Raw genomic sequence first — 286,513 nt, 5'->3', positions numbered from 1 at the left:
ACTTGTCTCTCTACAGTTGATAGAAAAAATCAGTGGAAAACCAGCAAGGATAAACAAGAACTCAACAGCGCCATCAGGTACTTCCCAGGTGGTCCAGTGGTTAAGAATCCACCTTCTAATGCAAGGGACATGGGTTTGATCCCTGGCTGGGGAACTGAAACCCCACGTCCTATGGAGCAACTAAGCCTGTGCATGGCAACTACTGAGCCCATGTGCAACTAAGATTTGACATGGGCAAATAAATATTTTTAAAAATCCTACCATCATCCAACAGGATCTAACTGGTATTGATAAAATACCCCCAAAACAATAGAATAAACATTTTTTTCTCATGTGCTCTCAGGTCATATACCAAGAAACATCATAGCCATAAGACAAACCTCAGCAAAGGTAAAATAATTGAAATCATGCAGTGTGTTCTCTGACTACAATGAACTCACACTAGAAATCAATAACAGAAATACAGCAGAAAACTCTGAAATATTTAGAAACTAAACAAGTACTTCCAAATAATCCATGGGTCAAAGAGGAAGTTTCAAGGGATAGATACTGAACTGAATGAAAATGAAAATATGTTGCATCAACATTTGTGGAACTTTTAAAGCAATACTGAGAAGAAATTTTATATTGCTAATCCTTTCATTAGAAAAGAGGAACATTTTCTTAATTTTTATTTTTTGCCGAGTTTCCCAACCAGGGATTGAACCCTTATCCCCCATATTGGAAGCACAGAGTCTTAACCACTGATCAGTCCCAAGAAGAACATTTTCAAATCAATAATCTAGTCTATCACCTCAGGAAACTAGAAAAAGAAGAGCAATAATAATCCCAAAGCAAGCAAAAAGAAGAAAATAAAAATATGTGAACAGAAAACAATGAAAATGAAAGCAAGCAAAAAACAAAGAGAGAAAATTCATGAAACAAGATAAAATTCATGAAACAGGCCTCCAGCAAGACTGAACAAAATAGAGAAAGAAGACACAAATTCCTCATATCAGGAATGAAGCAGGAAAAGTCACTACATGTCCTGTAGACATTAAAAGGTTAGTAAGAAAATAGTATAAATAACTGCATATATACATATTTGTCAACTTACATGAAGTGTAAGCTTAAAAAGCACAAACTACAATAACTCAACAACATGAAGTAGATAATATAAACAGCTTTATAACTGTTAAGGAAATTCAATTCATTATTTAGAAACTCCATAGGAGGAAATTTTCAAGCTCAAAGGGTTTCACTGGACAATTCTGTCAAACAATTAAAGAGGAAGTGACACTGATTTTACTGTGTTATCCTAATTAATTTCATGAGATCACTAGTATCCTGATACTAAAACCAGACAAAGACAGTACAAATTAATATAGACAGAAAAGTTCTTAAGGAAATAACTAGCAAGTGGAATTCAGCAGCATGAAAAAAGAGTAATACTCCATGACCAAGTGAATTTTATCCCAAAGATAAGAGACTGGTTCAGATTTCTAGATGTAATCCACTTCATTATGTGGTTAAAGAAGAAATATTACATGATCATTTCAACTGATGCAAGTAAGACACACAACATTCAATAACTATTCATAATAAAAACTCTCAAAAATAGAAATAAAGAGAAATTTCCTCGATAAAAACATCTGTGAAAGAGTTACAGCTAACATCATATTTAACCATGAAAAACTAAATGCTTTCCCCACCAGGACCGTAAACAAGGCAGGTAATTAACATAGCACTAGAAGTTCTAGCCAGTGTAACAAAGCAAGACAAGGAAATAAAAGGCACGCAGATCAGAAGAGAAGAAATAAAACTGTCTGTGCAGATTTCTCAAAGGTATGTGTAGGAAATACTAAGGAATTTACCAAAAAACTCTTAGAACTAATAAATGATTTCAGCAAGGGCACAGGATTAGCATAACGAAAATCAATTGTTTGTGTATATCCTAGCAATGAACAATTTTTACGTCTATATTTATGAGGGATATTGGTGGTCCAGTGGTTAAGACTGCTCTGCATTTCCACTGCAGGGGGCATGGGTTCCATCCCTGGTCAGGGAACTGAGATTCCTCATGCTGCATGAGTTGCAAATAAATAAATAAATATAGCATTAAAAAACAGTAATGTTTAAAAAATAAAATACATTATATTACAACTTATAATCACACACACACACACAAGAAAAAAGAAATAGGTGCAAATTTAGAAAAATATGTACAGGATTTGTATGCTGGAAGCTATACAATGTTGATCCAAGAACTCAAAGATGATCTAAATAAATGGAGAGACATATCACATTTATGGATTAGAACATTCAACATAGTAGATATCAATTCTTCCTAAATTGATATATATTACAGTTTTAACAAAATTCCTATAAAATTACCAGAAACATTTTCTGTAGCTACAGATATAATTATTCTCAAATTTATATGGAAAGTCAAAGGAACTAAAATAACAAAGGCAATTCTGAAAAAGAATAAAGCAAGAAGAAAACTACTTAAAGGTTCAGTCCAGTTTCACTCAGTCATGTCTGACTCTTTGCGACCCCATGAATCGCAGCACGCCAGGCCTCCCTGTCCATCACCAACTCCCGGAGTTCACCCAGACTCATATCCATCGAGTCAGTGATGCCATCCAGCCATCTCATCCTCTGCCGTCCCCTTCTCCTCCTGCCCCCAATCCCTCCCAGCATCAGAGTCTTTTCCAATGAGTCAACTCTTCTCATGAGGTGGCCAAAGTATTGGAGTTTCAGCTTCAGCATCATTCCTTCCAAAGAAATCCCAGGGCTGATCTCCTTCAGAATGGACTGGTTGGATCTCCTTGCAGTCCAAGGGACTCTCAAGAGTCTTCTGAACACCACAGTTCAAAAGCATCAATTCTTCGGCGCTCAGCCTTCTTCACAGTCCAAATCTCACATCCATACGTGACCACAGGAAAAACCATAGCCTTGACTAGACAGACCTTTGTTGGCAAAGTAATGTCTCTGCTTTTCAATATGCTATCTAGGTTGGTCATAACTTTCCTTCCAAGGAGCAAGCGTCGTTTAATTTCCTGGCTGCAGTCACCATCTGCAGTGATTTTGGAGCCCCAAAAAAGAAAGTCTGACACTGTTTCCACTGTTTCCCCATCTATTTCCCATGAAGTGTTGGGACCGGATGCCATGATCTTCGTTTTCTGAATGTTGAGCTTTAAGCCAAGTTTTTCACTCTCCACTTTCACTTTCATCAAGAGGCTTTTGAGTTCCTCTTCACTTTCTGCCATAAGGGTGGTGTCATCTGCATATCTGAGGTTATTGATATTTCTCCCAGCAATCTTGATTCCAGCTTGTGGTTCTTCCAGCCCAGCGTTTCTCATGATGTACTCTGCATAGAAGTTAAATAAGCAGGGTGACCATATACAGCCTTGACGTACTCCTTTCCAGATTTGGAACCAGTCTGTTGTTCCATGTCCAGTTCTAACTGTTGCTTCCTGACCTGCATATAGGTTTCTCAAGAGGCAGGTCAGGTGGTCTGGTATTCCCATCTCTTTCAGAATTTTCCACAGTTTATTGTGATCCACCCAGTCAAAGGCTTTGGCATAGTCAATAAAGCAGAAATAGATGTTTTTCTGGAACTCTCTTGCTTTTTCCATGATCCAGCGGATGTTGGCAATGTGATCTCTGGTTCCTCTGCCTTTTCTAAAACCAGCTTGAACATCAGGAAGTTCATGGTTCACATATTGCTGAAGCCTGGCTTGGAGAATTTTGAGCATTACTTTACTAGCGTGTGAGATGAGTGCAATTGTGCGGTAGTTTGAGCATTCTTTGGCATTGCCTTAAAGGTACTGTATAGTAATGATGACTGAGTCAGGGTGGTATTGGCAGAAGATCAATGTTAGAAAATCCAAACAGAGGCCTACAGAACTATGGCTGACTGGTTTGTAAAAAAATACTTGTTTCTGGCTGCTCTGGGTCTTCACTGCTGCACACGGGCTTCCTCTAGTAGCGCAGGTTTCTCGCTGCAGTGACATCTCTTGTTACAGAGCACGGGCCCTAGCGTGCACGGGCTTCAGCAGTTGCTGCCGTGGGCTCAGTAGTTTGCGGCTTGTGAGCACAGGCTCAGTAGTTGGGGGGCACAGGCCTAGTTGCTCTCCAGCATGTAGGATCTTCCTGGACCAGGGATCAAACAAGTGTGCCCTGCATTGCAAAGTGAATTTTTAACCACTGGACCACCCGGGAAGCCCTGGCTGACTGATTTTTTGTCAAAAGGTGCAAAGGGAATTCAATGGATCAAAAGGAACCATTTCAAAAAACAGTGCTGGAGTAACTGGAGATACAGAGGTAGAAGAACTAAACCTAAATCTATACCATTATTAAAAGATGCCTGCTCCTGGGAAGGAAAACTATGAAACATAGTGTATTAAAAAGCAGAGACATCACTTTGCCAACAAAGGTCCATCTAGTCAAAGCTGGATGTGACAGTTGGACCATAAAGAAGGCTGAAGAACTGATGCTTTCAAACTGTGATGTTGGAGAAGACTCTTGAGAGTCCCTAGGACTACAAGGATATCAAGTCAGTCAATCCTAAAGGAAATCAAGCCTGAATATTCATTGGAAGGACTGATGCTGAAGTTGAAGCTCCAGTACTTTGGCCACCTGATGCAAAGAGCCGGCTCACTGGAAAAGACCCTGATGCTAGGAAAGATTGAACACAGGAGGTGAAGGGGACGACAGAGGATAAAATGGTTGGATGACATCACTGACTCAATGGACATGAGTTTCAGCCAACTGTGCGAGATGGTGGAAGACGGGAGCCTGGTGTGCTACAGTCCATGGGGTCGCAAAGAGTCAGACATGACTTAGCAACTGAAAAACAAGTATTTCACTGTGGGACTATGCCATGATTTGTTGATCCATTCCACTCCTTGTGAGTATTTGGACTTTTTCTCTCTTCAGTTCAGTTCAGTGGCTCAGCACACCAGGCCTCCCTGTCCATCACCAACTCCTGGAGTTTACCCAAATTCAGCAGCCTTCAGTATCTTGTCTTCAAGACACCTCACTTCTCTTCCAGGTGATTCAGAATAATAGGCGTTCGGCCTTCTATGGGACCTGCTGTTTGCTGGGACTAGAGCCGCACCTGAATCACTAACATCCAGTTACATGAAGTCAGCTCATCAGTGAAAACACACAGGGGAGGAGGAAGTCAGGACGAAGCAGCGTGGGGTTAAGCGATTGCAGGCTTTGGGAGGCACTGGCGAGTTTCAAGGCCTGTCTCGGGGCCTGCCCTAAGTTTCTGCGGCCGAGTCCTGGGCCAGGCAGGGGGAGGGCTGCAGCGGTGCCGGTGCTCCTGGAGTTCAGCAAGCTCCACGCTGGGGCTGGGCGCCCTGGCCTGCTGCCCGGTGCCTCGAGGCCACCAAAATGAGAGGCTGGGAGAGCCAGGAGCCACAAGGTTGTTTTTGTAAGACTTAACGGGATTATGTCATCCATCTAGACCTCAGGTCCCCTCCCTCAGGATCCTCACAGAGATCTTCCCAGGAGAGGAGTGGGGGAGAGAGGAGAAGGAGGAGCCGCCGGACATGCTGGGGGCGGCTGGGGATGGACCTTGGACGACAGCTGACAGGCAGCTGCAGAGGGAACCCCACCAGGCATTCCAGATGGGCAACCTGAGTGATGCTGGAGAGTGCATAAGGGCTACAGAGCTGAATGTTTATGTGAGTATAATCAAAGGAAAGGGGAAAGATTTGGGAGAGAGGCACCCGAGAAAACCCCAAGAAAGCCACAAGACCTAGAGGAGAGTTGACCATCTGATAATGACTGGGTGTACTGTGGGGCTAGTGTTTATTCCAGACAAAGTCAGTGCTTTCCTGAGATCTGGTGACAATTTGGGGCACATATATTTAGGGGGAAGGGCAAGCCCTGGAAAGAGGCTTTGAGTCAAGAGAGCTGCATTGGGCCTCAGCCTAGTGGTCTCTGCTCTGTAACCTTGGACAGCCTGCTGTCCCCTGGGCCTGCAGAGTCTCAGCCCACCTCTGTTGGCCCTTCCAGGCTCAAGAGGTCCAGCCCTCAGGTCCAGACTTGCTAAGGCACTGGTCAGCTTCACAGTGAGCTTGTCAACACCCTGAGCCACGCCCCAGTTGCTTTTGAGATATATTCAAAGCTATGACCAGGTTTGCTTGGGTTTCTGAACTCACTGCAGAAGAGGAAGTCACTTTAGAGTGAAATTCTCATAAAGCTTTTCACATTAGAGGACACCAATTTGCTTAATAATTTTGAACAGTTTAGTTTGAAGCACAGAGTTGTGTCTGGGAAAGAACCATTGGCTCCAACATCCTCAGAGAAGGTTAGTTTTGGATGCTGACAGGGTCACTAAGGGGCTTCCCTGGTGGCTCAGACGGTCAAGAATCAGTGCTGTAAAGAATGGGAAGGTGGAAAAAACATTTCCAAACCCATGTCTCATTTTAAATATGAACTTGTCACTCTCTCACCAGTTAAATAGATACTTGTAACTATTCTCTTGGTATTCTTAAAAATTGATCAAAGCACTGCTTACAAAACTCCTGATTGAGAAAGTTATCTACACAGTTAATCTTAAAATCATCATAGGCTTCTCTGGTGGCTCAGTGGCAAAGAATCTGCCTGCCAATGCAGGAGACACGGGTTCAATCCCTGGGTCGGGCAGATCCCCTGGAGAAGGAAATGGCTACCCACTCTGGTATTCTTGCCTAGGAAATCTCATGGACAGAGGAGCCTGGTGGGCTACAGTCCATGGGGTTGCAAAAGAGTCAGGAGCCACTCAGCTGCTAAACAACAACAAAACCATCATATGCTATCCCTCCAATCTAGAACATGAACAAGAGACCTAATTAGACCTAACCTGTAAATCCCTTGAATGAGCTGCTGTCCGGGAAGGAGAGTACCACACACAAGGACTGCAGCCCAGTCCAGCCCTTGCCTGAGCCTCACTGCCCCAGACTTCAGAGTGGATCCCCATCCTGTCGTCACCTGCCTTGAGGTGGTATCATCATGTCCCTAGATTTCCTGTGCCCCTTGCTGTGTTATATATTCAGATGACTTGGTGACCACTTCAGCACCACCTGATGCAGGTGGGCTTTCAGATTCCAAACGGACCACAGGGCCAGGGTGCAGAGTGAGTGAGTGTGTGTGTGTGTGTGTGTGGTTGGAGGTGGTAGAAGGCAGGCAGACGGGTTCTCTCCACAGTTCGACAATAGGGAATGGCAAGTCCACGTTGTGCTTCTTTCCTTTCCTCTTCTCACTCCTTCCTCACTGGCTTCATCCATCCATCGGGAGCTTTGAGCTCCCGTGCACGGAGGGTGTTCAACGGCTGAAGGCAGGGCTTGGTCTCTGCCCTGCGGAATAGCTGCCTCCACCATTGAGACACTCATAGTGCATAGACGAGAGTCTGTTCTCCAGCTGGTTTTCATCATCACCCAGATGTCCCTCAGATTTCACTAACGCTGAATTTTGGCAAAGAGGGGCCGATACTCTGGTTGGAAGGGAGGAAGAGGGGTGTGAGGAAGATTGTTTTCAAAATAAAGAATTTTAGCCACTTCAGTCCACAAATGAGACTGTCCCTGGAGGCACATTTTCTGGTTCAGTGGCTGCCCACGAAGCACAGGCAGGGTCTTCTCTGATCACACCTCTCTCTGCTCTGAGATCTGGCTTCGCAGACAGTAGGAATGGCCACCTGGGAAGGAGCCCGTGGGAGAGGTGAAGTTTGACTATGACACATTCACAGGAACTTACTGGTTCTTTGCTCTTCTGACTTTGGCTCCCATTAGCAATTAGTGGAAATAAGCAGGTTGTCAATGGGGCATGGCCCAGAATATGGCGTGTAGTGGATGGTAGCCTGGCATAGACATTGATGAAGTGCAGAAATTAACCTGGGTGTCCAACAAGGCAGCAGGATCTGAGAGGATCTGAGGGTTTCACCTCCAAGTGCCCCCGGCCACGTTGGCGCTCCCTCTCACTTTGGGTGTTAACGTGCTCAGAGTTGAGAGAGTTCATCTCAAGACTTAGATTCCTGGTTCATCAAACATGCATGGCAATCCCAGCTGGAAGGCAGTGGGGAGAAACCTGCATTACAAGTCATGACTGGTAACATAGAAACATCTCCCAGATGCTTGCTTCTAAACAGAAATGCTCTTCACTCAACCCAGGGCTCCGTTAAGGGCACCCCAAGACTGGCCGGGATGGGCCCTTTGTATCTTTCTATGTCTGCCCACTGCCATGAGACACACCCCTTCTCACTGTCGGGAGACTGTTGACAGCTGTCCAGCACATCTTTTCTGAGGTCAATGAAGCAACAACAGCAACAGTATAAAACCCCCTTTCTGAACCACAACTCTGGCTTGGAGTGTAATTTTTGAGAACATACTTCTCTATTCCTTGAATGGTTACCTTTGTCTGTGTGGGCCTGCTATTTATGTGCTCTGAGAACTCTCTGGAAGTCCCTTTTCCAAGAAATGAGCAAGCTCTTCAGGGACATGTTTACCAAAGCTCCGGTCTCAGTCATATCTGAGGGGACTGCAGCTCAGATGTTTCCAGCACAATCAGGGTTTCTGACCAGCCTCTAGGACCCTGAAGGCGTTACTCCAGCCATATAAACTAACTACCTCTCACATCTAAACCTCAAAGCTTAGCCCGACTTGTTGTTGTTCAGTCACTAAGTTGTGTTCAACTCTGTGACCCCATGGACCCCATGCCAGGCTCTTCTGACCTTCACTCTCTCCTGAATTTGCTCAGATTCACATCCATTGAGTTGGTGATGCCATCCAATTATCTCATCCTCTGCCAACTCCCTTCTCCTTTTTCCTTCAATCTTGCCCTCTATCAGGGTCTTTTTCAATTAATTGGCTCTTCGCATCAGGTGGCCAAAGTATTGGAGCTTTAGCTTCAGCAACAGTCCTTCCAGTGAATATTCAGGGTTGATTTCTTTTAGGACTGACTGGTTTGATCTTGCTGTCCAAGGGACTTTCAAGTGTCTTCTCCAGCACCACAGTTCAAAAGCATCAATTCTTTGGTGCTCAGTCTTCTTTACGGTCCAACTCTCTCACATCTGTACATGACTACTGGAAAACCATAGCTTTGACTAGATGGACCTTTGTGGGCAAGGTGATGTCTTTGCTTTTTAATACACTGTCTCGGTTTGTCATAGCTTTCCTTCCAAGGAACAAGCATCTTTTGATTTCATGGCTGCAGTCACTATCCACAGTGATTTTGGAGCCCAAGAAAATAAAATCTGTCACTGCTTCCACTTTTTCCCCCTTCTATTTGCCATGAAGTGATGGGACCAGATGCCATGATCTTAGTTTTTTGAATGTTGAGTTTTAAGTCAGCTACAGGGGCTTTTCAGCTGGCACTAGTGATAAAGAACCCACCTGCCAATGCAGAAGACGTACGAGACATGGGCTCAGTCCCTGGGTCAGGAAGATTCCTTGGAGGAGGGCATAGCAACCCACTTCAGTATTCTTGCCTGGAGAGTTCCATGGACAGAGGAGCCTGGTGGACTACAGTCCATGGGATCACAAAGAGTCAGACACGACTGAGTGACTTAGCAAGCATGCAAGCCAGCTATTTCACTTTCCAACTTACTCCCTGCCGTTTTCTCCCCTTCCCCCCAGAACTATAGCTGGGCTCTCAGAGTGGAGTTTTCACCCAGCAGCTGAGATCTGGGCTTTAGAGAGAAAGGAGCTGGATCAAGTCCTTTGCCCAGGACACCTCCAAGTGGTAATCCACTCTCGGAGCTACAACACAAGACCTCTGAGTCATGAGACAGGTCCCTTGTGAGTTGGAGAAATAAAGAAAAAAAACAATATCCTCAGGCCCATCGGAGGAAATGGCTGTCATCGTGCGGTTGTGGTCTGAGGTAACATCCCAGCCCAGGGGGCCAGTACTGTGGTACAGTGGAAAAAAGGTGGGGAGGGGGGGCTTTAGGGCCACACTGACTGAATCCTGCCTCCATTAGTCATGAGCAGAGATCATATGCTCACTGAGTCTGCTTCTTCTTCTTCTTTCTGTAATTCGAGGATTTGGGGGCTTCCCTGGTGGCTCAGCGGTAAAGGTTCTGCCTGAAATGCAGGAGACACAGGTGCAGTCCCTGGGCCAGGAAGATCCCCTGGAGAAGGAAATGGCAACCCGCCCCAGTGTTCTTGCCTGGAAAACGCCATGGACAGAGGAGCCTGGTGGGCTACAGTCCATGGGGTTGCAAAAGAGTCAGACACGACTTAGCAACTAACAACAAAAGTAGTTGCTTTACAATGTTGTGTTAGTTTCTTGCTGTTTAGCAAAGTGAATCCGTCACATGTACACATATGTCCCCTCTTGTTTGGATTTCCTTCCCATTTAGGTCACCATGAAGCACTGAGTATCGTTCCCTTGTGCTATAAGGCGGGTTTTCATTAGTTATCCATCTTACACACGGTGAGAGGGAAGTGAAAGTGTCATTGCTCAGTCGTGTTCTACTCTTGCAACCCCATGAATTATACCCTCCCGGGCTCCTCTGTCCATGGAATTCTCCAGGCAAGAATACTGGAGTGGGTAGTTATTCCCTTCTCCAGGGAATCTTCCTGACCCAGGGATCGAACCTGAGTCTCCTGAATTGCATGCAGATTCTGTACCATCTGAGCCACCCGGGAAGCACAGACAGTAGTGTATATATGCCAATATCACTCTCTCAACTGATTCCACCCCACTTCCCGCGTTGGTATCCATGTTTGTTCTCTGTCTCCATTTCTGCTTCGCAAATAAGTTCATCTATACCATTCTTCTAGATTCCACATGTATGCATTAATTTACGATATTTGTTTTTCTCTTTGGGACTTACTTCACTGATAAGTCTGTTTCTTCATCTGCAGAATGGGTTGTTGAGATGATGAAGAGAACCTGTGATCACATACTATGGGATCGTAGGTTGGAGCAGCTATTGGTGATGATGCTATTATCAGGCTCACCATTATTGTTATCATTGTCATTGTTGATAAGCCTTAAAGATCTTTGGAAAATAGCTCCTAGGCTAAAACTTTAATTTCCAACTAAAATCTTTACTGAGCCAGAGTTAAGTTAGGTCTAAATTTTTATAGAGTTTTAAATGCTGCACATCATTGTCAGCAAAGATAACAGATTCTTTCTGGTGTGTGAACTCATATATGTATGTAGACACGACCTCCTGTGGGCAACAGAACCAACCTTCTCTTGCAGTTCCTACTAACTTCTTATCAGAAACACCAGAGTCCAGTGGCTCAGACTCCGTGCTCCCATTGCAGGGGGCCAGGTTCAATCCCTGGTTGGGGAACTGGATCCCATGTTATGCAACTAAGAGTTTGCATGCTGCGACTAAAGATCCCAAGCGCAGCAACTAAGACCCAGGGCAGTCAAATAAATTTTTTTTTTTTTTAAAGAAACCACAGAGACCAGGAGACAGTGAAACAACATCCTTAAATTGCTGTGAGAAGTGAATTGTCAACCCAGGATTTCATACACGGTGAAAATATCCTTCAAGAATAAAGACAAATTAAAAACAATTCAGATAACTAAGAAAATGCATCATCAGGAGAACTGCACAGTAAGAAAAGACCAAAGAAAGTTCTTCTGGCTGAAAAGAAATGATACTGTTGGAAATGGTGAATTTCAGGATAAGTAAGAAAGACTTTTTTTTTCTCTTTATTTAAAGCACATATGATTATTTAAATAAAAATTTATAATGCTGTCTTGTGAGATTTATAATTATGTAAATATAGTACATATGAAATTTATAGTGTAAAGAATGATTGAGTGTAAAGGCTCTATATGATTGTCAGGTTCTACAGTTTATGTAAAGTGGTACAACCTTAACTCTCACAGACTGCAAAAGGAAAGGAAATACATTGTAATCTATAGGCAAATGGTTAAAAAATGCAAAAAAGTAAAGCTAAAAAGTCAATAGGTAACATTAAGAAGTAATTTTAAAATCTATTAAATAATTTTAAAAGAAAATAGAAGTGGAAATTAAAGGCTGCAAACAGAAAATAAATAGTAAAATGGAAGACCTGTCTCCAAAAATATCAATAATTACATTGAATGCTGATGCACTAAAAAGTCCAATGAGAAGCAGAGATTGTCAGAATGGATAGAAACATTTGCTATAAGAGGCACACTTTAAATAGAAAAAAACAAGTTCATTGAGAGAATTAATGGAAAAAGAAATACCATGAGAATAGTAAGCATAAGAATGCTGGAGTGGCGATATCAGTATCAGATGAAGTTAACTTCAAGGTCAAGATTTGACTCGTTGGAAAAGACTCTGATGCTGGGAGGGATTAGGGGCAGGAGGAGAAGGGGACGACAGAGGATGAGCTGGCTGGATGGCATCACTGACTCGATGGACGTGAGTCTGAGTGAACTCTGGGAGTTGGTGATGGACAGGGAGGCCTGGCGTGCTGCGATTCATGGGGTCGCAAAGAGTCAGACACGACTGAGCGACTGAACTGATCTGAAAGAGTGCTAGCATACATGGAGAGAGACATGTCCTCAAGACAGGCATCGATCCTACAGGAAGATGCTACGATGCTAACGATATATGGGTCTAACAGCAGAGCTTCAAAATACCAGGGCAAAAATGGCAGAGTTAAAAAGAGAAGTAGAAAATACCACCAATGTAGTTGGAAATGTTAACCTCCCCTCGGGCAGTGATAGAAAAACTAGGCCTAAAATCAATGAAGACACAGACGATCTGTTCAAAAGTATCACCACCCTGACCCATTAACAATTACAGAACTCTACACCCAGCATCTGAAGAACGCACGTTCTTTTCAGATACGTGTAGAACTTTTGTAAGAGAAACCATATGTTAGGCCACAAAATACGTCTTGATAAACAGAATAAGACTGAAATCCTACAGAGCATTTTCTCTGCCCACAATAGGATCAAATTAGAAATCAGTAAAAAGAAATCTAGGATGGCCCTAGATATTTGGAAATCAGATGACATACTTCTAAATAACCCCAAAGAAAAATTAGGAAAACTTTTGAACAAAATAATAGTAAAAATACAACATAGTAATATTCATGAACTGTAGTTAAAGCAAAATTTAGAGGGAAATTTATAGTCTTACGTGTGTGTGTGTGTGTGTGTGTGTGTGCGCTCAGTGGCTTAGTTGTATCCAACTCTTTGTGGCCCTGTGGATTGTAACCCTCCAGGCTCTTCTGCTCATGGGATTTTCCAGGCAAGACTACTGGAGTGGGGTGCCATTTCCTACTCCAGGGGATCTTCCCAACCCAGAGATTAAGCACAAGTCTCTTGCGTCTCCTGCATTGGCAGGCGGACACCTGGGAAGCCCGTAGATTTACATATGTACATTAGAAAAGAACAAAGGTCAAAAACAGTGACTTCATGTTCTAATTTGAGAGTCTAAAAAATAAGTAAAGAAAGAAGAAAATGTAAACCTAAAGTAAGTAGAAGTAAAGAGATAATAAGAACAGAAATAGATGACATAAAAATAAAGAATAAAGAAAATTAATATCAACTCTAGTTAGATCAACCAAAAAAGGAGAGAGAATGAAAATTATCAAAATTAGAATAAAAGAGGGTCAACACTGAAAATGCTATGGATATTTAAAGAACGGCAAGAAAATATTATTTAAAAACCTTTATGCCAACCAACAAATTTGACAACTTAGATGAAATGGACAATTCTTTGAAAAATGCAACTTACCGTAACTTAGATATGATAAAATAGAAATCTAAATAACCCTGTATTTAGGGAAAAGAATTTATTTTAAAAATGTTCCACAAAGAAAACTTTGCTTAAGATAGTTTCATTAGTTCTAACATTTAAGAGAGAAATACTGCAAACCTTTCACAAACTTTCAGAGAACAAAGGAGGCAAAACTTATTTTGTGAGGTCAGCATAATTCTAATATAAAACTTGACAAAGGCATTAGAAAAAAAAGTAAAAGAGACACAGCTACAAAAAATTTAATGAGATAGTAGCAACTTGAACTAGTCATGTGTTAAAAGTATGATACTTAGGAAATCTTCATACCAGAAATGGAAAGTTGAGTTAATATTAGAAAAATTGATCAGTGTAATTAGCCAGTTAACAGAATGATGGAGAAAATTATATAATTATTTCAATGGGTACAAAAAAAGCATTCAGCACTCATTCATAATAAAAACTCTTAGAAAATAAGAAATAGAAGAGAACTTCTGCAATCTGATAAAAAGGCATTTATGACCCAGGGATCAAACCCGAGTCTCTTACATCTCCTGCATTGGCAGGCAGGTTCTTTAACACTATTGCTTAAAATTCCATCCATGGGTCCAGTAAGAATTTGAGGTTTTTTACAAAGAGCACAATTGGCCCTTTCCAAATGAAAAGACAAGTCTAGGGTCAGAAATTTGACAGCCTCCTTGATAAAACAAATTAAAGATAATGGAATTTAAAATCATCTTACCAACGTTATTGGATATAGTTCAGATTGTGGTCAGGGTACTGCTGAGAAAAAACAGCTCCCAACCAGATTCTCTTCTTCATGGGTCAGTGGGGCTGGGATGGGGAAGTATAATAAATCATAATAAAAGGTCACATTTGACTTTCCAGTCTCAGACTGACGAGAGTATATGCAGTTTTGTGTTGTTTTTGGCTAAACCAAGTGCCTCTTTGGTAAAATTAATCTTGTGTGCATGCTTAGTCACTTGTCCTGTCCAACTCTTTGTGACCCTATGGACCGTAACCAAAAAGGCTCCTCTGTCCATGAAATTTCCCAGGCAAGAGTCCTGGAGTGGGTTGCCACGTCCTTCTCCAGTGGATCTTCCCCACTCAGGGATCGAACCTGTGTCTCCTGCATTGGCAGGCAGATTCTTTACCCATGAGCCACTTGGGAAGCCTGTATATTAAGGCTGAGGGAATTATAAATAAACTTTAATACAAGCAGGTAAAAGGAAGGAGAAAGGTCCTATCCTAGGCATCGTAGACCATTTTCTGTATGTGGGACCTACAACTATATGGTGGTGGTGTAGTCACTCAGTCATGTCTGACTCTTTGCGACCCATGAACTGTAGCCCACCAGGCTCCTCTGTTCATGGGATTCTCCAGGCAAGAATACTGGAGTGGGTTGCCGTTGCCTTCTCCAGGGGATCTTCCCGACCCAGGAATCAAACTCGGGTCTCCTGCATTGCAGGCAGATTCTTTACCAACTGAGCTATGAGGGAAGCCCTAGTCAGCACTTATAAATATTTGTTAATTGGGTTGAAGGAATTCTGCATTTCCAACATGGAAACAAGTGGATGATGCTCAGCACACAGTAGGCCTCAATTATGCTTCTCATCTGGGACTGTAAACCTGACAATCAGACCCCACCAGCACTTCTTATCCCTGGAACCTCTTCCCTAAACTGTTTATGTTCTAGTTGATTCTTCAGGCATCAGAGTCAGCTTACCTTACATCCTTAATGCACAAGGACCAGTTTAGCCACTAGGGCTTAAGGAATGTGGCCCCTTTCCAAGACCACCACAAGAAAAAGAAGTGTAATCTGAATGCATGTGGCGCCTCCTGACGCAAGTCCAAGGTCGTCCACTCCTCACCCTGTTACTGAACCAAACTTGGGTCTGCTCGCCCACGCTCAGTAAAAGCAGTTTACTGACACCAGGTTGCAGTGAAGGGAAATGCAGTATTTGTTGCTGGGTACGAACCGCAACCAGTGCTCAACAAGCCCAAACTCCCTGATGGATTTCAGCAAAGCGATTTTTTAGTCTTTATTTTTAAAATAAAAAAAATTTTAAAGTCTTTATTGAATTTGTTACAATTTTGCTTCTGTTTTATGTTTTGGCTTTGGTTTTTTGGCTGAGAGGCATGTGGTTTCTTAGCTCCCCCACCAGGGATCAAACCCGCATACCCACATTTCCTGTGTTTGAAGGTGAAGTCTTAACCACTGGACCGCCAAGGAAGTCCCCTCAGCAAAGCAAGCTTAAAGGCCAGGTGAGGGAGGGGCATCCCAGGGTGTGTGATGGCTCTGATTGGTTGATGGCGAGATAATAGGGCCAGGTCACGGGAGTGAGCGTTATCAATCCTTAGGTGCCAGTAGGTCTGGAGGCTAGTGCTCACGATTATCAAGTAGTTAATTTCTTCCCTTGGGTGATGGTGTTAGCATCGTAAAACAACTCAGGAAATGTGCATCAGGTAGTTTCTAGGTCCTTCAGAGAGGAGCTAAAGTAGAAGATATGGAGGAAGTGGCTGCTCTAGAAGGCCTCATAGGATCCTGCTCAGTTACAGCCCAAGACCAAGATTCTCAGACACAGTCACCTCCATGACAGGGGGAAGGGCTGTTTGTTTGCTGTTTGGCTCATGAACTCCATCCTGGCATATCTTGGACCCCCATGTTCCTCTTGCTTCCTCTGAGGTTTAAACCATCTTTCTACTTCCTGGATTCCTTTCGGGGATTTGTTCAAAGAATGTACAGTTACTGGGTTTCTTCCCTTCCCCCACCTTCCCAGCCATGCTCTTAGCCCACATCTGCATCTCCTGGCCCCAACCATTGATCTAGACTCGCCATGATCATAGCTATAACAATATACCCCAGATGTCAGCAGTTCCCTAGCTTCTGGATCTTGCATCTGTAGGTCAGTCTGGTTCATCACCTGCTTAACTGAACTCAGAACTCAACCTCTCTTCGAGATAACCAGAGAGTCCACTTCTTCAAAACTTTTAGTGATGCATAGACTTGACAGATGATGTTGAGGAACTAACTCGAGGAAGAGGTTAACCTCACAGACTTCAAAGCCCCCCAAATTCCCTGATGAATAAATTTCTTTCCCAAAGTTCTTTCTCTTTTGAGACTTCATCCTTGATGCTCCTCTTCCTGGAATTCCCATCCTCAGCCCAGGAAAACTGAGTCCCTCCTCTCTTAATTACAGCAGCTTCTCTGCTCCTCTAAAGCCTACGTGCCAGCCCTTGCTTTTTACCCACAGGAGCTCAAAACACCTGCCCAACAGATTGAGTCTGCCCCACAAGGAGTCTCATAAAATCTTTCAAGAAACATCACCTCCATCCCTGCCACCATTTACCACATGCTCATTTTGTCATAAAGAAGCAAATGGCAACCCACTCCAATATTCTTGACTGGGAGCTCCCATGGACAAAGGAGCCTGGTGGGTTACAACTCTCAAAAGAGTCAGACACAACTTAACACCTAAACAACAAACAACATTTTGTATCAGGCAAAGGATTCAGCCTTTACAAATATTATTGCAGTGGTCTTATGAGTTAGGTAATATAATTATGCCCACTTAATGGGTAAGAACTCTAGAGTTCTGAAAGTTAGTTAGTTGCTCAGTGGTGTCCAACTCTTTGCAACCCCACAGACTGTAGCCCACCAGGCTCCTCTGTCCATGGAGTTCTCCAAGCAAGAATACTGGAGTGGGTAGCCATTTCCTTCTTCAAGAGTTCTGAGAATCACTCGCCAATAAGCCATGTTCACACCACCATGATTCTCTATCCTCAAGTGGGCATTTCTCACAGCTGCTGAGCTGCTGGTTTCTTCCCTGTGGATTCCTTGTCTCAGCCCAACAGTAATTGCCCTGGGTCCTCATCAAACCTTTAATCCAAGGCCAGATGGCCTCTGTGGTTTCTGCAAAATAGTTTCTTCAATGGACATCCTTTTTTGCAAATAGCTGTTTGACTCTACTCTTCACCTACTAAGGCCAACATTTCTTGAGCAGCAACTGTTCTAAGCATGTAGGGTGCCTCATTGCAATGGATCCTCTCCACAAAGCTGGGGAGTGGGTTCTCTTAGTATTTGGTGCTTTCTTGATGGATTCAGCCTCTCCAGCTTTACAACCCCACAGCATCTTTGACCTGTCCCCTTCCATGTTTCTTGCCCAGGCCTGGAAGGAACTCCTGCATTCCTCACCCGTGGGGCTTCATCAGCTCTAACAAGAGTGACGTGCACTCATGCTTTCTACCAACACAGGTGGCATCAGGGCACGGAGAGATCATCCCTGGGAAGTGGCTGGGAACCGTGATGAGAGAACCACTCAGGGTATGTGTCTTCCTAACTTCATAAAGAATGGGACATCTGGGGACTCTGTGCAGAAGCACTTTCAGGACCATCAGCAGCAAAACTGCAGAGGGGACAGCTAATCCCACTCAAGCTCACTGGTTTTTGTTTTTTTTAAGAGAGAAATTTCTACTTTACTAATGAACAAATGGACAAAACAGGCCATAAGACCTCAATTTTTTTTTTTTTAATGTGGACCATTTTTTTTTAAAGTCTTTATTGAATTATTGAATTTGTTACAACATTTTGGGTATTTTTGGCCCCAAGGCCCCTGATTAGGGAGTGAACCTATACCCCCTGCATTAGAAGGCGAAGCCTTAACCACTGGACCACCAGGGAAGTCCCCTCAATTCCCTTTTAAAAACTGACCTATTTATTTATTTTTGGTTGTGCTAGGTCTTCATCGCTGCTCACAGACCTTCTCTGGGTGTGCAGCGAGCAGGGCTGTTCTCCAGTTGTGGCGCAGGGGCTTCTCATTGCTGTGGCTTCTCTTGCTGTGGAGCATGGACTCCAGGGTGAAGGAGTTTCAGTCACTGTAATGCTTGAGCTCAGTAGTTGCGGCGAATTTAGTTGCCCCACAGCAGCCAGGAATCGAACCTGTGTCCTCTGTGTTAGCAGGCGAGCTCTTTACCACTGGGCCACTAGGGAAGTCCAAGGCCTCAATTCTTAAAGCTGTTAAGGGATCCAGCAAAATATTAGCAATCTGATCCCTGGGAGAGTGAGTGGGGAACTTTGTGATGGTACCTGCTGTTCAACTCTCCTAGCCTAAGAGGTCTGTGGGCATTTAGGCCAGGTAACTGTAAGTGGCCAGCGGAAGGTGGCTCTCAATTGCGTGTTTGGTCCTTGCTTACTATGGCCCAAGGCGGGTTGGTCTCTTGATTCATTTAACTCAGTTTGGCAGTTCCCTCGTAAGCCTTCAGGAACAAAAATGTTCTGAAGAGTAAAGACTCATTTGATTGTGCACATTGTCACCAAAAATCACATAACCTCAAACTCTGCTGAAAACAAAATCCCAGGCAAGCCCTGGGGTGTCCTGGCCGAGACCCAAATTCAATCAGCCCAATGAGACCAAATTTAATTCAAGCTCCTTAATCTGGTCTGGGCTCGATAAAGACATTTACTGATGCTCGTGGTACGATATAATCATCACCATTATTATAGATGGCTATCTCATGTTAATCTGCAGGCCATAGTCACCTGCAGCGGATTGTCCCAGTACCTCTAATAATAAGGGAAGGAGAGAGCAGAGCAAATGGGGAGAGTTGGCATTGACACATATACACCGTGTGCTGTGCTGGTTTGCGAACCCAGGTCTCTGGCATCGCAGGCGGATTCTTTACCATCTGAGCCACCAGGGAAGCCCCATATATACACTACGGTGTATTAAATGGGCTTACCAGGTGGCACTAGTGGTAAAGAACCCGCCTGCCAATGCAGGAGACATAAGAGATGCAGGTTCGATCCCTGGGTCAGGAATGTCCCCTGAAGGATGGTATGGAAACCCTATTCCAGTATTCTCATCTGGAGAATTCCATGGACAGAGGACCCTAACAGGCTACAGTCCACAGGGTCTCACAGAGTCGGACACGGCTGAAGTGACTTAGCACACACATGTATTAAGTAGCTAGCCAGTGGGAAGCTGTTGTACAGCACAAGGAGTTCAGCTAGGTGCTCTTTGATGGCCTAGAGGGGTAGGACTGGGGAGTAGGAGGGAGGCTCAGAAAGAGGGGATAGATGTATCTATACAGCTGATTCGATGGACGTGAGTGTGAGTGAACTCCGGGAGTTGGTGATGGACAGGGAGGCCTGGCGTGCTGTGATTCATGGGGTCGCAAAGAGTCGGACACGACGGAGTGACTGAACTGAACTGAACAGCTGATTCATGTTGTTGCACAGCAGAAACTAACACAGCATTGTAAAGCAATTATACTGCAATGAAAAATTAAAAGAAAAAATAAGGGACTAGTAGATTGTAACCAAGGAAAATGCAAACTGGAAAGCAGTGAGTATAATATAAAAAAGTTGTGCGTAAGACAACATTACAAACAGTAGAAAACTGATTCCTTAATCAACATGGATCCTAAGGGTTGCAGGGGCAATAGGTAGCTGCTCCCAGAGGAAGAAGAGAGACTAGTCATTGTTGACTCTTCTGTGTCTTGAAATTTGAATCATTAGATCGCATTCCCTTTTTTAGAAAATTGAGATATAGTTTACATATCATGGGCTTCCCTGATAGCTCAGTTGGTAAAGAATTCACCTGCAATGCAGGAGATGCCGATTTGATTCCTGGGTTGGGAAGATCTCCTGGAGAAGGGATAGGCTACCCACTCCAGTATTCTTGGGCTTCCCTTGTGGCTCATCTGGTAAAGTATCCATCTGCAAAGCTTGAGACCTGGGTTTTATCCCTGGGTTGGGAAGACCCCCTGGAGAAGGGAAAGGCTACCCACTCCAGTATTCTGGCCTGGAGAATTCCATGGACTGTATAGTCCATGAGGTTGCAAAGAGTTGGACACTACTGAGCAACTTTCACTTTCACTTTCTGTATCATAAAATTAACCCCATTAACATGTGCGGTTCAGTGACTTTTAGTATATTCACAAGGCTATGCAACCAGGGCTTCTCTGTGGCTCAGACGGTAAAGAATTTGCCCACCATGCGGGAGACCTGGGTTTGATACCTGGGTTGGGAAGATCCCCTGGAGGAAGGTATGGTTGCCCACGCTAGTATTCTTGCCTGGAGAATCCCATGGGCAGAAGAACCTGACAAGCTACAGTCCTTGGGGTCGCAAAGAGTCAGGCATAACTGAGCAACTAACATACACACATATGCAACCATCACCACTATCTCAATCTGGAACATTTGCATAACTCCCCAAAGAAACCCAGTCCCACTAGCAGTTACTCTGCATCTCTGTCTCCTTCAACTCCTGGCAACCATTTATCTACTTTCTGTCTCTGGGGATTTGCCTATCTAGGCATATCATATAAATGGAACCATAAATTATATGGACTTTTGAAACCAGTTTCTTTCACTCAGCAATGTGCTTTCAAAATTCATCCATACTTCAGCATGCATTAATACTTCATTCCTTTCTATAGTTGAATGTTGAATCTCATTATTGTGTTTATTCGTGTACCAGTTGATGGACATTATCATAAAGAATATGCTATGAATATCCATGCACCAGAGTTTGTGTGGATAAGTTTTTAGTTCTCTTATATATGCAAGAGTGGAACTGCTAAAATCCAGGGGCTTCTCCAGTGGTTCAGTGGTAAAGAATTTGCCTGCAATGTAAGAGAACTGCAGGAGACGCCGTTTCGATCCTTGGGTTGGGAAAATCCCCTGGAGTAGGAAATGGCAACCCACTCCAGTATTCTCGCCTGGGAAATCTCATGGACAAAGAAGCCTTGCAGGCTACAGTCCATGGGGTTGCAACGAGTCGGACATGACTCAGCGACTAAACAGCATAAATAAAATTAAAAACTTAAATTATATCAACACATGTCAGATAACCTTAACAATATGCCTGGTCCATATAAGCAAACTTCTATGGGTTTCAGTTGAGTCAAGAGACCAGTATACCTTTTCTGACGCGCTTTCTTCAGCTGCTCTCACAGACTCAGGCAGTAGTGTGCCTGAGTCTCCACTCCCCACCCTGGATACCCACCAAGCAGCCCAAAGCCCTTCTGGATGCCTCTACTTAGTTACAAGTTCTCAAACCCTCACAGATAGTAAAAGCCTCTGAGAAATTAATGTGGGAGCTCACCAGGCGGTCCAGAAGATTTCATGGACAGGCCCTTTTATTAGAGGGGGACGGTCCTAATTGTTAGCAGGCTTGGAATTTTCCCTCCACTCTGGGCCGCAAGGCTGATCCTGCAGGAGTGTGGGGTTGGGATATTGATGCCTCTCCCAGGGAGCTAGGTACCGAGGAAGCCTTCGCGGTTCTCACTTCTAACGCCCTGTCCATGTTTCTCCATTATTTCACACTGCCATGCAACTGGACTCTATCAATCTATGCTGCTGCTGCTGCTGCTGCTAAGTCGCTTCAGTCGTGTCCGACTCTGTGCGACCCCATGGACTGCAGCCTACCAGGCTTCTCTGTCCATGGGATTCTCCAGGCAAGAACACTGGAGTGGGTTGCCATTTCCTTTTCCAGTGCATGAAAGTGGAAAGTGAAAGTGAAGTCGCTCAGTCATGTCTGACTCTTAGCGACCCCATGGACTGCAGCCTACCAGGCTCCTCCATCCATGGGATTTTCCGGGCAACAGTACTGGAGTGGGGTGCCATTGCCTTCTCCTCTATCAATCTATAAACTGCTATAAAAGGGTGGCCTCTCAGCAGTCTCGTCCCCTCTCATTGAAGATCCTCTCCCCACGTGTCTTCTTTGACAAAATCCAGCCTGCCTAAAGACCTGCCTTGATTAATTATTAATTGTTTCACATCAATTTTAACCAATTCATTTGGACCATGTCACCCCTACACACTTTTGTTAAACTAAATAAAAGCTAATGAGGTTTCTGACTAAAGAAAGAAAGAAAGCCAAAGAAAGCTGTGCCGCATTCTTAGGGTAGAAGTCACATTTTCTAGTCAGCATTTGTTTGAATGTAGTGTTTCAAACACACATGCAAACGAGCCCATCCTCAGCCTTCGGCATTTGGTGGTCCATCTTCTTGCCGCCCTCTATCTACCACCTACTTCACACCCCTTCCTATATTATCTTGAAACAAATTTCAGTACTTAGATAACTTTGTTTGCAAGCATTCAATGTCTATCTCTGGAAGATAAGGGCTCTTTTTTTTCTTTTTATTGGTGACAACTTTATCAAAGTGTAATTGCCACTTAATAAACCTTATATAATTGAAGTGTACACTTGAATGGTTTGGACATACTTATACATCTCTGAAACTGTCATCACAATTAAGATAATGAACATATATACATCCCCCTCAAACATTTCCTTCTGTGCCTCTGTAGTTCTTCCAGCTTTCTAACTCCCTCCGCCCAAAAGGCAACCGCCGATCTGCTTTCTCTTGCTGTAGATTAGCTGCACTTTCTATAATTTTATACAACTAGAATCATAGTATCTACTTTTTATTGCCTTTTTTCTTACTTAGCATAATTATTTTGGGATTCAATCATGCTTTTGTGTACATCAGTTGTTCCTTTTCTTTATTGGTGAGTATCATTCTATCGTATGGATATGTCAAAAGTTGTTAATCTGTTCATTCTCTGGGATTCTCCTGGACTGCTTTCCATTTTTGATAATTTCAAGTAAAGCAATTATGAACACTGGGGTACAAATCTTTGTGTGAACATAGGTTCTTTTTTTTTTTTGTGGAGTGTAAATAAACAGAGGTGGAATGGCTGAGTCATATGGTAGATATATTTTTAACTTAAAAAAACAACAACTGACAAAATGCTCTTCAAAGTGGTCATACTATTTTCCATTCCCACCAGCAGTGAATGACTGTTCCAATTGCTTCACACTCTTGCACACATTTGGTATGGTCAGTCTTTTTCACTTTATCCACTCAAGTGGGTTAGTGGTATCTCATTGTGGCTGCGATTTGCATTTCCCTAGTGACTAATGATGTTGAGCCTCTTTTAATGTGTTTATTTTCCAGCTCTATACATTCTTTGGTGAAGTTTTTTTTTTTTTTTCAGATCTTTTGACCATTCAAAAAAATTACGTTGTCTTCTTATAAATAACTTATTTATAAATTTTAGTACAAGTCCTTTGTCGTGTGTATGTTTTGCAAATATCTTCAGTCTGTGGCTTTCCTTTTCATTTTCTTAAGTGTCTTATGAAGGGCAAAAGTTTATTTTTTTAATTTTGATAAAATCCAGTCAATAGGTTATTCCTTTTATGATTTATACTTTATATGTTGAATTTAACAAATTGGTGCCCAAACCAAGGTAACTAAGATATATCATATGTTTTCTTCTAGGAGTTCTGTAGTCTTAGCGCTTACATTTACGTCTATCTATAATCTGTTTTGAGTTGATTCTTTATATAATGTCCAGTAATGATTAAGCTTTTTTTTTTGCTTATGGCTACCCATTTTTTCTAGCACCACTTGTTGAAGATCATACTTTCTACACTGAATTTCCTTGGTGCCTTTGCCAGAAAAAAATCAGTCATGTAAGTGTTGATCTACTTCTGTATTCCTAACTCTGTCCCATTGGTCTATATGCCTGTCTTGACACCAACCCCACTAGAGCAATAACCAACAGCAATCATAAAGTAAATGAAGAAGTTTTATAATTTGCTTTATGAAAGAATGCAGGGCTTGCGAGGTTTCTGGGCTATGCCTGTCCCCATATCCTGGAGGGCCGTGTGTCCCTTCAGGCAGTGAGGCTGGAGGGAGTGGAAGCTTTGAGGGCCGCTCCTGCCCAGGCACAGATAAGAAAGAGACAGGGGGACCCTGACTCAGGAGTCCAAGAGTGTGGCCTGGACAACCCAGAGTGACCAATTATGCTAATTTTTCAGAGGGAGAGGATAGACGTGAGGAAAAGTGACTCAAGAAAATCACCACAGAAGTAGGTGTCATTGCCTCCAAGAGGAAGATGAGGAAGACAGTTTTACAGCAGCTTATGGAAAAATCAGTCACCTGCAGGTTCTGCCAAGGCTGTGCCTATAAAATTTAAGAACTCAAATGTCCCCCTTTTCATCCCTATCTCTTTACTAAAAAAAAAAAAAAAATCCCCTATCATGGTTTTGGATGTTCAAAGAAGGGACACATTTGAATTATATTGAGGACAAAACTTCCGCTTCTCATGGGGCTCAGATGAGAGGCCATGCCTGGCTTGTGAGGCAGGTCAACAGTGGGGAAAGATGGGTACTGTGTCTGGAGACCACACTGGGCTTCAGGAAGGCTCCAGCAGAGAATCAAAGCCCATCATCACAGGATCAGCAGAGACACCCCGGGAAATCAGGGGCATGGACCCTTACAGGGCCAGCTGAGGTCATGGTTCACAAAGGGAAGATGCTCCTGAGAAGACACCAGAGCAATGGACAGACCAGCAGATGGCCACTGCTTCTCCAGCACTTGGGACATTCTGGCCTATGGCCTGCTTGGCTTATAAAGCCCAGGACACCCAGAATCTCGTCACTACCCGTGTTGGGACAGAGCTGGGACTGGTGTGCCTCCATGTCTCCGTGCAGGGACCTCTGGGAACCTGGAGTCCCAGTCAAGCTGAGACAACTCTGCACCACCAAGATGCCCCTTGCCATGTCTCCAGCTGTGCCCAAACCATTTCGGAAGCAAAAGCATGAGGACAGTCTTGCAGAGTTGAACACTGGTGGCCCCGAGAAGGGACACAGGGGGTCCAACTTCCTCAACCCTCTCCATCAAACAGCAGAAATTGTACAATTTTTCAAGGAGATAGATTTTAGCCTCCTTTTCCCTTAAAAAAAAGTATTTATTTATTTTTGGCTGTGCGGGGTCTTTGTTGCTGCTCGGGCTTTCTCCAGTCGCAGCTGGCAGGGGCTACTCTCTAACTCAGGCGTGAGGACCTCTCCTTGCGGGGCCTCCTCTTCCTGTGGAGCAGTCTCTGGCTGTGTGGGCTTCAGTAGCTGTGTGGCCTAGGCTCCAGATCAAGGTTCAGTGGTTATGGTGCAGCGGCTTTGTGGCTCTGCAGCATGATCTTCCTAGACCAGGGATTGATCCCATGTCTCCTGCATTGGCAGGTGGATTCTTTACCACTCAGCAACCAGGGGAGCCCTTCCCTTTTTTTAAGATTTTTTGTTTTTGGGTGGGGACCATTTTTAAAGTCTTTATTGAATTTGTTACAATATTGCTTGTGTTTTATATGGGTTGTTTTTTTTTTTTTTTGGGCCATGACGAGGCATGTGGGATCTTTGTTCCTCAACCAGGGATCGAACTCACACTTCCTGCAGTAGAAGACGAAGTCTTAATCACTGGACTGCCAGGGAAGTCCCTTCTTTTCCCTTTTTGTTTTAGCCAAAATTACCCTTGACAAAGTTCCATGCAAAAGGGCAAAGAGTTAAGGAGTTTCTACTTTGAGAAAAGCTTGTAAAAACAATACCCTAAAGATGTTCCCCAAGCTCACATTGCTGCACACAGACAGCTTTGGAGCAGTGCATTCTAGCTCTGCACTGGAAGCTCACATTCCAGGAGCTGCCCTGTGCAAGGATGAACCGTGGTCCCGTGCCTTAGGAACGACTGCCTACTGTGTCCTCTTTGCAAGACTCAAATGCAATCTATACATCAAAGATTCAAACCAGGAAAAGATGCTCCACATCATTGGCTCCTTGTTGTTGTTCAGTCGCTCATTCGTGTCCTACTCTTTGCGAGCCCATGGACTGCAGCACGCTAGGCTTCCCTGTGCATTACTAGCTCCTGGAGCTTGCTCAAACTCATGTCCATTGAGCTGGTGATGGCATCCAACCATCTCATCCTCTGTCACCCGCTTCTCCTCCGGCCTTCAATCTTTCCCAGCAGCAGAGTCTTTTGCAAGGAGTTGGCTCTTCACATCAGATTGCCAAAGTATTGGAGCTTCAGCTTCAGAATCAGTCCTTCCAGTGAATATTCAGGATTGATTTCCTTTAGGATTGACTGGTTTAATCTCCTTGCAGTCCAAGGGACTCTCTCAAGAGTCTTCTCCAGCACCACAGTTCAAAATATCAATTCTTCGGCACTCAACCTTCTTAGTGGTCCAACTCTCACACCCATACGTGACTACTGGAAAAACCATAGCTTTGACAATACGGACCTTTGTCAGAAAAATTATGTCTCTGCTTTTTAATACGCTGTTTGTCATTAGTTCTTAGGGAAATGCAAACCAAAACCCACTTCACACCTGCTGCTGCTGCTGCTAAGTCTCTTCAGTCGTGTCCGACTCTGTGCGACCCCACAGATAGCAGCCCACCAGGCTCCCCCGTCCCTGGGATTCTCCAGGCAAGAACACTGGAGTGGGTTGCCATTTCCTTCTCCAATGCATGAAAGTGAAAAGTGAAAGTGAAGTTGCTCAGTCGTGTCTGACTTTTATCGACCCCATGGACTGCAGCCCACCAGGCTCCCCCATCCATGGGATTTTCCAGGCAAGACTACTGGAGTGGGGTGCCATTGCTTTCTCTGTCATACCTGCTAGGACTGCTAGAATAAAAAAGATGGACAATAAAGGGTATTGGTAAATATGTGGGGGAGATTGGAGCTCTCATGCATTGCTGGTGGGGATGTAGAATGCTGTAGATGCTTTGGAAAACAGTGGGTGCGTCCTTGAAACAGAGTTACCAAATGACCCAGTAATTCCACTGTAAGGTATATATCCAAGAGGCTTGAACACCTTTTCACACAAAATGTGTCCATGAGATGTCTACCAATTGATGAAGGGATAAACAGAATGCAGTATCTCCAGACAATGGAATATCATTAACTTGCATGAACTTTGAAGACATTATGTCATGGAAGCCAGTCACAAAAGGCCACATATTGTATGATTCCATCTATATGAAATGACAAGAGTAGGCAAATCTGTAGAGACAGAAAGTAGATTCGTGGTTGCCTAGGTGGGGAGTCATTGCAAATGGTCACAACGTTTCACTTTGAGGTGATGAAAATGTTCTACAGTTACCATGGTGATGAGTGCACAACTGTGAAAATACTCAAAGTTCTACCAGATACAAAGTATTATATACAGGATGGATAAATAGCGAGGTCCTACTGAACAGGACAGGGAATTACATTCAATACCCTGTGATAAACCATTTTGGAAAAGTGTGAAAAAATACATATATATAAAATAATCACTTTGCTGTAAGCAGAAATTAACACATTGTACATTTAACATTGTAAATCAACTACACTTCAATAAAATAATTTTTAAAAAACCTACTGAATGCTTAAAATGGGTAAATTTTGTTACTGCGAAACCAGGGGCCCACAGCCTGAGCAGCTGGCAGAAAGAACAGCACAGACAGACAGACAGACAGAGGGTTGCCCTCATGGACCCTCCCCTCCACAGCCACTTCCAGGTGTCATGAGAAGGACACACAGCATCGGCACTGTCCAAATAACTTTTTATTTATTTAGAAAAATGTGTTGAATTTATTAGGTGATGGTATGAGCCTGCAGTATGACTCTTGTGTCCTGGAAGCTGGGCCTGATCTACAAACACTGGGCTTTGAAGGAAAAAAGAGGCCCCAGAGACCAAAAGGACAATTGGTCCGCAGCCAGCAAAACCTAAGGTCAGGAGACAACAACCTGGGGTCTCCCAAGACACCTAGTGAATTCCTGGGAAAGGGGCCCCCAGAAAACCACCAAGGGAAGGAATCTGAATGTGATCCGAGGACCCACAGGCAGCCTCTCCCATTTAGAAGCAGCAGGAAGTCTGGGGAGAGCTGACAAGTTAAGGTTACCAGTTCCACTTAGAGTTCCCGGGAAACCGGCCTTCTTCTGTGGGGTCAGAGGGCAGCCTTCCTAGCAGGCTGCCTGACTCTCCAGGAAATCCTAGGGACTTGAGGCAGGAAGTTTCAGCAGTCTGTGTTCCTGGCTCACTCCCTGGGTGATGTACCTTTTCATCCTCCCAATGCATCTGAACACAGAAGAAATGCCAGCCTCAGCCAGGCGCTGACAGCCTGGCAGCCAAACACACGAGGGGGCTTGATGAGCACCTGGTCTTGCTAGAAGCTACTGAATTTACATGTAATTAAAGACCGAGTTTCCAAACGCAGTCTGGCTTGGAGATAGGAGGCCTCCCCCATCAGATGGTTTTGTTTTGCTTTCTCTCTGCATATGGGCCTTCAGATTTGCCAAGAAAGGTTACAGGGGCCAGGATTGTTTAGTTTGGAGATGAGAAAGCTCAAGAATGACTTAACTACTGTCTTCAAACACACAGAAGCATTTATTACAAGGAGGGACCAGCTGGCTCTTTCCTTCTGAAACTGAAGAACAGAAAGCAGCTGGAATTGTAAAGGAAGGCATGCACACTGGGCCCTCCCTGAGGGCGCCTCCTCCATGGCGCATGGTAGAGGGTTGACATCAACGGAGACATCCAGGTGGCAGCTGGGTACCCACTAGGAAAGCCCAGACATCTAAGCCCAGGTCTCTAACAGCCAAATAAAGTGCAATGATTCTGTTGGTTCCAACTAGAGTTGAGAGCTGCTCTGCAACCAGCAGAGTACCTGGCATGCAGTTAAGTAACAGATCTATGAGGATTAAAAGTGAGAACCAGACCCCTCTGATGGGGGAGGGTTGGATGGGAGAAAGATGGATGAAGGAGCAGGTGGGCTGTTTGGGAGGCCAAGGTGAGAGGCTGACAGGGCACAACCCCAGCTGAACACCAGAAGGAGAGTTCTAGATGGAAGTGAGCCTTCTATATTCCCTATCTGCTCTGGGACAAGGGCTGAGTCCTCTGGCACTGTGACACTGTGATATGACAAGAAATAGATATTTGATTTTCATCCCCTGTTCCAGGCACAAGATCTCCAAAAACCCATGGAATTTCCTAAATGGTAGGGATGAGAAGAGCATCTTAGTGATTCACGTGGCTAAGTCGCTTCATATCCAACTCTTTGCGACACGATGGACTACGGCCCACCAGGCTCCTCTGTCCCTGGAACTCTCCAGGCAAGAATACTGGAGTGGGCTGCCATGCCCTCCTCCAGGGGATCTTCCCAACCCAGGGATCAGACCTACATCTCCTGCGGCTCCTGCATTGGCAGTGGGTTCTTTACCACCAGCACCATGTGGGAAGCCCAGAGTCTGACCAAGGTCACAGTTAGTAAGTGGTGGGGCTGAGATTCCAACTCTGGCTGTCTGGCTCCAAGACCATGGTTTTAACCACTATACTAACTGAGAGTTGTTCATAATAAGCCCTTTCACAAGATCTGAATTTATGCTAATGAGATGACTTCTTGACAACGCTATCTCAGGACTGGTGCTGGTTGCCAGAGAAACTTACCATGTGACTAGAGGGTTGGAACTTTCCATCCACTCCCAGCCTCCATGAGGGGAGGCATACTGGGGGCTGAATTAATCACCAGGGGCCAAGGATTTCATCAAATCTGCCTACATAGTGGAACCTCCATGAAAACCCTAAACAAACAGGTTTGGAGAGCTTCTGGGTTAGGGAATGCCTACATATGCTGGGAAGGCAGTGCCCCCCAAAGTTCATGGGAGGGACAGGGACATTTAGGATCGTCTGCCTAGGTACCTCTTTATCCAGGTGTTCATTTGTATCCTTTGCAATATCTTTTACAATAAACCAGAAATAGTAAGTAAAATTATTTCCCTGGGTTCTATGTACTGTTAAAGCAAATTGTTAAGCCTGAGGAGGAGGTCAGGGGAACCTCTAATTGGTAGCCAAACCAGACAGAAATGTGGGTAACCTGGGGGCCCAGTACTTGTGACTGGTGTCTAATACCCAGAGAGCTTTATGGAACTGAGCCCTTAACCAGTGGGGTCTGTGTTAACTCTGGGTAGTTACAATCTAACTGAAGTATAGGACATCAGTTGATATCTGCAGAGAATTAAAGAATATCTTGCTGTGGAAAACCCACATGTCTTCAATGAGAAGTATTGTGAGTAGATAAAGAGTTTCCCTGTCACCATCCTTCTTATTTGTGGTTCAGTGCTTGGATGAACCATATCTCCAACTCATCTGCTCCTAAATTCCATCCACACTGAGACCCAGTACTCCACCCTCACAACTTCCACCCATTTCTCTCTGTTCCTTAGGGCTCAATTAGGTCTTTGGGGCCCTTCCCCAACTTATTTCACATCTCCTGCTTCTAAGCAGGTTCTGTTCCTCCCTCAGATCCAACTCAAGTGCCTCCTTGCCTCCTTTCCCTACCCCTACCCAAGCTAACTTTCTGCAGCCATGCACCTCCATTCAGCTCCTCTGCAGGTGGAATTACACTTTGGGGGCTGACGGCTCTACTCATTGGTCTTGTCTTCCCAAGTGGAGGTCCCTTAAGAGAGGAGTCCCCAACCTCCGGGCTACACAACGGTACCTCCTGTCAGATCAGCAGTGACGTTAGATTAGAAAATGAAGTGCCCATCAAACGTAGTGCACTTGAACCATCCCGAAACTGCCCCCCTGCTTCCTGGTCCATGGAAAAGTTGTCTTCTCCCAAACCGGTCCCTGGTGTCAAAAAGGCTGGGGACCGCTGCCTTAAGAGAAGTCTCCCTGGGACTCCTACGTGGCTGGGCTCCCAATCTATCATTGCATCCCTGACTGTTCTCAGATTCTCAACCCACATTTAAACTGCCCGTGGAGGATCTCATAGAAACTGTCTTCTCTCTCAATTTTCTTCTCCTCCCCAAGTTTTCTGCTTGGAAAACTCTCATGCCCTCAGTCAAATCTTCAGCTCCCTCTTCCCTTGCTGCTTCATGGCACATTCTCAGCCTCTTCCTCAGCATCGCCCCCACTCCCCACCGCCCACCCATCCCTACTGGCCCACACTCAGCACCTCAGAGAGGCTTTCCTTCCTCCCCAACACTCGGGGGACTCAAGAGTTCTCTTGTCAAAAACTCAAGTCCTACAGTGCTCTCCCACAGCCTCCCTGAGTATGGCAGTATGGCTGAAGGTCTGGGCACACTTGCTCCTGGCCAGTGAACATAGCCCGGTCCTGCTCCAGCTCCCCAGTTTTTCTTCTGGTTGCTGGACACAAGGCAGACTGACAAAGACTCTGTGCTTGATTCAGCTTCCTTGGGAAAGAATGCTGTGATTGATTAGTGATGTCTGCCCTGGAAATCACAGTGTGAATCTGTTGTGCATCCATCCTAGCTGCGTGACCGACCCCCCTTTCACTACCGTGGTTAAAGCTGGCGTTGTGCTCACCAGGCACAGAGTGGGAGCTCCGTCCTATGTATCACGGCTGACACCAGAGTCTGGCTCACATGGGCGTTCAGGGATGAGAGTGAGCTGTGGATGGAGAGCTCCAAAAGCCGGAGAAGGCACAGGCACCCCGCTCCAGTGCTCTCGCCTGGAAAATCCCAGGGACAGAGGAGCCTGGTGGGCTGCAGTCCACACACAACTTAGGGGAAACAACACCCATGACTTAACACATGATATTTGTTTCAGGTTGTACTTGCTATATCTGTGTCATACTCTTGGTTTGGACTCAGTGTTTGAATTCAGGCTGGATTACTTGGGGCAAATCATTTTAACATCACTTTACCATCCCCAGGCCTCAACTTCCTCATTCACGACAGGTGCCTTCTGGCTCCGAAAGCTCCATGACCCTGTGTTGGTTCTCAGTCTCCATGGAGACATCTTCCCTCCCGAGACCTCCCCGACCACCCATTCCCCAGAAAGACAAGTTGGCGGCAGCTTCTCTCTTGCGGCTGTTTGTTTAACTTTTAATTGGAGGTTAATTGCTTTACAATGTAGTGTTGGTATCTGCCATATAACAGCGTGAATCAGCTATAAGTATACACATGTCCCCTCCCATTTGAACCTCCCTCCTGCCCCTCTTGTGGCTGTTTTAATGAGAGATCATTTGCACCTGAAAATTTCAGCAAAACCTCAGACATCTCACTTCCTTCCCTTCCTCCAGGATCTGCACACTCTTTTTTCAAACAGACTTTGCCAACTTGGACCTGGAGCCGTTGTCCAGTCCACCTTCTCTCTCTCACTCTCCTCCCCCATATCTGTCCTGTTCTTTTACCTTTTTTCCAGCTGCGTGCTCGCTTCCTTTCTTCAGCTCCCAGGGAAGGGAACACCACTGCCTTTCTATTCCTTACAGCTGAGCCTTCCAGAGCCCCTCCCATCCCTGTCCAGGTCCCCAGTCTCACCCCCCTCCCCTCCCCCCACTCCAGTGCTCTGACCTGGTTCCTCATCCTGGCATTTCCCCCTCTGCTGGGGGGATGGGCACCTGGACACTGTCTGCTTAGGGAAAAACAGCCCTGGCCGACAGCTCCAACTACTGTAATTGCTTTCAAGTGTTTGAATGCATGATGGATGGGAGCTGGGCCTTGGGCAGGGGCCAGGGAGCCTCACATATTCACAGGATGTACTTGGACAAACAATCTAAGACTGCAAAGGCCTCTGGCTGCGGCGGCTCCGCCCTCACCCAGCTCATCTGACCTGATGCTACTCAGAGCTGCTTGAGCACGCCAGAGTGGAGGTTTTTTTTTTTTTTTTCCTCTCTCTCTTTTTCAAAACTTTTTATGGGAGTATTCCTGAATATTCATTGGAAAGACTGATGGTGAAGTTGAAGGTCCAATCCTTTGGCCACCTGATGCAAAGAGCCGACTCATTAGAAAAGACCCTGATGCTGGGAAAGGCTGAGGGCAGGGGGGAAGGGGACAAGAGAGAATGAGATGGTTGGATGGCATCACCGACTCAATGTGCGTGAGTTTGAGCAATCTCCAAGAGATAGGGAAGGCCAGAGAAGCCTGGTGTGCTGCAGTCCATCAGGTCACAAAGAATCAGACGTGACTGAGTGACTGAACAGTAGTTGATTTACAGTATTGGGTTAGTTTCAGGTGTACAGCAAAGTGAGTCATTTTATACATATACATGTATCCACTCTTTTTCAGATTCTTTTCCCACATAGGTCATTACAGAATATTCAATAGAGCTCCTCTTTCTTCTCTTTTAAGCAGATTTTTAATATATTCAAGGATGCTGGAGCATGATTCAGCAGCTGGGGAACCAATAGTCCTCTCCACAGGGGGTTCCCACTGGGGGAGAGCTAAGCCTCCACACCTGCAGGGCCTTGCCAGTAAAAGGCAGCTGGGAGGTGGGCATGTGGCTCCTATTCTCCCCAAGTCCTGAGCAGGAGGATTTTGTCATAAGCCCAGCAGCAACCCTGGGCTTCCCTGGTGGCTCAGATGGTAAAGCATCTGCTTGCAGTGTAGGAGACCCAGGTTCGATCCCTGGGATGCGAAGATCCCCTGGAGGAGGGCGTGGCAACATACTCCAATATTGTTGCCTGGAGAATCTAATGGACAGAGGAGCTGGCGGGCTGCAGTTGCAAAGAGTCAGACATGACTGAGCAACTAACACTAACACACAGCAGCAACTCCAGGGACAGAGCAAAACTAGCTGACTGGTCTGGGACATAGAAGCTTCTGGAAGAGCATAATGGCTTATGCCTGCCACTGTTAGGAGGCTGGTCACGTGCTACCTGCTGCCTGGGACCATCCTGGGACATGGGCCAGGTGTCTAAGGTGGGGAGGGATGGGAAGGTGTAGGTCCCGGGGCAGATTTTTTTTCAGGTGGCTGGACCCCTTTCTCAAGGGCGGTGCGCCTCTGAAGGAAGTGGTCGGGACCCCCCCCCCCCCAACTCTGCAGGGGGTGTAGCTGCGTGTGACAAGATGAAGAGGCTGCCCCTCCACCCTGTCCCTGGAGCTGGCTTACGCTCCCGGGTCCACTGCTGGCCTTGCTCTGAAATGGCTCAAAACTCACCGACCTCACTGGTGGACAATGCTCGACCCTCTGCCTGTGATGAGAAACACACTCCTTCACATCCGCATCCTCAGTGGAACAGCCGTGAGCCAGAGCTGAGCCCCACCCACATGGGACCTCTCCGGACCTCACGGCCCAGGGCTCAGGAGCTGCAGTGTTCATATCCCAGGAGAGGCAGGGGAGACCTTAGGAGGTAAGGGACTGGCCACTGTCATACAGCCAGAGTTGCAAAGTATGGCTAGAACTCAGGTTTCACTGACTCAGGCCCGAGCTTAACCCCTACGCTGACCAGCATTGCACATAGGTGGTCTGTCTCATAGGAAAGGCACAGATGCCCAGTTATTAGAAACATCCTGGTTAATGCTCAGCTCTTAGAGTTTGCTGACCATGTAATGTGTAACCTGCATGAACAGTCTCAGCTCAGGATATCAGGAGGATATGGCTAACTCACCTCACTGAACAACAGAAACTAAACACAACATTGTAAAGCACAGAAAGAGATTCTCTCAGTCGCATCCGACTCTTTGTGACCCTACAGACTGTAGCCCGCCAGGCTCCTCTGTCCATGGGATTCTCCAGGCAAGAACACTGGAGTGGGTTGCCATTCCCTCTCCCAGGGAATCTTACCAACCCAGGGATGGAACCTGGGTCTCCTGCATTGCAGGCAGATTCGTTACCAATCTGAGCCATCAAGGAAGCCCATTGTAAAGCAATTATGTTCCAATTTTTAAAATATGAAGCAGGAGAAATAATAACAGTGTAGTATAGATTCTGCACTGAAGGCCTAGTTTTGTGTTTTTTTTTTTAATTGAACTATAGTTGATTTCCAAAGAGTTGCTTCCTGCTGTATGACAAAGTTGTTCAGTATATATATACATTTTTCTTTTATATTCTTTTCCATTGTGGTTTATCGCAGGATATTGAATAGAGTTCCCTGTGCTATACAGTAGGGCCTTGTTGTTTATCCATCCTATATATAATAGTTTGCATCTGCTAATCCCAAACTCCCAATCCATTCCTCCTGCTGCTGTTTAATTGCTAAGTCGTGTCCGACTCTTTGCAACCCCATGGACTGTAACCAGCCAGGCTCCTCTGTCCATGGGATTTCCCAGGCAAGAATACTGGAGTGGGTAGCCATCCCCTTTTCCAAGGGATCTTCCCTACCCAGGGATCAAACCCAGGTCTCCTGCTTTGCAGGCATATTCTTTACCCTCTGAGCCAGCAGGGAAGTCTTGATTGAAGATTTAGGTTTTAATCCCATGTTTGTGCTTCATAATTAGCTCTTAGGCATGGGCTTGTTAGTGGAGGTAGCTTAGAACTCACACAGACCCTTCCAGGCCTCAGTCTTCCTGTTGAGATGGGAGGAGTAGCATCAGCTATATCATGGGGAGGGTGAAGTGCTCAGCTCAGCCCTCATGGGCATTGACTGTTGACACTAAGTATTAGCCTGATGGGCAGTGGCCTGGGGCCAATGACTCAACCTCTGTGAGCTTCCGTTCCTCATCAACAAAACAGAGAAATAAAAATAACCATGACATATGAAGCCGGAAGTCAGAATCAAAATCCTGGTAGGCAGTCAATGATCACTAATTATTGCAGCAGCAACAGTGCGAACGTCCTCCGAGCTTTAAATGGCTCTGTTAGATGCTTCCAGACTGTTTCTCAAAGCCGAGTGTTACTGGGCATCGGTATCCTGATCTCTGCGCATTTTTAAAGGTGTCGACTAAAAGGATACACAATGTGAGAGTTGTAAGTTAAGATTTATCTGGGGCAAAACGAGGACTGCAGCCTGGGATAGAGCACCTCAGAGAGCTCTGAGAGACTGCTCTAAAGAGGCAGTGGGGGAAGGTCAGGATATAAGACTTTGCTGAAGGGGAGCTCAATGCAATCAAGCATTTTTTACCAAAGGTTTTCTGCTAGTCACAAGGAGCTGATGCCGCCATGAATGAAGGGGTGCAATGCTTTTCTAGATATGAAGAGGTGCAAGGACTGGGGTCATGAGATCAGTTCCTGAAAATATCTAACTATCTAAAGACCTGTCCCACCAGATGCCCTGGAGCACAGAGTGCCTCACTCTCCACCCTGAATCCCCTCAGGAATGTTGAAGGCCAGCAGCTGCCGCAGCACAGAGTTCAATCTCCGCAGAGGCAGGTGGCAAACGCCTTTGTTATTCAGTTGCTGGCAAACACTCTTGGCAAGTGCCAATTTGTAGTTGACAAAGATTTCTGAAAACGCGTCCCTCCTGAGTCCCAGTGCCTCGCCCCGCCCACCCCACCCCTCCTTATCCTCCTTATCACGGCCATCTGACCTGCTGTGTCCAATGGGAACTCAGGATTGGGTGGGAGAATTTTGGGTCAGGGCCAGGTCTAATCTCTATGTCTTTGTGTGACTAGGCACCTCTTCTCTGGGGGTGAGGGGTGGACTTGCTAGGGATGGGAGACCTGGGTGGCAGCTGGATTTCACCCCCAGCTCCATGCTGTGAACAGCAGCCTCCTGTGCCCTGACCTGCAACCAGGTTGTGAATCCATGTGTTGGGGACCCAGTAGGGCCAAGAAGGGACAGGAGAGAAGCTGGCCGAGTGAGAGATGGTAGCAGAGGAGGGATGTGGAAGCTGGAGGGCCAAGTCCCAGGTGCTGTGTGACCAGCTCTGGCCAGCACTCTAGGAATGAAGCCATGAAATCCAGGGCTTTCTAGTGAAGCCAGAAATCTAGATACTTACATGAGGTTTTCCTAGCTCTTTAATAACCACTATGCAGCTCAGAAGAACACATCTGCAGTGGAATCCTGGGTGGGGGCCATAACAACCCCCTCACCCTCTCCCACCCCACCATCCTTCTCTCCTTGGCCTCAGTCATAACCATAACCTTGGCACCAGGGGATGGGGATATATCTCCACCCCCTCTCCTCTGTTTCTCCTGGGGCTTCTGGCCCAAGCCCCAGGCCTGACACTGAACTATTTCCCACTTCAACTCTCTTGGTTTAGGGGCTCCCGCTTCTATGAACATGCCTGTCCACTAAAAAGTGGCTACTGCACAAAACCCCTTGGCTTGCATCTCTCCTCGCCCCAAAAGTCCTCCACTCCAACCCAGCACTCAATGGCTCCCTCCTGACTGCCATCTTCAGGAAGCCAAGAGACCCTGCCCCTGGTGGCATCTGATACTCAAAAGATTTCTTTATGAACAAATCCAAACTCCTGCCTGGTGTCTGCACCCTCCCACCTGGTGTCCCGGGGTGCCATGTACCTGCTCACCACTGGAAGAGCAAATTCTGATTGTTCTGCCTCGCTGTCTTTGCTTCGGCTGTGTTTGCTGCCTGTGACTCCCAACTCCCCAGGATCCACCCCTCAAAACTTCGCATAAGTAATGGTTTTTCCAGCAGCCACATATGGATGTAAGAGTTAGACCATAAAAATGGCTGAGCATCAAACAATTCATTTTTTCCAACCGTGGTGCTGGAGAAGACTCTTGAGAGTCCCTTGGACAGTGAGAAGATCAAACTAGTCAGTCCTAAAGGAAATCAACCCTGAATATTCATTGGAAGGACTGATGGTGAAGCTGAAGCACCAATACTTTGGCCACCTGATGCAAAGCGCCGACTCACTGGAAAAGACCCTGATTCTGGGAATGATTGAGGACAGGAGGAGAAGGGGGCAACAGAGGATTAGATGATTGGATGGCATCACCGAGTCAATGGACAGGAGTTTGAACAGACTCTGGGAGATAGTGGAGGACAGGGAAGCCTGGCATGGTGCAGTCCAAAGGGTTGCAAAGAGTCACAGAGTCAGATGTGACTTAGTGAGTGAACAGCAGAGCTTCCAGTGAATCTTCTGCAAAAACCTAGCTGCCCTTCCCTGATCACAGCTGTCTTCAGGAGGTTTAACATCAGCCATTTCCTACCCTTGCTGGCGTGACCTCTCCAGGGCTGCAGCCTCTTCCTGGGCACCAGGGACCCATTTGCAGCCTAAACTATCAATACACTGGAGTTCTGTTTATCCTGCACCCAGGAGGTAGTCACCAAGGACTTACAGAAAAACTAGGAAGCTCAGGCCTTGCTTATCAACATGTGGGACTCCACGGACTATAGCCTGCCAGACTCCTCTGTCCATGGGATTCTCCAGGCAAGAACACTGGAGTGGGTTGCCATTTCCTCCTCCAGGGCATCTTCCCAACCCAAGGACTGAACTCTCATCTCCTGTTTCTCTTGCACTGCAAGCAGATTCATCACCACTGAGCCACTGGGGGAAGCCCGTCAACCAGTGTTACCTACCGTCAATCCTTTCAAATCTCCAGAGACCCGCAGGCAGCATCTGGCATGGTGTGTGCGTGCTCAGTCTCGTCTGATTCTTTGTGACCCCATGGACTATAACCTGCCAGGCTTCTCTGTCCATGGGATTTTCCAGGCAAGAAATACAGGAATGCGTTGCCATTCTCTTCTCCAGGGCATCTTCCCCGCCCAGGGATGGAGCTCACATCTCTTGTGTCTCCTGCATTGACAGGTGGATTCTTTACTCCTTGCGCCACCTGGGAAGCCCCCAGCAATAGGCGTGTTTCCTAATTTAGAGAGCGACAGGCCTCTCTGTTGGGCTCTGAATCCCCTGCCCGCAGCGCTCTCATTCTACAGGGTCTGTCCTGGGTTTGCACAAGGAACCAGAGAACTAACTTCGAGGTGAGCGTGGCCTTATGTTTTGCTGCTGTTTCTGTGTGTGCCAGTTCCTGTTCCAGCAAAGATCCTTCCAAAGGTGACTCAGCCCATGTGCCAAGACCATATTTAGCCCTCCCCGCTGGCTCTCATACCTGTCAGACCAGTGCTGGCAGCGTACTGCCCTGGGGACACCTGTGACAGCCAAAGCCTCCTGGAGGAGACCAGCGGGCAAGTGGGGTCACGCACCAGGATCCCAGAAAGGGTCTCTTCTGTGGGCTCGCCCATCACTTCTCTACTCCGCTTTCTCCTTCCCAGGATCAGCTGGAGAGTGATCCAAGTATTCTCAGTCCTCAATGGCTCGGCTAAGATAGAACTGTTGCCCAGCAGCTGTTCTGAAGAAAATTTGTATCTTCAGATTTTATAAGATGAGACTTGAATAAAAGTGTTCTGTGATCAAAGACATTGGGAGAACATTCAACAGAGGTTCATCATTGTTTTTTTCTTTTTAAATGCATCCGTTCTTTAAAAATAATCTTATTGATTGATTTCTTCATTGCTGCGCTCGGGGTTTCTCTAGTCGCAATGAGCGGGGGCTACTCTGCGTTGCAGTGCGCGAGCTTCTCACTGTGGTGGCTTCTCTTGTTGCAGAGCACGGCCTTCGGGAGCTGTGCCTCCTGGACTCTGGAGCACAGGCTCAGTAGTTGTGGTGCATGGGCTTAATTGCTTTGAGGTATGTGGGATCTTCCCAGACCCGGGATGGAAGCTGCACTGGAAGGCAGATTCTTTACCACTGAGCCTCCAGGGAAGCCCCCTTTCTCGTGTTTCTCTATTGCAGGGCTTCTCAGGACCCTTAACGTGTGTGGTTCTCCAAGAGGGTGATGGTTCCCACAGCATTTCTAAAGCTTTTAGAGATCGTAGGTGTCTTTGCTCAAGAAGACTGCTGAGGGGGTGCACAGTGAGAAATGTAGTCCAGGAGCTGTGGTTGCGTGAACCAGCGCCAGACCTGGACCTGCTCACCACGCGGGTCCCTCGCACCCGGGCCCTCTTCCCCGCTCCAGCCAGGCTGACTTCGCTGTAATTGTATTCCCATACGTGTTCTGTCTGGCTCCATAGACTCTAGCCACCCACTTCCGGAATTCCAAGGCCCAAGAAAAGCCGGTGTGTCCCGATATTACCTCTCGGCCCTGGCAGCCATCTCCAGGAATTCCGGAATGAAAAGTACAAAACCCAGTGGCCAGGCTGGCACGGCTGACCACACGTGGGCAGGATCCAGGCTACACTCTTCTTCATCTGCCTCGTGATCCTGGCATGGCCAGGGGACCTGGGGCTCTAGGAATCTGGTCGCCCTGCATTCACACCAGGAAACATTTACAACAGAACAAAATAGTTTTCACAATGGCTCCTAGAAGTCTCACACGGGTGGAACTTCAGCTGCCGCCCCATGATTTCCACTCCTATTTTCTTTGATTCTAAGATGCCATCAATTGTAAGACATGGCATTGTTTTGGGAACAGCTTTTTTTTTTTTTGTCTGTGGGAGGAATTTCAAAAAGAAAAAGAAACACCCCGTGCAATGTACCAACTAATTGTAAGACATATCCTGAATCCAGAATAATTAAAATGTGAACAACTGTGTGCCTTGGAATTAAGGAAATAGACTCTTTCTGTGGGTCAGAGTTCGCTTCCTTTTCCATCACTGCTGAGGAAGCTGAGACGCTGGCTCCAAGGGAGAGAGCAGAAGGCTGAGTGCTGGGCAGGTGTCTGACCTCAGTAAAGGATCGCTGACCCTCCATATGCTGCCACGCTCTGTGCTCAGTGAGATGAGGGTGGGCAAAGCCTGCCCTGTCTATACTGTCCAGCAGACCACCACTGGATCCTGTCCAGAGGCGACACGTCCCCTACAGCTTCCAGGAGGAGAAGCAGTGGTGTGTAACTCCTGGAGACATAGCAAGACAGTAGAAGAATGTGTGAAGCCAGTTCCAGACTGTGCAATGGAGATCACCCTTTTGTTCTGCAATGATGGGAAAATCACTAATAATAAAGATAAAATTAAAACAAATTTACCAGGAGGATTTTGGAGTAACTCTGAGCTGACAATGGTCCTCCAGTGGGTCCACATCACAGGCAGACACACCTCTGCTCCATCTCTAGTGAGATCACTTCTCACAAACACTCTCTCATATTCCTGATGAGGGGCAGGTTCTCGGGTACTTCCCAGCGGCCCTGGGCAGTAAGGATCACAATGGAGGGACGTCCAAGGGCAGGAGCAGGCCTGGGTGGAGTGACCAGTTGCCTAGGTAAATGCCAGAGGGTGAGAGTCTTCACAGAGGTGGTGATGTTTGAAGTGATTCTTTAAAAATAGGCACGGTGCAGGGCTGGGGGTTGTAACCACAACAACCGAGGCTGGAGGCAAGCTGGGGACCAGTGAGAAGTCTGCTGCTTAGACCAGCGGGCTGGAAGGATGTGTGGTGGGAGATGCAGGGGGTCGGAGCTGGGCTGGTCTGTGGAGGGAGTTTGGACTTGGAATTTGTCCCGTTGATACGCATCGCCTTCTTGCTGACTGATCTCTATATCTTTTGCTTAGTCGATCAGTTGTGTCCAACTCTTTGCAACCCCATGGACTGTAGCCCACCAGGCTCTTCTGTCCATGGGGATTCTCCAGGCAAGAATACTGGAGTAGGTTGCCATGCCCACCTCCAGGGGATTTTCCCAACCCAGGGATAGAACCCAGGTCTCCTGCGTTGCAGGTCGATTCTTTACCATCTGAGCCATTAGAGAAGCCTTTTCTATATCTTATTTTCAACAAATCAGCTGAAGACAACCTGGTGGTTCAGACGGTAGAGTCTGCCTGCAACGCGGGAGACTTTCCCAGGGACTTCAGTCCCTGGGTCAGGAGGATCTCCTGGAGAAGGGCCTGGCAAACCATTCCAGTATTCTTGCCTGGGAAATCCCAAGAATGAAGGATCCTGGTGGGCTCCAGTTGTCCATGGAGTCACAGAGTCAGACATGACTGAGTGACTAACACTTTCCTTCTTTCAGCCACACTGTGTGGGACCTTAGCTCCCCAACCAGGGATGAAACCTGTGTTCCCAGCATTGGAAGTCTTAACCACTGGGCCAGCAGGGAAACCCCAGCTGAAGATGCCTTGAATGCTGCCATGGCTGCTGCGAGCGTCTGTGCTGCCCCCAGATACTTTGTTGTTCCATGGATCACTGACCTGGAGGCAGATTTCCAAGTGGACCAGCACACACACTTTCCTTCTGGGGCACCTGGCTGTTCCTACTTCTGGAATGTTCTTCTCACAGGCAGGGACATGGCTCAGCACTCAGCTCATTCAGGTCCAAGCTTCCTTCCTGAATCTCTTACCCCTCCTTTTCCCTCCAGCTCGCATGGTCATTTTGCAGGGCACTCTGCGTGTGCGTGTTTGTTTTGTATCTGTGTCTCTTCTAGACTATGAGCTCTGTCTTGGCTTCATGCTCAGAACACAGCCTGACACTTAGCAGATGCTCCGTGTTTATTGTTGTTGAATTAGGTTGTTTTCAGAGTTCCTCTGTGTTTATTATTTTGTCAGATTCTTAATACTTTTTCTGCTTTATAAATGGGGAAAACATCTAAAAGAAGCTAAAGGAAGTATCCAAGATAGTGTGGGGGCTGGGAAGGGGGCGGGGCACAGAGCCCCTTGCTCTCCCCTTACAACGACGTTGACCTTCAGAATGACACACTCTTGACGCCCACTCTGCCCTGGCCTGGGAGCCCCGTATTCTTGGAACTTAATGGTCTCCTTCTCTAGACAGGAGAGCTGAAGGCTCCTCTGATGGGCCTTAGGTTGACACCCACTGTGGGATTCCAGCCCTGGGTGAACAAGACCTGAATGTGAAGTCTGTGGCGCAGGATGTGGGCATGGGGATAGAGCACGGACAGCCAAAGAGACTTCCCGTGGGAGAGGCTAACTCCAGACCCACCTACAATTCATAACTTCTTAAAGGTCTCTCCAGCCAGGAGCAAGGGTCCAGGTGACTCATCCATGGGCAGGGTTATAGGAAGCAAGTCAAGCATAAGGAAAGGACGAGGACTGAAAACCCCCTTCTCCAGCTGGGCTGCTCCCCCTTCCTAGATCTTGGGAGAACTGGCCAAGAGAGCCCCCAGGCCCTGGACCCCGCCTACCCTGGCCCATCTGCCACCTGTACCTGAGCAGGGACCAGGACCGTCAGGTCCTGAAGCGACTCCTCTGAGAGCCTCCCATGGTGTGGGGATATGGATTTGCTCAAACCCCCACTGAGACCCCCTGAATGCAGTCTCAGGCTGGCCAGGATGAGAAGTGGTTCTGCAGGGTGATCTCTACCACTGTGTCAGGGGTACCCCGTCTCCCAGAGACCTAGGTGGAGCACCCTGACTCCAGTGTGCCTCAGGCATTACAGATACAATCTCTCAGTTAAGATGATTTGGAAATTGAGGCTCCTGAAGGTCGAATATTAGTTGCTTCTGACTCTTTGTGAGCCCATATACTGTAGCCTGCCAGGCTCCTCTGTCCCTGGAGTCCTCCAGGCAAGAATACTGGAGTGAGTAGCCATTCCCTTCTCCAGGGGATCTTCCTGATCCAGGGATCAAACCCAGGTCTCCTGCAGTGTAAGCAGATTCTTTACCATCTGAGCCACCGGGGAAGCCCAAATGACTGGAGAGTCAGAGTAGCTCCACTGAAATCCTTCATCCTGTAATAGCACACGGGCGGTGGCATTCTGACCAGGTGACTCTCTGCTCCTCTCTCACGCAACGCACTGCTTCCTCTGTGGAGCCTGACACTCTAGCCCCAGACTAGTGCGGAGCCTGGTATCCAGTGGGCACTCAAACTGCTTTTCATGGAAGCTCTTTCATTGTCCGTGTTTAAGCACATGGATTCAGACAGAGGCCCGTGGAAGAGAGTGTTCCCTCTGCCCCACAACAGCGCTGTAGACAGCCCCAGTGGTAGGAGGGACTGAAAGTTTCTTGAAAGTAATCCCTTTCTTTGTGATCATTTGAAAACCACACAGCGAAATGGGAGTGGGCTTTTAAACCATGAAAGTAGACACCGGGCCCAGACCTGGATTCAGAGGGAAGCAGAGATGTACAATAGCGGGCCTTTCTCTTTCTTCTCCTTTTGTTTTCAGAGAAACAATTAGGGGTCCTGTGGTTGGCAAGCTCCAAGATGGCCCCAATGATCCAACCTTCCGTGTATCTACGCCTTTGAGTGTGGGGTGGACTAAATGACTTGCTTCTAATTCTAATGAGTAGAAGAGATCAGATCAGATCAGATCAGTCGCGAGAGGGCACAAGTGATTTTATCTCTTTCTGTTAATATTTATTTATGTATTAGGCGCGGCAGGTAGGATCCTCGATCTTCATTGCAGTGCGCAGGATCTTTAGTTGTGGCTTGCAAACTCTTAGTTGCGGCATGTGGGGTCTAGTTCCCTGACCAGGGATCAATCCTGGGCCCCCTGCCTTGGGAGCTTGGAGTCTTAGCCACTGGACCACCAGGAAGGTGCCATTACGCCACTTCTGATATCGGGCTATGAAAATACTGTGGTTTTCATCTTTGGCGCTCTCTCACCCTCTCTGGGGTCACACAGCCTAGGGTTCGCCAGCCACAATGTCATGAGGCTGCCTGCGGAGACGCCCAGGTGGTGAGGGTTGGAGGCCCAGCAACAACCACGGAAGTGAGATTGCAAACACTCCCACACCTGCTTTTTATGGAATGCTTCCTTGGACCAGGCGGTGGCCTGGAGCTCCACCGCCCTTGTGTGCCTGGAAGGCTCCATTCTCCTTTATTACGAGCCAGCTTCTTTCTTTCCAGACTCAAAGCAGTTTATTGAGATCATCAGCTGCTGCTGCTGCTGCTGCTAAGTCACTTCAGTCGTGTCCGACTCTGTGCGACCCCATAGATGGCAGCCCACCAGGCTCCCCCGTCCCTGGGATTCCCCAGGCAAGAACACTGGAGTGGGTTGCCATTTCCTTCTCCAATGCATGAAAGTGAAAAGTGAAAGTGAAGTCGCTCAGTTGTGCCCAACTCTGTGCGACCCCATGGACTGCAGCCCACCAGGCTCCTCCACCCATGGGATTTTCCAGGCAAGAGTACTGGAGTGGGGTGCCATTGCCTTCTCCAGCTTTATGCTCCAAATATTCCTGGGATTTCTGCTGAGTCATGACTCTGGGTTCCTTTGCTGGAGCAAAGCCCCAGAGCTGGTCCTGAGAGTGGCAGGGGCAGAATGAAGAACCTTGTGGTTCAGACCCTGGCTGGGCTGGCCCTCTGGGGTTTATTTCATGTCCACCTTTTAATCAGGCTTCCCCAGTGGCTCAGAGGTAAAGCATCCTCTGGCAGCACAGGAGACGCAAGAGACACTAGTTTGATCTCTGGGTCTGAGAGATCCCCTGGAGGAGGAAATGGCAACCTACTCCAGTGTTCTTGCTGGGAAAATCCCATGGACGGAGGAGCCTGGTGGCTACAGTCCATAGGGTCAAAAAGAGTCGGACACAACTGAGCGACTAAACACACACACACACACACACACACACACACACACACACAACTCTCATACACACACACGTGCCTTTTAATCAATATCAACAAGGCCATGATGACAGACGACAGGGGCCAAGAGACTGGGCTTCACTGAAGGTGCCTGTTCCCTCTATGGTCCATCCTTTCCTCCTTCCCAGGTCTGACCTGAATGTGGCTCCATCTTTATCCAGGAGACCTGCTGCTCACAAAACAGATATAATTCACTGCATTTGTGTGTCTTACAAGGAAAAATATTAACAAGTGGCCAATTGAGTTAGATGTTTTTCTAGCCCATCCTAGCCCTGATGGAGAAACAGCTGGCTCTGGCTGGCTTCATATCACCACAGAGAGAAAACAACATCCTTAAAGAAAATGCCTCTGATTATTCTAAAAGGTCTCCTCCTCTACATGCAGAGGGTGGGGAGGAACGTAGCACTGAGTTTGTTCCAATCTGCGTGAAACCCTCTGGGGTGCCATCTGCCAGAACCCCTGGGTCCTAAGAATAGTCCCTGGGACCTGTAACCCCAGTGGAAAATCTCAGTCTTATTTCCTGCTGCCCCCAGGGTCCTTTTCTCATTTCTCAGCCCCGTTTAAGAAACAGGTTGAAAACCTGAGGGTTTTCAGTGCTGAGGTCATAAGGGTCAACCCACATGAGTGAGTCAATTCTTTTCCTGTCAATAGGTCTCTTGGAGGGGAACTTAACCCTCTGGAAGGGACATGGGCCAGGCCCCTCTCTGGAGAAAAGCACCACCAAGCTGTATAGTCATTAATTTCCACAGCCCCCAAGGCCTTGTGCATGGCCCCCTGCACTGGCCCTGTAGAGCTGAACAGACCTCTCCTTTGCCCTCTTATCTATGTGGGGTCACATAGATATGGTATTTTGTCTCTATCAAAATGGAGTAAACAAAATATTGACTAAAAGAAAGCCCTGGATTCACCTGTCTGATTCACGCATGATTTTCCCAATGGTCTTGAGATCCAGAACCCAAGGTTCTCATTTATGGACTGTGAAGGGTCTTGAATGCTAAGTTCTGGTGTCCCTATAGTAGGAACTTTAGACAGAGACACAAACATGTCTTTGATTTTATTTATTTAGTTTAATTTTTGGCCGTGCTGGGTCTTTGTCGCTGTGTGTGGGCTTCCTCTAGTTGCACTATGAGGGCTTCTCATTGCAGTTGTTTCTCTTGTTGCGGAGCGCAGGCTCTAGGTGCCTGGGCTTCAGTAGTTGCATCATGCAGGCCTCAGCAGTTCTGGTGTGAGGGCCCAGTCACTCTGCAGCATGTGGAATCTGCCCGGACCAGGGAGCGAACACATGGCCCCTGCATCGGCAGGCAGATTCCCGTCCCCTATTCCACCAGGGAAATCCCAAACATGTCTTTTAGAAAAACAACTCTGGCTTCCTTTTGTCTGAGGCCTGATGTGGGCTGAAAAATTAAGTATCTGGCAAAGGTGAGGTCATGGGGAGGCCTTCCGAGGTGTTGCTGTGCTCACAGAGGGATTCAACACAGGCCCGAATGAGGCAGGACTCAAGAATCGCTAGATGGTTCTATCAAAGCTTCCTGGTTAAACAAGAAGAGAGGACAGGAGAAAGTGGCCTGTCTGCTTTGGGGAAGCTGAGTTTGAAATCAGGTCAGGAAAGCTGGGTACACTGGAATAACAAATGGCTTAGATGGTAAAGCATCTGCCTGCAATTCAGGAGACGTGGGTTCGATCCCTAGATGGGGAAGATCCCCTGGAGAAGGGAATGGCTACCCACTTGAGTCTTCTTGCTTGGAGAATTCCATGGACAGAGGAGCCTGGAATAACAAAGGCCAGGACTTGGAGGACTCCTGTCCCCATCTCCCCCATCATCCCCAGCCTCCCTCACCCCAGGCTTTCCCCAGGGGTACCCCATCAGCCTTCTCAAGGCTGCCTCTGTTTAGAGCTGCCCTCCAGGGTCTGAGCTGAGTAGGAAACAGCCCGCTCCAGGCAGCCAGTTTTATTTCTTGTTAGCAGTCTGAAAAGGAGGCTATTATTTCACAGCAGAGATAAAAGTTAATCACAGATTAGAATTGCCCTGAAAATATCGATGACATCATTCACCTGAGTCCTGGCCCCAGGGGGAAGTATTCACTTCTGCTGAGTGGCCAGACCAGTTCGGCCAGTTCTCCGCTCTTCAGAACGCTCTTCACCCTTAAACAAAAGGCTGGATTCCTGAATAGAGGGCATTCATAGGCAGTCAGGAGTCACTCTGTAGACCTACTGAGTGCCCTGCTGCCTAGACTTTGGATTGGAGAAGGTCTGTTTACTCTCTGCCCGGCCTTTTCACCGTCCCCCTCCCGCCTCTCTCATTACAACTTTATCTGGAGGCACCATCACCCTGGGGAGACTCCCAAACAGAACACCAGGCACAGAGGAGCAGAGACTGGAGTTACAAAATAAAAGTTCCTGTCCCAAGGCAGGGTGATTTCTCAATTCTGAACCTCGGGTGTGAGATGAGGGGACTTTATCCCTTTGGGCCTCCTGAGAATAGGATAAAATTCAAGCTGTGTATATATGTCAATGAAATTCTGCCCCCACCCCCCACCCCGTGACCACAAGTCCATTCTCTGCTCCTTCCCCTCTACTCCTGCCCCAGCAAATAGGCTCATCAGTACCATTTTTCTATATTCCATATACATGCATTCCTCTAAATATGGTTTTCCTCTTTCTGACTTCGCTCTCTGTGACAGGCTCTAGGTTCATCCACATCATTTCAGCCAGCGGGAAGCTGCTGTGCAGCACAGGGAGCTCAGCTGGGTGCTCTGTGATGACCTGGGGGGGTAGGGAGGCTCAAGAGAGAGGGGATCTATGTATACGTACAGCTGATTCATGATGTTGTACGCAGAAACTAACGCAACATTGTAAAGCAATTATACTGCAATTAAAAAATAAAAACATCAAGCTGTGTTTGAAATAAAATGTTGTTATTATTGTTCATTCTGAAGTGTTCAGCCAATCTGTAGTGCCTCCTCGGCAGCCAACCACAGAGGGGAAGGCAGGATACTCTCATGATCCTGGATCCCCCAGCCTGCTAGGCTCTGGCACCATGAACCGTGACCTCTTGAGCTAGAAGATTCTGATCATATGTGAAAGTCCTGAGTTCAGTTGGCTACAATGCACAGGGTGGAGACATTCCCCAATCCCACTCCAGCTTTGGTTGAGACAGGACTAGATGGCTGGGTGGCAGGCTGGGCTCCCCTGAGCACTGGTGGGGCTGAGAAACCAGGTTCTCACAGAGAGGCCAGAGTGTAATCAAGCCCAGGGGAATGGAGGGGGCACAGACGCTTCAAGGCTTCCCAGGCGGCTCAGTGGTAAAGAATCCACCTGCCAATGCAGGAGACAGAAGATGTGGGTTGGATTCCTAGCTTGGGAAGATCCACTGGGGGAGGAAATGGCACCCCACTCCAGTATTCTTGCCTGGAGAATCCCGTGGACAGAGGAGCCTGGAGGGCTACAGTCCATAGGGTCGCAAAGAGTCGGACATGCCTTAGTGACCAAACAACATCTGTAATGGAACATTAATGGTAGAATGGTGATCAGAGGGTCTTAAATTTGGAGTCCATCCTTCTCAGCACCCTGGAACAGCCAAGACCCCTGCGGGCTGCCAGGCACAGAGCTGAGAGGGGCTGGGCCTCCCTCTTAAGAGTCCTGTTTGGGTCCAGCTCTGGTCTTTGCTGCTCTTTAGTTGCCAAGGAGCTCATACTTTAGAGATTAAGTGCTCCCTACATGTTGGCAAACTAATACTTCTCATGGCTTGGGTTTCATCTTCAGATGATTTTCTTCTTTATTTTCTTTATAAAATTCATATAAGAATAAGCCCTCCCTGGAAGTATTAAAAATTTGCACTGTCGAGATAAAACAAAGGTCTCTCTGGACCCTCCCATCTTATGAACTGGCTGCTCATCTTTTTATCTATTTTTCCATTGGGTTGTTGGTCTTGGTCTTTTTTCCTACAGATTGATAGTAGTTTTTAACAAAGTCTGGATAATAATCCAGCTTTTATGTGTATGTGTATCCATTTCTGCATATACATAAATATATCTGTATATGTATACACACATACGCCTAAATACATGTACACACACATATTATGGGCTTCCCTGGTGGCTCAGTGGTAAAGAATCTGCCTGTAGTACAGGAGACGCAGGAGATGTATATTTGATTTCTGAGTTGGAAAGATCTGGAGGAGGCAATGGCAACCCATTCCAGTATTCTTGCCTGGAGAATCCCGTAGACAGAGGAACCCGGCAGGCTACAGTCTCAGAGGTATCAAAGAGTCAGACATGACTGAAGCAACTGAACTCACATGCACACATATCTATATATATATATATATTACAAAATACCTCCTCCAACTTTGTTGTTTGTCTTTATCTCAGCTTCTAGTGATTCCTGATTCTGAATCAGAAGTTCCACATTTTGATAAAGGCTGACATCACTCTTTCTGTTTGCCTTTGTGATTTGTGTTTGCTTGAGGCCGTGCCCACTCCAACTCCAAGGTCATAACCATGTTGTCCTATCTTTTCTCCTTCTACTTTGGTCTTTCTTCAGTGGATAGCCAGTTCACCCAGCATGTCTCCCAGCGATGAGAAAAGCCCTCTTGGCCCCAGATCCCACATGTCTCTCTTCAGGGTTGTTTTTGCTATGGGGAGTCAGGAGCTTCTTCCCAAATTCCTGGAAGAGTGTACTCTTTGCTGCTTGCTTTGGGGCCTGCCCTTCCCTGCCAAGGTAGAGAGTGGAGAGCAACCTGAATCATTTCAGAGGTTGACCTTTGAACCAAGTTTTACTTTATCTCCAGTCACTATTTGCTAATTCATTTGAGAGTTTTTGCCAAAGATTAACATCTGAAGTACCCCTTTCTGGTTTACACAGTCTGCTCCTTGGAAAACGAGGAGGGCATTTGCCCACTCTGTTTATCCAGCATTTCTGAGAGTGACTGTTTTCCACATGAGTTTTCATTTCCCCAAGGGAAATATCCACCAGCAGAAAAAGTGACAACTCTTCTTGCAGTGGAGACAGGCCACAGAAAACAAACTCAGCCTCAACAGTGACTTGAAAACATGGTCCCAAGACTCAGTTCACAAGCCATGTTATTTCTCCTCTTGTAAGTTTCATATATGTGGGACTCACAGTTAATTTGGAAGGGAACACGGATCCTGCTTCCCAGGTGGCACTAGTGGTAAAGAATCCACCTACTGGACACGGGGGTGGGGTGGGGGGTGGGCGGAGGGAGGGAAGGAGGAGGTGGGGGAGATGTATGGAGAGAGTAACATGGAAACTTACAATTCCATATGTAAAATAGATAACCAAATGGGCATTTGCTGTATGACTCAGGGAAGTCAAACAGTGGCTCTGTAACAACCTAGAGGAGTGGGGTGGGGAGGCAGATGGGAGGAAAGTTCAAGAGGGAGGGGACATATGTATACCTATGGCTGATTCTTCTTGATTTTGACAGAAAGCAACAAAAGTCTGTAAAGCAATTATCTTTCAATTTAAAAACTAAATTAATTAAAAAAAAAAAAACTGCTACCAGTGTAGGAGCACAGGAGGTGTGAAGCAAACAGCAACCAACTCCAGTACTCTTGCCTGGAGAATCCCATGGACAGAGGAGCCTGGCAGACTACAGTCCATGATGTCGCAGTCGGACACAACTGAGCATCTGAGCATTCCCAGCATGGATCCTGCGTCCAACTCTCCTGGTTGGGGGTGAAACCAAGCAGGACTCTCTGTGGCTCCTAGGTATGAATGCTTTCTGTGTCCCCCATTTCTTGTTTGTGGGGAATAGACTCCAGCCTCCAAGAGCTTCCCTGAGTTCCAAAGGGCAGGTTCAAACAGTTGCTTGTCAGAGAGGGTAGGGAAAGCAAAGATAAGGGAGGAGCTGCCAATAAACAATAGCACAGTCTTGGTGCAGGATCCTGGCTCGGCCTCAAGGAATACACATAATAATGTCTTTGGTTCCTGTAGTTAAAGCTATGGTTTTCCAGTAGTCATGTACGTATGTGAGAGTTGGACCATAAAGAAGGCTGAGTGCCAAAGAATTGATGCTTTCCAACTGTGGCGCTGGAGAAGACTCTTGAGAGTCCCTTGGACAGCAAGGAGATTAAACCAGTCAATCCTAAAGAAAATCAACCCTGAATATTCTTCGGAAGGACTGATGCTGAAGCTGAATCTCCAATTTGGCCACCTGAGGCAAAGAGCCCACTCATTGGAAAAAAACCTGATGCTGGGAAAGACTGAAGGGAGGAGGAGAAGGGGACAACAGAGGGCAAGATGGATAGTGAAGGACAAGGGAAGCCTGGCTTACTGCAGTCCCTGGGGTCACAAAGAGTCAGACATGACTGAGTGACTGAACAACAACAACAGAACTAAAAACCCCAAGAAATGCAAGTTGTTAACTACTCGATGAAGCATTCTTCATTCCTGGAGAACCAGAGGTCAGGAGACCTCCTGAGGCCAGACTAAAGGAATGCAGGGCCTGCACACACCCTGCTCCTTATCAGCACCCTACCCTTGAACCATTGCAATTAAACTCACCAAATCCCAGCCGGGGTTGGGACAAACAGTTTCTCAGGACTTTGCCTGGCAAAGCAATAAAGCTTTTCTGTGTGTGTATGCTAAGTCACTTCAGTGGTATCTGACACTTTGTGACGCTATGGACTGTGGCCCTCCAGGTTCCTCTGACCATGGGATTCTGCAGGCAGGAATACTGGAGCAGGTTGTCATGCCTTCTCCAGGGGGATCTTCCCGACACAGGCATCGAACCTGAGTCTCTTATGCCTCTGGCATTGGGAGGCAGGTTCTTTACCACTAGTGCCACCTGGGCAGCCTACTGCCCCTGAAGTCGCCAAGATTCAGTCTGGCACCGGTACACTGAGGCTGAGTTTCCGGCATCAGGGGTACTTGCGCTGTGCTCGGATAGGCCAGTGGCGCATCTTTCTCCCAATCTTGATCATTTTTATGACTAACTTTCCTTCTCCTCCTGGTTTTACCACAAAAAGCAAAGAGCCCCAAGTGCTTCAGAAAAATACACAAAATGGAAAATCCACTCACTGATCATGATGAGTTAATTATAGGTCTGCAATGTGAAGTGGAAATGTTAAGATGTGACACAGATCTTGATATGGAAGTGGAAGAAACACTGCCTCCTCCTTAGGGTTCATGTCTCCCTTGAATGTGAAGACCAGCCCCCTCTGAAATGACGTGCCATTGCATCTTTTGTGTGTGTGTGCGCTAAGTTGCTTCAGTTATGTCCAACTCTTTGTAACCTTATGGACTGTAGCCCAGCAAGCTCTTCTGTCCCTGGGATTCTCCAATCAAGAATACTGGAGTGGGTAGCCATTCCCTTCTCCAGGGGATCTTCCCAACCCAGGGATCAAATCCAGGTCTCCTGCACTGCAGGCAGATTCTTTACCATCTGAGCCAATTCTCCTCATGTAAAACTCCAGGAGCAGGTCTCCTGTTCCCCTAAGGAGTCATGTGGTGAAATGAACAACGGTAGGTGGGATCAGAGGCCAGAGATGAGAACCCCCGGCTCTGCCTCTCATTCTTGGGGCCCCTTGAGCGAACCCCATTCCTCTCTGGACTGCAGTTTTCCAGTCTGCATAGTGGAGAGGACTCCATCTAGAAAAGCACTGCCAACCAAAACAGAGGTAGCTGTCGGTGCGCTTCATGTTTGGCACCTCAGGGCCTTTGTTCTCTGGTACACACAGACTCACATCTGGCTCCCTCATGACCTTCTGGTCTCGAGGAGCTTCCCCATATACAGTAATACTAACCACACCTCCCAAGTTTTGCCTTTTTTAAAGTTTCTTTTTCGGGGGTGGGGGGCAGGGGGTGTGGACCATTTTTAAATTGAATACACCTGAATTTTAAAATGAGTGAATTTCTAAATCATTGAATTTGTTGCACTATTGCTTGTGGTTTAGATATGCTCTGGTTTCCAGCCAAGGAGTACGCGGGGTCTTAGCTCCCCAACCAGGACTTGAGCCGTCACCCCCTGCCCTGAAAGGCCAAGTCTTAACCACCAGACCACCAGAGAAGCCCCAAATTTTGCTTTTTAAAAAACGCAAGTCTAGGGATTTAAAATCGTAAAACTTTTACAAATTGGATGAAGGTGGTTAAAAGGTATGAACTTCCAGTTCTAAGAAAAACAATCCGAGGGATGTCAGGTACAATATAATGAACACTGCTGTTTGCTATATAAGAACAACTTATATTTATATATAAGTTGTAAAGAGGGTAAATCCTAGGTTCTTCTCATAAGAAAAAATTTTTTTCTTTTAGTTTGTAGTATGAGATGTTGGATGTTCACTAGAGTTATGATGGTCATCATTTCACGAAGTACATAAGTTAAATCATGATGCTGGGACTTCCACGGTGGTACAGTGGATAAGAATCCACCTGTCAACTGAGGCATCAGGGGTTCAATCCCTGGTCCAAGAAGATCCCGCATGCCGTGGAGCAATTAAGCCCGCGTGCCACAACTACTCCGCCCGAGTGCCGCAACTACTAACCCCGGGCACCTGGAGCCCGTGCTCTGCGGTGAGAGACGCCGCCGCGGTGAGACGCGCACGCACTGCAGCAAAGGGTGGCCTCCCCGCCGCAGCTGGAGAAAGCCTGAGCAGCGACACGATCCAGCACAGCCCCAACTCACACACAGAAATAAAAGAAGTTTACGGAAGTCACGATACTGGACACCATTGATACACACAGTGCTGGGTGTCGGTTATACCTCAAAACTGGCAGAAAAAAAGGGGCGGGGGAGAAGTTTGATACGTTTCATGAGATTAAACCCGACTTTCGGATAGAATTGTCTGTCAAGGTTTCCAGTTTTCTAAAACGGTGTGTGGGGAAAGTGGTACCTCGCACGTGGGCCCAGAGGGTCCACAGGCAGGGCTGAGGGAGGAGCAGAGAGGCGCCAGCTGTGTTCACTGCCCGACACCCGCCTCACACAGGGAAGGCCTGCCTGTGAGCCGCGCTGCCTGCGCTCTGGGTGCTCTATCTAGGGCAGGTCTCGTCACCTCAGGAAACCTAACCTGGTGTGCAGTCTAGCAAGACTGTCAGAACTGCCAGAGCTGAGCCTGCCTTTTTTTTGTGGGGTTGTGGTGAGCAGAACTGCTGATTGTGTGGAGCCTTGGTTTTTCCTTTATATTTTAAATTTTTATACAGTTTTATTGACTATGCCAAAGCCTTTGACTGTGTGGATCATAAGAAACTGTGGAAAATTCTTCAAGAGATGGGAATACCAGACTACCTGACCTGCCTCTTGAGAAACCTATATGCAGGTCAGGAAGCAACAGTTAGAACTGGACATGGAACAACAGACTGGTTCCAAATAGGAAAAGGAGTACATCAAGGCTGTATATGGTCACCCTGCTTATTTAACTTATATGCAGAGTACATCATGAGAAACGCTGGGCTGGAAGAAGCACAAGCTGGATCAACATTGCCGGGAGAAATATCAATAACCTCAGATATGCAGATGACACCACCCTTATGGCAGAAAGTGAAGAGGAACTCAAAAGCCTCTTGATGAAAGTGAAAGTGGAGAGTGAAAATGTTGGCTTAAAGATCAACATTCATGAAACGAAGATCATGGCATCCGGTCCCATCCCTTCATGGGAAATAGATGCGGAAACAGTGGAAACAGTGTCAGACTTTATTTTGGGGGGCTCTAAAATCACTGCAGATGGTGATTGCAGCCATGAAATTAAAAGACGCCTACTCCTTGGAAGGAAAGTTATGACCAACCTAGATAGCATATTGAAAAGCAGAGACATTACTTTGCCAACAAAGGTCCGTCTAGTCAAGGCTATGGTTTTTCCTGTGGTCATGTATGGATGTGAGAGTTGGACTGTGAAGAAGGCTGAGCGCCGAAGAATTGATGCTTTTGAACTGCGGTGTTGGAGAAGACTCTTGAGAGTCCCTTGGACTGCAAGGAGATCCACCCAGTCCATTCTGAAGGAGATCAGCCCTGGGGTTTCTTTGAAAGGAATGATGCTAAATCTGAAACTCCAGTACTTTGGCCACCTCATGTGAAGAGTTGACTCCTTGGAAAAGACTCTGATGCTGGGAGGGATTGGGGGCAGAAGGAGAAGGGGATGACAGAGGATGAGATGGCTGGATGGCATCATGGACTCGATGGACGTGAGCTTGAGTGAACTCCGGGAGTTGGTGATGGACAGGGAGGCCTGTCGTGCTGCGATTCATGAGGTCGCAAAGAGTCGGACACGACTGCCTGACTGAACTGAACTGAACTGAAAGGTTACTCTCCATTTACTGTTGTTAAAAATTGTGTCTGTGGTCCCCGTGTTGAGCAATGCGTCCTCAGCCTGTCTCACACCCAGGAGTCTGCGCCTCCCTTTCCCCGCTTCTCTCTTGCCCCTCCTCCTCCCCCTCCCCTTCTCTTCTCTGGTAACCACTAGTTTATTCTCCGTATCCGTGAATCTGCTTCTTTTTTGTTACAGTCACTAGTTTGTTGTACTTTTAGATTCCACATATAAGCGATGTCATACAGTATTTGTCTTTCTCTGACTTTTTTTCACTTAGCATAATGCTCTCCTAGTCTATAGCCTTATTTTAAAGGTATTTCTGAGGTGATTTGGAAAACCAGTTCAGGAAACTGGAAACAAGTAACTCCTAGAACCCTGTGTGACTGCTGGGTTCACGTACAGCTTCTAGAGCCAAGAGGGACAGCAGATACAGAGGAGCTGATGAGAGGAGAGTCTTGAGCTGCAGAGACAGGAGAGCCTCTACAGAGAGCAGGGTTGGGGGAGTGTAGAAGTGGGGAAGGGCTCTGCACCCCGCTGTCTGGAGGAGGCTTCTGGAACCCCGAGGCTGTTGCAGTTTCTCTTGCTGAGCCGGTGTTAACAGTGGTTTTTCGTCCTGACAGAGGCCCCCACCAGCTCTCCTCTCCCCTGACCCAGCCCAGCTCTTCCCCGACCTCAGTGCCTCAGTAGTGACTTCCTTCATCTTCCACCCCAACTTCCTCTCGCTCAGTCTCCCCTCTGGCATTTCCATTTCCCCTGTTCCATGCAACGCATCCTTTTCCTCCCTCCTCCACCCCTACCTAACCTAAGCAACGCCTCCCGAATGTGGGGTCAATCCACAATGGCAGCTACAGAGGACCTGGGCCCCGGTGGAGAATTCCGCTCCATTCGGCCAGGCCAGGAGGTTCACGTCCCTCAGTTCCCCCACGTGCAAGGGTTAATCATGCCCCCTCTCAGGCAATGTTGATCACTAGGAAAGAAGAAACAAACTCACAGACTTAAAGAATGAACTTATGAACCAGAGGGGAAGGCTGGGGTGCGTTTAGGACTGACATGTACACACTGCTATATTTAAGAAAGAAGACAGGTTTGAAATAACCCCTACAGCGCTCTCCAGATGAATCTATGGGATCGTGAATAAAATGTTAAAATAACCCTTTCCCCCTTGCCCTGTCACTGTCTGTAACGGCACATTTTAAGTCGAGGTGTTTCCAGGAGGCCAAGTTCCAGGGAAGTCAAGCATCAAGGGATGGCTTAAAATGCTTAAATAATGCATGTTATCCTTCTAGCACTTTTTGTGACTACATATTTCTGTCTTTAGAAACAGTGCCCAAGGACCAGAGGTTAAGTGTTTTCTTTGGGACCCAGGTCCAATTGAGAGAGTGTCACAATGAATGAAGTAAGTCACACAGAGAAGGAAAAATATCACGACATCCCTTATATGTGGGATCTGAAAAAACATGAGACAAATGAACTTACAAAACAGAAAGAGACACACAGTCTTAGAGAGTGATCTTATGGTTGCCAGAGTAGGGGAGGATGGGGATAAGGTATAGCTAGTTTGGGATGGACATGTGCGTGCTGCTGTATTTGGAACGGATCACCAACAAGGACCACTGTGCAGCACAGGGAGCTCTGCTCAGTGTCATGGGGCAGCCTGGGTGGGAGGGGAGAATGGACGCCTGTGTATGCGTGGCTGAGCTGCTCTGCTGTGCGCCTGAACCCATCACAGCATTGTGAATTGTCTCTGTTCTTTAGCCACTAAGTCGTGTCTGGCTCTTCTGTGACCCCATGGACTGTAGCCCGTCAGGCTTCTCTGTCCATGGGATTTTCCAGGTAAGAATACTGGAATGGGTTGCCATTTCCTCCTCCAGGGCATGTTCCTGACCCAAGTATCAAATCCGCATCTCCTGTATTGCAGGCAGATTCTTTACCGCTAAGCCTATATACTCCAGTATAAAATACAAAGCTTGAAAAAAAAAATAAAATGACTAATTCAACAGAAAAAAAAGAAAGAGGCTGGTCAATGATGCACTTCTAGCCTAGCTGATGTTGAGTATTATGCAAACAAGCCCTACCCAGCGTGGCCCCCACAAGCCCTGCCCACTGATCCTGAGTCCTTCACAAGGGCATTCGACGCTGTCAGATTCTATTTGTATTTTGAATCCTTTTCATTCTTTGCCCTGTTTGCCTCTTGCTGCCAGCTGGCAGTTTTTGCCTCTCCCCCAGCCTCTACCCTCTGCCTTGGTGGCTAAGTCCGGGATCCTTAGCTCTGAGCACAGATTGGTGGAGAGAAAGGCCCTGGTTGTGTCTGTATAAAACGCCTGCCATGTTGTGGCTGGCTGTATCCTCCAGATTTAGTTTAGAATAGTCATTTTCGATTTCCTTCAGGAACTGTGCTGCCAGCATGACCAGTTTAGTGGAAGGGTCCAATAAAGCAAGCAATATGATATAATAATAATCATATTATAGTATATGGAGAAGGAAGTGGCAACCCACTCCAGTGTTCCTGCCTGGAGAATCCCAGGGACAGAGGAGCCTGGTGGGCTGCTGTCTGTGGGGTCGCACAGAGTCGGACACGACTGAAGCGACTTGGCAGCAGCAGCAGCAGCAGCATAATCATATTATAATAGGAGGCAACGCAGTTGCCAGTGGCTCAAAGCTTGCTCTGCATGGTTTGCATCTCAGCTTTGCTATTGTGAGCTCTGTGTGGCTTTTCCCATTTTAAATGACTTTATATGAGGAAGAGGGGGCAGAGTGGGGGATGGAACAGAGCCATGTGTCTTAGCTGAGTGCTGTCCAGCCCTCACATCAGGGCCTGACACAGATTAGGGCATCCGTGATGACCCCAGCTTCTATCGGGGGAAGTGTGAAGTGGGGTGATGCCCCCTGAGAAGAAGGGGGCTGGGGAGGCACGGTGCCTTTGTCCTACCACTTATGCAGCCCTAAGTGGGGCTGTTTTGGAGGTGATGCAGTGTTTGAGGGAGTTTCATAACATTCAGGCCACTCTGAGCTAAGAATAATCCTTATCTGTAAAACGGAAATCATAATAGTAGCTATCTGATAGGTTATTGCAGAGATTAAATGAAGCAAAGCCCAGAAAGTGCTGCGAAGAGGGTATGGGACAGGATGAGGGCTCAGCATCACCACAGGGGCTCTTTGCCATCAGGGAGAGTAGTTCCAAAATTATTTTCTCATTCCTTCTTTTAAGATTAATTCATTAATGTATTTATTTTTGGTTGTGCAAGGCCTTGGTCACTGCACACGGACTTTCTCTCGTTGAGGCGAGCGGGGGCTGCCCTGTAGTTGCGACACTCCGACTTCTCATTGCAGCGGCTTCTTTTGTTGCAGAGCTTGGGCTCTGCGTGTGGGCTTCAGTAGTTGTGGTATACAGGCTTCGTTGTCCCATGGTACGTGAAATATTCCCAGACCAGGGATTGAACCTGTGTCCCCTCCATTGGCAGGTGGATTCTTAACCACTAGACACCAGGGAAGTCCCTCATTTCTTTTTCATCAAAGGATGTCCAGATCACCAGCAGGCACAGTGCCTTGGGATTAAGGTCTCTGGGCTGTGTGTTTGCAGCACAGTCTTCTCAGCTGCCTCTTCCTGGTCTTCTTTAGAGAGGCGTCGGGATGAGGCTGAAAGATGGGTATCAGAGAGGCCTTTCATATCCATGGACACTCATCAGTCTTGGGGCAGTGGGGAGACAGCACTTTTTGCTCCCTGCTGGGGAGCAGACCAAGGTTATATTTTCCCAGAGTTCACAGTCAATACCCCCCAGGAACCTATACACCATCCTCCAAAGAGGCCTTTACACCACGGCCCAAAGAGGTAAATTCTCATCAGACCTTGGGAGAAATATTTAGTACCATTCCCTGTATATTAACAGTCTCAAGTCAACATGAGTATTACCTTTAATTTATGGGGGAACCTGGTGGCTTAGATGATAAAGAATCTGCCTACCATGCAGGAGACCTGGGTTCAGTCCCTGGGTTGGGAAGGTCCTCTGGCAAATGGAATGGCTACCCACTCAAGTATTCTTGCCTGGAGAATTCCATGGACAGAGAAGCCTGTTAGGCTATAGTCCATGGGGTCGCAAAGAGTCAGACACAACTGGCTGATTAACACTTTTACTTTTTTCACTGAGTTGAATAGTCTCTGCCTCCTCCACTGGACAGGGCCCTGTTGATGGGGTTGGCATTAAGCTAGCACACTGAATATGCCCACATGCCAGTCCCACTGAAACCCCAAGAGAAGCCTTGACTGGGTATGAAGACCTTGGTCTTACACACTGAAGCTCAGGAGGCATCTGTTGCTAGGTTCTTTTTTGTTTTGACATGAGTCCTTATTACTTTGATCTTAGGCCTAAAATTTGAGGAGGGAAGCAGATCTCTGTCTCTCAGGGAAAACCTGTTGAGAAGTTCTCCTTGGAAGTGAACAGTCAGGAAGATCCCCTGGAGAAGGACATGGTAGCCCACTCCAGTATTCTTGCCTGGAGAGTCCCATGGACAGAGGATGCCAGGCTACAGTCCCTAGGATCACAAAGTGTCAGACATACTGAAGCGACTTAGCACACACACACGGGTACTCCACTGTGCATCTGCACCACATCTCCTTTATCCATTCCTCCGCTGATGGACATTTAGGTTGCTTTCACGTCTTGGCTACTGTAAATAGTGCTGCAGTGAACATTGAGCTGCATGTTCTTTTCAAATTATATATCGTTTTTTTCCAGATATATGCCCAGGAGTGGGTTTGGACTGCTGTACTCTCATTGTATCTTCACAGAGTAAAAGAGGGGGAGAGAACCTCTGGCATTGTCTCTCTTATAAGGGCACTAATCCTGTTGATGAGAGTTCTGACATCAAGACCAAATTGCTTCTAAGGCGCCCCATCTTCTTATATCATCACACTGGGAGTTAGCGTTTCAACATGAATTTGGCCAGAGGGATGGGGGGATGGGGGGATGTGTCTCTCTCTCTCACACACACACACACACACACACACACACACACCTAGTTCACAAACAGGGAAAATCGGTAGGCCAAATGGGGATTGTGGTGGAGAAGAAAATAGGATCCTTGGAGGTGCCAAGCATCCTTGGACAGAGCAATAACTGAACATTGCCAGATCATCCCATTTTCTAAAAGAAGTTGGAAAACACAGCTTCTTTTCATGTGCAACGCAAGCTCCTGATCTTTAAATCTTGACAAGTAATCTAAAAGCTTAAAACACACACGGGCCAAGCAAAATATATCTCCAGACTGAACATGTCCCCCAGGCCTCCAGTCTGTGACCTCTGGAAAGGTCGAGAATCATTTTGCTGCTTGAAGGCATGTTACTGGGGACAGAAACTCCTTGTCTAAACAAGGAGTACTTCTGGAAACACTGTCACCCGCCTGAGAGGTGGGCCCAGTTGGCTGCTGTCTGCACCATGGCAGCTCAGAACCCCCCAACTGTTGCCAGGGATGTGACAGTCCAGAAGCAGGGACGGAGTTCTTGTCTTTGGGCTTTGTCTCCTGGTTAAAAATAGAGGAGCCTTCTCAATAACTCCTCCCTTGGTGAAAGGCAGTAAGTCTGAAGATAAGGCACTGAAGCTGGAGCCATGGTGGTTTGTGGTAAGCCGGTTCCCTGGGGTGGGACAGAGTGGGGAGGAAAGACAAAGGGTGGGTGTGTGCTCGGGTGTGTCCAGCTCTGCCACCACATGGACTGTGGTTCACCAGGCTCCTCTGTCCATGGGATTTTCTAGCAAGAATACTGGAGTGGATAGCCATTTCCACCTCCAGGGGATCTTTCAGACTCAGAAATTGAACTCACGTCTGCTGCGCCTCTTGCATTGACAGTAAGGTTCTTTACCACTGGGAGCCCCCAAAGAGAGAGGTAGGTATGTCTGGAGGCTATCTTGATCTATTTCATGGTTTCTATTCTGGTCCCAGGTGGGACCCAAAGTTGGCCTCTAACATAGATCCTCAATCCCCAACAATGCCTGAGAAAGGTCACTGACCATGAGGCGGCCTTCAAGACCTGTGCCAAGTGGTTGCTGTATACTTTCTCGAACTCAGTTCTCTCAGAAGCACCCTGAATTTCCACCTCCCACTGTTTGCAAAAAGATGACTTTCCTTCTGCCACCCTTGACCTGTTCAGCTTCTTAAGAGTTTCAAGCTGTTTCTAGAAGAAGACAGTCTTGCATATTCTCTGAGACTGAACATATATATGGATAATGGCCAGACCATAGGTAAGGTAGAACTCGGACCCACCATCTGCAGCAACCAGCCCAGGAAGTCAAACCATAGCCATTGGCCCCAGATGTCAGGGCTTGATAATAACGGACAGTTTCCCTGACTGTTGTCCCCGCTTCCGACTTAGGATCTTTAAGAGAAAGCCCTAATCTATCCCATAAGGATGACTCTCCTACAGTTAGTTGCCACCTCCAGCTTCCCCCAAAAACAGCCTCCAAGAAGGGCACACACGGGACCCTCCCTCTTTTCCTCCATGAAGCTCCTTCCCAGCCCTGCCTGCCTCAGTGATGCCAAACACAAGTGATGGTGTCTGACCCACTTGCTAGGACGAGCTCCCTTTAAACAGCTTTTGGGACTTCCCAGGCGGTGCCGTGGTAAAGAATCCCCCTGCCAATGCAGGAGACACGTGTTCAATCCCTGAGTCGGGAAGATCCCCTGGAGGAGGAAATGGTAACCTACTCCAGTATTCCTGCCTGGAAAATCCCATGGACAGAGGAGCCTGGTGGGCTACAGCCTATGGGGTCACAAAGAGTCAGGTATGACTGAGTGGCTGAGCACGCAACCATGCAAACAGCCTTGGCCTGTTCTCATTTAGGAGATTTTCATTCATTTCCAGGGCTCAGGCACCCTCACACACAGTTTCATTTCCAGCTGGGGTTGCCCCCCTGCCCCCAGGCTCACAGTGACCGCAGAACCCACTCAGAGGAGGCAGTTTGGACAATTGATGGACCAGTCTGTCCCAGATGAATGATAAAGGGGCCCAAGAGATGTTTGAAATCATTGTGTTGTGACCAGAAACTTTATTAACCTGGAGACAATGGGGCAATTGTCCCAGGGCAGACAGAGCGAAATGCTGGAGTCTGGGACAAGCAAAGCTGCCTGAGTGGCCTGGGCACAGACTCCCGCGTGCCAAGGCTGGCAATGGAAGGGGCAGCCATTGACCGTGAACAGGCTGGGCCACCAGCTGTCCGGTCACCTCCTCACTGGAACAAGCCACAGAGGTTCTGAGCAGCCAAAAGGCATCTCACTCCTTGAGCCTATGAAAATTAACTTCTTTCCACTTTCATCAAGTCACCAGACCGACATTAAAGAGATACCTCTTGGGAAGGAGACAGCATTTTCTTACATGAGAACAAAATGTCATCACAGACAGAGAGCTTTCAATACATCATACCTGTATTTTTCAGAGAGAAGAAGTGGGAAATTAAAGAAGTAGGAATTTATCATCTTAAATCAAAAGAGCTATTGGGATCCTTCAGAGGTATATTCCTGACTCTCTCTCTCACAGTTTCTGACATTTTAAAAGCCTCAGGAGAATTAAAGAGTTTTCCTCTGGACAGTGTGCCACAAAGAACTGCACTTAGAGTGCTGCTTGGTATTTGGGAGATGATCAGGACAAAGGATGAGGAGGTACCAGGTTGCAGCTCTGCCCCCCTCAACCCCACCCACCCCGATCTAGGCACATGAATGGGAAGAGAAGATGCTAGCATATCTTCGTTCTTCTTTAAGAACATCTGCCGATGATTTAAACTGAGGTCTCTATTCCATGCTTTTAATCAGGCTGACTTCATGGAATCTGCCAGCAGGGCTGTCTCCATGCTGCTGTGTTGTCACGTGACACAGCAGTTACCATGGAGATTATCAGCTGTGAGTGGGCTGTCCATAAGCTGAACCTGCATCTGACAAGTCAAATTTGTCAGTTTGGGGAAAGAGTTATGAGGGTTCCTTTTTGTTTTTTTTTTCTTTCTTCTTGAAGACATTTCCTTGGCTCCTGCCCCTTGCTCCCCCCTCCCCCTTTCCAACCGGGAAAGACTTTTCCACACTGTGGTCTTGAGTTGGAGAAAGGTCATTTTATTTTCTCTGTAGAGTCTGCAAGAAAGCTCGGGAACTTGTACCGGTGGCCCCCCAGGATGATTTAGGGGTAAAGTCAAATGATCCTGTGATTCACCTACAGACTGTGCGTGTGTGCTTGCTGTGTCTCTTGAGTCGTGTCTGACTCTTTGCGGCCCCATGGGCTGTAGCCCACCAGGCTCCTCTGTCCATGGCGTTTCCCAGGCAAGCACACTGCAGTGGGTTGCCATTTCCTACTCCAGGAGATCTTCCCAACCCAGGGACTGACCCCACATCTCTTATGTCTCCCACATTGGCAGGTGATTCTTTACCACTAGGCCACCTGGGAAGCCCCCACCTACAGACCACAGGGCACCCACCATGGGCTTCTTCTCTTGTATGATGGCAATGGTCAGCTGGGTTTTCTCTCCAATGAGTGTATTTCATTTCCTCCATTGCCATGACCTGCCCCCGGCACACTAATGATCACGTGTGTGCACATGTGTACATGCCTGGGCGCACGTCTATTTGTCCTGCTGCGCTCTGTCCCTCCCTCGGCAGGTAATGACTTCTATGGACTGGCTTTATCAGATTAAAAGTGAAACAGCCATTGAATAAAAGGAACCCTGCCAACCTGACAGACTGCGGGAGGCAGGGATGGAAGCAGGCCAAGAAGGGCGGGACAGGCTCTGTGTCTGCCCTGCTGAAGAGCATCACACAGCTGTAGGGACATAGGTGGGAAGGAGGCTCCTGGCCCCAAACACCTTGGTTTTACCTTGCCTTCCCTTTGGCTCATCTCCTAAGATTACAGGAGCCCTTAGCCAGTCTCTCATCCATCACGCCTGTGACCTCACTGCACCAGCTTCAGGGGCCTCGCATGGCAGCTAGTGGGCCCTCTGGACAGCCGCTCTGGAGCCTGCAGCAGGCAGGGGTGACTAGTGGCCGCCCCAAGCTGGGGGCTCAGGAAGCAACCACTTACAACGAGTGCCATACTAGGCCTGGCCAGTGGGTGAGCGGATCTAACACTGCAGTTCTTCCTGTGGCTACAGGGTCCACCTCACACGGAGGCATGTGTGTGGCCGGAGGGCAAGAGGCCTGATGCCACGAAGTCCAACTGGACAGCGCCCCATGACTGTGCTCTCCCTCAAGTCCTCCCTGGAAGTGACCCACATGGGCACTCCACTGCTCGAAGGTGGCCCTGGGTCACACCTCTTGGCATCTGAGGGGAACAGGAGGGCATGATGGCAGAGGTCTGAGTTTTCAAAAGTAAGGCCAACGCTGTGTATCAACCAGGTCCTGTTGATGGTGAGTGTGAGCGACTACGTGTGTATGTGTGTGCACTTGAGTGAACGCGTCTGTGTGTGCCTATGCATATGTGTATGTGTCTGAGTGTTTGTATGTGTAGATATGTTTATGTGTGAACTGTGTGTCTGTGTGTACATGTATACACATGAGTGAGTGTGAGTTTCTGTATATGTGTGTGTGTGAATTTGCATGTCTGTTTATGTGCCTCTGTGTGTGAAAGTGTGAAAGTCAATCTGTGCATGTATGTGTGCAGTTGTGTCTATGTGTACATGTGTGAACATGTATGTGAATGAGTGTGTCTCTGTATGGCTCAGATGGTAAAGAATCCACCTGCAATGCAGGAGACCTGGATTCGATCCCTGGGTTGATAGGGAAGATCCCCTGGAGGAGGGCATGGCAACCCACTCCAGTATCTTGCCTGGAAAATCCCATGGACAGAGGAGCCTGGTGGGCTGCAGTCCATGGGGTCACAAAGAGTCGGACACAAGTGAGTGACAGTTTCACTTTCACTGTATGTGTGTGAATTTGCATGCCTGTGTGTGTATCTGCATGTGAACATGTGTGAATGTCTATGTGAATGGGTGTGTCTGTGCACATGTCTGTGTGAACACGGGTGTGAGTGTGTTTCTGTGTATGGATGGATTTGTCTGTGTGTGTGTGAATGAGTGTGACACATACATCTGTGTTGGTACACACGTTTGTGTGTGGCAGTGCTGGGAGGTGGGCGGTACTGGGCCCCTCTCTTGGAGTCAGTTCTGGAAACCTCAGGCTGCTGTTGGCTGGGGCATCCACACCCCTAGCCAGAGCCCAGCTTGCTTCTCTGCTGACATCACAGAAGGCCGGGCTGCTCTGGATTCTGGGGGGCTGTTGAGTTGGTTGGACAACGACCATGTTTCAGACCTGAAATTCGGTCTAGCGGTTGAGCATACATCACAAGTATAGCCTGATGTAGCTTCTTTCCTGAGAGAGCTGTGCACTTACATGGCCCCCCAGTCTGTGCAGAATCCCACCATAGATGCCTCATCTCCTCATCTCCCAAGCATTCTGCCAGGATTTGCATGATTAGTCCATCCTTTATATATATATCAGTTTAGTTCAGTCGCTCAGTCGTGTCCAGCTGTTTGCAACCCCATGGACTGCAGCACGCCAGGCTTCCCTGTCCATCACCAACTCCTGGAGCTTACCCAATCTCATGTGCATTGAGTCGGTGATGCCATCCAACCGTCTCATCCTCTGTCATCCCCTTCTCCTCCTGCCCTCAATCTTTCCCAGCATCAGGGTCTTTCCAGTGAGTCAGTTCTTGGAGTTTATATAACTCTGTTATATAAAGAATATATATTCTTATTGGAGTGTAATTGATTTACAATGTTGGGTTAGTTTCAGGTGTACAGCAAAAGAAATCAGTTATACATATGCATATATCCACTCTTTTTTGGAATCTTTTCCAACAGAGTTTTGAGTCAAGTTCCCTGTGCTATATAGTAGGTCCTTATTAGTTATCTATTTTATTCATAGCAGTGTGTGTGTCAATCCCAATCTCCCAGTATCTACCCCATGACCCCTGCTAACCATAAGATTATTTTCTATATCTGTGACTCTATGTTTTTAAAATGAGTTAATTTGTACCATACTTTTTAGAGTCCACGTATAAGAGACGTCATATGATATTTGTCTTTCTGTGTGTGACTTACTTCACAGAGTATGACAATCTCCAGGTTTATCCATGTTGCTGCAAATGGCATTGTTTTCATTCTTTTTTATGGCCGCATAATATTCCATTGTGTGTACATGTACCACGTCATCTTGATTCGCTACTCTGTTAATGGACATTGAGGTTGCTTCCATGTCCTGCCTATTGTAAATAGCAGACCAGCCCTTTCTTTAGATCTGGAAGTGAGGACCCAGAAGCATGAAGCAAAGTTTCCCACGATGCGCAGCTCCATTGTGATCTGAGCTAGGCTTGGAGCAAACAGGGCCTTTGCTCACCCCATACTTACCCGCGCCAGTCTGCACACACCCAATGGGTACGTGATGCTTCCAGAAAGGTGTCCAGCATCGGGGCAGGGGTCGTTCATCCTCTGTAAGCTGGGAGCATTAAGCGCCGTCTGCCTCCTCATGGCAGTGAAGCACAGCCAGCCCCCCACATGGCTGAGCAGGTTAGGGTCTTCAGGCCCCTCTCTCTCTGCGAGTGGGGCCTGGAGCTGGGCAGAGCAGAGAAGGGCCCCTCCCAGACCCATCTTCATGCCCATCTCCTGCTTCTCAGCCATGTAGCCAGGAGAGGAAGCTTCAAGGTCAAGGGCTTTGCTGGATATAAGCTAGTGAGGGCCTGGGTACCAGAGAAGAAAAGGCAGATACTTCGCTCCTCCTGTATCTTGCTATGTGTTGAAGGGAGCAAAGAAAAACATCTCCTGCAAATGGGACTCTTAGAAGGTCCCATTAGAAAAGAAGGTTTCTGTAAAGGCCCTAGGAAACCCCCTAAATGGTTACAACATCGTGTCCAGGGAGAGAGGCAGGCGGCACCCAGAACGGTGCCCTGTGCCAGCTGCTCCTGCAGCAGCGGCGAGCCACGAGCACGAGGGCCTGGCTCCTGGCCATGTTTTATTTTCCTGAGCGCTCCCAGGTGCACGTTTCTAGAAGTCCGAGCTCCAGTGCTGCCGGCGGACGGAGACGCGGGCCAGGAGCCAGAACCAGAAAATAAATACACGGAGCCAGAAACCTCATGTTCCGATGCCGCTGAAAGGTAACACACGGGCCCTGCAGCGGGTTCTCCAGACACCAGCCAGGAGCCTCTCCCCACTCCCGCCCCAGAGGCCCCGCTACAGGCTGCCCGCAGCTCACAGAGATGCTGCGCTGGCGCTGGCGGTGCTCGGCATGGGGGCTGCTGCAGGCGAGCCAGTCTGCCGCTTCAGGGAGACTGTGCCCACACCCAGCCAGGCCCTGCTCCCCATTTCCTCTTCACTCCAGGGCCTGCGGGAAGATGAATTGTCTCAAAGGACCTGGGGACTGTTGGCGGTGTCTCCCCACCACTGCCTTGCCCAGGCTACCCACAGATCCACTTTCTCCAAAGGTTTAGCTGGTTTTTGATTTATGTGAGGGCCCCATCCCTGGTGGCTCAGACAGTAAAGAATCCGGCAGAGCAGGAGACCCGGGTTGGATCTCTGGGTCAGGAAGAGCCCCCGGAGAACAAAGTGGCTACCCACTCTAGTATTCTTGCCTGGAGAATCCCATGGACAGAAGAGCCTGGTGGGCTGCCATCCATAGGGTCACAAAGAGTCAGACACGACTGAGGGACTAACACTTTCATCTCTGGGGAGGCACCTTGAAGCCTCACACCCATGGTCTGTCCTCCCAGAGCACTTGGCACACAGATGCCCATGGCCTGGCGCCTCTGGGTACCTGGAGCATCTCCCTCTCTGCCCTGGCTCAGCTCTAAGCCAGACATGGTTTGCTCCATGCTTCCCATTAGGTGAGAGGGACCAAGTCCCATACATGGCCCAATGTGGGCAGTCTCTTTGCCTCTCTGTTTGCAGGGGGTGCCATGGCAATGTCCCAAGATAGAGACCATCAACGCACTCTTCTCAGCCCATGACAAAGGAGGTCTGGGCGAGGTGATAGCAACAGCCCCCGGCCAGTCTGGGCTAGATTCCCAGCTCCTAACCCTCCACGTGATCCTGGGCAGCTCAACTCACTGGGCCAGCTTCCTCATCTGTAAAATAGGATGAAAACGAGGCCCACCTCACAGAGTTGACCTAAGGATTAAATGAGGTTTTATGTGTATACACAGATGTATCTATATACATACTCATGTGTATATATGAAATTATATATACAAATATAAATGAATTATATAAGAGTGTATATATATATAATTGTATATATATTTATACACATATGATATTTCAGATATAAATATCTATGACATTATAAATACATATACTATTTAAAGTACTTAGAATAGAGACTTCCCTGGTGATCCAGGGGTTAAGAATCTGACTTGCAATGGGGGGATCACAGGTTTGATCCCTGGTCAGGGAAGGAAATGGCAACCCACTCCAGAGTTCTTGCCTGGAGAATCCCAGGGATGGGGGAGCCTCCTGGGCTGCCGTCTATGGGGTCACACAGAGTCAGACATGACTGAAGCGACTTAGCAGCAGGGAACTAAGATCTGACATGGTATGGAGCAAGCAAGCCCACACCATAGCTAGAGTCCACACAACACAAGGGGAGACTCCATGTGCTGCAACTGAGGCCCGAAGCAGCCACAGAAATAAATAAATGAAGACAAAAATTGTTTAAGTACTTAGAACAATGCCTGGCGCGTAGTGAAGGCTCCATAAATATTGTTTTTCTTTTTGTTCTTCCTCTTGTTCTCATTGCCGTTGTGATAAGCATAGCTTTGAGATCAGGCAGCCTGGGTTTCAATCTCCATCTAGCCCTTTAATAGCCTTTGAGCAGAGGTGAACTTCCTCAACCTATCCAAGCCTTACTAAATGTCCGCAGATTGAGGTTCATTACAAATCATAGGTCTGGGAGTGCCCTCGTGGTCCAGTGGTTAGGACTTTGCCTTCCAACGCAGGGGGTGCCAGTTCAATCCCTGATCGGGGAGATAACATCCCACAGGCTTTGTGGCCAAAAAATCAAAACATAAAAAACAGAAACAACATTGTAACAAATTCAATAAAGACTTTTAAAAAATGGTTTACTATTAAAATAAATAGTAGGCCTTCAACTGTACACTTAAAACTGGTTAAAATAGTAAATTTTATGTTATGTAGATTTTACCACAATAAGAAAAAATCCACCATAAATGAATATCAGGTATTTGTTACACAAGTATCAGGAATCCATCAAATGCAGCCCGTATTTTAATGAGAATGTTATCTGAAGGAGTGATCCTCAAGCCGTGTGGCTGGGGCATGGTGATTACATTTGGAAGAGACCTTGAAAGTGGGGCCATGCTGGGCCTGGGGACCTGGGAGGTATCCAGACTAGATGACAGTGAGGCCAGGCCTGCTTGCGGCCCCGGGATAGAGTCTATGTGGCTGCACCAGGGACATGCTGGTGACCCCGGGGACAAGGCACTCGGGCCTCTCGACAAGCCCGTCCTTGCAGACAGAGTCTGGAGGAGGATCTTTCCTGTGGTTGTCTAGGCAAGAGGCCTGTGTGTGTTAGTCGCTCAGTCGTGTATGACTCTTTGCGACCCCATGGACCCTGCCAGGGGTCCTCTGTCCATAGGATTCTCCGGGCAAGAATACTGGAGTGTGTTGCCATTTCCTCTTTCAGGGGATTTTCCTGACCCAGGGATAGAACCTGGGTCTCCTGCACTGCAGGTGGATTTTTTACCACTGAGCCACCAGGAAAGTCCAAGAATCCTGGAGTGGGTAACCTATCCTTTCTCCAGGGGATCTTCCTGACCTAGGGGATTTTCCTGACCCAGGAATTGAACTGGGGTCTCCTGCACTGCAGGTGTTTCTTTACCATCTGAGTCACCAGGAAAGCAAGAGGCCTCCTTGCCTTCTTTCCAGACTTTTCCAGAGAGCATGCTGCAGTACAATCTCATAGCACAACAGGTATCTCTGCCCTGCTCAGCCCCAGAGTGACCCAGCTTGCCTTAATTCCAAAGCTCCAACAGTGAAAGCATGGTCACAGCATGATGGCTCCAGGTGTGAACCGTGACCCCGGAGTTAGGGACTAAGGAGAGCGAGCGATCATCACCAGGTGCTCACAAGCCGGCCTCTGGTTGCCTAGGCAACCTGGAAGGGCCTCTGCCTTCCCTCCAGGACAAGCCTGCTGCTTCCCATGATGCAGACAGTTCTGGCGAGGAAGGATGGAAGCGGTGTGGACCATAGGAGGGGGCCCTTCAGGAGGCCTCACAAGAGGGCTCCCAGCAGAGCCTGTGGAGGTCCCCTCATTTGCTGAGCATCCAATGTGCCAGGCAGCATGCCAGGGTGCCCTTTGAGTTAGAAGGGTTCCCTTTTCTCCTCACCCTCTCTAGCCTTTGTTGTCTATAGACTTTTTGATGATGGCCATTCTGACTGGCATGAGGGGGTACCTCACTGTAGTCTTCATTTGCATCTCTCTAATAATTAGCAGTATTGAGCATCCTTTCGTGTGCGTGTCAGCCATCTGTATGTCTCTTTGGAGAAATGTCTATTTAGGTCTTCTGCCCATTTTTTGATTGAATGGTTTTTTTTGTTTTGGTATTGAGCAGTACAAGCTGTTAGTGTATTTCGGATATATATGATCTTCAAAATAAAATCACGCATACACCACCTGCCACTTTAGGAAGTCCTTATCTGCCCAGGTGGTGCCAGTGGTAAAGAACCCACCTGCCAATGCAGATTAGACATGAGACATGCAGGTTTGTTCCCAGAGTCGAGAAGATCCTCTGGAGGAGGGCACAGCAACCCACCCCAGTATTCTTGCCTGGAGAACCCCACAGACAGAGGAGCTTGGTATGTGACAGTCCATTGGGTCACAAAGAGTCAGACACAACTGAAGCGACTTAGCATGCACGCATCTTAAGTAATCATATCTGCAAAGACCCTATTACTAAATATGTTAGGTCGCATTCTGCGGTTCTGGGTGGACGTGGATTTAGGGGGACACTGTTCACCCCCACATGGACAGTGTGAGCACGTGCATGAACATGTGACTCACAGCCATGCTGGGAGGTGAGGGGGGCATGAGAGGTGCCTGTTACTGACAGGCAGCTCCGTGAGGGTACCCAGGAGAGGATATACAGGACACAGAGTGTCTCTGGTCCCCTCACTGCTAGGTTCTTCTGGAATTTTTCACCTGCATCAAGAGAGGAGATCAGAGATCACCAAAAGGTCCTCAGGCTTCAGAGTCCTATGTCTATGCAGCCCTGGTGTCCAAGGACATGCAGGACCATCAGAACAGAGACGGGAAGGCGTGACCCAGTGCAGCCGGGATCCACGCCACAGCTGATGTCACCAAGTTATTCACGGAGGAGGACACACACTGATGGAGAAAGAGGAAGCAGCACAAGGGAAGGGGCCAGAGGGGACGCGTGCCAGGCCCGGGGACTCACTGGGGCCAGGGCACGGCCCACTGTCACTGCCCGTGGAGCAGCAGGCAGGGCAAGAGGCGACGTCCTCTTGTGGCTCTGAACAACGATTTCTGGAAGTAAAGGAGTGCTCCGGGGTAGTGCAAGGCAAGCGCTGGCCCTCCGGGGCACGCCATGGCTGACAGCGGCTGCCTGGGGTTCGGCTGGAGTCATTCCTCTGCAAGTCAGTCTTAGGTGAAAGAGAATCACAGCCCTAGAGAGGCCCCTTGGGTTTCTACCAGTCTTGAAATCATTTGAAAATAGCAGCAGTGAGTCCCGATGCTAGGCTTGGAGGATGGCTGCCCTGCTGTCACACAGTCGGGTTGGGCAGCTCCTCCTGACCCTGCACTACGTGCCTGGGGGACAGGGGACACCTCGAAGCTTTAACTTAAAGCGAGGGCAGAGGGCATGGCCTTCCTGCCTACCCTGGGGTGCAGGCCCTTTCTGTCACCACAGGTCAGGGGACTTGGGGTCCTCTGGCCCTGTGTGTTGACAGCCACCTCAGACCCCATTAACTGAAAAGCCACACTTGAGCATTGTTCAGCCATGGACTTAACCTTGCCATACAAAGGCTTCAGGACTGCCCCAGAGCCGAACCACTGACCTTGAGGAGCACAGAGGTTGGATACGCGCACACATAAGGTTACATGGATACCCAGGCAACATGCTCTTGGAGCACAGAGGAGCACTCTGGCGTGAAATGGCCACATAGGCCTCTTTGGGTGTTGGCTCAGCCCAGATGTTGTCTGGTCGGAGAACTGCCTCCCCATCACAGAGGTGGGTCTTAAGCAGCACATGCTCCATGGGCTCTTTCTTTTGTCTGGTTCTCCAGAAAAACAGAATCCGTGGGACACGCACACAGAGTGGTTTATTATAAGGACTCAGCTCACGTGACTACAGAAGTTGACAAGTTCCAATAACTGCGTTCAGTAAATTAGAGACAAAGGGGCTGCAAATGTACTCCTGGTCCAAGTGCCAAAACCTAAGAACCAGAGCTTCAGCGGTGTGAGCTCCACTGTGAAAGCCAGCATGGGCAAGACCCAGGAAGAGCTGTGCTTCATCTTGAGTCTAAGGCAGGAAAAGATCAAAGTCCCAGCTCAGAGGCAGCAGAGCAGGAGGAGTGTCCTCCGTGTGAGAGGGTCAGACCTTCAGCTGATGAGACGAGGCCCAGCTACTCTAGGAAGAGCAATCTGCTTTACTCAGTCTGTTAATCTTAAACACTGAACTCATGCAGAGAAGCCCTCTCAGAAACACCTGACTTAGAACACTGTTTGATCAAACACCTGGGCACTCCATGGCCCAGTCCACTGTCAATCAAATTCCCTCTCCAAGTGAATTTCCCGCTAAGAGCGGGGAGACCACCTGGTCTCTGCCTGGGCAAGATCTGGGTCCCAGTGGATTGGAGATTTGCTTTCCAGATACCCTCCCACTCTCCTTCCCATCCCTTGAGTCCCTCAAGACACCGTCCTTCTCAGCCCCTGTACTATGATCATGGGCACACCTTTTCCCTTAAATGAGCTTGGAGTGCGTTTCTTTACTTGCACTACCCCCACAGCCCCTGTGAACACTGGCTTCTTCCCATCAGGCCCTTCCTCCACCATGGGGTCTTCATGGACCTTCCCCCACCCCGAGCTGTTACCATTGGGCTGGGTCACCCCCAGCAAACTGGCCTGCCACAGAGTCTTCCACCTTCCATTTTGTGGCAACAATCAGGGTGAAAACTGGAAACTGGGTTTTTACTTGTGTATATGTTTGTTTTTTTATCATCAGACACTTGCTTCCAGAGACACAGTTCCACTGAGGCGATCACTAACCTGCACAGAAATGGTTCCTCTCAGAGTCCCTTTCAGGGCAAGTTGAAGGATTTTAACGATTATACTTACAAGTCCTGCAAACTGGAGCTTCCAGAAATGCCAGTAAAGTCCGATATCTGGTTTTCATAACAGTTCTAGTTACAGATGCTTCTCCTCCGTTCTTGGCTTGGTACGTGCAGTATGGTTAAAGCTGAAACGTCAAAGAGGAATGATTAAAAGCCAGGAGGTGGGCATTAAGAAACCTGCCTCGTTGTGCTTTCTTTTATTTGTGGAGGAGAAAAAGGCAGAGAGACGGGATGGCAGCTGACCCTGTGTGAACGTGACCACATCTTTGTAGGGTTATTGGAAATCTGTGGATTGGTTTTAGCTTCACACTGGCTGGAACATCACTGTGGTTTCAGGCTGAAGAGAGGAGGAACGAGTTCTCACAACTGTGCGTTAGGAAGAAGCCTCGGAGATGTGCTGACCTAACGTCTTACCTGTCAAGTGGGGACAGGGGATCCTGAGATGTTAAGTGCCACACAGCCAAGCAGTGGGAAGCTGGCTTTCACAGTCAGACCCAAATTCCAGATGGACTAAAACTGAATGTAGAAATGAAACTTTCCAACCATGCTGCTAAGTTGCTTCAGTCGTGTCCGACTCTGTGCGACCCCATAGACAGCAGCCCACCAGGTTTCCCCATCCCTGGGGTTCTCCAGGCAAGAACACTGGAGTGGGTTGCCATTTCCTTCTCCAAAGCATGAAAGTGAAAAGTGAAAGTGAAGTCGCTCAGTCATGCCTGACTCTGTGCGACCCCATGGACTGCAGCCTACCAGGCTCCTTTGTCCATGGGATTTTCCAGGCAAGAGTACTGGAGCGGGGTGCCATTGCCTTCTCCTACGAACAAAGCTAGTGGAGGTCTATTTCTGCCTCCACAGAATTTAGGTTCAGGCTCAGTGGCTCCTGGGTCTCAACTGCTGTGGTTTCAGACCTCAATCAAGGCTCTTTGCATGAGGCCAGGGTGCTGGGTAAAGTGCTTGCCTGGGCTCAGGCTTCTGAGGACGGGGTAGTCCCCTGACTGAGGCCACGAAGTGAGAGAACAGAATGGGTTCTGGGCCTGGGACTATCTAGTTCCTGGGATCATCAGAGACACTGGCCAATCCTGGATGTCCTGGTAGCTTCATGTTCCTTCGGCTTCCCAGGTGGCACAGTGGTAAAGAATGCGGGAGACGTGGGTTCGATCCCTGGATTGGAAAGATCCCCTGCAGGAGGAAATGGCAACTTCCTCTAGTATTCTTGCCTGGAAAAATCCCATGGACAGAGGAGCCTGGGGGGCAACTGTCCATGGGGCCGAAAGGAGTCGGATACGACTGAGCACACACGCGTGCACAGTTTCCTTTACACGGGTGAGTGCCTCCTGGAGCGTAAGGGAAAGACAGATAGAGGGAAGCAGGAGGAAGCTGACTCAGCCTGAGGACCAGTGAGGTGCTGGGCTGGTGGGTGACCTCGATGATCTCGTGTAAGCCCTGTCAACCTTGTGAAGTGGAGATTGTTACCCCCACACCATGCTTGATGAAATGAAGGCTCAGTCAGGCTACTCAACTTGCATAAGAGCACACAGGCATTGGCAGGGGTAGGGTGTACACACAGGCTCATCGAAGGCATCCACACCAGGCTGTATCCCATGGATGGGAGAGCGAGTCCAAGCCCTTGGCCCCTGCCCTTGCTAGCTGAGCTGGGATCCTCATTAAGGATCTGCAGACACACAGGACAGCTATTCCAGTTAGAAGGTCCTGATAACTTGAAATGTTAACTTTTTAATGTGGTCTCAATTAGATCACAATTTTCTATGGACCACTTTCTCATATCTGCATTACTTTTATCACTTGTCAACATGTCACCATTTATTTGGAAACGTGGAACAGAAACTAGAGAGAACATAGTTCACTTAATAAACTCTTACTGAATGCTAAAGTAAAAAAAAAAAAATGTTTGCCAAACTAAGCATTGGCTGCAACCAACTAATATTCAAATGCCTCCCCCCCCCACTCATCCACAAGTTAGCTTTGGTTCAATACATCTACCTTGTAGACACTTCAAAGGCAAAGTGTATGTCTGGTCAGTGGGATCAATGACCCAGCTTCAGGGTCCAAAAGGCCATGAAGGGCTCTTGAGGCCAGCCCAGTGATCAACTGTGTAAACATGGAGGTGGTAGTTTAAATATTCATTCACCCAGACTTTCCTCGGCGTTGATCATTTTGCAGAAAGACTCCACAACTGTCAAGGGATGTTCACCAAGTTCACAGTCAGGGCAAAGGTGAGGCCATGGGAGCCCTGAGCAGGGAGCAGGGTAGAGTAGGTAATCTAGGGATGGCACATCGAATGGAGGTGGAGGGATGACCTGGAAGGTCAAGAGCAAGAGAGCAAAGGTGTCGCTCAGTCCTGGAAGAGACGCCCAGGGAGAGCGGAGGAAGAATCAGGTGTGCCACCCACTAGGGGCAGAGCTGAGGGGCCAGCTCAGGCTGCCTGACTCCCAACCTCGGGCACTTTCTGGGTGGTCACTTGGCCCCATGCACGTTCTAGAAAGTCACCATGCCTTCCTAAACAGCCTCACCAGATTGGGCAGAAACTTGGGATGAAGGGAGATTCCAAGTTTGGAAGCAGAGTTCTCTGCAATACATTCTTGTTTATAGTTTCCAAATCAAGACCCTGATGCTGGGAAAGGTTGAAGGCAAAAGGAGAAGGGGGCAGCAGAGGATGAGATGGTTGGATGGCATCACCGACTCAGTGGACCTGAGTTTGAGCAAATTCTGGGAGAAAGTGAAGAACAGGGGAGCCTGGCGTGCCACAGTCCATGGGGTTGCAAATAGTCAGACGTGACTTAGTGACTGAACAGCAGCAGCAGTATTGTGCTCCACAACTGGGAAAGGGAGAAGACGGTGGGGTGTCCAGAAAGTTGCGTGTGCCCGAGGCCAGGACCTGATGTGGCTTGGGTCAGTGTGGGGGCAGGGACAGTGGCAGCAGAGGCCCAGGGGTGCCCCTCAGACCCGCAGGCCTGCCGGCCTTGGAGAGACGGCGAGGAGGTAGTCACGGCAGGAGCGCTCCCTATAAATGGCTTTCATTGTGAAATACATCGTGCAGATACGCTATAAAATGTATGATGTGTTAAAAAATGGATCTGAGCAGTTTAAAGAATCATCGTATTAATTAAATGAACACTTGAGGATCCATACCCAAGGTTGAAAAAAAAAAAAAGCATTTTCACCCCGATGTTCATTGCACCACTATTTACAACAGTCGAAATACAAAAGCAATCTAAATGTCCATCAACGGACTAATGGTTAAAGAGGTGGTACACATATACAATGGGATATTACTCAGCCATAAAAAGAATGGCATAATGCCATTTGCAGCAACATGGATGGAACACAGATTATCACACTCAGAGAAGTAAGTCGGAAGGAGAAAGATAAAACCACGTTATATCACTTACATGTGGAATCTAAAAAATGATACAAATGCATTTATTTACCAAACAGACTCGCAGACTTAGAAAACAAACTCTTGGTTACCAAAGGGGAAAGGTGGAGAGGGATAAATTGGGAATTTGGGATTAACAGACACACATTACTATTTATGGGGCTTCCCGGGTGGTGTTAGTGGTAAAGAACCTGCCTGCCAATGCGGGAGATGTGAGAGAGGAGGTTTCCGATCCCTGGATCAGGGAGATCCCTGGAGGAGGGCATGACAACATACTCCAGTATTCCTGCCTGGAGAATCCCATGGACAGAGGCACCCGGTGGCTCCAAGGGGCCCAGAATGAGGGCCCTGCTCTCATCGGGACGGCTTGTTTCGGGAAACTGAAGCAGGGCACGAAGAGGCAACGGAGAAAACCCCTCAGCAAGGGCAGAAAATGAAACCACCCGGTTCCCCCCAGGATCGTAACAAATAAAAGCCCCAACTGAAGGCACCCAGACAATAAACGCCACATGCCAAGTGAAACGTCTGCTTTTTCTGAGTCCAAACAGTGTCACAGTAAGGTGACTAATTCTTGTGTCTCCCTAAAAAACTACAGAATCTACCAAACAGCCATGACAATTCATTTCCAGATGAATGAATGTCACTTGGCTGCCTGGTAAAATTTGAAGAAGCTGGAAACAAGTGTATGAGTTCGGGATCATCCTGTGAAAATGGATAGGGGCAACTGACGAGAGGGGAGAGGCCCCTGTGCGCAAGAAGGGGTCTCAGAGAAGGTGTAGCTTCTTGCAGGGACCCACACGCCACCCCCAGGACTTGGGGAGCCCGCTCAGAGATAGCATCAGATCGTTAATTATATTAATAACTCCATCACTTGGTGAAATTATGTAGGTAATCAGCAAAAAAAAAAAAAAAAAAAAATTACAGCCCTAATTTCTTCTTCAAAGTCTGATTTTGGACCCTGGACTCAAAAAAAAAATGGAGGTACTTGTGACAGTTGGAGTTTAGCCACTGAGGGAGTTAACATGTCCTGGGGTTGAGGGGGGTGGTAAAAGAAACAGATAAGAAAAAACTGCACTAGAAAATGAAATTGGATTTTTAAAAAAATCAATGAAGTAACCAGGCTATTAAAATGGAAAATAAGTCTGATGTCATTCTGCAAAATAAAAGGCTTGAGTCACCTGCAGAGCCACTTAATTAAGCACAGGAAGTAAAGAGAGAACTTGAGTGATTTTCCCCATGAATGTCAGCATTTCAAAATGAGCGAGGCTTAGGCAGAGAGTGTTCCTTCTAATCAGAGAGCTAAATCAGTTCTTTTGCCCTCAGGACATCTTGATACATTTGAAGCTGATGAAGAGCAAAAGGAAGGTATTAAGTATGAGCCAAGTTCGAGAGGGTAGCACTGACATATATACACCATCATCTGTGAAATAGATAACTAGGGGGAAGCTGCTAGCACAGGAGCTCAGCTTGGTGCTGTGTGATGACACAGAGGGGTGGGATGCGAGGTGAGGGGGAAGGGAGGCTCAAAAAGGAGGGGAGAGATGTATATGTACAGCTGATTCAAAATCAAAGTCAAATCCCTTATGAGTATACAGTGGAGGTGACGAATAGATACAGTGGAGGTGACAAATAGACAGAGTGCCTGAAGAACTATAGACGGAGGTTTGCATCATTGTACAGGAGTCAGTGATCAAAACCATCCCAAAGAAAAGAAAAGCAAGAAGGCAAAGTGGTTGTCTGAGGAGGCCTTACAAATCGCTGAACAAAGAAGTGAAAAGCAAGAGAGAAACGGAAAGATATATCCAACTGAATGCAGAGCTTCAGAGAGTAGCAAGGAGAAATAAAAAGGCCTTCTTAAATGAACAATGCAAAGAAATTGAGGAAAATAATGAAATAGGAAAGACTAGAGATCTCTTCAAGAATATTGGTGCTATCAAGGAAATATTTCACGCAAGGAATTTAACAATAAAGGACATAAAGAGCAGGGACCTAATAGAAGTAGAAGAGATTAAGAAGAGGTGGCAAGAATACACAGAACTACACTAAAAAGGTCTTAATTACTTGGATAACCACGATGGTGTGGTCACTCACCTAGAGCTGGACATCCTGGAGTGTGAAGTCAAGTGGGCCTTAGGAAGTATCACTATGAACAAAGTTAGTGGAGGTGATGGCATTCCAGTTGAGCTATTTCACATCTTAAAAGATGAGGCTGTTAAAGTGCTGCATTCAGTATGCCAGCAAATTTGGACAACTCAGCAGTGGCCACAGGACTGGAAAAGGTCAGTTTTCATTCCAATCCCAAAGAAGGGCAATGCCAAAGAATGTTCAAACTACTGTGCAGTAATTAGGCACATCTCACACACTAGCAAGATTATGCTCAAAATTCTCCAAGCCAGACTTCAATAGTACGTGAACCATGAACTCCCAGATGTTCAAGCTGGATTTAGAAAAGGCAGAGGAACCAGAGATCAAATTGCCAGCATACTCTGGATCATGGAGAAAGTGAGGGAATTCCAGAAAAACATCTACTTCTGCTTCACTGACTGTACTAAAGCCTTTAACTGTGTGGATCCCAACAAACTGGAAAATTCTTAAAGAGATAGAAATACCAGACCACCTTACCTGTCTCCTGAGAAACCTGTATGCAGGTCAGAAAGCAACAGTTAGAACTGGACATGAACAGAGGACTGGTTCAAAACTGGGAAAGGAGTATGACAAAGCTGTATATTGCCATCCTGGTTATTTAACTTATATGCAGAGTACTTTATGCACAATGCCAGGCTGGATGACTCACAAGCTGGAATCAAGACTGCTGGAAGAAATATCAACAACCTTGGATAAACAGATGATACCACTCTAATGGTAGAAAGCAAAGAGGAGCTAAAGAGCCTCTTGATAAGAGTGAAAGAGGAGAGTGAGAAAGTCAGCTTAAAACTCAGCATTCAAAAAACTAAGGTCATGACTTCTGGCCCCATGACTTCATGGCAAAGAAAAGCAGGAAAAATGGAAACAGTGACAGATTTTATTTTCTTGAGCTCCAAAATCACTGCGGACAGTGACTGCAGCCATGAGATTAAAACACACTTGCTCCTTGGAAGGAAAGCTATGACAAACCTCGACAGGGTATTCAAAAGCAGAGACATCAGTTTGCCAACAAATGGTTTTTCCAATAGTCATGTATAGATGTGAGAGTTGGACCATAAAGAAGGCTGAGTGTTGAAAAATTGATTATTTTTAATTGTGGTGCTAGAGAAGACTCTTGAGAGTCCCTTGGACAGAAAGGAGATCAAACCAGTCAATCCTAAATGAAATCAACCCTGAATATTCATTGAAAGGACTGATGCTAAAGTTCCAATATTTTGGCCACCTGAGCCAACTTGTTGGAAAAGATCCTGATGCTGGGAAAGGTTGAAGCAAAAGGAGAAGCAGGTGGCAGAGATGATTGGATGGCATCACCGACTCAATGAACATAAATTTGAGCAAAGTCCAGGAAATAATGGAGAACAGAGGAGCCTGGCATGCTGCAGTCCTTGGGGTCACAAAAAGTCATACATGACTTAGCAACTGAACAATAAGATAGCTGACTCACCTTGTTGCACAACATTAACTAACAGAACGTTGTAAAGCGATTACCCTCCAATAAAAAATTTAAGTAAATAAATATGTAAGAATGATGTGAAAGGCACCCAAGCAGGGAGAAAAGTAAGCTTTCTGCCTGAGGTCCTCGAGACTGTGAGATGAAGCCCACGGAGCAGGCACAGGGACACTCTGGGACAGAGAGGCCCTCTGGGTAGGGGTGGGGGAGGCTTCACTCACATTTATGAGGGCAGAGGAAGATACCTGAAGGTCTTTCCAGGGTCCTTGGGACTGTAGGTTTTCACTTCTGCCTATAGCAGCTGAGAAGGACAGCAACCAGGTTTGGGGTTTAATAGGAGTGAGGTGGGACCCACAGGAACTCTGAAGACACCTTCCGGGGGCCCTCTGAACCTGTGTGGGCGGGGTCTGGCGCCTCCCCTGCTTCCGCCCAGCTGCTGTCAGTCCCTGCTGGGGGGCGGCTCTGGGGGCACCCCCAGAGGGCAGTGGCGTTGGAATGATCGCCCAGCCCATCCCAGGGCAGCTCACAGCGTTCACGGGGGCATTGATTCTGGGTCCTCTGGGCCCCGCGTGGCAGAACTCCTAGGGTCCTCGGGTCATGAACTATTGGGCTGGCTGAAAAGTTCATTTGGGGTTTTCCATACCATCTTATGGAAAAACTCTGATGAACTCTGTGGTCAACTCAATACAATAGACTCGGCCAGAACCAGGATCTGTCTCTGAGACCTGGTACGCACTGCATTACTGGCCCCCAACACACACACACACACACACACACTGTCCCTACATCCCTATGCATCCCTGTTCATATTCTACTTGCCTTTCTGTCTGACCAAGAGGGACTGGGATTTGAACCCTGTCTCTGATGCTGTCTGGCCAAGTGCTCTGCCCTGGGAAAGCAGGGTGCCTTGCCCACTTTCTCATCTGCCCATCAGGGACTGTCTGAGAGTTGGCACGTTTCCTCTGGTAACAGGCCTGGCACAGGCCTCCTGATCGCCCACCTGGCCCGACCGCTCTCTGGGATTCCTCCCCCTGTAACTGATCAGCCCCTGCTGCTGCAGCCCTACTGTGGGTGAACAAGCTCTCACACCCCACCTGCCACCCATGGGTGTGGAGTGCCCCTCTCTGCCAACTGGGCCCTGACTTTTCTCTTGGCTTCCTGCCCCGCCTCTGACCTGGCAGCTGCACAGAAGTGCAGATTGCCGCAACCAGGAACAAGTAACACTTGTCACTCTCTCCAATTAAGTCATTTCTATGTCCCAGGGGTCAGTTGCCTCCAGAAAAGGGGGTGATATCACCAGACTGCCACAGTCTCTGCCCTGGGGAAGCACCACCCCACCACTGACATGCCAGGAGCTGTCTCCTGGGCCTTGGCCTTGGCGGAGAGGACTTGGGGCTCCTGCTACCAAGACTTGAAGAATAAAGCAGCCAGGGCATCATCTTTTGTGGGAAAGCAGAGGGAGCATCTGCCAAAGTCAGAAACCCACGAATTTTCCATCAGGTACCAGCCCCTGCAGATGCACAAATACACCCTGAGACTCCGAGAGAGGAAATATTTATAAAGCCTCATATGGGTCCTGACCCTTGATTCTCAGTCCAGTGGGAACTGAATGTTTTTCCAGGAGGGCGATGATTTACTGTATGTATTGGCTTTCTGAGGGCTTTCCTGGTGGCTCAGATGGTGAAGAATCCTCCTGCAAAGCAGGAGACCCAAGTTCGATCCCTGGGTCAGGAAGATCCCCTTGAGAAGGGAATGGCAACCCACTCCTCTATTCTTGCCTGGGAAATCCCACGGACAGAGGAGCCTGGCAGGCTACAGTCCACGGCGTTGCAAAGAGTTGGACAGGACCGAGTGACTGACACTTTCACATTTCAATGGGTTTCTGGCTGTCCCAGTCCAGGCCTGCTTCTGGTTGGCCCCCAGCCTCCTTTTTGGGGGCAGTTCCTCCTCCATCATGTTTGGGGCAGGTGGAGAATATTGTAGGTGTCACCATCCACCACGGAAGTCGGGGAAGCCGAACCTTTCTCTCTCTGCCCTTGGGCACTCACAGAGGGGTGTGTGACCCAATCAGGTCCTCACCCGGAGTGTGACATCGGTATCAGTGATGCAGGGACCAACCGGGAGAGGGTCCAGCTGGGACTTGGGACAGACAGCCTCTTCTATGAGGAAAGGGCAGTGCTTGTTGCTTTCCCAGCCCTCTGGAGCAGCCTGGGTTTGTAAAATTACACCTAAAACCAGGTTTTCAAGCATGCATGCTCAGTCCCTAAGTCGCATCTGATTCTTTGCAACTCCATGGACTTAGCCTGCCAGGCTCCTCTGTCCATGGAATTTTCCAGGCAAGAATGCTGGACTGGGTTGCCATTTCCTCCTCCAGGGAATCTTCCTGATCCAGGTACGGAACCTGCGTCTTCTGTGTCTCCTGCCTTGGCAGGCGGGGGTTCCTTACCACTGAGCCACCTGGGAAACCCCACTAATAGACAGTCGTCATTGCTAATATCTGTAATTGATAACTCTATCTTTGGGGAGAGTCTGCATATGTGTGGGTGTGTGTTTCTTTCTTTCCAGCAAATTAATAAAATGTCACTCCCTTTGTTGCTGTTATTCCCCTAAAGGAGTGAAGATTTCATGCCAGGAGGACCTTCCCTAGCTGCGAAACATCTAATACTTCAAAACATGCCACTGGCCAGCAGCTCTGAACCTTCCAGAAATGCACAAAGCCGTTTCATGCTGCCCGAGGGATGCCAGCAATCACTTTATCTGTGGACCTCCCAGAACAGGTCCCTGCAGAAGTGAAAGCTCACCCTCAAGCTAGTCCTGTGGATCCCAGGGGTGCCTTCGCAGCTGAGACAGAGCCTATCACTGGTGAGGAATGAAGCTCTGGGGCAAAGGCCACTGCCAAGGCCAGTGGTTCGTCCCTCCATGCTCTTGATGACCTATGATGTGACATATATTTCTCTAAACATGTCTTTTTTGAAAAGTGTATGCCTCGTGGCATTAAGGACATTCACAGTGTTATGCAATCATCACCGTATCTATTTGCAAAAATTTTTCATCAACTCAAACACAAACTCTGTGCATTTAACCCATAAGCCCTCAGTCCCTCTTCTCCCAGATCCTGTTAATCACCATTCTATTTTCTCTATGAATTGTCCTGTTCTTGGTGCCTCTTGTAAGTGGAATCATGCACTATTTGTCCTTTTGAGTCTGACTCACTTTAATTAGCACAGTGGTTTTAAGGTTCATTCATGTTGCAGTATGGATCAGCCCTTCATTCTTTTTTAAGACTGAATAATAGTCCACAGTAAGTATACACCATATATAACTTATCTAGTTATTTGTTGATGGACATTGGATTGTTTCCCCATTGCTTTGGGTAGTGTTGACATCTCAACCATATTAAGCCCCTCCATTCATGAATGCAGGGTGCCTTTCCATTTATTTAGGTCTTCTTTAACTTCTTGTAGCAATTGCTCAATCTTTCTTGAGCCTGTTTATGTCTATAACTTACGTAATCTCTCAGGATAATGACAGCCAAGTTTCCCTCCCCACTGCACAAGTTAATGTTAAAGCCAATAGAAGATGCTGTTTGTATCCATTTTTTACAGACCACCTTAATTTCAGTATTTTCCATTACGGTAAGCAAATCCCAGTATGCATTATTGTTAGCTTTCATCATTTCCTTGGTATTACATATATGCCCTTTCAGTCGTCATCTTCATAGATGAATAATTCTCAGTGTTTTTGGTGTCTCCTCATACCAAGTCTCGGAGAAGGCGATGGCACCCCACTCCAGTACTCTTGCCTGGAAAATCCCATGGGGTCGCGAAGAGTCGGACCCAACTGAGTGACTTCACTTTCACTTTTCACTTTCATGCGTTGGAAGAGGAAATGGCAACCCACTCCAGTGTTCTTGCCTGGAGAATCCCAGGGACGGGAGCCTGGTGGGCTGCCGTCTATGGGGTCGCACAGAGTCGGACACGACTTTAGCGAGTTAGCAGCAGCAGCAGCAGCATGCCAAGTCTTATCCACTGCCATTCTCCTAATTTGGATACATTTCTGACCCAATAAACAAACTTAAATCCAGCCAAGTTGTGTTCTGCTCAGCCTCCAAATGTTTAATGTACTAAAGAAGAAAACCATAATCCCTCATTCCCTGAACCTCATTCAAAAACAGAATGGATGAAAAAATGAAATGTTGACCGTATATCTAGGTGCCATGGCAAGAGATACTAGAAACCCATAGCGTTTACCCCTGGAGGGTCACGGGGTGAAGAGCCACAGAATGAGTGTGGAAACCTGAGGAAGGGGAGAGGATTTCCAGCTGGGAATTCAGGGGAGATCCCACGGAGGAGCAAACATCCCAACTGGGGCATCTGGGAGGGGATGCTTAGACTCAGAATTGATTGAACTGAAGCAATTTAGCAGCAGCAGCAGCAGCAGAAAACAGAGCTAAATTCTCATGAATGGGCTGCAGGAGAAGTATGAGATTTCTGAAAAGGAAAGCTAAAATTTAGATGTATTTGGATATATGCATTTTATCGGAGGAAAAATATCCAAGGCTTTCAGTAGGTTCTCAAAAACATATGTCAGGCTCAAGAAAGATCCTTTGTGATGAGGGCTCATTTCATACTTGCTACTAGAAAGCTCAGTATGCATGTGGGAAGTTATGCATACAGCATGTGTGCGTGTGTGTGTGTGTGTGTGCGTGTGTGTGTGTGTGTGTGTGTGTGCACTCTCGCACTAAGTCACTTCAGCTGTGTCCAACTCTTTATGACCCTGTGGACTGTAGCCCGCCAGGCTCCTCTTTCCATAGGATTCTCCAGCTAAGAAAACCGAAGTGGATAGCCCTTCCCTCCTCCAGGGGATACTCTCGAACCAGAGATCAAACCCACATCTCTTATTAAGTCTCCTGAATTGGCAGGTGGGTTCCACTTGGGAAGCCCTGTATATATGGATCAGAGGTTAATGCATCCAGGGGTACCTAACCTAGATTCAGGGTGCCTTCAATGTCCTAAAATTGTGTCTTTGGTTTATGCTTTTTTTTTTTTTTAAGCTTTTAAAAAAAGACTTTATTGAATTTGTTGCAGCATTGCTTCTGTTGTATGCTTTGGTTTTTTGGCAAGTGGGATCTTAGATCCCCAATCAGGGATCGAACTCGAACTGCCCACATTAGAAGAAGTCATAACCACTGGAGCTCCAGGGAAGTCGCTTTGTTTCATGTTTTTATTTGTGTGCATTGTTAGGAAATGATCAGAAGTCATGACCCTAAGAATTCAACACCGGGGCTCTTAGAAAGAAGGTTCTCCCAGCAAGAAGACATGAGAGATGTGACTACAGAATGAAAGGCAGAGATGGGATAAAAGGGAGGGCCTGCGCAGGACCAGGAGCAGGAGACTGTAGGTATCAGAGACTCACGCTGAGGCCCTGGCCTGTGGAAGGACAAGGTGGAGAAACCCAGAATCTGAAAGGAGGACAGAAGAAAAAGAATTCAAATCGGGGAGCTTTGAATTCAACTTTGAAAGCTCAGGGCAAAAGCTACCTACTGATGGGCCTGGGCTGAAGCCCAGCCTGGGTGACGATCCTTAGCCCCAGAGCCTCTTTCAGGGTCTCCTGATAGCCCAGCCTCTCCCCTCCTGGGCTCCCCCTGTCCATCCCCACCCCAGAGCAGCTTTGGGCCCAGAGAGGCCGGATGGGTCTGACACATAACAGATGCTCTGAGTGGCTGGACCTGGCTCCCTAGCTAGGACCAAGGACCCTCTGATCCTCAGAAGGTGACCCTCCAGAGGACTGGCTGTCCATCACATGGACTATTGCCCTGTTGCCCTCCTCTGTGTGCGTATTCGAGCGCTAAGCTGTGCCAAATGTCCTCCCCTAACTTTACCATGATGACAAAATCGACAGACCTCTCTGGAGCTGGGATCACCCTTGACCTTCCGAACACCAGAGCTCAAACTCTCACGTCTCTCAGCTCTGAGTTGCAATGGGCCTGAGAGGGTGGGGCCCTACTCCCTGACCCTGTGAGCCATTTCCAAAAGCAAGTGACGGGACTGTCTGTAGAGCAGGGTCATAGGGTCAGGGTCATTGTGCCCCTGAAAGGGGGCACAAAACACTCAGTTGGTTTCCTGCCTGAGACTTCCCTTTTTTGCAGTCACAAGGGGCCCTGTGAATGCGAGAGGAGGAACTGCAGGGGTGGGAGCCGACCCAAGCCCATGGAGGGCAGAAGAGCCCCCAGACGGCGCCTGGGCCCAGCCCAGGGCTCAAGGGCACACAGCCTTGACCTCTGCATGCCCAAAGAAACAGCTGTTCCCGTTTTGAACTGCTTGGTTGAAGAACATGACAATTCACTCCTGATCAGCAGCATGTCCCACAAATCATAAAACAAATTTGCCATTGTATTTTTCTCGGGGACCAGCCACTCCCTTTTGTTTTTCTTCTTGATCCTCCATGGAGGCCTCTGTAGGTTGCTGACTCACCCTGCAGGTGACATGGCCCCCACCCCACGTGCACGATCTCCTCAACCGTTTGCGGCCTGTGTTTCCCCCGTGAGTCAGGGAGACTTGCGACATTCCTGAGCAGATGTGACTGAGGTGACGCAGTGATCACAGGGCGGCTGCCAAGGGCGACTCCCAACTCTTCAGAGAGGAGAATTCATACTCAAGTTTATTTCGAACCAGCTGAGTCACGGCTGCTTCAAGGACACGGTTCAGTTGTTGACACCAATGGCAAACCTCGAAGCTGAGGCTGTCTGTCTGGGAAAAATCTGGAAGTTTCTAGAAAATGTGATTTCTAGTAGAAATTGATTTTTTTTTTTTGGGGGGGGTGAAAATTTGTGATTTTCTGTAAGAATTTCAAAATGTTTAATGCAGAAAAAATTATTTTTCACTCATGGTAAAGTAACAAATGGTGGTTCATATATTTAAACATTTGAAGTGTGTGTGTGCTCAGCTGCTGAGCTGTGTCTGACTCTTTATGATCCCATGTACTGTAGTCTGCCAGGCTCCTCTGTCCATGAGATTTTTCCAGGCAAGAATCCTGGAGTGGGTTTACATTTTCTCCTCCAGGGATCTTCCTGAGCCCGGGATCAAACCCACATCCCTGTGCTACCTGCACGGGCAGGTGGGATCTTTACCACTAAATCTACTTCCAAAGTACAGTTTGCTCTAAATTTGGTAGGAAGGGAGAAATGGATACAAGAGAACAGGGAATATGCAGGGTGAGAGATTTCACAGCTCACACAAAATGTGATTAAGGTATTTTTCTGTGCAGTTTGGTAGATGGGTTGTTTAGTTTGGGAATAGACCCTCTTCCTGAAATCTCAAAGGAGTTAAACTGAGCATCTCTTGAGACACTTTTCTGTTTCCTGAAGCATCTCTGCTTTTTCTAGGGTGGAGAGGGCTGACAGTACTCTCAGCCATGCTGAGTCCTCTGGAGCCCTGGGTGGCTAGATTACGCTGTCAGGGGGATGTGAAGGATCTGTGGGGGCAGCTGGAGTGTATTTCTTTAGCTCTCTGCCCTGTTGCAGGGGGCTCCAGAGGTGTGAACTGGGGTGGATACTGGGCCTACTTCATTCAGTCTGTGCAAGCCAAATCCCTGCACACCCCTCCAATGTCCAGGCAGGGTAAGACAAAGACCCCAGAGCCAGCTCCTCTTGGGGGCACCCTGGGGGAGCCTGAGCCGCACCAGTGGGTGGAGAAGCCAGGAGGCAGAGAAGCAGGCAGACCCTTTCTCTCTGCCCACAGCCCTGCCAGCCAGGCAGGAGCCTCAGGCGGGACCTCAGCCACGGCTGCTCCTCTCCGACTCTGCAGACTGGATATTCTCACTCCTCTGTCTCCCAGGCACTTATTAACCCTTTTGTTGGCAGATATTTCTCTCCCCTCCTTTCCCCAAACTGGTGTGACTTTCATCACCTGTGTGTGTGTCGTGACGTTTAGGGGATGAGGGGAACCTGAGCAGGAATCACCCATGGGTGGACATCTGCAGGAAACCCTGCCCAGATCCCTTTATGCACAATAATTCCCCTGAAGGCCCTGACCGCCCCTCCCTCGGCCAACAGGAACCCTCCCTAGAAGCCCACTCCCAAGGCCCGCCACGGGGACAGCTTCTCACACCCCCACTCTCCCATGGCGCTGAGCTTTTATTCCCCAAGGCCCCTGGGCCGTCACTGAAAGCCAGACAGCTGGAGCGGCGAGACCTCTCATCACAGCCTCCTGCCCTGACCCGCATCTCTGCTCTGCGCTGCGTTCTCCCAGCTTCCTGTTTCTGCCTGCCTCTCCTGCTCCCTTCCCTGCCCTTTCCCTTCCAACTCTCCTCCAAGCGTCACTTGCTCAGCCTTGACCCGCCCTAGGACCCTGAGCCTGAAGAGTCCAGGGAGCTTACACCTCATAGGCTCCGCAGGCTTCTTTCTTTCTCCCAGACGCCCAGAGCTGCTTTCCTGGCTTTGGGGAATTATTGACCACTTACCTGAGCGGTGTGGTTCACCTGCTCCAGCCAGCCCAGGCCAGGGAGCGAGGTCCTGCCTTCCTGGCTCCATCTTTACGTTATCCCTGAGAAGAGGCACAGACTCTCTCCCCGAGCATTGATATCACAGAGGCCCTGGGACTTGGTCCTGTCCTGTGTTCTCCGCCTTTAGTCCCTGGGGCCGTCAGGCCAGCCCCTTCCCTCATCCCAAGGGAACATCCTCTGAGCACCCCCCGCACCTCTGTCCCTGGAGCCCGCTGGGCCGTCACGGTGGCCTGTCCTGGCCCACCTCTCTCGTAGGCAACTGGAATTTCCACAGCCTCTCAGACTAGGTGGGCTCCTTAACAACACAAGGATGTTCCCCTGGGGTGTTCTATAACATAAATTCTTCCAAGAATTTGTTGCCAGGGAGAAAAAAAGAGTTCCCCAAAGAACTGGTGTGTTTTCTTTTACTAGACAATGAGGGCTGCAGACCATTCTGTTTGCCTTTTGCTTTCCCCTTTCCTTACCAGGAAGCTCAGAGCTGCACCCGAGCTGATTCCTGACACAGTCGTCGCCCCTTGGCAGTTTCCTTCCTGCTGCTGCTTCTGAGTCTATTCTTGGGCCTGTGTCCCGTGTGCTTACTGGGAGTCAAAGGGAAGCCGGGGACTGCGGGAAGGTTGTGCAGGCTGCCCTCGTGATCTTGACACCTGTCCTGCCCTTGCCCCTGACTGGTCCTGGAGGCTTTCCAGGCATTCACAGCCACTGCCGAGTTCCCTCTTCCTATAGGACTTGGGGTCCTACATCCCCAGACTCTGGCCTTGGGGTCACAGTGCCATCCAGAACCACCCTTGGCCCTCCATGCCCACAGAATGGGAACTTGTCAAAGAAAGAGAAGGCATGGGACTTCCCTGGGGGTCTAATGGCTAAGATGGGGTGCTCCCAGTGTCGCAGGCCCGGGTTTCCATCCCTGGCCAGGGAACTAGATCCCACAGACCACAACTAAGGATCCAGCTTCTTGCATTCCACAATAAAGACCTGCCACAGCCGAATAAACTCTTTAAAGAAAGAAAGAGAAAACACGGCGATGATGATGCTCCAAAGCCTGCAGAGACTTCTAGCCAGAGGACCGAGCTTCTCTCCGTCTTCTCAGTCAGCTCCCACTTTGCCCCCCACCACCCCTATCTGGGGCAACGCTAGGGATAAGGTGGGAAAGAGGGAATTTTGGTGTCATAGGTGGAGGGAGAGGATCCTGGCAGGAAAGAGATTGGTGACTGTCTGATCAACACCAGTGAGCACAGCCGCCCCTGGGAGCATCTCGCAATCCATCCTTGGGAAAGTTTGCATCCCAGTGGGTCCAAGTGGGGTTTGCAGTGAATGCTGACAGATTCCCCTCCTTAGACCCCAGAAGCAATGGTTTGCAGGTATTTCTGCAACTCCCTCCTGTCTTCCCAGACCTCTAAAGAGAAGAATAAACAGGACAGAAACTTGCAGTCAGCAGGGAGAGATGTCTTTGGACAGGAAGAGGTGGGAGGATGGCAGTTGGGAAGCAGGGGATGGCGGAGGAGCCTCAGTCTTTCCCTGAGCCCCACGGCAAACCAAGGGTTCTTTTTCCCTTGGGGAGGAAGGCTGCTTTCGTGTCAACTATGATTATTTTCTTCAGCAGGACTTCACGCAGTTACACAGTGGAAGCTTCACCCCGAATGAAAACTGGTGTCTGGACATGAAAACCACCCTTTGTTGTTGATGCTCAGTTGTACAATTGTGTCTGACTCTTTGCAACCCCATGGACTACCGCACACCAGGATTCCCTGTCTTTCATTATCTCCCAGAGTTTGACAAACTCCTGTATATTGAGTCGAAGATACCATCCAGCCATCTCATGCCATCACCCTCTTCTCCTTTTGCCTTCAATCTTTCCCAGCATTAGGGTCTTTTCTAATGAGTCAGTTCTTCCCACGAGGTGGCCAAAGTATCAGAGCTTCAGCTTCAGCATCAGTCCTTCCAATGAATATTCAGAGTTGATGTCCTTCAGGATTTACTGGTTTGATCTTCTTTCTGGCCAAGTGACTCTCAAGAGTCTTCTCCAGCACCACAATTCGAAAGCATCAATTCTTCAGCGCTCAGCCTTCTTTAGGGTCTAACTCTTACATCCATACATGACTACTGGAAAAATCATAGCTTTGACTAGATGGACTTTTGTTGACAAAGTGATGCCTCTGCTTTTTAATATGATGTCCAGATTTGTCATAGCTTTTCTTCTAAGGAGCAAGTATCTTTTCATTTCATGGCTGCAGGTACTATCTGCAGTGATCTTGGAGCCCAACAAAATAAAATCTATCACTGTTTCCATTGTTTACACATCTATTTGTCATGAACTGATGGGACCGGATGCCATGATCTTAGTTTTTTTTTTTTTTTTTTTTTTTAGCAAACTACCCTATTTTGGCTTATTCATCTGCATACCCCAAGAAAAACAGAGATGTAAACATCATTTTAAAGTAGGTGGAAGTATAGCATTGGAGCAGCTACCTGAACCAAAAGAGGGCTTCACATAAAGTGAAAAGTTTACATCCTGAGCCTGTGGCCTCCAGCTGCTCCATCAAATCTGAGATGAACAGACATCTGTGAGGTTTCCTGACATCACAATGTCTCACTGGCTGGTTGGGTAAGAGGGTGAGTTGAGTAAAGAGGCGTCTTTTAATTCCAGACTTGGCTTCAAACCCCCTCATGGGATTAAAGCTGCCACTGTCTACAGCCCTGAATCTCGAGCACAGCATCTGCCCATCGGCCTGCTCTCAGCTACACAGGAGAACGGGCCCAGCGTCTGGCCACCAAGTGGACCAGGATCTGACACAGCCTGATAAATAAACACAGAGCATGAGGCTCATGCGCACACGTTTGCTGAGCATGGGGTCTCTCCGCCAGGAGGTGACAGTGCATCCTCAACCTCCCCAGCTCCCCCACCCCCAGCAGTGGCTAGAAATACTGGGAAGCTGCAAAAGGCAAGCAAGCAGGAGGGCCCTGTGTGCCATCGCCCCACCCAAGAGACAGCTCCAGGCCCTGGGATGGGTTGAGAACTGATTCACACTCTGCCTTTGCTTCTCTGTCTTTCCAGGGACAGTTCAGTTCAGTCACTCAGTTGAGTTCAACTCTACCCCCCCATGGATTGCAGCACACTAGGCTTCCCTGCTCATCACCAACTCCCGGAGCTTGCTCAAACTCATGTCCATTGAGTCGGTGATGCCATCCAACCATCTCATCCTCTGTTGCCCCTTCTCCTCCTGCCCTGCCACCGTTATGGCTTTGACCCCTGCCCTGAATTCCTTTCAGATCTTGCAGAGGCCAGGCTCTGGCCCTTGCTTAAGCTGGGACTCATTTCCTCCCTCCCGGCCTGGGAATTAGTCAGGGGTCTCCAAAGACACAGAACCATTAAGACATACAGAGATATATACAACAGGAGATTTATTGCAGGGATTGGCTCATGTAGTTACAGAGGTTGAAATGAACTGTTGTCCACCAGCTGAAGGACCACGCAAGGCATGATGTGATTCACCCGAGTCCAGAGGCCTGAGAATTGAGGGGATGGATGGACTAAGTCCTGATCTGAGCTTGAAAGGCCCAGAACCAGGAGTGATGTCCGAGGGCAGGAGAAGGCAGATGTCTCAGCTCAAGCAGAGAGAAAGTGAACCCACCCTTCCTCTGCTCTTTTGTTCCATTTGGGTGCCCTGGGGTTGGGGGTGATGCTCACCCATGCTGGGGAGGACCTCTGCTTCTCTCAGTCTACTGATGGAAATGCTGGTCTTTTAAAAAAAACCCTGACAGACACCCCCAAACATGTTTCCCCTGCTATCTGGGCATCCATTGGTGGCTTAGTCAATAAGTTGTGTCCAACTCTTACAACCCCATGGACTGTAGCCCGCCAGGCTCCTCTGTCCATGAGATTTTCCAGGCAAGAATACTGGATTGGGTTGCCATTTTCTTCAGAGATATTCCAGAACCAGAGATCGAACCTAAGTCTCCTGCATTGGAAGGCAGTCTCCTGCATTGTAGGTGTATTTTTTACTGACTGAGCCACCAGGAAGGCCTCTCTGTGTATCTGTTACCCCAATTAAACTGATACAACAATGTAACACTGCAGCCTGTCTCCTCCTTCCTTCCTCCCATCCCAGCCTGCGGGGCTTCTCTTGTACCCGCAAGGTTAGGTTAGGAGCCCCCTGGGCTCCCACGGCTCCTGTCCTCTCCCACCTCCATTACTGCCATAGGGTTCTCCTCTTGTGGGTCTTCCCTGGGGAGGTCCAAGTCAGTCTGAGTTACTAATTCATCCTTGGTGCCCCCTACAGGGCTGGAAATAGCAGACTCTCAAAAGTAAAGCATGAGGGTTTCCCTGATGGCTCAGTGGTAAAGAATCCGCCTGCAATGCAGGAGACACGGGTTCGATCCCTGATCCAGGAAGATCCCACTTACCATGGTGCATCTGAGCCCGTGTGCCACAACTACCAAACTGGAGCTCTCGAGCCTGGGAGCTGCGACTACGGAAGCCCAAGTGTGCCCTAGAGCTCATGCTCCGCGACACGTGAAGCCACCGAAACGAGAAGCCCACTCATTGCAACTAGAGAGCAGCCCATGCTCACTGCAACTAGGAAAGCCCGCACAGCAAGGAAGACCCAGCACAGTCAAAAATAAATAAGCAAAGGGTGAAAAGCCCTCCATTTACTGAATACGGACCTCCGGCTAGACGGAGTCAGTCGTTCACTTGGAGTAGCTGGCAGGCAGAGTCTAGCGCCCCCGGCAGGGTGGGTCCTCCACGCCTGGAGATTTTGACACTTGGGATAGAGGGGGGTCTGTTTCCATGGAGCAGCTTGGATTTTAGGAAAACTAGAAACAGTTCTCTGGTACTCTTGCCTGGAAAATCCCATGGACGGAGAAGCCTGGTAGGCTGCAGTCCATGGGGTCGCTAAGAGTCCGACACGACTGAGCGACGTCACTTTCACTTTTCACTTTCATGCATTGGAGAAGGAAATGGCAACCCACTCCAGTGTTCTTGCCTGGAGAATCCCAGGGACGGGGGAGCCTGGTGGGCTGCCGTCTCTGGGGTCACATAGAGTCGGACACAACTGAAGCGACTTAGCAGCAGCAGCAGCAGCAGAAACAGGGGGACAGGATGTGATGGGCTCACTCATTTTCCAGGTTGGAGTTGCCTAGGCAACCAGATGGATATTCTGCCACCTACACAAAGGCATCCTGACTCTGCAGTCTCTATAGGCCTCTAGGACTTGCCCCCGCCCCCCACGCTGTTCCCCAGCACCCAGCACAGCGCCAGACCCAGGCAAGCTGCTCAACCACGATTGGCTGAATAATTCACAGAAGAAAAGAATGTGGGCTTATGGACAAAGAAATTTTTTTCTTGGAAAACTGATAGTGTAGCCCCAGCTGTGTATCTGAAGGCCTTTCTGTTTAAACTGGGTGAAAAAAAAACCTCTTCTTAAATATATTTAAAGATAATTGCCTACTTCCATTGTTTACTCTCCCACCTGAGCACATGGAAACACTGACCAGGATCCTCACTTAAATGCCCATCAGGATGAGAAGGGGCCACCTACCACTGGTGAGAATGAGCCATGTCCAGGGTAGCAATAAAAGTAGAATTCAGCAACATGGAAACAAGAAAGCAGATTGCAGAATTCCTCCATTTATATTAATGTGTAAAACCTAGTAAACAACGGGGGTATTTTGGGGGGGTCCAACTGCATGCTCTTTAAAAAGATCTGGAGCCAATATAATAAAATATTATCATCTACCATATGCTAAATGTTGTCACTGTTCAAATACTGCTTGATTCCACTTACACAAGGTATCTAGAATAGTTAAATTCATAGAGTTATAAAGTACATTGGTAGATGCCAGGGGCTGGAGGTGGAGGGGTGGGAGGAGGAATGGGGACTTCATGTTTACTAGGGACAGAATTTCAGCTTAGGAAGGTGAACATTTCAAGAGATGGATGTAAGAGGTACACAACAGTGTGAATGCTCTTCATTCCACTGAACTGTACAGTGAAATGTGGTAAAATTGCTTTTACATTATGTTTTATATTATGTGACTTTTACCACGATAAAAAAAATGTTTAAATGTTGTCTCTATTAAATCATTATTAAGTGATTTTATATTACTCTCTGAAGTTTTTCCTTTGTATGTTTGAAAGTTCCATAATTTCTGGAAGGACCCCTTTTCTCCATTTATCGGAAATAATTTAAGAACCAAGTGGTTACTTCACTTAGCTTTTGCTATGGAAGCAAGCAGAGTTATTTAGTTATTTTATTTAGATAGTGCAGAAATCATCTTTGGGAATAAGGACTTTTTTCTTTGAATTAAATTCTCCCGGTTTTCTGATTCCCCAAATCACCCACCCCGTAACCAGTCAGGCTGCCCCCTAACCAAACCAAGTCCTAATTGAACACGACCAGTCTCCCCTGCTATGAACACCCACCTCTCCCTCCTCCTTCTTCCCCTGCCCCACCTCCTACTCAGCCTTCCTCAGACATATGCGGTCCACCAAGGCCATCTCTACATCAGCAAACAATCTTTCACTTAGTGATACTAATCGAGATATCTAGGCATTTGAAGCAATGGTTTTTCAAATTTCAAGATGTATCAGAATAACCTCAGTTCAGTTCAGTTCAGTCAGTAAGTCATGTCCGACTCTTTGAGACCCCATGGACTGTAGCACACCAGGTTTCCCTGTCCTTCACCAATTCCCAGAGCTTGCTCAAACTCATGTCATTGAGTTGCTCATGCCATCCAACCATCTCATCCTCTGTCTTCTCCTTCTCCTCCTGCCTTCAATCTTTCCCAGCATCAGGGTCTTTTCAAATGAGTCAGTTCCTCGAATCAGGTGGCCAAAGTATTGGAGTTTCAGCTTCAGCATCAGTCCTTCCAATGAATACTCAGGACTGATTTCCTTTAGGATGCACTGGTTGGATCTCCTTGCAGTCCAAGGGACTCTCAAGAGTCTTCTCCAACACCACATTTCAAAAGCCTCAATTCTTCAGCACTCAGCTTTCTTTATGGTCCAACTCCCACATGACTACTGGAAAAACCACAGCTTTGACTATGAAGCAAAATGATATCTCTGCTTTTAAATATGCTGTCTAGGTTTGTCAAAGCTTTTCTTCCAAGGAGCAAGTGTCTTTTAATTTCTTGGCTGCAGTCGCCATCTGCAGTGATTTTTGGAGCCCAAGAAAATAAAGGCTGTCACTGTTTCCATTGTTTCCCCATCTATTTGCCATAAAGTGATGGGACCAGATGCCATGACCTTTGTTTTTTGAATGTTGAGTATTAAGCCAGCTTTTTTACTGTCCTCTTTCACTTTCATCAAGAGGCTCTTTAGTTCCTCTTTGCTTTCTGCCTTAAGGGTGGTGTTATCTGCATATCTGAGGTGATTGATATTTCTCTGGGAAATCTTGACTCCAGCTTGTGCTTTATCCAGCCTGGGATTTCACATGATGTACTCTGCATATATATCACGTGAAGAGATACCCCATGTCCAACGTAAGAGAAACCCCAGTAAGATGGTAGGCGCTGAGAGGGCATCAGCGAGCAGACAGACTGAAACCACAATCACAGAAAACTAATCTAATCTAATCTAGATCTAAACCAATCTAATCACATGGATCACAGTCTTGTCTAACTCAATGAAACTAAGTAAGTCATGCCATGTAGGGTCACCCAAGACAGACGGGTCATGGTGGAGAGTTCTGACAGAATGTGGTCCACTGGAGAAGGGAATGGCAAACCACTTCAGTATTCTTGCCTTGAGAACCCCATGAACAGTATGAAAAGGCAAAATGATAGGATACTGAAAGATGAACTCCCCAGGTCGGTAGGTGCCCAATATGCTACTGGAGATCAATGGAAAAATAACTCCAGAAAGAATGAAAAGATGGAGCCAAAGCAAAAACAACACCCAGTTGCAGATGTGACTGGTGATGGAAGCAAGGTCCGATGCTGTAAAGAGCAATATTGCACAGGAACCTGGAATGTTAGGTCCATGAATCAAGGCAAATTGGAAGTGGTCAAACAGGAGACGGCAAGAGTAAACATCGACATTTTAGGAATCAGCAAACTAAAATGGACCGGAATGGGTGAATTTAACTCAGATGACCATTATATCTACTACTGTGGGCAGGAATCCCTTAGAAGAAATGGAGTAGCCATCATAGTCAACAAAAGAGTCTGATGCAGTACTTGGATGCATCTCAAAAACGACAAAATGATCTTTGTTCGTTTCCAAGGCAAACCATTCAATATCACGGTAATCCAAGTCTATGCCCCTACCAGTAATGCTGAAGAAGCTCAAGTTGAACGGTTCTATGAAGACCTACAAGACCTTTCAGAACTAACACCCAAAAAAGATGTCCTTTTCATCAATGCAAAAGTAGGAAGTCAAGAAACACCTGGAGTGACAGGCAAATTTGGCCTTGGAGTACAGAATAAAGCAGGGCAAAGGCTAATAGAGTTTTGCCAAGAGAACGCACTGGTCATAGCAAACACCCTCTTCCAACAACACAAGACTCTATACATGGACGTCACCAGATGGTCAACACCGAAATCAGATTGATTATATTCTTTACAGCTAAAGATAGAGAAGCTCTATACAGTCAGCAAAAACAGGACCAGGAGCTGACTGTGGCTCAGATCATGAACTCCTTATTGCCAAATTCAGACTGAAATTGAAGAAAGTGGGGAAAACCACTAGACCATTCAGGTATGACCTAAATCAAATCCCTTATGATTATACAGTGGAAGTGAGAAATAGATTTAAGGGACTAGATTTGAAAGACAGAGTGCCTGATGAACTATGGATGGAGGTTCGTGACATTGTACAGGAGACAGGGATCAAGACCATCCCCATGGAAAAGAAATGCAAAACAGCAAAATGGCTGTCTAGGGAGGCCTTACAAATAGCTGTGAAAAGAAGAGAAGCGAAAAGCAAAGGAGAAAAGGAAAGATATACCCATTTGAATGCAGAGTTCCAAAGAATAGCAAGGAAAAATAAGAAAGCCTTCCTCAGTGATCAGTGCAAAGAAATAGAGGAAAACAATAGAATGGGAAAGACTAGAGATACCAAGGGAACATCTCATGCAAAGATGGGCTCAATAAAGGACAGAAATTGTATGGACTTAACAGAAGCAGAAGATATTAAGAAGGGGTGGCAAGAATACACAGAAGATCTATACAAAAAAGATCTTCATGACCCAGATAAGCACAGGTTTGACCACTCACCTAGAGCCAGACATCCTGGAATGTGAACTCAAGTGGGCCTTAGGAAGCATCACTACAAACAAAGCAAGTAGAGGTGATGGAATTCCAGTTGAGCTATTTCAAATCCTAAAAGATGATGCTGTGAAAGTGCTGCACTCAATATGCCAGCAAATTTGGAAAACTCAGCAGTGGCCACAGGACTGGAAAAGGTCAGTTTTCATTCCAATCCCAAAGAAAGGCAATGCCAAAGAATGCTCAAACTACCGCACAATTGCACTCATCTCACACACTAGTAAAGTCATGCTCAAAATTCTCCAAGCCAGACTTCAATAGTACATGAACCATGAATTTCCAGATGTTCAAGCTGGTTTTAGAAAAGGCAGAGGAACCAGAGATCAAATTGCCAACGTCCGCTGGATTATCGAAAAAGCAAAAGAGTTTCAGAAAAACATCCATTTCTGCTTTATTGACTATGCCAAAGCCTTTGCTTGTGTGGGTCACCACAAACTGTGGAAAATTCTGAAAGGGATGGGAATGCCAGACCTCTTGACCTGCCTCTTGAGAAACCTATATGCAGGTCAGGAAGCAACAGTTAGAACTGGCTATGGAACAACAGACTGATTCCAAATAGGGAAAGGAGTACGTCAAGGCTGTATATTGTCACCCTGCTTATTTAACTTCTATGCAGAGTACATAAGCCCAGAAGTGCTGGGCTGGAGGAAGCACAAGCTGGAATCAAGATTGCCAGGAGAAATATCAGTTACCTCAGATATGCAGATAACACCACCCTTATGGTAGATGAAGATGAACTAAAAAGCCTCTTGATGAAAGTGAAAGAGGACAGGGAAAAAGCTGGCTTAAAGCTCAACATTCAAAAAACAAAGGTCATGGCATCTGGTCCCATCACTTTATGGCAAATAGATGGGGAAATAGTGGAAACAGTGACAGACTTTATTTTTGGGGGCTCCAAAATCAGTGCAGATGGTGACTGCAGCCATGAAATTAAAAGACGCTTCCTCCTTGGAAGAAAAGTTATGACCAACCTAGATAGCATATTCAAAAGCAGAGACATTACTTTGCCAACAAAGGTCCGTCTAGTCAAAGCTATGGTTTTTCTAGTGGTCATGTATGGATGTGAGAGTTGGACTATAAAAGGGGCTGAATGCTGAAGAACTGTTGCTTTTGAACTGTAGTGTTGGAGAAGACTCTTGAGAGTCTCTTGGAATGCAAGGAGATCCAACCAGTCCATCCTAAAGGAAATCAGTCCTGACTATTCATTGGAAGGACAGATGCTGAAGCTGAAACTCCAATACTTTGGCCACCTGATTCGAAGAACTGACTCATGTGAAAACAGCCTGATGCTGGGAAAGGTTGAAGGCGGGAGGAGAAGGGGACAACAGAGGATGAGATGGTTGGATGGCACCACCGACTCGATGGACATGGGTTTAAGTAAGCTCCAGGAGTTGGTGATGGACAGGGAGGCCTGGTGTGCTGCAGTCCATGGGGTCGCAAAGAGTCGGATATGACTGAGCGACTGAACTGCAATGAGTCTGGACCAAGCCAAGACAGAAAGAACGCTCAAAATTAAGTAAAGATTAGAGTGTGAAGCCTGAAGAGAAGGACGGGAAAGGAGATGAAAAGGCCAAAGAAATGATAAGAAAAGGAAGGAGAAAACAACAAGGCTGGAGAGAGCATCGGGAAAGAGAAGAAATGTGATGTACTGGAAAAGTGGTGTTTTCCATTCTCACCGACAGTGACCTTGGAGCTGGCGTATGCCCTATTTCTCGGCCAGCAGAGAAAGGGCAGGGTGCCATTTCTCAGTCCTGTGTGGAAATAGTTACATCTAACAACAACAAGAGATTGTCAGCATCAGAGGAAGGATCCTTTATGACAGGCAGGGATTCCTCCTTTTCAAAATTCTTAAGAACTGTTGTCGCTGTCTTTGGGGAAGACTTCCAGAGTCCTGAGGACCCGGCCACACTGCCCTGGAGGCCCACAGATTCCGAGTCATCCCCATAGCAATCTGGACACCTGTCCTGCAGGAGCCTATGTCTACACACCCACGGAAGCAGGCAGAGAAAGTGAGTTGAAATGTTCCTGAGGTGGTGGTGGTGCTTCAGTTGCTCAGTCGTGTCCGACTCTTGTGACCCCATGGACTGTAGCCCACCAGGCTTCTCTGTCCATGGGATTTCCCAGGCAAGAACACTAGAGTGGGTATTCTTGGGTATGAGCCATTTCCTTCTCCAGGGGATCTTCCTGACCCTCGGATGGAACCTAGGTCTCCTGAATTGGCAGGTGGATTCTTTACCGCTGAGCCACCAGAGAAGCCCTCCACTCTCAGGGACATGGGGCTTAAACACATCCATCCCTGAGTCTGGAAAAGAATCCCCAGCAAGCAGGACAAGGTGGGCACAGAGGAAGTGGGAGGGGGGCGCTTGGGCCTCTACTGAGGTCAGTGAGGGGAGAGGAGGGAGGAGCCATCCATTCCAGAATTCCTCTCCCTCCCCAGCACATAGGAGCCCCTGGTCCTGCTCCACCAGATTCTCAGGGGCACCTGGCTCACCCTCGTATTCGTGGATGTGGGACCCTCGAAGCCGGAGGGCAGACTCTACTGTGCCATTTAACATAAGGGATTTGAGCATCCGTGGATTCTTATATCCATGGGGGCAGGCATGGTCCTGAAAACAACCCCCCAAGGATACTGAAGGACGACTGTGATTGGTCTGGAGAGGAGTCTGATTGACAGTAATGTCCCCAGGTGACCCTTTTAAAAGGCAGACCAATGTCTTGTGGTTCTAGAATCAAGTCCAGCCCATCATCCTCCTCCTGCAGGAGAGGTTGGGTCTCAGAGAGGCTAAGTGACTTATATAACCAGTTAGGAGCAGAAGGGTGAGAACTCCTTTGTCCTGATGACTGTCTGCGAGTCAGGAGAAAATAAATCTTCAACATGCTAGAGGTTAGAGCTAGTTGGCCACTCTCCCTCGAGTCAGAGTCCATGGGGAGGATTGACTCCAACAGTCACCTAGGTAGGAAACCTCAGGGCTAGAGAGGAAATCTCAGAGAAACCCACTCCAGTATTCTTGCCTGGAAAATCCCATGGACAGAGGAGCCTGGACAGCACATGGGTTCCAAAGAGTCGGATATGACCGAACAACTTTCACTTTCAGAGAGAACAGAATCCAGCTGCCCTGTGTGCTTTTCCCTGTGGGGCCATGTCCACACACTGCTGAAAGGAGCCGGAAATGTTTCTCTTCTGCCAGGTAGACTTCTAGGGATCCTGATGCATTCTGGCCCTTGAGTCCTCTGCTGCTGCTGCTGCTGCTGCATCGCTTCAGTCGTGTCGGACTCTGTGTGACCCCATAGACGGCAGCCCACCAGGCTCCCCCGTCTCTGGGATTCTCCAGGCAAGAACACTGGAGTGGGGTGTCACTGCCTTCTCCAGTGCATGAAAATGAAAAGTGAAAGTGAAGTCGCTCAGTTGTGTCTGACTCTTCATGACCCCATGGACTGCAGCCTACCTACCAGGCTCCTCCGCCCATGGGCTTTTCCAGGCAAGAGTACTGGAGTAGGGTGCCATTGCCTTCTCCATGAGTCCTCTGCAAGGAGGCACAACTGTGTTTGGCTTTGCCTGGGACACAGGATTCCTTCCTTCTTTATCTTTTTTTTTTTGTTTTTGGCTGCACCATGCAGCTTGTGGGATCTTACTTCCTTGACTGGGGATTGAACCCACACCCTCGGCAGTGAAAGCGCAGAGTCCTAACCACTGGACCGTCAGGGAATTCCCACCTCATTGTATTTTCACTCCTCGGAGGGAGCATGTCACTTTAGATGGTGGCACAGCAAGTCTTACCACCCAAGCAAGACTAGGAAGTAAATCAGGAACAGAAAAATAGTTCAGGGCAACTATGGTTTACCAGGTGCCCTTCCTGTCAGGCACTGTGCCTTTAGCCGAGGACCCAGGACAGCTTGTGAAAACCCTCTGGCAGGCAGCTTACTGGACAGATGTGGCCATGAGCTGCTGGGGAGGGACCATTCCAAGGTAGGGAGATGGGAGCTAGAAAGCCAGGCCTTATTTGCATTTGATTTGCTGAGCACACCAAACCAGAGCTGGGCCAAAGCATGCTGGGAAACTCCCAAGATGCCAGAGAATACAACAGATTTTCCAAGAGTGGGAGGCACCATTGCCCCCATTTTGCAGGCCCTGGTGGCTCAGACTGTAAAGAACTTGCCTGCAGTGCGAGAGACCCAGGTTCAATCCCTGGGTCAGAAAGATCCCCTGGAGAAGGGAATGACTACCCACTCCAATATCCTTGCCTGGAGAATCCCATGGACAGAGGAGCCTGGTGGGCTACAGTCCATGGGGTTGTAAGAGTCAGACATGACTTAGCGACTGCATCCAGCACAGCTAAAACTGGGCAGCACAGAAAATCGGCTGGTCTCTATAAATTGCTTTGTCATGGTTCTTTCCTTTCAGATAGGAGGCATCCCTAAAGTTTTCTCCCCTACTTTCTTTAAAACCTACGGCATCAAGGCGAACTTGTCTTCTCCTCTGCCAGTGAGGGTTCTGCTTTTAAAAGAAAATCAAATATTAAGCCAAAGAAGTAGCTCTCTAACAGTGGACATTGCAACCATCAGCTGACAGTTCCCAGGAGGGAATTATTTTCCCCGGGGGAAAGATGTCCCCAACTTTTTGAGCACCTTAGGCTGCCCCTGGTCACTCCACAGAGAGACTCCCCACTGGCCCCCTGTCCACCCCCAGCTGCCAGCATCCTCCAGGCTGGGTGCTGATTAGAAATATCCATTAGAGCTGACCAGTCGAGGAGGTGACCTCGGTTTTTCCTTTGGCGCCATTGCCAGCCCCGGCCAGTGATCCACTCATCAGACTCTTCCCTTTTCAACTCTGGAGCCACATCACATGGTCACTGGATACCTAGGTAGTCCTACTGAGAGGCCAGGGTTCCACTAAGGCCAGGTGGTACAGTGGTTAGCTTGGGCAACAGACAGGCTCTATCTTCACGTGTGTGTGTGTGTGTGTGTGTGTGTGTGTGTGTGTGTTCAGTCCTGTCCGACTCTTTGTGACCCCACGGACTGCAGCCTGGCAGGCTCCTGTGTCCATGGGGCTTCCCAGGCAAGAGGACTAGAGTGGGCTGCCCTTTCCTTCTCCAGGGGATCTTCCCAACCAGGGACCTCCCGCACTGGCAGGCAGATTCTTCACCACTGTGCCACCTGGGAAGCAAGTACCAGGCGCTGTGTCTGCCTCTTCGTCCCCCTTATCAGTTAAAAGAAGGTACCCTTGCCTTCGCTGGTGGCCGTCTACCCTCATTTTAGCATCATTCGTGCTGTTCTAAGTGCTTCACATGCTATTCATCACTCCCAGCATCCCAACAAAGTGGATTCCACCACCATCCCTACCTCACAGGTAGGAGACGGGGGCCCGGAGGACAGGAGGTGGGGTGGGGTTCCAACCCACAGGCGCACCTGCAGCAGCCAAGACCCTCACTCCTCACACAGCCCCCTGCAAGGCAGCTTGGGAGTGCGTGTTTCTTGCCTGTTTGTCCACATGTCTGCCTCTCTCCTCCAGCCCATCTCAGCTGAGGCTGCCTGAGCCCATTTGCTCCTAGTAAGAGGCACAGCCAGCTCCCTGGTTCCTCCTAGGGAGGCTTCTGGAACCTGACTTGGATGGTAGGAAGAAAACAAATCAAGGAGAGGAGGTGACAGCTACTTCTGGAACAACAAGAGCTGCTCTGTCCTGGGATCCCTGATCAGGTGTCCCCAAAGACCTGTCTTCTTACTGCTCCACTTTCCCTCCTGGGTCCTTCTCTGCAAGCCAGGAGGCAATGCTGGGGGTTCTCCAAGGCCCGCTTGCTTTACTGTAACTTCAGCAACCTACTGGGAAGGGATGATGATGGGCCACACAAAGATTGCTTGTAAAAAAGGTCCAGCTGGTTATACCAACACCTGTCACCCTGTGGGTTGATAAGAGCATGGGATTAATTGGAAGGCCCTAAGATCTCATGATGAAATAAAGCAGCCCTTTTGTGTAGGGCCCATTCCTTCAGCAGATGTAGCTTCCAAATTAGAGCCCCTCTTCTCATTAAAAAAAAAAAGCCTGGGACTTCCCTGGTGGTCCAGTGGTTAAGAATCCACTGGCCAATGTGAGGGACACAGGTTTGATCCTTGGTCTGAGGAGATTCCGCATGCTGCAAGTAACCCCATACACCACAGCTACTGAGCTCATGCTCGGGAGCCCGCTCACTAGAGAAAGCCCGTGCACAGCAATGAAGAGCCAGTGTTCGCCAACAAAGAGCGCAGCCAAAAAAAAAAAAAAATGCCTGGCTGATTTTCACCAAGTATCTCAGGAAAGACACCTTAGTATCCTGAGTATCTCAGCAAAAGCTCTCTAAAGGTTTCCAGAGAGAGGAAATCCCAAAAAATTATATCCGCAATTCTACAAGCCAGGGAGCACCAGCATGGAATGAAAAAGACGGGTCACCAGGGAGCTGTGCAGTGACAAAGAGGGCTGACCGTGGCCCGGCCTCCCTTGTCACTGGTCATGGTGTCTGGTGAGCAGGGGGATGGACCAGCACAGAGATGAGAGGGCTGGGGTTGGGGGTAACCGACTTCCACGGACTCGGTGAGGCAGATGGGCTGAGAGGGGAACAGGCTACTTTGCTGAAAGGAAGGCTGGCTTGTCCGTGGATGGGAGGTATTAGGACACTTGGTGTAGACCGTCTGCAAGTAAGTCACTTGTGAACCTGCTCGCATGTATGCTAAGTCGCTTCAGCTGTGTCCAGTTCTTTTCGACCCTGTGGACTGTCATCCACCAGGCTCCTCTGTCCTTGGGATTCTCCAGGCAAGGATACTGGAGTGGGATCCCATCCCCTCTTCCAGGGGATCTTCCCAATGTAAGGGAACCCGAGTCCCTTACATCTCCAGCACTGGCAAGCGAGTTCTTCAGCGCTAGCACCACCTGGGAAGCCCGTGAACCCACTTACTTTACCATTAATTGGTTTGCTTCTTGGTTCAGAGTGGGAGACCAGCATCTTGGTTTCTCGTGTTTTTGAACAGCAAAAAAAAAAAACCAAAAACTCTTTTCAAGGCAATGAAGATGTTGTAGCTGTTTTCAACTTGGCAAACCGAAGTACATTCTTTTAAGTAAACTGTTTTTCGAAGTGAAACATACATAGAGAAAAGTGGATGAATGATAAGCATAAGAACTAGACAAATGTTCAGTGTCCAAACCTATGAAGTCACTGCCCAGATCTAGAAACAGGACATTTGCTGCACCTCCAAAGTACCCCACCTTTTGCTTCCTTCCTGTCACACCCTCCAGATAACTACCATCTAGACACCAGTCCTCATTGACTAACTCTGTCTTTCTTGAACCGGAATATGTCGAATCACTCGTGGTGCCCTCTTGTTGGTCTTCTTTCACCGAGCATGATTTCAACTCTGTTATTGTGTGTTTGCATTCAATCATTCCATTTCATCGCCAAGGACACCGCAATATAATTATCCATTCCACTGTTGCTGGACATTTGGGGTGTTTTCAGTCTTTTGTTATAGTAACTGGACGGTTATGAGCAGTTTTGTATACGTCTTGAGTGCACACGAGTGTGTGCTTCAGTTGGGTGTATACAGACGGGTAGAATTGCTGAGCCATAGGATATACAGTGCTTAGCACTCAGTGCTGTCAAACCATTTTCCGAAGTGATGGTAAATGCCAGTGTATACCCCCACTAGCCAGTGGATGCCAGGTGTCCTCTCTAGCACTTTGTATCATTTAGTTTGTTTATTCTCAGGCACTTTGGTGGATATGTAGACGTGTATCCTTGGGATTTCACGTTGCACTCTGCTGCTTATATTTCTTGGCAAACTGTGTAACTTCTTTGGTGACGTGCCTGTCCAAATCTTTGACTCATTTGGATGTATGGAAATTTTTAATTATTCTGGATACAAGCCTCTTCTCAGTTTTCGGATTTGCAAATATCTTCTCCCACTGCGGCCTGCCTTTTCATTCTTAATGGTGGCTTGACTTTTTTCCAAAGTTTATCATTATCCCAAGGTGGGAGAAGAGGAGAGAGGAACGATTTTATGCTATTCTATCTGGAACAGAAGTCCTTTCAATAACTTCTGAATGAAAGAATTCATTGAACGAATCACTGATGAGTCCATCTTCAATACAATTCATTGACCTAAATATAGCCAGACTATAAAAAGGAAACAAATCCCAGACTCTTAGAATTGTTAGGATCTTAGGCTCTAGCCCACCCTCCTGCGCAAAGGAGACTTTTCCAGAGAGCACCCCCCACATCTAGGGACCTCACCATATCATGGGATGGTGGGATTTATTCAGCTAGTAGCTTCTTTGTTTCGCTCTGGGCAAAGATATTCAAGAAAAACTTCATGTACCCATTGCATAGAGCTAAGGAGAAAGAAGCAAACTAGCCTGTTTTAACCTGTTTTAATTTCTGTACCTAGTATATTTCAGGACAGTGCATGAACGACCTGTAAAGGTGAATGTGGATTACGGATGAAAAGGGCACATGTGGAGAAGGAGAAAGAAAAGCAAGTTAACTTTTAAATGTACATTTCCACCCCTTCTCAACTCAAAAACAAAGGCAGAAACCTGCTGTCCAAAGCAGGAAATATCAGGAAATACCAGCTGAGAAACTGCCCACTGGGCACCCGTGAGCCCCAGCTGGCCCTCTGACCCCACTCCTATTTTAAGTCCATGACGTACAATCAAGCTTTCCTTTTCTGCACCTGGAAGGATGACTTCAGCCCCAACTGAGCACCTATTAGAAGTCAGGGAGTTATTTTTAAACCTGGGCACGGCGTCGGCCTCCATCTAATCACCGGGTCCTTCAAGGAAGTGGAGGTGTTACTCTCTGAGTAACATCCTACGCTTCAGTGGCCTAGAGAGAACCTTAGTTCTCAGACAGGTGGTTAGTTTGGAGCCCCTTGCCCCTGCCAAGGGGGACTCTTGGCCCTGCCACGGCCTGTCACACACTGCACCTGAGGCCCCTTTACTGGATTAAACTAGCCTTGCTAGCGGAAGTGAGCCCCCACGCCACGCTGTTCTTTCCCTCACTGGCTTACTTTCTCTGTGGAGCATGAGCACAGCCAGGTCCTGGGGTGGTTGCTGCTATTGTTCAGTCAGTAAGCCGTGTCTGACTCTAGTGTAGCCCCATGGACTGTAGCCCACAAGGCTCAGTCCCTTCGATTTCCTAGGTAGGAATACTGGAGTAGGTTTCCATTTCCTTCTCCAGGGGATCTTCCCAACCCAGGGACTGAACTGCGTCTTCCGTGTTGGCTGGCAGATTCTTTACCGCCGAGGTGGTACCGAATCTAGGGTGAGGGGTCCAAGTCTGGATTCTGTTGCTTACAAGCTGTGTCTTTGAGCAGATTACTTCTCGGGGACCTTAGTTTCCCAATCTACATAAATGAGACTAATGACTCATGGTTATAAGGATTAAGTAAAAAATTGTAAGTGAAAAGCAATCCATGGCGCTGGTGCTAGAGAGTATTCAACAAATTCTATCTGCCATTATTAATATTATTATAAAGTGCTCAAAGGACTTTAAAAATGTGTTGTTTCATCTGGTTTTAACAAGAATCTTATGAGAAAGGGGTTATCCTCCCCACGTTATAAATAAAAGCACTGAGGCTCAGAATGGTTGAGTGAGCTGATAGGTCACAGGACCGCTGAACAAGAGAATGAGGTTTCTTGCTCCAGTGACAGTCCTGGGGGCAGCACAGCAGATAATATAGGATCACACACAACAGCAGCAATAGCGGCGGTGCCTGCAGCAGGCACACCCCTCGGTCTCGTGTACTCTGCTCTCACTTAATACTCAAAGTGACAGGCCCCGTGTCTATCATAACCTCCACTTCAGATGAGGGGACCAAAGTCCAGGGAGGTCAGGGGAAGTGCCCGGAGGTGCACAGCTGGGAATGGTGGTGTTGGGGTCCACCTGGTCTGCCACGCCCAAGCTGTGCTCTCAGGCCCTGTGCCAGCCTGCTGCAGCAGCCCCCTCAGAACAAGTGGGGACACTGTCCTGGCCAACGCAGCCAGTGAAAGCAAGACAGCTTATCTCTATATGTGGGAAATCACGTTGCCTGTAACAAAAGATGGTTTTATTTCCTCTCTTCCAATTTGTATGACTTTTTTTTCTTTTTCCTGCCTCATCGCAGTAGCTAGAACCTCCAACACTGTGTTGAATAAGAATGGTGACAGCAAACATCCTTGCTTTATTTCAGGAATTAGAGCGAACGCACTCAGTCTTTCCCTACTAAATACAAAGTTTGATATAGGGTGCATGAGGTTGAAGAAGTTCCTCTCTATTCCTAGTGTACTGAGAGGATTTCTTTTTGTCATTAATGGGTATTTAACTTTGTCAAATGATTTCTCTGAATCAATGAATATGATCATATGCTTTTTCTTCTTTGATCTATTTATATAGAGGACTATATTGATTGATTCTCAAATATTGACTCTGTCTTGCATACCTGTCATTAACGCTTCTTGGTCATGGGGCCTTATTCTTTTATAAATTGCTGTATTTGGATAGTTAAATTTGGTTGATAATTTTTGCATCTAAGTGCTTGAGAAATATTGGTCTTTAGCTTTTTTTTTTTTTTTTTTAAATGGCCTCTGCTGGTTTTGACGTCAGAAATGATAATCATATTTTTAAAAATCTATTTTCTGGAAGAGATTGTGTACAAATGTCATTAATTGTTCTTTTTAAAAAACATTTTTTTTATTTACCTGGCTGTTCTGGGTCTTAGCTGTGGCAAGTGGGGTCTTTAGTCGTGGCATATGGGACCTAGTTCCCTGACCAGAGGTCGAACCCAGGACACCCCGCATTGGGACCATCAGTGAAGTTCTAGTTGTTCTTTAAATGTTTGGTAAAATTTTCCAGGGAAAATATCTGAGACTGAAGATTATTTGGGGGTATTATTTTAACTACAACTCAATGTCTTTAACAGTTATAGGACTGAATAGATTATCTATTTGATCTTGGCTGAGTTTTGCTAGTTTGTGGTTTTTGAGGAAGTGGCCCATTTCTTTTAAAATGTTGAATCTATAAGCATAAAGTTGTTTGTAGTACTTTCCTATTATCTTTTTAAAGGTTCCAGAATTTGTTGTAGTATCTCATTTCATTCCTGATACTGGTTATTTGTGTCTTCTTCCGTTTTTATTTTTGCCTATCTTCCTAGAGGTTGTTAACTTTATTGATTTTTTTTTCCTGAAGACTATTTTTTTACTCCAGTTATTTTTTTCTATTATTTTCCAGCTTTCTTGCTCCTTATTCCCTTCCTTTTGTTTGCTTTGAGTTTTGTTTTGTTCCTTTTTGATTTTCCAAAGCAGGAACTTAGTTACTTGAGATAACTCTTTTCCAATGTAAGCGTTTAGTGCAATAAATTTCCCTCCCAGCTTTGCTTTAGCTGCAGCTCACAATATATTTATTTTCACTTTCTTTAGTTCTATGTATTGTTAAAATTTCCTTTGACATCACCTGTTTGACCCATGACTTATTTAGAAGTTTATTACTGAGTTTTCAGAGGTCTGGAGATTTTCTTGGTTTTGACTTCTAGTTTAATTTTATTATGGCCAGGCTCCATATGATTTCAGTTCTTTCAAATTTGTTAAAGTTTGGATATGGTCTATCTTGGCAAATGTTCCACGGGCCCTTTAAAAGAATGTATATTCTGCTGTTGCAGTACAGAGCATTCTATAAATGTCAATTAGATCCTTTCAGCTGATGGTATTGTTGAGTCCTATATTTTTTCTTTTCTATATTTTTGCTGATTTTCTCTTTAGTAATTCTAGATGTCCAGAGTGGGACATGAATGGAAATTTAAGCTCCCAGCCACAACAGCGGCTTTATGTTTTTCTTTGCAGTTGTCCTACTTCTTGCTTCACATATTGTGAAATATGTTGTTCGGTTCACAGGATGGCTATGTCTTCTCTCTGGATTGTGCTGTGCTTAGTCGCTCAGTCGTGTCCAACTCTTGGCTACTCCATGGACTATGTAGCCTGCCAGGCTCCTCTGTCCATGGGGATTCTCCAGGCAAGAATACTGGAGTGGGTTGCCATGCCCTCCCCCATGGGATCCTCCCAACCCAGGGATTGAACCCAGGTCTCCCGCATTGCAGGCAGATTCTTTACCATCTGAGCGACCAGGGAAGCCCAAGAGTACTGGAGTGGGAAGCCTATCTCTTCTCCAGGGGATCTTCCCAACCCAGGAATCGAACTGGGGTGTCCTGCATAGCAGGCAGATTCTTTACCAGCTGAACTACCAGGGAAACCCTGGAATAACCCTACATGTCATCATATAATTTCCCTCTTTGCCCATGGTAAATTTCTTTGCTCTAAAGTCTACTTTGATATTAACATAGCCGCTTCCTTTTGATTAATGCTTGCATGGTTTGCTTTCCTTTGCTTTCAGTCTACCTATGTCATTGAATTTCAGGTAAGTTTCTTGTAAATAACACACAGTCAGGTTATGTTTTTTAAATCCACTGTGCCAATCTCTACCTTTAATGGTATACTTATACCATTTACATTTAAGGTAACTACTGACCTTAAATGGGGCTTCCTTGGGGCTTTCCAGGTGGTACTAGTGGTAAAGAATCCACCTGCCAATGCAGGAGACATGAGAAATAGGTTTGATCCCTGGGTTGGGAAGATCCCCTGGAGGAGGGCATGGCAACCCACTCCAGTATTCTTGCCTGGAGAATCCCATGGACAGAAGAGCCTGGTGGGCTAGTCCATGGGGTCGCAAAGAGTTGGACACAACTTACCACACTCACAAACGCTGGCCTATGAGGACCAAGTCTGATATTTTATTTGTTTTCTGTTTGTTCTTTCTATTCATCAGTCTTCTTTATTTTAATTGACTTTCTCTGGGTGACCTGAACAATTTTAAGAGTTTCTTTTTGATATAACTGTATTTGCAGTGTATCCCTTCATATTGTTTTCTTAGTTATTATTTTGTTTGGAGACTATGCTGCTGGGAAACCTTTGGGAATGAGGAAGAAGCTGGTGGGTCTGGGTTTCCGTATGCCACTGCACAGAGGCCAAGGAGACTGAGGGCTTCACTGCAGCTGCAGCTGTGGGTGGCTCTAACCACCTGATGGTATCTCAGTTTGAACCAGGAGCCTGGAGTGTCCAGGGCTTTGCTGCAGCCAGTTGATTGGACTGTCTGCAAGAACCCTGGGTTGTAAAGAGGAGGCTGGAACTTCTTATTGGTCTCTGTTGTGTTTTCCTTTTCCTGGACTTTGGCCAGAGATAGCAGGATACTCTTGGGGTTTTTCATTTGTTTGTTTTGTCTGAGCCTGTTGGTGATCCCACATGGCGTGCCTCTTTGGTGCTCTGTTCAGGGTATATGGAAGATAAAAAAGCTCAGGGAACTCAAAAAGTTGTTTTCTCAATTCTTAAGGATTCCTGCCAGTTTACCTTCTACATTTCCAACTTTCAGAATCCTTTTATCATTGCCTATTAAGTAGCTTCCTGGGTAGTTCAAACTGTAAAGGATCTGTCCACAATGCAGGAGACCTGGATTCAGTCCTTGGGTTCGGAAGATCCCCTGGAGAAGGAAATGGCAACCCACTACAGTACTCTTGCCTGGAGAATCCCATGGATACAGGAGCCTGATGGGCTGTAGTCCATGGGGTTGCAGACTTAGAGATGACTGAGCAACTAACACACACACACATTGAATAGCTTCCAGGGTTTTTAGTTGTACTTAGAGAAACAGAGGAGGGAAAGTGAATCGACACCATCTCATTCCAGAACCAGATGCCAAGACAGCCTATTTTTTAAATGTTTCAGACATTATTTTCTTTCCCAGTTTATTTTCCAGAAAAAAAAAAAAAAATACTATCAATGGTGCTTCCTATGACCACAACGCCACCCTCTGCTTTCTTGGAAGAGATCAATTGCATTATTCAAGGTTTCTCTGAGAACCTGCTTTGTATTTAACCCCCCAGGATATTGAATTGCTTTTGAAAACCCAAACAGGTTATCACTTCTTTCCTGGATCAAAAGTTGGTTCGTAATGTAAATACTTGTCTGTAACACAGAAAATGGCTTTTCTTTGAGCTCTTCCCATTCCTCATCCAGTGTCTTGAAGTGTCAGGGGAAGCACACTGACTGGAACCGCCCACCCTGGCCAGGCACCATAGTAACCATTTGCCTGAGTTGTTTTAGGACAGGAGGTCCTGGTAAGGGACACGGAACTAATAAGCCACCACCAACCAACCGGAAGAGTTCAGGAAAGGTCAAAAGGGGACACCACATGTCAGACCACCTCCCAGAATCCTTCTCTCTGGCACCCATCTTGGCTGAACAAGGCATGCACCACCAGGAAGGACTCTGAATCAGATGACTGGCTAAAGACAACCCGGAAACTAATCCCATCACCGTAAGACTGCAAGCCACGTGGCAGAGCTATTCTCCTGAAGAGCTATTCTCCTATTCTCTTAGCCTACTGCTCTCCACCCGGGTGCCCTTTCCCAATAAAATCTCTTGCTTTGTCAGCACATGTGTCTCCTCTGACAATTCATTTCCGAGTGTTAGGCAAGAGCCCAGTTTCAGGCCCTGGAAGGGGTCCCCCTTCTTGCAACAGAAGGAAGCGTTTTTTTTTTTCCCCCTTGGGAGCCGAAGGTTAGGAATACATTTATCTAGAGACAGATTACCATGGAACTACTGGAGTTTTCTTAATTACAAATGCTTAGCTGCACGAGGAAAGACCTTGCATCTGTGTTTTGCTTGTTTCTCATCTTGGGCCTTTGCCCGACGATATTGGATGGGCTTTTGGCCCAGTGACCTGCAGGAAAGTGCACTATTAAAGCTTGGAGTTAATGTTTGGATTTTACCACAAAGACACAGTAGCCAGTACACTGTGAGCTGATCAAGCCTTTCCCCTTCTCCAAAAATAAAATTACTGTTTTCTGTACCTTTTCCCTCACCATAGAGATAATCTCATTTCTCTTAAGTAACCAGAGAGCATGGGGGCAAGAATCCGATCTATTGACTATCTTATGTCTTGAAGACACAATTTAGGAAACAGTACACCAGATTTAGCATGATTTATATCACTCTTTTTTTGGTGCCATATATTATCTCTTCCCAAGATTTTGAAAACAACTATAAAATGAATGCATACAATATTAAAATATGTAGCAAAACCTGTGAGTTTACATGACTTCAGGCTTACATCAGTACAGTGATTCATAAATAATGTGGTAAATAAAAGAAGCTCTAAAAATGGCATATGATTTATCCTTAAGTTGAAATTGAATGTTCACGGGTGAAGTAACACATTTTCAAGTGCATTTTATACTTCTTCTTTTCTGAATTACTCTTAATGCCACTATCTTTAGAAATATTCAAAATATGTACCATTTTCTGGCACTACATGAAGTTTAGTGCTTGAATGCAGGGTTAAAAAGCAGCTAGTAAATTAACATCCTCTTTATTGCTATGGGCACTATCCGCTCCAAATTTTCAAAAGAGTCAGCAAAATCAGGTAAACACAACTAACCAGCATATTGAAACTGCTTTTACAACTTTCTTGAAATTATTTTAAAAATCTGTGTTGAAGCACATTTAATTTCTTTTCATTTGTAAAAGTGACACCATTTGAGCGATTTTAATTTACAACCTGAAGGGAGATTCCAGTCATCCATAACCTCAGCTGAAAATCCGAGTACAAAACTTTACACAAAACCTGTTTCCCACAGACATGTATGAAATGAGTATTTCATGGCCATCTCTTCAAATATTATTTGCCCTCTACACTGATAAGGCAAAAAAAAAGAGGAAAGTAAAATAAAAATATAGGGGAAAAAATGACAGTTCTTGCCTATCTTCAACAAATCTAATGCTAAAGAATAAAATCATAATAAACAAATCGGCTCACAGAGAAAACAGCTTTTCCTCTGATTCCTTTTGAAGTGCGTCTCCTTTTATTTTTTATTTTTGGAAACCTGCAAATGAGAGCTTCCTTGGAAATGGAGGAATTCTGTAGAGTTTCCAGACTCCGAAGATACACAAAGCAGTCGGTTTCCCTCCCCTCCCCACCCCCACCCTGTAAATAGCCTCAGGCCACGTCTGGGCCTCCCTCCGCTCAGGGTGTCTACCAGGGGGCTGGGGGCTGGGAAGGCCAGGGAGGCCAGGGTGGGGCTCTGGGGGAGGGGAGAGGAAGGAGGAGTGGGAGAGCGGCAGGAGGGGGAGGGGAGGTGGACTCCAACCGCAGCCGGCTTGAAGATTCGCGTGCGTCCGGCGCAGACAAAATGTGCACCGTGGAACACGAGAGAGAACCGCTTGAAAAAAGAAAGAAAAGTACTGCTTCATCAACTGAAAAATAGTCCTGTTCTTTCCTGGTTTGATGTCAACTCAAAGGACTGACTTGGAATTGCCCGCAGCAATATTGGGCCCCTGCCCACACAGCAGACAGACAGTTTTCCTGGCCAGCAACAGGCTTTTAATAAAACAGGATGCTGTCCCATTACTAAGGCCGCTGACGACGGTCCTGAGAATGGGCCCCAGTCCAGAACTGCCTCCCCCCCAGAGCATCAGTCTTGTGATCCTTATCGCTGGGGGCTGCTGGCCCAGGAGGAAGGCCAGTGTCCCAGGGGCTTGCTGAACTAGTGTTTGCAGGCGGCCACTCCAGATGCTGGAGCTGAGTGCTTCTGCAGGGTCTTCACCATCCTTGAGCGCGCCCCCTCCTGCTAATTCTAGGAGTGCATTTTGCCTGTTAGGACATTTAAACAGAATGGTGGCGGTGGTTCAGTCGCTGTATCCTGCCAGGCTCCTCTGTCCATGGGATTCTCGAGGCAAGAATACTGGAGGAGGTTGCCATTGCCTTCTCCAGGGGCTCTTCCCCACCCAGGAATTGAATCCAGGTCTCTTAAACAGAATGGGTGCTAGTAAATAAGGTACTAGGAATTCCCTGGTGGTCCAGTGGTTAAGACTCCGCACTTCCAATGCAGGGGGTGGTTTCATCCCTGGTCTTCAGGCAGGAGGCAGATGGGCACCCCCCAGGGTAAAGCAATTGGAGATTGATTCTCTCTTGACCGAAACTCCAAGGTGAGAACAGCTGGACAATTAAGGGAGGACACTGAACCCTGCCCAGGCCACATATTTCTCGTTTGGAAGTCAGGAGACCTCCCGACCACACATGCATAGAAAAGGCTCCTTGGAGGTCAAAGGGAAGTCATGTCAAGGGATACTCTACACATACGCCTCTTCCATAAGACCCATTTTGGCTAAGAGATGTGTACACAGACATGGAGAGATTCTGAGATATACCAAATATGGAGTGTGAACCAGGCAAATTAGAATGACTGGCCAAAGGAAACCCAGAAGAAATGCCCCATAAAAGCAATTCAACCTGCCACGAGGGTGCAACTTAGCAACGCAGGGACTGTCCCTGAGTCTGCCCGTGTGTCTATCCACACCTACTGCACTCTTTTTCCTCTTAATAAACATTTTACTTGCTTCACTACTTTCCATCTTTGTGGAAATTCTTTTCTGCAAAACCGAAGAACCAAGGTACTTGTCCCTGACCACTGGTCCAGTGGCTAGTATCTGGTGCTTTCCCTGCTGAAACCCAGGCCAATCTCTGGCTGGGAACCCAAGCCCTGCTCCAAGACGTTGCTGGCCAAGGCCACGTGAGATCTGTCTGGGAACTGAGATCGCATATGCCTTGTAGTTCAGCCAAAAGAAAAAAAGAATTTAAATGTAAAATTAAGGAGCTGGTGTTCACAGGAAGGCTGAAGACCTTCTGTCTCCCCTTTTCCATAGCAAGCTCCCATGAGTCATGCCAGGTCTAAATTTGGACCAAATTTCATGTCTCAAGTGTGATGAGCTTTAAGCATTTGGGCCAGGGTCTCCTGGATGTTTGTTTTCTGCCCACTTGAAGTGAACTCGAGTATGTTTCATTTGGGACAGCAGTTTCTGAAGTTTTCCAGTTGTGGTTTGATAAAAGGTCCCCTCTTAATGGGTGAGCTCTCAGGCCCGGCACCCCCTAGACTGCCTGAGGGCATCAGAATTCTGATTGTGAAAGTCTTCTATGAATATTGCTCCACAGGCACCCACAAGACCCTGCTGGAATGTACAGAAGTGGCTGAGCATAGAATCCACAGCATATAAACCAGCAAGCCGACTTTGACAACGTCATAGGAGACTGAACTCCAACCAGAAGAGAAATCATTGTCATTGATAGGAAAGCTCTGACAACCTAAACTCTATCTTCAAATCTGCCCTGGCTTCCTATAATGTCCTGGCTTTAGATAACTTAGTATGTTATGTGTGTGACTCAGTTTCCTCGTTTGTAAAACACAGAGCAGGTACCTGGAAGAGACAGAATCATCAGATCATCAGATTATAGGCTGGTACTTTCCCTTACCACACCCAGACAGGCATCATCAATCTCTCACAGCACCTTTCAGAGTCCAGATGTAAAACCCAGTCAGGCACAACCAATCCATTGAAGATGGCACTTGACTAAAGACTGTGATGGTTTCTAAGTTTTCTTTCAAGTGGGATGGTCTGGGAGCCCATGAGTCTAAATCCAATCGATTTCTATTTACTTTGAAGTTCTGGGGAGGAAATTGAAGGAATTGGTGTTACAGGTGGTGTTTTCATTCCTTCTTTCACTGGAAGTTCGTGACTTTGGCAGTGAAAGGAGGAGAGAGGAAGTATATGCAAGGAACATCTGGGCATGTAGATGGTGTCAGAATGGAGAATTGTGTCTCCTGGACTGCAGCCCAGATCCACCCCAGAACAGCGGGGTCCTGGCAGCAAGCAAGATGTATGAACCAAATCCGAGAAGAACACGCTGCAGGAGACTTGCCAGTGTGACCAGAAAGAGTTTGAACAGAAACTTTGGAGGGAGACATTTTGAAAAAGCCCCGATAAATTGACAAAACCAGAAAAGATGAAGCATGGCCCTAGAATATCAGCTAGGGTCCTTGAAAGCAAATGAAACTGCTCTTGCTGAATCAAGCGAAAAAGGGAAAATGTTATTAGAAGCTACAGAGATGCTCACAGTGGCAACAGGAAAGCTGGATTCTGAGCTCAGAGCCTGTGCAGCCCAGGACAGAAACATTCCCACTGCTGGTGTCTCCATGGGGAATGAATGGGTTGTTGTTGCTCACTCCGAGGCTGCTGAACTCAGCTGGGCTTAGGGCTGCTCCAGGGCAGAGGAGGGGGCCCTGCAGACAAACGGTGACCACCTTTCTACTCCGCTGCAAGGGACTGCACCTGGACTCCCTGGTCCACTGACATGGCACACGGGTCAAGGTCAGGTCACAAAGGGTCAAGGGGTTGCACAAAGGAAGGGATTCCAGGCTATTAAAAAACAATGTCCATATAGTCAAGACTGTGGTCTTTCCAGTAATCGAGTCCGGATGTGAGAGCTGGACCATAAAGAAGGATAAACACTGAAGAATTCATGCTTACGAACTGTGGTGCTAGGGAAGACTCCTGAGAGTCCCTTGGACTGCAAGGAGATCAAACCAGTCAATCCTAAAGGAAATCAACCCTGAATACTCATTGGAAGGACTGATTCTCAAGCTGAAGCTCCAATACTTTGGCCACCTGATTCACAGAGTTGACTTACTGGAAAAGACTTGGGTGCTGGAAAAGACTGAGGGCAAGAGGAGAAAGGGGTGGCAGAGAATGAGATGGTTAGTTGGCATCACTGATTCAATGGACATGAGCTTGGGCAAACTCCAGGAGATGGTGAGGGACAGGGAAGCCTGGTATGCTGCAGTCCATGGGGTCATGAATAGTCAGACACGACTTGGCGACTGAACAACACCAGCAACAAAACAAAACTGATGCCTGGCATCATAGGTGACAGATGGACAGCCCAAGAGTGCACCGCAAAAAAGCAAACAAATATAATACTGGGTCCAGCAAGCCCACTGGGCAGAGCTGAGGGTGACTCGAAGGTCAGATACCAGGTGTGCAAAAGCCATCTGGAAGGCACGGATGGGGTTAAAGGACAAAGAATAAGTCAATTAATTACCAGCCATCAGGAACAAGCAGAGGGGAGGACAGGAAGGAGTCTAGCAGGTGTCAGAGACGAACGTCAAGGCCAAGGATGGGGTGAAGGAGGGAGTAAAAAGTGAGACCTGTACTCAGGGCTCAGGGTCATCTTTCTCCACTCTGATGGGGTCTGTCTCGCTGGAAAAGAGCTGCATTTGCAGAGTGGAGGAGGTGCCTTCCCCGGAGTGTCCATGAAATCACTCACATTCAGGGAGTCTCCTGAACTCTGCTTTCTGGGAAGTACAGCTCCCAAATTCAGAGCCTAGCTCCCCCTTTTCTGGGCATGGTGCCAGTTCCTAGGGGAAGGAGCCAAGCTCTACTGTCTGATGTTACATGGCTCTGCTGGGTTGGGGGCCAGGGTCTCACAGGGTAAGGGGAGCAGACAGGAGGTGACTGTGCCACTATCTCACTCCCAAAGGAGGCAGCAGCAGAGAAAGATGGAGAGATCTGAGTGCTGGGGACACGGACAGGTTCTGATCCAGCTGTGCCTGAAAATGGCTGACCTTCAGACTTGGCTTGAGGGAAAATTCCCTGAGCCAGTAGACTGTCTTTTTGGGTTTCTATCACTTGTAACCGCAAAGGATTTCAAGGCTTCCTTGGTGGCTCAGGGGTAAAGAATGCTCCTGCCAAGCAGGAGACGTGGGTTCAATCCCTGGGCTGGGAAAGTCCCCTGGAGAAGGGAATGGCAGCCCACTCCAGAATCCTTGCCTGGGAAATCCCATGAACTGAAGAGCCTGGCGGGCTACAGTCCATGGGGTCACAAAGAAACCAGCATGACTTAGTGACTAAACGGCAACTCGTGCCGGCCACCCCCAGTGCCCCGACCTGGGAGGCACAGGACCTGCATCCCCAGCTTGGCTCCACGTCACACACTCATGTGACTTGGGTCCAGTCACTCCCCCACTCTGAGCCCCGGTTTCCTCGTCTACGGACACGGCTTTCAAAGCCTTGAACAAAGATGTCACAGGCACCAGTGTCAAATATGTGGGCAACCAGAAGCTGAGAAAGACAATATATATCATAAATAACCAAATCACCAACGACGCAAACTCATTTCAGCTGGATGGAGTAAGAGGCCAACTAACAAGACGAGTAAAAATCGAGTCAGAATATTTGTCAGTAAAAACACTGAGTATTAAAAATGCAACACAGAACATGCAGGGGAGGGCCTGGTTATTTCCTCAGCTCTCTGTGTGACAATATCTAAGGAATAACCCCAAAGTCCAACATGTGAAAGAGCTAAGGAACAGAAGTGACCTGGGATGTTGTGCACAGCTCTGAAGAATATACTGACCTGGATACATTAATGGAAATTATGTTACAAGATAAGAAATCAAAGATCATATACTATCTACTGGATGGATATAGTTATGGAGAAGTGTTACATGCCAATTTATAGCAATTGGTGGAAATGCTTCTTTAAAAGTTGTACCCTCACCCTCTTAGAAGAAAAGAAAGTCTGGCAGCCTGTGTTGCTGTGAAGTTAACGTCAGTGAGTCCTGGATAGGAGTGCTAAAAGCCAATATAGCTTTAGATGTATCCATGGAAGTATAATGTCTCTATAATGTGCTGCCCTCAGGGACCGGTGCAGGTACCCAGGTGTGGCAATCTGCTAAGAGCTCATCTTTTAGGTAACAGGCATGATGGAACAGGTCATAGGCGTGGTTATCCCGCACAAACCTTGACTCACATACTTCTGGACTCACCTTGTGAGAAGACAATTAACAATACCTTCCAGACAGATGGAGACCTGAAATGGGAAGTGAACTGTCTGTACCACTAAGAAAATAGGAATAAATATTTATCTGCATTTGGGAGGTGTGAAAACACCCTAAAGATGAAATTCCTCAGTATGATCATAAGGCAAATATCGGTAGACATAAAAATTTTAAAACTTCAGGGTCTTAAATCACATAATAAAATTAAAAGACAAGAAAATAACTGGGAACATATGTATCAGATAGTGGGTAATTGTGCGTATGTGTATATGGACATGCATGCTTGTGCGAGTGCTCAGCTGCCAAGCGTTGTCCAGCTCTGTGTGTCTCCATGGACTATAGCCCACCAGGCTCCTCTGTCTGTGGGGTTTCCCAGGCAAGAACACTGGAGTGGGTTGCCATTTCCTTCTCCAGGGATCAAATCCATGTCTCCTGCATCTCTTGCGTTGGCAGGCGTATCCTTTACCACGGAGCCACCTGAGAAGCCCATGTGTGTGCAAAGGATAAGACTAACAGAAAAACAGACCAAAAAATACAAGCAAAGAGTTTAAAGGAAACTAAATGCCAATGATCTATGAGAATTCAAAAGACGCTCAGACTTGCCAACAACCAAATAAATGCAAATAAAAACAGTAAGGTAACATTTCTCTTTCAAGATGGCAAAAATAAAAGCCACTTTTCTGGTGGCTCAGTGGTGAAGAGTCCCTATGCAGTGCAGGGAACTCGGATTTGATCCCTGGGTAGGGATGATCTCCTGGTGGAGGAAAGGGCAACTCACTCCAGTTCTTGCTTGGGAAATCAATGGACAGAGGAGCCCGGAGGATTACTGTCCATGGGGTCAGAAGAGTGGTAAACGACTTAGCAACTAAATCAGGACCATCATATACAAAGATCCAGTGACAAAGCAACAGTATCGGCAGGGGTGCTAATTAGATTGTCCCTTCACCACTCCATGTCCAGTTCTAACTGTTGCTTCCTGACCTGCATACAAATTTCTCAAGAGGCAGGTCAGGTGGTCTGGTATTCCCATCTCTTTCAGAATTTTCCAGTTTATTGTGATCCACACAGTCAAAGCTTTGGCATAGTCAATAAAGCAGAAATGGATGTTTTTCTGGAACTCTCTTGCTTTTTCCATGATTCAGCAGATGTTGGCAATTTGATCTCTGGTTCCTCTGCCTTTTCTAAAACCAGCTTGAACATCTGGAAATTCACGGTTCACGCGTCACTGAAGCCTGGCTTGGAGAATTTTGAGCATTACTTTACTAGCGTGTGAGATGAGTGCAATTGTGTGGTAGTTTGAGCATTCTTTGGCATTGCCTTTCTTTGGGATTGGAATGAAAACAGACCTTTTCCAGTCCTGTGGCCACTGCTGAGTTTTCCAAATTTGCTGGCATATTGAGTGCAATACTTTCACAGCATCATCTTTCAGGATTTGAAATAGTTCAACTGGAATTCCATCACCTCCACTAGCTTTGTTCATAGTGATGCTTTCTAAGGCCCACTTGAGTTCACATTCCAGGATGTCTGGCTCTAGGTGAGTGATCACACCATCAGGATTATCTGGGTTGTGAAGATCTTTTCTGTACAGTTCTTCTGTGTATTCTTGCCACCTCTTCTTAATATCTTCTGTTTCTGTTAGGTCCATACCATTTCTGTCCTTTATTGAGCCCATCTTTGCATGAAATGTTCCATTGGTATCTCTAATTTTCTTGAAGAGATCTCTAGTCTTTCCCATTCTGTCATTTTCCTCTATTTCTTTGCATTGATTGCTGAGGAAGGCTTTCTTATCTCTTCTTGCTATTCTTTGCAACTCTGCATTCAAATGCTTATATCTTTCCTTTTCTCCTTTGCTTTTCGCTTCTCTTCTTTTCATAGCTATTTGTAAGGCCTCCCCAGACAGCCATTTTGCTTTTTTGCATTTCTTTTCCATGGAACAACAGACTGGTTCCAAATAGAAAAGGAGTACATCAAGGCTGTATATTGTCACCCTGCTTATTTAACTTCTATGCAGAGGACATCATGAGAAACACTGGGCTGGAAGAAGCACAAGCTGGAATCAAGACTGCCAGGAGAAATATCAATAACCTCAGATATGCAGATGACACCACCCTTATGGCAGAAAGTGAAGAGGAACTCAAAAGCCTCTTGATGAAAGTGAAAGTGGAGAGTGAAAAAGTTGGCTTAAAGCTCAACATTCAGAACATGAAGATCATGGCATCTGGTCCCATCATTTCATGGCAAATAGATGGGGAAACAGTGGAAACAGTGTCAGACTCTATTTTTGCGGGCTCCAAAATCACTGCAGATGGTGACTGCAGCCATGAAATTAAAAGACGCTTACTCCTTGGAAGGAAAGTTATGACCAACCTAGACAGCATATTCAAAAGCAGAGACATTACTTTGCCAACAAAGGTCCATCTAGTCAAGGCTATGGTTTTTCCTGTGGTCATGTATGGATGTGAGAGTTGGACCGTGAAGAAAGCTGAGCGCCGAAGAATTGATGCTTTTGAACTGTGGTGTTGGAGAAGACTCTTGAGAGTCCCTTGGACTGCAAGGAGATCCAACCAGTCCATTCTGAAGGAGATCAGCTCTGGGATTTCTTTGGAAGGAATGATGCTAAAGCTGAAAGTCCAGTACTTTGACCACCTCATGTGAAGAGTTGACTCCTTGGAAAAGACTCTGATGCTGGGAGGGATTGGGGGCAGGAGGAGAAGGGGACGACAGAGGATGAGATGGCTGGATGGCAACACTGACTCGATGGACGTGAGTCTGAGTGAACTCCGGGAGTTGGTGATGGACAGGGAGGCCTGGCGTGCTGTGATTCATGGGGTTGTAAAGAGTCGGACACGACTGAGCGACTGAACTGAACTGAACTCAGCACTCACTGGCTGAGTGTCTTTGAGTAGTTTACTTAGCCTTCCAAGCTATAAACTGAAATAATCATAATTCTTGTCTGACAGGGTTGTCAAGAGGATTGACTGAGATTACTCTCACCCAGAGGTGAGACTTCAAGGAATTTTTTTCTAATTGGCGGCAAGCCAGCAGGGTATGGCTAAATAAATCATGATACATTTGTAAGGTGAGCTATTGCACAGACATTAAGCATATTATACAAGACTATTTCCTAATGAAAACTGCTGGAGATATTATGATCCCAGTATTGTAAAGTAAAATACATATATACTTTTTATATACAGAAAAAACTAGTTAATGTTTTGTTTCTTCTTTCATGTAGTCATCTCTAGGTAATGAGTTTTATAGGTGACTTTTTTTAAAGTAAAGACAAAAGCTATAGGGACAAAGATGGTATTGAAACCAAACGAAGTTAAAATGAAACAAAATGTCGTATAATGTGTCCTGACAATGTCAACTGGTGAGCATAGATTGCTGGAAACCTTGAATGACATGAAACAGCTGGAGACGATGTGCAGTCTGCAAGACAGAAGGTCATGTGGGGCTGTAACATCTGCCTGCACAGTTAGAGGGATGTCACACCAGGGTATGCCTGCTTTTCTTTATTTCTGTTGCATTTATCTATTTCTGGCTGCACTGGGCTATCTTTCCTTCTTTCCCTCGCAGGCTTTCTACAGCGGTTGAGAGCTGGGGCTCCTCTCTAGCTGCGGTGCTCGGGCTTCCCATTGCGCTGGCCTCTCTTGTTGCAGAGCGCGGCCTCTAGGTGCCCGGGCTTCAGTAGCTGCGGTTCCCCAGCTCTAGAGCATGGGCTGAGCTGCTCCGCGGCATGTGGGATCTTCCCAGACCAGGGATGGTCTTGTGCATTGGCAGGCAGATTCTTTACCACTGAGCCATCAGGGAAGCCCTGTGCCCCAATTTTGCCCTCTGCAACAGCATGTCACTTGCCTCTCAGTGACTGGCCATCCGGGGAGAGTAGGACTCTGAGTCCTAAGGGGCTTGAAACCATACTTGGGCCCTTGGGCAAGAGTCGCATCTTGGCCCAAGAGAGCAGATATGGACCCATGTTTTCTGAGGATTTTGATTTGATAATTTTTTTTTTCTCTTTAAGATGGAAACCCATAAAAGTTTTAATTATGGAACAAAGAGGATGATCAGTGTAATTATCAACAGACTAACAGTATGCCGGAGGGAGTGACTAATGTCATTCTCAGGAATCGTCTATTTCATATAGGGATGAACGTTGGATTCATTTCTTCCACCCTGCTGCTCTGTGGCATCTCGTAGCAGAGATAAAACTAGACCAGAAGTCACTTGGTTGAGTAAAATTCAAAGTTCCTTAGTACATTAGATCTGTAAAAACTGGGTTAAAAAGAAGGTAATCCAATGATACCATCAGACCTAACCCCAGGAGTGGAGGCTGCGTCCTAGGTTTCCAAGTGGGAGTCAATCAGTCATCAACAGGGAACATACACCACTGACCACAACGGTCATGGTAAATATTGGAGGCAAGCAACTATGGCACCCAGAATCCATTCTCCATCCAAGGTTTCTCCAAAGAAAACATATTGATGGGCAAAAGACACAAGAAAACATGTTTAACATCACTAATTATTAGAGAAATGCAAATCAAACCTACAATTACGAACCACTTCACACGGGTCAGAATGGCCATCATTAAAAAGTTTACAAATAATAAATGTTGGCGAGGTTGTGGAGAAAAGGGAACCCCCCTCCACTATTGTTGGAAATGTAAATTGGTGGCCACTATGGAAAACAGTATGTTGGTTTACTTGCTAAGTTGTGTCCAACTCTTACAAGTCCATGGACTGCAGCCCGCCAGGCTCCTCTGTCCATGGGATTTTCCAGGCAAGAATACTGGAGTTGGTTGCCATTTCCTTCTCCAGGGGATATTCCCAACCCAGAGATCAAACACAGGTCTCTTGCATTGTAGGCTGATTCTTTACCAACTAAGCCACCAGGGAAGCCTCTGGAGGTTCCTTAGAAAACTAAAAATAGAGTTACCATGTAACCCAGCAATCCCATATATCCGGAGAAAACTCTAATTCAAAAAGATACATGCCCTTCAATGTATGTAGCAATACTATTTACAGTAGCCAAGACATGGAAGCAACCTAAATGCCCATCAATGGATGAATGGATAAAGAAGACGTGGTACATACATACAATGGAATACTAATCACCATAAAAGAGAATGACATTTTGCCAATTGCAGCAACATAGATGGATCTAGAGATTGTCGTACTAAGTGAAGTAGGTCAAAGACAAGTATCATTTGATATCATTCATATGCAGAATCTAAAAAAAATACAAATGAACTTATTTACAAAACAGAAATAAACTTACAGACATAGAAAATAAATTTATGGTTACCAAAAGGGAAGGGAGGAGGGATAAATTAGGAACTTGGGATTAACAGATATACACTACTATATGTAAAATAGATAAGCAATCAGTTCAGTTCAGTTCAGTGGCTCAGTTGTGTCCAACTCTGCAACCCCATGAATCACAGCACGCCAGGTCTCCCTGTCCATCACCAACTCCCAGAGTTCACGCAAACTCACGTCCATCGAGTCGGTGATGCCATCCAGCCATCTCATCCTCTGTCGTCCCCTTCTCCTCCTGCCCCCAATCCCTCCCAGCATCAGAGTCTTTTCCATTGAGTCAACTCTTCGCATGACGTGGCCAAAGTACTGGAGTTTCAGCTTTAGCATCATTTCTTCCAAAGAACACCCAGGGCCGATCTCCTTCAGAATGGACTGGTTGGATCTCCTTGCAGTCCAGATAAGCAATAAGGGCCTACTATTTAGGACAGGGAACTATATTCAATACCTTGTAATAACCTGCAATGGAAAAGCATCTGAAAAAGATAGCTGAATCACTTTGCTGTACATCTGAATCATTGTAAATCAACTATACCTCAATTTAAAATAAATAAGTAAAAATGTCTGGGCCCCTAATTAGATATGCCCATAGAAGGGCTTGTTTCTTCTTGTCCTTCTGCTCCACCATCATGGTACCGGCTTCTGCCCTCGAGGTCACAAGGCAGCTGCAGGGGCTCCTGCTCTCACATTCGTGTGTCGTAGGAGGACGAAGGGTCTCTCAACTGGGTCAGCTACTTTTCATTTACTTTCCCCAAAGTCCCACATTATTTAGATAGGTTGCCTGATTCAAAATTTGAACATGTGACCTGGAACCAATACCAGTACATTCCAAGATCCAGTCCCAGTGATCAGTCCAGGGTAGGCAGCTGGTTCAGTCACCGACATTCCTCAACATCTGCTACCTGGGCTGCTAAGCCCACATCAGGCTGTGGGCTGGACTGCTGGAACCCAATTCGTGGGAACTTTGCGGGTAGGGAGGCTAAGAGTGAGACAAAGCAGAGAGATGGAGTGACTAAGACCCATTCCTGCTGACGTCACGGAATCCAGCAGTCCTGAACTTTTCACACAGGGCCAGTCGCATGAATGCTCACCGGCAAACCATGGCGGCGGGCCCATAGGGTGAGGGCAGCGCAATGGAGGAAGGCTTAGAATGAGACAGGATGGGAAGGTAAACAAACAGAAAAGGTTGTGTCTTCTAAAGCAAGGAGCAGTGTCTTTGTATTTTAAGCCATAGATTAAAAGGGATGGCCTCTGAGGGTATGTCGTGCTCTGGGCTTCTGAGCCTGTGTGTTACCTGTTGCTCACTTACAAGCAAGCATCTCTGCTCCTCAGAGTGGGAAGTCCAGAGAGAGCCAGAGGCAAGCCCAGCCAGTGGGGAAAGTGGGCGATTCAGGAATAGTACTGGGACTACAGAGCAGCCATCTGGAGAAAAAGGTTGTAAGAGGGAAGAACAAATATGACTCATTTAATTTGTGTCTTTTACTTTAACCTTTGTGTTCTATAGCCTTTGCTTTGCTGTTAAGAATGTTGCCTACAGCTTGAAATACACAGGATAGCCCTTTCTTAAAGCTCTGACCTTTAAGGGGTATAACACTTTTCCATTCACGTAGAGATAAAAAGTTGCAGAATAGACAATAACATTTGAGTTGTTGAGGTTTATAGGAACATCATGACCTGACCTACAAGGACAGCTGCAAGAACAAAGGATTCCTATACCAAGAAGATGCAGCAGCCTGCCACGCCCTGCCCTCAGCTGGCCTTTAAAAGTTCTTTGCTGAAACCCTTCGGGGAGTTTGGGTTTTTTGGACATGAGCTAGCCATTTTCTTTGCCTGGCCCTGCTATGAAGCCTTCTGTGCTCGAAACTCTGACATTTTGGCTTGACCTCGCTATGTGTTGGGCACATGGTCTAGCATTCAGTACAAGGTGAATCCATACAATAATTACATATCCAACTAAAAGTTACAGAGATCAAATGCTGTTGTTGTTTAATCGCTAAGTATGTCTGACTTTTCTGGGGACCTCATGAACTTTAACCTGCCAAGCTTCTCTGTCCATGGGATTTCCCAAACAAGAATACTCCAGTGGGTTGCCATTTCCTTTTCCAGGAGATCTTCTCAACCCAGGGATCAAAGATGCATCTCCTTCCTTGGCAGGTGGATTCTTTATCACTGAGCTACCTGGGAAGCCCATATAGATCAAATAGTTACATGTAAAAACATGAAACTATAAAAATACTGAAAGAAAATAATTTTTCACTTCAGAGGGAGGAATACTTCTATGAACATAAACACCAATTACAAAACCAAAAGGAGAAAATTTGATGAAAATAACTACATAAAAATCAAATTTTCTCTGCAGGGCCAAACCTACCACAGGCATACTCAAAATGCAAATGTCAAACTGATAAACACTATTGAAAAAGTGCAAATATCCCTAATATACAAATACTCTTCTAAATCAATAAATGACCAACAGTCAAACAGAGAAGGGCTTCCCTGGTGGCTCAGTGGTAAAGAATCTGCCAGGCAACACAGAAGATAAAGAGATAGGAGTTCAATCCCTGGCCCCTGGCAACCCACTCTGGTATTCTTGCCTGGAAAATTCCATGGACAGAGGACCCTGGTGGGCTATAATCATGGGTTCAAAATAGAGAAAAGGGGGGCAAAGGAAGTGAACTGACAAGACACAGGAATGGGAATACCAGTGGCCCTGAGCACTGGAGGAAACAGCGCCATTCACGGAAAGAGAAATGCAGTTCACACTTACACCAAGATACCATTTTCATCCTTCAGATGGTCTAACTTTAATCCCATGCTGTATTCAAAAAGATGTTTGAAAACAGGCACTTTTATTCATTCTAGTAATTTGTAGAATAGTACAGCTTTGGTGGACAGTAATTTTGCAACATATATCAAAACTGTAAGTGCATTTATCCCCTTTACCTGGGAACTTGGCATCTGAGAATTCATCTACAGAAATTCTTACACACGTATAAGCCACGTGCACCTGTAAGGACATTTAGGTAACATCGTCTGCATTTGCCAAAGATGGGACACAACCCAAATGTCTAATATTCTGCAGTTCAGTTCAGTTCAGTTCAGTCGCTCAGTCGTGTCCAACTCTTTGTGACCCCATGAATCGCAGCACGCCAGGCCTCCCTGTCCATCACCATCTCCCGGAGTTCACTCAAACTCACGTCCACCGAGTCAGTTATACCATCCAGCCATCTCATCCTCTTTCGTCCCCTTCTCCTCCTGCCCCCAATCCCTCCCAGCATCAGAGTCTTTTCCATTGAGTCAACTCTTCACATGAGGTGGCCAAAGTTCTGGAGTTTCAGCTTTAGCATCATTTCTTCCAAAGAACACCCAGGGCTGATCTCCTTTAGAATGGACTGGTTGGATCTCCTTGCAGTCCAAGGGACTCTCAAGAGTCTTCTCCAACAGCACAGAGTTAGTTTCATAAAAAGTAGTACAGTATACTCCCTGGAGGATGATATAGCCACCCACTCCAGTATTCTTGTCTGGGAAATCCCATGGACAGAGGAGCCTGGTGTGCTACAGTTCATGGGGTCACAAAGAGTCAGACATGCCTTAGCACCTAAACCACTACCACAGTATGCTATCCTTTATGTAACAAAATAAAGTTGTAGTTCATGTAAAAAATAGGATCCCTAGGAATCTGACGAAGATGGTTGCCTCTAGGAGGGTTCTGGGGGTCAGGCTGAGAGGAAGTCTTCTCTACACGTTGGTTTGAATCTTTGACATTTTGGACCATGTGCAGTGGTTATTGATTTAAAATTCTTTTTAAAATTTAAAAAAGGCAAGATATTTCTGTTCTTCTTTCTCTCCAGTAAGAATCAGCAGGTGAGTGGCTGGGTGCCTAGGTGGATGCCACCCCCTTGTCCTGGCTGGGTCACCACTGCCTGGCCGGGTGTCCCAGCTGTCAGGAAGGCGGTGTGGAAGGTGAGGGGGGCCTCAGCTGTGTGCCATGTGGAGGCGTGCTCCACGCTCACTTGTGGCCATCACCTCCCACGTGGGGCCTGCTGGTACTCTGCTCGCAAGTTTTCATCTAATTATGAATTAATTCATACACATTAGTGGTGAATTATGTAGCCTTTCAAAGTATTTTGGAGGCAGACAGAGGAGAATACATTTTAAATCTGAAATAATTAAAATGTCACAGTTGCTTGTGCCTCTTAGGTACTGGGGCTTCCGTGGTGGCTGAGACGGTAAAGAATCTGCCTGCAACGCAGGAGACCCAGGGTTTGATTCCTGGGTCAGGAAGATCACCTGGAGCAGGGCATGGCAAGCCACTGCAGTGTTGTTGCCTGGAGAATCCCATGGACAGAGGAGCCTGGCGGGTTACAGTCCATGGGGTTGCAAAGAGTCAACTGAGCAACTAACACTCAGGTACGGGGGGCCCACAGATGGGGAACAAGTTCAGGACCAAAGGCATCATTCACAGCTCCATGCTCCCGTATTTGACCTCTCCCCGAGGCAGGTTTCCAATGAAGCCCTTCAATCTGCTCTTCTCACTGCACCCCGAGCAGAAGCAAACTCTCACTGATGCCGCACCCCGAGAGGGGGTGAGCCCACGGAGGGCCCCACAGCTTTTTCAGGGACAGGGCTGTGCTGTAGCTCTGGACTTGGTCACCGTGTCACCACACTCGGGTCTCTGGCTCGGCTTCTGTGTTCTGAATCCCCGCAGCTGTGGGTGGCGGCTTGCTGCAGAGTCCCCAGTGGGCCCTGCTTGGCAGTCGGCTCCCTGACTCCTGGGACCGGGACCCAGAGTCCACCCATCGAAAGGCTGGCGGGAGCTGCCATGCCGCAAAGGACGGGTGTCCTCCAGGCCTGGCAGATTGCCCACGGATGCGCGCAGATGCTGAAGGCTGTCTGGAGCCCTCTGGAAGCGCTGGCCTCTGTTTAGGGCTTCCCTCAGGCCCCACTCAAGGCTGGCTTTCAGGTGGCTCCAGCAGAGAACCTGGGAGAGACTGGTTAGTTCTTAAAACATATAACTAGCCTGAGAGAGAGACTGTTGTTTGTTATTCATTCATTTATCTATTTTCAGCAGGAAAAGATTTTTTTATTATATCTTTTTTTAGATTATAGTTTTTATAGATTATATGGCTTTTTAGATTATATATTATATAATTAGATTATATAGATTATATATTATATTATATATATCATATATAGGTCATATTATATAATTATATCATATATTTAGATTATATAATACATACTATAGATTATATAATTAGATTATATATTATAGTTTGTATAGATTATATGGCTTTTCTTAGATTTACAATGTCATGTTAGCTTCAGATGTGCAGCCCAGTGTTTCCGTTACACACACACACACACACAACCTTCTTCAGGATTTTTTCACGTACAGGTTATTACAAAATATTCACTGTTGCTCCCTGTGCTGTACAGGAGGTCCTCGTTGGTTATCTATTTTATGTATGGTGGGTAGTGTGTATCTGTTAATCCAGTCTCCCAATTTATCCCACCCCCTGCCCTTCTGCTTTGGTAACCGTAAGTGTGTTTTCCATATGTCCGTGAGTCTACTTCTGTTTCTTAAGTTCATTTGTATCTTTTTTTGGTTTAGATTCCACATACGAGCGGTATCATATATTTGTCTTTCTGTTTTTAGATGAACTAAGGAAGTGCTGAGTAAGAGGCGTGAAGCCACCCCTCTGTGGATGAGCCTAGTGTATGGGTGGGTGCGTGTGCATCTGTGACCATGTGCATGTGTGTGAATCCTTGCACACGGGCTGAGTGTGCACATGCGTGCAGCGTGTCCACGCAGGCGCCAGGCAGATGCAGGCAGCTGCACGTGTCTGCTCCATGGTCTGAAGGACTAGAATCACCTTCCGGTTCATCAGCTGTTTTACACAAGGAAAGGCCCAGAGAGACTGGCTGCCCGCCATGCAAGACAAAAACATCCAGGTACCCGGCGTGGCCAGCAGGGCTGTTTCCTCGGGCAGAGGCACTGCCTGGCGAGACATCAGCCGACCTGTCAGTGGACAGGGAAAGAGGCTTCTTTCCTGTGCCTTTGAAGTGGGGCCCCTTGGAGGCCCAGCCTGGGCACCCATTCTGTGCCCACTTTTCTGGCTCAGGAGGAATGTAGGGCCATGCTGAGCAGGAAGCACAGCTGCTGGCATTCCTGGTTAAGGACAAGGTAAGGGAGGAAGAAAGGAAGGAGAGGGAGACAGAGAGAGGAGGGAGAGGGGGTGGGGCGGGGAAGAGGAAGGGCTGCAGACCTGGAGGGAGGAGGGGGAGCCCCAGGGGCGTGGAGAGGGCAGCAGGGAGCTTGGTGCAAACCCACACTGCGTTTCTCTCTTGAAATCACTTGTGCGCGGGCTGATGGGAAGGAGCAAGGGGCCCCACTGCCCAGGGCTCCCTGCCTCATGTCTGGCCGGCTGGGTCTCAGATCCCCAGCAGTTCATTGTGAACAGCTCTGGGCTCTGGACTGCAGCCTCAAGGAGACAGTCGTGGTGGCTGAAAGGGTCTCCTCACAATAGTGTCATGGTTTATGGGGGGACCTGCTGGAGAACCCTTGAGGCAAATGGCTGGGGACCTTGGACAAATGATCTCCCTTCCCTGGCCTCACCTTCTCCTTGTAAAAGGCGTACTGAACACTAATCAACAAAGTGGACTATTTAGGTATTTAACTGAGGCAGCAGAAGAGCTTGGAAGCGGAAGTCAGTGAGTTTGTTCAATATGAACATGTACAGTTTTCAGGACTTTTCCTGAAAAATACAAAATATTAGCAGGTCCTAGATCCCCAGATACACACGTGGTGGCAGAACATCTCAGCAGCAGATGGGGGCCAATGGCCCACGACTGCATGTCTGTATGAAGGGCAGCGTGTGTGTGTGTGTGTGTGTGTGTGTGTGTTGGAGTAGGGACTCCAAGGAGCCCTGAGTAGCGTATGGAAAGTAAAAGTACCCAACACTCGGCTCAGGCAATTGTTTTTCTCCCAGAGGCTAAAACTCACGGGCAGCCTGCCAACAGCCACATTAGGATAAGAAATGTAATATGTTTATAATAAGTTTGCAAAATACATCTTGACGCAGTGAGTGCGCAGTGCGCCCTAGCTGGCTGTGACGCTGCTTTGGCCGGGTGTCCATGCCGCCAGCGCAGAGCTCACAGGCCGGGGTTCGGAAAGCCTGGCGCTCCCTTCTCACTCGTCCACTTCCCTCTGGGCTGGATAAACACGTTCCCAGAGACCACAGCTGGTGTCGGGGAGCCAACAGAAGCTGCTGCACCCTCCCTTGCTGGAGCTGCCGCCGCTACAGTAGAAAGACTTGAAAGGACAGGACGTCTCCAAGTTGGACAGGACTTCCCTGGTGGCTCAGTGGGAAAGAATCTGCCTGCCAAGGAAGGAGACACAGGTTTGATCCCTGGGTCGGCAAGATCCCCTGGAGGAGGAAATAGCAACCCCCCACTCCAGTATTCTTGCCTGGAGAATCCCATGGACAGAGGAGCCTGGTGGGTTACAGTCCGCGGGGTTGCAAAGAGTCGGACATGATTGAGCACTAAGCAACAACAGCAACAACTTCAAGCTGGAAAACAACCCAGAGCACACTCATTCCCCCGACTCGGGAAGCCCAGGTTCCCGCAGGTACCCTCTTGCGAGCGTCTGGGTGCTGCTAGGTTTCCCCACTCCCAGGTAAGATGCAAGCCCTGCTTTCACTGCACTGCTTCCCAGCATCTAACATTTCCGAGTCTGTAGTGCTGTCACTTTTTAGACAACAAGCCAGCCAGCATTTATTGGGCATTTACTGTAAGCCTGGCACCTTCTGAGCACTTTACATGCGTCACCTCATCGGACCCACCCAGCAACGTTCGAGAGAGAGAAATAACCATTATCCATTTTACAGATGCGGAAGGGGAAGTTGGGGGACTTACAAGATTTGCCCCAAATCCCACCACCCGTGGCATTACTGTGGAGTCGGGCTAGAATTCAGGCTTTTCCAACTCTGAATCCCAGCTCCTTGCTATCGAACTCCCCATTCTTCCCCACCTTCCACGTGGACATCCACACAAGGCTTCTCTCAGACCCACGCAGGTCCACCCCGCCCCAACCCTCCCCTGGAAATATCCTTTAGCTTTTTTCCAGATCCTTCCCTCTGACCTCTGCAAACTCATTTCCCCAAAGGGCACGGGTTCCCTCTGTTCAGAACTGAGTTAACAATAAAACGCAGTAGCTCAAAGCATTCTGGTTAGGATCAGACACACTCAGCTTAGCATTCTGCTTTAGCCTCAGCAAATGCCCCGCTCCTGTTTCCCATGGGTAACAACAGAGCAACTACCCACGGGGTGGGTGTGCGAGTTAAACGAGATAAAACAGAAAGCGCTCCTGGCCCATGTGTGCACAGGAGCTGCAGCGCTGCAGCAAGGGTATGTTGTGACCGAGGTGATAAGGGGAGGAGGACATGGGGGGGGCGTGTCCCACCACCGACGTGACTTGAACCTCCCAGCAAGAGGAGAGGGTTTGCTCAAGGACACACAGACCAGAGAGCCCAGACCTCAGCCTGCCGGTGTCTTTCTCACTCCACTTCCTGGGGAAGCACCTGCAGGAGTGGGGAGGGGGTGGGCAGAGAGGCTGGGGAGACTGAAAGCTCCCCTGCAGGAAGCTAAGAAGAAGCTCGGCTCATCAACACCCAGGCAGTGGGCAAGCACCTCTAATCTGGCTGATCCAGAGTCCCCGAGACATAATTGGCCCACTGCCCCCTCAGGGCCTTGGATCTCCCCACCTTTAATGGTGACAGGGAAGTCTTTTCTGAAGTGCATGAATTCCAATGTGTGACGGTGCTTTAAAGACATAGACTTTTAAAAAAAGTCCTGGACTTTCCTGGAGGTCCAGTGGTTAACCCTCTGCACTTCCACTGCAGGGAGCATGGGTTCCATCCCTGGTCGGGGAACTAAGATCCTGCATGCCACGCAGTGTGGCTAAAGATTTAAGAAATAATTTAAATAAAATAAATTTTTAAAAAGGTCCTGTGTCTTCAAACCTCACCTTCTCCAACTATCCTCCCTGCCTCCTCCTAAGATCCTCCCTTGACCCCAGAGCTAAAAATAACACCCACCTACGCCTGGGCCACCCGCCTGCCTCCTCCACCCATGGGCCTGGCTTTATTTTTCCTTCAGAGCACACATTGCTAATGGGTGTTGCATATCTATTTCTTGGCTCACTGTGCCTGCCCTCTGCCCTCACTAGAATACCAGCTCACCAGGCAGAGGCCTGAGTCTGTCCTCCTCCTCACTAATCCCAGGGCCTTCCATCATTCCTGGCACGAGAACAGGCTCGCTAAATAGTGGTTCAACAAACAAATGAGGGAATGATTCTTTATACCATTTCAGAAAACTATAAAAATTGGTATGTCGGAGCTGTAGGTGACATTTTCAAATATGACCCTGCACTCAGATAAAGGTTGATTCAGACCATTAAAACATATGCTCCAGGACTTCCTAGGTGGTCCAGTGGTTAGGAATCCACCTGCAATGCAGTGTTCGATCCCTGGTCTGGGAAGATTCCACGTGCCAGGGGGCAACTAGAGAGTACCCCCGACTTGCCACAACTAAGAAGCCAAAAATAAATAAATTAAAATTTTAAATAAAAAATGTTTGAAAATATGCTCCAGGTTAAAAGCATTCTCCTTTGCTTGATTATAACAGCCAAAACCTAGAAACAACTCAGGTGTCCATCAATAGGAGGATGGATCAAAGCTTTGGTAGATTTGTGTGATGGAATACAGCTCAGCTGTAAAACAGAATGAAGGATGAAACATGGATAAATCTCAAAATATCATGTTGAAAGAAGAAAGCCAGACACATAAGAGTGTCTGATTCACGCTTCTATCCATGTGACATTCTAGAACAAATAACGCTAATTTAGGATGTTAAAAGAAGCACAACAGTGTTTGCCTGTGGGGGGTGACTGACAGCGAGGATTGACTGAGAAGGAGCATGAGGGGATTTCTCAGGTAACGGATCCACTCTATATCTTGAGAGAGCATGGGCTATGGTCATCAAATGGTCCACTTAAGATTGTACTTTTTCATGTATGTACAATTCTTAACTTAGAAAGATATAAGCAAATGTGCGTGCATGCATGCTAAGTCACTTCATTTGTGTCTGACTCTTTGTAACCCTATAGACTGTAGCCCACCAGTCTCCTCTGTCCATGGGATTCTCCAGGCAGTAATACTGGAATGGGTTGCCATGCTCTTTTCCAGTGGATCTTTCCAACCCAGGAATCGAACCCGTGTCTCTTACGAATACTAAACTATAATTAATAATACATAGGCTGAGGTATTTAAGAGTGAATCTTTGCAACTTACTTGTAAATGCATCCCAAAAGTGAGATGAGGACTTTCTCTTCCAGGAAGTTGGAACAGACACACTTAACCATTTCTCCTGCTCTCAACGACTAAATACCCTGAATATTATACAAAACAAACATTAAGAGGATTCTAGAAAGTAGAGAAAAGACAGACTAATAGGAACCTCAGGGCCAGTGGAACAGAGAGGTGAGATCTCTGGTTTCTTTTTGTCTCATGTATCCTAGACGACGCACTGAAGAAGCCGGGAACTCAAATTCCAAAAGAGAGCAGACACAGGAGAAGTCCCCACAAAATACTGCTCTCTCTAGCCAAAGAGCCTGGAAAGGGGAAGCCCACTAAGAAATAAAAGTTTTAGGCAATAACTGTTCCACTTTTGCCAAACATCATAGAAACTACATTATCAGGCTTCTCTGGTGGCTCAGATAGTAAAGAATCTGCCTGCAATGCAGGAGACCCAAGTTCAATCTGCAAAGGCCATGGGGAGCTCAGCTGTCCATCCACTCTCAGACCAGGCTGAAACCAGGTGCCCTAAACCACCCTACCTGCCGCCCATCCCAGGGTGGTATCTGAGAGGGCTGAGCAGGGAGCTACAACTTTGATCCCTTCCCAGTGGTAACAAGCTCCTCCCCAGGGTCAGTGGAGACCTCATCGCGAGCCTAGACTTTTATCCCCACACACAGCAACAAGGAGCTCCTTCCTGCCCCGTGAGGGTGGTATCTGGGAGGCCCAGTGGTGAGTCAGGACCCTCTTTACCTCTCAGGGGCGACAATGCCACGCGGGGAACAGCAACGAAGCACTGACACCTCCCCATGGGGCGCTGTCATGGAGGCCGCGCATGAGGCAGGGGGCTGAGCTTCTACTCCCACCCAGCAACAAGGAGACCCCTGCCTCTGGTGTCAACAGAGGCCGAGTGAGAGGCCTGGACCTCCACCCCCACCGGCAGTAATGCGGCAGCTCACTGCCACACCCCACCCCACCCCCGCGACACCTTCGCCTGCAGTGTCAGAGGGAGCCAGTGAAAACAGATGGAGATAAGATACAGAATCTCTAAATAGAGGGCCCCAAATGTCAAGTCTGCAGTAAAAAATTGCTCATCATACCAAGAACCAGGGTCATCTCAAACTGAATGAAGAAAGCAACTGATAAATGCTCAGAGGGTAAAAAATCTGCCTGCAATGCAGAAGACCCAGGTTTGATCCCTGGGTCAGGAAGATCCCCTGGAGAAGGGAATGGTAACCCACTCCAGTATTCTTGCCTGGAGAATCCCCATGGACAGAGGAGCCTGCAGGCTGCAGTCCATGGGGTCGCTAAGAGTTGGACACGACTGAGCAACTTCACTTTCACTTTTCACTTTCACGCATAGGAGAAGGAAATGGCAACCCACTCCAGTGTTCTTACCTGGAGAATCCCAGGGACGGGGGAGCCTGGTGGGCTGCCGTCTATGGGGTCGCACAGAGTCGGACACGACTGAAGTGACTTAGCATAGCATAGCATATATATAAAGCGTATATATATAAAGCATATATATAAGCATATATATAAAGCATGTATACATATATAACATATACATGTATATAAAACAGAGAAATGACACTACCTACGGCAGAAAAGGTTTGAATGACAGCACATTTTCATTAGAAACCACTGAGGCCAGAGTACTTTCCAGTGCTGAAAGAAAAGAACTGCTACAACGTATGTAGAAAAGAACTGTTTGCATAAACTCCTGTATTCAGTTGAAAAGTCTTTTCCAGTGAAGGATCCTTCACTGGAAGGAAATGAAAGGGAAACTAAGACATTTCCAAAAAATGAAAAATGAAGAATATTTGTCACTAGCAGATATACCATATAAGAGTGGCTAAAAGTAGTTTCCTGGACAAAAAAAGAAACAATAAAAGAAAGACTTCTGGAACACCAGTAAGGAAGAAATAACACAATAAGCAAAAATATTGGTAATACTGGTAAATACAATGGACTTTCTTTTCTTTCTTAATTTTCTAAATTATGTTGACAGTTGAGGCAAAAACTGTAACACTGCTAATGAGAATCACAATATATGTCGAAGAAATATTTAAGACAATTATAAACAGGAAGGGAAAAGGGATATATTAAGAAGTAAATCTAGACTTGACTCAAAGTTGCTAAATGATGACACCAGAAATTTATGGTCTCAATATATGCAAGAAGTCGCTTGATATAATCCAGTTAATATTGCTGATAAAAACTCTCAGCAAGTTAAGAATAGATGGTAACTTTCTCTATCTGATAAGGGGCATCTACTAAAAACTAATGGCTGATAACATCATTATTAATGGTGAAAGATGGAATAGTTTCCTCCTAAGATGAGAAACTTTCACAGATTCTACTCCACATTGTAGTAAAGATTTGATCCAGTACAATATGGCAAGAAATAAAAATTTAAAAGTTCTAGATTGGAACTAGAGAAGTAAAGCCATCCTCATTTGCAGATGACACACTGAAACTCCAATACTTTGGCCACCTGATGCGAAGAGCTGACTCATTTGAAAAGACCCTGATGCTGGGAAAGATTGAGGGCAGGGGGAGAAGGGGATGACAGAGCATGAGATGGTTGCATGGCATCACCGACTCAATGGACATGGGTTTGGGTAAATTCTGGGAGTTGGTGATGGACAGGGAGGCCTGGCGTGCTGCAGTTCATGGGGTCGCACAGAGTCGGACACGACTGAGCGACCGAACTGAGCTGAACTGAGAATCTGTGTAAAAAATCCTATAGAAACAGAAAGTTAGTGGACTGTAAAAGGTGACTTTAGTGAAGATATGGGGTAAGAGATTAATGCACAAAAAATGTATACTTTCAGTGAACAACTGAAAATTGAAATTTTAAAAATAGCTCTTACACTAGTATCAAAAATTATAAAACACTTAAGGCAAATCTGACAAAAGATGGACAATAGCTGTGCATTGAAAATTATAAAACACTGCTGAGAGAAATTAAAAACAACCTAAATAAATAGATACTGTGCTCATGGGTTAGAAAATTCAGTATTTAAAATTTTTTTTTAATTGAGTGAAAGTCTTTAAATTCTACATGTGTGTGTGCTCAGTGAGCTGGTCATGTCCAGCTCTTTGCAACCCCATGGACTGGAGCCCATCAGGCTCCTCTGTCTGTGGAATTTTCCAGGCAAGAAGACTGGAGTGGGCTACTGTTATCTACTTCAGGGAATCTAAAATCACAAAGAGATCTCACTATTCATGTATTAGGATGACTAGAACAAAAAGTCTGACCATAACAAACATTAATAAGGACATGGAGCAACTGGAATTCTCACCCTTGGCTGATGAGTTTTACAAACGATGAGGCAATTGTTAACCAAATCTTTTCAAACCGCATTCAAGGAATCCACTCAAGCAACTGTCTTAATTTCTTCCCTGCCTCTTCTCAGGGCCATGATAGAGCCAGTTTTCCAGGGTCACACAAGGCCACCTCCAGCAGCAGAAAACTTCTCACCTTAAAGCAATCTGGAGTGGATCTAGTTTAGAAACAATCTTTCCAAAGATCTGTGTTTTCTGGGAGGCACCAGACTATGAAGTTAGTATGCTGCTGTTGTCTAGCTGCTCAGTGGTGTTGGACTCTGTGACCCCATGGGCTGTAGCCCGCCAGGCTCCTCTATCCATGGAATTTTCCAGGCAAGCACGCCGGAGTGGGTTGCCATTCCTTCTCCGAGGAATCTTTCCCACCCAGGGATTGAACCTTCGTCTTCTGCGTTGGCAGGCAGATTCTTTACCGCTGAGCCACCAGGGAAGCCTATGAAGTTAGTATGGTGTCTTCAACTGCCCTGCCCTCTTTAGGTTTGCTTGTCTTTGGACTGAGGTGACTTTGAAGGCGGCTCGGTGCCCAACCCAACTGAAGGGAGGAAGGCAGAATGCATCACGACTCAGCAAACTCTTCTGAATGCTTTTTGAGGATTAAACACAACTCTCTGACTGTCAGGGCCTGAGCTGTGCGTTCTGTCTGTGTCTCTGCCTATGGTGAGAGGAAGCGATCAGGCTGAGGCCAGGAAAGACCTGCTACAGCTGATAAAGCCCATGCCCCTTGTCAGGAACCTGTGGTTTTTCTGTCTTTGAAGCAACAAGACTAGGAGGAGGTACCTTTCTTCCCAAACAGCGCTCCGTATATTGCTGGGGGGACAACTCATTCGCACACACCAGGACGCTGAGACCCTGAGCCCCAGGGCTGTGTGCTTCATTTCAGGCCAACTGGACACGGCTTTCTCCCTTACACGATGGAATTGGAAAGTTCCGTGCCCTCCCCTTGTTCTGTGGATGCGCGGAAGAGGTAGCCTCCAGGCTGGGGTGGAGAGGGCACCAGGCGCGCATCCTGTCGAGTGTGCCAGACCGCGCGGAGATGCCAGCGCCGCCTAACCGTGACCTTGGTTGCGGGGAGGGAGGCTGGGCGTCCGTCATGCGCGCTGGAGCCTGGCTTCTAGCTTCGTTTTGCTGTCTTTTACTTTTCCTAAAATAATTCCGGGGAGTTTCTATCACTTTGAAAGGACCAGTGAAAACTCTCCAGAGCTAAAATCAATCAAGGTGAAAAGGCAGTGTTTTTTTCCTTTTTGAACTTGGGTTGGTGCCTAAGGGAGAGATCAGTCGAGAAGCCCCCTGGGCCCCAGGTGAATCTGCAGAGCTGGCTATTTTTAGAGAGCAGGCTTTCTGAGATTCCAGCTGGTGGACCCCAAGCCGGCTCTTGTTGCCCTCAGAGCGCAGGTGGCTTAGCAGAATATGATGCAGCCTAGCATGGGCTCCACTGATGCCGCTCTGGAGCTGTAGCCTGAGAAGCTAGGAACTCATAGAAAGCCAGCTCTCATTCCTCGTCAGTTTCTTTTTTTTTAAAATTGATGGATTCAGATGCTCTTTGGTGGGGGTAGGATTTTATTAAAGATTTATAAATGGAGCAATCTACTAGTAAAAATAAAAAGCATCACATCATCTCACTGGATGGCAGGATATTTTGTTTTTCTCTGGTAATGATCCATAAGTTGAGTCATTGGCTCAGATATGCCCTATGAAGTACACGATTTTTCTATGGGACATCTCCGTGAGTATTTGCTGGCTTACTCCTGGATTAGAAGCCTGGGGAAGCTGGCCCTGGCTGCAGGGAGCCTTTCCCCTCCAGGCAGGTACTCTCTGCACCCTCATCACGCAGGGGTCCCACTTGCTGTGGGCTTTGCGTTCTGTTTTGTCCTCCTAGTCCAGCACAGGGCCCAGAACCTGGAGGACCTCACCCACACGCACTGGGGGCTCCAAGCTCTTCATCTTTAAAGTCAGACGAGAATGCTTGTCTTACCAGCTCCAGAGTCTCCCTGTAGGATCCAGTCCATCCAGGAGCAAGATGCTGGAGGCTGTACGGCTCAGTCACATCCTATCCCCTCCTGCTCCTCCTCACTTTGCCCATCTGTGAAATAAAGGGCACAACTTTATGAGCAACGTTAGAGTCATCCTTACAAAATACTGACCTTTGCTAATTCTGGAATGTGGGTACTTAGGCCTTTGTTGTATTATTCTCTGCATTTTTCAGTCTCCTGCCCCAATAAAAGAAAAGGAAAGAAAAAAAAAATTTAAGACTTGTAGAAACTCTGGTCTCCTGCAGGTGGACTTTCTCTGGTTCAGGATACACTAAGTGTTAGTTGCTCAGTCGTGTCTGACTCTGTTACCCCATGGGTCATGACAGAGGTCATTGTTCCAAGCAACAATGCTGGAATGGATAACCATGCCTTTCTCCAGGGGAATCTTCCTGAGCCAGGGACTGAACCCGGGTCTCCTGCGTTGCAGGCAGATTCTTTACCATCTGAGCCACTAGGGAGACACAGGAAAATGCCCAGTAGATCCAACTCCAGGAGGGATGAACAATTATGATAGACCATTCATCTTGTTTCTGCTCCTTCCATTGTTTTAGGAATTTACTATTAATAAGACCCAGCAGTAGGTTTCATCCCTGTTCCTGTCCTCATCTATTTAAGGCAGCTGTGTGCTCACCAGGCTCTTTGATCTAGGATAGAAGTTTTCTAGTTGAAGGCAGGTGAATATCCAGGATGATGTCATTCATGGCGTTTTGATTCAATATCATCCAACCCTACCCACCTCAACAAAATTGACCTGTACTAAGCTAAAGCACACACATGAATGAAGGAAAGCTTCTATCTGTAGCTATTAAAAATGTGCCTTGTCTAACACGATCCCAGACTTCCTTGGGCTTCACGAGCACACACGGCTCAAGAAAACCCGTATGGTCATTTCTACTCCCGTAACTTAAAAAACAGCCAAGCTAAATTAAGTAACAACAACAACACAAGTTGTTTCCCACACAGTTTGCCGTGCTCTCACCACCAAGTTTTCAGCCTGAAACAATTTCATGCTTGAGTTATTAACTTATGAAAATAGGCACAAAAGGGAGAAAATGTGAACAGATCCTCAACTATATTATTAGTCATTGCTACAGATGACTGCGTTCCGGCACAAAGGCGTATCTCAGCTTTGAACAAAATGTAGCTCACTAATGGGTTATGCCTCGTGTAGGTTTCTGTAATCATTATGTGACCATTCTCTGTAATTTACCCTGGTTTCCATTAGGACTGTGCGCGTGGAGCAGGCATGCACTCAAGCACGCACACACACACACTTTTAAGTCCCCTTTCATTTGTGGCTGAAAGGAAAGGTCATGGAGCCGTCATTCATTTGAGGGAAATACCACTGTATTGATAAAGATAATATTTGGAAACAGGAGTGATGGATGAATGTGTGTGTGGATTCTGAAAATACTGGCGGATGAGGGGGTAGCAACGTGAATAAAGGAAAGGAATCTGGAAGCAGCCTGGAGAAGATGGAGGCAGAGTGGGAGAGTGACCAGGCTCATCTTGGGGTCTCTATTCCAGAGGGAAGAGAGGGGCATCTTTCTCACTTTGCTAAGTGCGCTCAGGTCTCCTGGTTGAGCGGTGAGATTCCAGGCAAGAGCCCCACTTTGGGGACGTTCGTTTCTGGCTGTGGCTCAGGGGTGTTGCCCTGAACACGTTTGAGTCAAATGAGTAACGAAGCCGAGTTTTGAGCCTGTTGATTCTCGCTTCTGTAAAGTCCAGAACTGGGTCTAGAAATCAAAGCTTGTGAATATTAACTTCTGAAAACAACAGCAAAAAGAGCCAGCAAGAGAATCTGCATGGGAAAGAAATACAGAAGGGATATGAGAAACTTGGAGAAGATCAAGCTTTCCAAAGACGAGTGTGAATCCCCAGAACCATCTCCTAAATGGATCAGAGGCTGGGACCCCGGAAGCAGAGAGACGCCCCACAATTCTCCGCCAGCAAGAGAAGCCCTTGGCATCCCCCCACCATAGAACTGTCCAGGAGAGGAACCCAAGTGGCTCTTTTAACCTCTTTGAAATGTTAACGAACAGTTTGATTTTATTCTTTCCTCCTCTTTAAAACAAATGTGGTGTTACTTTGCCAGGAATGTAAAATCACATCGCAAGTCAACTGCTCATCTTTCTGCTCAGCTGAGTCCAAGCCCTGCCAGAGGGTCTCCTCCAGTCAGGTGACAGAAATGCCAGTCTTGCCAATGACCACTCTTCCACGGCTCTGCCAGGGGCCTCAGGCCTCACGCTGCTCTTAGAGCCCAGGACATACCACCCCCAGCTCCCGTGAAAAAACAGACGTGCTCCCAGTGTCCTGCTAGGTACTAGGCAAACTCAGGCACATTCAGCGTGTTGGATGCTGGGCCCTGCGGAAGGGAGCAGGCTGGAGAGAAGTCAGGAGGACAAAGCCCCCTGAAAGATCTGGAATCTTTAGCGGATGAAGCCCCACTCTGCCTCACCATTTCACGTGCGACACAGCGGGGCTCAATGGCTCAACAAGCAGCAGAACTGGAGCTGCAAGCAGGTGGCACGGAACCCCGAGGCTCACCTGTCATCATGCCACCCACTCAGGCCCCCCTTCCCCCTCCTCCCAATGCAGGGCAAATTCAGTGGCAGGAGCGCCTGCAGACAGGAGGGGCCGGGGGCTCTGCGGTTTGTTCAGAGGCCACTAGAAGGAGCCCGGCAGTGTCTCACAGCCAGCGCCAGCCAGAAAACTGGAAAACTGGAAACTGGCCAGAGAGGCAGAACTCTGCGCCCCAGAGGCATGGGCTGAGAGGCCCACGGTGCCCCACGGGGACACTCCTCGAGAGGGCTCAGCCTATGACAGGGACCTGGGAGGCTGGGTGAACTCTGTCCCACGGGCAGTAGGAAGTGGGAGAGGAACCTTCTGGAAAACAGAAATTCAAAGCCCAGGAAACAATCCACTTTATCTCATTTCACCTTAGTTATCATCTCCACGGCCCACAGGACAAAGTCCTGCTTTTCGTTGTTGTTCGGTTGCTCACTCCTGTCCGACTCTTTAGGAGCCCACGGACGCAAAGGCTTCCCTGTCCTTCACCATCTCCCAGAGTTTGCTCAAACTCATGTCCATTGAGTCGGTGATGCCATCCAACCTTTTCCTGCCCTCAGTCTTTTCCAGCATCAGGGTCTTTTCCAATGAGTCGGCTCTTCACATCAGGTGGCCAAAGTATTGGAGCTTCAGCTTCAGCATCAGTCCTTCCAATGAATACTCAGGGTTGATTTCCTTTAGGATTGATTGGTTTGATCTCTTTGCTGTCCAAGGGACTCTCAAGAATCTTCTCCAGCACCACAGTTCAAAAGTATCAATTCTTTGGCGCTCAGCCTTCTTTATGGTCCAACTCTCACATCCGTACATGACTACTGGAAAAACCATAACTTTGACTAGATAGACCTTTGTCTGCCAAGGAATATCTCTGCTTTTTAATATGCTGTCTAGTTTTGTCACAGCGTTTTTTTTTTACAGTATGAAAAGGCAGAGTCCTGCTAAGTGTGCCTTATCTCACAGAATCCTCTCGCCATCCATAAGATGAGTATCGTGATTAGATCCTCCCTCCCCCAGCTTTATTTTTAACATCTTAATCATTTTCAGTGTACATTCAATGGTAAGTACATAAATATTGTTATGTGACAGGTCTGCACAACTTTTTCATTTCACAAAACTGAAACTCTGTACCCATTAAACAGTCATTTCCCCCTCCCCACCCCCTCAGCCCGTGGCAGCCACCACTCCATTTTCTGTTTCTGTGAATTTGCCTACTCTAAGTGGAAGCACACAGGATTTGTCTTTTCTGTGATTGGCTTAGTCCACTTAGCATGATGTCCTCAAGGTCCATCTATGTGGTAGCATGTGTCTGAGTTCCCTTCCAAGGGCTGAATGATTTTCCACTGTATGAATGGACCACATTTGATTGTCCATTCATCTGTCAATGGATGCTTGGGGTGCTTCCACCTTTCGGCTATTGTGAATACGGCTGCTGTGAACAGGAGTGTGAAAAAGTCTCTTTGCGGTCTTGCTTCCAATGCATGTGGGCTCAGTAGCGTCCGACTCTTTGTGACCCCATGGACTGTAGCCTGCCAGACTCCTCTGTCCATGGGATTTCAGGCAAGAATACTGGACTGGTCCAATAAAAAAATAAATTAATTAAAAAAAAAGAATACTGGACTGGGTTGCCATTCCTCCTCCAGAGGTTCTTCCCCACCTAATGATCAAACTCACGTCTCCTGCATCTCCTACATTGGCGGGTGGATTCTTTATCACTGAGCCACCTGGGAAGCTCAGGCTTTCAATGTTTTTGTCCATATAGCCAGAAGAGGAATTGCTAGATCACATGGTTGTCCTATTTTTAATTTGGGGGGGACCCTCCATACCATTTTCCACAAGAAACTGTACCATCTTATATTTCCACCAGCAGTGTTTAAGGGTTCAATTTCTCCACATCATTGCCAATACTTATTTTCTGTTTTTTTTTTTTTTTAGATTTTTTATTTTAACAGTAACCCTCCTCTTGGGTATGAGGTGATATCCCCTTATAGCTTTGATTTGCATTTCCCTAATTCTCAGTGGGGCTTCCCTGGTGGCTCAGTGGTAAAGAAGCTGCCTGCCACACAGCAGATTTGAGTTCAGTCCCTGGGTCTGGAAGATGCCCAGGAAAAGGAAATGGCAATCCAGTCTTGTATTCTTGCCCGGGAAATCCCACGGACAGAGAAGCCTGGTGAGCTGCAGTCCATGGGGTCACAAAGAGTCAAAGACAGGACTTAGCAACTGAGCACGAGCATGCGTTCTCAGTGATACTGACCATCTTTTCCCGTTGGCCATTTGCTTGTCTTCTGTAGACAAATAGCTATTCAAGTCCTTTGCCCAGTTAAAAATCAGATGAGTTGGTTTTGGTTGCTATTGAGTTTGAGGAGTTTTCTACATTCCCCTCTCCTTCTTCCCCCCCCACCCTGCTTAAAAAAATTAAAGGGTCAAAGAAGTGGATAACTTACTCCAGCCTTTGGACAGAGGCTACTTGATTCCGCAGCAGCTGGGAAGGACTGGCCCACCTTCACGTGGGTGGCATCCAGAAGAGCTAAGAGCCCATCCTGCCAGCCAAAGAGGCTCACGGCAGACACCGCCCATCACGTCAACACACACCCAGTACTCACAGCCCCGTGTGCCAAAGAGCTGTTGGAAAACCAACAGCAAAGCACTGGTTGCTGAGACTCAGAAGCATGTAATGTACATCTTAATAAAGGTCCCACTTTCTTAAGTCTTCCTCTCTCAAGGAAGGGCTGAAGGAAAAACACTGCTCATGGAAAAATACATTTAAATGGATCGGTGCAGGGCAACCATCTGCACATCTGTTCTTAACAGGTTTCAGCTGAAACTACTGAAAATATACACAGATCTGTTTATGTGGAACCAGTTAAATATGATAAGATTTCAACTGAGAGGGTAACTATGGATTCAGTGGTGGGAAAACAAAAAGCACCTCCCCACCCCCCAACACTTGGTCTCCACACACGTTCCTGCTATTTTACCACAGATGTTGTCGAGGGAATAGGATTTGCTGCGAATTAAAAAGATCTAAATTATTTGAGATTGGTTACAAACAAACTCAAGATGGTCCCAGCAGCCTCTCTGCAGTATGTAATTCTTGCCTCACCACCAATCTGGGCTGAGTGAGTCCTTTGTCATCGCAGAGGAGCCTACAGCTGGGAAATCACTTGTTTCTGAATAATTCTGTCTTCACTCCTCCAACAAGACATTCGAGAGGAAGCCAGCAGGGAGGCTGCTGGCACACAGAGCACCCAGTTGTCTTCCCTCCCTAAAAATATGCTGTGGCCCCCTAAAGACACGCAGGCAGAGGGGAGGGAGCTTTAACTGGCACCCTATGGGGCCTGGGCTTCCCAGGTGGCTCAAGTGGTAAAGAACCCACCTGCCGAGGCAGCAGACACAAGAGATGTGGGTTTGATCCCTGGGTCGGGAAGATGCCCTGGAGGAGGAAATGGCAACCCAGTCCAGTATTCTTGCCTGGAAAATTCCATGGACACAAGGGCTTGGCGGGCTACAGTCCATGGAGATACAAAGAGTCAAACATGACTGAGCGAGTGAACACATACCACATAGCTATGAGGTCCCACTGTCATCCCCTTATAGAGATGGGAAGACTGAGGCTATAGGATGATTTGCCCAGGACCACCCTGGCAGGAGGGAGTGAGGTGTTCCAAAGAAGAAAGGCTGTTCCTCCTGTCTAAATATTCCTTGGGGTGAGGCCACAATTCAGAGAACTATAGGGCTCAGCAGCTAAGAGGTGAGGGGCCCTGGGCAGCTAATAAGTGGCTCTTAAGTGGATTGATACAGACACTGTGAGCCCAGATCGTAGGGTTTTTTGTTTTATCTTTTGGCTATGATGTGCAACATGTAGGATCTTAGTTCTCTGACCAGGGATTGAACCCACATCCCTTGCATGGATACATGGACTCTAAACCACTGGATCACCAGGGAAGTCCCCAGATCCTTTGGTTTTTGGAAAGAACCAGAAGTCATTAGGGCTTCCCAGGTGGCGCTAGTGGTAAAGAATCCACCTGCCAGGGTGGGAGACTTAGGAGATGGGAGTTATATCCCTGGGTGGGGAAGATCCCTTAGAGTAGGAAATGGCAACCCACTCCAGTATTGATGTCTGGAGAATCCCATGGACAGAGGAGCCTGGTGGGCTACGGGTCATAGAGTCACAAAGAGTTGGACACGACTGAAGTGTTTCGCAAGCAGAAGTCACTAGATTTCTACATGTTGGCTCAGGAACTGAAAACAAACCCCAAAACCAGGCCCAGCTTGATCTGCAACCCTCGCTGTGGGTCCTTGGGGCTTTGCAGAGGCTGCCTTGGCTTGGCTTGCTCACCAGGTGGGACTCCGGGGGTCTGTCTCTGGTGCAGAAGGCCTTGGACATGGACAATGTGCCCCAGCCCAGCCCCCTGGTCCCCGACTCTCTTCTAAAGCCTTTTCCTGCTTCTTCACTGGAGTTCTCATCTCGATTCCAGCACACTGAACATACATTCATTTATCAACATTCATCTAATAATTTCTCTCTTAAAAAGTGACATCAGTCTATAAAATGCACCACAGGGAACCCAAGAAGAGCAGTCACATATATTCAGAAACACTCAGTCCACCCCCGGCATCTCCCAGGGGCTGGGCTGTGAATTGGTAAGCTTCTCATTCCTGCTGGACCCCATGCTGTGAAAAGGCACCTATTTCTGTTCCTTGAAAATCATTTTTTTTTAAATAAGCAGGTCATTGGAAAACAATTGTGAACGGCAGCTTCATTACATGAGGATTTTTAGAACAAAGAGAACATTGCTCACACTCTGTGACCTGCTTGATGATACTGAATTTTAATTAAAAAATGTTCACGTGTGAAATTGACAAGGAAGGTTTGACACTAGGGCTATAAAATAAATCAGGGACATAAAAGATGGTTGACAGATGGCCTCAATGAACTAGTCAATGTTACTTCATGTTTGTCTTCTCTCTCTTTTTTCATTTGAAATTTTCGGTTTTGAGCTAGAAGGCACAGAGATGGGGAAGCTGGTAAAACCAGCAGAGGGTAAGAGAAAGGGATCCTTATTTGCCTGTTTGCATGCATGCCTGCTTAGTCATGCCCAGCTCTTTGTGACGCTATGGACTGTAGCCTGTCAACTTTCTCTGTCCATGGGATTCTTCAGGCAAGAATACTGGGATGGGTTGCCATTTCCTCCTCCCGAGGATCTTCCCATCCCAGGGATTCAACCTGTGTTTCCTGTGTCTCCTGCATTGCAGGAGGATTCTTTTACCTGCTGAGCCACTGGGGAAGCCTCTATGAGGGCCTCAAGTATCATCTTGTGCAAAGGATCAGCTGTGGTCTCAAAGAGTCTCCTCCAGGTGGCTACTGTCCCAGGCCCCCCTAGAGTAGCCCTTTGAAAGGGCCAGTTTTTCTGAGCAACAAATACGGGACTGCTTCCAGGAGACTGGTGGATCTCAGGAGCCTCAGAACTAGGAATGAGTTATTTGAAAGCAATAGGGTCAGGAAGATCCCCTGGAGAAGTAAATGGCAACCCGCTCCAGTATTCTTGCCCAGCAAATCCCATGTGCAGAGAAGCCTGGAGTTGGACACAACTTAGCAACTAAACAATAACAATAGATCAAATGGTGTGTGGGCAGGAGCAGGATGGTCAAGCCAGCCCAAGCTTCACTAGTTATAAGAGAGTTGTCTTCTGAGATGATGCAATAATTAAATAGGAAAATCCAAGTGCAGAAAGCATGTCAGTGTGCTGGGTTTAAGAAAGGCCATCTAATGCAGGTGGATGTGGTCTGCTTCCCCTCTGGATAGACCTTGAGGATATGATGCGTCAGTTCATGTCCTAAAGCTCCATGAACGAGGAGCTATTTCACCCTAATTGCAGAGCCTCAGTTCTGGCCAAGGGGCCCAAGGTGGAAGAATCACGTCCATCACAACCTGTGCAAGAAGGAAGCAAGTAACTTGATTCTTGGGAGCCTGTCTCACCCTGGGACAAAGGAGCAGACTACAGGCTTCTGGGGAAGGCCTGCATCTTGGGGATGGAGGTATCAGCCTCACAGTGTGGGAGCCTGAATGCCTGCTTCCTGCCCAAGAGAACAGATGTGCAAGAGGGGGTTGCAGAGTTAACCACAACTAGAACAGGGCCTCAGCCCTTGCTGGAAAGAGACAGCAATGTACTCAGGGTCCAGGGTCCACACCAGGGACATAGAACAGCAGGTGCCAAGGCCCTGAGGCCGGACTGGCCTGAGTAGAGGGGATGAGCCGCAGCCAAGACCTAGGGGAGGTGCTAGCCACGCACAGGGAGGAGTCAGAATTCCATTCTAAGGGCAACAGGAAGCCACTATTGGGTAATAAGGAGGAGAAGGGTACAGCTCAGAGTCTTTCCCAAAGATCAAGCTGGTTTGTGTGGAGAATGAGTCCAGTGGGCGAGAGGCTGGACTGGGGGCCAAGTGGGTGACGTCACAGGAGAACAAGGGCTGCACGTCACAGGGAGAACCAGCAAGACCATGGTGGGGAGCTGGGCGAGGAGGGCGGGGGAACGGTCCATGACAAGGCATCTAACTCCCAGTTTCCTCCATGGGAAAATGGACGCCGTAATTCCCACCTCTCAGAGAGGCTGTGGAGATCAGAAACAGACGTGGTGCCCCAGCCCAGAACATGTGCCCAAGAGCTGAGAGTGTCACTGTGTCCCCACCGCCTCCTTGTCTCCATGGGCACGGGCAGCAGACGCTGCCTTCAGTGGTGCCCCTTCTGACCCCTTGACCCCAGTAAAGTGAAAATTCGTGGCTGGGTCAGTATAGGAGACAGGACGGGTCTGGGCCGCTCCTTCTGAGAAATCACGTGCAGCTCCGAAAGCAAAACAGTGATGCAATGAACTTCCAGGTTCTTGAAAACATTCTGATGGTTACGAAAAGTTAACAGGGCGCTGATGGGGACTGGCCCAACAATCACCACCACGAAGCTCTCCTGTTGTTGTTCAGTCGCTAGGTCGTGTCCCACTCTTTGAAGCCCCATAAACAGCAGCACGCCAGGCTTCCCTCTCTTTCACCATCTCCCAGAGTTTACTCAAACTCATGTCCATTGAGTCAGATCTAACTATCTCATCCTCTGTTATCTCCATCTCCTCTTGCCCTCAATCCTTCTCAGCATCAGGGTTTTTCTAAATGAGTTGGCCCCTTGCATCAGGTAGCCTAAGTATTGGAGCTTCAGCTTCAGCACCAGTCCTGCCAATAGGGTTGATTTCCTTTAGCATTGACTGGTTTGACCTCCGTGCTGTCCAAGGGACTCTCAGGAGTCTTAGGGTGGCAATACTGCCCAAAGCACAACCAAGGGGCTGGACCCAGGACGGTCCTTAGGGCAGGGATCCACTCCCTGCCACAATGTCCCCAGCCTTCACACCTGGAGAAGCAGAAGTGGGCATTGGGGAGAGCTGAGGAATTCCCACGATCAGGTCAAACACCCCCTTCTGAGCTCTGAGTTCTCAGCCAGCCTTGCACACAGCCCTCCACAAGATCCTCATGGTCCTTACGAGAGGGGGATGCTTGTGAAGTTTATTCACAAGAGAAACTGGGCCTTTCCCTGCAGGGTCTCCCGACAAGCTGGAAGGGCTCCCTGGAGGAGGAAGCGGGTGGCAGGGCTGTGGGAAGGATGGGAAGGGCGGGTGATGGGGCAGGGTTCCCAGCTCAGCATGAATCCTGGAGAAGGGCACATGATTGGTTTTCTCTGAGCCAGCACATTTTCCATTCTAAATATAGCCCAGGATGACCCAAGACATCTTCTCCTCGCAAGGAGACCTACGGTTCTGTATTTTGCAGCACTTCTGTGATGGCTGGAAGAAATAAACAGAGAGACAGGCTCTTCACTCCTGTGCCCTGATCCCACAGGGCCTTGCGGCCTTAGGAATGACATCCGACCCCCTTGAGTGCGGCGCTGGGTGAGGCGCTATCTCTGGCCACCACTCTTTAGGCAATACCAAATATTTTGCCAGCCTGGTATCTCCCTCCAGCAAAGCGAAGCAAGGCTCCTATTCACCCAGAAAAGGCCATCCATCCATCATCCCAGGCTGCAATGAGTGGCCCTTTCTACCATCCTCAGGCTGGTGCACCTTGGGCATCTTACACGTGAGGCCCAGCCTGATGGGTTTTCACCCGACAGCAGATTCCCACCTTTCCTCGGAATCCTGCTAGAGCATCAGGCTTCTCCATCCCAATTCTGGAAGGTGCGGGCTTTTCTGCAACGGGGGTAACCACCACAGGCCTGGGGCACACAGTGGTGACTCTTGGCTCCAATACCCTTGGCTGCTTGTTTATTTATAATCGAGGGGACTTTTTTTCTGTATCTGAGTGGGGCTCTGCTAATTGCTGCACAAGCACTTCTGGGGAAGTTCAAGTTTCCAGAGGCCTGCTGTTAACTCTGACAGTGCCAGGGCTTCCCAGACAGGGCGCCCCGAAGGCGTCTGTAAAGCTGCTTTATAGGAGGCACAAAGCACAGTGGTCTCCGAAGGGTTAGGGGTTGAGACACGAAAACAGTTGTGGCAGGTTATATACAGCAAAGAGTGAGCAATGCAGGCAAGGGAAAAGGAAGATGGATAGGGATAAAACACAGGGACATGCTCCTCTCTCCCTCTGATAACCCTCCCCCTTGCCCCCTCCCCCTGCAACAACCCGACAGACAGACACAGATGCGGCAGACTTAAATCTGGCACACCCTGTCCACAGCAACGAAAGAAAACATATCGAGTTACTCGCAGCCCTGCTCAGATCGGGGCCTGGGCCTCCCCGTGCGCAAAGCTCTGTGGAGGAGAACAGGCCTCCTCGGCGTGTTGTCAGACCCACACCCCTGAGCTCTGCTCGCCTGACCCTGACGGAGTTTGCCGGCCCAGCCCCCAGCCAGCAGGTTAATTCCCTGCCCCGCAGGTGGAGACAGGTAAAACAAACCAAAATGGTATTGCAGGCCGCAGGAAACCTTCCTTTAAAACCTGATCCACCTCCAGGGAGAAAACACGCAAGAACTTGACTCTGGACGGTCCTCTGTTTTCTTAGGGCTGCTGGGAGAGGCCTGGCGGCCAGGGTAAATAAGGCAACGGGCTTCAGGCAAAGACCACTTCCTATCCTCTGTTCCCAGCCCAGAGTCAGCTGTCAATCTTGCAGGATGGAGGCGATTTGGGGGGAAAAGGCTGGTGGAGAGAGAGGGGGACCCCAAGGGAGAAACCTTAGCCACAGGTGTGGCCGGCTCACCTGGCCAGAGCACAGCCCCAGAGTCTGTGCTGCTCAGAGCTCAGTGCCCGGGAGAGCAGGCTGGGGCTCCTGAAATGCAACCCAGGGGGGTTTCAGCCTCTGCTTTGAGCAGCCGGGCAGGCAGGCAGGCTGCCAATGGGGACTGGCTGAGCCTCTGCTGTGTGTGAAGCGGGGCCAGGGAAGGCCAGGTATAACTTAGGCATTAATCAGTGTCCCTGCCAGCCGGCACAGGGAATGCCCTGAGGAGATGAGACAACCAGCTGGCACAGAGCATCCATAGTCAGTATGCTCCCTGGGTCACCAGGTGTGGGGTCTTCTCAAAGCCGGTCCATCTAGTTTTCCTATGCTGGCTCAGACAGTAAAGAATCTACCTGCAATGTGGGAGACCTGGGTTCAAACCCTGGGTCGGGAAGATCCCCTGGAGAAGAAAATGGCAACCCACTCTAGTATTCTTGCTTGGGAAATCCCATGAACAGAGGAGCTTGGCAGGCTACAGTCCATGGGGTCTCAAAGAGTCAAGACACAACTGTGCGAATAACACCGTGAGCCTAGGTGGGCAGGGCAGGGCGTAGCATCACCCCCACTTCACAGGGGGAGTTGAGGCACAGCGGGGCTGTGTGAGCCAGCACCACGAATCCTCTGCCTGCTCTCCTCTGGGTGGGTCTGAGAGCCCTGCCCCGGGCCCGGCCCCCAGCAGGGGCACTGATGTCAGCTTACACTGGACTCTACCAGGGACCTGAGCTCAGTTTATGTCTGTGATGCAGCAATGACGGGGCCCAGGGGAAGGGGGAAGCAGAGAGCATCCAGAACACTAAGCCAACATAACTGATGTCCTCATAAAAATTAAAAGGGGAAATCTGGACACAGAGATATGCACACAAGGAGAACATCATGGAACTTCCCTGGTGGTCCAGCGGCTTACACGCCACAGTCCCAATGCAGGGGGCCCAGGAACGAGATCCCATAGTTCAGTTCAGTCGCTCAGTCGTGTCCAGCTCTTTGCGACCCCATAGACTGCAGCATGCCAGGCTTCCCTGTCTATCACCAAGTCCCGGAGCTTGCTCAAACTCATGTCCATCGAGTCAGTGATGCCATCCAACCATCTGATCCTCTATCTTCCCCTTCTCCTCCTGCCTTCGACTTGCCCAACATCATGGTCTTTTTCAGTGAGATCCCACATGCTATAACTAAGACCTGGCACAGCCAAAAAAAACCCAAGGAGAACATCATGCAAAGATGAAGGCAGAGATGGGGGGTGATGCAGCTACAAGGTAGAGACCACCCAGGACAGCCAGCCAACACCCAGGAGCAGGGAGGGGCCTGCAGCAGGCTCCCCCTCGAGCCTCTGAAGGGGCCAGCCCTGCCGACCCTTGATCTCGGGTTTCCAGTCTGCAGAACTGGCACAGTCAGCTTCCGTTCTAAGCCCCCAGCTTTGATACTTGGTTATGCTGCTCCCAGCAAACTGATACAGATGCTACTAAAAAGGCAAAGATGAGGGACCCAGGTGTTGTGGGTGGTTTATCTTTAAAATGAACGGTGAAGGCCCCTCGAGCTCTGTCCTACAGGCACTGAGCCTACTTTATGTTGGAACAAAGGGTAAAACCTTGCAAGGCAAGCATAGCTCAGGAGTTCTCAGCTCAGACTTCCTTCTGGAGTCCTTACCCTGCCTTGTTCTCAACAGAAATTATATTGTTTATTTCTCCCATAAGTTTTCCAAAGCAATGAAAGCATCCGCTTCCCCTTCTGGGCACAGGTGGGACTCTCTGGAAACCATGGTGTAGAACAATCCCTCTTGTTAAAACAACTTACAGACCTGGCCTCTTGTGTATTTTCCAGTTATCCCAATTTGTTTCCAGGAGGAGACCTGAAAACTCTTTCCCACGATGGACATTATGATTGATGCTTCTAGTGTTAGCATACCCAGGTGAGGAATTAGGTCCCAATGAGTATCAATAAGGCTTCCCTGGTGGCTCAGTGGTAAAGAATGCACCTGCCAAGCAGGAGACTCGGGTTTGATTCCTGGGCCAGGAAGATGCCTTGGAGGAGGAAATGGCAACTCAGCCAGTATTCCTGCCTGGAAAATTCCATGGGCAGAGAAGCATGGCAGGGCTAGAGTCCATTGGGTCATGAAGAGCTGGACGCATCTGAGCACACATGCATGAACGCAACTTGGATCATACAGAGAGGGTGATGAAGTGTAGCCAATTTTCCACTCGTTCAGAAACAAACGACCTCATAGACTTCTGAGAACTGGAAGATTCTTTAGTAAATACTCAGTCCACTCACTTCTTTGATAGGACGTCATAGGACTCATCCAGGGTGGCACAGCTGGTTCAGTGGCAGAAGTGAGCGTGGAAGCCTGGTGTTCTGGTTTGAAGGCAGGCTGTCTATCACATGGAGAAGGATGTCATCTGTAGAACTGGTGGGTGAGGGGGGGTCATGCACACCCTGTTCCGGAAGGTTCCCTCTATGGGCTCCTGGACATTTCAGTTTAACCTTTACATGCCTCCAAGAAAGGCCAGGCACCTTCACTCCATCTTCTCCAAAGCTGTGAGAACCCCACCCCAGTACAGCCAGCCACACAGACTGTTCCCAGCTGCAGAAAGGCCAGTCCCTGCTCCCTGTCGCAACTCCACAGATACGATCGAGGGTGGGGGGATGGATCGCGTATTTATGGCGTCTGGCAGATCTCCAAGGAAGGTCTGTTTCCAACCACTGAGGAAGCAAAGAGCAAAACAGACCTGTCGGCTCAGCCACATTGTTGTCAATCTGAGCACGTGTTTTACATCAAGAGAAGGGCTGTGGTCAGGGTAGAGGGAGCCAAAGGGAGATTCAAAGGTTCTTCAGCTCTCAAAGATCTCAACCTCTTCAAAGTTTCAACCCTCAGAGCACTTGCAGGGTTTCATTCCACTCAGCAGACGTGTTTCTGCCCACACGCTCAGGTGCCACGGGCATGTGCGGGGAATCGGCTGCGGCTGCAGTCCAGAAGGACAGCTACAGGAAACCGGATGGTTGCCTCTCTGCAGATACTTTCCCAAGAGGACGTAACTTCTTCTTTGGGATTTGATAAACTCCTTGAGGGCTTCGCAGATGGTGCAGTGGTAAATAATCTGCCTGCAATGCAGGAGATGTGGGTTTGATCCCTGGGTTGGGAAGATCCCCTGGAGGAGGAAATGGCCGCCCACTCCAGTATTCTTGCCTGGAGAATCCCATGGACAGAGGAGCCCGGCACGCTCTATGGGGTCACAAAGAGTTGGACATGACCGAGTGACTTCAGATTTCCTTAGTTTTGCCTCCATCTCCATCTTCTGTTCTTGGATTCCATCCAGGACATCATATCACGTGAAGTGGTCCTGTCTTCCTAACCCTCTCTTCATTGAGACATTGTCTCAGACTGTCCTTGCTTTTGACCTGGACATTTTTCAGGAGCACTGGTCAGGTATTTTGCAGAGTGTTCCTCAATCGGGATTCGCCTGGCGTTTTCTCACGATTAGGCTGGGATTATGGATTTCTGGGAGGAAAACCCAGAAGTCAAGTACCATTCTCATCCCATTACAGCAGGGGTACATGCATTCAAGACGCCTTATTACTCTTGATGTTGACCTTGATCTTCTGGCCAAGGTAGTGTTTGTTGGGTTTCTCTAAAGCTTATCTTATTTACTTGGCTACTTTGGGTCTTAGTTGTGGCACGCGGGATCTTTGTTGAAGCTCACGGACTCTCTAGCTACGGCGTGTAGGCTCAGTAGCTGTGGAGCATGGGCTTAGTTGCTCCGTGCATGTGGGATCTTTGTTAACCAACCAGGGATCGAACCTGCATCCCCTGCATTGCAAGGTGGATTCTTTACCACTGGGCCACCTGAGAAGTCCTTCAAGGTTCTTTTTCTCTCTTTCCACACTGTACTCTTGAAAGGCAGTTTCTGTGTACAGGAATTCTGCTCCACCTCCTTGGGGGCAGAGGATCTACACTAATTATCTGAAATTCCACTGTGTGGGAGATTTACCTATTCTCCATCTGTTTATTCATGTTATCAGTATGAAATTTTCCATATTTATTTTATATTGGATTATTTATAATCCAAGACTATTTTATTGCTCACATTGTTTCAGCCTTGGCCCATGGGAGCTCTTTCTCGCAAAGGCTGTGTTCCTTGGACACGCTTCCATCATTGCCTGTTCCATCATTGTTCTGTCTGCTTTTCTGACCCCAGAAGATGCTTCAGGCTCATCCTGCCCATCCCAGAAACAGCCATTTCTCCAAGAAGTCCTACTCCCTTTTACTGGAGAGTAGTCGTAAAGCCTAAGACCTGGGCACTAGGTGCGCCTACTTGCTACAGGGATGGCATTTCTTTCAGCACTTCTTAGCTGACAGAGCAAGTAAATCTGGGAATTGGGACCTGCCTGGTGGTTCAGGGGCTAAGACTCCATGATCCCAATGCAGGGGGCCTAAGTTCAATCCCAGGTCAGGGAACTAGACTCCACACGCCACAACTAAAGATTCCACATGCCGCAACTAAGACTCAGCTCAGTAAAAAAATTAAAAAATTTAAAAAACGTAAGCATGGGTATTTATACTAACCCATATCTATAAATGGGCTTCCCTAGTGGCTCAGATTGTAAAGAATCTGCCTGCAATGCAGGAGATGAGGGTTCAATCCCTGGGTCGGGAAGATCCCCTGGAGAAGGGAATGGCTACCCACTCCAGTATTCTTGCCTGGAGAATCCCACAGACAGAGGAGCAGGCTATAGTCCATAGGATCACAGAGTTGGACATGACTGATCAACTAACAATTTCACTTTTATATCTATAAATATGTTGTATGTGTCCATCTGTATCAATATTAAGCTAAACATGAGTCCCTGTGGAGGTCTACATTGCTAATCCACTGCTGCATAGATCATTTCAGCCTCTCCCCCTGGCCTGTCTGTAACCTCCCACTCCACTGATGAGAAACTTGGCTCCCAGGATCCGCCATCCATGTATCTAACTCTTCAGCTTCAGATTTCCTGACTCGCAGCTTCATTTCCCATACTCCCACGGTAACAACTGTCGTATCTCAGATTCCATTACAGGGACACATCACTGTTAATCTGTTTACTTGTTGCTATATTTGGGAACTGGGCTTCCCTGGGGGCTCAGAGGTTAAAGAGTCTGCCTCCAATGCGGGAGACCCGGGTTCGATCCCTGGGTCAGGAATATCCCCTGGAGAAGGAAATGGTAACCCGCTCCAGTATTCTTGCCTGGAGAATCCTATGGACGGAGAAGCCTGGTAGGCTACAGTCCACGGGGTCGCAAAGAGTCAGACACGACTGAGCGACTTCACCTTCACCTTCACCTTCACCATATTTGGGGATTGTTTCTAGTCTTGAGCTATTCAAAGCAAAGCTGCTAGGGCTTCCCTGGCAGTCCAGTCAAGTTTAGGACTTGGCCTTGCAATGCAGGGGGTGCAGGTTCGACCCCTGGATGGGGAACTCAGATCCCACGTGCTTCCTGGCCAAAGAACCCAAACATAAAACAAACAACATTGACTCTACAGAAACGGAAACAATGAAGACTTTAAAAATGGTCCACATTAAAAATTAAACATTTTTAAAAAGTAAAGCCACTGTTAACATTCATGTGAGCAGACATGTGCTTTCATTTCTCTTGGGCAAATACGAAGAGTAGAGTGGCTGGGTCACAGGGCAACTGTATGCTTATTTTTCTAAGAAACTGCCCATCTGTTTTCCACAGTGGATGTGTTATATTTTGTGCCCACTGGCAGTGCATAAGGTGGCAGCCCCTCCACATTTCAATCAGTATTTTAAATTTCAGACATTCTAATCGGTGTGGAGTGTTATCTTGTATTGTAGTCTACACTTTATTTCCTAATTCCCAATGATATTGCGCTTATTTGGCCTTCATACATCTTCTTTGATGAAGTGTGTTTTCAATTCTTTTTCGCATTTATAAAATTAGGTTGTTCTCTTATTACTGATTTTGAATTCTTTTTTTAATATTCTGGATGCAAATCTGTTGTTAGATATGTGACTTGCAAATATGTTCTAGTGTATGGCTTATCTCTTCGTCTTCTCAACAGTGTCTCTCACAGAGTAGAAGTCCTTAAATTTTATGAGGTCCAATGAATCCAACTTTTCATATGTCATGCTTTTGTTGTCAGATATCTAAAACCTTTTTGCCTAACCCAGAATTTCAGTTTCAGTTTCAGAGGCTCTCTGACTTTCTCTTCTGCCTAGAATTTTCTTCTGTATTTTCTTGTAGAACTTATACAGCTGTAGGTGTTTTTTGTTTTTTTTTTTTTTAATTTAAGTGGAGGACAATTACTTTACAATATTGGATGGTTTTTGCCATACATCAACATGAATTGGCCATGGGTATACATGTGTCATGCCATCCTGAACCCCCTCCCACCTCCCTCCCCACCCTATCCCTCTGGGTTGTGCCAGAGCCTTGGCTTTGGGTGCCCTGCTTCATGCATTGAACTTGCTCTGGTCATCTAGTTTACATAGGGTAATGTACATGTTTCAGTGCTATTCTCTCAAATCCCACCCAGCTGTAGGTTTTAAAAGTTGACCTATGATTCATTTTGAGTTCATTTTTGTATACGGTGCGAGATATTCATCAAAGTTCAACCTTTCATGCATGTGGATATTCGTTTGTTCCAGCATCACTTCACTTGTTTAAAGAGTATCTTTTTTCTACTGAACTGCCTTTGCATCCTAGTTGAAAATCAACTGATCTACTTCTAAAACACAGATTCTGTTCTGTTGATCCATCTGCATGTCAATACCACATTGTTTCATTCTTATAACTTTACAATAAGATCTAAAATCAGATAGTGTTAGTCCTCCAAATTTGTTCTTCTTTTTCAAAAATCCTTTAGCTATCCCAGGTCTATTATGTTTTCTTTTAAATTTGAGGATCAGTTTATCAATTTCTAAAAAAAAACCCACATACACACACACAAAGTCTTTGAGGATTTTTGACCGAGATTGCATTGAATTGATATATCAACTTAGAGAAAAATCATCTTAAAAATATTGAGTGTTGTGACCCAGAACATGTATATCTTTCTATGTATTTAGGTTTTATTTCATTCTTCTCAGCAATACTTTGTAGTTTTCAGCATGTGCTGTGCTCAGTTGCTCCGTCGAGTCCAGCTCTTTGCAATCATGGACTGTAGCCCGCCAGGCTCCTCTGTCCATGGGAATTCTCCAGGCAAGAATACTGGTGTGTGTTGCCATTCTTTTCTCCAGGGATCTTCCCAATCCAGGGATTGAGCCCAGGTCTCCTGCATTGCAGGCGGATTTTTTATCATCTGAGCCACCAGGGAAGCCCAATAACACTGTAATGGGTAGCCTATCCATTCTCCAGGGGAACTTCTGACCCAGGAATCAAACTGGGGTCTCCTGCATTGCAGGCAGATTCTTTGCCAGCTGAGCTACCAGGGAAGCCCAGTTTTCAGCATACTTTCAAATCTGTTGCCAGACTTATTCTTAAATATTTCCTATTTTTTAGATTACTATCAGTGGTATTTTTCAATGTCTGATTGTCCATTCCTGGTACATAAAAATGCAAGTGATTTTCTTATTGATCTTAGATCCTGCCCATTTTGGACTCAGTTCTAGTAAGTTTTTGTAGATTCATATAGTTTTGCCATATTTGTTTGTTTCATGCAAGAGGATAAATCTGGTCCCTGTTACTCCATTTCACTGTGATTAGAGGTATGGAGGCTCTGCTTTTTGAAAAGTGTGTCTACTAAGATGAGGCAGGGCATGGGGAGAGAGGTTGTTTGAAGTCAGGGTACAGTGTCAGCAAGACCCAGCACACATCGGAAATCATGAGTCTAGTCTGCTCTGGCTGAGGCCCACGGATGCGGAGGGTATTTCTCAGAAATCTCTGCCCTGGTAAGTAAGAGTAAGATATGTGAGGTCTCGGTTCGGGAGTGCCCTCTGCAAATGCATGTGTTAAATCAAAGATGATTTAGTGTCCATCATTAAAGGACACTTCCCAAAGTATGGGACATCCATGCAACAGAATACTCTCCAGCCACCAAAACATGTCAAATAAGCTCACTGGCATGGAAAAAACACTTGTGGTCTATGACAGGATTGGATTTTAATGCTGCATAAATCACTGCAGATGGTGACTGCAGCCATGAAATTAAAAGACACTTACTCCTTGGAAGGAAAATTATGACCAACCTAGATAGCATATTGAAAAGCAGAGATATTACTTTGCCAATAAAGGTCCGTCTAGTCAAGGCTCTCATTTTTCCAGTGGTCATGTATGGATGTGAGAGTTGGACTGTGAAGAAAGCTGAGTACCAAAGAATTGATGCTTTTGAATGGTGGTGTTGGAGAAGACTCTTGAGAGTCCCTTGGACGGCAAGAAGGAGGTCCAACCTACTCCATCCTAAAGGAGATCAGTCCTGGGTGTTCATTGGAAGGACTGATGCTGAAGCTGAAACTCCAATACTTTGGCCACCTCATGTGAAGAGTTGACTCATTGGAAAAGACCCTGATGGGATTGGGGGCAGGAGGAGAAGGGGACGACAGAGGATGAGATGGCTGGATGGCATCAGCGACTCGACGGACATGAGTTTGGGTGAACTCCGGGAGTTGGTGATGGACAGGGAGGCCTGGCGTGCTGTGATTCATGGGGTCGCAAAGAGTCAGACACGACTGAGCAACTGAACTGAACTGAACCATTTATCACAAACCTGGGCAGTGTAAAGCAACACCCATTTATTATCTCACAGTTCTGTAGGTGTGGAGTCCAGGTAGGCTCACTGGTGTGTCTGCTTGGGGTCCCACAAGCTGAAATCAGGGTGTCAGCTAGCCTATGCACTTATCCTGAGGTTGAAGGGAAGGATCTGCTTACAGACGCTTTAAAGTTGGCAGAATTCAGTACTCTGTGACTCTGGAGCTGAGATCTCCATCTCCCTGATGGCTGCCAACTAGGGTCTTTCTCAGCTCCCAGATGGCTCCCCTGTTGCCTTAGCTTGTGGCCTCACCTTCAAAGACACCAATGGACATCAAATCCCTCCTATGCTTTGAGTCTCTCTGACTTCTCCTTTTGCCTTTAAGGGCACATGGGATTCCCCCTGGAATCTTCTAGACAATCCAGGATCACCTGCCTATATTAAAATCAACTAACTAATAACCTTAAATTAAACCTACCAAGTTCTTTTGTGCCAAGTAAGGTAATCTTTTCATGGGCATGGTAGCTCATGGTATTCATAGTTCTGGGGTTTAGGCATAGAATCTTGGGGGGCCAATTTTACAATTCTGCATTATATAGTTACCAACTAAGGCCAGATATGATATAGTATGTGCAATATTATGTTTTTGTAAGAAAAAAATGCAATAAAAAACCATGGGTTATATTTATTTTCTTCTTTATCCTTGATTTTTTTTTTTTTTACAATAAACACATATTGCTGGATAATATGAAGAGTTTACACAACACTCAAACCCATAAAACTTCACTGGCAAGATGGAACTCAAGGTATATTTTCCCACAGACAAAAATGTTTTGGGGTGACTAGAGTCCTGTGACATTCCACAAAAGATGTAATTCTAAAACTCCATGCTCCATGGATTATTTCTAGCAGGCACTAAATGCCAAGTTCTAATCAGGATGCCAAGAATAAACGACTCTTACTCCCTCATCCCCCAAACCCTAAGAGGCATCAGCGGGCAAGGGGGCTGGTGATCAGAAGCTATTAATATATGAAGAGACCATGCTCTGATGTCGCAAGAACACCTGTCTCAAGAAAGGAGGAGGCGGAGCCCCTTACAGCATGGCGGCACTGGCGCTGGCCTCGCTGCTGTTCAGCTGCTCAGCCGTGTCCCGACTCTGCAACTCCATGGACTGCAGCCCTCAAGGCTCCTCTGTCCATGGGACTTTCCAGGCAAGAACACTGGAGTGGGTTGCCATTTCCACCTCCAGAGGGTCTTCCCAACCCAGGGATCGAACCCAAGTCTCCTGTGTCTCCTGCATTGGCAGGTGGATTCTTTACCACTGAGCAACAAGAAAGTCCAGGAAAGCCCTGGACTTGTGTGCATGTGTGCAAAAGCGTGTGCACATTAGCAAATGAGGGAGTGTGTGCATGCAGGGCTGGGAGCTGCAGGTGATCTGCACTGACTTGGGCTATCTCTTCCCAAGAGGAGAAACGTCTGCTATGCAAATTCTTGTATGAGAATACGGGTTTTACTGAAAATAAGGAACCTGCAGAGGCATGAGAATTTATTTTATGACTTTCCACTCTGTAATTCTCTCTTCATCCCGGATGGGCCCTCCTGGAGCAGCCACTTCCGCCTCCCCCCAGCCACTGCACGCCCCATCCTCACTCACTGCACAGGCTTGCTTATTCTCTCTCTAGCTCATTTGGTTGGTTGGTTGGTTGGTTTGGTGGGGACTCTTTTCTCCATCCTCTCTTGGATCATTTTCTCCCTGATCTCCCTGCCCCCAAATGAGAAACAGCCTTTGATGTCCTTTGGTGATGAGTGGTTAAACACTACAAATCATGGTACATCTATCATGGAATAGCCCTCAGCAATCCAGAGGGAGGTTGGGTATCCATACACCCAACAACGTGGATGAATTTCCAGAGAGTTACGCTGAGCAAAAAAGACATCGGACCACAACCCCATTTATAAAATATTCTTGAAATGGTAAAATTATAAAAAGGGAACAGACCACTGGTTGCCAGGGTTGAGGGAGAGGAGGGAGTGGGTTATAAAAGGGCAGATTGAGAGATCCTTCTGGTGAAGGAAATAAAACATACCTTGACTGTGGTGATGGATACACAAACGCACTCATGGGATATAACTGAACAAACTGCATGCATGTGCACCTGTGTGTGCACACACACACCAATGAATATACATAAAAGTGCAGCGATGTCAGTATTCTGGCCGTGATATCTTACTATGGGTCGGCAAGATGTTACTTTTGGGGAAGCGGCATTAAGGGTACACAGGATTTCTCTGATTTATTTCCTACAACACATATGAGTTTCCAACTACCTCACAATGAAACTTTAATTGGGAAAAAAAAAGTGAAGGATAAAGAAAGATTTTTCTCAGGCAAACAAAAACAGAGGGCGTTCATTGCCAGGAGATGTACCCTGCAGGGGATGCTAAAGGGGGTTTTTCAGGCAGAAGGAAAGTGATGGAGGTCAGACACTTGGAGCTGCAAAAGGCAGAGACGAGAGTAGAAGGAGGAAGAAATGGAGCTAAAAGAACATCTTTCACTTTTCTTATTCTCTGTTGATCTAAATTCCTAGCTATGACTTTGCAGCTTTCTTCTTAGACTTTGAAGCTAATTCTTTGGGCCAGTGTCAAGCATGTTTCCTGAAAGCTTGCAGGCTTCAGGCAGACTCTGTGTTCTTAGGCCCATGGCAGGAAGACACAAGGGTCTCCCAAGCGTGCCGCAGCTTCTCCCAGGCATGATCCTCCTCCCTGAGGAACCATGACAGTATTATGGGAGGGGGCCCACTGAGCCCTCAGCACGTGGATGCTCTCCAAGGCCACTCGCAGCCTCAGTTCTGCCTTTTAGTGCTGTGTGACCTTCGGCAAGTCACTTAAGCTCTCTGGTTCCAGGTTTCATCGTTTCTGTGGTGGTTGTGCTGGACCTTCACTGCTTTGCAGGGGCTTTCTCCAGTTGCGGTGAGGCAGAGCTACTCTCCGTTGGCTGGCTTCTCCTTACGGTGACTTCTCATTGCAGAGCACAGCTCTAGGGCGCGTGGGCTCAGCAGTTGCGGTGTACAAGCTTAGTCGCTCTGCGGCAGGTGGAATCTTCCCAGACCAGGGACCAAACTCGTGTTGCCCGCACTGGAAGGTGGATTCTTATCCACTCTACCACTAAGGAAGTCCCAGATCTCATATTTAACAGTACTTTTCCGGGCAGTGGTGGCAGTTATAAGATATGGGATAGAGCCTGCCACATAGATGCTAAAACATGTTCCTCCCTTACTAAGATGTATATGACCGTTCCTCCTACTGGGTACACAGCTGGCACTCATGGAGGAGATCCCATTCCTTGACAAAATTCCCGTGTGAGGCTACAGTGCTTTGACCTCTCCTGAAAGCCTGTCCTTGGCAGGGAGGCAAACATAACTATCAGTTATCCCCAACATAACTTCTCAGTTGTCCTCAAAACTCAGGCTGGGGACTAGCTTCATGGGAGGCCCTGAAGTTTAAGGAAGCAGTTCTAGACCCAAACCACCTAAAGAAACAGCCACCCTGACACCTCCCTCCTCCCCAAACCTCTTGAGTAGAAGCCTTGTGCTACCTTCTCAAAGCTCCAAAACCTTGGCAGCTTGATTTTAATACAATTCTACAGTCCATTCTAGAGACCCAGCAGTCAGAATAGCATCTCTAAAATAAAAATCATTTTTCTAGGTTCCATATATATATATGTATGTATGTATATATGTATATATATATGGGTTAATATATGATATTTGTTTTTCTCTTTCTGACTTACTTCACTCTCTATGACAGGCTCTAGGTTCATCCATGCGTGCTCTGTCGCTAAGTCATGTCTGATCCACGTCTCTACAAATGACCCCCTTTTGCTTCTTTTTATGGCTAGAAAAATAGCACTGATGAACTCATTTGCAGTGCAGGAATACAGATGCAGACATAGAGAAAAGACGTGTGGACACAGAGAGGGCAGGGAAGGTGGGATGAATTGGGAGAGCAGTGCTGACATATATACATGACCAAGTGTAAAATGGAGAAGGAAACGGCAGCCCTCTCCAGTGTTCTTGCCTGGAGAACCCCATGGACAGAGGAGCCTGGCGGGCTACAGTCCACGGAGTTGCAGAACCGGCTATGACTGAGTGACTGACCCTGTAACGTGTGTGTGTACAGTAGCTAGCTGCGGGAAGCTGCTGTGTACCACAAGGAGTTCAGCCTGGGGCTCTGTGATGACCTAGGGGAAGAGGGTGGTGGGGTGGAAGGCTCAAGAGGGAGAGGATATATGTGTATTTATAGTGGATGCACTTCATTGTACAGCAGACACTATCACATTATCAAGTAATTATGCTGCTGTTCAATCACCAAGTTGTGTCCGACTCTTCACGACCGCATGGACTGCAGCATGCCAGGCTTCCCTGTCCCTCGCCGTCTCCCAGCGTTTGCCCAAGAAAGCAATTATACTCCAATTTAAAAAAATAAATTAATAAATAAAATGAAAATCAGGTTGTGTCAGGCTTCCACTCCCTAAATCCACACAGTGGCTTATGCTGTACTTGAAACAAGAGCTGCTCATCAGGAAGGCTTGTTCACAAAGCCCGAGACCTGACACAGCCTCCTCTCCCTCTGCTCCTCTGGGGGCTCACATCATTCCAGCCACCCTCACTTTCTCTCTGGCTTTCAAATCCACGAGTGCCTCAGGGCCTTTGCACTTGCTGACTCTCTGCTTGAACTGCTCTTTCCTTGACCTGAGCTTATCTCCAGTGTCAGCAGGCAGGTTTCCCTGACCTTTGTCTAAAACAGATGCCCTCCCTCCGCCGCAGCAGCCTTCTCTCCCCTCTCTGTTTGTCCCACGCACTCCCCACAATCTGAAAATGTCACATCATTTACATATTTACTTGATTTTTGGCAGGGGGAGGGGGGCTTCTAATTTTTGCCTGTTTCCTCCTTCAAGAACATCAGCTCTGTGGGACGAGGGACCGTGACCCTTTGGACCTAGTGTCCAGATGTGGGCCAGGCATGTGGTGTGGGTGGTTTCTAATACTGATTTGTAAGTGGAGAACTGTTCCTCCCCTCCTGGCACAAGTAACTCATGCCTGCATAGGCTCCTGATCCCTGGAGAACCATCAGTGGATCCCAAGCCATTCCCAGACCACACTCTGGGAAGCTTGCCCAAGGGAAATGAGCCCACGACCCCAGACAGTCATGTCTGGTGTTAGGGCCCAAAGACAAAGACTTTTCAGGCCAGGCTGGGGGGCCCAAGGCAAGAGATGCTGAGTAAGGGGGCACTGAACACGTCACCCCCACATGGGTCGCATGTGCAGTCAGGTAGCCAGGTTGTTTGGGATTAGGGAGCGCTGCCAATTCAGCTGCCACTAAGGCAAAGGGATTGTACCTGGGGAAGATTTATTTTTCCTGCTCCATATCTCATGTCACCCTCATGTCCCCTCCCCTTCTCCCGCTGGCTGAGCTGCACACCACTCCCTCCGTGGTCATGATACTTCAGCCAAGACCAGAGCGACTCCCCACGGCCCCCTGCTCCCCACCAATATGTACAGATGTCTGGGTATCCAAGGAGGAACATTTGTCAGGAGGCTCCAGGAGACAGATGACTATTCCATAAAGATCTCATTTTTGTTGGAGTCCATCCACGTCTCTATATTGTCATAAAAAGTCAATAGGAAACTTCCATTTAGAAAAAAAAAAAAAAAAAGAGGCACAATTAAAAAGAAATAGGGACAGCTCCAAGAGAGGTTGAAGATTAAAGACCGAGAGGCCCAGGGCAGGCAGGGGAATTTTATGAGCTACCAAAGAAAGAAAAACACACCACACAGAAAATGTGCCCAGCAGAAACTTGTCTTGGCAGCCTTAGCTGAGTCGAGCCGGCCAGTCTGGAGTGCTGATCTCTGCAGACCCTAGCGTGGGGGCAGGAGCTTGGGGTCTGCTCAGGGTGCAGCTGTGTGCCTGGCCTCTAGCTGGAGAGGGGCTCGACCCCCGAGAAACACTGCAGCTGCTGCAGTTGGGGGCCACTGAGGCATTAGACCTCTGAAACGGTAGAAACACGCCCACCTGGGAGCCACAGAGGTCAGCAGCCCGAAGCAGATTAAACGTTCGTAGGTTCAGAATCTAGGACTCTTCTGAGATGCTCTTGAATTAGCCCTCATGGAATTTTCCAGATTCCAAGAATATGGAGTTAGACTTCCTCAGGTTTGAGAGACTGAATATACAAATGGACAATGACCAGGCCAAATATAAAAACAGAACTCTGGGATTTCCCTGGTGGTCCAGTGGTTAGGACTCTGTGCTTCCACTGCAGGGGGCACAGGTTCGATCCCTGGTTGGGGAACTAAGATCCTGCATGCTGTGGGCATAGCCAAAAAATTTTTTTAATTAAATAAAAGCAGAATTCTGCCCCATAACCTATAGCAACCTGCTCAGGAAACCAAGCCCTTATTCACAGCCAACAGCCCAGGAAACCAGCCTGCTCTAAGTCAGACTCACAGGAACCCAGATTGCTGTTTTGCTTGACAATCCAGGAAGATAAACAGTCATTGCTGTAACCATCAAAATGGCCAGGACTTGATGAATCACTGACAGCTTCTCTAATTTTTGTCCCCACATCCAACTTAGGACCAACACGAGAAAGCCAGATAAAAGCCCTAATCAATTACACAGGATGTCCGGTCCTATGTAGCCTGCCTCCGGATCCAGTATGCCAACAGCCTCCAGATCCACTGTGCCAACAGCCTCCAGACCCACTGTGCCAACAGCCTCCAGATCCACTGTGCCAACAGCCTCCAGACCCACTGTGCCAACAGCCTCCAGACCCACTGTGCCAACAGCCTCCAGACCCACTGTGCCAACAGCCTCCAGATCCACTGTGCCAATAGCCTCCAGACCCACTGTGCCAACAGCCTCCAGACCCACTGTGCCAACAGCCTCCAGATCCACTGTGCCAACAGCCTCCAGATCTACTGTGCCAACAGCCTCCAGACCCACTGTGCCAACAGCCTCCAGATCCACTGTGCCAATAGCCTCCAGACCCACTGTGCCAACAGCCTCCAGACCCACTGTGCCAACAGCCTCCAGATCCACTGTGCCAACAGCCTCCAGATCTACTGTGCCAACAGCCTCCAGACCCACTGTGCCAACAGCCTCCAGATCCACTGTGCCAACAGCCTCCAGATCCACTGTGCCAATAGCCTCCAGACCCACTGTGCCAACAGCCTCCAGATCTACTGTGCCAACAGCCTCCAGATCCACTGTGCCAACAGCCTCCAGATCCACTGTGCCGACAGCCTCCAGACCCACTGTGCCAACAGCCTCCAGATCCACTGTGCCGACAGCCTCCAGACCCACTGTGCCAACAGCCTCCAGATCCACTGTGCCGACAGCCTCTGATCCCTTCTTACCCCTCCCTCACTATAAAGCTTTCCCATCCGCTTGCCTTTGAGTCTCTGCTACATGCAAGTGATGGTGGCTGACTCCCTTTCTCTAGCAAGCTCTGAATAAATTGGCTGATCTTCGAGTCTTCCCACAGGTTAAATGCCCCTCTCCCACCTTATCAGATCACTTCCAGACTCTGAGCCTCTGTCCGGGCATCTCAGTCATGAGTCAACGGCAGTGAGGTTGCCTCCATGGCTGGTCACAAAGGATTCATGAGGTCATTCATGTATGGCTCCTGGCAGGATACCTGGCATACAGTTACTGCTCAATGAATACTGACCATCATTTTTATTATGACGTCATTGCTAATCACCCTTCAAGAACCTTAGAGATGATCTCCTGGAACTGTTCTGATGACCAATCTGGGAAGAATGAAAGCTAAGTCAATAGAGATTCATTGGTTTCAAGCCTTAAGTTAAAGTGGAAGCTTGGAGCTTGGTGCAGCCAGGGAGCAGCCAGGGCTCTTTGGAGAGGAAGCTGATAGGACCTGGAAATTCGATATCTCCACTGAGGTGGGTGGAAGGAAGCCAAAGGGACTTCTATCTACAGGGCAGGATTTAATACTAGGCTCTTAACCAACTCTGTGGATTATGCAGGGATTATCAGGCCCATTTTACAGATAAAGAAACTGAGGCTCATAAGAGGTTAAGTGAATCTCTCAGTCACATGGGTACGTCTTGAATCCTAAGGTGCTTGGGATTAGAATAAGCCAGGGAGAGGGAGTCTTCCCATAGAGTGTGGAGACCACAGAATCAGAGGCAGTGCAGGACAGGGAGAGTGTCAGTAGGTCCCAGCAAGGGTCCTGGCAGAGAGAGCCCAGTGGCCCAGACAGACCAGGGCGACCAGACATGAGGAATGGGCTGCGGCTGCAATGGGTCAGCCTTGGTCTCTTGTGTGGGCTTCTGGGCAGGACTGGAGGGGACGGGGTGAGCTCCTGAGCAAACTCTCATGTCAAAGAGCCAAGCTCAAGGGAAGAGGCTAGAGGGGTTCAGGAACCAGACCAAAGGCAGAGGGTGGATTTTAGAACTTGGCTGCAAGGCCAGCCAATGACCTAGATGACGTTCAACTTACTAAACTGGCTCTTGAACTCCTCTGCACTAAGACAGGCCCTGCCCTGAGGTCCAAAACCTTGATGACCTGCAGGTGCAAACAGATGGCTGTGGCTGTGGGGAGCTGAGCAGGTGAGCCCAGAGGCCAACCTCACTCGAGTCTGTACACCCACACGCATTTACAGAGCTGCACCAATGGTGCTGATCAGTAAGCAGGGAAGACACGACAAATGAATGCCGTCCTAGAACCAGCCTGGAAGGATATGTAGGAAACTGGTAACGGGAGAAGAAAATCAACCTTGGGATCAGAGTTAGGGGGCTTTTGGTGCTTGAGGATTTTTACAATGTGTATATATTAACTTTCAAAAAATAATTATGACAAAAGACTACCCTCGTTAATGAGGATGAAAAAAATTATAGAGTTGAAAAGACAGTTGAGAGACCAAGAAAAGACGTTGAAAGACAGTACAGGGACCCAAACCACAGTCTAGGAGGTCCATCTGCTCTGTGTCTCAACACCCCTACCTGGGCATGCGGACAAGAATTGTGTGTCTTTGGCTCCAGCAAGAAAAGCCTGGATGAACAGCATGTACAGGCCAGGGCCAAGGGGGCAGGGGGTAGCTAGGCTTTCATCTTAATAAATGGAAAATTGGGACCCCTTTTAGCAATTAGAAATGTATAATAAACACAGAGAAAGGAAGCAAAATAATAATTGTAAAAACGATGATGGCTCACATTTATATAGTACTTTCTATATCAATTGTAAATGTGCATATGTGCTCAGTTGCTCGGTCATGTCTGACTCTTTGTGACCCCGCAGGCTGTAGCCCAGCAGATTCTTTATCCATGGGATTTTCCCAGAAACAATACTGGAGTGGGTTGCCATTTCCTTCAACATGGCAGGTCCCGTTTAAGAATTTCTTACATAACAGCTGGCACTCCCCTGATGGTCCAGTGGTGAAGACTTTGCACTTCCACTGCAGAGGGCATGGGTTTGCTCCCCAGTCAGGGAACTAAGATCCTCTATGCCAGGGGTGGGGGGGAGAATTTGTCATACATAATAGCTAATACAATCCTAATAATGATGAGATAGGTACTATTATTGTCATATTTTACAGATGGGGAAACTGAGGACCAGACAACTTAAGCAATTACCCAAGATCACACAGCCAGTATGTGTTGCAGCTGGGATTAAGCCAAGTATTCTGGCTTCAGGGCCCACACATATTTTTATATGTGTCCTGATAAAAGAAATTTTCACATATTGAAGCATGGGGAAGTCATTCTGCCTTATACATGAGTTAACCTGAATTTCATGCTATCATAGCCTGTTTGTGGCGTATCAAACATACATTGTATATATACTTTAATTATAAAAGAAAAAGGTTCATTGGCCAGAAGTAAAGGATGTCTATGTTAAAAATAAAGATCAAATCCTCTCCCTGCAATGCCCATGCTTGTCCTCCTTGGATGATATGACTCTCATCCCAGGTGCCAAGGCCATATTGACTCACTTTATACATGTTGATCTATTTTTTTAAAACCTTGACAGACTGTATCCATGACTCGTTTAATGTTCTTTGTTCTGACAATATATTAAACTGCTGAAAACCATGCTTCTCCCAAGCAGATCCTCTGAGAGGTTGTCTTCTGGGCTATAACAGTCCTCAGTTTGGCTCAAATAAAACTGTTTTTGATTCTGATTACAGATTGTTTATCGATTATTTCTGTCAACAGTCCAAAGCATTCAGCTTCTCAAATCCTTTTATTTGAAGAGCTCAGATGAAAGTAGGGGGAAAAAACACACAATTCACAGATCCAAATGGACTGGCCTGAAGTCTAAGAGGTCCCCTGGCCCTGTTTTCACCCCACATATAATTCCTTAAGAGACGGTCCGAGTGGATCTGAAGCCCCAGCAGGAATCGTCTACCTGGCTCAGAGGACTGCAGGGCCTGGATGGGGAACAGACCCCTTTCCCATCTTACCTGTGAATGCCCCACCCTCAGGCCTGGCATCCCACAACTGGAGAGGCCGCCGGCCTGGTCTGCCTCCAGCCTTGTTCTCTGGATAGACAAGCCAGGTCCCAGACTGAAAGGGAATGATTTGACTGAGTTCACCAGGTTCAAGGTGGAGAGGAGACAGGCTCCCAGGCCTCTCTTTGCTGGTGTCCTGGACCTTTCATCAAAGAGGACTGAACTCCAGCTTCCCTTGTGGTCCAGTGGTTACAAATCCGCCTTGCAATGCAAGGGACACCGGTTTTCTGATCTCTGGTCCAGGAAGATGCCACAGAGCAGCTACGGCCATGCGCCACCACTACTGAGCCTGTGCTTAGAGCCTGGGAGCCACAGCTACGGAAGCTGCAGGCCCTCGAGCCTGAGCGCCACCACTAGAGAAGCCACCGCAGCGGGAACCGGCACAGGCAACCAGAGGGCAGCCCTCGCTCCCGTAACTAGAGACAAGACCCAGCCAGTGCGGCCAAAAACAAGTTAAACAAACAAACAAAAGTTTTAAAAAGAGCAAACTGAACTTTTTTTTTTTTAAGTTCATCTAAGTCCTTTTAAATCCATAAGACTTTGACAAAGTCTCTGTGGCTTCATGATTGCTGCCTCCAATAGGGACACTGATTTTCCTGGAAAAAAGAAAGTGCTGAAATAGACCTAAGTTTAGCTGCAGAAAATACATACTAAGGAATATGTTCCAGTTGCCTGGATGTTGGAGGAATGACAAAAGGAAAAACAAGCTAAGTGTTTACACGACTCCAGTCATTTCCGGTGATTACGAAAGATGGGAAGTGTCTGCCTTTAGAAATCTAGGAAACAAGACTGAAGTGAATCCACACTCACAAAACCAAATCCAGTGTAAAAATGTAAGAAATGAACATTGCAGGGAGAAAAAAAAAAAAAGAAAACCTAGTAAGATACAATGGGTCTGCAGAAATCTGTTCACCTGGACGCCAGAGACATTTTCTTGCTTCTGAAAGTTAGTGACAAGGGAATCTTGGGCACTTCAAAGAACACGGCTGCCCATCCTACCACGAAAATGCTCCCAGGACAAGCTCTTCTCCCAGTTCACTGTTTTCTGTTTTTCTTTCTGAACCACAGTAGATAGAACACTTACTCCTTCACAGTTAAGATGCATGTCAGTGATAAGCACAAAGTCTGATGTTGGGTTTTGATCTCTGCACCCACAGTGGGAGTAATTCTGTGGAACTCAGGCAAGCTCTTTGATCTCTTCGTGTTGTTGCTGTTGTTTAGTCCCTAAGTCGTGTCCAACTCTTTGTGACCCCATGAAATGCAGCCCACCAGGCTCCTCCATCCATGGGATTTCCCAGGCAAGCGCACTGGAATGGGTTGCCATTCCCTTCTCCAGGGGATCTTCCTGACCCAAGGATCGAACTTGCATCTCTTGCATGGCAAGCAGATTCTTTACTGCTGAGCCACCATGGAAGCCCTTGATCTCTTTGGGCCTAAGTAAATAAAGATACTTAAGCCATAGCCAACAAAGTTATCCAGATAAACAGACACTCAAAGATGAAGTCTAAATTCATTGGCAGGTAATGCCCATCACTGCTCAAAGGGTCCAGAGCCGCCAGCAATCCCTTTGATTCGCTTTCTCCTCAAGGTTCCTATTTCATAAAAGGCACACTTCACTTATCAGTAATAATGCATTTTGCCTGTTTGAGTTGGCCAAAAACATAACTAAACTACCAAGCAGAAGTCCTGGTTGATTACTTCTGCAGAAAGTTATCAAAAGAAATCAATGTTTCCATGAAAAATAGGATGTCATTTTAACAAAAAGTGTTAGTTGCTCAGTCGTGTCCTACTCTGAGATCCCATGGACGATAGCCCGCCAGGCTCCTCTGTCCGTGGGATTTCCCAGGCAAGAATACTGGGTAGCCATTCCTTTCTCCAAGGGGATCTTCCCGACCCAGGGATCAAGCCTGGGTCTCCTGCATTGCAGGCAGACTCTTTGCTGTCTGAGCCACCAGGGAAAAGTTAACCAAAAGTAATGTCACTCAAAATGGATTAACTATATATTTCATATTTGGAAACAGTGTTTGTAACTTACAAAAATTGTCCTTCAGCTGTATACTATCTTCCGGAATCCTTTTGAAATCCAGGGACCTTGAACTTGGAATTACTGTATCTGGTGGTCTCTAAGATTCTAACATTCCATGATATTTAGTTTCAGATTTTCTGGATGCCAAGGGGGAGGATGGATATTAAGAACTCTCATCCACTACCAGTAAGAATATAATTTGGTACAATATTTGTGAAGTCCAATTTTGCAATAAATGTTAAAATCCTTAAATGGGTATAGAAGAAGTTCTACTTCCATTATATCATCCATCTAGTTATATTATCCATCATAATGGTGGATGGAGTAGCTCCTTCCTACTACACCAAACCTCCTGAAGATAACAAGTAACAACTCGAAACAAAAGATTTTAGAAAGGAAAGCTGTGAATGTGTTGGAGAGCAACCAGAAGCAGGCAGAAACCAAAGGGGACTTTGACCTTTGAAAAAAGGAACCACACAGGATGAGACCTATGTTTAGACAGTTTTCTGATGAGGGCAGTCCTCAGCCTGCCAGACAGAAAGCTGCAATCTTAACTGTTTGAAGTGTCAGAGGACAGAGTTCAGGGCTGTCAGAGTGGCCGAAAATCAAAGAGCTAGATCCTGAAAGAAGCTAAAAATTTTAAAAACTGAACAGAGATTTCAAATGCTGAGAGAGACAAGAATGTGGAGTTTGAATCTTGCCAACTTTTCCAGGAGAGATTTCATAAACACCTTGAACATTTTATTGATATCCAGAGAAAAAGGAGGGGAGACAATCAAAGATTATGTCCCAAGACAGAAGATATTTCCCTCATATTAAGCGAACTATCCAAAACAGACCCATTTTAAAGAGTAAAAATCAACCAACACAATACTGTAAAGCAGTTATCCTTCAATTAAAAAAAAAGTCAAAATCAAGCTTCCATAACTTCAAGTTGATATGCCATAATTTCCTGCCTGCTATCGTCAAAGACAGACAAAAGATACAGAATCTCTAAACCCACCGTTCACAAAAAAATACAATAAAAAATTTCTGGATATGCAAAGAAACAGAAAAATGTGACACATACTCAAGAAAAAAAATCAAGCAATAGAAACAGAACTCTAAGGAAACCTAGATGTTGGAATCAGCAGATAAGAAATTTATAGTAGCTATTCTAAATATATTTGAGGAATTAAAGGAAAACACTGCCATGATGGGCTTCCCAGGTGGCTCAGTGCTTAAAAAAAAAAAAAAAAATTGTCAATGCAGGAGACTCAGGTTCGATCCCTGGGTTGGGAAGATCCCCTGAAGAAGGAAATGACAACCCACTTCAGTATTCTTGCCTGGGACAGGGGAGCCTGGCGGGCTACAGTCAGTGGGGTCACAGAGTCAGACATAACTTAGTGACTGAATGACAACAACGCTGCCATAAACAGGTAGAGAATCTCAGCAGAGCCATGGAAACAATGCTTTAAAAAGAATCAGATGGAAGTTCCAGAACTGACAAGGCTCAGAACTGAAAAATTCAGTGGATACCTCTAACAGAAAAATCTAGAAGACAGGCCGATACAAATAAGCCAATCTTTCTTTAAGCTGCCTTCAAAAAGATTATGCCATTCAGTGTATAAAGGCATAGGAACCGAGCAATGTGATCTATGATAAATCTAAAGCAAAAAGAGCTCTTTTAGAAAGAAATTGAGCACTCCCCTGGCAGTCCCGTGTTTAAGACACTGAACTCCTAAGACAGGGGTCACGGGTTCAATCCCTGGTTGGGGAACTAAGATCCCACATGCTGCCCGGCATGGCTATGAAATAGAAGTGTGTGGTCAAAAAGCATTCTCTCATGGTTTAATTGATGATATCTTTACTCAAATAAGCCAGTCTTAAAAACACAAAACGAAACAAAGTTTTTAAAATGAAAGAGCTTCAGTAACATTTGGTACAATATCAAGCATTCTAATATAAGTGTAATTGGAATCTCAGAGAGGAAGAGAGGGAAAATGAGCAGGAAAAGCATTTGAAAAATATGGCTGAAAATGTCCTAAACCTGATGGAAAACACTAACTTCTAAACTCAAGAATCTTAATAAACTCCAGGGAAGATAAACATACACACTCACCACAGAAAGGTATGTCATAGTCACATTGCTGAAAAATAAAAAGTCTTAACCAGCCAGAGAAGAAAATGACACAGATACAAAAGACCAATGACAGGAATCACATCTGAGGTTTTATCAGAAGCAAAGAAGCAAGAGATCATGGGATGATAAGATAATGAAATGATTGGCACTAAAGTACTACATCCAGTAAGATACATTCTTCAAAAAATTCAGGAAACAGACATTTTTAGCTAGCTGAAGCTGAGCAACTTCTTCATCAGGAAATGTGAAAGGAAGTTATTCAGATTGATGAGAAATGACACCAGGAGGAAACCTGGGTCTTCAACATGAGGAAAAGATACCAAAAATGGTAAATATGTGAGCAAAATAAAAGACTACCATTTTGTCCTTCTGCAATTTATTTTAGAGACAGCCAGTAACTGCTTTTGCCATGATATCATACAGCATGAATCTCTGACCAATTGGAATTAGACCTTATCAACAAGTATCTAGAAAAATATTCAAATAAAAATTAAGCAACACATATTTAGGCTTTACCATTTATACCTTAAAAGTAAAATCCTGAAGCTATGAAACCCGTGGAAGATGTTTGCAGTCTTGGGGCAGACAAAGACTTCTGAGTGTGACAGGGCACACAGGTCCACTCTGGCACCCGGATTGTGTCTTGGAAAAGGAAAAGTGGAAAAGAAACCCTGGGCAGTGTCAAAACCTTAGATCTCACTGTCTAAGTTTTACAGTTCGCTTTTACTAACTGAGGACTCTTCAGGTAGTCAAATGAAATATTAGGTTGCTACCAGTAGGAAAAGGGCTTGGAGTTCAAGATGAACTTAGATATTTAAAAAAACGAAAGTTAATTTTTTTTTTTGCCCTTCTGACATGCAATTGAGTTATTTGTGCATTTCTAGAAGATTAAAGTGTGAGGAGTGGCCCATGGAGAAGCAGCCTTAGAGAAGAAAGAAGAGGAAACAGTGGCTGGAAACCTCAAGGACTCCAAATCTAGATTCCAGGGTCCCTTTACACTACGGTGTAGCCCCGGTAATAAGACGTACCGCACTAAGCTTCATTGAGCTGTCCTGGCTCAAAGCAAGCTGCTCTCCCTTTGGAATTCAAATAGAAGCCCCGTGCAGTTTTACCTCTAGAGAAAGGATATTTTCTTATATATATGGCTTTCCTACTGGCTCAGACAGTAAAGAATCTGCCTGCAATTCGGAAGACCTGGGTTCAATCCCTGGGTTGGAAAGATCCCCTGGAGGAAGGCAAGGCAACCCAACTGAGCGAACTAAGCACAGCACACACACACACACGTGTGTGTGTGTGTGTGTGTGTATGTTTATATATATATATATATAAATTTTATATTTAACTTTGAAAGTGAAAGTCGCTCAGTCGTGCTCAACTCTGACTCTATGGACTATACAGTCCCTGGAATTCTCCAAGCCAGAATATTGGAGTGGGTAGCCTTTCCCTTCTCCAGAGGATCTTCCCAACCCAGGAATTGAATCGGGTCTCCTGCATTGCAGGTAGATTCTTTACCAACTGAGCTATCAGGGAAACCTCATATTTCAGTTTATATGTATTTAATGTATAAATTTATGTATTGTGTCCATGCTAAGTTGCTTGAATATACATAGAATGTCAATGTCATTATACATATGGTATAAATTTTATACAATAAATTATATGTATTACATATATTTAATATATAATTGTATTTATTATATAAATATATTTTAATATGTAAATTCTATATTTATAAATATATATTTAATACAGGAATTATTTATAAATGCATATTTAATATATAAACTATATATATACATGTATTTAATTGAAGTATAGTTGATTTACAATGTATATCAATCTCTCCTGTACAGTCGAGTGACACAGTTAAATACATAGACACTTTTTCATGTTCTTTTCCATTAAGGTTTATCACAGGCTGTTGAATACCCTGTATGTTTATCCATCCTATGTGTAACCGTTTATATCTGCTAATCCCATGTTCCCAGTCCTTCCCCAAGAAAGGATATTTTCTACACTGACTCAGTACCAACTCTGAGAAACTTGTCTGCATTTTTTTGAATATTAAAATTAATTGTCAGTAATAAATGAAACTCTTATCAGTCCCGTGGGATCCTAAAGGCTTTGAAGCATTCACCATCCACAGAGCCTGGAAAAGCTCTGGCTTCTGCTCCAGGAGGGGATGATAAGGTCATTGCTGTCCCTATTCTCACCACCCACCCTGAGCACAACCAGCGGGCGGCCGGGACATTCCGGCGGCCCCAGGGGACCGAGGCTCTTTCATCACTAGAAAATTCTAGAGATAGGTTGGAACCTGAGTGACCAGCCGTCCTGGCTGCCCTGTGACTATCCCTGCTTCAGCTTTCAGAGGCCATATCTCAGGAGGTTTCTCAGTCATCCCGCCAGCAGGTCAAGAGCTGTCGGTTGGAGGCTGTGCCCTCTCCCCAGGGCAGCTGCTTCCTGTCCGAGAGCCTCTGTTCAAAAGGCCTCTAGGTATGGATGTCCCCCACCACCCCCGGCCTGCTTCGGCCTTTTCTCCTGGCTTTGAGTTCTGTTCGAAGTCATCCACCCCATCCCATGCCTCCTTGGATCTCAGCTACAGTCACTCTGTCTGGGCCCTTCTGGGTACCTCCAGCCCAAGAACACAAGACTAGTTTCCCAGAAGACCCATAATTAAGAGTTACTAACAACTATAAGTTATATGTAAATTTCACAGCTAACCATTCTGATGACAAAGAACATTTACTTGTTGCTGTTGTTGTCTTTAGATCAATGTCATTCAAAACGCTTTAAAACTGTACAGCACCAGCATTCACTGCCCGCTTCTGGGCCCTCTTACCTTCCAGTAAAAGCCCGAGCCGGGGATTCGCGTTTCTGCTTTGCTTCCGGTCCATGGGAGCCCTAAAGAGGTAAAACAGAGAGACAGAACAAAAAGGACATGAGCAATGTTCGCTGATCTCCAGCTGAGTTTGGGGGCTCACTGCTGAAGCTGTACCTGTAGCTTTAAGTGGCACGGCAGTCCACTGGAAAGAAGGCTGGTTTGGACTGCAACAAGCTTCATTTACTCATTCATTCAACAAATATGCATTGCATGTCAAAGTGCTTTAGAGATTAAACTAAACAAAAACCCGGCCAGCATTCATTAAGGTCCTGGTCTGTTGTGACTAACCCTTGTGCCCACTTCTGTATCTTCTGCGTCCTTCACACAGCAGGGTATGTGGGAGTCCAGTGAGCAAATTCAAGGCTGGAGGAGAAGCAAACGCCTTTCTTTGACCATCATGGGGGACCCTGCCTGGGTCTGAAAATTAAACTGACAAAGATTTAACAGGAGAAAAGCATACACATTTATTCAGGATGCACATTTTACATGATCTGGAAGCCAACATAAGGAAATGAAGACCCAAAGCAAAAGTTAGACCTGAGTATTTTGTGCTGGGTTTGATGAGGATGCCCAGGTGTGGAGTATATGACAGGTGAAGGAACAGACGTGAGTATAATCAACTGGGGGAAACTGAGCAAGGCCTGTTTGTTAGGATTCTTCTCTTTATCTTCAGAGATAAGGATGATCTTCCAGGTAAAGGGAGGGTGTCTCTCACAGGAGGATTTTACGATCTGTCTCAGCGAAGAAGTGCAAGTGGAGATAGAAAAGTGCAGCTGCTGTTTTCTCAAGTCCCTTCAGTTTAAAATACTTGATACGCCCAGCTACCATGTGTTTTTGGGTAGTATATTCTGAACCTCATCATGGCTCTGGCAATAATGATGTCATCTTATATAATCAAAGAGCCTATTGTTGGACAATAGGGCACTAGGGGCAAAAATGAGTCAAACCCATGCCACCCTTCATCACCACCCCTCCCCCAATGCACGTCCAGCACGCCCTTCACTGATCAGCAGCCACAGCCTTGACGCCAGGACCAGGTTTCCCAGATACATCAAGACATCCATAAGATGGCACTAAAATGAATCTTCAAGTCCTCCATTTATTCAACACAGTCGACAATCCTTGTGGGTCTCCCTGGTGGCTCAGTGGTAAAGAATCCACTTGCCAATGCAGGAGACATGGGTTTGATCCCTGGATCAGGAAGATTCCCTGGAGAAGGAAATGGCAACCCATTCCTGTATTCTTGCCTGGGAAATCCCATGGACAGAGGAGCCTGGCAGGCTTCAGTCCTTGGGGAGGCAAAGAATCAGACATGACTTAGCAACAAAGACAATCCTTGTCTCACAGGTTTTGGGCGCCAGTCACAGAATCTGCATCTGTGAGCTCCATCACAAAGGGCCCGTATGCTAAGAGATTGGAGGTTCCGTGAATCATGGGGAAAGCTGAGTCACTGGGTTTGGGAATGGGCAGGGGAGAGAACAGGAATGGCAAAAATAGGCCTGAGGCAGGAGTAATGTGGTCCAGAAGGGCACTACTGAGTTGAATAAGGTAAGCCTCAAAGTCTCAGACAGCAGCATCCCAACGACAGAGCTTGGTGGCATATCCCCCACCCCCACCCCCCAGCAAACCCCCAGGCTGTACGGAGAGAGGAGGCATTCAGAGTCACTCCCTCCCCAAGATGCCACACAGTGGAAGGAAGGGGCACGGCCCCAGAGGAAACTGGCTGGAGCAGACACAGGTAGCCCTGATACACTGCAGCTCTCTTGACAAGGCTTCGTTGCCTCTGTAACCGGGCTTCTCCAAGTACCGCTCAGGGGTACAGGCAGCCTCTAGAGGCTAGAACAGTCAAGGAAGCTGAATCTCTGTGTGTGCGTGCGCACTCAGTCGTGTCTGACTCTTTGTGACCCTATGGACTGTAGCCCTCCAGGCTCCTCTGTCCATGGGATTCTCCAGGCATGAACACTGGAGCAAGTTGCCATTTCCTTCTCCAGGGCATCTTCCTGACACAGAGATTGAACTCGTATCGCTTGCATCTCCCGCACTGACAGGCAGGTTCTTTACCAGCTGAGCCATCTGGGAAGCCCTGTATCTCTAAAGCTTCCAAAAAAGAATGAGGGTTTGCCTTGAGCCCAGTGAGGTGGATTTGGGGTGCCTGGCCTCCAACACTGTCAGAGAATACATTTGTGTTGTTTTAAGTCATCCAGGCTGTTTACACCAGCCAGAGGAAACGAAAACATCTTACATGACAAGCAGGAAGATAGAGAGGGACCAAGGGGCTCACCGGTCACATCCTAGGACTCCAGATCTTGCCTTCTGCGGGGTAGCATCCTCCTAGAGTCCCAACCCAGGACAAGTCCCTAGGAGGGAGGGTGCCTTGGGGCTCAGCAGAGCCCTGAGAAAAGCAGTAGTCCTTCCTCAGCTCCAAGAGGGCTGCTCACCAACCCTCAGCCTTAAGCATACGGGGCATTACTGTTCTGTATCCACTGAGGCACCTGCCAGGGCACCAAATGGACACGGTCTAAGAGCTCTCGGGGCTGATCCAGGTGTCTCCACGGTCTCCATGAGTCTGAACTGTCACATCCATCGTATGAACAAGTGCATACTGGAAACATCCAGATCAGAGTAGGAGTTGCTGCAGACTCAGAAGGCAGAGGATGGTGAGGGTCCTCAGAGCAGCTGCTGTTACGCAAGGCATTTTGATCACCACGCATCAGGCATGCTGGCTTTCATCGATAGCCTCTGAAAGATGCACACACAAGCGCAGGTGGGAACGAAACGTTTTCTGCTGCTCATTTCATCCCAGCCTCAGCCCAAATGGATTTATATCTCGAAATTTCTTAGCACAATGGGGTGTGAAGCAGGGGGAGGGAGATGCTCTAGCCACACTGTGGGGAAGGGTAATTTGGTCCACGCTCCTGTTTATGGGAATGGTTTTCTACTAACACAGAAAAAAACAAAACTTCTGAAATAAAGGAGGACTGCAATTGTTTGTTTCCTTTTGCTTTTTTGGCTACAACAGTAAAAACTGTCCTTCAAAATAGTCCCCAAAGACATCAGAGCTGGACAATGACGAATGGGGAACAGATGTTTCTGGGCTGTCAGAATGGCAGCTTCCTCCTCGACACGTGGGCTCTGGGATACAGGGAATGGGTCACTGTCTGGCCCTGGAGGCCAGACAGACCAGGCCTGGCAGGCCAGGGCTCAGGTTCCAAGGGTGAGCGGGACGGCGGGCCAGCCTTCCCCTGTCAAGTTGGGCAACTCGGGGCTTTTAACTGCCTTGGGGATGAGGGTGTGCGCCTTAAATGAGGAACTAGGACTGGCCTGACTTCCCAGCAGGCGTACAGCTCAGTTTACAAAGATCTGGTTCCCCAAGGCCTGGGAGGCAGGGGCCGGAGGAGGATCTGCTTTTCTCAGGACCTGGGAGCTAGTGCTGCAATTCTGCGCCACCCACTTTCCCACATCACTTCACTTGCCCACTTCCCTCTCCCCAGAAACCCCACACGGCCAGCGCTTGGGGATGGCAGACGGGAGTGGAGCCGGGCTAATGGCCAGGCAGCCTGTTGCTCTCAGAGGTCCCCCACCCCATCCAGTCTCTGGTCTCCAGTGGCAGCAGCCTCCCAACAGGTCACCCCACGGTTCTCCTCCAATGACCTCAGTACTTGCTCCGTGGGCTTCTGCTGTCAGTGTCCACAGGGTGTTCAAAGGCCCTGAGGGGCTGGAGGGTCCAAAAGAATGCAGTGGAGTGGCCATAACCACGCCAACTCCCGGGGCATCTGGTACTGGACACATGGGGGCCCTGCTACATGCCCTAAGGCTCCCCACACTCAGAGCTCCTCCCCCGCCCAGCAGGAAGCAGAAGCAGGGGTTGAGGTCACCCCACATCCTTCTTTCCCACCACACTCACAACATCACGTGCGTCGCACGCCATGGCCGAACTTCCACTCCTGTTAGGAACCTCCCGTGTGGCAGGTTTTAGATGCCACGGGTTAGGTTGGAGGCAGCGTCTGGAGTCCAGCTCCTCGGGTTCAAACCCCAGGTCCAGACTCATCATCCTCCTCGGGCCTGCGCATTTCATACCCTCTGGGTGCCTCAGTTTCCCCATCCTTAAACGGTGAGTTTAATACTTTCCAGGGGAGCTGCTTATGACTATTAAATGTCAAGTACCGCCGCTGGCCTGATACGCGGGGGCACTACTTATAAGAGGCCCAGAAAGTGAGCACCTGGCCTCACGGATAGACCCAGGTGGTCGTGCGGCCTGTCTGACCATGGACCACCCTCGTCCGCTTTCAGTGAGTTCGCAGTGCGCAGGCGTGGGTCCTGCGGGCCATGCGCTGCGCGTGCGCACCGGCTGAAGCCGGGAGCGCTGCCGGGAACAGCGTCAAGGCACGGAGGATGCGGAGCAGCGGGCAGGGGGATGAGGGGGCAGCTGGAGCCCAGTTCACTCTTGCAAAGCACTTCCTGAACTGCACATTCAGTTACCACAAAATGAGTCAAGGTCCCTTTCAAGTGGCTTATTGAGCTTCCCTCTGATCTGGTACAGCCTCCCCAGGATGGACGGGCCACAGGCTTTCTTGGTGAGCTGTCAGGCCCCGCTCGGGAACCCCTCAACTGGGCACCAATGCCAGGCTCTGCACAGGCACTGCTTCACTTCTGCCCTACATCAAACCCACAGTCTGGCCTGGTTCCCATTTTACAGATGAGGAAACTGAGGCTCAGAGAGGTTGGGTGAGCGGCCTGGGATCACACAGTCAGTCAGGGTCAGGGCTGGGATTTGATCTTATGCTTGTCTGGCTCTTACCTGCTAGCTCTTTCACCTGGCTCAGTGCAGTGAGCCAAGGCCATGTTCACCTTACCTGCCTGGGTCAGATAGAGGTCCGGAAACTCTCATTGGTAAAATGGAGACATTTGGGAGGTGAGACTGTGGAAATGGAAGGCTTAACCCCCTTTTCTCACTTCCCAGGAGGAAACAGGGGACTGTACTTTCTTGGCAGGAAATACTAGGGCCTCACTGATGGGGTGGTATCTCCTGTGGACAGATTTCTCATAAGAAGGGAGTCAGTTTGCCTATAAAATCTCTGGGGAAATGCCCTATGGGTCAAGTAGTTAGAATTCTGAACCTCTACTGCAGGGGGCCTGGGTTTGATTCCTGGTCGAAGAACTAAGATCCCACAAGCTGCCTGGTGTGACCAAAAAAAGTCTCCCCTGAAACACCAAGGTTCCATGGTTGAGGGAGACAGCCACAAAAGCTTTCTCTGAAACCTGTCTTCAGGACCAGGCACCTGCCTGGGTGGAGGGGGAGCCTCAGCTGTGAAAACCCTTCATCCTGGGGCGGGGAGTGCTGAGGGAAGGAGGATGGGCCCCAAGCCCGGTGTAGGTCCCGCCCCAGGGAGAGGTCCTTTTGGGTCTCTGGGAAAGAGGGAGGGCTTCTCAGTGGTACTCAGGGAAATAAGAGAGAAAAAAGGAAGCAGGTGCATTTGAAACACAAAGCCAGCCTGTGGAAAACCCATGCCAGCCAAGAGGGTCTGAATTGTGCTGCAGCTGATTTGGTTGTTTGTTTTCGCTTTTGTCCTTGTTTTGATTCAGTTTAGGAGTTTTCTTAGTAATCATCAGTAGGAAAGTCAGGTGGCCACCCAAATGAAAAAAGAGAGAGAGAGAGAGAGAGAGAAAGAAACAAAACTGGGTGATAACAACAGATAACAAATCTAAGGACATTTTCATGGAACTCGCCCATCTTTTTGAGATGGAAATGAGTCTGAGCCTAAAGTCACATTTTTTCTCCTGATTCCCTTTGTCTTTTTTAAAAAGCAACTTTTACTTACAGAAATAATTCACAGTACCCTTGTAACACATACGCACTATAAATGAGGCTCAGGAGCCCCTTGACCACTGCCCTGTGGACAGGACCTCCCAGCTGCCCACTGCACCCCGAGTTCTGGAGGGCTCTGTGGGCTGGGTGAGGCCTTGGAGTCCTCTCTTTAGTTACTGCTTCGTTTTTAGGAGTAGGCTCAAAGCTGGTGACTAACACACATGCTTAAAGAAGCATGGTTTTCTCTCTTTGCTTTGGAGATATCTGTATTCATAAAGCATGTTTTAAAAATATTGTCATTCATTAAGGACTCTTAAACTGACCACTATACTTCACATCTGGCAGTTAACATGAATCAAGGATTGAAATGGGAGCAAACATCAAATAAATTACTTAAACATGAAAAAAAAAGCATGTTCTGTAAGTCAAATTGCAAAGTTTGCCACAATGCCTCGCTCCTCAGAAGGCCCTAGAAAGGTCTGAATTGCCCATAAACTCTTCCTCCAAACAGTACCTAAGCCTTCTTTTTGAAGCTGTTTCACATACCCCACCCCCCACCTCCCATTCTCCAAGCCTGGACTGGCCACCTTTCTCATATCTATTTCAGAGATCCTTGGGTCGATAAGATCCCCTGGAGGAGGAAATGGCAACCCACTCTAGTATTCATGCTTGGAACATCTCGTGGACAGAGGAACCTGGCAGGCTACAATCCATGGGGTCACAAAGAATTGGACACGACCAAAGCAGCTGAGCATGCATGCATACACCAAAATTATCTCAGAGCTAAGAGTCTTGCCCCAAACTACCCTCCCTTGTTGCTTTCTCCAGAATAGCAGCAACTCCTGACCTCAGCTCCTATCTTCTCACTGAGATTTCAGGAAATGATGACCTCCTGGGCACGAATGTCCCGTATGCAGACTCCCATCAGAGTCCTTGGGTTTCCTGACTAAAGCCGGCTGCTCCTGTATCAGGCTTCATGAAGCTCTGAGCCTGTGTTCTTATGGAGATTTTCCATCTAGTCTCTCAATGCAGGAGCACAGGAGACTTGTAAAGCTCTGGAACATTCTAGAAGATCATAAACACCAGACCTTCAAGCAGCTGGCTGTAGAAATGGAGGAAAGCGATGCACCAACTCTCACCCCTGTCCTCACATCCTCCAAGCTGAGCTCATCCACACTGGGTCACGAGGAGACACAGCATCCAGAGTTCCTGGCTGGACTCCACTGTTGCTCTGACAATAGAGGAGATACATTGTGTGAGTGGTAGCCACTGAGGTGGGTACACAGCCTTCCCGGAGGATACTGTGTAGACATGCTGTACACATGGAGGGCTGTCCACAAGGGTCAGGACAGAATGCCAGACTTTAGGAACTGCTTTCCCTTCCGTGATTTTTAGCACATTGAAGACCCCAAGAAGTCTTACAATAGTGGAGATAGTTCAATTCTGTAACTCAAGGTTTCCCAAACTTACTAGCTCAGAAAACTCACTTCTGGCAAAGTGCCTGTTGCTGTCTCCCAGCAGAACACACGCTGAGACCTGCTGGTCCAGCCATCTGGGAAGAGTAATGATGTTTGTCACAGTGCTTCTTAAACAGTTGACAATTTGTGCTGCCGGACTGCCAGGGCCCTGACACCCAGCCTTTTTTCTGATAGTTTAGACGGACCCAGTGTCTGAAACCCTAAGGTGTTTTAATGATGGCTTGAGTTTAAAAGAATGGGATCTCAAACTGTGGCCCCTGTGATCCCTGGTCCAGGAAGATGCCACAGAGCATCTAACCTCATGCACCACAACCACTGAGCCCCAGCTCTAAGCCCGCAAGCTGCAACTGCTGAGTCCTCGAGCCTAGAGCCCATGCTCCACAGCAAGAGAAGCCGCCGCAATGAGAAGCCCGCGCGCTGCAACTATGGAAAGCCCGCGTGCAGCAACGAAGACCAAAATAAATTTTAAGAACATCACGTGTGCGTAGACCCTCTGCCACCTCACAGAAAACAGCATTTCTTGTTAAGTGTGCCCAGTGTGTATTAAGAGCTCAACAACTATGGTTTCCACCCAGGAATCCGTCAGGGGACTTATTATACGTGGGGTGTTGGTGTTATCTGGGCAAGACAAAAGCCCCGTTCTCCCCTGGTCGGATGTTAGGTGCTAATAATTCGGGTCACCTCCTGAGGGTGATTCTTAGCCTGGTTCTCAAATATGGGCATCAGTCATGTCACAGGTAAACAGGGCTCATGAGCTTCTCCATGTATAAACCAAAAGACCACCTGGGAAGTAGATTGTCCTAGAAGTGTAACTGAAGATGAGCAATGGGCAAAAACACAGGGTGATCAACTTGGATGCTTGCATTCTTGACGGGATATCTCCGATTCTGGAGGGCAAATGAGCAGAGCTGCTCTGTGTCACCCAGCGAGGTCTGCCTGGAGACATGCTGGTGTTTACCTGCCACATCCTTTCAGTTTTATTGCACTCAATCGCCTTGTATATTTAATGCGGAAATTTGCTGAAGTGGTTACCAAGCCACGGGGAATAGGAAGGCGTGAGGGAGCCGCTTTCTGACCCTGAGGCTGGCAAAGCTGCCTCCTTAACCAGAGCTGTGCTGGGTTACGACGTTATTTGCATTTAGAGCATTGAGTCTTGAAGCTAAAATTGTAGCAGGAGCTAATTGGAGTACAGGCAGCCCGCACTGCCATGGATTTAGGATGTTTACTCAATGATGGATGAGAACTTTCAGGCAAAGAAGGATTTTCCCCTCCGTCTTTCCACAATCCAATGTCAGTCCACAGTGATCAAGGTCCTGATTTGGGGGTGAGTGTGCAGGGCCTTTTTAAAAGTCTTCACAGGCAAGAAGAACAGATTCTGTATCTGACCTTCATAATTTTGCTCTCAAATAGGTGGGAAAAAAAGTAGAAATAGTGACAGATTTTATTTTCTTGGGCTCCAAAATCACTGTGGATAGTGACTGCAGCCATGAAAATAAAAGACGCTTGCTTCTTGGAAGGAAAGCTGTGACAAACCTAGACAGGATATTCAAAAGCAGAGACATCATTTTGCCAACAAAGGTCCATATAGCCAAAGCTATGGCTTTTCCAGTAGTCATGTAGGGATCTGAGAGTTGGACCGTAAAAAAGGCTGAGCACCAAAGAACTGATGCTTTTGAATTGTGCTGGAGAAGACACTTGAGAGTCCCTTGGACAGCAAGATCAAACCATTCAATCTGAAAGGAAATCAACCCTGAATATTCATTGCAAGGACTGATGCTGAAGCTCCAATACTTTGGCCACCTGATGTGAAGAGCCAACTCACTGGAAAAGACCCTGATGCTGGGAAAGATTGAGAACAGAAGGAGAAGGGGGCAACAGAGGATGAGATGGTTGGATGGCATCAGTGACTCAATGGACATGTGTTTGAGCAAGCTCTGGGAGATGGTGAAGGACAGGGAAGCCTGACCCTGTCCTTGTGCTACGGACCCTGGGATTGCAAAGAGTAGACACAACTGAGTGACTGAGTAACAACAAGAACTAAGAAGCAATTGGATGAGATGTCAGTGGGGCTAGGGTTTACAGTGGGGCTGAAGGACCGCATTGCTTTGCCCGAGTTTGGGCAAAGCTGTATTAAGTGCCACTCACACATGTAGGAGACGTGGGTCGGGAAGATCCCCTGGAGAAGGAAATGTAAACCCACTCCTGTGTTCTTGCCTGCGAAATCTTGTGGACAGAGGAGCCTGGTGGGCTAGAGTCCATGGGTTCACAAAAGAGTCAGACCTGACTGAGCGCCTGAAACAACATCTCGGGCCTGATGTTGCATCAGGAGCATCTGGCCGCTGTGCCACTGCACGAGGGACTCAGAGAATCCCCAGCAGAGGCCCCCACGCCCCTACCAAGAGTTTGTCTTCAGGTTCTTGGAACTGATTCCTGATGCCTCCAGAAAAGGGAGGCCTCCCATTTCCGAAGTTCCCACTCCTCCCTCCTGTGATAAGACATAGAAAGAAGAAGAGCCACAGGTTTCTGTCAGTCCAGGCAGAACAAGACTGCTGATCCCACAGAGTAAGGGAAAGACATTTGTCCTCAGAGAGGAGCCTCTTTCCTGAAGGGGATTCCTTACAACGTGGCTCTCGCAGCCTCCATCCTACACTTGGACCCAGAGGCAAGGACGTGAGCAAACCCTAAAGTGCTCAGAAGCATTAATCTCCCGTGCTCTGGTCCTGCTGTGTGTGCACGTGTGAATGTTAAGTCGCTTCAGTCGTGTCTGACTCTTTGGAAACTCATGGACTGTAGCCCACCAGGCTCCTCTGTCCATGGGGTTCTCCAGGCAAGAATACTGGAGTGCAATGCTATGCCCTCCTCCAGGGGATCTTCCCAAACACAGATGGAACCTGTGTCTCTTACATCTCCTGCATTGGCAGGTGGGTTCTTTACCACTAGGACCACCTGGGAAGCCCCCTGGTCCTGCTGGTATTTAGTTATAAGACTTTGCTTTGGGCCTGATGGTGGGTGAAAAGTTGGGGACAATAATACCAACACATAAGGTTGTTTCATAAATGAAGTTCACATTTTTAAACAGTTTGGTTAGAAAAACCCACTCTGAGTATCAGCTTTGCTGCTTGCTAACTGGGTCACTGGGGACAAAGTCATTCGCCACTCTGAGTCTTCATTTTCCCTATCTTAAAATGGGGAGAAATGGCTATGAAAGAGTGGAGGGATGTGCTTTTCACAACAAGTATATTTCATGGTTTTCAATAACTGTTAGATTCATGTCTCAATTTGATGGAAAGATGTATTTCCCCTTGAATTTAGGGAGGAATCAGAGGAGATTATGTTTTATGCTGAAGTTATAAACACTGGCCTACCTCCAGCTAAAAGTCTTTCTGTTTTTACAAGCACTTGAGGGGGATCCAAATGACACCCCAAAATGTGACTCTTAAAGGATTTGAAACTTTTGCCTCATTTGAACCCTGTCATTTCACAACCTTTGCTTTGAGAGAGGCCTGGCTTCCCAGTACTCATGGTTGTTTGCTTTGCCATCTAAACCAGTGTGCACAACAGATATAAAGTAGAACTACTTTTTTTCCCCCAGTAAGCTCTAGAATTTTCCTGTTTGAACTCAATATAAAAAGAGTTAAACTCAAAGTAACAGCCCCCCCAATTTGCCACATCCAGGAACCCCTTTTTCCTCACAGAGGTTTAGGACAGGAGAATCAGATGTGAGCAGCAGTTGTAATGATGAATTGTTGGGGAAGATTTATTACCAGGGGAAGGGATAGTTTTGAATCTACTTTTCTTGGTGCACACAACAAGTATTTATGTAATTCTGCAAAGCACTTTTGAGATAGAAACACACATGTGCACATACACAGGAACTATATTTAGTAACACTACCCATGCAGTCTTGGCCTTAAAAACTCCTGTTTCATCATCTGGCTGGAGAGCCAGTAGCCTGCGCTTTACTAGGAGCCCAGGGACAAAAAGCCTTATAAATACTAGAATCAGCCAACCAGACAGAGCGTGGACAGCAACACCGTCACAACTAAATTACTGTTTCGAGGTGATACATCTTAAATCAGCACACAGTTCTTTCCGATTTCAGTAGTTTGAAATGGAAACAATGCAAATCAACTAATTTACAAAACCAAAACCAATTCACAAACATAGACAGCAAACTTAACAGTTACCAAGGGGGAAAGGGGAGGAGAAGGGATAAATTAAGAGTATGGGATGAATAGATACATTAATACAGTCTGGTATGTATAAATGATCAGGCTTCCCCAGTGGTTCAGTGGTAAAGAATCCGCCTCCCAATTGCAGGAGACAGGGGTTCGATCCCTCGGTCGGGAGAATTCCCCGGAGAAGGAAATGGCAACCGCCTACAGTGTTCTTGACTGGGAAATCCCATGGACAGAGGAGCCCGGTAGACTGCAGTCCGTGGGGCTGCAAAAAAGTCGGACACGACTTAGTGACTAAAACAACAAAAATGAATAAAACAGATAAACCACAAAGACTTACTATATAGCACATGGAATTATATTCAATATATTGTAATAACCTATGATGGGAAAGAATCTGAAGCTGTCCATCTGAAAGTAACACAGTATTAGAAATCAACTATAGCTTAATAAATTTAAAAAATTTTTAAAGAAAATAAGCAAATAAATAAATTGTTTGAAATGAATCAAGGGAGGGGGAAGACAGTATTGACCACAGCAACTGAATTTCTGAAAAATATTTTATTTACAAATAAAGTCTTACATATGAATCTTCAGACTTACTAGTCCCAACAAACATTGCACTGATTGATATCTGTGTCAACTAGAAAGATCAGAAAGGGAAGGAGACGGTTCCATTCTGTAGTATTTACAGGTATCTGCCTTTGTTTGCGGAGAAGGCAATGGCACCCTACTCTAGTACTCTTGCCTGGCAAATCCCATGGATGGAGGAGCCTGGTAGGCTGCAGTCCATGGGGTCGCTAGGAGTCGGACATGACTGAGCAACTTCACTTTCACTTTTCACTTTTCATGCATTGGAGAAGGAAATGGCAACCCACTCCAGTGTTCTTGCCTGGAGAATCCCAGGGACGGGGGAGCCTGGTGGGCTGCCGTCTATGGGGTCGCATAGAGTCGGACACGACTGAGGCGACTTAGCAGCAGCAGCAGCCTTTGTTTGATCTGAGACAGTGGTGATTCACAGAGCTATTGCAGTGTGTGAAACAGTCTGCTGGTAATGCCAGCTCAGATCTTCCAGAACTAAACCTATGATGAATTCCAGGGGACCAAAACCTCTTTATGATTTCTGCAGAGCAGACTCATATCCGAGTGTGTTCATGACATTTACAGTAGTGAGGTGCCTGGGGAACAGGAAGGGGTGCTTTGTAAGGACAGATAAGCTCTGATTAGGCGTATGAGCTCATTCATCAGATAAAAATATGACACCTGGGCTTTAACCCATTCTTTATTCTGAAAGAAAAGAAGTGGAGGATGAAGGGAACCCAGAGCCTTAAGTATTGATTTTTCACAGGCTGCCTCTCTTAACGCATTTTGTGGTTTGTTTCAACCCCATCCTTTAAACTGGTGGGAATGTAGATTGCTGCAGCCACTGCGGAAAACAGCATGCAGGTTTCTTAAAAAACTAATAAAATTAGAACTCCCATATGACTCAGCGATTCTACTCCTAGGTATACACCTACAGAAACCCAAACACTAATTCAGAAAGGCACATGGACCCCAACATTCATAGCAGCAGTATTTCAATAGCCAAGATACGGAAACAATCTAAGTGCCCGTCAACAGAGGAATAGATAAAGAAAAACGGTACTTGTATACAATGAAACACTACTCATTCTCTTTTTCTAAAAAAAGATGAAATTCTTCCAATTGCAATAACATGTACGGACCTAGAGGGCATTATGTTTAGTGAAATAAAGTCAGGCAGAGAAAGACACTGTGATATCACTTATATGTGGAATCTAAAAATACAGATATATCATCAAATATGCAGATGATACCACTCTAATGGCAGAAAGTGAAGAGGGACTAAAGAGCCTCTGGATGAGGGTAAAAGAGGAGTGGAAAAATTGGCTTAAAATTCAGTATTTGAAAAACTAAGATCATGACATCCAGTCCCTTCATTTCATGGGAAACACAAGGAGGAGAAATGGAAGCAGTGACAGGTTTTATTTCCTTGGGTTCTGAAATCACTGTGGACAGTGACTCTGGCCATGAAATTAAAAGACATTTGCTCCTTGAAAGAAAAGCTATGACAAACCTAGACAGCATATTAAAAAGCAGAGACAACACTTTGCCATGGCGTGCTGCAGTCCACGGGGTCGGAAAGAGTCAGACACGACTGAACGACTGAAATAAAGTGAACTGAACTGAACTGATGGTTTTTCCAGTAGCTGTGTACGAACGTGAGAGCTGGACCATAAAAAAGGCTGAGTGCCAAAGAATTGATGCCTTTGAACTGTGGTGTTGGAGAAGACTTGAGAGTCCCCTGGATCAAACCAGTCCATCCTAAAGGAAATCAACCCTGAATGCTCATTGGAAAGACTGATGCTGGAGCTGAAGCTCCCATACTTTGGCCACCTGATGGGAAGAGCCAGCTTCTTGGAAAAGACCCTGATGCCGGGAAAATCTGAAGGCAAAAGGAGGGCAGCAGAGGATGAGGTGGTTAGAGAGCATCACTGACTCACTGGACATGCATTTGAGCAAACAGCAAACTTTGGGATATAGTGAAGGACAGGGAAGCCTGGTGTGCTACAGTCCACGGGGTCCCAAAGAGTCAGACATGACTTAGTGACTAAACAACAGCAAGCCATAACAAATAAGAAAGCAATTCACAGGTATAGAGAACAAACTAGCGGTTAGCAATGAGCAGAGAGAGGGAAAGGGGACAGGATGGGGGTAGGGGGTTACGTACAAACCACAATGCATAAAATAAATAAGCTGCAGGGATATGTTGTACAACATAGGGAATATAGCCAGTATTTTACAATAGCTATACATGGAATACAATCTTTAAAAATTGTGAATCACTATGCTGTACACCTGAAATTTATATAATATTGTACATCAACTATGTGTCAATAAAAATAAACAAATATTTTTAAAGCTTTGGCAATTTGTTTCATCTTCTCCTCTGTTTCTTCCTCCTTTTCTAAGGGAGCAGAAAGAAACTTTCTTAGAGGTCCTCTTAGTAAAGTGAAGTCGCTCAGTCGTGTCCGACTCTTGGACCCCATGGACTGTAGCCCACCAGGCTCCTCCCTCCATGGGAGCCTCCAGGCAAGAGTACTGGAGTGGGGTGCCATTTCCTTCTCCAGGGGATATTCCTGACCCAGGGATCGAACCCGGGTCTCCCGCATTCCAGGCAGACGCTTTAACCTCTGAGCCACCAGAAAGCCCCAGAGGTCTTCTTAACCCTGCTCTATATCTTAGGGGACTCGAAATATTCTCAGTGTCCTCAGTTTCTCTTCCAATGGGAGCACAGTTTGAAAGATGGACTCCACCAGCCTTCATCTGAAGAGACACAGTACAGCCTAACACAGAGAGGGCTTCTCTTCCTCTATTTCAAAGCAGCTTCCAGATCTGGTGTTTTGAACACATCTCCCCAGGGCTTGAAAGCCCGAAAGTCCTATCTTCACGTAACAGTTAAGGAAATTATGGGGTAGAGGTTAAATGACAGTTTCAAGTGAAAAGCTCATGCTACAACCCAGGTCTTCCTTGTTCTGGTTAGTTCCTTGTCCTGGTTCTCCTTTATCACAAAATGCTCTTGCACAATCCACCCTCTGGGACAGTGTTAGTAAACAAAGACGGCTGTCAGCCACCTGCCTGCAGAAATAAAGGCGATTACACATGTATCTTAAGGCTCAGTCTAAGTTGCCAAGACTTGAGACACCCTCTTGACTTCCACTAACTTCTCAGGTGCTCCAACCCTTTGGCCACCTTGATGCAAGGAGCCGACTCATTGGAAAAGGTCCTGATGCTGGGAAAGACTGAAGGCAGGAGGAGAAGGCAGAGGAGGAGGTGGTTGGATGGCATCACTGACTCAATGGGAATGAATTTCAGCAAACTCTGTGAGATGGTGAAGGACAGGGAGGCCTGGTGTGCTGCAGCCCGTGGGTCACAGAGTCAGACAGGACTGAGAGAGTGGACAACAAAAGCGTCCTAGAAGTTACAGGGCTGGAAATGGACCGTGATGGTCACCGGGGCCTGGATCCACAGGGAAATGAAGGTCAGGGAGTTTCTAATTATAAACAACAAGCCAGAGTTTGGACTGGCTGTTTTTGTCGTCTCAGAAAACCTTCCACAGAATGACTTGTCTCCCTTCATTGTGTGAGGTTTGCGCTTTTTTGAACTGCTCTGTTTAGACAGTTTGAAAGTGTTTTTTCATTAATTTTTGCTGGCCAAGCGTCTCCCGAAGCCGAGTTAAGAAGCAGAATAATGAGGCTTTCAATCATACACGGGACTGACAATCAGCTAATAAAAAAATTCCTTTTTTTTTTCCTTCCTATTTCCTCAAAAGGCAGTTCTCAGAAAAACAATTCATTTACTGTATGTACCCTGTTTACCAGCAAGGTTAAAAGTTCAGGAAAAAGAAAGACATCAAAATATTTACATTAAAGCAAATCAGAGTCCTCCTCCTGCGTCTGGCGCTGTAGGCTTCGGATCGGCCGCTTGTCGTGCCCCTGAAGCAGGGAAAGCCACGCTCTGGCTGGCGGGCCCCACACTGCTCTGGCTCACTCTATCTACCACCGGTTTTTCTTTTTTCTTTTCCTGTATTGCCGTCTTTGCTTCTCTCACTTTCTAGATCTTTTCTTCCCTTGGATATGATTTTATGGCTGAGGTCATTAAGACCCCATCCCAGTAATTTTGCTGACGGCCTATTTCTACCACTTCCTTTATTATTTATAATTGTGACTTTTAAAAAATTCTCCATTTTCATGTATTAAAATAGTTAAGATGATGGTCACCGTTTATTGATTCTGTACTTCGTGCCTCATGTTGGGCCAAGTGCCTTCATAAGGGGGCTTCCCAGATGGCTCAGCTGGCCAAGAATGCTCGCACTGCAGGACACACAGGAGATGCAGGTTCCGTGCCTGAGTCCAGAAGGGCTTTCATACATTGCGGCAAATACCCTTGTGTGCCCAGCCTGGGAAGCATTTCTCTCCATAGTTGATGATTTTGGAAATCGAGACTCAAAGAGATTAAACTTGCAGACCAAGACCATGCAGACCAGACTTGGGACCCAACAGATCAAGTGCTGGAATTTATGGCATCTTCATTTCTCTACTTTAGAGGAAGAGCCCCAGGACTGACCAGCTTTTCAGAAGTACTTTCCTGGGTCCTTCTTGCCTCGGGAAGGAACGGATCAAGGAAAGTCAGGTGTCCCTCTACTAACGCGAGCAATGATCTTCCAGAGGGTGTGGCGGGCAAGGGCCAGGCAGGGGAATATGCCAGCCGTGGGTCAGGCCAGCCATCCTCGCCTGTGGTCAGCACCTCGCTGCTGTGCTGATCATGGTGGAAATCTGGCCTTAACTAGAGGAGGGCTCTACCAGGCTGGGCTGTGTGGCCTCTGCAAGTCTGTCCAGGAGGAGGCAGTCCTGGGGTGTCAGCCAGGGACACAGAGCTGGAGTGGGCAGCTCAGCTCTCCTCCACACAGACAGTGGGCATGAACCTTGGAGCCAGGAACACTCCTCCAGCCACCTGTGCAGGGCAGAGAGAAAGGGCATCCAGAGTGAGTCTGCTGTGGGCACATCCTTCTTGTGGCCCTACTATGTGCCAGTCACCAGCCGGGCATGAACAATGGGTGAAGATGGCTCAGGGCCTGTGCTCACCAGGCCCAGAGGGCGTCCCTGTGCCTCCCATCTGTGTCACCTCTCAGAGTGGCTTCCTTGAAGTGCCCCAAGGGGAGAGGAGGGGCAGAGGTCTCCCCTTCCGTGGCATCTTGTGAGTCTGAAGCGGGGCTGCCAACAACCCCTGAGGGGTCAGGAAGCACACCCATTTCACACACACCATGGACACGACACACACTCCACAGATATCCTCCCCCCACACACAGTCCACACACACAACAACATACACATGTACGCACACATCACAGACACTGGAAGGCACACACACATCACAGAGTCGGCCCCACACCCCACACCCACTTTGCACATGCAGTGTGCAGACATCCACGCATACACACATACAGGTGCTCATGTGCCACAGATACCCACGGTCAGCTACACACACAGCACGTGGGTCACACACAAACACACTGAACACACACAGGAGCCATGGGCAGCTGTGCCCACACCACACGTGTGCCACCCCCACAGAGCTCACAGGGCCACACTGCATGTGCGCGAGCACACACACACATGAGTGCAAGCACATATGCTTTTTCCCTTGTCGTTGACCCTCCTTATTCTGGGGCACCAGAAATAGGGGGTGAGCTGCCGAACCACCTTCCTCCTGGAAGAGAGGATGGGTGTGTGAAGGAGTTCAGTGTTTGTAAAGCAAACTTTACACTTCTTGGGCTTTTTCCAGAAGCCGTTTGCCAGTGCAGGAGACATAAGAGACGCGAGTCTGATCCCTGGCTCAGGAAGATCCCCTGGAGGAGGGCATGGCAACCCGCTCCAGTATTCTTGCCTGAAGAATCCCATGGACAGAGGAGCCTGGCGGGTTACAGTCCGTGGGGTCACAAAGAGTCAGACACAACTGAAGCAAGTGGGCACACCGGCAAAGCAACTTCTTGGAAAAATTAAAAAGCAGCCCTAATGTGACCTAAAGAAAGAGTAACCACTATTTTGCTGTCCAAACCAGGACATGCATGAGAGTGAAAAGCAGAGTGGAAAGGCATTACCAGGCACTAACTGATGGCTGACAGGCGTGGATGGGGGTGTCCCAGGCAGACCCAAGTTTTCCTCCCCTAAAGGGACCAGGAACAGTCATTCCACGCTTGTGCTCTGCTGCCTCTAGAGGCTTCAAAGATTAAAATTAATGGAATAAGAATCAGTAAGAGCTGGAGACACAGCAGTATTTGTTTGAACTTTTTATTTTAATTGGAGGCTAATTACTTTATAATACTGCAGTGGTTTTGCCATACATTGACATGAATCATGTCAATGTATGGCAAAACTTTTTATTTTATACTGGAGCATAGCCAATTAACAATATTGTGATGGTTTCAGGTAGACAGCAAAGGGACTCAGCCATATATGTATGGATATGTATGTATCCATACATGTATCCATTCTCCCCCAAACTCCCTTCCCATCCAGGCTGCCACATAACATTAAGCAGAGTTCCCTATTCTATGCAGTAGGTCCCTACTGGTCATCCATCCTAAATTCAGCAGTGTGTACATGTCCCTCCCAAACTCCCCTTCCCCCCATCCTTCCCCTTCTGGCAACCTCAAATTCAGAACACTAATAGTTTGGGATGATGTATTCCCCTCATTTTTGCCTGTCTTCTTAAAGGGCAGGGAGGACTTTAAGGGAGGACCACTTCTACCGCTGGAGCTATTTTCACGGCTCCTCAGCCCGTCTCAATGATTCTCTAACAGTGCTGCCACTAGCTGAGGGCTGGAGGTCAGCCTGGGGCCCTGGGAGCTTCTGTCTAACTGATTTCCCCACTCCGCCCACCCCACAAGCTCCTCAGAAGAATAAAGACCAAATTCTCTTTACCAGAAGTTCGGTAGCACCTACGTCAGGCAGGCATATGTTGGGCTTTGGAGGTGAAAGGTGTGACCACAGAGCTCTGACCTCAAGGGGCCCAGAGAGCAGAGCAAACAGCTGTGCTCCCTGGTCTCCTGGGATCTTGTTGAAAAGCAGACTCTGGTGCCAAGGGGCCCGGGTGGGGCCTCTGCCTTTTCGACCAACCTCCCACCACGCTTTGAGAATTAGGCACTTTGCAGAGAACAGACCTGTCCACATCCTGGCCCTTTAGTGATTGAGCATCCTCAGCTGCGTCTTACCAGGAGGCAGGACCAACATCACTGAGTTACCCCGGGGTCACTGAGTTACCCTAGAAAATGTCTGGGTGCTGCCACCCACCTGCAGGGATGCTGCTGCACCCACAAGGGAACCAGGATCTCACAGGGGTCATCTGACTTCCAATCGCCCGATTTTCAAGGACGCCCTGTTGCTGTTGTTTGGTTGTTAAGTCGTGACCGAGTCTTTTGAGACCCTTTGGACTGTAGCCTGCCAGGCCCCTCTGTCCATGGATTTTCCAGGCAAGAATACTGGTGTGGGTTGCCATTTTATCCTTCAGAGGGTCTTCCTGACCCAGGGATCAAACCCGACTCTTCCTCACTGGCAGGCGGGGTCTTTATTGTGGAGCCACCAGGGACACCCTCAGTGGCGCTCTCGTATCTTCCAGCTGGTGCTTAGGGTTCACAGCCCTTCACAAGGAGAGAAATGGCATCTGCCGCACATGTTCATAAAACTCAGGAACAGAACAGCAGGGACAAGTGAGGCCAGACTGCTCTGGATGTCCGTCAGGATGCACCATCACGTTCCTAGCTTTGTGCTTTGGAGCAAAATGAGACTCTGTTTTCTTAACTGAAACAAAAGGATAATAATTTCACCTCTGTGGCCAGTTATGAGAACTGGAAATAATGTTGTGAATCACCAAAAAGTGGGATTATTCTCAAAGTGCCCCTTTATTAATCTGTCTATTTGGACAGTTGTCACTGAAAACACAGTGCCTGGAGACGTGGGTAGAGAGGGACCCTGACTGCAGGAGGGGCTGTGGAGTGGCTGTGCCCCGTCCCAGCCACGGGGACTCAGATGGCTTCAAGATCCAGCTAAGTCCTGGGAAAAGAGAAGGAGTCCCGGGGTTACAGTAGTGAGAGCATCACACACGGGCAGACCTTCCCGAGGGACTCCGAGTGTCACATGTGGAGACGTCAGTGCTCCCCACACACATGTGAGTCAAGTCTAGCCCTTCCCCCCGCCATGTAGATTCCCTTCCACAGGATCAAAGCAAACAAACGTGATTGGAAAGTACTTCAGTCTTAACAAAAAGACATTTAAATCTAGAAATTTCAAGTACGGCTGTTTATCAGAAAGCCTCAGCCTCCATACACCTGTGGCAGAGTGCCTAAAACTATGAAACGCTCACGGCTTTTGATAAACGGAGTCAGAACCCGATGTGGGGATTCACGTGAGTGAAGCCGAGCCCTGCTGTTTCAATCACAGTGCCTTTCTGAGCCAGGTGCTCACGTGGGGAGCAGGGGAGGAACATCGATTCCCGACACCAAGCTTTCATCTGCACTGGATTCATCTTCTCTTACTGGCATCTCTGTCGGAAAGGGAACACCTGGACCAGCAAGCAGGAGGAGAGTCACCTGAAGCCCAGGATCCCAAGGGTGACCACATCCATCCTGGTCAAGGACCCGGAGCCCTTAGCTCAGTCATGTTTGTGCTAGGATTGTGTTTGTGCAGATCTAACTGCAGGGCAACTTGCAAACATCTTACAGATACTGGAGTGAAAAGGAAAGGGTCTGGAAATTGGGGACAAGCAAATATCACCACCACTTCCGAAAAGAATGGGTTCTAGAACTTGCCAGAGGGAAAGATGGAGTGAAGGGATGGTTAAGGAGCTTGGGATGGACATGTACACACGGCAATATTTAATGCAGACAGCCAACAAGGACCTGCTGTATAGCACAGGAACTCTGCTCAGTGTTATGTGGCAGCCTGGGTGGGAGGGGGATTGGAGGGAGAATGGGTACTCGTATATGTGTGGCTGAGTTCCTTTGCTGTTCACCTGAAACCATCACAGTGCTGCTGATCGGCTATACCTCAATACAAAAAAAAATAAAACAGAAGCGGTTCTAAAAACTCCAGAAGAGCAGACTTGCTCCAGTTTCCAGGCAAACCCAGAAAAGGCGTGAGGCATTTGGGAAGAAAGTGGTGGTCTCTAGAGGAGCACTGCGAGTTCTCTAAGAGAAAGTCATTCCATGCTAACCTCGTTTCCTGTTTTGACGAGCTTCACCAGAACAGTCAATTAGGGGAATGCCCCAGAAAGTGTGTCTTGCTTTCAGTAAAGCATCTGAAAACCTCTCATCGGATCCTATGCGCGTAAGATACAAAAAATGCTCCAAAGGATGGTGTGACCAGGAGAATCCACGCTTGATAGGAGGAGCACCCCGAAGGAGTCCACTCACAGCGTCGTGTCAGTCCTGCTGCCTCTAGTCCCACCGCGGCTGCCGGAGAGGGCCAGGATGGCCACCCGGAGGTCTTAGTTGGACTATTCAGCGTTCTCTGCCTTGTGGCAAGTGTGGTTTGAAATGGTTCTCCACAGTTCTATAACTAGAGAAGGCTAAAAACTCCAAGGGGACAGTGCTGGTCTCTGGCTGGTTTTGCACCAGTTCTAGCTACTGGAAGGAGCAGAAATGCTCCCATGGAGGCTCAGAGGGCTCTGTGCAGTCACCATTCAACTTTAAGAGAAGGTCCTACTGTAAAGCACAGAGAATGATACTCAACTTCCTTGACAAACCATAAAGCAAAAAGAAATGTGTGTGTGAGTGTGTGTGTGTGTGTGTGTGTGTGTGTGTGTGTGTGTAAGTGAATCACTTTGCTGTACAACAGAAATTAACACACCATTGTACATCAACTGTGGTGGTGGTGGTTTAGCTGCTCGGTCACGTCTGACTCTTGAGACCCCATGGACTGTAGCCCCCCAGGCTCCTCTGTCTGTGGGATTTCCCAGGCAAGAACACTGCAGCCGGCGGCCATCTCCTTCTCCAACACCAAGCACGCTTCCATTAAAACAACTGATTAATTAAAATATAGCTTGGAAGGAGACACTGAAAGCATATTTGTTGAATTTACAGACTGCAAGACCTCTGAGGGAAAAATGGCTCACTCACATGAGCTGGAAAACTGGGATGAAACAAGACAGAACCCCACATTTCCTTTCAAATCACAATCCACTGGAGGAGCACAAAATCAGGGCACGTTTGATTCCAGCCGTGCTACTACGTACTTGAGTGCAGCCAGAAATGACAAAATGACACCCGAAAGGCTTCATCTTTACTTGTAAATTCTTTCCATAATATTAAAGCTCTTCAGTGTGTGAGACAAGTTCTAAAAATCCCTTCCCTACTTACAGGGTGACCTTGTTGTAAGAACAAAATAAGTCAGAGGTGGTAAAGTGCTTTGAAAAAGGGAAAGCTCTGAAATTCAAAATAGTGTTATTATTTGTTGTAAGGTGCTTTCCCTCCAAAAAAAGAAAGAAAAAATCTGACAGACTGCAAGTGATAAGCAGAAAATGATTCAGCGCTGAGTTCTGTTTCTCCAGCTCTAACCCCAAATTGGTAGAGCTTGCAAGCTGCCCCGCTGTTTTGTTCAGTCACTCAGTCCGACTCTTTGTGACCCCACAGACTGCAGCACACCAAACCTCCCTGTCTCTTACCATTTCCCGGAGTTCTCCCAAGTTCATATCCATTGAATTGCCATCCAACCATCTCATCCTCTGTTGCCCCCTTCTCTTGCCCTCAATCTTTCCCAGCATTAGTCTTTTCCAATGAGTCAACTCTTCAAATCAGGGGGCCAAAGTATCAGAGCTTCAGCTTCAGCATTAGCTGAGCCCAGCTTCAAAAGCCTAAATGCCTCTCAGACTCCAAACCCCTCTTCTGGCCATCTGCTTTTCCAAAAGTTCTTTCTGGAAGATCAGCTTTCCACTGATTAAATAATCATTCAGAAATCTCCCTTTCCAGAGCCGGGTCTTTAAAGATGTAACCAGGTAAATGGCCAGAGTGGATGCCAAATGACTTCAGCTGGGGCCTTAGACTTTTGCAACGATTTAAAACTTTTTTCAGTCTCACCACTCTTGCTGCTGTTCAAAAGTTAGGTGAAAAATACACTGTATTTAGTTGCTAAATGCAAGACAGGAGAGCAGGTCTTAGTCAAGGTAACAGACAGGGATAATGACCTTAAACTTCTTTCAAGAGGGTCAGTATAATTTTACTTGGTAGTTATAGGCCTCAGAGTGGTCCCAGACTGAGCTGCCTGGTAGAACTTCCTGTGACAATATGAAGGTTCTATTATCTGTTATGTCCAATATAGCAGCCATAAGTCACAGGTGGCTATCTATATTTAAATTAATTAAGATAAAAATAAATTATAATTTTAGCTCCTCAGTCACACCAGTCACATTTTAAGTTTTCAATGGATTCTCATGGTCAGTGGTTGCCATTTTTGTCCATACGGTCCTAGACCAATCATTCTGAACCTTGGCTACACTATGGACTTACCTGGGGAGCTTTAAAAATACTGATATCAGTCCCCCCACCCCAAATTCTAGTGTGATTAGTCCTGGTGGAGCCTGGGCTTTTGAGGTTTGTTTTTTTTTTAACTCCTAGATAATTCTAATGTCTGGCCTGGGTTCAGAACCATTACTCCAAACATCTACCCACAGGGCACAGCCACAAGCCCATAAATGGTCCTGGGTTCCTGGCACTCTCAGGGGCTTTGTCTCTGCTGCTCCATGATATTTTTCTGCATAGACTCTCCCTCTTCTAGAACCCAGGGAAACGTAATGAGGGAGGTGGAAGAAAAGGACCTCAGGGTAGAGTGGGGCCTCAGGAATCTTTTCACCCGCTCCTCCTAGTGTTCTTTAAGGAAATTGGTGTCCCGAGTTCGAGGACTCGTCCAAGGCAAAGGCTGGCAGAACAAGGATGGGAGCTGTGTCCTCCAGACACCCCGCACATCCCTTCACTGGGATGTGGAGGTCACTGTCCCCTTCTGGAACGTGAGTGAACACAATGTAACTTTAGGATATTCATAAGCAATGGAGGAGGAGAAGGGGATGACAGGGGATGAGACAGTTGGATGGCATCACTGACTCAATGGACATGAGTTTGAGCAAGCTCCAGGAGATGGTGAAGGACAGAGAAGCCTGGCATGCTGCAGTCCATGGGATCACAAAGTGCTGGGCATGACTTAGACACTGAAAAACAACAACACAAGAAATGCAAAGATTGGTTTCAGATGAGGGTCTGAGTATCCAGAGGGCAGATGGTTCATGATCAACCTTTCCTGTTGGGCAGTGAATTGGCAGGAAGATTGGGTCCTCTCTGAGGGTACACTGTTTATCTCCTTAGCTCATCAGAATAAAGGGATTGGCAGTTTCCTCACCCAACAGACAGTGGTTAGAATACAAGGTGCTCACCCTCACAGGGTCACTCTGAGAAGCAGTGTCATGATGGATCCAGTCAGTACCTTATCCCTGAGCAGAGTGTCAGGTGCTGGGGACAACCTGAGGGGTAAGACAGATCAGAGGCTGCCTTTATAGAACCAAAATCCGGAGGGGCAGGTGAGAGTGATAGCTAACTAATAAGTGAACAAGCAGCATAATTGTAGAGGGAATGGGATCTCTCAGGACAGGTGGTCAGAGAGGCCCCCTGACTTGGGGACATTTGGGCTGAGACCTAGATATACATCTTGTATATACTGTTCAGGACAGTAGGGGGGTTTCGATATGATCATCATGGTCTACTGATAAATTAATTCTGAACTGTGTGAAACAGTAGGACACGGTCATTTTAAATTATTCTTATGTGTCTGCTAAGCTTAAACATGAAGACAGACAGGAATTTCTGGAAGGCAACTCCTAATGGCCTCTTTGGCCAGGTCCCCAAGAGAATGGAAATGTCCTACCAAGAGCGGGGAGGGGGTGCGATCCGGCAGAACGGGCGTGCCGATGTTTACTCACTTCAAGGAATATTTAGGTGCCATTTCTAGGGGCTCCAATGTGAAGGGTGGATTTAAAAAATCTGGGCATCTATGGTCTGTAATGAACTGTCTAGCACCCACTATACTTGGTGAGTGAAGCCTAGAGAGGCTCACACAGAACTAGACTAGAGGTGTTGGGAAGGCCAAGCAGACTGACCCCATCCTCACCCTTCTCTTCAGAACCTGGCACAGAGAAGCCCAAAAACCCTTGTGGCATGAAACAGTGAATGAGTGGCTGATGTGCAGAGGGAAGGAGAGGGGCAGCTGAGAAGACAGAAGTCTGCAGTAGCAAGCTCAAGGTTGGTGACGATTCAGGGCCACCGTCTGTAGGCCATGATCAGAGAGGGTGTGGGAAGAGACTTCCAAATATCTCCCAGGATTTTTCTCAAGTGTCAGCTTGCCAGTACTGATTCAAGAGAGGGCTTCCAGAGAGAGAAGAAAAGGCAGGGCAGACCAGACTGAGTAATAAGTGATTCAAGTTCAACACACTTCTTCTAGAAGCTGTCATAATGAGCTGTGTGGTTATGACATGGTTTCTCTGTGGTCCTAGAGAAATGAATCTCAAACATTATTTGGTCTCCTTTACATTGAGATTTAAACAGAGCTATTGAGATCGTGGAGTTCAGAGGAGCCTGGAGTGCTACAGCCCATGGGGTCTCAAAGAGTCAGACACAACTTAGCGGATGAACAGCAACAATAAGTAAACAATCCATTTTTCTTTAGTTATGCTTTTAATGAAGGAAAAGGGGCAAAGATACACTGAGAGTGGCCAGCTACATAGGAAACCGACCAGACTAGCCCATGACCACAGTATGGCAGACACATCACACTGAACGTCGAGTCCACGGCGGTTGGAATCAGGTCCCAGGGCCAGCCCTTCCCCCGCACTCGGCTGTGGGCAGCAGGTAGAGGTGATGCAGAGGGGCTGAGTCCTGTGTCATTTTCAAGCAAGTGTGTCATAAAGTTTCCTGTTTCATCTCCCAGTTATTCTGAAACAAAAACATGCACGAAAAACACAGGTCACTGCCAACCGCATTGAGACACAGTCACTCCAGTACATGGAAACCGAAAAGGGAAAGACAGATCGTAAATGCCACAGCAAGATGGGGAATCAAATTTATCAGCATCTATTCAAATGGTGATAATCAACAAAAACTGCGGTGGGGATGGGGGTGGGCGGGGCATCTGTTCAAAAATAATTCAGAAAGAGGCTGTAAAGGCAGATGTTCCCAGAAGCCCACTGCCTGTTTACTGAAAAGTTGAAGTCAATTCTGCCTCCTCCGGGTCCAGGTCTAAGTCTGGGGCACACCATGGCACTATCCCTATGTGCCCTTGTTGGTCTAGCTGAAGTCAGATAGGACTCCCTGGACAACCCTGGTGCTGGCCCAGGTGATACTCTGAGAGCCTCTCCTCAGGGGTCCAAAGAGACTTAAAAGAAGTCACCACGGAATTGTAGTTGGATGCAGGTGGGTGCAGAGGATGGTGTCTGAACTTCTGGTCCCCTCTCCTCTTCCCATTCAAGAGAGCTGGTCTCCCAGGGACCTCACAGCATTGTGAGCACACAAGCTTGTACCGAGCAGCCTCAGCGAGGTAGGAGGAAGGAGAGATGGTAAGGGCGGGGGGTCTTGTCCAAGCAAAGACCCTGAAGGACAGCACAGGGCCGAAGACAACTCCAGAGACTATGATTCTATTGAAAACTGCTTTGTCCACTTGAGGCTGGTATGGTTTGGCTCCCAAGCAGCACATTGTGGAGACTCACCCTTAATTCCCCCAAACAAGTGAAAGAACAGGTTCAGAGACAGACAGAGGGATGGCTTGATTCATGAATACAACCGCTCCAACCTCTCCCCAAAAATGGGCTTTGCACTTCAATCTGCTGCTCAGACCTTGGAGGAGGAAGAGAGAAATGGAGACGGCACTGTCATGGGAGCAAAGTCATGCCCACACCTGCCCACTCCTCCCACCGCATTCTCTGACCAGCCACCACTGATGGTCGGAGAGGGGATGCTCTCTGCCCAGGACTGCTCAGAACTTCCTTGCACACCCTGTCATCACTTCCACATGCCATCTTTCCTGGATGTGACCCTGAGTTCACTCGGAAAGCCAGCTGCCTGGGCCCCTCTCCCTTTCCTGACTTTTGTTAATGGCACAAAACTTTCTGCAAAAAAGGTTGGGAGCACGGGGCGCTGCATGATTTTGGAAAAGCTCCATCCTTCTGGAAGAGATTCATTCACAATGCACAGTAACATGCAGAAGACCCTGAGAAGTTAGGAAATAAAGAAAGCCATTTAAATTAATTTCTTGTGTGCTTCCCAAACATATCTGGAGTGGAACCCCTCTTACACTGGAACCTCTGCCGACAGGGTTCCACTAGGCAACAGAGAGCAGAGCTTTACTTAGACTGAGTCCTTGCTGTCCTGACTCACAGGGCAATTGTGACAGTCTATTTCTTGGAACTCTGTATTGCTTTTCCTCAATATTTTCCCTCTAAGGTCCCCCACATACAAGTTCACTGAATCACACAAACTCCTGCAGCCTTTTTTTTCTCTCTCTCATAAGCCTCCTTCACTAGTGACCTTTCTGAGTGATGATGAACCTGGCTTGTGCTTGTTAACATCCTGGGGAGAACACTGCCCACCTGAGCCTGTTGGGAATACCAGTTTCCTACTGTGTGTTCAATGAGCTAGCATTTTCTAATGTGACTTAATATCTGAATCTGGGCCCAAGATTTTATATGCAGTGCCTTCCTGGGTGGGCAAAGAGAAACAGGAACTAAGGCACGCATCAGTAGCTGACATGGGTGGAAGGGGCGACCTGGTTCCTCTAGTTTGAAATAGAGAGGCAGCTAAGGAACCTATGCTCCTCTCCAGTTCTGAGTGGGAAGGAAAAACCAAAGTGCAAGAGCCCAGGCAGGATTTGGTATGCATCACTTGACCATGTGGACTTGAACCAAAATAACAACGGGGGGGGCGCGGGGGTGGGGGGGAGGTGTCATCTGGTCAACCTACATTTTACAGCTATACAGAGTGAGGAAGTTGGCAGTCTTTTCAGGGTCACTCTGGAAAAGACTTTGCTGGGAATGAGACCTGGGTCTCTTCTACCTTCATCCCTAGATTCTGAATTCTAGCTTTTCACTGTAAAACCTGATCTAGCTGGTATGGGAGTTTTTGCATGCATAAATCAAATCCTGAGTGATGCCACATTGACCGGGCTGTCCAGTTATCATTGAAGAAACTTAAGATTTTACATCCAGGGACTCTAAAAGTTTTGCCCTTAATTCAGAGCTGACCACACAGATGGCTTCCCATATGCCAGCATACAGTGGGATGGAGCAGAGACCACAGCACTTCTTTTGCATTGGGATATTCTAGAGAAACTCCTGGGCACACGTTACTCCTCCCAGTTTGACTGAGCTGTGTTCTTCCTGCAAGTCTCTAGCATTCAGGGGACCCCCATGTGCTCGCCCCACTGTGGGTACCCAGCTCCACTTTTCCTCAAATCTGTACATCACACTGTGAATACCAGTCCTCATCAGGGACCTGAGATGCAGCCCAGGCAATTCCCTGGATGCTCCCCAAGCCAGGTCTCAGATTACACCCTTTCGGCTCCTTATGGCAGAGAAGAGTCCTCAGCCTGGGAAACTGAGAAGTGGAGAGAGACAGAGCTCAGACATCCACCCCAACTGGATGGGTCACAGGTCAGGGCATTTCCCCTCGATTCCATCCAAGCTTAGATTTCCCAGGTGGTAGGAATAGAGCAGGAATACTGGAGTGGGTTGCCATTTTCTCCCTCAGGGGATCTTCTCAACTTAAGGATCAAACCCGCATCTCCTGAGTCTCATTCATTGGAGGCCGATTCAATACCGTTGAGCCAGCGGAGAGAGTGGGACAGGACTTAGCAACTAAACAACAACAAATACTTGGGCAGGGAAATGGGGAAGCAAAGAGCACACACTTCAACTTGCTGTAACATCCTTGACAGTGCCGAAACCCCAGTGTCAAAACCCTAGACCAGAGCCCCCAGCCACCCACGTGCAAAACACATACTCGAGCCATCGAGGGCTCCATCAGCTCCTGGGAAAACGATGGGCCAGGCGCTCACATCCTGTTCGTGTTGATTCATATCGGCTTCGGATGGGGTTGGAAGCCAACTTTTTTGAGCTTTTGAAACTGTTGCCAGGAGGGTGTGGCAAGCTTGGCAATGCCAAGGTGCATGCTCTCAGAAAATGAAAAGCTAGAGGACACGCTCAGCAGACATCATTGTTTCTCGCAGACTAATTTTAAGGATAAGTAATATGGATCCCCTGTGTCAATGATTCAGCTTTCGTGCTACGAGAGATGTCAGGGCAGGGGAAAGAGGAGCCACCCTTGAGAGGCCCCCTCCCCTTGTTTCTGGGGAGGGCCCTGTTTTTAGAACAAAAGCCACATAACCCCGAGCAGACATAGAACCTTTTCTGAGGGGACCTCCCCGAGAAGCAGTTTTTGCGAAGTGTTCCATGCATCATTACAGACCTACCCATGGTTCAGGAAGTCTCAGCCTTTAACAAAGCCATCAGCAGAGTGCGAGCCTGTCCCAGGGCTGCCACAAACACAAGCAGCATCCTGCAGTTCATTGTTTGTTGAGCTCATCCCATCCCATCCCAGATACTAGTCTGGATGTGTGCTTTCTGTGAGCATCTGCCCTCTCAGACTGCTGCTACAGGAGCATCTTTCTCACCTGGGAGGCAGGGGAAGTTCAGCCACCAGCTGGTACCTGGTAGCACTCAGCCTCCAGTCCAGCATCCTGATCGTGACACTCCTCCACCTTCTAGGATGAACAGGAGTTCATGGGTGATTGACCCTGAGCCCCGAGGATCTCGGAAATTTGTCCACCTTTTGGTACCAAAAGGGACCCACAAAATACCTCCCTCTGTTAATACTGAAGGTTTCCACAAATGGAGACAAGGGTGGGCAGCCCAAGGACAGGGCCTCACTCAATTATTTCCTAGTTTAGTCAATCCCCCTCCCCTTGGTCACCTTCTCTATCCATAAAAAAATCCTCTTTTCAAAGAATTAAACCTCAAAAACATTTTAGCAGATCTATAGTCTGGTTGACATTGTAAAAGGTCAAAGTTACAGGTAACCTTGCTATACTGTTACGAACGGATGCAAAGGTCTTTCTGAAAGGCTGGTTTTACTTCTAAAGTTGGACTAAAACGTATGAAGGGAATCTCAGCATTAAAGGGGACAACAGAGACAATCTTTAGGCCTTTAGGTTTTCACCCTTGGCCCATGGCCCTAACTAATGGTCCTCAATATGGACCTCTGGACCAACAGTATCATCTGAGAATTTTCATAAATGCAGATTTTCAGGGTGTGCCCTAGACCTTCTAAATCGGAAACTCTGGCAATGGGACCCAGGGATGTCTCTTTTCACAAGTGCCCAAATGATTGTGACACACACCCGAGTCTCACCAATGGCAAGTGGTCCTGGGCTGTGGGCTCATGACCACGACCATGACCGTGGCAGCTCAGCTGTCTACTGATGCTCTCTGTTTGGTCAGCTGTCCCCAGGCTCCTCACGGGATGGCTCTGCCCTGACACGCCGCAGTGGGAGGAGAGAACCGGCAGCCCCGAAGCCAGCTGAGACTGGCAGCACGGTCTGGGGTGACCTGGGAAGAAAGGCCGGCACAGCTCATTCCATAATCCTCTTTCCCAGACGCTGTGCATCTGCAGAGCGTGGGACTGACACCGTGGGATTCTACACCTGTACCCGGGAATCCCCCACCACATCACATCTCTTTCCTGGCCAAGCCCTCTCCTCCCACACATAGCCTTCCTCTCCCCCACGCTCTCTGCCTGGGGAGAATCCTTGAGCCATGATGTCTATTGGTGTTGCTCTCAAATAGGAGACTAGAGCATGCCTTTACCTGACTGCCACTCTGAGAGGAGAGGGGAGCACAGACCCCCTCTGCTTTGGAGCCCCGCTCACTCCCGGTGGTGAATAGGTAGGGTGCTGACAGCTGAAGGCTCACAGACGGATAGGTAGCTGGCAACACATGACCAGGTCAAAAAAAAAAAAGTTTTAAAAAAATAGTTTGTTTATCATTTTAAAAAAACTAACCTCATACAGGAAGTATGAGAAGAAGAAGAAGAAAAACACAGCCCCAGGCTACAATGCTGAACGTGGCAGCCTTGGATACAAACCAAGGGAAGGCCCTGCTGTTCCCATTCCCACTTTGCAGGGGTGCTGGGAACAGGTAGGGTAGGGCACTGGGCAAGGGTGGGGACTTACAAAGAGGGGGGCTGCAGGAGAGAAAGGGACCGTGAGTCCCGAGGCACAGCCTCGCCACACACAGGCGGAGGACGGCGCCCCGTCCGGGGCCCTCCAGGCGGGGACGGCTGTCCCAGCCAGACGTGGAGAAGAGACGCCTAAAATGGAAACTGCCCTCCGAGAGTCTCCCCCGTGTCCGCCCCTGCTGTCCCACGTTCTGCCCTTTGTGTGTTTCAAGACCAGATCATGCTCACCGCACCCCACACGCCTTCCAAAGCCAACAGCAGTCAGCTAGGCAGACCCCACCATCCCAGGCCTTCCATCCAAGCCGGTGGCTGGGCACCCCTTCAGGACCACAAACCCAACTGGCCAGCCTTGTTTTGGTTTGAAGGGCATGGACATGAGGCCACCCAAGGCAGACAGGAGTCAAGTAGGACCCCTAAACCAGGGCCATCTGTCCTCCCTGAATGTGGCTCAAATGGATTTTTTTTTTTTAATGGGGGCCAGAAACTCACAATGTCCACCCAAGAATTCAAATGAGGAAAAACAATGAGACTCAAGAACATTTCCTCTTTCATAGCACGAAATAGTAAGAGGATAGGAAACAGGAATCTTCCCTCCTCATCATGAAAAAAAAAAATACAAACGCTCTCAATGTGCCCACACTGGAAAGACACCAACGAAATGACTCCAAGTCATGACTATCGCTGTCAAAGAAAGCCATTTAAAAAAGAAAGAAAGAAAGAAAGAAAAAGAAAAAAAACTCTGCACACCCAAAAATCTCAAAATAGAACCAAAACCTGCAAATCATACTCAGGCGTCTATTGTGAACCTATGTTTTAGCATGCTCTTGAAAAGGTTAATAATTTTCCTACCGAAACTGAATGTGGGTTGTGAAAGAACATTAAAATGAAGAAAATTTCCCCGTGGCTGCTATTTTATTATCACCAAAGCCATCAAGTTTCAGTTTGAGTTATTTGTATTTATTTGTGAAAACAAAGATTAGATAAGTAGAAACATAAACCTCATCCTAATTATTGCCCTGGAGTATCTGATTTTTCAGACAAAAAGAAAAAAAGAAAAAAGAAAGAGCATCAGACACACACTCAAGGCATGAGAATTCAAAACAACAGAGGGGAGAGAGACGGTCCTGTTATCTCATCCTATCACTTGAAAAAATGTATTGTCTCATGTCAAACATTAATATTTGTTTACAATCTGTAACAGCCACACGAGAGGCAACGGGTACTTTGAGTCGTTAAAACTTTGGTCCACTGTAGACTCAGGTAGAGAACTATTTTTTTTAAGCTGCAAACTTTCATGTTTTTGTTTTACACTTGCAAAACTGCAGTCCCAGCCATATATTTCCATGTTGAAGTCTTGAAAAAAGGGAAATTGAGGAGTTTCTTGAAAACATCCAATTCTGAGCCTTGAGATACTTTCCAAGCAGTTGAGCTGGGATGAAACCTGGGGTGGAGATGCAAAGCTGGATTTTAACTCAAATGGGTCTCAGATGCCAGGTAAGCAGCTTGTTTTCTGCAGTTTTTCAAAGAAATCCTCTGGATGAAATGGTTAATCAAAATCATGGGTGAGCAAAAACCTCTCTCCACGTTCTGCCGGCACAACATAAACAGCAGAATGAAAAAAATAACATGCAAAAAGACCTGCAGTGGTCTCACATCACCGAACAAACTGTTTTTCTACCTATTTTGTGTTGCTGGCTTTTGTTATCAGCCCAATCGGCAAATTGTGGCCAATTTTGTCATGGTTGAAGCAGACATTTTGTTCCCAAACTGCTTTCAACATTTTAGCTACCAAATAGTTTATGAGAAATTGAAGAAGCCACAATACAAACAGAAAAGGTACCTAATCTTGCTACATTAACCCCTTTTTAAGGTTAAAGTGACACACACACAATAAAAGATTCAAAACAAGAATTCTAGCAAATTCAAATTCTGAAATAACCTAAGCAGAATTTCCTGGAAAAAAGAATAATTAATGATTAACCTACTGATTGGATTTTGAAACCAACTACACAACATTCCCCGATTCTGACCACAGGACACCACGAAAAGAGCTTTTAATGACACAAGAGGTAATTTTTATTTTACATCCACACACATCAAATACTGTTTGAACCTGCACAGCCAAATTCTAAAGGACTCAATTAAATTCTGCTAAAGGCAGAGAATCGGTTAAGCACTTATTTACTACTGAAAATAAATGACACCCACGTAGTTCATCTTATATATTAATATTGAAACCAAAGAGCAGTCTTCTACCACAAATCATTTCATTAAAAAAAAAATAATGAACTAGTTAAAATGAAAACACAGGGTTTTACTTGATGAAACATTCAGTATTCAGATCAAAATGAGAGAAAGCTGACCTGGCTTCTCAAAATTTGTTTGTGCTTAATTTCAACGACAAATTGAAGATGAAACACGGATGAAAGACTCCTTGTTAAAAATCCAAGAAGTATTAGTTGGAAGAAAAGCAGAATTTCTGACAGAAGACTTAAGAAAACTCTTCTCTGTTTGCAATCCTATCTCATATTTGAAGGCACAGCATTATGTACATTTTTAGCCTTTTAAAATATCAGCATGCCCACACACTATCTCAGATTAAACCAAGGAGAAAATGACACATTCTGAAACCATTTTCTAAAGCTCCTTTTCCTGATAACACTCAGGCACTCACAATCAATTTAATGAGTTTCTAAAAAGCCCAAACAACTCTCCATAAAGAGACAGAATTGTTCACAACAGCCTGCAGATATTTCTAGATTTTGCAAGCAATACTAAGAGTCCTTGCTATTTACATTTAGTAAAGCTAATGTGTTTTCAACATCTATATCAGAAAGAAATACTACTCAGGGCTTTGGCTAATTAAATTGAGGAACAATTTGAAAACCCCCAAAAGATCCAGTCCAGCAGTCCCCTGATTTCAAACCATTTAAAAATTAGTTCATGCTCCCCTCACCAAGTTCTTTGCACAAATATATATTCTCCTATTCTATTCCTACATGAAAATTCTTAAGATAATAAAGAAAGTAAACACCCACAGACAGTAAGAAGTCTTTTCTTCCTAATACATAGGGCAGCAAGATAAACAGTGAAAAAAACTAGAAACAAATAGCACAACTCAGGAAGACCACAGAACACAGACTGATGGACAGAAAACTTAACAGGAGGAATTTTCAGTCCTTAAGGATGAACTCATTTGTGGTGAGTTTCAGGCATTCTCAAGGAGTGATCAGCATAGCTTTGGGGAAACTTGAAGCGAACACAGTATCAGTGTAATAACATTTTCTGGTTAGGCTGTTTGACATCAGACCTAAAACATGTGATTCAGAATTTACACACTTTATGATTTTATGATCCAGCTCTTTCAATATTATGGGACTGTTCTGATATTTGAGAGCAAGCAGCCTGACTTGCGTAAGGCAACAGAATTTTAGAACAAACCAAAAAACCTTGAATGAACCCTACGATGAAAGATGACAGGGAATAAGAAGGCTATGATAATCACCTGAATTTGTTACTTTCAGACATTTTCTGTATGAGTCTCTTACCCTAGAATATCTTCCCTCACCCTTAACCAGCATAATCGAATACTCACATTCAGAAAAACCCTGACCTTAGCCAATACTCGCCACTCTTAAACCACATGTCTCCCCTTCCCCCGACATAAGACTTGGGAAATGAGGGTGATTTTAGTCATCTGGAAAGAGTGAAACATGACATTGGTCTTTAAGCACTTTCTTCAGAACCGTTGTCATTTAAACTCTTTTACCACAAGTAAAAAAGGCCGTGCTCACGGAACAAATTCAAGTTCACCCTCGGCTGTATCTGTAACCTGGGAATTTCTCATGAGCAGGGTGGCACAGGACAAAAGCTTTCATGGAAGAAAGATTCAAAGCACTTAAAAAAAAAAACTCCCACTTTTTTGGCAAGTGTAAAAATCAAAAGATAGACTCTACCATATGAAAATTTCATGTTCTCAGCACAATTACTTCACCTACAACTAGCTAACTTCTTCTTTTTTTTTTTTTTTTTTTTTACAAAATGCATGTGTTAACACCAAGGTTTTGAAATACCATTGTTATATTTGTAGGCATTCCTAGGTATAAGTAAGGGTTTTCTCCCCCATTTTTTAGATACACATTTTTACTGGGAGTCAATCTGCTGTGTATGAAATGACAACAATTTTGTTAGAGCAATCTGGCTTTAAAAGTTAGGACAGGTTCTACTGTAAAATTGAAATTAGGAACCAAATCATTTTTTTCTTGAAAGCAAGAAATAATTTTCCAGAATCCAGAAATAACTGCCTCTGGAAAAAAAGAAAATAAAAATGCCAGAGAGACAGGGTGAAAAAAAGCTCAGAATCTTTGCCCTGAAAACAAAGGTCTCTCACACTGCATTTTCTATTTTTCACAAGGAAAAAACCAAATAGCTCTCTAGTCCCCAAATGAAATATGTAACAAGTAATGGAAATGTGCAATATGCTAAATATGAATAAATCTAAAGGAACACAGGTATTGCAATTTTGTTTTTCTTGTTAGTATGAATTCAACCTACTGTGTTGGTGAATTGACAGAGATCAGACCCTGTGTCTATAGCATCAGAAATAGGATGATGTGTGTTGGAAACTCAGGTTTCAGCTAAATGATCCTCCCTCTGACAGGGTCTGTTAGCATCATTAAAAGCATCGTGAATAACCCTGGATCATGAATAGCATAGTATATTTTTGAGTCTAAAAATCCTTCATTGATGTTGGCTTGAAAGCTGTTTAATTAGCTGTAAGATGCCAACCAATCTCTTTATCAAAGCCAGCTGAAAACAAAACTGAGAGAAATAGCTTGTGGTTTCACAAAAAATGTATTTACATGAAGTATATTTTAAAGGGAGTTCGATCATTAGGTACAATGTCATCTATGCCGTGCGGTGGATTTGACATTTAAAGATGTCAGAGGTTGTCAGATTTATCTCCAGCCTATACTTAGTTTAGAGGTAACCACTTCTGTGAGCAGATCTTGTTTTGTTGATTTCCAGCCTAGAAATCTGCAAAGATTTAACTCTTATTTACTGAACACAGATCCTTTCCGTGTCCTCTCACTTCCTTACTTAAGACTGACTAAAAAGAGAGTGGGGCCAAGGTTAACAGTGGAATTGAAGCCCACTTTCACACTGGGTTGCAGGGATTGTGAGAGAACAAGCAAACCATGGTGACTGAGCACAGAGGAGCAGTTATTGACAAGCATGATGCTTCCTGAAAGAGAGAGGGGTCCAAACCCCAACCCACTACTTCACGCTGCGTATCTTGGAAACAACATTCTGATAAGAAGAACTGTTCTTCGCTTAACACTTAACATTGTCCACTTCAAGGAAAACCCAGAGTGAGACCAGAAGTTTTACCACGATGAAAACTGTCTCAGCAAAAGTCCCCTCGAAGGAGCAGTAAAATATCCCAGAAAAACATCAGCCTTTAAACATCCTCACATCAGGAGCATGGTTTGATAGTTTTGTCAGTCTATTTAGTGACCATGTATTCATGCTTTACATTTTATTGAGATGGTTTAGTGAATCACCACCATTGCACTAGCACAAGAAATGGGTTTAAAGAATGTGTTAGTCACTCATTCACTCTTTCCCAAAGATCACTTTTCATCTTGTCTAATTTGTTGAAAATGAAAATTAAGCTCAAAGACAAATTCAGCTTGAGAGAAGCTGTAGCAGACCCAAGTGAAATTTACAGCCAACAGCACCCTTGAACCACACAACCTCATGCCTGGGACCACACACATCTTTCAAAATGAAAGGGAAATGGTCGTTGATGTGACAGGACCAAAATGTACATTCTAAGTAAGAAGTCTGTTCCTCAGGACCTTTCTACCTAAATTTACATTGTAGAAGTCAAAGGATACCAGTGTCAGGATATTAATTCAGGAATTTACATGCAGTTAGAAACAGAATTTGTAAAGGGATACAGAAAAATGTTTTCAAAGACTGCCACCACACATCAATTACCTTTCATAGTTTGTTTTACAAAGGGCTTCTCCCCAAACCCAAGTCTTTCGTTGTTAATCGTTTTTTTTTAAGATGTAGCATAAAGTCTGTCCATATAGGTTGTCATTCAACCCCAGGAGAGCCAGCCCAGAGGAAATCCCCATCAGGGTCTGACACAGCAGCTAGAAAAGGAAGCATAACAGGGGCCCGAGGAACAAGCAGAGGACAAGAATGTGTCCTGTCTTCTGCTCTGTGACTAAGTGAGAAGCAGCCATTTGATTCATTTTCTAAACTCAAAAACAACTGGACTTCATTTATTAAGAGTTCTCTTCTTGCCCGTGTGGTGGCTTTCCTTTGGGAAGTTACCAAAACCAGTGCCGAAGCACCAGGAAAGCTGGAATCCGGGGAGGGGTGGGAGAGAGGGGCTTCCCTGTCCCCCAAACCCAGGGGCCTCTCTGCTTCTAGATCCTGAGAGATCTCGTCCTGCCTGTTCCTTTGACCTCCAGAGAGAAGTTCAAAGCCAGCGCACAAGTGACCCAGGGACAGCTAATCAGCCAATTTCCTTTACGGACTGGTTTTGAGAAGGACAGATCAAGAAAAAAGAAGTTATGAAACAGCACTAAAGCACTTTTGAGGGGACGATTCTAGAATGGGCAGACGAGCCTGCAAAATCCGATGTGAAATCTTCCAAACATTCAGCACATCAGAGGGATTCCCGCATTGGCGGGACGCTTCCCAGCGGCCTGTGGCCTCTGTCACAGACCACAAGGCCAGGAGGTGACGGGCCCTGCCGCGTGTGCCTCCCTCCTGCGCTGCCTTTGTCCTTGCCGCGTTCCCACTGCGTTGATTATGTGACACTCCCGCCAGGCTTGCTTTCTGCAGTCGGTCGCCTGTTTCTAGGGAAGGAGCCCTGATCACTTCAAAGGAACAAGAGCAGCCGCCGTCCATACTTGGCAGTGAATGAGCACAAACGTCTCCATTTGGTGACAGGGCAGAAGCGATCCTTCAAAACATCCTCACTGGCATTTTCCCTCCGCAGGCTGGCAATACTCCCTGCTGCTGAGATGCGTCGTCCTTGCCTTCACGCTGGGGTTGGTGCCTTTGTGGCAGATCTCCTGTCTGTACCAACTGTCCTCGTCCCCCACCGCCCCGCCCCCAGGTGACGGCGGACGATACGCAGAGCTCAGCTGTAGATCTCACTCCGCTGTCAGCCTTTATTTACTATTTTTTTTTCTTTTTGTTCTTGGAGAGAAGCAAACCACATCGTCAAAGCATTTAAAAACACAAACCAAAGGAAGCTGGGTTTCCAGGCTTTAAGTAGATGCTATTTACCCACAGTTTATTTCCAGGAGTCGCTTGGAAACCATTGTCATTTTGCACTCGGATTCAGCGAGAAGCCTAGCGTTTGGAGTGGTACCAGTGATCTGTATTTGCCTCTTGCCAACGGGAAGCAAAGCCCAGTCTCTGTCCTCAAACCCAGACTCACCTCGGTCCCCTGGACGCGGCTTCCCCAGCTCTCTTGCGTGCCTTCTGTGTGGGTGGCCAGCGTCCAGGTCCTGCTGGTGGCCGTGGCCTTGCAAACTGGTGGAGATGGAGTGAGCCTTTCTCTCTTTAGATGCCACCACCCCTCATTTGAATGGAAGTCCAAATGTCATTTTGCGGTTTGAAAGTCACCTCCTGTCACCTCTCCCTGGGACATGTTGTCACCTGAAACACGTAGGCCTCCGAGAAGTTGGGTGACCAGTGTTGAGACAGGCTCGGTCCGGCTCGATTGTGTCTTATCCTCTCGCAGCATGGTGTTTGGTCCAAGTTGGCGCTGGGTGAGGATCTGATAGATAGCCCCACAAGTGACAGATGGATGCAGCTTTTCAGGTAGCAGGAGCTTGGGCCTCACCACAGTTCCAGGGGAGGCACAGATGGGTACCACGAGGTGACAAAGACCGACAGCTACCATTCACTGAGGTCCCGTTCTAGGCGCTTCGTGTCCGTTATCGGACTTGCCTCAAACTTCTGAGGCTGCTACTCTTGTTACCCTCACCGAGGGAGAAGGAAGCCATGGGGTGGAGAGTGGGAGGTGGTTAACTGGCTGCAGATGACCGCAAGTGAAGAGTTGGGAAGGATGGCTGAGCTCTGTTGCCCCAACCCGCATCGCTGCCTTCTTACGCCACCGCCTTCGTCACTGTTTAAATCAGCAGCCCCCAGCCACAGCCCATGCAGCGCCTCCCACAGAGGTTGCTGGTCCACAGATCCGTGTGCGTCTGGCCTGACTGCCTTCCCAGCCCTGAGCGCCCTGTCTGGAGCATCATGGACACCTCATCTTTGTTCAAGAAGTGAGCTGCCATCTCCTGCCCATGGGGCTTTTCAAAGCTAAGAGGAGCTGTCTTCAGTATTGGATGTTTGGGCTCACACTAAGAGGAAGAAATTTGAACCACAGGTTCATCACTCCCACCTGGAGAAGGCTCCTCTCTCCCAGCATGCACTTTGGGGAGCCTGGGTCTCCCTCCTTTAGCTTTCCTCTGTCCCTGAGCGTCCCCCAGGGAGTCCCTCCAGGCCTGTTGCGAGTCCTAACACCTGCACTGCATTGCCTGTCTTCCATGCCCCCACTCTTGACCCTTCTCCGGAAAGACTGGGGAGGTGGCCTGTGGGCATCAGGACCCTGAGCTCGCCTCCCAGACCAGTGCTGAACACACCTGGAGGAAGCTTATGTGTTCATAAAACTCTCAGAGCAGGATTTCAGGCCTCTTTTCAGAGCAAACTATGGGAGTTGGGAGTAGGGAAGGTGGGGTTTTGAGACAAGCCTGTCCCTCCAGCAGGCAGCTTATAAAATTTCTTCCAGGGGAGCCTGAGGACCATTTCTCCTTAACCACTCTTCCCCTGCTTGGCCCACGGTCTTGCTTTGGGAAGCAGACCATCATGGGCCACCCAGGGCACCGCGGCTTTTCTGTTCCTCCCCTTCATCTGAGCTCTGACCCATCTCTTTCCCTGGGACCACCTAACACAGACCACACATGGCCCACTTGGTGGGAGGGACATCCTCTCTGAGTCACTCCATCATTGGAAAAAATAATAAAATAATTGTGTTTCTGTTATTTGCTGCTTCCCTTGGCCTTCTCTTCCTGTAGGTGAATATATCCAGGGTGGTTTCACTGTTGAATTTGTGTCTTTTTTTTTTTTTTAAGCAAAAACACAAAAATATTTTTCTTATATTTTTTAAGCAAGTTATGTACATTGTCTACAAAAAAGAAAAAAGTTCAGAGGAAAGAGAAGCTGAGGACTCAGGAAAAAAAGTAAGAGGACAAAGAGGAAGGGGAAGGGGAGATATCTGGGAAGGGGGTACGAAGGGATGGAGGAAAAATCCACCCAGACACTGAGGCTCCTGCCTAGAGAATCTGAAGGAAGCCTGGGCCTCCTCTCTGATTCAGATACTTATTTGATGCAGTTCTTAAAAAGCAATTGTAGGTGCTTCTCTGGTGGTCCGGTGGTTAAGAATCTGCCTGCCAGTGCTGGGGATGCAGTTTCGATCCCTGGTCCGGGAAGATCCCATCTGCTGTGGGGCAGCTGAGCCCATGGTCTAGGACCCGAGAGCCACAACCAGAGAAAGCCCGCACGAAGACCCAGCACAGCCGAAACTAAGAGTGATTCACAGGATCCTTTCAAGCTGGGAAAAGGTGATCTTCCCTTGAGATAAAAACATGACTTTGCCTACCTAGCATTGCGACAGGACTGTTTTAAAAGCCAGTCAGTACATGAAGCCAGGGAGAATGGTCTCAAGACTGTCAACATGACACCGGAAACCCCTGCTGTGGGAATAAATCTCCTTGCCTGCTAGGGAAAAAAAAAAACAAATCCAGCTAGAAGACACCGGGAGTCAGCAGGGGCATTTCCAGGCACTTTTAATGAACTACTGTTACCACGGAAAATGTATAGATATTAATGACAATTCTGCCACTTATTTGAAAAGTCCAAAGATGTAATAACAGAAAAAGTGCACCATTATGACCATCCACGTCACTCCTGGGTGTGACCTCCATAACATGATGTAACAGTCATAAAGAGGCTTTCGGAGGAACATCGGTGGTCAAGCTTGGGATGACGGGTGTTGAGGTGACAAAAAGCTCAGCTTTATAAACAGCTCCTGATTCACAGACAGAGGTGCAGGTGCAAACCTGACTTCCCTAATATCTTCTGGCTTGGAAGGGTGTCTGCAAAAAAGCCATATTGTTTCTCGGTCCGCACCTGGCCCAAAGTTCCACCAACACATCCCTTATTTGCTAGTTCATCCTGTTCATCAGCTTTTCCTTCTAACCTTATGGGTGAAGTCACCAGAACCCGTCTCTAGTTCTTTTTCTGATAAGTCCATTTCACACTCTGACAGACCCATCCCTGTTAGAAAGTTAATTTCTAATATGAAATTCCAGGACGTCCTTTCTTGGTTTCACCCCATTACCCTGGTCACCCTTCCTACCACACTAAATGCTTTTTTTTTCTCCTAGGCATCAGTCACTTTCATGTAGACGAGTTCTATTCCTTTTCCTGCCCAAGCTCCATTCAGACAAGATCAACGCATCTAATTCTCAAGAGCCTTGGACCACCAGGCTGTCCTCTGTGACTTTCCTCCAGCCACTCAGGTCCTTTGCCTTCCTCCTCCTCCATGAGGTTTTTTTCTCTTTTTTTTCCACCCTACTCCTCAGATTAAGAGAAATGTACTTTCACCTAAGATTCCCAGTGGGGCTTCCAAGGTGGCTTACCAGTAAAGAAATTGCCTGTTAGTGCAGGAGACACAGGTTTGATCCCTAGTCCAGGAACATCCCCTGGAGGAGGAAATGGCAACCTGCTCCAATATTCTCACCTGGAAAATCCCATGGACAGAGGAGCCTGGCGAGCTACAGTCCATGGGGTCACAAAGAGTCAGACATTACTGAGGGACGAAACAACAACAAGCGTCCCAACGAGCTGAATTACAAGACTAACCACAGAAACAGCTTGGAACAATCTCGATGTTGAAGGTGATGTTTCTGGCTCCACACTGGGACGGTGTGGGAGGGCCACTTATAAATCCTTCGGAGGTGCTGTCCTTCGTGCTAGACTTTTCCGAATGGCATCTCCGTGGGTGAAGGATGCGATGAGGCAATCGCTGTCTCCAGCAAGATATATTTTAGAAAGCGAAAGGCAAGCTGGCTTTTTAGTTGTAGTGCTACCTCATTTGGAAAGAAAAAGTATGTCATGCACTTGCTTCACTGAGATGCCTGTCTCACACATTAGGCCTCTGTGGTCCCTAGCTCAGGCAATTTCTTCATTTCATTGTGGCCTCTACCCAGAATTATTAATGCTGACACTGGGCACAAACGTGTTACAATTAAACCTTGCACGGGTGCGGCATTTACTCTCAGGAAGTAGGTAAATTGTCTACAAGTGGGACTACAGCTCATGTGAAATTAAATATAATGTGTTAGTTACAACGAAGTGGACTTTTTAAAAAAAATCAAACATGGCTCAAGAACTTGTTTGATGATAGAGGATATATATGATAGTAAAAAAATAAAAGAATATCATAGAAAAGGAGATTTTATGATATAATGATATGGTAGAATTCTGCGATAGAATCTCTTGAGAGATTCTATTCCATGGCCATAGAGTGTTTATCGAAATTCATTTTATGAGGGTTTTCCTCCCAAGCTGACTTAAACCACTTACAAACATCACGTGACTAATTCTCACATACATACTTCCCTCGGTAAGATGGTACACTTGACTTAGAGATGTAAACTAAATATGAATGAAGGTTCAAAAGCATGGTAGATCCCATCAAATGCAAAACTCACATCAAGGGACACTGTCTGTGCCCTGGGAGAGCCAGGGGGCCGCAAACTGCCACCAGGAACCACTTCAGTTTCAAACACAATTTTCCCTTGAAAGGAAAGCCCGTCACAGGGCTGAGAAATCGGCCCCAGGTCTAGGGGCCTTCCCTTAGTGAGGTATCCATCTGACTCACAGACTGTCTGGATATAAGACTGCAGGATGAAAAAGTCCTAGCAACATGGCTTTAGCACAAAGCTAATCTAACCAATGGCATGCTACTCTGAACAAGAAGGAAAGGTTGTTCTGGGGAGAGGCGGCCACGTCTCATCTCAGAGCTCTGGACTAGGCTTCGCTGATCCCTAGGAGTGAGACATGCTCCCTCCCGGCATCAGCTCTCAGATCTGTGCAACCAGAGGTCTGGACTCGATGGTGGCTCTTAAGATACTCTCCCCACCTCCATAATTTCTATAATTCCTTGCAAATTACATCTAGCATCTAACTTTATTATACACAGTGATTCAGATGCCTTATTTCCATGCATGTGTTTTTTTTTTTTTTTCCCCACTGTGGCTAAATATACATAACATAAAATTCACTATTTTAACTAGTTTTAAGCTTACAATTTGGTAGCATGAAGCACATTCATTGTGTTGTATGACCATCACCACTATCCATCTCCCAAAATTGGCATCATCCAAACAGAAATCATTTTAAACAACAATTCTCCATTCCTCTTTGTCCCCAGCCCCTGGTAAGCCCTCCTATTCTTTCTTTCTCTTTGGATTTGACAGCCCTAGGTATTTTATATAAGTACAATCATACCATATTTTTATATTCACAAATATTCTCAGCATGGTAAGGATTAAATAGGATTATGGTTTATCTGGTACACTGTTCTTTTTCTGTCCTGCAACATGTAAGATATATTAAAACAAAATGGCCTTCTTTAGGGTCACTGGTGTGAGAAATTTTTCACAGATTCGAAAAATGGAAGTGAAGTCCAGACATCTAATTGCATAGAAAGTCTGTACACAGGGAGAGGATTCAGTGGTAAATCTTGCTGTTTTGGTTTGGTGAAAGACACACTTTAAAAACTGCTCTTTCAGAAGTCATTTCAGAGGTAAAATTTGTCAGGCTGCTTGCTATCTCGTATCCATCACGAGTCCTCTGCATGCAAGCTCGCTCTCACCACTGAGTAAACTTTTGTGAAACAACAGGAAATTCATCATGGATCCCAACAGAAAATACAGTGAGTAATTCCCCTGAAGAAGGGATAGCTGAGGTGGACGATTTAGTGGTTAAAAAAAAAAAAGAGCCAACAAAAAAAAAAAAAAAAAAGGAGGGAGAAGAGAAAAAGAAAAAGGTTTTCTTATGGTTAGAAAAGGCAACTTTTATTTTTCAAATTCATTTGTTATCATCAAAAAGTGTAGGTAGGGCCAGCATGTAGCCTTCATTTTGTATAGGGAACCACACTCATCTTGCTAATTTTCTTGACTTGTGTACTAAAAAGATGAGCTGTAGTATCACAGGAAACTTAATTGCATAGGCAAGCAAATATGAAATATGAATTTCATAGGCAAGTTTATATAAAATACTAATTTAATAAATAAGCAACTGTGAAATATTGATGCCATGCAATATGGGTGAATATGAAGGTAAGAATCACTGAATTCTTATCTTCATCTATGAATAATTCATATGTGAATTATTGATTAAAGACCACTGTTTACTATTTTATAGCAACAGTAAAATATATGAGTGACCATATGACAGTTCTAATTTGAAATGTAATTCTAAATCATATTTTACCTTAGATCTAAAAAGGCCTGATGGTATGTAAAAGGCTTAATAGAGGGGAAAAAAAAAAAGGAAAGCTAAAGTTTCCATTTTGATGCAGAACTCAGCAAATATCAACTTGTGTCAATATCTGAACCCTCTCCTATTATAACAATGTCCTTTTTGATACTGACAAGAAATGGAGGTGAATCAACTATTATTTTTCTCTTTTAAAAGGATTCAGCTCATTTGTATATATACATTACATAAAATACACAATATTTAAATATAGATGAAATATTATTTATACAGTAACCAAGCAGACATATGAATAGGTTTCCTAGGAAAACAGGAAATTTTTCTGGGAAAGCAAATGTCTGATTTGGCACAATTAACTGAAGGCTGTCTGAATTATCTGGAGGGAGAGATTACAGAGTATATATATTTACATATATTTATAGAAGAGAATGGATCTTTCAGACCAACAATCAAACACCAAAATCTAGAATTACACCATCAAAGTCCTCTACTGTTTCCTTCTTTTGGACAAAATCTAATCGCTGGTGGTACACTGTTCGGTGCAAAGTCCGGCCAATCGGTGGGCCAAGTGAGCCACCCGGTCCCATCAGACCCTAAGACCAAGCTTTATCACACCGTAGGGTTTTGAAATCATCGGTCACCAGACCACACACTTCATAAAAAGAAAATACCGATATTTAAAACGAAAGCTTTATCGACTTTGGTCTAAAGCTGGTAAAATGACCTTCAGGAAACGTCAAAGTGAAACTGATCAAATTCATTTTCAATCCCTCCTAAAATATAAAATGTCAAAAATATAAATAGGCTGATCAGACTCAGGGTGCCGATGTTTGCAAATGACTCAAACAGCATCGTCAGGGAAAGTCCTGCAATTTCATAACAGGGCCCTTACAAACTGGTTGTTCCATCGGTTGTATTTGAGGGGTGATCACGCCCAAACTTTCATGTCTGGATGCCGGAATTTGGAGGGGGCGCTGAGCCTCGCAGGACTCTGGGGTGGATATTTTACGCCACACACCTCCCTCTACTACCAAATATCGTGACAGAGAGGGAACGAGTGCTTCAAAAATACCTCTGGCTCACAAAGGACTGCCAGTCAACTCACATTTGACTGTGAAAGCCACAGCGGGGGAGAAGAGGTCTAAACGGGCTAGAGGGGGAGGCAGAGGGGTTCTGCTCTAGAACCCTTGGCATCTGTGGGTGAATAGATTATTTTCTAGTGAGTAAGACTGAGATCAGTGAAAATACTCAGCGCTGCAGAGACGGATTACTTATCTGCTCTCTAACCTCCAAGCCATCTAAGAAAAGATTCAGTAAATCAGGAGCCCAAAGAAACAAAAGCACCCTGATAGGTCCAGCAGGGTATCTTCATCTGACTGCTTTTGCACTAAATTCTAATTGCTTCTGTTCACAGACACTGTAGGGGTCTGGTCCGGGAAGCATTTAGACACTTCCTTGTTGGGACACTCTATCTGCTGACAGGGGCTAACTTAGGTGGATACAGTTCTTGACTCTAAACAGAAAATAAAATGTTAAAAATAGCCATGAAACCTACTGTACAGCACAGGGAACTCTGCTCAATGTTATTTGGCAGTCTGGACGGGAGGGGAGTTTGGGGGAGAATAGAGACATGGATATGTGACTGAGTCCCTTCTCTGTTCACCTGAATCTATCACAGCGCTGTTAATTGGCTATACCCCAATAGAAAACAAAAAGTTAAAAAAAAAATAACCGTAAGAGAGCTGAATACCTATGTACTCAATATAAACTGTGCAATGTCTTAGGAAAATCCACTAACCACCATATCCAGGAACAGTGATCACTGCCCTCCAAGAAACTGGTTAATCCTGTCAAAATCAGGCTTCTTTGCCCTAAAACGTCCTTCAAACACCAAACTCCACAAGGAGACATTTGTCCCTCTCGAATCTTTCTCCAGAACCAAAGGGAATGTCTCACACACACACACACACACCTTGGTTCTCCCAAGAGGGCTAAGCCCAGAAAAGACCTCATGGGATTACTAACTGGTGAGATCCTACCAGGTTCAGGGTGAGAGAAGGGATTTATTTCCTCTCTCCCATTTTTTAAATTAAATTTATTTTTTAATTGGAGGAAACTTGCTTTCCAATGTTGTACTGGTTTCTGCCATACAACAACACAAATCAACCCCAGTTATACGTATATCACCTCCCTCTTGAGCCTCTCTCTCCTTCCCCCTCATCCCACCCCTCTAGGCCATCACGGAGTGCCAGGCTGGGCTCCTTGTGCCATACAGCATCTTCTCGGCTATTTATGTAACAGGTGACGGTGTACATACGTCAATTTATGTAACACGTGACGGTGTACATACGTCAATTTATGTAACACGTGACGGTGTACATACGTCAATTTATGTAACACGTGACGGTGTACATACGTCAATTTATGTAACACGTGATGGTGTACATATGTCTATGTAACACGTGACGGTGTACATACATCAATTTATGTAACACGTGACGGTGCACATATGTCTATTTATGTAACACGTGACGGTGTACATACATCAATTTATGTAACACGTGACGGTGTCTATATGTCAATGCCACTCTCTCCATCTGCCCCACCCTCTCCTTCCCCCGCTGTATCTACAAGTCCATTCTCTACCTCTGCGTCTCTAGCCCACCTCCCTAGATTCCATATTTATGCGTTGATACACAATATTTGTTTTTCTCTTTCTGCCTTACTTCACTCTGTATAATGCTCTACATTCACCCGCCTCACTGCCTCTGACTCCCTACCACTCCTCTCTCCCATTTTCTGTCATTCACAGCAGCAAGCACTTATTCAAACGGCCTCGGAGCTCCAGCTGCTGGGATCCCTGGGGTGGGGTCTGGGCGCTTGGCACTTCCCCCTCTTACCTTGGCCGGGCTCACGTTCCTGTGACGGCATACCTATCTTTCCCTCTAGTTTTTAGCACTGAGTTTCACTTAACACTGAGTGCAGAAACAGACAAGATAGAGGGGCGGGTCTAGGACACACAGCTGTCTGAATGGTGCAGCACCAGCCATGGTCCAAGCCTGACGATGAGAGCAGGCACCGGGGAGTTTCGAACGAGACCCGGGCAGCGGAGGATAAAAGCCCGAGCGATGGTGGGGCCCCTCTGCAGGAGGGCTCCCCCGGGCAGGGGCTGGGGCCCTGACCACGCTCAGGACAGCCTGGCCTGGCCCCTGCTAACATCTCGATTCCCTTGGCATCCCTCCTGCAGCTCTGCATCTCTGTGCCCTGCTGGCACCCCCAGCTACGGTGACACCACGGTGGGGGCAAATCTAAAGGCTAGAGGGTCTAAAACTCCAGGTTCTGCAAACCCTCACACAGTATGGGGAAGCCCCGAGAGGCAGAAAAACAAGTGCAGGGTTAGAAGAAGCAAAGTGACATTACACTGTGGCTGTACTGTCCCCCCCAAACCAGAACATCTCAACACCTCCCCTGTCTGGCTTCTGCTTGGCCCAGGGGAGGGAGCTCCCAGACCCCAGTTCACACGGTGCCAGGAATTGCTAAGGGCAGAGGACCTAGGGAGGTGAGGGTTACATTCAGGAGAATTCACTGCTGCCCTTCATCTTATCACAGATCCTGAAACTAACTATTGCCATGATTATTCAAGTCCCCCTTTGAGAAAAGGAGAACAAGATTCAGGTTTTCTTAACAACTTGTTTCAATGGCAACAGACCAAGGAGCTGTCTTAAAGACAAACAAAATTTGCACATTCCTATTAAATTGTTTGCTCTTGGTTCTTTAAAGCACACACACACGCACACACACACACCACACTCTGTCTCTCTCAGAGACACACACAAACGAATATTCAAGGGAAATGCAAACCCTCATGTACTCAGGATGAGGAGCAAAGAAAAAAAAAATTTTTTTTTCCATAGGAATGGCCTTACTTTCACATCCTTAAAATTCTACAACCAGGTTCGGAGCAAATAAAGAGGAAACTGCTGAAAAGTCTGAGTGGGCCCCACAGATCTTGAAGGCTGAGGCCTCTCTGGGAGGCAGGCAGACACAGAGCCGGTTCCAGCAGCCCAGCTGGTTCATTTCTTTTTTAACAGTACCACCTACAGGGCCTGCTTTGAATAGGACGGTGCGGTATGGTCCCTAAAGCCTTACAAGAAAAACAACATTCAGAACAATTGCACCACATTTTTTTGAACTTCCTGTTTATTAGTATTTTATCTAAGAGCAGAACAAAAGTCTGTATAAATGGGGGAAAAGAAAACAAAAGCACTCAGTCTAACATCTTACAATGCACACACACACACACACAATATCTTTTCCAAGGCTGTTTCATGTGGATTTTTTTCATGGGACCCACTTCAGGTCTTCAAATGCCTTTGGTGGCAGAGATTAAGAGGAAATGTACCATCTTATAAAAGTTATAAAAGTAACATGTGATTGAACAGTTTTAAGTGGGCTTGTTTTCCGTACCTCTGGATGATGGCATTCATTTCTACACCGGAAGAATTCACGTGTTATCAGCAAGATTTTTGTATTTTGGCAGACATACCCACGAACACAGTGAAAATACAAATGCCACCCACAACATTTATTGCAAAGGTGGTTTGTGTAAGAGAAGCCTGAGGGTGTGGGATCGAGGTGAAGGGTGTCCTGGTTCCCAGGCTCAGAGATGGACCAAAGGCTGAGACGCCTGTCTCTCCTCAAAGGAACAGGGGGCCCTGAGAAGATCACTTCAGCTAAGCCATGAGGTCATTACTGAACTATCAGTGACTTCTGTGAAGTCTTTCTTCCTTAATTTGGCTACCATGTCGTTCTTTGGGCTCCTACCCTGCCCACATTTTGAACAAGATTCAGGGCCAGTAAGATTGAGGGAATAAAGAACAAATGGCCACAGAGCTAAAAACATAGATCTGGTTGGCCACATTTTCTCTTCGAAACATCCTGAGTGGACTTCCCTGGTGGTACAGTGGATAGGAATCTGCCTGCGTATGCAGGGGACATGGGCTCCATCCCTGGTCTGGGAAGATTCCAGGTACTGCAGGGAAACTAAGCCTGCCCACCACAACCACTGAGCCTGAGTGCTGCGGCTACTGAGCCTAGAGCCGGGGCTACGCAACCAGAGAAGCCACGACAAGGAGAAGCACGACACCGCAGCTAGGGGAGGCCCGCTAGAAGCGAAGAAGACCCAGCACCGCCAAAGGTGAGTAAGTAAGTAAGTAATTTTTTTTAAGTGTACAGTCTATCTTTGTGGACATGCATTCATCAAAAACCTTGGCCCAGTTCCATGGAACCCTTTTTGAACAGTTCTAATATCTTGTCTTCTCTTCTCAAGAAGGATACCTAAGCATTTGGAATTATCAGCTCAAGAAATTACTAAAGTTTTCTTCTATGTGCCAGTGATCTGGAATTTTATATAGTATCTCCATGTCTTATTCTCTTATAATATTAGCCTACTTAGCTTCACTTAGGTAGTTCTCATACCAAATTACTTTGTTCACATGAAAATGAGAAGGAATAAATAAGAGATCTTCTGTTGTATGGGGTAACAAGCAACATATCCCAGCAGATAGGGAAGACATAAATTAAAGCTGAAATGTGAACTTAGCCCTGGTCAAGACCATGTTAACTAATCAGAAACAGACTGTGAATGCTCAAGCAGAACAAATATGTGTCTTTCTGAACGAATGAAAATGAAGTGAGCGTCTAAAAGTGAACTGGACAGCCACAGTGAACAATGAAGTTCCCGATTTATACAGCAGCCATGCTTTGCTCGCTGGTTGTAATCATGGAGAATTCACTAGATATGCCTTAAACCTGGAAGACAAAGAAATGCGAGGCCGGGATATGTATATGTATGGGCGAGTCCCTTCACTGTCCACCTGAAACTATCACAATATTGCTTGTTAATCAGCTAGATCCAGTTACAGACTAAAAGGCTTGAAAAGAAAAAAAGACATGTGAGGTTGGTTTTTTTTTTTTTTTTTTTTTTTTTTATGGCTAAGTGGCCTTGGTCACCCTGCCAGTGGTCAAAACTGAGAAAGGGATTCTTATTAGAGACAGTATTCCTGTGGCATTTGACTGGCAAAATAGATGAACCTTTAAAAGGTACTTTCTGCTAAGGAAAGACTTACTCCTTGGGCGTAAGAGATGACAAAACATTTTATCAGAATCAGAGAACATTTCTGAAGCAAATCACTGGTTCTAGCCAAATGACATAGAGAAACTCAGAGAGACAAAGCTCCTGGGTTTGCTTCACAGAAAGAAAATGTGGACGCATGAAATGAGAAAATCCTTCTCAAACACAAAAGACAATGCCATGGGCAAATAAGGAAGGAGTCAGACACTTGGCACCAGGAGCTGGGGTTGCTGCAAGGGAGGTGGAAGAAATGACCGCCCATCTGTGAATAGGGATTGTTCTGCCACCAACTGCACATCAGGCTTAAGAATAATGGACACAATGCTCAATTTGTAAGGGGCTACCTTGCAAGCTGGGCTTCCCTGGTGGCTCAGTGGTAAAGAACCCGCCTGCCAATGCAGGAGACATGGGTTCGATCCCTGGGTTGGGAAGATGCCCTGGAGAAAGAAATGGCAACTGACTCCAGTATTCTTGCCTGGAGAATCCCATGGACAGAGGAACCTGGTGGGCTATAGTCCATGGAGTCACAAAGAGTAGGACACGACTTAGCGACTCAACAACAAGAACAACCTTGTAAGCTACTGAGGTCCCTCTTCCAACTACCGAACAAAAGGCATAGGAAGTGTGACAAGTACATGACAGGTGGCTACTTGGAAGTCAAGAAATGGTTCCTTTGCACACCAGTAAGCATATATTTAGCAAGTCACCTGTGTCACTGAGTAAAATCTAGTGGATATCAATGGTTTGCTGCCCTAGTTGTCCATTCTCAATCTTCATAACTCCATCCCCCCTCCTCCCCACCAGGAGAGGAGTGAAGATAGATCAGGTAAATCAATGAGTACGTCACAGTCCTCCACCCACTGTGATTGGCTCAGGGATAGGTACATGACCTCAGCTGATCCAATCAGAGTGAATTTCAGCACTTCTGCAAGGAATGCTGGGACAAAAGCTCTTTGCTGCTGGATTTGGACACAGAAGGACAAATGGCAGCCACTTGATGGCATAAAAGTTGAGTCTGTTTGAGAAGGCAGTAGAAACTGAGCCAAGAGGAGAAAAATGTTGAAAAGTCTTAACTTCATCTGAGAGGTATCTGTGAAAATCCTATTCTGAGACTGCTTACTGACATGAGATGGTAAGTTCTAGAATTTGTTTAAGCCAGTTTGAGTTGAATTTTCTGTCATCCTTAACCTGGAAAGATTCTTAATTAAATCTGAAGCTCATCTGCAATTATATACTATCCATTCCTAAAGGAAAGGGTCTATAAGTGTAGATTCCTCGTTTTTCTCTAAAATATTCAACGTTACTCAACAGTCCATCCCATTTAACTACAAACATGGGAACATATATCAAAAGATAAAATTAAACAAAACAGTTCTCTCAGTCCCTTCAAGCCTTAGGATGATGAGAAATCCTAGAGACCTTACTCCAGGTTTCCCAGGTGGGTTCCTCTGAGACTCCTTTAGAACTGCACAATTATAAAGGAAGTTAAAAATAATTTAAGCTAAAACATACAGAAAATAACAGAAAGACAGACAAAACTGTTGAAACAGAGAAGACTAAGTCACATGCTATGATCATTAGACTGCCTTCTATTTTCAACATTATTTCTCATCCAGTCATTTTGTAAAATCCCAATTCCCCTCTACCCCAGGAATTTTATTTTCTTTGGGGATCAATAGTATGCTCTAGAGGAGAAGGCGATGGCACCCCACTCCGGTACTCTTGCCTGGAAAATCCCATGGACGGAGGAGCCTGGTAGGCTGCTGTCCATGGGGTCGAGAAGAGTCGGACACGACTGAGTGACTTCACTTTCACTTTTCACTTTCATGCATTGGAGAAGGAAATGGCAACCCACTCCAGTGTTCTTGCCTGGAGAATCCCAGGGACAGGGGAGGCTGGTGGGCTGCCGTCTATGGGTCGCACAGAGTCGGATACGACTGAAACGACTTAGCAGCAGCAGCAGCAGTATGCTCTAGAATCTGACCAAATAGCATAGAATAATTATTAAAGAGTTTAAAATATAAAGATTTTTCATTTTCATTCAGTTTATGATAAAAAATGCTCACAGGTTTCTTGGCAGTATTGGTTTCAGAATAGCTCCATATAATAAGGGATTTTAAAAGGGGTTCACACATTCAAACTTCAAAATAATAAGAAACATGGATCCAACTTTGGTCAAAGTTCCCTTTCAAAAATAATCTTGATATCATAACTTTTGGTTTGCTTCATAGAAACAACTCTAATCCTAGGGTCACCTGCTGAGATTTGACATTTGCTCTGCCCTAATCTTTCATTCATTCACCACTGTGCAGCCCTGAGTACAAGTAAAAGCATCAGGATATTGAACTTGAGCTTAACGTGTAACCAAGATCCACCGAAGCAAGAAGCAGAGAAGGCATCCCAGTTAGCCTCCCGTTGGCAATGGCTGAGATGCTGAAGAAAGAAAGTGGGGGCACTGAAGTGCTAGTGGCCAAGTCAGCCCTGGAGCCCATCAGGCTGTCCATGGACCTCACCTTTCATGGCCTCTTTGGTCCTCCTGATGCACCATCACTCTCGTGCCTTAACTGGCCCATGCACTGCCCTCAAAGGATCTGATGCAAGGCTGGGCATGGTAGCACCAAACGAGTATTTAGTTTTCTAACTAAGAGCCACCAAAGGGCAGGAGAGGCATCTTGCTTCTCCATGGCCCAGCTTGGCATCTTTCGGGTGCATGTCATTTTCATTCGTTGTCATTGTTATTTAGTGGTTCAGTCATGTCTGACTCTATGTGATCCCATACTGTAGCCCAACAGGCTCCTCTGTCCATGACATCTCCCATGCAAGAAATACTCCCATTTCCTCCTCCAGATCTTCCCAACCCAGGGATGGAACCTGCATCTCCTGCCTTGCAGGCAGATTTTTTTTTTACCACTGGGCCACCAAGAAAGCCATCACCTGCATCAGAACATTTCAAAATCTATTTTTCTCATGACTTACTGGGAGGCTTTCTAGTACCAATAAGTGAAATCCCCAGGCAGCATATCTTGATGAAACATTCTCTTTAGTGTTACATTTTTTACTCACTTTATGCCCTGAATGACGTGTATGAGAAGTGACATCTTGGTCTGGGGGATAGGAATGTCATCCTCACCAACATTAACCATGTAGCCCTGAACTGAGATCTACCAGGATGAAAAGTAACCAGGGTCCTACAAAATGTGACGCGTCTCTAAGTGTGAACAAGTGGCCTTGTGACACTTTTCGTCTACTGTCATCAGCAGGAGAAGCCTCCTCACGTATTTGTCCAGCGCGGGTGTCCCAGCCCTTCCTGGCTGAGCTAAACATCAACTTTTCTTTGAACACATTCTGGATGCCCACAGACAGAAGCCTCGGAGGTCTTCTCTGTGCTCCCAGAGGGCTTCATTTATAGTTTGGTTTAGTACCATGGCAGTTGAGAACAGCACTCTGGGATCCAACTGTGGGCTTCAAATCCAGGCCCTGCGACTCACCTGCTGTGTGACCCTGCACAGGTTACTTAGCCTCTCTGCCTCAACAGCCTCATCTGCAAAACAGAGGTCGTAATAGGGTCCTTGGACTCTTGGACTGCGTGAATAAGAAATGGGATCGTTCATGGGATGAGCCTGGTCCAGAGTCTGGCATGCATTTGGCCCTTGGGGAAGAGTACTGATATCACAGGACCTTTCCCAACTGTCTGCCCTTCTGTGCTACGAACGTCCCGAGGACAACGCACTATTCCTTAGGGTAGCTTGGGGCCTAGGACATAATACCATTTATGGAATATGTGTGAAAATAAACACATTTAATAACCCAATCCTGGTTTTAAAATTGTTTTTTTTCCCTCCTTCTTCCAAAATGAAACAAGAAAAGTAGCACAGGTCAGTTAAAATGTCTGCTGCTGCTACTGCTGCTAAGTCACTTCAGTCGCGTCCGACTCTATGCAACCCCATAGACGGTAGCCCACCAGCCTCCCCCGTCCCTGGGATTCTCCAGGCAAGAATACTGGAGTGGGCTGCCATTTCCTCCTCCAATGCATGAAAGTGAAAAGTAAAAGGGAAATCACTCAGTCGTGTCCGACTCTTCGAGACCCCATGGACTGCAGCCCACCAGGCTCCTCTGTCCATGGGATTTTCCAGACAAGAGTTCTGGAGTGGGGTGCACTTAAAATGTCTAGGTTAATTAAATACAACCCCCACTCCTCCTGCCTTTTAGCCTCAGTCACAGGTTTTCAGTGAAAACACCCTACAAAGGCCTAATAAAATCACACACATATAAATTACCTTCTTTTCAATGTTCCATAAAATAAACACTTTTAAATAAGAAGTTGATGGTGAGAAGCTATACCTACTACTACGGAAGGATGAAAAGTAGTTCCACGATGTTCATCTTAGGAACAAATGAACAGTGACCAAAGTTTATAAATGAAAATTCCTGGAGAACACAATTCCCAGTCCTGTACTGCCATCTCCTTGGGTTCTGCCCAGAACCAAACCTTGTGTCAGGACTGTGATGCTCGTCTCCTGAGCCCCAGTCACTACCCGCTCACCCGTATTACGGTACTAGTCATACAGTGGTTCAGCAGTAAAGACTCCACCTGCCAATGCAGGAGACATCGGTTCAATCCCTGGTCTAGGAAGATCCCCTGGAGAAGGGAAGGGCAACTCACTCTAATATTCTTGCCGGAGAAATCCCATGGACAGAGGAGCCTGGTGGGCTATACAGTCCATGGGGTTGCAAAGAGTCAGATACAACTTAGCGACTGAACATCAACAATTTTTTTTAATGATATGATTTTAACTAGGCATATAAAAGAATTTGTATAATATATCAATACATTAAAAAAAAAAGCCTCTGTGTCATAGAACACATAAATGCCAGAGCCATTATTTAGTTATTTACAATGGCTGACATGCAAGTGGATTTCAGAGGCCCTGAGAACATCCCAGGGGACATGAGACCTCCAGGGTGGGACCACTCCTCCAGAAAAACATTTTCCACTGTCGACCAGCGAGGGTACAAGCCAACTGCTGGCTGAAGACAGAGCAGAAAGAAACATCGCTATAAAAGGCTCTTATTTTCACAACTCCTATAAGGAGTGTATCTTTTACAGCAGAAAACCTAGTACTGAGCGCAAATCTGAGCTGTATGAAAAAACATCCTGGTGTTATTCCTCCCAACCCCCTCCCAAACTCACCCCATTGCTTGGAGACATTAGCTAGCCAAACACAACAGAAAATATAAGATCATATAGTTTTCAAACTACTACGAGCCCAAACTGCTTTTCGGTACTTCGGGGGTACACACCAAGTGGGTGAAAGAGGCTGGTTTAACCTAGGGATCTACCTTTATAACACCCTAAGGGTTGAACTGTTCTCTGGGAAATAGAAGGCCACGGGCAACCCTGACGTCTGTTATTGGACTCTGGAAAACTCAAGTCAACTCAGACACTGACTCTCAAGGCAGGGAAAAAAAGAAGGAGAAGGAAAAGGAGGAAGAGAAGCAGCAGAAGAAATTCTTTTAAAAAATGACTTATCCCTGTTTTTAAAGACTTGCCCTATCACACAAGATGAGACCCCATTTGAAAGAGGGTCACACAAGCATCAGGAGAAAAAGACGATGTATGTTTCTTCAGGAGTGAGACCAAGAAGCCCAAAGCCCGCCCAACTCCAGGTGTTGATTCTGGTTTCACACTTCGTGGTCCCCCCTCCCCCCGTGTCCCACGCCCCGCCATCCCTCTGCCTGGGGGCTGCCACCGGGCATCATGTGTCGGTGGGGGCGGCCGTGGGCGACGGCGCTGACGTAAGGAAACAGGGCCCCACCCACACAGCCGGGGTTTCAGTTTCACCCCGCAGCAAACACCATTATGCAAATGACTTCCCCGCCCACCTCACCCCACCCCCGTTCAGTCTTACATATTCATTATTCACTCTGAAGTTCACGTACACACAAGGCCAGCTAAGTATTTGCATCCTATTTATTTTAAAATGCCCAGATGCAATTTGGAGACAAGATTCTCCTTTCCGAAGGGCAATGTCGACTATAAAGTAATGAATTAGGTACAGCGGCAGGAAAAAAGCCCCGAGGCTAAGTGCAAACTTCTAACAGAAATGGACCCATTGAAAGGCACGTGCCAGGAATGACACTGAATCCCAGGCAGGAGACAAATGTGGGTGTGTTCTGACTCCCTCTAGAATCCTGGAGTCTCCTGGGGTTTAGAAAGGCGAATGTCCAGTTCACATTCAAGTCACTCGAAATTGGGAAGTGCAGTCATTTTTGTTTGCATAATGTGTGATTTTATTTGCAGTTTCACTCAGGTAGTTTAAGGTGTCATCCATGCTCACCAAAAAAATTCCCAAGCAGAAACAGTGTTGGTAAAATGGGGGGTGGGGCGGGATATGCAGGGGAGGGCAGAAAGGCATGCCTTCCAGCACTTGTACAGCTAAATAAATCATTTAAGGGTATTTTAATACAAGCTTTAGACCAGAATGATTCTTTTTTAAGTTGTAGTCCTTATTGTTTCACTTATGAGATTCACATAAATCTTGGTGAATGATTTAGGACTTTTATTTTTTTTTTTCTTAAAAATGTTAAGAGTTTCTATCAGCAGATACACAGGAGCAAGCATTTGCTGGACAGTCATTTCTGCTTCCCTCAAAGGCGTGCTTCCTGGCTCCCACTTACATGCAGTTTCATTTTCAAGGTGCGTTTGCAGGGTTGGTGTGAAGCTCCCAGCTGCACTGAAGTGACTGATGACTCTGTAAATTATCCTGAGTGCAAAGGAAATCTAGTTCATTTATAAAAAGCTCTGAAGTAATTATAAACTCCACTGCAGGTGGGAAACTTTTATAAGACAAAAACTACCCAAGCACAGACACTTCTCGGAAAGCCCCAAGTAGTAAAGAAATCCTCTAGTGACTTGTGACTCAGTTTAAAGCTGATCCACGTTGAGAGCGATGCCTTTCAGCCCTCACGGTGAGACCCATCAAATGTAAGGCACAACCAAGCCCACCGGGCCTTGCAAGGGATCCTGAGCAAACTTAGAGGCTGTTTCTGCTTCCATGGCAGGTGCTGGGCACAAGGCTAGGTTGAGGAGAGCTGTAATTGGACAGGTGGAATCCTCCCAGGCTGTCCATGAATCCCCACCAGTCACTTGAGTTGAGCGTGATCCCTGCCTTGGATGGGAACCATGTGATAAGCACTGTCTCTATTAGAGGTGGTAAAAACAAGACTTAGAAGAGATTAACTTGCCCAAGATTCTGGAAAAGCTAGAAATCAAAGCATTTTTCAAATATATATTTTGTATATTTTATTTTTGTTTATTTATGTGGCTGCACTGGGTATTCTTGCCCGGAGAGTCTCGTGAAGAGAGGAGCCTGGCGGGCTACAGTCCACAGAGTCACAAAGAACTAGACACAACTGAAGCAACGCAGCACACGCTCACTGGGTCTAAGTTTCAACACGTGGAAGCTTTTGTTGCAGCAGTGGGATCTAGTTTCCTAACCAGGGATGGAACCCAGGCCTCCTGTACTGGGAGCTTGGAGTCTTAGCCACTGGACCACCAGGGGAGCCCCAAGGCTTCTTTTTTTGTTTAATCACCACCCACTATCCCTCTAAGTGGGGACAAAACAACCAGATGTACGAATTCTGTCCAACTTCTGGACACCATTTACTCAAGAATGGCCTTCCTCTCCCTGGTCGGTGTGGGCACATCTGGTTAGTTCTGGTATGTGACATCAAGGATCTCATTGTTTCCACGTAAGAAGACCATGTTCACCACCAGCTCTGTCAGTGAAAATAGCTGGTATCTGGGAGGGAAAGTTGATCTTGGCTCAGGACGCTCCCCAGTGTCCTGGCATGCAGGGAACCATGTCTGTTCTTTACCCCTGGATGGAATCTGAGAATCTGAGTTCCCTTTGCACTCTGCAGTAGACGTTTGTCATCTTCCTTTCCTGCCTTCTTCCCTGAGGAGCTTTGAGTTTGCCACTTTACACCTGTAGACTGATGCGGGGAAGAGATGAGGGGCCCTGCATCCCGCAGGGACCATAGATGGGTCTTTACATAAACTAAGGCGTGTAGGGACTTCCCTGGTGGTTCATTGCTTAAGACTCTGAGCTTCAGTGAAAGGCTCCCGGTTTGATCCCCAGTCAGGGAAATAAGATCCCACATGTTTCTGAGCATGGCCAAAAAAAAAAAAATACAGGAACATAGCATCCTGGTGTTCAGTTATGGGACTGTCCAATGCCCCCTGAATATTCATTGCAAAGACGGATGCTAAAGCTGAAACTCTAATACTTTGGCCACCTGATATTAAGGGCCAACTCATTGGAAAAGACCTTGATGCTGGGAAAGACTGAAGCCAGGAGGAGAAGGGGACACCAGAGGATGAGACGGTTGGATGGCATCACCGACTCAATGGACATGGGTTTGAGCGAACTCCAGCAGATGATGAAAGACAGGGAAGCCTGGCATGCTGCAGTCCATAGGATGCAGAGAGTCAGAGATGACTTAGCGACTGAATAATGGATGCTCTACCCTGAGTCACCCCAGGGAGGATAAACAAGCTCCTGGATTCCCAGCGAGCTTCGCTGGGACCTGCCTTCCTAGAATAAGTGTGTCTGAGGTCCAAACTGTAACAGTCCATCCTAGATTCGGTCAGTAACCTGTACTCTAGGTGGGAAACACCTTTTTAGGGACTCATACAAGCTCACTTGGTCAGGGTAATCTGGGGCCAAGGTTTGAAACCACCAAATAGCTCAGATACAGCTGGGAAATCACTCAGATCCTTTGGGACATTGTTTCTATTGATCCTACAGAGGAAGATTGAACCCCATCACATACATGGGACTTCATTCTTTGAGACAGGAAAGATGTTTCAGAATCGAACATCAATGATTTCCTGAAAGAACTTCATCATTGAAGACATCAAATTTTCAGTTAGGTTCTGTAAAATCTGCATCATCATCCCTTCCAAGGAAGATGACTTCTGGAGGTATGGACAGTGAGCACTGATAGGTTTAAAGGTTTCAAGGGTGAAGAAGAGATAAAAATTGGAGCAAACCAAAGATGCCACTACCAGCTGACTTAGGAAGAGGAGCGAGGCCCAGAGATGGGGTGAAGGGGAAAGAGGACATGGAGGGTGAATCAAAGAGGAACTGAGGAGAGATGGTCTGGGAGAGGCAGGAGGAGATCTGGCTGCTTCAGGGGACGAGGTGCAGGAGAAGGGAAGCACATCCACCCGTCTTCAGTTGGGTCTTGCATTATCTTGGAGGGCCATGAGAGAGCCCTGGGAACAGACAGGCTGCACTGCTCTGTACAAGCGGCTGGATGTGGATCAGAAGTTGGCAGATTTTCCAATAAACAGCCTGGCTTAATGAAGACCCCACTTTACTAGCCATTAGAAGATGGCCTTGGCATCTGGTCATGGGAGGAGGTGTTACAGAGTAGAGAGGTACAGACGGGGTGGATATGAGATGGTCACTGGGTCCTCCTGAAGCTTGAGATGGGTGTAGGGAACGAATAATAACTTGGTGAGATGTCACAGCAAAGTGAGAGTAAATATTACGACGTAGCTGACATTTTCCAAGCACCTACTGAGTATCGAACTCTGTGTTAAGAGATTTACATTTAACACTGGCAGCAGTCTCAGAAACAAGTATTACAGTGCTATATTTAAAATGGATAACCAACAAGGACCTACATGATAACCAAGAGTTCCATGTATAGCACATAGAACTCTGCTCAATATTGTATGGCAACCTGGATGGGAGGGGCGTATGGAGGGGAATGGACACATGTTTTAATACATGTTTGGTTGAATCCTTTCCCTGTTCACCTGAAACCATCACAACATTGTCAGTTGGCTGTGCCCCCAATACAAAATAAAAAGGTAAAAAAAACTTAAAACAGAAATAAGTGTTATCATTTACCTCCATCTTATGGATGAGGATGTTGGGAGTTGGGACTACCAACTGAGTTAACCTAACTTACTAACATACTAGTATGTGTTGGGCTCAAAAGTCAAGCCTTTGTCTGTGGGAATCCAGTGAGAAAAGAACCAAAGCTACCAAAAAAGGTCAAGTGAATTGTATATTTTTTTTTCCTATTTTTTTGGCCACACTGTGCCGTTCCCAAGATCTTAGTTCCCCCCAAAAGTACCAAACCTGTGCCCCCTGCAGTGGAAGCACAGAGTCTTAACCTCTAGACCGCCAGGGAAGTCCCCCGTGAATTGTATTTGAGAGCGTGCTGTGCTGTGTTCAGTCATGCTTGACTGTTTGTGACCCCGTGGACTGTAGCCTGCCAGGCTCCTCTGTCCATGGGATTTCCCAGGCGAGAACCCTGGAGTGGGTTGCCATTTCCTCCTCCAGGGAATCTTCCCAACCCGGGCATCGAACCCACATCTCTTGTGTCTCCTGCACTGGCAGGTGGATTCTTTACCACTAGTGCCATCATTAAACAGACTCAAAGTCTGAGAGAGGCCTAAGTTACTCACTCAGGCGTTCCTTGACTCCATCTGGTCATCACCTTAGTGACTTCCTAGGTGACTAGAACATGTGGGAGAAATTAATATCAAAAATTGCCAAGTAAAAGAAATAAAACCCAAAAATCTAGGGCAGAAAGGCAACAAAGATAGCCAACCTCCTCCAACCTCCAACCTCCTCCTTTGGAGGACGAGTCTATACAATTTGAACTTGAAACATGCATGGAGAAGAATAGTGGAAGGTGGACCAGATGGAAGCCTCTCTGTGACGGGAGAAACCTGCCTGGGGCAGGAAGTTCAAGTCTGAGAGGGGGAGTCAGCAGGTCTCAGGGGGTAGAGCTGATCCCGTTGTCGGTCTGCCTGACCCCTAGAGTTGCTCTCTGTCAGGGGGACCAAGTAGGTCAAGCCCTTTGGCAGGTGGTGTGACCCCTTATCACAGGAATAAAGAGTCCTGTTCTGAAGGTCAGGAGCCCCTGTGCTCCTGAGCATGAAAATCACATCCCACCTATTTGCAGTTGTCCATGGATCAAAATATAGCTTCCCTGGTGGTCAGCGGTAAAGAATCCACCTGCAACACAGGAGATGCAACAGACATGGGTTTGATCCCTGGGTCCCCTGGAGAAAGGAATGTAACCCACTCCAGTGCTCTTGCTTGGGAAATCCCATGGACAGAGGAGCCTGGCGGGCTACAGTCCATGGGGATGCAAAATAGGCACAGCCTAGTAACTGAACCGCATCAGCAACATGGGTCAAAATATGTAGAGATAAGAGTGTGCTGTTTGATCAGAGATTTGACACTCTAGCTAGCAAAATTCTGAATTTGCTATTTAAAGCATGGAAGCCAGAATGAAGAATGCAAAGGCGAACGTATTTTGTCTTTATAGTTAAGAGAAATTATGTCAACTGGCCAAACATTTCATCCAGCCACTGGCTGCATAATTCATCCATTGGCATGGATTCGAGTCTTTTAAATGCATCAACCAAAAATGGGCTGAATTGTGTTTCCCTAAAACCTACATGTTGAGGTTCTAACCCTGACTCAATCCCGTAGAATAAGACTGCATTTGGAGGTAGGGTCTTTAAAGAGTTGAATTAAGCAAAATGAGGTCATATGGGTGAGCCCTAATCCAAGATGACTGTCCTTATAAGAAGAAGGGGGATCTCCTTGGTGGCACAGTAGGTCAGAATCCGCCTGCCAATGCAGGAGACATGGGTTCAGTCCCTGCTCCTGGAAGGTTCCACATGCCTCAGAGCAACTAGGCCCGCATGCCACAACTACTGAGCCCACACTCTAGAGTCTACGAGCCGCAGCTATAAAGCCGGCATGCTGCACCTACGGAAGCCCTCCAGCCTAGAGCCTGTGCAAGAGAGGCCACCACAAGGAGAAGCCTGTGCACTGCAAACGAAGAGTAGCCCTTTCTCGTGGCAGCTAGAGAAGACTTTGGCAAAGAAAACCCAGCAAAGACCCAGTGCAAGAGAGGCACTGCAAAAGGCAGGCAAAAGTCAATTTCAAAGAAGAGGGAGAGGAGACACGCAGAGAGTCATCAGGTATGCACGAGCAGAGGTGGGCCATGTGAGGACACGGCGAGAAGGTGGCCAAGGAGAAAGGCCTCAGAAGAAGCCAAACCTGCCAACAGCTGGATCATGGACCTCTGGCCTCCAGAGCTGAGAGCAGATACAGTTCTATTGTTTAAGCCATTCAGTCTAAGATATTTGGTTATGGCAGCCCCAGCAAATCAATTACACATTTCGAAATCACTTTGGTTTTTCTACTTCCTTACAAACAGTGGCAAGGTGTCCAGGGTTTGTATCTCCTGGGCCACCAGGAACAACAGAGGCCACACCAGCCTTCAAGTGCTCAGAGGACCCTCAGCCCACATCGTCGCAGCCAATTTGTGAACTGTGACTTCATAGACCTTAGTGTTGTCCTCCCGCACAGACACACACAGAAGTCGCTTAGTCGTGTCCGACTCTTTGTGACCCCATGGATTGTAGCCCACCAGGCTCCGCAGTCCATGGGATTTTAAGGACTATGATGTGCAGCCAAGACCGCCACAGGGACAACACGGAATCACACAGATGAAACCTACCCTGGTGGAGTCAGCGAGGGATAGCTGTGGGGAGGAGCAGTTGAATCCAGGTTGAGCACTGTGACAACTCTAAGATGGTAGGAAAAAGAGAGACCAAATACATAATTTGGAGTCATCTTCATGCTCCATGTGACTAATAGAGAATATTCTTAAAGGGATCTGGTTCTTAAAAATTAGGGCTTTTTTGTGCTATTTGGAACCAGCAAAATCCACTGTTCACTGAACTGCTTGTCCTAGAATCTCACAAATTTGCACACTGAGGCTGTTCATAAAGGACTAAGTGAATAATTCAAATAAACCTTGCGATTTGCAAGTCATGGTTTGGGCTGCTTCAGGTTCAGTTTTCAAGCTCTTCTGGAAAAGCTTTTGGGGCCCCACCATGCTTTTTCTGGATGCTTAACAGAGTGACAAATTCCATGGGAGAGAGTTCAGAAACTGCCAGGTAGAGTGAGCTTGGTGGGGGCCTGGCTGAGCCACAGCTCGATGGCAAGAGCTCTTTCCACTGTGGTTGTCCAGGGCTCTGAGAGGAGTGCCCCAAAAGGGGTTTCAGCCCTGTTCTGAGCAGTCTTAACCTTGGCGGAATGGATGTCCTGAGGGTTTGGGGGTGAGGGGTCATGCTCATTTGCATATTCATGTTGCAGCAGGTCTAATCAGGACACACTCCTGTTCCTGCTGAGGTCCTCCTCTGCCTCTGTTCAGTCTTTCACCAGCCAGATGACACCCAGCATTCATCTCAGGCACAGTCTGGACTCGCCCACCTCTGTGATCTCACACCAGCTGGCACCTGCGCCTGGACAGCCTTCTGTTCTCACCACTGTCCATCCCAGACCTGCCTCCCACAGTCTGGTCCAGACCCCACCTCCTTGGCAGACACCACAGTCCCAGCGTATGTCATTCACTCCTGTGGTCCAAATCCCCCTTCAGGGTAGCTTTATATCCCTCACTGTCATTTCCACCAGAATTCTTTTCTAATGGATGGTTGCGTCCTCATCAGAACCTATGGTGCTTAAATAAAATATCTGTGGCTTTTTACTTCATTAAGATCTCAGTACTTCCTCATTTTGTGTGTGTGTGTGTGTGTGTGTGTGTGCATGCGCTCAGTCATGTCCAACTCTTTTGGGACCCCATGGACTGTAGCTCACCAGGCTTCTCTGTCCATGGAATTTTCCAGACAAGAATACTGGATTGGGTTGCCATTTCCTTCTCCAGGGTTTCTTCCCAACCCAGGGATCAAATCCATGTCTCCTGCATAGGTAGGTGGGTTCTTCACCACTGAGCCACCTGGGAAGCCCACTTCCTCATTGCGCATACGATATTTTGGTGCTCTTTATAATGTGCCATGACTACCAGATCTGCCCTTCTAAGCAATGAAAACCTTCCATCAGTCTGTCCTGGTTATATGCCTTAATTAAGGAGGGATTAAAATATCATGGTCCCAGTGTCTGCATACCACACGTGAGAGCGCACTCACACATATATATGTGCCTGGATGGGAACAAACCGAGAGCAGAGGCCGGGTGAATTTCTCCGGGAGACCGTCTGAAGGTGCAGCATTTGATCCAGACATGGTGCGGTTCTAGGAGATGCTGTTGCTCAACCTCTGTCTCCTGAATGTCTCAGTACTCAACCCCAGAACCTGTGACTTCCAACCCACAGGGCTTGTTTGAATTATCTACTTAGTCCTTTATTACAAACTTCAACGTGCAAATTTGTGAGATTTCAAGACAGGCAGGGAGCTCAGAGGAGAGTGGATTTTGCTGGTTCCAAATAACAAGAAATTCCTCTGCTTTTTTTTTTTTTTTTTTCTTTAAGGCAGTGGCCACAGCTGTGGGCTGGCTGTTGCTTCTTTTTCCTTTTTAAATAATTATTTATTTATCTGCACTGGCTCTTTGTTGCTGCACATGGGCTTTCTCTGGCTGTGTGGCACGGGCTTCTCACCGCAGCGGCTTCTCTTGTTACGGAGCATGGCCTCTAGGGCGCACCGGCTTCAGTAGTCGTGCCTTCCCGGCTCTGGAGCGTGGGCTCAGTACTTGTGGCCCGGCGGCATGAGGAGTCTTCCTGGACCAAGGATTGAACCCCTGTTCCCTGCATTGGCAGGTGAATTCTTAACCACTGGACCACCAGGGAAGTCCAACTCCTATACTTTAAAAGAGCCAGATGCAATTGGAATATGACTAAAGAAATACATGTCTGGGACCGCAGTTACCGCCTGGCAGTGCTTAGCCGTCCATCACTGAAACGGCCTGTCTATGCCTCCAACTCCCTCCGGTCACCGCGCCGTTTCTGTGCAGACAGTTGGCCGAAGGAGCTGGCCATGCCTCGGGGGCTGGCAGGGCACACCGCCATGCCGCACACCTGACACACAGGTGTTCCCGTTGGTGCTGCTCAGCCACTGCACCCGAGGGAAATGGGGAGTCCCTCTGTAATCTTGGGTGAGAGAAATGACTTCCACCCCATGCCTACCCCTCACGTGGTGGCAGCTATCTTCCTTGCCCATCTGTACAGACTGGCCCAGGTGTTACCATCTGCTCTGAGTTCTCAAATGTGAAGGGTGGAGTGGGCGACCTGGAGTTTCACAACTCAGCCAGTTCTCCCAGTTGCTGCTTCTGTCTTGATTATGGCTCTCATGTATCCATCTGCCACCCTGCCATGGGACAGGTCACTCCTTCCTGGCTATACACACCAGGCTTCTGTGACGAGTGCCTTCCAAGTGGGCTCCAAGTCTCCCGTAGGTCTTTGAGAAGTGAAAGTGAAGTCATTCAGTCATGTCCGACTCTTTGTGACCCCATGGCCACCAGGCTCCTCCGTCCATGGGACTTTCCAGGCAAGAGTACTGCAGTGGGTTGCCATTTCCTTCTCCAGGAGATCTTCCCGACCCAGAGATTGAACCCAGGTCTCCCACACTGTAGGCAGATGCTTTACCGTCTGAGCCACCAGGGAAGACCAGGAAGTCTTTAGGCTTCCCATAAAGTCATTTTTCTAAAGCTTCAGCATCCTGTCCCAGGTTTTACAAAACTGTTGAGTATTGCACACATGCACACACATCCTGGAGGTTAAAGGCCCTACACAGTGATCAGGCAATCGAGATTCTAACAAAACACCCAGGCTCCTCCCCACCAGCCAGCTCTACAGGCTGTGCTTCCCCTGACCACGCCACGCCTCCCATTAAGTGAAGTCACGTCCAAACCTCTGTGACCCCACGGACTGTAGCCTGCCAGGCTCCCCTGTCCATGGAATTCTCCAGGCAAGAATACTGGAGTGGGTAGCCATTCCCTTCTCCAGGGGATCTTCCCAAACCAGGGATTGAACCTGAGTATCCTGCATTGCAGGTGGATTCTTTACCGTCTGAACCACCAGGGAAGTCCACCCCTCCCATTTAAGGATCTTTTCCCATTTTTAAGTTTCAGTCCAAACTTCACCTTTCAGCCCATACTAAAATATTCCATCTAATCTTCTACAGTATTGCACTGTGTATCCCAATTGCATTCACTGGAACTCTGGTTCTATAAAAATTCTCCAAGAAATAAATGAGAAGAGGGTTCCCCCATCATCTACCACCAACTGCTTATTTTATGCTGTTTCAGGTATTCACAAAGCGTGGCCAAAGTCTCTGAGAAGTTCTGCAGTTTATACAAAATCTTGAATTAACTCGAATTTTCCCACTCTATCCTTGGGTGTAGGCTCTTTGGGGAGCGTAGCCTTTATTATGGTCTACACCCTCAATTACACGGCTACATAATGAACAACTTTACCTACAACTGGCCTGAACATGAAAGCAGCAGAGAAGTTTGTTTTTTTTTTTTTTTTTTGAAGCCTCTGCTTCCTAGGGCTGGCAACTGCAGTCAGAAGCCCTGGGTGTTTCATTTCAGCAGCGATCAGATTGGTTGAGCTACCAGCTTCCAAGAACCCCGCAGTGAGCTGAGCTCAGTGGGCACTCGGTGGTCCGAACCTGATCTGTGAAATCCAGAAGGAGAACTCATCTCAGAGTCCTGGGTTTAGGTGAACTGGGGCAGGAACCTAGGCTGTCATCTGGCCTAGGTTAGTCACTTAGTCGTGTCTGACTCTTTGCGACCCCATGGACTGTAGCCCACCAGGCTCCTCTGTCCATGGGATTCTCCAGGCAAGAATACTGGAGTGGGGTGCCATTTCCTCCTCCAGGGGATCTTCCTCACCTAGGGATCGAACCCAGGTCTCTCTCATTGTAGGCAGATCCTTTACTGTCTGAGCCACCAGGGAAGCCCTTGTGCTTCCTTTATAGCTTGACAACAAGTTTCCCCCAATCGGAGGGTGCCTGAGCCTCATGCCCAGAAACACCCCTCTGGTGCCACCTCACTCCCGGGTGCTGAAGCCACAGTGGCGCCTCCTGCACAGGGAGGCCACACGGCTGCAGGACACAGCTGGGCACTGAGAATCCTCACCAGGAAACGCTGTTCTCCGTCCTCAGGGCTCCCCAGAGATGGGTCAACTGAAACATAGTCCAACAGCTCCACCCCCTGGAGGATGGCTTTGATCAGGACAGAGACATAATCCCTCAGGCCCCTGGCTACTTTTTTAAAACATTGTTGTTTTTATTTACTTTTAATTCAAGGATAATTGCTTTACAATGTTGTGTGGATTTCTGCTGTACAACAGCATGAATCAGACATAAGTATACATCTGTCCCCTTCCTCCTGAGCCTCCCTCCCACCCACCACGCGTCCCACCCTCTAGGTCATCGCAGAGCACCACGCTGAGCTCCCTGTGCTAGACGGCAGCTGCCCACTCCCCCAACCTCTTAGTTCTAGAAGGGACCCGGTTTAGAAAACGCACAGACAGCTGCACCCTCCATTCAGTGGAGCACCCGGGCCTCCTGCTGGCAGGCTCCCTTTTCTGTGGGTCCTTGCAAAGCAGAGAACACAGCCCAACTGCAGGGACTCACGGGACTGGAGGTACTTTCAAGGAGGCAGAATTTCACCGCAAAATCCCCCCTACACACACACTCTTCCCCTTCATTTCTGTCAGCTGCTCTCAAGCCACGTTTCATAAATCAGGATCTGCTGTTACATGAAGCAGCCGTGGAGACTCCAAGTCTTTTTGCCTCTCGAGGGCCCCACCTTCCTTCAGGCAGTGGGTCCCTGGAGCACAGTGTGCAGGAAGACATGGGATGGCGGGGGGACCTGTTCCCCACCTTCAGGCCTGGATGCAGAACACAGGGGGCCCAGGGTACCTGCAGAGTCCCTTGTTTAAATACAGTGAAGAATTTCAAGATGATGACAGCAGGGCATTAAACCAAGCGCCGACCTTCCGGTCACAGGGACCTGTGTGATGCATAGAGCCCATACCTCCGAGGTTGGGCCATCTCTGCCACGGATGCTGGGGACTTAACGGTCTCACCCTAAGTCTTCACAGCCTCTCAGGAAGCCTTCTTTGAGAGGAGACTCTCAGACTGGCCCTCTGGATGCCCGCCACAGATTTCCACCCGCCTCGAGCCCTTAGCAGCCCCTCTAATCATCTGGCTTGATTCCACCTCCACATGGCGAGGTCAGGCTCTTTCTTAAAGATTGTATCCATACCTGATCTTGAGGTTATCTTCATTGATCTGTTTGTTTTTGGCTCCAGAAAACTCAGGCTTCTTTTCTCCCTGGATAGCATGTCTACTTTTCCGGGTTTAGGTCAGATTTTCTCCATATGAAGACATTCATCCAAACCAAATTTTCTAGCACCCACGAGTCTCCTCAGTACCTGGCCCAGCCGCGCCTGCAGCCACTGAGTATCTGTGTTCTATGAACTGGCTGCCCATAGGACCTGTTTATTCCAAGCTTCCCCTTAGCCCTCTCCTGACATCTTCTCTCCTCTGCCGAGGCTCTTCTGTCTCCCTGACTGTGTCCACTGTCTGTGTATCCCCGTTTATCTGCCCCGGCCCCTTCCTGTTTCTATTTCACCTTCTCTAAAAGCTCCAAGCGTCCCTCAGCCCTGAGGTCACAGGATGTTTGAAAGGCAGAGGTGTTGTGTCAAAGCCCTCAACCCCACCTTCCACCCAGAATAATTTATGCCACGCCCTCCATCTCCCCCAACCTAAAATGTATAAATGTACAATATATTTTCAGCACGAAAGAGTGAACTGCTTAAAAAATGATACTGGGAAAAAAATGGTGGCCATTTAAAGACACATTAGACATTCCCCCCAACTTCAAATCATAAACAAAAATAAATCCCCATGGAGTTGGAATTTTAAAGCTCAAAAATAAAATTATAAAACATCAGAAAAAAAATTATGTGAGAATACTTTTGTAATCTAAAGGTGGGGGCAGATTTTCTAAGCAAGCTAAAACCTAGGGGTCAGGGAAATAAAAACAGACTGGACTATACAAAATTAAATGTTTCTATAAAAGGAATAAGACAGAAGAAACAAAATAAAATATCAGGCAACAGGCCGGGAAAAAAATATCTGCAGGGTGTATATATCAAAGGTTTAAAATTCGGAATAGTTGAAGAGCTCTTACAGAACAACAACAAAAAATAAAACTAGGAAGGAAGGGAGGTAGGGAAGGAGGAAAGGAGGGGGAGAAATGAAGGAGAGAAAGGGAGGAGGGAAGGAGGAAGGAAGGGAAGGGGAAACAGGGAAAGAATACGAGTAGACAATTTTTAAAAGAATAATTGATGTCACAGCCTTTAAACCAACCCTCCCCAGAAAAATCTGTAGTTTATACATTTGTTTTTTAAAATCAGTATTTCTGGAGGCTGGGTTTACTCCTTCACATTTTTTTAAGAGTATAGCTACACCTTTTAAGATTTACGCCATGAAACTCTGCAGCAGAGAGGGCAAATTCTAAAGACATCCCTAAATGCAGACTCTTCTGAAGAGGGGCTAGTTGTGCATGACTGCAAGGTAAGCTGAACACGAAAATGCAGGCCAGAGTGCTCTGCCTGGAGAGGGTAACATGCAAACACGCACAACCATATGTGAAATAGACGGCCAATGGGAATGTGCGGCATGACTCAGGGAAATCCAACCAGGGCTCTGTGACAACCTAGGGGGGTGGGATGGGGAGGGAGGGAGGAGGGATCTCAAGTAGAAGGGGACTCGGGCAAACCCATGGCTGATTCACTGTTGTTTGGTAGAAACCAACACAGCACTTGTCAAGCAATTATCCTTCAATTAAAAATAAATAGTTTTTTTTAAATGGTGCTCCATGAAGTGTACTAGTCTAAATTTTAAAGATTATTTTACAGATTACTTATGTAATTACTAAATACATACGAGGGGGAAAGACTAGAAGGAAGCACACGTGATGGGAACAGCAGAAAGCTCCAGCAGTAAGAATGCAGGCGGGCCTCACTGTCTTCCCAATGTCTATTTCTAAAGCCTGCACCTGGCGACCTGACAGGCGTCCAGGTGCTGTGGGTCCCAGCAGAGCTCCTTTTCTGCCCTGGGACGCTCATACAGCGCCTCCATCCTCAGGCCGCCTTCACCTGGTGCTTTTATATTTTCTTCAGATATTACCTTAAGGTAATAAGCCATTTACATCCCACGGGCATTATTATTTTTTTTTTTTACATGCAGTTTTTGCTTTGTTTTAAATCATGCCCTCAATTTTATAATAAAAGAAGCATTTAAAAATTTAAAATCTGGCCCTTGTAGCAAACAGTGGCAAGCAGGGGGCCCTGGCAGCTGGTGTGCCCACTGCCTGGTCACAGGGGAGCACACAGTGCCCGAGGCGGGGCTGGGCACGTGGGCACCCACCCTGCCAGTCGCCTTCTGTTCTGAGTCTGGGCTCCTCTGTCTACTGACTTTGAACTCAAGGTTTCACTTGACAACTAGTCATTGCTGAAGGCTCCCCTTGCTACTAAAATAACTTTCCATGAAATACTCTGAAAGAAGCTTCTTGACTGTAAATGCGCTTATATGATAAGAAATGCCCGTGTTTGTGTGTGGTTACATCTTGTGTAACTGATTCCACCAGCTTTTCGAGGTGAAAATTGCTCACTTTTGTCATTTCCCAAACCTGACTTTCTTTCACTATAATGTGGCAACTTCTCGGTTCTTTAAACTATTTTTTTCTTTAAATTCTCATGAATTGATGGTTCCTGTTTTTCTGAACTGCTTGTCAAACCCATGTTTATGTTAGGCTCACAGGCACCCGTGTTCAATAACTAGGAAATGTGGAAAAAGTCCCCCCAGAAAATGTGACTTCCCGACCCTTAGAGAACCCCTGCGCCACTCTGCGAATGTGGAGTGATGAGTGTGAGCATGGGCGGAAGGGAAAGAAGCTGGAAAACAACAACCGTGAAAGTTCCGATTGTTCTCGTGTGAGGTTCCCTGCTTACATGGAGCCCGTGGCTCAGGCGAGGGCCCTTGGGGGTGACTGACCCAAGCAGCCCCCCGTATAGGGACACACCCCATAGCCTACTTCCGGGATGGAGCATCGGAACCCATCACTTGAAAAGATGAAGCACGCTTTTCCTTGTCTTCCCTTTGTAAATTTTTCTTTGAGCAAATGTAAAGACCATACTCCATTTTTGAGCAATTGCCTTTCGGCAGTTCAGGGAAAGTGAAAACATCTTATGTGCTTAAATAAAACCTGATTGTCTGAATCAGTCATTCACTCATAGACTGCTGGCAGATGCTTCTCGAGGGTTAACCCACTCAGAGCTGGGCGCGGGTGGAGACCTGCTCAGAGGCACCTCCTGCAGCATCTTTGAGCACGTTCACTGTTTTGTACTCATTTCCTAGACCTGCCGTCACCAAATGCCTCAAAGGAAACCAGGGGACTCAAGCCACAGAAACGTTATCATCTCACAGTTGCGAGGGCTACAAGTCTGCGATCAAGGTGTTCCAGGGCCAGGCTGCCTCTGAAGTCTCCAGGGCTCTGTTTCGAGCCACCCTCCTCACTCCTGGTGGTCCTTTGTCACCTTCAGGCGACACCCTGTCTCAGCGCCTGTCCCAATGGTCCCCTTCCTGTAAGGACACCAGCCATCATGGACTAGGGGCCCACCTGACTCCAGGAGGACCTCATCTTCACCAACTACATCTGATACTATTTCCTAATAAGGTCTCCTTCTGAGTTACGCGGGGGTGGGACTTCAACAGGTGAATATGGGGGTGACAACCCAACCCGAACACACCCAGGGGCCCCCGATGGTGACTCACAGAGCTGGACTCCTACTCACTTTCATTGTCACCGACTCTGCCTGTCTCCTCCCTCGAACTCATTCCTCCCAAAGAAGTTCCCTTCTTAAGAAGCACCTGTTATTTGCTTCCTCTTCCATCAGAGTCAATGTCTGCACTGAGATGGAGTCAAATTAAAAAGCTCAGAATTCCATCCAGCTCAAAATCCTGCTGCTGATTTCCAAGGTCCTCAGGAGGAAGGGCTTCGAAGCCCAGCCTCCCTGGCCAGCCCAGCATCTAAAAAGAACAGGGTTAGATAGGAGGGCTGGGCCGTTGTCTCTTGTCAAAGCTGACACCCAGCCTGGGCTTTGTGGTGCCTTCTGCCCCCTATGTTCCTGGGTGCTCTGAAGGTAAAATCTAGGAAAGCTCAGAGACCTCAGCTGTCCACTGAGAAGCCGGTGTGGCCTTGGGATCAGCTGGCCTGGGACTCTGGCTCCTCCACTTGTCAGCTGTGTGACTCAGCTGCTGCTTCCTCTCCGAGGAATGGGGACCATCCTTAAGAGGTAGCTGGGGAGCGATGACAGCGTGTGTGACACTGGCCCAGAGAAGGTGCTCACTGAAAGCCAGACAAGGCTGCTTGAAACGCCTTTCACCACCGAAAACTCAGTGACTTTCAATAGGCAGGGACACTTGCTCAGAAGAATTCTGAGATAATTCTTTCGAACCTGCAGTCTCCGTTTCCTCATCTGCCTGCTTTGGAAATACAATTTGGTGTCAAATTGACTTTGGGGGCCTGTGACCCTCAGGAAGCACCACCTGTCAGAGTCGAGTCTCTCCTTCCTGGCCCTCAGCCGCTTTCCGAACCATCACCTTGGGGGATGCAGACGCAGCCCCGGGAATGCGTCTTAGAACCGCCTGTTCCTGACGATGGCAACTCACCCCTCTGCCTCTTGGGGCTTCACTGGGGACCGGGGCCCATGCACACATGACTTCCTAGACTGTGAAGGCCTGTCCATCTGTCACCTGGACGCCTGGACAAGCCCACGGCCCTACTGCCAGGACACCAGGAGAAAGGGACTCTGGGCCAGTCGCCCTTGAACCCTGAGATTTGACTGCCCTAACCTCGGGACCACGAACTTGGCACCCACAAGCCGATCCTCTCCACACACAAAGTGGTTTCACAGTCAAAAATGACTGTGATAGTTTTTGCGGAAAATAGGAAAGAAAAGGAAAGGACTCATTCAACTACATGCTTTATATTTGCATAAAGAAAGTCTTGGCAGATACATAAGAAACTAAGAATAGGGTGGTGGAGCGGGCGTCAGAGGGAACCGGATCAGAGACCATGGTGGGAACGTGCTTTCCACTGAACGCTTTTTAATACAGTTTTATTTTTGAAGCTTCTTCAAATAAATTAAAGCTGGAAACCCTATTCCCTATTTCCCACACTTGTAGATTAAAAGCGACATTCTATATGGTCATCTCAGGGGCTTCCTTGGTGACTCAGTAGTAAAGAATCTGCCTGCCAATGCAGGAGACACATGCTTCAATCCCTGGGTTGGGAAGATCCCCTGGAAAAGGGAATGGCAACCCACTCCAGTATTCTTGCCTGGCGGGCTCCAGTCCATGGGGTCGCAAAGAGCTGGACACATGTGGAAATCTCAAGAGATGTTGAGAAAGAAGCACAGGTTGAAAGTCAGTGCCCCCTAAGGACCCCTTTCCAGGAGCCAGCCTCTGGGTGCCCGTGATTGGAGGATGCCCCCTACCACTCACCAACCACAGAGCGCACAGCAAGACTCCCTGCGCATAGGAGAGATGCTCCGGAAGAGGTTACAAAAGAGTTGTCTTCTCTTGGAAACAATGTGCTTGAATGATCCTGAAAGGCTTTCATCTGGATGTGCCCTTGGAAAATAAAACCCCCTCTCTAGTGACTTCCCTGTTCCACCGAGCTGCTCACTGGTGGTGGGCTCAGCCTGTGAGCACAGGGCCAGCAGGCAGAGCCGGGAGACTCGCTTTCCCCGGGGGAAGCTCGGGGTTTGCAGTCACCCTCTGTGCTGCTGGGTGGCAGTCTGCACTCACTCTATGTCTCACCTCTCCCTCCACAGACCTTCACCCTGAGCAGGCACTTCTGGGACTTCAAAGGGACCACACACAGACAGTCTCCGGTCTGTCAGACTGGGCTCAGTGGCTCCAACTTGAAAGTCAAATCTGAAGCGGATCAAAAGCATCCAGCCCACAAACTCGGAGGATATCTATGTAAAACAACTAAAACTGGGATCATTGACAAGCAAGAGTTCAAATGTTCTAGGAGTTTAAGGTAACTTACTGCTAGTATTTAATTTTGTGCTTAGTCGTGTCCAACTCTTTGTAACCCCGTTGACTGTAGCCTGCCAGGCTCCTCTGTCCACGGGCTTTCCCAGGCAAGAGTACTGGGGTGGGTTGCCATTTCCTCCTCCCGGGGATTTTCCCGACCCAGGGATTGAACCTGCATCCCTTGCATCTCCTGCTTTGGCAGGCAGATTCTTTACCACTAGTGCCACCAGGAAGCCCCAGTATCTAATTCACAGCTACCCTTCCCAAAAGCTTCTCATGCCTGAGGATGGGGGAAAGACAGAATAGAACAGGAGAGAAAGAGGGTGGCTACCCACCTCCCATCAGAATTCTGGCTGAGTGTCTAAATTATTGCTACGCTCCCTACCTGTCTATAAGATCACATCACACATCTGATGGTATCACGCCACACATCCTTTCATCCATATCACTGAAACTTGTGTTGCAAGGTGAGTTGTTTGTGTTTTGTGAGGTGCCCCAGAGTGTTAGATGCTGGTAGCCTTGAAGACAATCACCAGTGGAGTGCTACAGGCCTCTGCTCTAGGTCTCCCCTAAGTCAAAAGACCTTCCAGTCAATTTATAAAATGGATACCCCTCCAACTGGCCAATGATGCAGAGCTTTGCATTAAAAAAGTTTTTTTTTTTTTAATTGGAAGAAAAAAAATGTTGGTTTCTGCCATATAACAAGGCACATCAGCCATAATACATATATCAGCCATTATACATATATCGCTTCCCTCCCCTACCTCTCTAGGTCGTCATAGAGCACCAGGCTGGGCTCCCTGTAATCTAAAAAAAAAAAAATTGTATTGATCAACCTATTTGCAGGGAAGGAATGGAGACACAGATACAGAGAACAAACTTGTGGATAGCGGGGGAAGGAAAGAGTGGGACGAAAGGAGAAATCAGCATCGACATATACGCTACCGTGTGTAAGAGGTAGCTGGTGAGGAGAAGCTTTACATTTTAACTAGAGGATATGCAGATCAAATCTAGAAGATCAAACAAAGGAAAATGTAAAATTTTACTTCTGTTTAAAAAAGTCAAAAGCAAGTTTCCATCAAAAATGCAAAATGAGAGAGATGTGGCTTTAGACAGATCCCCACAAAGAGGCGGGGTGGTGGCTGACTGTGGGCCCAACAGATGAGCGTGTTGGCCTAAACCTTCAGCCCAGCAGGCAGGGTGTGGGGCCTCTGTGAAGAGGGACGTCGGAGAACTGCAGGCCGTGCCGTGAAGGGGCGCGGGCTCAAGGCTACTGCACATTTCAGGAACCACGGGGAGCAGGAAGAGCTTGGACGCAAGTGCCAGTGTCCACGCCATTGGAAGGGCTCTGGCGTGGAAGAAGCTGGGGCTCGAGTTATAATTCAGCAGTTTGGGGGACAAAATAATTCATCAGTGGATGCTAAGGCGTGTGTTGAATTACGACCATAATTACTATCCTGGCTGTGACAGTGGCTTCAGGGGCAGCTGCTGCTGCTGCTGCTGCTGCTAAGTCGCTTCAGTCGTGTCCGACTCTGTGCGACCCCATAGACAGCAGCCCACCAGGCTCCCCCGTCCCTGGGATTCTCCAGGCAAGAACACCGGAGTGGGCTGCCATTTCCTTCTCCAATGCATGAAAGTGAAAAGTGAAAGTGAAGTCGATCAGTCGTGTCTGACTCCTAGCGACCCCATGGACTGCAGCCTACCAGGCTCCTCCGTCCATGGGATTTTCCAGGCAAGAGTACTGGAGTGGGGTGCCATTGCCTTCTCCGTGAACTGCGGCACGCCAGGCTTGATCAGCTATGGCCCAATATAAAATAAAAATTAAAACAAAAAACATAGGATGGGCAGTTGAATCTCCGTCTCCTGGTGGAAGCCACACTGACCCTTGGGCCTGGAGGAAAAGCCTGCAGGCTTCTTCAGATGCCAAGGTTGGAGTGTATGTGGTGGAGGTCTTTTGACTTTTTAAAAGAGAAGCACCAAGCTGTGATGCTTGATGCTTATCTTATCATTATTGATAAGAAACACACAAGCAGTGTGTTTCCACCCCCACTGTAGGGGTAGAGATCTGGGCCCCAGAGAAAAGTCAGGAGTAAATGACATATTCATCATCTGTGCCTCAATTTAAAAACATAACAAAAACAGTGAACGGCAAAAAGGTATCAGTTCTAACAGTAACCGCTAATTCTACAGAACACTTACTATTTGTGGCACGTTTCTAAGGATTTTTCATGAAGAATCTTTCATCCTCAAAACAATCCTCTGTGGCCATTGCTCCCATGTTCCCATTTCAAGGATTAGGAAACAGGCCAGGAGGTGCGAATGACTTACCAGGCAGTGAGTCACAGATTAGGCAGAATTTCAGCTCCAGCAGCAGCTTCGTCACAGTGCTCAGTGGCCTCCCTGCTGACACATGGTCCAAGAAACAAAAGCAAAGGGCCCTGGGCTTGGGGGAGCTGCCAGGAGCAAAATCTTGGACTTTGGGGTTGCTTTTGGGGAGGAACGGTAGTCTGTCTCAGCCCACAATCCCACACATGAGCAATGACATCATCTGTGCCCGAGTGAGCATGTACTGCGCTGAGAGCTGCAAGGCCAAAGGGCCAAGGCTTGCCGTCTTCCAAGGTCAGCTCATCTCCCCACTGCTTGTGTTTCTTATCAGTGATGATTGGACACAGCTTAATGCTTCGCTCTTAAAAAGTCAAAAGAGGGATTTCCTTGGCCATCCAGTGATTAGGACTCAGTATTTTCAATGCTGTGGGTTCAAGTTCAATCCTGGTCAGGGACCTAAGGTCCCACAAGTTGTGTGGCGGGGAAAAAAGAGTCAGAAGATGCATTTGGAGGATGTGGAGGAGGCCAGTGACAGGAACACTTGAGGTTTCCTTAAGCCAATCTGCTTAGTCCTTGAAATGGCTCTACGCAAACAAAACTAAGGATGCCTGTCTGCTAAGAGCAAAGTTCATGATCAGATACCACAAACATAGATGGTCAGGCCGTGTGCTCCTCAGCTGAGGCCCCTAAACCTTGAAAAAGCCATCAACACCACTGGCAGAAATGTTCCGGGTGCCAGGCGCCCAGCCCTGGCATCCTCCTGGACAGACCCCGCACCTGGGGACCTTCAGGCCCTGAGAGTCACTTGGGGGTTTATCCCCCAGAGATGGGGACATTGAGGCTTACGGTCACAGGGGACCAAGGTCCAGGATCTCCACCTGCCTGGCCCACCCTCTTGGCGGAAGGTATCTCCACCTGAGAGAGGCACACACTCTTCTGGGGACCCCAGTAGACAAGGTGCCCCATTCTGAACCTTCACCCTAGGGCCACACCCTTTCTTGGGGTGATGGCCTGACCCTCAACCCGGATTAGGACAACAAGCTGTCCATCTGTGCCGCCCAATAAGGTAACTACTAGCTACATGCAGCTACATACACTCACTTTTAAATTAATTGAAATGAGGTAAAAAGTAATTTAACTCAGCTCCTCAGTCACACTAGCCACGTGTGGCTGGGGTTGCATACAGGATGGTGTGCTCTGGAAGGTTTGGGAAGCCACAGAGGACACCACGGTCTCCCATGGGCGGCCCAAGTGTGTCCGGTTTCGCCTCCACTGTTAACATTGCTCTTTCTGGCCCTCCAAGCCAAGACAGAGGCCCAGGTCAGGAGTGGTCCAGCAGCAGGCACTGGGCAGGACAGATCAGGCAGACGGCACTCCCATCAGACGTGGCCAAGGGCAGCTGTGGAGGCTTAGGGGCTCACGCCAGGCCGTGGGAGAAGTAGCACACCTCCAAGGAGCGGGCCTGTGGGCACGGGACAGACCACCAGGTCATGCGGGCTCCTATTCGGTGGAGCAGGATGCAGAGGAGCTCTGGGGCCTCAGCCCTTCCACACCTTCACTGCTGAAGCGGCAGCTGTGGTGGCCACCACACGCACCGGATACCGCCCCTGCCCCGTCTTCTGGCACCACATGACCCCTAGGTTGTTTGATGATCCAGGACTAACGAGGATCCCCAGTGAAAGAATCTGAATCCCCAGCAGCCAGATTGAGGGGGTGCAGTAGGGGCAGTATAAGCTTGCAAGAGACTGTGATGTAATTTAGAGAATAAAGGAGTGTTCTAGCTTTAGATAGGCTTCCCTGGTGGCTCAGACGCTGAAGAAAACGCCGTAAGGCAACGGCACAATAAAGGACCCAGAAATGGTATGGACCTAACAGAAGCAGAAGATATTAAGAAGAGGTGGCAAGAATACACAGAAGAACTGTACAAAAAGATCTTCATGACCCAGATAACCACAATGGTGCGATCACTCTCCTAGAGCCAGACATCCTGCAATGTGAAGTCAAGGGGACCTTAGGAAGCATCACTACGAACAAAGCTAGTGGAGGTGATGGAATTCCAGTTGAGCGATTTCAAGTCCTAAAAGATGATGCTGTGAAAGTGCTGCACTCAATATGCCAGCAAATTTGGAAAACTCAGCAGTGGCCACAGGACTGGAAAAGGTCAGTTTTCATTCCAATCCCAAAGAAAGGCAATGCCAAAGAATGCTCAAACTACTGCACAATTGCACTCATCTCACATGCTAGCAAAATAATGCGCAAAATTCTCCAAGTGAGGCTTCAACAATACGTGAACCAAGAACTTCCAGATGATCAAGCTGGATTTAGAAAAGGCTGAGGAGCTAGAGATCAGATTTCACATGGGATCATCAAAAAAGCAAGAGAGTTCCTGAAAAACATCTACTTCTGCTTGATTGACTATGCATTTGACTGTGTGGATCACCACAAACTGGAAAATTCTTAAAGAAATGGCAATACCAGACCACCTTACCTGCCTCCTGAGAAATCTGTATGAAGGTCAAGAAGCAACAGTTAGAACTGGGCATAGAACAGACTGGTTACAAATCAGAAAAGGAGTACGTCAAGGCTGTATACTGTCACCCTGCTTGTTTAACTTATATGCAGAGTACATCATGTGAAATGCCAGGCTGGATGATGTACAAGCTGGAATCAAGACTGCCGGAAGAAACATCAATAACCTCAGATACTGCAGATGACACCACCCTTATGGCAGAAAGCAAAGAACTAAAGAGCCTCTTGATGAAAGTGAAAGAAGAGAGTGAAAAAATTGGCTTAAAACTCAACATTCAGAAAACGAAAATCATGGTATCCAGTCCATCACTTCATGGCAAGAGATGGAGAAATAATGGAAACAGTGAGAGACTTTGTTTGGGGGGGCTCCAAAATCACTGCAGATGGTGACTGCAGCCATGAAATTAAAAGACCCTTGCTCCTTGGAAGAAAAGCTTTGACCAACCTAGATAGCATATTAAAAAGCAGAGACATTACTTTGCCGACACAAAGTTTTTCCAGTATGGTTTTTCCAGTCGTCATGTATGGATGTGAGAGTTGGACTATAAAGGAAGCTGAGCGCTCAAGAATTAATGCTTTTGAACTGGTGTTGGAGAAGACTCTTGAGAATCCCTTGGACTGCAAATCAAACCACTCAATGGTAAAGGAAATCATTCCTGAATATTCATTGGAAAGACTCATGCTGAAGCTCCAATGCTTTGGCCACCTGATTTGAAGAGCTGACTCATTGGAAAAGACCCTGATGCTGGGAAAGATTGAAGGCAGGAGGAAAAGGGGAAGACAGAAGCTGAGATGGGTGGATGGCATCACTGACTCAACGGACATGAGTTTGAGCAAGCTCTGGGAGTTGGTGATGGACAGGGAAGCCTGGGGTGCTGCAGTCCACGGGGTCGCAAAGAGTCAGACACGACTGAGGGACTGACCTGAACTGTAATGCAGGAGAACCAGGTTTGATCCTTGGGTCAGGAAGATCCCCTGGAGAAGATAATGGCAACCCACTTAGGTATTCTTGCCTGGAGAATTCCACTGACAGAGGAGCCTGGCAGGCTACAGTCCATGGCATGGCAGAGTCAAACACAACTGAGCAACGCACACACACACACACACACACACACACACACATACACACTAGCTTTGATACCTTAGCATTAGAGACTGAAACCCATACCCACTGGACAAATTCTCTGCACAAGTGGTGCAGTTACAGGGAGAATGAGGAATGGGGAAGTAAAAATGAGCACAAGCATATGACTCTGCTATGAGAATCCTTATCTGAAAACCCACACGGTCACTTCCAGAACTGAAGTGAGCCTCACCTACCACACACAACAGGCCAGACCCACTGGCCACCCTCAGAGGCACTGCTGTGGGTCACGCATAGTCAAGAGGACCACTCACAGTCTAGAGGGCCACCCACAGTGCAGAGGGCCACTCACAGTGCAGGAGACCATCCACAGTCTAGAGGGCCACCCGCAGTCCAGAGGATCTCCCACAGTCCCGGGGACGGCCCACAGTCCAGGGATCCTCCACACTCCAAAGGACCACCTACAATTTAGAGGACCACTCACAATCCAGGGGATCACCCCAGTCCAGAAACCATTCCCCCAATCAGGACTGGCCTACAGTCTCCATGACAAGACCCTCCCAGGCCTTCCTCTGCATTGGACACACAGAAAATAAGGCCATGGGCTTACAAACTGTGCCTTCCACTGGCCACCTTGCGTCAGGAGCTGAAAGAGGAAGGCCCCGAGAAGGTGCCAAGTGAGCAGAGCACAGGAGGGGCCTGAGCTCCCAGGTGTGTGTTACTTGCTTCAGTTGTATACCACTCTCTACGACTCCATGGACTATAGCCCACCAGGCTCCTCTGTCCAGGGGGTCTTCCTGGCCCAGAGCAGGTCCAAGGTGTGCTAACAGCAAATATTTCCCCTCCCCCAAACCCCTCCTGCCCCCAGGCATCCCATCGCCCCGACTGTGTCACTAGGTAGCAGGCGGCTGTGTGGAGCCGAGAAGGCCGGATTGAGTGGTGTGAATAACTTGCAAGCCCTCGGAGCCCCGCCTCTTCTGCTTCTGTCATTCTATTCTTCCCTGGAACCCCGCCCAGCCTTTGAAGCCGGATCTGGGCAGTTTCCTTGCTACAGCTCCGGGATTGGAAGGGCGTGGTCCTGACTCGGGAGCCGGTCCAAGTTGGGAAGAGCTGGCTGCAAGGAAAGGGGTGAGTCATGAGCCCAGACATAGCTGAGATTCTTGGTGTGTCCCCTGGGGGAGGCGGGGTGCAGAAGGCTCAGCTCGGCCCTGATTCTGCAGTGCCGGAGATGAGAGCTCCCCATCTCTCTGGGCCAGTCTCCTGGGGCACCCGCAACCTCCTGATGTTCCTGGATTTATTTATGTCTGTTTCATCAGAAAGATATGATAGGTGAGAGCTTGTCTGCCTGTTCACATCTCTGGGTCCAAGAACCAGATGGTTGGTTTCAAAGCCAAGCTCAGTGTGGTCTTACTCATCTTCCTAAACCCCTCTGGATCCCAGGTTCCTCATTTGGACAATGGGGACGATACCTGATGGACTCTGCGCACACTTCTGTGAGGACTAAGTGAGGTCATATATACAATGCATCCAGAACTGGGCCTGCTGCCCAGTAAACACTCCATAAACAAAACAGTACTCAGATTTTCATTACTTTAATGGATAAAAGAGAAATATTTGCTAAATGCATGAATGAAAAGAAGTTCTATTTAGATATAACACAAAAATCAAAGGGATTTCTGTCCCTTTGAATGTCTCCTCCAGTTGTTCAAAGCTCTGGAAACCAGTCTCTTTGTACTCCCCTCCTGATACCTCCAGTGAGAGCAATGTCAGGGTCAGCAATGTGCCCAGTTTAAGAAAAAAAAAATTCCTAGGATCCTCTCCAGAGAGGAGGCTAGTGAAAGATTTAGGCAGAAAGGGTTAGTTGGGGGTTCTAGGAAGGCTCTTTAAAGGAGCTTGACATCCAGGGTTCTTAGCTGTTTTCCCTCATTGTCCCTTCTTCCTCCTGTATGGAATGAAGAGGTGATGGCAGGAGATCCAGCAGCCTTCATAAAACCATGAGGCAATTTCAAGGAAAAGCTGCTGAGGATGGCAGAGAAGAAAGATGAATGAACTGTCTTTTGGCCTTCACCCTGGACAGACAACCTGCTTTATCTTTTTCAAAGAGAAAGGAAACCTAAACACTTGCTGGACGCCCTGCTATTTGATAGTTTCACTTTATATCTAGCTGAACTGATAGAAACTCTCCCTCTCACACTCTATGAAGGATTTGTCCAATGAGAACATTTCAGCCATTATTAAAAATTCTAAAATTTTAAGTATGATACTTTTGTGAAAGGACAGGGTGGCTAGAAGGGCTAAAAGTGCCTGCAGTAGAAGCCTTCCCTTGCAGAATAACCAATCCCGAAAGCCAAAGATAAGCAAGAAAACTGCAGTGGATGAGATTCGCCCTCACCATTAGCTTTTCTGATTACACAAGGGGCAATAAAACCAGTTGTCTGGTTTTTTTTTTTAAATCAGAGGAATCCTCTGAGACCAGTCAAGCCTCCCCCCACCCCACCCCTCCTTTCTGTGGCCTCGACTTCCTTCTGATCTGTTGTTGGCTCCACCTTGCCTGAGCTCTGTGGTCTCCCCAGAACTGTCCTCTTGAGTCTGGTAGGAGCCCAAACTCTGCCCCGCAGCGCTGAGCCAAGCACAGCACTGCCCCACCCCAAGGCGCTGGGTAGAGGTCCTCTGGATTATGGCAGAAGCGGCTGCAGGGGGAAAACTGTCCACAAAGTGACACCACTTAAGACTGACTGACACACTGGAGCCAGAGCCCAGGATGCAGAGCCTGAACTCAGACAGGAGATGCACAGAGCACCTGGCACCTTACTTTGATGGGGCCATTCCTAGGAGGGCAGAGACAGCACAGGGACACACTTGGGACTTCTGGATCCCTGCAGAAGGAATGTAAAGATCTGACTTTTGAGACACTGTCTGATCTTGAACGTCTCCAGAATCGACAAGGCAAGGACAAATTATGTTCCCCTGTGTTTTAGTTTTAAGTGTATCTTACTTAATATTTTCAATATGAGTCAGCTCCATATACTATGATGATTTTCAAACAACCAGAAGTTGACTGTAGCCGACTTTAAGACAGGAAGCATGGGTACAGAATCCAGTTGCTTCCACCCTGGGGGCAGGTCTAGGTTCAGTGGTCATGAGTTTTCTGGCTTGTGGCCTGAGTCTGGTTGGAAGATGCTCAGAATCCTCTTAGTCCCCTTATTTTCCTGACTCTGCTCTCCTGGTGGGGGCGAGGGGCTCTCCCATCACCAACGCACTCCTTGAAGGAAACTGCTCTGCCTGATACACCTGCCTGAGAATCCTGGATCTCCAGTGAGTAGAGGAAAGCGGCCCTCCTTTCTGTCTTCTAGGGTGGGTACGTGTGGGATTTGGGAGAAGGGGGTTAAAGGTAATATACAGACAGTTACTATTATTACCACGTGGTTGGGCAGAATAAAATTAGAGCTGCTCTCTCTGTGATAATGTTGAGGACAAGGATGATGATGATGGTCATGATGGTCATGACATCTAGAACCTCAGTGTTCCTGGAGAGAACCAAAAAGACTTTCCCACTCACCAATCAAGAAATGTCCTGCAAATACAGAACGTGTCATATTATGGATGACACAGACAGGATCTCACTTCAGGGGCATCAGAGCCAGTTCTTTATGGATTCACAGGGTTCAGGGCCCAGGGAGAGATGGAAAGGTGTGTGAATACATTTCTGAATCAGTGAATGTGTACGTGATGGCTACTGAGTCTCCTTGTAATTTGTGTGCTAATTACCACTGATCTTTACAAGGCCCCATGAGACTGGTGCTATGATATTTGCATTTCATGGTGATGAAGATAGGACACGAGTAAGTTAAAAAACTAGCTCAGATTGCCAAACATCGAGGGTTTGGGGGGCCACCTCTCAGGTGCCTTGGAAACCTCATTGCAAGGGATAATGAGAACCCTGGTTGGGATGTTGACTAGGAGCAGAGAAGGGGGAACCTAGGCAGCAAGCCTTAGGCCAGTCCTCAGGCTGAGGGCACCATGACCAGAGGGCGCAGGGCGACTTGCCAAATGTCATCAAACTCTCAGCGTTTTCTTTTTGCCAAAGATGTGCTTTTAAAACATCTGAAGTATCTATTATAGAATATTTCTCTCTCTTCATCCCTACCCGCACTCACACTTAGACTCAGCACCTTTGGGTAGTTAGAAAAAGATGTAGCAATTGTTCAGTTGCTCAGTCATGTCTGACTCTCTGGGACTCCATGGACTGTAGCCCGCCAGGATCCTCTGTCCGTGGGATCTCCCAGGCAAGAATACTGGAGTGGGTTGCCATTCCCTTCTCCAGGGTATTTTCCGGACCCAGGGATTGAACCTGGGTCTCCTGTATTGACAGGCAGTTTCTTTACCACTGAGCCTCCAGGGAAGCCCTAGAAAAAGATGATAAAGCAGCAAATCACATTCAGAAATGCTCTCTTTTCAGACCTATCTGCGGCTTTATTTCAGACCTTCCTAAATGACTCTTTCTTCTGATTACAGAAGTGATGACAGCAGTTCACCATAGGCTTCTGTCTCGTGGGTGAGAGACCGTGGACCTCCAGCATCCATACGACTGCCTGACTTCCACACGACAGAACATAATCAATGTCTAGGATAAAAGCAGCCACCCCAAAGCCAGGAGGATTTAAAGACACAGGACCCAGGGATAAACACATGTCTGATGCCTGGTGCAATCTCTGAAATGTGAACCACAGAGAGGACTGGTGGCCACGGGACACAGAGGCACTGCCTAAGGCATTTCTACTCTTATGGGCTCTTCTCTCCACAAAGATGGCATTTGTCTGAGCACTTACAAAGATTACTCACCAAGAAAGAGATGCTGGGCAAATCTCCCACCTTAGAAACCCCTGTCGCCTGCCTGGCTGAGCCCCTGCGTTGACACTTGTATGGCTATGACTCAGCCTTGGAACAAGGCTCATTCCGCTGGAAATCGCAGGATCTTGCTTGAAAAGGTCGAGGCATTAAACTCAGGAGCTGTAAGCCCAGATCCCTTCAGAGTCCAGGTAAGAGGGGAAGGCAGTAGAGCTAACATTGAGGGGGTCCCTGCCGAGTCCAAGGGTTTCCCAGGTGGCTCAATGGTAAAGAATCTGCCTGCCAATGGGAGAGAGGCAGGAGATCAAGTTTGATCCCTGGGTTGGGAAGATCCCCTGGAGGAGGAAATGGCAACCCACCCGAGTATTCTTGCCTGGAGAATCCCATGCATAGAGAAACCTGGCGGGCTAGTCTGTGGGGTTACAAAGAGTCGGACGTGACTTAAGGACTCAGCACACGTGTGCTGCTGAGCCCAGACCCTCTTGTACACACTTGGTTCTCTGAGTCCTCCCGACCACCCACTGAAACGAGTGGAGTCACACATGGTCTGGAAGCCCGAGAGCCTTGCTTGAGGGTTATAGCCTTGAGGGTTATACAGGGCCTGCGATCCAAAGAATATGGACCCGCCACCTATAGTCATCAGAACATCAGAAACCAGCCCTGCGCGGCCAACAGACCTTAGCGCAGGATGGAGTCAAAAGGGCCTGCGCTGGGGCCTTGAGCAGCTAGCCTGCAACCCAGTGATTATTGTTTAAAATTTTAATATTTTTCTCCTGTTGTAGATAAGAAGAGGAAAGTTGGAGGGAGGTTTTCTTCCTCAGAATCTTGCTCTTGGCTTTTAAGCGAAGACATGGAGCGGTCTTCCTGTGCTACTTGTCCCCTGCACGACACGGGCTTTGAAACTCACGCGGTGACTGCCTCTCCCCCCGGGTCCCTCGGCCAGTGTGACATCACAGGACACAAGATACAGCTTCAGCCCTGGGCCACCACTACCCTTCATAAACTCTGGATTTTTAATTGCACCAACTGTATACTCAACCAATCCCATGATGGCCGTCCCTCAAACCCCTCAGCGTCAACCAGAAGAGATGAACCTGCACAAGGACCCCTCAGCAAAGCGGTCTCCCAGCCACACAGCACAGAGCTGGGACTGGAGCCAGATGGGCCACCCAAACAGGAGAGGAGACCAAACAGCCACACCCTCCAGGAGGGGGCCCGCCAGCCCCCAGGCTGTGTTGGGGGCAAACAGAATATTCTCTCAGCCACTCCAATTTGAGAAATCGGGTGCTGACTCATTATTAACCCAGGAAGCCCACGCACTCAAATGACTGTACTGAAAAAGCTCTGTCATACCCTGCTTACTGATGTGCAGATTTTTAAGCAAATTTGAAAAATGTTTATCATAAGGTATTTATGACATTTTAACCGTTTCATTTACAGTAACCAGACGACATTTGAAAAAAAAAAAGTTTCCTGTATATTACTTGACAGTAAAGCGAAGCTTTATCAGAATAGTAACAGCTTGAGAAACACATATCAAGGTCAAGTCAAGCCTCAACGACTCAGCAACCCCATCCTCACACCCCCGCCCCCGCTGCCCCCGGCCCCCTGAATATTTTCTTTCTGATTTTACTACCATTTGTGACTTTCAGTGCTAAGGAAAGGCAAAAGACATTCAATAAGCTCCTGGAATCATTCACATGCTTTTAGAGAGAAAAGTCAAAATTCTATCTCTTTATTGTAACCCTTGCACCAAAAGTGGGCAGCTCAGACCACGAGGCCAGAAATTGCTCAGAAGCCGTCTTGCCTCCACCCCTGAGAAGCGGAAGCCAGCCCAACCTCAGCACCCCTGGGTTAGCACGGTCACCCACCTCCATCTCTGAATTTCCCTTTGGCTCTAGAGAGGAGTCTTAAAACAGCTTTTTTTAAACCAGCCAAGCACCACCGGCTTCTCCGTAATACACACGCTCACAATTAACAGGCTAAGAAATTTCTCCAAACCATCGGGCTCACAAACAGTAGCTAGCGGGGTGAGGGCGCTGGGAAGCCAACTTCTAAAGTCAGAGGTCTTCAAAATCTGAACAAAACACAGCATCCACTCCAAGACCCCTCAGCCAAGCTCCTGGAGCTGAGATTCTTGAGACAAACTGCAGAAATGAGCAAGAAAGTGACAGAAACATACTCACCAGGGAGAAGCTGAGAGCTCTACCTTCTCAGGACCAGGCTGTGAAGGTCTGAAAGCCCGAGGCTGGCTCAGACACAACCCGCCTGGAATGTCGGTTTGAAACTTAAAAGCAACGACCATTCAGTCAGTTATTTCCCTCCATTCCCAGTGATGTCCACACGATTGAGACTCAAAAAAATAAAAAAAATTTAAAAAGTGAGAGAGAGAAAAAAAAGGCGCACACCTCAGTCTTCATTCTCATTGGAACGAGATGACTCATGCTGACTCACAGCCACCACTTCCTCTCCCGACATTCTCTTCATACTTGTGAGCAGCCTAGTCCTGTTCCCAGGGTCTCTGCAGCCCTTCCTGGAAGAACAGCCTTCCTGACCCCCGGCAAGCAGACTCAGCCACTGCCCTGACATGCTGCCCGGGAGCCTACTCTAGGGAAAAATGCCTTATTTAGGAGGTCTAGGAACGGCCAAAAAAAAAGAAAAATGCATGAGGCTTCCATGCATTTGAACCTTCTTCAATAGACACTGACGTTTTGTAACTGATTGCAAAGCTCCTGCCCTGAATGCTTGCTTTTTCAGGACATTTCAGGGACGTAGAGAAAAATGAGAAATATCTCATTCTTTGAGGACATTACTTTGCCCTCATGATTTCACTGTGTTTATTCCTGCACATCTTCCTCTACCAAACTAATCACAGGATCTATAACCACAATTTCTTCAAAGTTATTTATTAAGAAGGGTGTGCCCTGTTTTTAGGATCAAGTGACTTAAACAAAATCTCTTCTAAATCCATCTCTCAGGCTTCAAGAATATGCCAGATTTGAATATTCAAGTCCCAAGGAATGAAATGAAAGCAGAAGCCTGGAAACTGTACAAACCGTTGACGGACGTCTGCATGCAAGGACTGAGGCGAGCCTTACCTCCCAGTTTTCTTTGGAATGATCCCCAGGGGTGGGGCAGCCTTCCACAGCTTCCCACATTTTTAAATTATGAGAATCAACGGAAGAGCAAAATCCACATGATGTTAAGCAGACTGAGCCACCAAGAAGGGTGGCTGTGGTTGCATCAGGCCCTTCCTGGTTTCTGGAGCATGACCCACACAAGGCCACGGGGGAACACGGGGAACCTTCACCCTTTCTGACTTAGTACCTGCTGCTGTGCAGCCCACACTGTGATACCCCTGAAGCATAGAGAGCAAATGAGGAAATACTGTTTTGGAAGGGGACAGAAGACTTGAGCAAGCTGCATCGTTTTGCTCCTCACCCTGGAGGGGTCAGGACACCCAGTCTCCATTTAGAGTCAGATTCGTCTTAGAGCAATAATTGTTATTGTTATTCTCTAGTTGCTAAGTCAAGTCTGACCCTTTGCAACCCCAGTAGCCTGCCAGGCTCCTCTGTCCATGAGACTTCCCAGGCAAGAATACTGGAGTGGGCTGCCATTTCCTCCTCCAGGGTATCTTCCCAACTAAGGGATTGAACCTGCATCCTCTGCATTGGCAGGTGGATTCTTTACCACTGAACCACCACAGAAGTAATACTTGTTTGTTATTCTAGATCTCAGTTCTTTTAACAGAACCATCAAGGCTGTTAAAATTTTTCTATCAGACAACACCAAGTGCTTTGAAGTCCCTGTGAAAGTTGCAGTATATTATTGAATTGACCAAATATTTTTATTTCTGGCAGTTTTGGGGGGGTTGGTTTTTTGTTTTTTTCCAGGAGCGTGCAAAGCCTGTTGGTTTTCCAGAATTTCAGAACAGCTTTGTTGTGCAATGCATCGTAGTGTGTTTTCTTCAAGGGGAGTGGAAACAAGGGTGGGGTGGTGGGCCCATGAGCAGCCTGTCCCAAAGGGACCCACCTCAGGCCATGAGGCCAGCAGCCCCGGATGCAGGCTGTGGTGCAGGGGTCTGTACAGGGAAAGCCAGCCTTCCATTATGAAAGCTGAAAGTGAAAGTGAAGTCACTCAGTCCTGTCTGACTCTTTGCGACCCCATGGACTGTAGCCTATCAGGCTCCTCCGTCCATGGGTTTTTCCAGGCAAGAGTACTGGAGTAGGTTGCCATTGTCTTCCCCAGGAGCTCTTCCCGACCCAGGGATTGAACCCAGATCTCCCACATTGTAGGCAGACGCTTTACCATCTGAGCCACCAGGGAAGTCCATTATGAAGACTGTATTAGGTCAACTCATTAATCCCTGGGGGAATTGAGAAATTATTAATTGGAAAAAACTACCAGAAATGAATTAAAGAAATCTAAAATAGTTGGGAAATGTAGGCTCTGAGGGGCAGCCACACCCTCCTGCCAGAAGTGCATCATTTTACCAGTGGTTTCTTCCTTAGCAACACTGTTTCAGGGAGGTCTTCCAGAAACTTCTAGGGCAAGATCTCCTCCCATAGCAGCCATTTAAGGCACCACAGGGTGAGGTCAGTAGAACTGTGTCCTCCATGTGATGTTGCAACGGATAATCCCAGGAATGCTATGTCAATTCCTGACTGCCAAAGCTCTTCTCATCCAGGCCAGGAAGTGGGAAAGGCCATCAGTGTGAGAAGGGACTGCCATCAATACATTCATAAATAAATCACTCATTGAGACAGATCAGCACCGCCTTCCATGACTGTTAATATGGAAAGCTCTAGAATGGATTTTCTTTAAGGTAGCTTACCTCTGCACAGTTCATCAGAAAGGAGACAATGATGTCATTTTAAACCTGGCTACGTGGAAACACTTTTTATCTTTTTTTTTTTTTTCTACTTGTTGGCTGGGCCAGGCCACATGCAGGATCCTAGTTGTCCAAGCAGGCATGGAACCCGTGCCCCCTGTAGTAGACGCACAGTGCCCTAACCACTGGACAGCCAGGGAAAGCCCTGGAAACACTTGTGAAACATCTACATGATCCTTTCCCAACGAAAATAGCACTGGAAAAATTTAGGTTTCTGTGAATTAGGAAAATAAACAAGATTCACTCCTAAGGACAGTGCCCAGTCTGAAGACAGTGCATACTACCTGGTCACAGGATTCTTACAAGCCCTGATGGCTCACCTTTAAGAGTATTTAATATGTGCCAGTCAGTCTCCTCAACACGCAGGTACTGTGACCTCTGATCCTCAAAGTAGCCCTCTGAAGAAGGTAGTGACACACGTCATCTTCATTTTCTAGCAGAGACTCTGAAAGGGCCAGGAGCCTACCCTGGGCAGCACAGCCTAGCTGTGAACCCAGGACATCTGATGTCAGAACTCATGTTCCTAACCACCAGGCTAAAGGGATTTCCACGAAGGACTTGCTAAAAAATCTTGGCATGCACATCCCCTAACCTAATTCTGCAGATATTTATAAGGTAGAGGTACTTTCTATTCATTTGAGAAATAAATAAAAATCCTAGCCTTGCGTGCCCCCCACCTTAAGATGGCAGCAATTCTCATTAAGGGGAAATTCAATTAGAATTAAACACTATGCAGGCATGCTAAGTTGTTTCAGTCATGTCCAACTCTGTGACACGCTATGGACTGTAGCCCACCAGGCTCCCCTGTCGATGGGATTCTCCAGGCAAGAATCCTGAAGTGGGTTGCCATTTCCTCCTCCAGGGGATCTTCCTGACCCAGGGATCGAACCTGCGACTCTTACGTTTCCTGCATTGGCAGCAGGTTCTTTACCACCAGTGCCGCCTGAGAAGTTATTCACTGCTGCTGCTAAGTCGCTTCAGTCCTGTCCGATTCTATGCGGCCCCATAGACGGCAGCCCACCAGGCTCCCCCGTCCCTGGGATTCTCCAGGCAAGAACACTGGAGTGGGTTGCCATTTCCTTCTCCGAGAAGTTACTCACTAGTACTTCCCAAAGAGACCCATGAAGCTACACATGCCAAGACAGTGCTCGCCCCACATGGTACACAAGGGCATCAGGGAATATTCTCAGTGGTCCTCCCTTCACTTGCCTCACAGAGCTCATTACCACTCTCCTTCCTGGGAGAAGATCCAGTCCCGCATTTCAAATATAGCCCCTCCTCCCCTCTCCACTTCACTTCTTCTCTAGGATTTTACTCCTAATCACACATAGGTCCTCTCCCTCCATCCTTAACCTTTTCCTGTCCTTGGGCCTGACCACAGGCCAAAGTCTCTTCCATCTGCAAAAAAGCCCCCTGTCTTTGACCCTGTGAAACAGACCCCAAGGATGTCCCCCATATTCATTCCATCCCTCCCCATTGGCAGCAGCCTTGACATTTGGTTGGAATTGACTCCACCCCCATACCCAGGGGAGAATTTTGATTGGGTGAAGCAAAACAAGAGAATGCCACTGTGACTGGTTCTAGGATGGGCCCCCCAGCCTATGTCATTTAATATGTGGCTTCTTTTGGCCAAGGTAATGGGCTCAGGGGTAGGGCCATTGCCTCCAGGATGGCAGGGAAGAATGCACAGAACTAAAGAAAAAAATCTTATCCCATCTCAATGTCTATTCCTCAGAGAAGCAGGAGGGGAGATTCCATGCTGTCTAAAATATTTAAACAAAAAGCACTGCCAGAGCCCGGGTGAAACCTCACTCAAGTTTACATCCTGTCACTAATTGCACGATCAAAATCAAGTGGTGGTCCGCCTGCCTCCATCCTCCCATCTGTAAGATGGAAGGAGAGCCATGCACAATTCAAAGGAGTATCATTTCAACACTTATTCTAGAGCTTTCATATATATGGTAAGTGTTCCATAATATTAACTGCCATTTGAGCTCTTAGTTATCCCATCTTCTTCTCAAGGGCAAGAATTGTTGTTGTTGCTGTTCAGTCAGTCAGTTGTGTCTGACTCTTTGCGACCCATGGACTGCAGCACACCAGGCTTCCCTGTCTTTCACTATCTCCTTGAATTTGCTCAAACTCGTGTCCGTTCAGTCCATGACGCCATCCAACCACCCATCCTCTGCCATCCCCTTCTTCTCCTGCCTTCAATCTTTCTCAGCATCAGGGTCTTTTCCAATGAGTTGGCTGTTCACATCGAGTGGCCAAAGTATTGGAGCTTCAGCTTCAGTATCAGTCCTTCCAATGAATATTCAGGACTGATTTCCTTTAGGATTGACTGGTTTGATCTCCTTGCAATCCAAGGAACTCTCAAGAGTCTTCCCCTTGCTTTGAAAGCATCATTTCTTTGGTGCTCAGCCTTCTTTATGATCCAACTGTCACATCTGTACATGACTACTGGAAAAACCATAGCTTTGACTGTACAGACTTTTGTGGCCTGTGATGTCTCTGTTTTTAAATAAGCTGTCTAGGTTTTTCATAGCTTTTCTTCCAAGGAGCAGGCATCTTAGGGGTGGTTTTAAGCCACTGGGTTTATAGTAATTTGTAACACAGAATTGGTACACAGTAATTTGTTATACAGAATAAACCCAGCGCATTTGCAAAATGGAGGCTCCATACTCACAAGGGTATATGAGAATTGAAAGTTAACATATGTGAAGTGCATGGAATAATAAAGACTATCTCTAAGTATCGTCTGTTAGTCATAGATGCCACTGACTTGGTAAAACGGCTGACTACTTGAAAGTTTTCCCATCAGTACAGTATCTGAGTCACAGGATACAGTCAAAAGTCTAGAATTTTAATGAATGAATCACATACTAAATATGCATCATCTTTGAAAACTCAGTACCTATGAATGAGCTGCATAGTTACAAACTATTATGTAACAAAGCAGACTGAAATAAAGAAGATGCTGGGGTATATGGAGCCAAATACAAGTAATCTAGAAACTCAAACATTCAGTGAATATTCAGTGAAGGCTGCCAGAGGCCGAGCACTGATGCAGGTCCTGGGGCCACAGCAGGAAAGACACAAGGTCTCGAGTCTCATGAAGCTTTCCTTCTGGGAAGAGGAGACAAAAAACAAGTGCACGAGAAAAATCTAAATTAGTGATAGGAACTGTGCAAAAGCCTAACGAAGGGTGGAAGAATGCTACTTGAGATGAGTGGACCGTCTAGAAAGGCCATTCTGTTGGGGTGCCATTTAAACTGAGTTCTGAACAATGGCCAGGACCCAACCAGCAGCGTTCGGGAACAGGGCCCAGCTAGAGCCAAAGCCCCTAAGGCAAAGGGAGTGTGGCTTGTCTCAGGACCAGCAAGGCTGATGCTGATAAGCAGCAGGGAAGGAACAATGGGCTCGGCAAGAGAGCAAAGAAGGAACTCAGATTTTACGCCAAGGTCAGTGAGGAGGCTCTGGAGGGTTTTAAATATAAGAGTGACATGGTCTGATTTGGACTTTCTAGAGGCTAACTCTGAATCCAAGTGCAGCTCCCAGCGGCTCTGTGGTCTTGTATTCCCTTTCAGATCTGGAAACTCAGAACAAGGATTTTGTCTCATTCACCGCTGGATCATCAGAGCCTAGACTAGTACCTGCCATTTACATCTCTACACTACTTCAAGTTAACTGCAGGCACTGTAAGGAATAGAAATGGAATGACTTCAGAATTCACAGGAGCAGGACTGGCAGAGGAACCCACTCCCCACCCCCAGCTCCCCACCCCCCACTACTGCCCCCCCCACCCCCCCCCGCACCAAAGACCTCACAGCAAGCCTAGGTTGAGGAAGCAGAGATTCGGAGACTTGCCTGCTTTTCCATGACCAGTGAGGGGCTGAGCTAGGATTTGAACCCACGTCTAAGTCCTTGTTCAGAGATTAATCTTGATGTTGCAGTAGAAGGACCCAGAGCTCACCATCTCTGACACCAATATTACAACTATTTATAGAACTCCTTCTCCAATAAAAAGGCTGGAACCTGCCAGAAAAGATCTTCTACAACTAAAGATATAAAGAAGGAATCATAATGAGATAGGTGGACAGTGATAAAGAATACACCTGCTCATACAGGAGACATGGGTTCCATCCCTGGTTCAGGAAGATCCCCTGGAGAAGGGAAAGGCAACCCACTCCAGTGTTCTTGCCTGGAGAAACCCATGGACAAAGGAGCCTGGTGGACTACAGCCCGTGGGGTCGTAAAGAGTCGGACACGACTGAAGTGACTTATCACACACGCCCTAGACATGGAATTAAAGATCTAGTTTAGTGACAGAGAGAGATGATGTGTTAAAACAGGAATGGAGCTCAGTGCCCTGGCCAGTGTGGTTGGAGGAAATCCAAAGCAAATACTGCTCGAATGGAGACAATGTTATAGCAGGGGATTCGGTGGACGCTGGTGAGCATGGCATGATATCTGCAGGTCCTGGCAAACACGTTATTGGTTACTGTTTGCATCTGCTTTGCTAAAGACAGACTATACTTTTGAAATGTTAACAAGAAAAACACAAAGCAAACTATCATGAAGCGCCAAGGCCCTGAAAATCCTCCATTCTCGGCTTATGAACGATTCCTTTCCCTTGTGAATAGTGGCACACGATAGTCATCTTCATTTTGCAGGATTTGGTGTGACTGGGAGGTTTCTTAGGCTTGATCATTGGTGAAACAAAAAACCAAGCTCTTAATGTGTAAGTAGTTCATTAGTCTGATGCGCACTGACAAAAGATCAGATAGACTGTTCCTTTGAGGTACCATGTTGATTTAGAGCTGAGGGAATTTTTTTCTTCAAGAGCAGCATTAGCTTCCTAGTTTTCATTTCATTCACATGGATGCATACACCCTCAAACAATTCGAGTTTGCCCCTTGAACAGCTCATAGTTAAAAACTTAACTCTACTGAAAAAAAGAAAAAAAGCCAGCGTATTTCCTGATAGCCAGTAATGGATAATTGTTTGTTTTTCACTTGCTAAGTCGTGTCTGATCTTTGCAACCCCATGCAGCACGCTAGGGGCCTGCGTCCTCCACTGTCTCCCAGAGTTTGCTCAAATCCATGTCCATTGCATCATTGTTGTCGAACATGAACTTGAGATAGTTCATGCATCTCTAGTGGCTCTTAGTGGAAACTTATGAGTTAAATCACCCGTCTAAGAGGGACCAGCCCCACCAAGTGCTTGAGAAGGAGTAACCGGTGAAAGCAGTCCCACCCTAGGGCCACTCAGCCCAACCTCACTGGCATGGCCTGTCACCATTCAGCCCGAGTCATGGCAGGCTCCGCTGCGTGTCTTCCTGCCTCTGGTCTGCCAGGCACCACTCCCTTCTCTGAACTGTTTCTTTCACTTTTGTGATGTGACAAAACCACAGATCTGATTGGGCCAGTCTCCCACTGTCACATCTGCACAGCTTCTTGGAGTCTGTCTAGGGTTTAAGGGTTTGTCCTCAAGTCAGACAGGTCCAGTTTGCAACCTGGCCCCCAACTAAGTGGCCTTGTAGAGCGAACTTCCTGAGTCTTTGTTGTCTCATTTGTACATTGAGCATAGCCATGGTCACAGGGGAGTCTTGCCACAGCATTTTGGGGTGGATTAAATCACGGTGCACGTGTTGCACCCAACAGAGGACCTGAGCCCTTAGTGAGCGCCCAGCGAGTGGCAGGCGGGCCTTCGTGGTGGTGCTGCCATTCTGTCTGAGAGAGCTCTTGCCTGGTGCAGCCTCGCCCACCCACGTTATGGGTTCCGATGGTTCTATCAGCCTAGTGCACCTCCCACTGAGTGTATCAACCCAGATTCGATATGGCTGCATACTTCCAGGAAAAGAAACAAGGGTTTAAATTAGGATTTTATTTCCCACTCATGTAAAAGCAGTCTGGCATAAGTATCAGGAGCTGATGTGGCAGCCCCAAACCCAGACCTTGGGCTCTTATCTTTCTGATATACCATCCTGGAGCATGGCTTTCAACATCAAAGCAAACTCATGGTCTAAGATGGCTGCTGGAACTCCAGCCAGCAAATCTATATTCTCCGTCTTGACATTAGGAGAAAGTAAGGGAAGACAAAGAGCTTCCCAGGCAGTTCCAGTGATAAAAAAAAAAACCCACTTGCCAATGCAGGAGATGTAGGAAACACAAGTTTGATCCTTGGGTTGGGAAGATCCTCTGGAGGAGGGCATGGCAACCTGCTCCACTATGCTTGCCTGGAGAATCCTATAGACAGAGGAGCCTGGAGGGTTACTGTTTACAGGGTCTCAAAGTGTCAGACATGACTGAAGAGACTTAGCACACATGCAAGGGAAAGTGTTAGTCTCTCAGTCATGTCTGACTCTGCGATCCCATGGACTCTAGCCCTCCAGGCTCCTCTGTCCATGGAATTCTCCAGGCAAGAAGACTGGAATGGGTTGCCATTCCCTTCTCCAGGAGATCTTCCTGACCCAGGGATTGAACCTGGGTCTCCTGCATTGCAGGCAGATTTTTTACATCTGAGCCACCAGCGAAACTCATGCAATATACATATAGTCTTCCCCCAGCCCCATCCTCATGGAATCTTACTGAAAATTCTAAATAGTAGTTCTGAATATAGAACTAAATCACATGACCTCTCCTAGTTGCAAGCTAGTCTTAGAAATGTAGTCATTTCATTGGACACATTGCCATCTGAAGTGTAATGTGATTTTGAATTAAACAAGAAGGGAAGAAGGGATATCAGTCATCTGATATGCCCATGGCATGGCCAGTCTGAGCCATCAATGCCCTTCTGTGAGACCTGGTCTAAGACAGCGGGAGAAAGGGGAATCCACATTCCCCGTGGACCACGGGCTGGAGGGACTACAGTGCCACACGCAGCAGCACAGAGAGGAACACGAGCCAGGGAAGGGACAGAGTATGAGCCCGAGGGAGGCTGCCCATGGAGATCTCTCTCCCCGTCTCATTCTCCTGCTTCACTGTAACCCTTTCCCCTCCCTCAAGATGGAAAGTCCTAAAAGGAAACTCCCCTCCAACCCATCTGCCTGCTCCTACAGGTGCCCATCGGTGTCGATCACTGAGTGATTGAAGGCACAGCAAGTGTACCCAGGTTTGGGAAATGCAAGATATATCTCAACAGGATATGATCAAGGGCTGTGGAGTCAGGCTGCTGGGTTTGACTCCTCCCCCTGCTTCCATCGCTCCATTGTGTGAAAGGAACAGTAACAATGAAAGTTCCCTCCAGGGAAAACCCACCGTGCCTGACACCTAGAGAGACCTCAGTAGCTGCTGGTCATTCATGTGTGTGCCAGGGACTCTGAGATGCACTTTTTCTTTAACATTATAACAGCATTTGTACTATATGACATGTCATAATTAATTAGAGAGGGGTTTTTCCCCCCCCTTAGTGAAAATCAATGCTGTCTGAGAGACAATGGAATTGTTATCATCAGGAAAGGAAAAGAGAGAGTTTAGAGATTCAGGGCCTTGCAAGGTAAAAAAAGAGAAAAAAAAAGTCAGCAACTTATAAGATGCCAAACAGTGAGAGCTGAGCTTGGGTTGGTCATTGAGTGACCAAGCCTGGAAACAGCTTAGAAAAAAGAGGAAGATAAAGGCCTGGTCTTCGCCACACTGTTTTTCAGAAAAACTCAAGGTAGCCACCATTTGATCAAAAGAGAGAGAAGTTAGAGGCAAGAAAGGAAGGAAATAAAGCAGGTCTGAGGCCAACATCTTGGCAAGAACTCTGGGAAAGATTGTAACCATGTGGAACAGGCTAGAAGCAAATAGATCAGAAGCTGACTGTGTATTTTTTTTAACCTGGATTGCCAAAGAAGCCATGAACTTAAAAAAAATAATAATTGTTAAAATGGCATATTATTCAGCCATGAAAAGAAATGGATTACTGATCTCTGCTGTCATGTGGATGAGCTTTGGAGACATGAAGTAAGTGAAAGAAAGATCACAGACACAAAAGATCACACTCTGTATGATTCCATTTATATGGAATATCCAGAATAGGCAGGTCCACAGAGACGGGAGGCAGATCAGTGGTCGCCAAGGACTGAAGGAGGCAGGAACAGGAACAAGTGCTGGGTGGAGAGCGCATTTCCTTTTGGGGTGATGACCGTGTTTTGGAACTGGAAGTGATGGTGAGACAATGCTGTGGTTGTACTAAATGCTACTAAATTATGCATTTTTATGTGGCTACTTTTACGTTATTTAAATTTCACCTCCATTTTTTAAAAAGCTTTTACTATTCAACTATGGATCTCCAACTTGTCAGCAACAGGAAGTGGGCTGAAAATACTCTGTAGCACCCACTGAGGGCAGGTTCCCACCCATATGACATGCTGCCAGGGGCTCCAGGAAACAGTGGATGGAGAGGTCCTGCAAAGATGGTCCCATAGATGATGGGACCCCAAAACCCGGGGGAGAAGTCTCACTCTGTCTGCTGGAAGGCTTCAGAGTTTCTGGACTGGAAACCCTGGATGCCTCCCATCCTCCCATCCTAGCATGGCAGTGTTGTTGTCATTATTCTGTCCCTATTCCACTGAGGGAACCTGGGCTGTGCAAAGCAGCTCATTTAGCTTGTTGTTTTATTTTGTGTTTGTAGGCCATGAGGACACTGCTAAGAGGCTGTTATGCCTCACCTGAAGATCTAGGGACAGTCTACCAAATGCAGCTTAAATTATGGCCGTGGCAACGACTGCTGGCTGCCTAACCCCAATTCTTGTCTCCTCTGCCCCCAGTGATGGAGATCTTGATTTTCAACTGGGCACAGGAAAATTCTTCCTAAAACAATCCTGCACTTGTTAGTTTCCCCACTTGCACCTGGTAAGCCACCACCTGAGGAGGGCAGGATGACGAGCTGGAAGGCGTCTGAGTTAGTCAAGATGGGCAGCTGCCACGGAACTAGAGACTGCCTGCCTCTGGGTTTCTTTTACATGAGAGAATAAAGCTTGTATCTGAGCCTCTATTATTGGAGGGTTCTATAATATACAGTCAACTCTGATTATAACTGATATGTCGGCCTTCATGCTGATCAACCGATGAGTCATTTGGGTACCAAAATGTAGGAGTCTGCAGCGCAGCCTCAGTTCCGTCATCATTTGGGATTTTATAAGCCTCTTCAGTCTCTTATAATTTTCAGACATGACCAAGCACACTGCTGCACAGCAGATCTCTAGAATGTATTCATTTTGTACAAGTGAAATTTTATGCCCACTGAATGAATAGTAACTCCCCATTTTACCCTGTTCCCAACCCCTGCGAGCACCACGCTACTCCCTTCTATGAGTCTGACTCTGTTAGGTACCTTTCCTGGTGGCTCAGATGATAAGGAAACTGCCAGCAATGCACACGACCCAGGTTCAATCCTTGGGTGGGGAAGATCCCCTGGAGAAGGTAAGGGCAACCATTCCAGTCTTCCTGCCTGGAGAATCCCATGGACAGAGGAGCCTGATGGGCTACAATCCACTGGGTCCCAAAGAGCTGGACATGACTTGAGTAACCAACACTTCATATCAGTTGAACCATGCACTATTTGTCCTGTGACTGGCATATTTCATTCAGCATAGGGTTCTGCAGGTTCATTCTTGTTATCACAAATGGCAGAATTTTCTTCTTTTTTAAAGTTCAGTGGTACTCCATGGCATGAACCTACCACATTTTCTTTATCCTTTCATCTGTGGGTGGACCTTTCGGTTGTTTCCACACCTTGGCTATTGTGGATAATGTTGCATGAATGCAGGAGTGCAAATATCTCTTTGAAATCCTGATTTCAATTATTTTGGATAAATGTCTAAAAGTAGGAGTCATGGATCATATGGTAGTACTTTTTTTCAATTTTAAGAGAGTAGATCTCATGATAAATATTCTTATCACAATTTCAAAAAAGGAAGAAAGAGAGGAAAGAAGATCCTATTGTCTGCAACGAACAATACAAAAATTAAATATGTTTTTTAAAAGTTGACCAGGGCACTATCAGTTTTTAGCAAAACGATCTCATAATTCCATATTAGAAATTGCAAAAAGGAACTTGAACAGTGAAGGCAAGATGGTCATCCCTGACCTCCCTGGACCCTGGAGTTTCTAGACAGATTTACAAAGCAGTGAAGGAAAAAAGCATTGGTTACCACATCTTTCTGTTCGATGTGTGCTTGGAAAAAGATTGAAAAATATGTTAATTTTACTCAGAACATTTCTTAACATGTCTCTAAGAGGAAATTCACTTCTAGCACAGCTCATGGGATTTTGATCTTGTTTTCATATTATTTTCATTTCATGGATGATTTTATCTACTGATTACCCAATTGACAAGGGCTCCTACCAGTTTCTGTTCAGCATTTATCTTGTTAATGGTGAGAGAATACTATCAAAGAAAACAAAATCCAACCAAGTAAATGTGAAGATCTGATTGGCTTTCATAGGCAATTCATAAATTGAGCAGCATCCCTTCTGCTGCTACTGCTGGTGCTAAGTCACTTCAGTCGTGTCCGACTCTGTGCGACCCCATGGACTGCAGCCCACCAGGCTTCCCTATTCCTGGGATTCTCCAGGCAACTGGAGTGGGTTGCCATTTCTTTCTCCCAGCATCCCTTCTAGCAGCCTTTTAAAAGGATGCTTGGAGGAGTTGCACAAAATGGAAGGTTTATATAGAAAAGAGGTTGGGTCAAGAAGGTTATTAGAAAACAAAAGAAAGAGTTATTTGAGGCCAGTACTTCTACTTTGGGGACAGAAAGGGGACGGCAAGGGTCTTTATTATGCAGATTTCCTCACTAATGTTAATTGAGAAATTTCAGATTGACTGTTTTGAAGGTCATTTCTGGGAGGAGTTGAAGCTGTAATTAAGTCTTGGTTGGGGAGTGAATGACTCCATTTTGGGTTTTTGTTTTTTCAGCAATACAAGATTCAAGATAGCAGCTGCTGCTTTGAGAAACAGAACTTTCTTTTACCAGACGTTCTTTAAGTTGGAGGGAAAGTAATGTCTTGAAATCATGTATATTTTAATATAAAATTTATTGTTTAATGATTGTAGAAATTATAAATTCTGCCTGGAGATAATACAGAGGAGTAGAAACGATTAATCCCACCTCCCAAAGCCAAAGTACTACTAATGTTCTGCTCTATTTCCTTCTGCTTGCTCACATTCTCTCTCTCTCCCCTGATCTGTTTACATAGTTGTATTCACACTGTATACATAACTTTGTACCCTGCTTTATTTCACTTAACGTGACAACATAAACATTTTTCTCTATTATTAAAACCCTTAGTGTGCAGTGTGGAGACCTCTTTTCATGGTGAAACTTCAACAGTACTCAAAGAGATCATCACACCCAGTCTTCACCACACACAGGCAAGTTCCCTCCAAAGTTTTGGGCTGCTCCTGGTTAAAGAACCCGCCTGCAAATACGGGAGACATAAGAGACCAGGGTTCCATCCCTGGGTTAGGAAGATCCCCTGGAGAAGGGAATGGCAACCCTCTCCAGTATTCTTGCCTGGAGAATCCCAGGGACAGAGGAGCCTGATGGGCTATAGTCCACGGGTTACAAAGAGTTGGACATGACTAAAGCGACTTAGCACGCCTGGTCTGCTAAACAGGACTCAGAACTAGGACAGTCTTGGGCAGGAAGGACATGCCCAGACTTGTTCATTCACCCATTCCCAGGGACACGACTGAAGTGACTTAGCAGCAGCAGCAGGGCCAGTTTATGGCCTGCAAAGCAATCCCATTAATCCAGAAGTTCTTCCCTGCAGAAACACATACTTGTTTTGAACCAAGCAGGAAGGCTCATAGGCACAGCAGCCCCAGGGGGATAGAATCCAGACACCACAAGAGAAAGGAAACTATCCCATTGATCATGTGGTAAAGACAGAAGAGAGAAAAACTGTCCTAATACACAGTCCTGGAGTGGCGAGGCCTGGCCTACAACCACATACCTGCCTGTGCCACGTAACAAGCATGAGGTGAGCACACTTGAGGTTGCAGAGAGCCTGTGGCCTGGACAAGGGGAGATGGCAGGCATGACGCGCTGACCCCGGCAGGAGAGACCCCGGCCGGAGTCCCTGCTGTCTGATTGGACTTCTCTGAAATAAAACAAGGGAAGCCAATGCGGAAACAGAGCTGGCAGCTATGTGAGAGGCATTGAGGGCTCATTCCTTGCCATCCAGTGCAAACAAAGCTCTCAGGTTAGTTTGTCCAGTTTTTCATTTTATTATCCAAGATGTTTAAATGGTGGCTTGTGGCAAACTGTAAAACTCGGGGTGTGCTTTAGTCTAGAGCAAGTCTGTGTATTGGGATTAAATATGCACATATTAGGTAGGTAGAATAGGGGAAAGGAGTCCAAAATGGCAGTGGCTAAAAGACAAGGAAGGAAAAAGCCCGAAGAAATAGAACAAAGGAAGGTCCAAGGACCAGAGTGAAGACTTCAGGTAGAACAAACAGCACTCCTAGCTAAGCCCAATTGCATAGGGCAGGCCCAGGTGGAGGAAAAAACATATAAAAGGAGGAGCCAAAGCACTTTCTCTCTCTCTTTCTCTCCTGCGTGCGTGCACTCTCTCTCCCTCTCTCTCACTCTCTCTCTCTCCCTCCCCAACATGCTCCTCCACTCTCTTCTCTTCGAGTCTTTGGCTTGGCATGCCCTTACACTTCAAGGATGGATTCTTCTGCTGTCTTCTAAATAAAATAGAGCTGTAACACTGATTTGCCTAAGAGCTATAACACGGTTTGTCCAAGACCGAGAGCTGTGACGCGCCGAGGGCTTTAATATCCGTGGCTGCAAATCTTTGTTGTGACAAAACAAAGAACCGAGGACCATACACTCGCGTGACACACACTACTATATACAAAACTGATAGCTAATAAGGACCTACTATATAGCACAGGGAATTCTGTTTATTACTCTGTAATGACCTATATGCAAAAAGAACCTAAAAAAGAATGGATAAAGATTTCCCAGTGACCAAGACTCTGCATTTCCAATGCAGGGGGCCTGGGTTCTATCCCTTTTCAAGGAACTAGATTCCACATGTCACAAGTACATGTAGTCACATGAAAATCAGGCCACAATAAAGATCGAAGACCCCGTGTACTGCAACGAAGACCCAGGCAGCCATAGAAATAATAAATGTTTAAATAAATAAATAAAAGTTTGAAAGAGTAGATATATGTATATGATGTATAACTGACTCACTTTCTTGTACACCTGAAACTAACACGATCCTGTAAATCATCTATACTCCAAAATAGATAAATAAATAAAATTAAATAAAGCAAGTTTTTGTAAATCTTTGTGCCAACATGTGATTTTTGCAAAATTCTTCTTTTATATTTCAGGGGTCAGGGGAAAGGATTTTGCAAAATAGAGATGGTGTGTTGGTTTCTGGGTGGCTCTGGGCACAGGAGAAGATGAGCAGGAAGGAGGCTGCATAGCAGAGGCAGGGGGGTAGGTGCTGGCTCCATGGCTGGCTCTAGTCCCCCCCTCTCCAAGAAAGACACACTGAATGCCTATGATCAGGATCCACAGTATTTCTTTGCCATGGGGACATCATTCCCTAAAGAGCTATTTGCATGGCAAGGACAATATTTCTTAATCTGCTCTTAATCTGAATCCAGTTTTCAATTCAGAGAAAAGTCTCTCCAGGCTTTTCACTGTTGCTGCTGTTTGGTCCCTCAGTCATGTCCCACTCTTTTGCAACCCCAGGGACTGCAGCCCTCCAGCTTCCTCTACCCATGGGATTTCCAGACCAGAGAACTAGAGTGGGTTGCCATTTCCTTCTCCAAGGAAATTTTTAATATGATTTGCTAAAATGCGTTATGTAAGTGAACAGTTGGCTCTGGGTCTTGCAGAGAGCTCATAGGACATTCTATATAGCAAGGATCCTGGAGGCTTTTTACTGGTATTTCTTTTGGCAGCAATTTGTGTCCCTCCACCCCCAATGCCCTCCTCATTCTCTCCATGCCTATGCCTCCCTGCCCCCACACCTCTGCAAATAGGTCCTTATTGGTCTGTAGCACAGGGCTCTCATGCCTGGCACAGCAACATTCCCCTGAATTTCTTTGAAAGAATTTGATCTTAAGCAGTAACATCTGGAAACATAACTGGATTTTACTACTGGCCTCAGAAGAGAAATGCAGTTGACCAAATTACTCAAGGAAATAGTTAACACTGAGAGATAATCTCTTACATTAACCTTCTGGTGGAAGACAGAAATATACTGGGAGAGCCAGGCTTGCTTTTCTATCATCACTCTACTAATCCCCTTACAGGCTCAAAAGACAAAAGGAACATTCAATCCCACAGTGACCTAGTTTCTGGCAGCTCTTATCATGGTACATTCCCATCCTCATCCTCCTGGAGCCATAAGCAGAAAGGCCCCACCAGCCAGAAGGACAGTCCCTCTCCTCAGGTCTATTAGCCTGTTTACATGACAGTGTCATTCCCCAGCCAGCAAAAGGAAATCTTCCCACGCTCCCCACACACCAGGGTTCTTCAACTGCAAAAGCCAAATTCTTCCTTCAAAAGCCATGCATCCGTTCTCACGGCTCCTCCAGGCCAAGATGGTGTGCCTGGGAAAATGGCCATCCCCATAAATAGAGGGAGGTGGGGGAAAGCCCATGGGAGAACTAGCCAGGAAAAAAAAAAATATGGCTAAAACACACACACACATATTGGTTATTTGGGAGTGTATTTTTTAATTTTCACATATTTAAAAAATTTTCCTTCTATTGATTTGTAGTTTCATTCCATTGTAATCAGAAGTGATACTGTCTATAATTACAATCTTCTAAAATTTGTTAAGACTTGTTTTGTTGCCTACCATGTGGTCTGTCTTAGAGGATGTGTGCACTTGGGAGGAATGTATATTCTGCTGTTTTGGTGGACTGTTCTGTACATGTCTATGGGGTCCAATTCTGTCCTTGTTAATATTCATCCTGGTTGTTCATTTCTCATGGAAAGTGGGGTATTAAAATCTCTTTCTATTATATTAAACACCCACACACAAAAGCCAGAAAATAGTAAGTGTTGGCAAGGATATGGAGAAATTGGAACCCTCGTGCTCTATTAGTAGGGATGTAAACTGCTGCAATGACTATGGAGAAAAAAAGTTAAAATAGAGTTATCACATAATCCAGACACTCCACTTCTAGATATATCCAAAAGAATTGAAAGCAGGGTTCAAAGAGATCTTTGTACTCGCATATTTGCAGTCAATTCACAATAGCTAAAAAGAAACAGAAGCAACCAATGTCCATGACAGATGAATGGATAAACAAAAAATGGTCTATATATACACACAATGGAATATCATTCGGCCTCAAAAAAGAAACAAAATTCTGACCCATGCTACAATGTGGATGAACCTTGAGGACATTATGCTAAGTGAAAGAAGCATAGCATTATGCTATGCTAAGTGAAATAAGCAAGACACAAAAGGATAAATCCTGTATGATTCCATTTATATACAGCATGTAGAGTAATCAAAATCATAGAGGTAGAGCATACAACCATACAAAATCATAGAAGTAGAACATACAACCATGATTGGGAATGAGGAGATATTGCTCAGTAGGTACAGATTTTCAATTTGGGATGATGCAAAGAGCTAGAGACAGATAATGCTGCTGGTAGCACGATATTAAGAGTGTGTTTGATACCACTGAGCTAATACACTTAAAAATGATTAAGATGATAAATTTTATGTTATATGTATTTGTGTGTGTATGTGTGTGTATGCTCAATCATGTCCAACTCTTTGCGCTGCCATGGACTGTAGCCTGCCAGGCTCCTCTATCCATGGGATTCTCCAGGCAAGAATACTGGAGTGGGTTGCCATTTCCTTCTCCAGAGGATCTTCCCGACCCAGAGATCAAACCCACATCTTCCATGTCTCCTGTATTGCAGACTGATTCTTTACCACTGCACCACGTGGGAAGTCCTTTATATGTATTTTTACCACAATTTAAATTTTTTCATAAAAAAAAAAGATTAAAAAAAAATACAGATAAGCAACAAGGATTTACTGTATAGCACAGGGGACTATATTCAATTTCTTGTAATAACTTATAATAGAAAAAGTT

The 286,513-nt window shown here is 47.0% G+C and overlaps 1 long non-coding RNA gene and 1 other non-coding gene across 9 annotated transcripts; one reads left to right on the top strand and one right to left on the bottom strand.

The window, feature by feature from the left end:
• Window positions 1-45,588: 45,588 nt before the first annotated feature.
• Window positions 45,589-267,953, bottom strand: LOC109565700 (uncharacterized). Of its 8 annotated transcripts, none has more exons than XR_011569181.1 (6): window positions 267,729-267,953; window positions 186,658-205,773; window positions 179,722-179,783; window positions 141,650-141,757; window positions 74,186-74,306; window positions 45,589-47,365 (listed from the first exon to the last, which is right to left on the bottom strand). It is a non-coding gene; the product is annotated as an uncharacterized lncRNA (long non-coding RNA). The 8 variants fall into 8 exon arrangements; XR_011569183.1 differs by having other exon boundaries at window positions 45,589-47,128; XR_011569182.1 differs by lacking the exon at window positions 45,589-47,365 and adding an exon at window positions 56,011-66,550.
• TRNAG-UCC (transfer RNA glycine (anticodon UCC)) lies at window positions 168,480-168,552 on the top strand. The gene has a single exon. It is a non-coding gene; the product is annotated as a tRNA-Gly (tRNA).
• Window positions 267,954-286,513: the final 18,560 nt, after the last annotated feature.

This window comes from Bos indicus, chromosome 11 (assembly GCF_029378745.1).
Source record: "Bos indicus isolate NIAB-ARS_2022 breed Sahiwal x Tharparkar chromosome 11, NIAB-ARS_B.indTharparkar_mat_pri_1.0, whole genome shotgun sequence".
Taxonomy (NCBI): domain Eukaryota; kingdom Metazoa; phylum Chordata; class Mammalia; order Artiodactyla; family Bovidae; genus Bos; species Bos indicus.
This window is presented reverse-complemented; position numbering and strand designations above follow the sequence as displayed.